The sequence below is a fragment of the Leptopilina heterotoma genome, unplaced genomic scaffold (assembly GCF_015476425.1).
Source record: "Leptopilina heterotoma isolate Lh14 unplaced genomic scaffold, ASM1547642v1 Lhet_228, whole genome shotgun sequence".
In the NCBI taxonomy this organism is placed as follows: domain Eukaryota; kingdom Metazoa; phylum Arthropoda; class Insecta; order Hymenoptera; family Figitidae; genus Leptopilina; species Leptopilina heterotoma.
Genome location: NW_025110946.1, coordinates 256089 through 544446, shown reverse-complemented (window position 1 = coordinate 544446; position 288358 = coordinate 256089). Strand labels below are relative to the sequence as shown.

The 288358-nt window shown below is 30.5% G+C and overlaps 6 protein-coding genes, 3 long non-coding RNA genes and 1 other non-coding gene across 21 annotated transcripts in view; 6 read left to right on the top strand and 4 right to left on the bottom strand.

Annotated features, from left to right (window-relative positions):
• Positions 1–60853, top strand: part of LOC122502350 (neuropeptide Y receptor type 2-like) — a 94804-nt gene extending 33951 nt beyond the window's left edge. The window contains exons 1-7 of one of the 5 annotated variants that reach the window (XM_043612365.1): positions 8742–8891; positions 29293–29623; positions 30092–30319; positions 35193–35375; positions 35481–35678; positions 35817–36428; positions 60555–60853. In XM_043612365.1, coding sequence (XP_043468300.1) covers positions 29519–29623; positions 30092–30319; positions 35193–35375; positions 35481–35678; positions 35817–36410 — 1308 coding nt within the window. In that variant the 5' untranslated portion in view covers positions 8742–8891; positions 29293–29518 and the 3' untranslated portion in view covers positions 36411–36428; positions 60555–60853. Of the gene's footprint in view, positions 1–8741; positions 8892–10180; positions 10291–29292; positions 29624–29773; positions 29885–30091; positions 30320–35192; positions 35376–35480; positions 35679–35816; positions 36429–51293; positions 51658–60554 lie in introns of those variants that run through there. The other 4 variants (XM_043612366.1, XM_043612363.1, XM_043612364.1 and 1 more) reach the window with 4 other exon arrangements.
• A 70-nt stretch (positions 60854–60923) lies between these two features.
• LOC122502349 lies at positions 60924–63143 on the bottom strand. 2 transcript variants are annotated; one of them, XM_043612362.1, is made up of 3 exons: positions 62873–63014; positions 62100–62712; positions 60924–61689 (listed from the first exon to the last, which is right to left on the bottom strand). In XM_043612362.1, exons 2-3 carry the CDS (start codon positions 62448–62450, stop codon positions 61066–61068), a joined length of 975 nt encoding a protein of 324 aa, XP_043468297.1. In that variant the 5' UTR covers positions 62451–62712; positions 62873–63014; the 3' UTR covers positions 60924–61065. The 2 variants fall into 2 exon arrangements, with proteins under 2 accessions (XP_043468297.1, XP_043468296.1); XM_043612361.1 differs by having other exon boundaries at positions 62100–63143.
• Positions 63144–73364: 10221 nt separating this feature from the next.
• On the top strand, positions 73365–107229 carry LOC122502356 (serine/threonine-protein kinase SMG1). 4 transcript variants are annotated; one of them, XM_043612374.1, is made up of 16 exons: positions 73365–73593; positions 74534–74836; positions 74906–75132; positions 75202–75454; positions 75527–75656; positions 75731–77060; positions 77142–77298; positions 77379–77901; positions 84035–84219; positions 84295–88011; positions 88081–88354; positions 93137–93399; positions 93476–93752; positions 93821–95690; positions 105231–106181; positions 106300–107229. In XM_043612374.1, exons 2-16 carry the CDS (start codon positions 74604–74606, stop codon positions 106482–106484), a joined length of 10575 nt encoding a protein of 3524 aa, XP_043468309.1. In that variant the 5' UTR covers positions 73365–73593; positions 74534–74603; the 3' UTR covers positions 106485–107229. The 4 variants fall into 4 exon arrangements, with proteins under 4 accessions (XP_043468309.1, XP_043468308.1, XP_043468311.1 ...); XM_043612373.1 differs by having other exon boundaries at positions 73365–73602; XM_043612376.1 differs by having other exon boundaries at positions 73367–73504.
• Positions 88374–90584, bottom strand: LOC122502359 (D(2) dopamine receptor). 3 transcript variants are annotated; one of them, XM_043612380.1, is made up of 5 exons: positions 90390–90584; positions 90189–90324; positions 89423–89982; positions 89199–89358; positions 88374–88829 (listed from the first exon to the last, which is right to left on the bottom strand). In XM_043612380.1, the coding sequence occupies exons 3-5, from the start codon at positions 89974–89976 to the stop codon at positions 88431–88433; spliced, it is 1113 nt and encodes a 370-aa protein (XP_043468315.1). In that variant the 5' UTR covers positions 89977–89982; positions 90189–90324; positions 90390–90584; the 3' UTR covers positions 88374–88430. The 3 variants fall into 3 exon arrangements, with proteins under 3 accessions (XP_043468315.1, XP_043468316.1, XP_043468317.1); XM_043612381.1 differs by having other exon boundaries at positions 90189–90252; positions 90390–90481; XM_043612382.1 differs by lacking the exons at positions 90189–90324; positions 90390–90584 and having other exon boundaries at positions 89423–90146.
• A 1146-nt stretch (positions 107230–108375) lies between the features above and the next one.
• On the bottom strand, positions 108376–115037 carry LOC122502357 (TATA element modulatory factor). 2 transcript variants are annotated; one of them, XM_043612378.1, is made up of 11 exons: positions 114813–115037; positions 113033–114510; positions 112860–112961; positions 112509–112787; positions 112078–112416; positions 111807–112019; positions 111568–111714; positions 111088–111480; positions 110125–110365; positions 109925–110048; positions 108376–109808 (listed from the first exon to the last, which is right to left on the bottom strand). In XM_043612378.1, the coding sequence occupies exons 2-11, from the start codon at positions 114496–114498 to the stop codon at positions 109522–109524; spliced, it is 3591 nt and encodes a 1196-aa protein (XP_043468313.1). In that variant the 5' UTR covers positions 114499–114510; positions 114813–115037; the 3' UTR covers positions 108376–109521. The 2 variants fall into 2 exon arrangements, with proteins under 2 accessions (XP_043468313.1, XP_043468312.1); XM_043612377.1 differs by having other exon boundaries at positions 114872–115030.
• Positions 115038–115236: 199 nt separating this feature from the next.
• Positions 115237–119743, top strand: LOC122502362. Its single transcript, XR_006301631.1, has 3 exons — positions 115237–115845; positions 116134–116305; positions 117259–119743. It is a non-coding gene; the product is annotated as an uncharacterized LOC122502362 (long non-coding RNA).
• Positions 115817–115908, top strand: Trnai-uau. The gene is given in 2 exon segments: positions 115817–115854; positions 115873–115908. It is a non-coding gene; the product is annotated as a tRNA-Ile (tRNA).
• A 148-nt stretch (positions 119744–119891) lies between the features above and the next one.
• Positions 119892–272048, bottom strand: LOC122502358. Its single transcript, XM_043612379.1, has 5 exons — positions 271683–272048; positions 160876–162432; positions 122116–122650; positions 121343–122033; positions 119892–120751 (listed from the first exon to the last, which is right to left on the bottom strand). The coding sequence occupies exons 1-5, from the start codon at positions 271683–271685 to the stop codon at positions 120652–120654; spliced, it is 2886 nt and encodes a 961-aa protein (XP_043468314.1). The 5' UTR covers positions 271686–272048; the 3' UTR covers positions 119892–120651.
• Positions 142503–144417, top strand: LOC122502363. Its single transcript, XR_006301633.1, has 2 exons — positions 142503–142737; positions 144034–144417. It is a non-coding gene; the product is annotated as an uncharacterized LOC122502363 (long non-coding RNA).
• Positions 249507–251537, top strand: LOC122502361. Its single transcript, XR_006301630.1, has 4 exons — positions 249507–249672; positions 250061–250613; positions 251179–251314; positions 251405–251537. It is a non-coding gene; the product is annotated as an uncharacterized LOC122502361 (long non-coding RNA).
• Positions 272049–288358: the final 16310 nt, after the last annotated feature.

The following is a 288358-nucleotide window of genomic DNA, read 5'->3' as shown; positions in this document are numbered from 1 at the left end:
AAGACTCGGTCAATCTTGATACAATATTCACTTTACCATGTGCACTGAACAATATTAAATATCAATATTTATAAATTATTTATTATTAAAATATTTTTTATGATAATTTTATAAGTTAAATTATATATATTATTTTTTTTCTTGTACAGTGTCAAATTATTATTTTCAAAGTTTGAGAGTTTCGTTTATCTGAAAAATTATTAGTGAAAAAAATGTTCATTAGGTAGTAATAAATATTTATGCTTAGTAGTTTTACACTAGGATTAACTGTTTAGTAAATATTATCAAAAAACTATTTTTTGTCAAACGCGCGCGACTAAACACAAATAACCTTGATACTCCAGCATTACCAACTCAACACATACGTTAAACTCTTGTGTTGGCAATGCTAAAGTCTCAAGGTCATTTGTGTTTAATCGCACGCGTTTGACAAAAAATAGTTTTTTGATAATACATATTTACTAAACAGTTAATCCTAGTGTAAAACAACTAGGCATAAATATTTATTACACCCTAATGAACATTTTTTTCACTAAAAATTTTTCAGACAAACGAAACTCTTGAACTTTGAAAACAATTATTTGACACTGTGCAAGAAAAAAATAATAATGTATAATTTAACTTTATTTATATAAATCTTATATAATGAATAATAATAATAATAATAATAATAATTATTATTATTATTATTAATAAATTAATAATTAATATAAATAATATACACTAAATAAATATTAATATTTATTTACCAATTGATATCTTAATAATAATAATTAATAATAATTTTTAAATAGTATACAAAATTATCATAAAAAATATTTTAATATTAATTAATTTATAAATATTTATATTTAATATTTTTAAGTGCACACGTCAATAAATAAACTGTCAAGATTGATTCAGGCTTGAATTAAGATCAGATGTTCGAGCTTCACTCACGAAGATTGACCGAGTCTTGAATCGAGCATGGAACGAACATTGGTGTCCAATGCTGAATCAACATTGAGTGACAGCGTGGTATAAAGACTGCTTCAACACTAGGTTACCCAGGCTGGGCGTTCAAGGCTCAATAAATCTTCAATCCATCGTCAGCATTGGTCTTTCGCGCCTGGGATCATTACCTTCAATATTACACGGAGAAAAAGGAATAGTTGACACAATCAGATAATGGATATCACAGCCATATTATATTGAAAAATACGGGATATCCATAGTTAAGGTTGCTGCATCCATATTCTATGGCTGGCTGTATATTGTTGGAGCAGCAAAAGATCTATGGTTGGGTGATCCATAGTAATGGAAATGGGAAACAAAAAAATTAGAATCACTCAATTAATTAAATTCTATGTCACTTGAGATATTTTATACACATTTTTGTTAATTAATACACACCACTTATTGAATAACCGCATATTTACGAAATAAATTATTAACCGATGGGGGAGACACGAACCCTAGACCTAACGCATACTAAACACTAACGCTATCCACTACACTATACACGCAACTACAATATTTGAGCATATAATATTCCTTATATACTCTACACATATTTCATGAAAATGAATTTACATAAACACAAATAGACAATAACGATAATAAATAATAAACAATTGTAACACTATTTATACACAATAAACTCACAACGCGATTATATAGACGTGACAGGAAACCGACGCGACGGACAAATTGAGACGTCCATTTTTAAATGGATGCCATGATAATGAATTGCGCGCAACATGTATCGAAATTTTGAACTAACTATGGATCTCCCAACCAAAGTTTATATGGATGAGGCAGCCATATGTGAAAATCCATAGCATGAATTGTAAGCCCAACCATGCCTATGGATGTCACATCCATATTTGATTCAACAATATAATATGGCTCCCTCATCCATTGAATATGGAATGTGCTTCCATTCTGAAAGTTGTCTCTTCCATTGAATTGGATAACACAACAATATTCTGCTCAACAATATTTTTATGGATATCTCTTCCAGACCTTTTCTTTCCGTGTATTATATTGAGAAACAATTATTCAATTATTATTGAGATATTATTAATTAATATTATTATTAATATTAATAATTTATTATTAATTCTCAATAATATTAATGTTAATTAATAATATATAATATTAATTAATAACGAATTTTTTTAATTATTTAATTTTTAAAAAAGTCTCAATAAATAATTACTTAATATATTGATTAGATTCATTTATTAATAATTATTTTCTAAAATAATGCAATTACTTGTAATAATTATTTAATTTATAATGTGACAATAAATGACGAGATCCGCAGTCGGATCCGCCCCAGTACCGAGCCAGTACAGACTCAACATATCCGTCATTCTTCCGACGCCGCAGAAGAATAAGATCCGCCGGCGGAAGAAATCAATGGGAACTGTAGTACTTAATGATTACTATTATGCCACAAAACGTTACCCGGTTTTAAAAAATATTTTTTGCAAAAAATAAGCATTCAAGTGCTAAATTCTCAGTTTCCTGGCATGTCCCAATGTGAAAATGAAAGTTAATAAATTATATAAATATTATTTTTAAGCGATTAAATACAAATTTACACTTTGATAATAATTTCAAATAGTTGTACTTTACAAAGATTAAAATAATTGTTACATTACTTGATATTTTATTTAAAAAATATTATCTTGAACTTTGTCCATCGAATTAATTCTCAGTTTCCTGCCATCATAAAAAACGTTAAAATTATTAAGAATTTTCAGTCCGATTAATTCACCATTTTTCACAGTGCTTAGTAAAGTTTAACTAAATATGATATTACTTGCATTTTACTTAACTTGCAGTTCAATTAACTAAAATTGTGTACTTTGTGACTGAAATGGCCATTTGGTCAGACAAATTCTCAGTTTCCTGGCACTTTCTGACAGAATACACATGTGCTTAAGATGTAAAATTTACAGTTTTTATTTTTTTGACTGCGGCCACTTTTAGGTAACTTTGATAATACTTTTAACTTCAATCTAACCTACTTTTTAAAACCTGAACGTAAAAAAAATATTGTGCCAAAATTTTCTTCATTTTCGTCCTTCGTTTGTAGAACTACCCATATACAAACCAAATAATAAATTCATCCTATAAATTAATAATTATTAAAATTATTATTAATAAATAAACTTTATTATAATATTGTACTTAAAGAAAAAAAAAATTATATGTATTTTCGTTTTTAAATATATTACCATAATTATTTTGTAAAGTGTTTTAAAAGAACACACTTTTTTAACTTAAATAACTGTTTTAAAAAAGTTAATTTTAAAAAATTAAATTTATTTACATGCTTTTAAAACGAGGAAAACTGTCGAGGCCCTGATCAGAGCCCTATTTCATATCTAGTGAACACCCCACTTAGGGTTTTGGCCAGAATTTCTGGTCAAACCCATAAGATAAAAAAATTCTTAAAATTATAATTACTCCGTATAATTATTCCGTTTAATTAATTTCTTCAATATTGTTTATAATTTTATTATGGGAACTAATTTAAAAAACTTAATTCATTTACACTTTATTCAAACGAGGAAAACTGTTGAGGCCCTGATCAGAGCCCTATTTAATATCTAGTTAGTGAACACCTCACTTGGGGTTTTGGCCAGAAATTCTGGTTAAACCCACAAAATAAAAAAATTCTTCAAAACGATAGTATAATTACTCCCTTTAATTGTATTCTTCAATTGTTCATTATTTTTTATTAAAAGTAATTTTAGAGATTTAATTTTTACCCTTTATTTAAACAAGGAAAACTGTCGAGGCCCTGATCAGTACCCTATCTAAAATCTAATGAACACCCTACCTGGGGTTCTGGCTAGGAATTCTAGTCAAACCCCTAAAATAAAAAAATTATTAAATAACTAAAATAATGATTTCCTTTCATTGTTAATAGCTTCTACAACAAAAAGGAATTCTAAAAACTTTATTAAAAATAGTAGATTGTGCAACGAGTGGAGAACAAGGGCGATTTCTCGCGAGCTCGAAGTTTGCTGCGCAAGCGTAGCGCGCGCAGCAATCGAGCGAGCAAAAATCGCTGTTCTCCACAAGTTGCACATACTATTTTGTCCAACAACTGCAAAAAATGTTTTTTATAAATAATAAATTTAAACTATTAATTTTTCAAAATTTTAAGTTGACTTTACTCGTTATTTATCGAAATCAAAATATTACAATGATGTTATAGCAATAACTGAGAGTGAAACAAAATCTAATTTTGAAAAAAATCTAAAAATAGAAAAAAAAATTTGAAAAAAAATTTTGGAAAAAAATTTTTCAAAAATGAATGTTTTGAAAGTGTCCCTAAAGATCCCCAGAGTGTCCTCAAAATTCTGTTCCTAAAATGTTCTAATTCTAATATAAAATAAAAAATCGATTAGTCAATTTCTCATTCCACCACCAGTGGGGAAATGACTTCATTTCTCCACTGGCCAAACCACCAGTGGGGAAATGTACTACATTCCTCCATTGGTGCCTAGCGTACAATAGTTCTATTTCCACGAAGGCGTTGGACAAAAAAAATTTTTAATAGGGAAAACTGTCGAGGCCCCGACCAGAACCCTGTTTTAAATAGGGCAAAGTGGGGCATTTTCTGCACGGGATGTGCCTAAAGTGCAACAAAATCAGAACGAGTGACTGCTAAATGCGTCTCATTATGCACGCACCGCGTGACTCGCATGTCCTGCGCCCGAAGTGTGACAAAGTGCGACGCATCATTGTTATCTGGGTAAGTTTTAACCCTCCGTCACACACATGAGAAAAAATTACGACTTTACACACGTTTAGAGGGAATCCCTCACCACATTGTAAAATAAGCAACATTACAACATAAGCAAAGGAATAATGTAACATTAACAAATAAGCAAAAAAATCATTAAACAATTCATTTTAATTATATTTATAATATAATTTTGTCATTAACCAACAGTGGAACAAAAAATGTTTTTAAACTTGATTTTTTTTATTTAACATAACCTCACTTTTTCGAGTTTCGACTTTTATTAGGAGTACTCGCATTACGCCTGGACCACCCGTCAATGGGTTTTCTCTCCAGAGAAGAGGGAAACTGTAGAAAACCTCTCTGAGTACAACCGGTTTATCGACAGTCGAGTTCTAATGGTGTGTACCGGACAATAATCGACGGTGCACATCATTATACCTCGACGTCAAACCTCCCGCTCAGATTGTCTCACGTGCCGGAAAAATACCAAGCCAAGTGGGCGCGAACCAAGGGTACTTACCCTTGGTCCTTAAACGACCACCAACGCCAGGCATCTATCCGACTGAGCCAATCTGTCGGTATTAAATATTAATTATGTTTAAACTAAATGTTTTTTTAGAAATGTGTTGAGGAGTAAATTGTCGAAAGGTATAGAAACTGATTTTATTTTGCAATGAGGAAAACAAAAGTTATTTAAAAAATACTGACACCGTAGAGGGAATCCCTCCCTAGGTGTGTGACGGAGGGTTAAGAAAGTTATGATTTTTTGAAGTAGTTGGTACGTATGTGAACCACTGGCCATTAAAGGGTTAAAGGAATTGCTCGAAAAATGTAATTATTCTTAAAATTTTAATTTTTAGTCCACGAAAAAATCAATTATTTGAAAAAATGTTCTTTTAAAATTCTTTGGAAGAATTCAATTTATTTACAAAAATATTAGAATTTTTCACAGGTATTCATATTATTTTCAAATATTTTAATAAAATTGTTTGAAAGAAATCAATTATTTTAAATACAATTTTAATTAAATTTATTTGAAATAATTCAGTTATTGTTTTAGATTTTAATAAAATTCTTCTTAAGAATTCAATTATGTCGATACATAAGAAAATTACTCCCGAAAATTCAATTATTTTGAGGCATTTTAATAAAATTGTTTGAAAAATTCAATTATTTTTAAAAAATAACAATATTTATCACAACCCAGCTTAAAATCCCCGTACAGGATCCTTTAAGGATCCTCTCGGGATCCTGTGCAAGATCCCAACCGGATCCCGTACCCGTCCTGTACTGGATCCCGACCGCCGTGATTTTGGGACAGGGTTCCTGTGCAGGTTCCGATGCAGGAACCTTTGCTATCAAAGGTTCCTGTAAAGGTTCCTGTACATGAACACTTGCAGGATCCTGTACAGGAAACTTTTTAATTTAAAAAATTTTTATATGTTAAGCAACATTTGACATACATACCCAGGCGCGAAAGACCAGTGCTGACGATGGGTTGAAACTTGACTGAGTCTTGAACGCCCAGCGTGGGTAACCCAGAGTTGAAGCAGTCTTTATATCATTGTCACTCAATATTGGTTCAGCATGGGACACCAATGTTCGTCCCATGCTCGATTTAACACTCGGTCAATCTTCGTGAGTGGAGCTTCAACATCCAGTCTTTATTCAAGCTTGAATCAATCTTGATAGTTTATTTATTACCGTGTGCACTTAACAATATTAGATATAAATATTTATAAATTATTTAATATTAAAATATTATTTCTGATAATTTTTAGTAATTTTTTATACTATTTAAAAATTATTATTCTTATTATTAATTATTATTAAATAATATAATAAGTATTATTATTATTGTTATTAAGATATCAATTGGTAAATAAATATTAATATTTATTTAGTGTATAATATTTATATTAATTACATAAGATTCATATCAATAAAGTTAAATTATTATATATTATTTTTTTTCTTGTCTTTTCTCGTCAAATTATTATTTCAAAGTTCAAGAGTTTCGTTTATCTGAAAAATTTTCAGTGAAAAAAATGCTCATTAGGTAGCAATAAATATTTATGCCTAGTAGTTTTACACTAGGTTTAACTGTTTACTGAATATTATCAAAAATATATTTTTCGTCAAACGCGCGCGACTAAACACAAATAACCTTGAGACGTTGCGATTGTCGTGCTCCCACCATCCCATCTACTCAATGCTTTCCCCTCATGACGTCACAGGCGGGGAGTGTATTGAGTAGATGGGATGGTGGGAGCACGACAATCGCAACGTCGCGCTGTAAAGTCTCAAGGTTATTTGTGTTTAGTCGCGCGCGTTTGACGAAAAATATATTTTTGATAATATTCAGTAAACAGTTAATCCTAGTGTAAAACTACTAGGCATAAATATTTACTACTACCTAATGAACATTTTTTTCACTGAAAATTTTACAGATAAACGAAACTCTTGAACTTTGAAAATAATAATTTGACACTGAGCGAGAAAAAAAATAATATATAATTTAACTTATAAAATTATCAGAAAAAATATTTTAATATTAAATAATTTATAAATATTTATATTTAATATTGTACAGTGCACACGGCAATAAAGGAACTGAATATTGTAACAAGATTGACCGAGTCTTGAATCGAGCATGGGACGAACATTGGTGTCCCATACTGAGTGACGGCACTGGCATTGATATAGTAGATTAGGCGAGAAGCCTTCCAGCCTTCTGTGGCCGAGCGGTTTAAATGCGTGCGTTGAGAACTTCCGGTATGCGTTAGGGGGGCGGGGTGCGTGAGTTTCGATCCCACATGCGAGCGAATATTTTTCATTCTTTGTTATAAGCGTTTATATAAAATAATAAAATTGTGTGTTGTGTCGTGAATAAAAAATGTGAACATGTTTATAAATAATGTTAAAAGTCTGTTAAAAATCAAGAAAAAATGTAACGATTAAGGTATTTCTCCGGCAAATCGATTTTCGATAGAATTTTTTGAAATTCTGGGAAAATGTACCTTTTTATATGCTTTATGTGTGATAAAAAACTCAATACTCCTTGCGATGCTAAAAATTGAGATATTTTGCTTCAAAGTTTCAACATTTAACATAGGAATCATATGCTGAACGTAGAAAAGTGACACATTTTTATTAATATCTAGAAAACTACTCGATAAATAATTCTCAAAAACTAGTATGTTGTAGGGATAAAGAATAGAAATAATATTAAACAAATTTCAGTGTAGGTAACGATGCTCATTTTTTAATTATTGTATTTTGAAAGTCGAAACTCAAGTGATTTTCCATTGAATTTACTGGTGCAAGGAAAGCATGCGGTCGCGACTTGGCAACACTGTTGCGTTTAAAGCACTTGCAAAAAGGCGCGAAACTAACATTCGTTTCAATTACTTTTTCAGATTCAATTTAAAAAAACTTTTCTTTTTTCAAACATATTTATATATTTATTTATTTTATTGAAACTTTTTTAGTTATAAAATTTTGTTACTGTTTTTATTATTGCTCTTTTGAATTTCTTGTTGTAATAACAAAATTAATAAGTGATAATAATAATAATATTAATTACGATAATTTGATAATAATTATAAATTATTACTACAAATTGAAATAATTTATATTATAATTATTAATAATAATAATAATAATAATAATAATAATAATAATAATAATAATAATATGGAAAATAATATTTTATTATCAAATCTTTAAACGCGTTATTTTCTGATATCTCGTTATAGGATTTATCAGGATAATTAGGGGGAAGCGTTCTGATAAAGAATATTCTCGAAATTTGCAGGTAATTTTTGAAAAATATATTGAAAAAGAAAGTTAAAAAGTTTTAATTTTGGCGAAAGTGAGAGACAATATGAACCACCGGATCGTAGAAGGGCATATAGCCAATGTTATTCAAATGGGCTATATGCCCTTCTACGATCCGGCGGTTCATATGACGGTGAGCACACAGACAAGTGGATCTATGTGTCAGTGGTCAAGGAGGTGGCGTCAATTCTCGGAAGTGGTCGCGACTTGATCTAACGAAATTTAATTCTCAATCTCAAATTACTCCACTGACATAATTTCCTCGCAAAATTATTGCAAAAACGGAGAGAGACGCGTCTCAGTGAGTGAAATTCCTCTATCATCCCTCCAAATATGAACCCGAAATATTTGATTCTCTCAAAAAGGTTTGTTCTCGCTATAACTACACCGCTACACTCGAGTGTAGCAAGAGTGTGAAACGGAGCATGCGCACTTAAACAAAGTACAACATCTAGCGAGAACGCAAAAGTGTAGAGAAAGTGCACGAAAAAATGAAAAAAAAGATTAATATTGTAAACTGCATACAATTTGTAATTCAAAATAAACCACCTTATAAACAATTGCTATTGTGAAGCAATTGTTTAAATAATTATTTCTCTCATTTATTAAAGCCATAATTTATTTACTATTAGTGATTTTAAAAGTAAAATTTCTCAGTTTTATGAATTATGATATGGTAAAATTTTTTTTTTAAATAATAGGATTTATTCCTATTATTCCCTGTAAACATTATAATGGGCAATTCATGAAAATTTGAGACATTAATTAAATTTTACAAGAATTTCGAAGGTTAAATGTATGTACCGAGCGGAATTTATTTTTTCAAATTTTTACACAGTTTAAACTCTGACATCTTTGTAAAATTTAATTAATTTCTTAATTTCAACCGAATTGCTCATTATAATGTTTACAGAGAATAAAACTAGAATTTTTAAGCTATATTTTCATATAAGTTTCAAGAAAAACGGAAGCGACATGTTTTGAAATATTCTGAAGGTTATCTTTCAAACTTATAATTTTTTTCATAAATTTTATTATTTTAAAAAAAAATATGTTTACCATCATAAAATTGAGAAATTATTTTTTAAATTCACTGTAAATAAAGTTTGGTTTTAATAAATGGGAGAATAATTATTTAAAAATTGCTTTACAATGGAAATTGTTTTTTAGGTGGTACTTTATATAAATATTAACAAAATAAGGATTGCTTACTAATAATTTCATAAATTAAAAGTCACTAAGAAATATATTATAACTTTATGTTCATAAAATAATTAATGCATTTTAAATAAAATGTCCATTTACCGCCATTTTAATAAGAACACTCAATTACACTCGCTCGCAATCGGGTGTAATAAAATAGGGAAAAGTGCAGAGGCTTCTAGGGAGTTAGGTGTACACTATTGCGTCACTTCTGGTAACGAGAACGCCGTAGTGTACACTTTTGTACAAAGTGTAGAAAGTGTAGCTAGCGAGAACAAACCTAAAAATGAGAAGTCAATACCAAACCGTTCATAACCCCTTTTTTAATGTTTAAACATTTTTTTCAATTATTATTTATAAAAATTTCCGAGAGCAGCGCGTGCGCGGGTCAATAATTATATTTTTCTATATTTTCCAAAAAATCCCGACTGAAAATATTTTTTTCTTTTTAAATGAGATGTCGATCAGGATACGTCTAGCCATTTTCCACAGTCGAGGTGAATTTTTCATTTTTTCCTGCTACTTTTACTGAAACAAATCTATTATTTTTTTGGGTTTTTATTTACATTTTAATTTTAATAAAATTCATGAAATTAAACAAGTAAAAATGAAGGTTATGTTCTCCGTGAGAAGAACAGGCCTCGTGACAGCTGTGCCACACTGTTGCCGTATCATGAAAACTTGCGCACAATTACGAAATTTGCACTTCTGCGCTTGACTGAGGGGAAAGGAAAGAGAAAAGTGTTTTCAACCTTTCCTTTTGAGGGAGAGGTAATTCTATTATATACAGAACATTGGTCGTAATTGAGCTCCACTGGAGCCGGAGAAATACCTTAACAGAAAAATTGTCTTTTTTTACTAAAATTATGTTTTTAAAATTACTATTCAAATGATATTTATTGTTAGTAATATATTCTTATTTATATGAAAATAATATAATTATTACAAATAATAACTTATTGTCATTAAATGTATATATACACACATACATGAATTAAAATAATAACAATAATATTTATTATTATTATTAATAATTCATATATTCACATTATATTGAATAAACGTGAGAAACGAGTAAATTTGGGAACAGTGGAAGCATTCTTGTTTCTGTCCTGCATTAGGCGTCCGCAGCATTGATTGAGCATTGATGTCCAATGCTGAATCAAGGCTCGCGCTGCAGTCTGGAATCGGTGTTACATTAAAGCTTCGATCATTCCTGCTCTCGCTGATTCACTCATGCTCAATCAATGTTGACCAATGCTCGGCCAATCTTTATAAAGCCTGAACTCGGCGTCAATTCGCGCCTGGGTAGACTTCATATTTCAATATGTTAGGCTCGTATAACAATGTTGGACAGAAAAATGTATTGCGCATTCGAGAAACTCATAGAAAACTACTGCGCAGGAGTTAAAAATATAAATAAATTAATTGAGGAAACTGTGTAGGATCCTTTACGGACTCCTTACAAGATCCTTTATACTTTAAGGCCTAAGCACAACTACTTTGCGAATGTCGTTCGCGAACGCAATGCATGGGTTAGAAAAGAACAGAGATATATTTGTGTCCTTTTCTAACGCATGCTTTACATTCGCGAACGACGTTCGCGAAGCAGTTGTGCATTGGCCTTAAGTGCCTGCAGTTTTCAAAACTGCAAAGGAACCTTTGCAAAGTTTCCTGTACCAGGATCCTGCAAGTGTTCCTGCACAGGAACCTTTGATAGCAAAGGTTCCTGCATCGGAACATGCACCAGTGGCGGATCCAGGGGGGGTCATGACCCCCCCCCCCTGGGGCGAAAAATTTACATACAAAAAAAAAGGTCAGATAATTATGGTCGTTGCTCGCCGAATCTATAAATGACCCCCCCCCTGGAGTAAATTCTGGATCCGCCACTGACATGCACAGGAACCCTGTCCCAAAATCACGTACGGGATCCGGTCGGGATTCTGTACAGGACGGGTACCGTAAACCGGGGCTATAAGGAACACCGGGGCTATAAGGAACAAAACTCCGTGTTCGGGTGGAGTTGAAGTTATCGGGGCTGTGTATGAATAAATTGTGTTACTTGATTTTGAAAAATTGTTGCTGGGGTAACTGTCAATACTATTGAATGCAATAATTGCGACTATTAATAATTTTGTGAACAGTAGTAGCTTGTAAGTGAGTAATTGTGTTTTAGTGAAATTTCAAACTTCCCAGTAAACGAAAACTAATTGAAATGAATTAAAAAGAATTCACAAAGAGCTTTCGTGAATCCCGCTTTGTGACAAATACGAATTGGAGCCATGATGCAATTTTCCTGAATTCGTGAAACTGTATTGAACTTCCGAACCTTCTATCCGTACCAATTCACTGGACAAGTTTTGAGCCTTTAATTTTTTTCAATTCGTTAGCACGAATTCAATGCATTCCTTGGCCATTTCTTTCGAATGCGAATTCGTTTGGACAAATTGGTACATATTGAATTAAATTCAATTGAATATACAAAGAGCTTGAGTAAATCCCGCTTTGTGACAAATACGAATTGGAGCCTACCAAAAATGTTAATTCGTTTCAATTCATTTGAATTAGTTTTTTTTTTACTGGGTTGGGAAACATTTGATTGCCGAGGTAAGTTGTTCCTATTTTAACTTCTCAAAGTAATTTTTTTTTATTAAAGCGATTTATTATGGAAAGTTTTATTGAGTTCACTAAGTAATATAAATACGTTTATTTTGTATTTACAGTAAGATTTACGAGAAAAAACCAAAATTCACAAACGGCGGGTATATAAGGAACACAATTATTTCTTCCGAATTGTTAAAGTGTGTTGTCAAAACGTAAGCTTTTCGTAATTTTGTTTGTTTTTTATCACCTAATTTGGTTTTTAGTGTTCAAAGATGGTTCGAAATTGTAAAAGAGTGTTGATACCGACAGGTCACAAAAAACGACCAGTTATCATCATCGACCTCAACTGATGATACCAGCAACGTTTAGTTTTGTTTTTACATTTGTTTTATATTCTGTGTTTACTTTCGATCAATAAAAAATAATTTCTTTAACTTTAAATACGTTTGTAACGTTTAAATACGCCTTGTTCCTTATGGCCCCATTTTGTAATTTCGAAAAAATGCGTCTTTTTCGTATTTTTTGCTTAAAATTCCAGCTTTGATCAAAACAATTCTTTAACCCTTCAAAGTGCTCGCCAAGATCAAGAAAAGAGAAAAAAAATTAAGGCAATATTTCAATAAAAAAAAAAGTTGCAAGACTTTAAAGCTGAAATCTGTTCCTTATAGCCCCAGATTACGGTACGGGGATTTTAAGCTGGAAACCCAGTAAACGAAAACTAATTGAAATGAATTAAAAAGAATTCACAAAGAGCTTTCGTGAATCCCGCTTTGTGACAAATACGAATTGGAGCCATGATGCAATTTTCCTGAATTCGTGAAACTGTATTGAACTTCCGAACCTTCTATCCGTACCAATTCACTGGACAAGTTTTGAGCCTTTAATTTTTTTCAATTCGTTAGCACGAATTCAATGCATTCCTTGGCCATTTCTTTCGAATGCGAATTCGTTTGGACAAATTGGTACATATTGAATTAAATTCAATTGAATATACAAAGAGCTTGAGTGAATCCCGCTTTGTGACAAATACGAATTGGAGCCTACCAAAAATGTTAATTCGTTTCAATTCATTTGAATTAGTTTTTTTTTACTGGGAAGAACTCACTTTTTTAAAAGTAATAAATTTCTTCTTCGAAATTCAATTATTTCAAAAAAATTTAATTTAATAAAATGCCACACAGACATCCAATTATTGTCAAAAATTTGTTAATAGAATTCTTTGTAAAATTTAATTATCTTTAAAAACTTTTCGCAATTCAATGATTTTCAATATCTACTATTTTCATAAAATTTCTAAACAGAATTCGATTATTTAAAAAATGGTTTGTAGAAATTTTCGTAAAAATTCAATTCTTTTCATGAATAATACAAATTTCTCTAGAATTAAATTATTTAAATTAGAATTTGCATAAAATTATTCGAAATAAATGAATAATTTAAAAATTTTTATGAAATTCTTCGTAAGAATTAAATTATTTCTTATAAATATTTTAAACTCTTTCATGAACAATGAAATTCGTCGCAGGAATTCAATTTATTATCAGGATAAGAAAAAAGTAAATATTTTTGATGAAAATTAGGAAAAAGTCAGGAAAATAAAAAATACCTACTTTTACTCGTGAACAAAAAATAAAAAATTTTTTTCAGAATATAACGTTGAAAGCACAAAAGCCATTATAAATATTTTTTTATGAAATGGTTTCAGTTTTTCTAAGATTCTCAAATTGAGACCAGTTTCGCATCAAACTGTTGCATCGCATCAATTTTGATACGTTTTTTGAATTATGATTGTCAAGATTAAAATATTTTATATTCCAAAAATTATTATTTTTACTGTTTTATTTCAAGAATTTTCGATAAAAATTCATGAGAAGTGTGTTTGAAAGGGGCGTTTTAGAATGTTTTTTCACGCTTTATAAATCACTCTGTCGAATTTACAAGCATTAAATGTCACGATGTTCGCTTTAAAGAGTCAAATTTAAGTCTAGTTTCGAGCGTCATGATGTATAAACCAATGGGATAATCAGAAATTGTGATTCACAAAAATTTCATTCTGGAAAATTCAATAGAATTTTTATTTTTAAAATTTTTCGTTTATATATATAATTCAATTCTATTAACAAATTATAGAAGATTTATTCTTATTAATATTTATTTTTGTTTCTTAGCTTTTTTAGAAAAATACATTATAATAATCGTAAGTTTCCTTTCCGTTAGCAAATTATCTGCATTCATTTGTTTGTTTTAAATATTAATTTTTGTGGGTTATTTTCATTTTTTTATGTCAAAAAGAAAATAAAAAAAACTCGTTTTATTCACTTCGCAAAATTGACAAAATTTCCATTCCATATTTTTTATTTTCCTGATTTTTTCCTAATTTTCATAAAAAATATATTTACTTTTTTCTTATCCTGCTAATAAATTGAATTTCTGCTACGAAATTTTATTATTCATGAAAGAATTCAAAATAATTTAATTCTTGCGAAGAATTTTATAAAATTTTTTAAATAATTCCTTTCTTTCTAATAATTTTATGCAAATTCTAATTTAAATAATTGATTTATGAAAATTTTTATTATTCATGAAAAGAATTAAATTTTTACAAAACATTTTTTAAATAATTGAATTCTGTTTGGAAATTTTATGAAAATAGTATATGTGACCTGGAATGTTAAAGGGGACCTTAGGTAAAAAAAATCTATTTTCAGTTTTTTAGTAATTCTTATAGAAAACGATCTGCTCTTTTCAACGCAATAAAGCCCACACCTCTACCTTTATTAGTTTTTTTACAATTGCGCTTCAAAGATGGACGCAATTGGCTAAAAAAACGTAGAAAAACATCAGCACAAAAGAAATGTATAAAAAGTGATCAGATTTGCTTGAAACTTGTTACTTATTCGAGGGTTTTTGGGGTCGCTGATTACGAATCTGACATCAGATTTTCAAAACTCAAAATGGCCGATCCAATATGGCGGATAAAAATTTTAAAATTATTTGAATTTGCCTGAAATTCATTTCTTAGGGGTTTTTGGGGTCGCTGATTCAAAATGGTTTTATAACGAAGCGAACAGTAGAAAAACTAACCTTATTATATCATAATAAAAAAAGAATAACGACAGTGATCGCCAATTTTTCGTCAAATTGATTGCAGGAATTAACAAAAGAATAACGATAGTGATAGTCAATTTTTCGTCAAATTGACGATCACTGGAATTAATTTTAACAAATTTTTTATTTTTAAATTTTTATTTGAAGGGGTTTTGTTAATTCTTTTGACAATTTAATATTGATAAAAATTGAAAATTATTAAAAATTTCAGTAAAAAGTTACAAATAAATCCGATCAATTTTTAAATTTTGTCCTACCTATTATATCCGCCATTTTGAATTTTAAAAATCTGATGTCAGATTCGTAATCAGCAACCCCAAAAACCCCCACGTAATGAATTTCAGGCAAATTTAGATAATTTTTAAATTTTTGTTGGCATTGTAGTAGTAAAATAATCATTTTCTTTGGTTAACAATATTATATAATGATTATTTTTTTTTATTAAATACCTTTGTAGGACCCCAAACATCGGCACCTTCACGTGTAAATAATAAATCGGCGTGCCTTACGCTTACACTCGATGCTAGACGCTTACAGATAAATAATTTTAGATTTTTTTATATATAATATTATTTTAAATTAAATGGAATAATATGTACAAAGAAAATTTTTTGTTAAATATAAAAAATAAGAATAATAATTTGTTGTTAAAAAAAATTTTTTCTTATTAGTATAAAAAATATTTTATTTACAAAAAATGCAAATTCATTTTTGGATTCAGTGTTGAAAAGTAGATCAAATTAAAAAAAGAAAGATTAAAATCGGTCAATAATTAACGAAGTTATGACCATTTTTGCAAATTTGAACGGCTGAATTCTGTTTTGTGGCGGGCGAGAATCACGCGCCACCGGTTCCCCCACTCCGCCGTCCAAAGGTAGAAAAAACTATGCATATACTTTCACTTGATATAAATGCAAAATAAAAGGACAAATCCGTATGATCAATTTTTTTTCATAAAATACAAGTATTTAACTATAAATGGTGCGAATTTCAATTAAAAATAATAATAATTAACTAGTCAGGAATTTGTTAAAAAGAAAAAACTAACTCCCCCCCCCCCTTGAAGTAAGATTGGATTTTTTTTTGGAAAGGTTTTGTGAAAACAAGTGAAATTAAATGCCCTTTACACTAAATCGATAAAGTGAAAATTGGCCGAGTTATTCCATTTGTTTATGTCAAAAAAACATACTTTTTTTTAACGTCTATTATTATGCACTTAGATTAAAAAAATCAATTTCCCATTTAAATGGAATGAAAGTTTGACTCCTTAACTGTACTCTCCAAGAAAAAAAAACGAAATTCGCCTGGCCAAAAATTTGGAAATTCCGTTGAAAAATGACATGTTTTTAGTTAACAAATGGAATTATGCATAAACTAATTATCCGATCGAGTTGAATTTTTTTGTGTTTTATTCAGCTTCGCAAGGAGAATATTTCTGGTAAGTTAGAAACAAATTCGATAATTATTAACAAAGTTATTAAACAATTAAAAAAGTGCTATTTTTAATGGTTTAAATTCATTTGCAAATAAACTAATTAACATTTTTTAACGTATGACCAATCATTTAAAAGCTATTTTCAAGCTCTACAACTTCCAATAACAACTTTTTTCTCTAAAATGTAACCGGAAGCAACGGGAATCAAAAAACCACGTTTTTCAAACTTTGACAATTATTTATAACCTTTTTCGCAACTGAGAATCGAGAGCAAACTATTGGGCTCTTATATGGGGCCCGCAAACTACAAGAAACCATTTAGACTTTGCTGCTAGCATTTATGTGTACTTTTTCGACCCAACGACTGGCCTAATTTTGGACGTAAGGTCCCTTTTAACATTCCAGGTCACATATATTGAAAATCATTGAATTGCGAAAAGTTTTTAAAGATAGTTAAATTTTACAAAGAATTCTATTAAAAAATTTGTCAATAATTGAATATCTGTGGGAAATTTTATTAAATTTTTTTGAAAATAATTAAATTCCTAAAAAACAGTTTATTATTTATGAAAATAATAGAAATATTGCAAACGATTTCTTAGAATTTTTTAAAATAATGGAATTTCTAAGAAGAAATTTATTATTTTTAAAAATAATTGAATTATTGTAATGAATATTGTTATTTATGAAAATAATTGAATTTTGAAAAAAAATTTATTAAAATACCTCAAAATAATTAAATTTTCGGGGGTAATTTTTTTATTTATCTTTAATAATCTTTAATAATTTTTCTTTCGAAAAATTATTCGTGTAAATAATTGAGTTCTTAGAAAAATGTTATTAAAATTTAAAAAATTGAATTATTTCAAAAAAATTTAATTAAAATCGTATTTAAAACAATTAATTTCTTTCAAACAATTTTATTAAATTTTTTAAAATAATTATTCAATTCTTCCATAGAATTTAAAAAAAACATTTTTTTAAATAATTTATTTTTTCGAGGAATTGAAATTAAGTTTTTAAGAATAATTAAAATTTTTGAGCAATTCCTGTAAAATTGTATTAAAAATAATTGAAATCCTGCTATGAATTTTATTACTTATGAAAATAATTGAATTGAATGGTTTTTAATTTGAATAGAATTTTATTATTATTCTCAAAAATAATTGAATTACAGAGAAGAATTCTATTATTTTTGAAAATAATTGTATTATTGCAGAAAAGTTTATTAAAATATTTAAAAAGAATTGAATTTCTGTAAAATTTTTTATTATTTTTGAAAGTAAGTGAATTCTTTATTAGAATTGTATAAACATTGTTTTAAATAATTATTTTTTTCGAAATATAATAAATATTATGAAAATTTTATTATTTTAAATAATTGAATTCTTGTGTAAAAACTTTATTTGTGAAAATAACTGAATTTTTCGATTATTAATTTAAAATAGTAATAAAAATAATTGAAATTCTTTGATGAGTTTTATTATTTATGAAAATAATTAAATTCTTGCTTAGAATTTAATCAAACATTTTTTTTAAAAATTGACTTTTCATAAAAAATTTTATTATTAGTGACAGTAATTAAATTATTGTGAAAAATAAATTGCATAAAATTTTGTTAAATAATTGATTTTTACGAAATTTTTTTGAAAATTAGCGAATTTAAATAAGTAAAAATTTTCTAAAAAAAAATATTATTTATATTCTTTGTTCAGAAAGTTGAAGATTATTTTTAATTTAGGTATTAAATATCAATTTTTGCGAAATTCAATTTACCTCGTACAAGAAGTTTTCAATTTTGAAAATCTGATGTAAAATTTGAAATTAGTATCAAAATATGTTAAATTTTTTTTATGTACTTTAAAGTTTAAAAATATAATATAATTTGAAAATTTAATTCTAATTATTAGTTTTTTAGTTATGTGTCATAATAAGTATTTCTTTAAAAATTACATAAATTAAAATGACTTGAAATTGTTTACAATAAACATTGCAAAACAACATTCCCGCGCGCTTGCGCGCGGATAATTTGGCTAGTACACTGCAAAAAGAAATATCTTATTTAAGATGTTTTGGTAGTCATTTCTAAGATGTTTTTGTAGTCACTTTTAAGTTATTTAAAATATCTTAATTTAAGATGTTTAAAGTATCTTCGTACACATTTTCATCATATTTTTTGTGAAAAAAGTTTTGAGGTTAACTATGGGCTTATATGTAAGACATTTTATGCATCTTAGTTTTTAGTAACTTAAATTTTTTTCGCATCTTACAATTCACAAGTATCTTATCGCTAAACATCTTATTGAGACAGAAACATCTTAATTTAAGATACTTTAAAAAACTTACAGAAGTATCTTACTTTTTTAAGATAGAAGAAATATCTAAGACGTATAAAACATCTTAAAAATCAGTAAGATACTTTAGAAAACATCTTATTTTAAGATGTAAGATACCATTTTTCCATCTTACATCTTATTTTAAGATATCAAATAAGACACTTATTTTTGCAGTGTACATTATAATAATCGTAAGTTTCCCTTTCCGTTAGCAAATTATCTGCATTCATTCGTTTGTTTTGAAAATTAATTTTTGTGGGTTATTGTCATTTTTTTTATGTCAAAAAAACCAAAAAAAAACTCTTCATTCACTTCACAAAATTGACTAAAATTCCATTCCATATTTTTTATTTTCCTGACTTTTTCCTAATTTTCATAAAAAATAGGGTAAGTGTGGGTATTCCTGCGAGTGACACAATTATTGCGATTTTTAAAAAATTATTATTTTCATTTTGAAATACACGCCTAATTTTTTCAAAATAATTACAAAAATTATTTTGAATCTTACTTGATAGAATAGCTCATAAAAATGTACATTCCGACAATTATTTATTTATTTATTTAAATTTGAAATATATTATGACAGAATTCTGTGAAATTATCAAATATGGCAGTCATGAATACATATTAAAAACCATTGATATTTCCAATATTCACTATAGTATACACGTTTCAGTGTTACTAATCAAAGAAGTACACTTTATTATTTGAAAAATATATTAATTTACCCATATATTATTGATTTTCAATTAATAATACTTAAAACTATATTAGTAGCAGAATTTTTACTGCATGTTAGTATTATTGCGATTTTTAAATACGTTTACTGCGCAACGCATACTAAACATAACCTCTTTTTTGACAACCAGCGCGCTATGCGACACCTGATTTTCTGCAATAATGCTCGCACAATAATTGGTGTTTCCTTGATAAATGTCACACAATATTAATCGCGAGTCAACAATAATACATGTGTTGACAATTAGTTTTTAATTTACTTTTTTAAATACAAATAAGTAACGAAATTTGATTGAGTTTAATGATTTGGAAAATATAATAATTGAACTTTAATTTGTAATTGAAAAAACTGCATTTTATTTTTTCGTAAACTTAGACGAGCTTCGCAAAGTTAACCTACACTAAAAATTCGCAGAAATACCCACACTTACCCTATTTACTTTTTTCTTATCCTGATAATAAATTGAATTCCTGCAACGAATTTTATTGTTCATGAAAGAGTTTAAAATATTTATAAAAAATAATTTAATTCTTACGAAGAATTTTATAAAAATTTTTAAATTATTCATTTATTTCGAATAATTTTATTCAATTTTTGAAAATAATTATTCAATCCTTCCTAAAAGTATTTAAAAAAACATTTTTTTAAATATAATTGGTTTTTTCGAGGAATTAAAATTAAGTTTTTAAGAATAATTACATTTTTTGAGCAATTCCAGTAAAATTGTATTAAAAATAATTGAAGTCCTGCTATGAATTTTATTATTTATGAAAATAATTGAATAGTTGCTAGGAATTTTATTATAATTTTAAAAAATACTTGAATTACAAAGAAGAATTTTATTATTTTTGAAAATATAATAATATAATGAATTATTGCGGAAAAGTTTATTAAAATGTTTAAAAAGAATTGAATTTCTGTGAAAAATTGTATTATTTTTTAAAGTAATTGAATTCTTCATAAGAATTTTATGAACATTGTTTTAAATAATTAATTTTTTCGAAATATAATAAATATTATGAAAATTTTATTTTAAATAATTGAATCCTTGTGGAAAACTTTATTTGTGAAAATAACTGAATTTTTCGATTATTAATTTAAAATAGTAATAAAAATAATTGAAATTCTTCAATGAGTTTTATTATTTATGAAAATAATTAAATTCATGCTTAGAATTTAATCAAAATTTTTTTTAGAAAATTGAATTTTCATAAAAAAATGTATTATTAGTGAAAGTAATTAAATTATTGTGAAAAATAAATTGCATAAAATTTTGTTAAATAATTGATTTTTTAAAAATTTTTTTGAAAATTATCTAGTTAAAAGTAGTGCGGAAATTCTCTAAAAAAAATATTATTTATATTGTTTGTTCAGAAAGTTGAATATGTAATAATTTTTTTACCTTCTCTATTCTTCAGAACAATTAAAATTTTCGTAATGAAGATTATTTTTAATTTAGGTATCAAATAACAATTTTTGCGAAATTCAATTTTCCTCGTACAAGAAAGTTTTGAAAGTTTTTTTATTTTTAATTTTGAAAATCTGATGTCTTTGAAACTAGTATGAAAATTTGTTAAATTTTTTTATATAGGTACTTAAAAGTTTAAAAATATAATATAATTTGAAAATTTAATTCTAATTAGTTTTTCAGTTATGTGTCATAATAAGTATTTCTTTAAAAATTACTTAAATTAAAATGACTTGAAATTGTTTGCAATAAACAGCGCAATACAACATTCCCGCATGCGGATAATTTGGCTAGTTGTTAAATAATTTGTTATTATGCTGCGAGAAAATGTTTATAATAATTTTCTGTGGATAAGTTTATCAATAAACTGTTAAATAATTTGTTGAGCTTGCGTGGATCGATTCTTGAGTTATATTTATCAAAATCAGTATATTTTTAATCCACGTGGAAACTGGGTTTCAATGAATCTTTTTATATGTGTAAATCGATTTCATTTTCTTATACTTTTAAATATTTTTCTTACTTTCTCTCATTTTATTATTTATGAATTTTTTTCGTTTTTATAAGATGGGCAAACTAAGTAAAAGAAGTTTTCAATTTTTAAAAGATTTTATTTCAATGCAAACAGGAAATGTTGGGTGAAAAAATTTTTTTCCAAAGTCTGTAAAAATTTATCTCAAGTTGGGAATAATTTTCTTGGAGAGATTTACCGTTCTTGTTGGAAACTTTTGCAACAACGACTTACATTTTCATCGTCACAATGAAAAGGAACGATTCTCTTTTCTAAGGAACTTTAAGAGGAATGGCATTGTTTGAGTAGTGCACATCTTTTTCTCTCTCATCAAATTCACGAAATCTGCCCGAGAATTTTGCTCTTTTAAAACGTTCCTTTTCTTTTTGATTTCCTAATGTGAAATACACTATATAGAAATATTCAAAGTCGGAGTCCCGAGAGTAATGAATAGAAATGTCTATATATAAACAACTTGGAATCGTTGAACCCATTGGATTAAACTGAATCCGTACATGCAAAATGATTTGTGGTTATTTTCGGTTCGATCGATTAGAAACGACAGTTTTTTTAATATTTAAAAATAAATTCAAGCGCTAGATGAAAAATCTTTATTTAAGATTTAATTAGATTTCGCGACCACGTTAATCAGTTAATTCGGTTTTATTGAATGTTGCACTGGTGAGAGGATATGTAATAAAAATAGAAATGCTGAAATTTTAATTGCCTCACTACCTCTCACTGAGATGAATATCTGGATTTACTGTTACAATTTATATGTATATTTTATTTTTTCTGTAGAATTTTATTGAGATTCAATTGAACAAATGATGAGTGCCTATTTTTCTTTTTTGATGATCGTTTTATTAAAATTCTCATTTACTATTATTTTCATTAGTTTCTTAAGTAATCTTCATTTAATGTTGAAGCTATTGTACACAAGTGTTAAAGTCTAGACGACTCGTTTCCTCTGCCGCTGAATAAATTGGTCTCCTGACTTTTCTCTCTTTTCTCTATTCTAAGGTCTCTCGCGACGCTATATGAAATAATTATGATGATGCATATTTTTAAAATTATACCACAGAAACAAGGAAATAGAGTCAAGTTTGTAATAAGATGTCACACATTTGCATGTGCAATTTATTTAATTAATTTTTTTTATGTTTATTATTATTATTATTATTATTTTTAATTATTAATTTTTTTCCGTAACAATATGTAATTTATTTTTACTTTTCAGTTTTAGTATAATATTTTTCATAATTTTTGTTCTACTGTCACTTTTTTTATGGCACAGTGCAGGCTTCACAGTCTGCCTCCTATTTCCCTAAAAGTCCCCTTTTTTAATTTTGGCCCCTAAACGTACCCTATTTTCAAAATTTCCCCTATTCTTTTCGTCGCAGGAAATTAATTATTTTTAATAATTTTTAAGTAATTCTGCAAAAGAATTCAATTATCTTGATAACCAACAAAATTCTCCCCATAAAATCAATTATTTTAAGGATTTTTAATGAAATTCTTTTCCAAAATTCAATTATTTTGATAAATATCAAAATTCTTCTCAAGAATTCAATTATTGTCAAAAATTTTAATTAAATTCTTGGCAAAATTTCAATTATTTAAACAAAATTTAATAAAATACTTTGCACTTTGCACGAATTCAATTATTTTCAAAAATTTAAATAAAATTCTTTGCAAAATTTCAATTATTTTCAAAAGTTTTTCGCAATTCAATGTTTCAGATTTAATTTTAGAAAAATCAACAAGTGTTGATACAATTCTACAAAAAGATTCAATTATTTTCATAAATAATAAAATTTTATTTACGAATTCAATTATTTTCATCGCAGAATTTCAAATATTTTTAATACAATTTTAAATAAATTCCTTGAAATATGCAATAATTATTAAAAATTTTATTAAAACTTAAGGAAAGAATTCAATTTTAAGAAACATTCAATATTATTCAATAAAACAATAAAATTCGTGTCTAGCGAACCGGGAAATCGGGAAAACTCGGGAATTTTCTATTCATAGGGTATTTTTTGAATTATGTACACTACCGTCGGGAATTATCGGTACGGCTGCACGCGCACGGCCCAAAAACATACCAATCATTAAATCAGGATTTTTTTGTAAATGCAAATGTCAAAAAATTAACAAATATACCATTCGAAACATTATTAAATTCTACGACTAATGATATATAACTGAAAATTTTAATAATTTATACAAAGACTGCAGCAATCAACAAATTTGACAAAAAAATTTAAAAAATAAAATTTTTTTGGAAATTTTTTCAACCCCTGCACATTTTTTAAAAATTGTAGAAAACATTTGAAATTTATGTAGGTGTGATCATTAAAATCTCATCTTTAATTTAAGACCAAAAGAGTTCAAAAGTCTTAATCGGTTAGCGAGATATCATTATAAACGGCAGAGCATTTTCAGCCAAAAACCGTTCAAAATCGACTAATTCACTGCATTTGTCAAAAAACATGCTCGGACGTTTATAATGATATCTCACGAACCCAATAAGATTTTTAAACTCTTTTGGTCTTAAATTAAAGATGAGACTTGAATGATCACACCTATATAAGTTTCAAATTTTTTCTACAATTTTTAAAAAATGTGCAAAGGTTGAAAAAATTTCCAAAAAAATTTTATTTAAAAAATTTTTTTTTTCAAATTTGTCGATTGCTGCAGTCTTTGTATAAATTATTAAAATTTTCAGTTATGTATTATTAATCGTAGAATTTAATTATCTTTGGAATGGTATATTTTTTAATTTTCTGACATTTGTATTTACAAAAAAATCCTGATTTAAAGATTGGTAGGTTTTTGGGCCGTGCGCGTACAGCCGTACTGATAATTCCCGACGGTAGTGTATATAAAAAATTTAAATTTTTTTCGAAGCGTAATTTAATAACACGGTCACAGCTCAAATCAACAAGGGTAAATTGATAGTATGAAGCAGCTTATAAACAATTGACATTGTAAGGCAATTTTTAAATAATTATTTCTTATATTTATTGAAGCCAAACTTTACTTACTATTAGTGATTTTAAAACAAAAATTTCTCAACTTTATAATGGTAAAAAAATTTTTTTTTAAATAATATAATTTATGAAAAAAATTAAGTTTGAAAGATAACCTTTTTGAATATCTCAAAAAACGTCGCATCCGATTTTCTTGAAACTTATGTCATAATGAAGCTTAAATATTCTAGTTTAATTCCTTGTAAACATTATAATGAGCATTTCATGGTTTGAGAAATTAATTAAATTTTACAATAATTTCGAAGGTTATAATGTATGTACCGAGCACCGAACAATATTTAATTACGTAAATAATGTTATTAATAAACATTTTAATACGTTTTTAAATTCTTTGTGATTATCCGGGAAAATTATATTCAAAAACCCGGGAAAAAACCGGGAATTTTAAATTGCCGAATCGCTAGACACCCTGTAAACAACAAAATCGCATAAATTCTGCCCATAAAATCAATTATTCTAAGAAATTTTAATAAAATTCTTAAAATTCATCACAAGAATTCAATTCTTTTGAAAAGTAATAAAATACTTTGCAGAAATTAAATTATTTTCAAATTTTTTTGAAAATTCTCGTCAAGAATTAAATTATCTTTATAAATAAATACGGAAATTCTTCTCAAGAATTATTGTCAAAAATTTATTAAAAATTCTCCTCAAGAAGTCAATTATTTTCAAAAATTTTAATTAAATTCTTCTCATGAATTCAATTGTTTTCAAAAATTGTTATAAAATTCTTTAATATTATAATAAATTTCATTAAAATTTTAATTAAATTCCTTAAAAGAAATTAAATATTTTCAAAAGCTGTTAATACAATTCTTCGTAAAAATTAAATTTTAAGAAACATTCAATATTATTTATTTTTGTATTTAAATAATTGATTTCTCGTAGAATTAAATTATTGTTTTTCGTACTTTTAACTAACAATTCTGTAGAATTAAATTTAAATAATAATAATTGATGTTATTATGATTTATAGTAGATTTTTAGTTAAAAATTCTAGAAAATGTTAATTAAATTGAAATGATAAAAATAATTTTGAAGAAATTACACACGGAGAAAAAAATGCTGTTGAATCAATGACATATGGGTTTGATTCATTGAATAGTGTCATAACGGGCTGCCTAACGTATATGCTGTTGTTTTGAAAGCACCGATTCTAATGATTCGATAGTATCACTTTCTTTGAAACAAAAGCATATTTCTCAAATTGACAGCATACTATGTTAATTCGAAGGTGAATCCTTTTGAATCAATAAACAAAATTTTTTAATTTAACAGTATATGCTTTTGAGTCAATGACTATAACTTTTAAATTTAAAAGCATCATTTTTATGATTCAAAAATTTGTACTCTTAATTTTTTTAGTTGTTGCTATCGATTGAATAACACCATACTGTTAATTCAATTCTTTTATGTGGTTAAATATATACCAACGATAAATTGAAAAAAGGGAATTTTTGTTCACATGTTTTTTATATACTATAATTAATTCTCACACCTTTAACACAACACTTTTTATACACATCTTTTTTTCAATTTTTCACACTAACATATACATCTTTATTATTATTTTCATTTTTCCCAACGGCTAAACACACACACACACACATACACATTCAAACACACTTATATTTTTTAGTCAGAAAAATACGGCTATTCCCAAGCGGTCACCCATCCATTTAGTAACCGCGACCAACGACGCTTAACTTCCGTGATAGACGAGAACCGCCGCGCTGCAATGTAATACATCCGCTTCTCAACGTTGGGCACTTACTTTGTGGTTAAATACCGTGCTCGAGATTTTTCGCGTATATAAGGGAATTTATATAGGGAATTTATATTTAACTAGTCATTAATTAATTAAAAGAATTTAAATAATACTTTTTTATATTGGAATCTCAAAAACGACAGGTTTAATAAACATATAAATATATGTGGGTAAGTATTTCAATAAATTTAGTACCTGTCAATGTCTCAAAACATAGTGTTCTTATTTTTATAGCATATGCTATAGGCAGTCCGCAATAGCACCACTCATTGAAACGAAAGCATATGCTTTCGTTTTCAGAGCGCCCTTCTTTGGAGCAAACAATTTTTCATTTGATTTAAATTTACATGCATTTTCTTCAAATTTATCTATTAGATGCTTCAAATGAATAATGTCAAAGAAGCAATAAATTATTCTGTTGCTATATATAGATGAACTATAGAAACAATTTGCACAATATAATTAATTCTACAGTACCGTACTTTTAATTTAAACAGTTTCATTTTTTCATTTTAAGCAATATACTTTTCGATTAATAAATGTGTCATTGAATCAATGACGGGGAATTCAATAGCATGGAGATATTTGATTCAACAGCACTTTTTTTTCAGTGCAGTAACAATATTCTTATAATAATAAAATAATGATTTTGTCAGTCGGTCATCTTTAATTATTATAAAACATAAAGATATCAATCACTCCGAGTCTTCGACTCGGAATATTTATTCTAAATAATAAAACTATTGATGTTTTCGAATAATTTTACTTTTGAAGAAATTTGTAAATAAATTTAATAAAACATTTTGTTGAGTATCTAATAATTTCTAGAGTGAATCAGAATATTCTTTAGGGTCAGGGAAAAAGTGAAAGTTGTGTTTGGAAATCAGGGAAAAATAGAGTTAAATTTTTGTGGCAACCCTGTACCTACACTGAAAAAATGTTGAGTACCGTGCAATCCCAATCGTCGGAAAGTGGAGGAACTATAGTTTGGATGTGCTGCGTTCTCAATTCGGGAAATCTACGTTCCCATGTCGGTGGCGCTGAACACCTAAAATTTGAGACCCAAACCTTGAGACTGCAATAGCCACATCTTGGGCGCTCAGCACGCCCGAGTTGGAAATGCAGCTCCTCCAAACTAAAGTCGTATCGCATTCGTAAATTTTCGGTCTACTTCGAACGGCTCGTCACCCAAACTTTTTTTCCGTGTATAAATAAATTATATTTTTATCTTTATTTAACCAATTTTCATGGTCCCCTAAAAGTCCCCTATTTTCCCTAAAATACTTTTTAGGATCACTGTGAAGCCTGGGCACAGTATTTTTCAGAAAGTTTTCAAAGTGAAGTTTGGAAATTTTTTTTTTTATTTTTAACATAAAATTAAAATAGGTATAATTGCACCCAGAGTTTGAATTTCAGTAAAGTTTCGTAAAACAATAATTGCCTTTTTTAAAAGAATAAATTTGTTTATAAATCATAAATAATGAGGAAGCAAATTGTTTAATTTCTTGGAGCATATAAATTTGAGATAAAATAGACTTTGTTTAACGTATGTGCATCAAAGTTGAAAGGGGGTTGAGTCAGTAGGCTCTAACTGATTAAACGTCAAGGGAAACTGTGCGCTGTTGAGAAAAGTTGAGGTTGAGTTGCTGGATTTTCAATCCAGAGAAACTTGCTGTCTAAATGACGAACGGAAGTCTAAGTTCGGAAAGACAACTTTCAAGAGGATACTATCGATGCCAAATCTCCTTTAACTTTTTTCAAACTAAAACAGAAGAAAAGTTGTCGTGAAATTTTCGCCGCATCTTACTATTTTATCGGGTATCATTCAATTTTTATTGAATTTAAACTCTCTTTCTTTCTCTCTCAATATTCATTTCAATTTTCATTAAAAAATTATTCAATTGACACTTGAAAAACTTGATGGTATATTCGAAAATGAATTTTTGTTCTTTAGTATTTTGACTCTACTTCTGAAATATTTGTTTTTTCCAATTTTCAGTCTTACAAAATTTTGAATAATTTAATAAAATAAATTGACTACTCGATTGAAGAATGCTTGCAGAGATCTAAGAGGAGTAACAATGAAAACATTCAATAAATACTTGTTCATTAGAACGTGCCAATTGCCTGACTGAACTAATTGGCACTTGAATTACGATCGATGTCTCATTGTTCAGGAAAAGTCCTGTATTGTTTGACGAATTTAGGCTGCGGTCAGGACAAATTGATCTAGCGTCTGTAGTGTGATTTTGTCAGGGACACTAAGTTTTTTCCTCAATTGACTTTTCTCTTCTTACTAAGTAAACACTTGACCCTCCTATGATTTCTCGTTTCTTTCATCAAGATTCTTTTTTTTCCAAATTGTTTTCCAATTTTCTTCTTCTTATTATAAAATATATAAACATTCCTACATATATTTTTAACGATAAATATTTTTCTTGAAAGAAAACAAATAAATTGTATTGTTTCAGATTCCGGATTGGATCACTCTCTAAGATATAGATTTTTTCTTTTCTGAAAAGCTCCCAGGACACATGGGCAGGATCAACGATGAATATTTACCGAGAAACTTGAGAAGACGATTTACAAGTCGCTCGTGCAATGATGGATTTTTATACGTCACCTAGGTAGAAGATATAAAAAAAGATAAGAAAGAAAATAGAAAGTAAGAAATAAGGATATTGGCCAAACTCCAAGATGAATACTTCATATCTTTTGGGAGAAGATGAAGATTGGGGACAACGATATTATTTTACCTACTATAGTGAATTTGGTGATAGGAAAGGTACCAGTGGTGTGGAGGTGAGAAATTGAAGGGCTACATAAAATAAGGGGACGAACGCGAGGCTTGGAAGGGATACTACCAGTCGGGTAGCAGTGACAAGCCTTGAGCCGCTCGGCTCGCTGCTACCTGACTGATATTATCCCTTTCAACCACGCGTTCGTCCCCTTATTTTCTGTAGCCCTTCAATTTACTTTTTTCTATCACTATTTCTTCTCAATTTCAAAATCGAGAATCAAAGTAAATCTTAATCGGTTTAATCGATATTAAGCGAATGATAGGTGAGGTGGAAAAATAGTATGATAATATTTTTAGAAAGAGTTTTAAAAATAGTTTTAAGAGTTAAGGTCCATTCAAAGGGATGTTGTTTTGTTATGAGGACCTCTTTTCATTCCCTTGGTATTAAACTTTACTCATGAAACAAGATTGCACATCTAGGCTTGTTTTATTCATCCTTTGGCACTAAAGTAATTGGTTTTCGGTTTTAGATTTTGGTCCTCGCTGTTACGTTCGTGATTGCAGTAGCCACTAATTTGGGAATGGCTACATGCGTCCTGAGGTACAAGGAAATGAGAACACCAACGAACTTATGCTTGGTGAATCTTGCAGCTGCGGATCTACTCTTTGCTTTGGGCGTTCCTGCGGTCGCATACACGAGATTAACGCAGTCCTGGAAATTAGGCGATGCAGTCTGTAGATTAATTCCCTATTCTCAAGTATGTACATTTATCCATCAAATTTTTCTAATTTATCATTTTACTTTAATTTCAATAGAAATTGTTTTTTAATAATAATAAAAATTCACATTTTTTATCTTATTTATTTATTTTACAAGTTCAACGGGTGATTACATAAACAAAAATAGAAAAAAAATAATAGTGTAAGAAAATATATATATAAAAAATACATCAAGTTGTCAAGCAGAATCATGACAAATTCAACTGTCTTTTAAGAGCAGAGGGAGAAGAGCCAAAAAAATAATCTACATTTCAGGGCTCGAACTAAGTAGGTCCGTAAATTTGCTTCAAGTCCGTAAAAGTCCGTTTTTTTAAAATGATCCGTAAAATCCGTAATTTGAAAGAAAAAGGACAAAAAGTTCGTAAATTGTACGATATAATTTGGAGAATTTTAGAGAAATTTATTACAAATGATTGTAGAAATTTAATTATTTTTAAAAGTAATAAAATTATAGACCGACAGATTAGCTCAGTCGGATAAATGCCTCGCTCGGCGGACGCTTAGGACCAAGGGTACTTGGTTCGCGCCCATTAGCCTGGGATTTTTCCGGCACGTGAGATAATCTGAGCGGGAGATTTGAACGTCGAGGACTTGGTTGTGTAATATTCGAGACTTCGAATTTATACATCCAAGACTCGGCGTCGATAAATCGGCTGTACTCAGTTAAGGTTTTCCGTAGTTTCCCTTGACTATGGCTAGAGAGGGCCATGTGAATACGAGTACTTCTAATAAAAGCCGGCTACGGACCGCAAATAGGGGGTATTTGGGAATCTGGGGAAAATTGGAGAATATAGCAAGGGGTTGTCATATATGTAAAAACCCAAATAGGGTATACATGAAGAACAATAAAAAAAAAAAAAAAAAAGTAATAAAATTATTAGCAGAAATTCAATTATTTTCACAACTTTAAATAAAATTCTTGAACAAAATTTCAATTATTTTCCCAAATTTTCCTCAATTCAATGATTTTTAATAATTGCTATTTTAATCAAATTTTCTAAAAGAATTCAATTATTTAAAAAAATTTTTAATAATATTTAAAGCAAATATTTACCTAATTATTTCCATAAAATAATAAAAATTTCACAGGTATTCAATTATTTACAAATGTTTTATAGATTTCTTCTAAATAATTCAATTATTCTCATAAATAATAAAATTTTTACAGGGATTCAATTATTTTCGTAAAAAAAATTCTTTTTTGGAATTCAATTACATATTTTTATAAATAATAAAACTCAATGCTGAATTTTAATACAATTTTAATGGAATTCCTCAAAAAAATTTGTTGATAAAATTCTTTATGAAAATTCAATTATTCAATAAATTAGTTTTTTATTTAAATAATTGAATTAAAAATAAATTTCAATTCAAATTTTAGATAAAAATTGAATATTAAAAGCATCATAGTGTGAATTTTTAGAAATAATTGAATTTTGAAAAAGTTTCACATTAAAATCTTTGAAAATTTTAATTTCTCATACTTTTATCTAACAATTCTGTAGAAGAATAAATATTTTTGAAAAAGTTTGTTTCAATTTTAATTAAAATTATTTTTTTGACATTTTTTTTTCTAATACATATATTGAATTTTGAAGAATTTCCGAATAATTGAAAGTAAAATATTAAAAACTGAATTTGAAAAATTTTCAAACAACTTTTTCAAAAATTGTTAAAAATAATGGATTTATAGAAGAATTTTTGTTAAAAACACTAAAAAAAGAAATTTTATTTTGGAGAAATTACAAATTATTGCAGAAATTCAATTATATTTTTGTATTTAAATAAATTAATTCTAGTAGAATTTTCTAATAAAAATTGATTTAAAAATAAATTAATTAAAATTTTAGATAATAATTAAATATTAAAAGCAATATATAGTGAATTTTTAGAAATAATTGGTTATTGAAATTAATTTTTTTGAAAAAGTTTAATTAAATTTTCTTCTGTATTATTTTAAGTTTTTATTTTCTAATATAAATATATTTAATTGGAGAATTTACGAATAATTGAATATTGTAAAGAAATGAATTTGAAAATTGTCATAGAACTTTTTGGAAAATTAATAAAAATAATTAATTTAGAAGAATTTTAGTTACAAATTCTTGGAAATAATAATTGAATTGAAATGATGAAAATAATTTTGAAGGAGTTACAGTAATAATATTCTTATAGTAGGTATAAAATAATGATTTTATCACTGGGTCATCTTTAATTATTATAAAACATGAAGATATCGATTACTCCGATATCTTCATGTTTTATAGTTATAAAAAATTTAATTTATAGTTTTAAGTAAAATGTTCTCTTATTTGACTCGGGCTGGTTATATTTTTGTTTTTATAACAATTAAAGATGACCGAGTGATGAAATCATCATTATTTATTTCTTTTCTTAATTTGTAAATTTTATCATGAATACCTATTAATTTTTATTTTTGTTGTAGTTATAATGGTTATTAATATTTCCAAGATTTCAGATCATTAAATGATTGTTGCCTCAATTTTTCTGTTGGAAAAGTTCTCGATTTCCAGTGAAGAGTTTATGTCAAATGAAAAGCGAGAAGAGGGTGATTTAAATTCTAAATGACTGGCCTCAGTCAATGCAATATGCCTCTGATTAGTTTCACAATTAAGGATTGAATTGAACAGAGCGACAAAGTTTAATTGCGTTCCTACTTGAATTTTATTGTTATCGTGTGACGTAGAAGATATGGATAATTTGGATACTAAAGAAATTCTATTACCTCAAGAATAAAAATTAAATTATTATAATTATTATACATAAAATATTAATAATAATAATAATTTAAAAAAACTTTTTTCATTCTTAATTTCAGTGATGAAGAAAATAAGACATTGTGTTTAATTTGTTTTATTCAATTGAATAAATTAATATTTTATTATACTTTTCAAATAGTAAATTTTCCAAGAGGATTCTTTTGACTTGCACTTGTGTGATACAACATTTGCATCTGAGTTTCTCCACCAAACACTATTTTACCCAGCTTTCAAGTATCTCACGCTTCTTATAGCAAACAGACTATTCTGACAAAATTGAAACATACACGTTTATTTTAGAATTCTTTCCAATTCAATATTATGTAACATTTTTTTTTTATCCAAAAATATATAATAAATTTATATTTTAGAAGAAATGAATTTTTTCTATTTTCTAGTTCACAGATCCTAATTTTTTTAAAATATTAGTTATTTCATGAGCGTGTAACAAAAGGAAATTGAATTTTTCTCTCTTGTCCACTTTTTCAAAAAATTAATCAACTTTTCGATAATTAGTTGTAACGATTAATTTTGATTAAGTAAAATGAATTATATGTTTGATTATAAATAAGAAAATAATAAATTTATATGAAATTAAAATATGAGAATATAATGATAACGGTTTATAAAAATATAAATAACACGAGCCAATTATGATCTTGGAGATTTAATGTCTTTAAAAATCAGATAATATTTATACAATTTTGTCTATATAAAATAAATTTCAATTCGCGTGTCGCGCAACACACATACTGTTCATACACATACAATTCAAGAAAAAATGAATATATAAATTATATCAAATAAAGTTCGTGTTGGTGATTGATTATAAAGATCGAATCACAATTCATAAAATAAATTGTTTAAGACATAAAAAATAGACAAAAAGAGACAACAAATAGAAAACAATAAAAAACAAATCAATAACTTATCCAGTCGGTGGATCGTGAAGAGTAGAAATTTGGATTACAGCGTGGCTCCAAGTTAAGTCCCACGTGGTGTAGGCACTATCGGATTGCTCTCGTCAAATGTAGTTATTTCGGCAAAAACGATTAATGTTTGCAAAGGTTCCTTTCGTCAGGGCCCAATAATCAGGAACACCTCGAAATTGATTCCCACAGGAGAACTCCGACTCCCGACTCTATAGACCACGCCGTCCTCAATTCCCTCAAGGCCACAATTTTAGCGCCACACTTTTAATTTAATTAATAAAAATTTACAAATTATAAACTTTGAAACAAAGAAGCGAAGGGAAAACAAAATTTTGAATCTACTTTAAAAATAAAAAACTAAAAATATTAAACAATTTAAATTCAAACAAAAAATACCTTTGTGCTGTCGGCGACTCGCAAAATGTGGCTCTAATTATTAATCCACCGGACCATGGAAAGTGAGGACGACGCGATCGCGGAAATTAGTTTTATTACCCCCGTAACGCGATACCCCACCATTAGGGAAATTCTCCCTACTGTCCAGCAGTGCCCACACCTCGCCGACCCTTTAGGCTCTCTTTTCAAGAAATGTGCGTGAAACTCATTGAAAAGAAACCCAGAAACACAAGACTTATTCTCATAAATTCGATTATATTATCGCGCAAAATTCAAATACCCGTTTATCCCTTCATAGTATTTAATTTTCTATATTCTTTTTATGATTAAACTTTGTCGCTGTGTTCAATTCAGTTCTTGTGAATAGGGATAATGATGTTCGAGGAGAAACCCAAACGCGAATCTTATTGACTTAAGACCACCTACTCATTTAACTTGAAATTGGTAAGCGACGTCGTGAGAAATACAAGTTTCTTTCGAACAAAAGTGGAATAAAATAACAAAAAATGAGAGTTCCATCGATTTATCGAGTACGTTTTGATATTAACATTTCTTTGGAAGAAAAATTGATAGAAGGAATTACTTTCTTTTTTGAAATGAAATGAAATGAAATTCTCTCTGAATATTTTAGTAAAATTATTTGTTTAGAATATGAAAGTATTATATTGAAAATTTTAGAATTTGTCTGGAAGGAGTATTTCTGATAAAAGAGAAAAATGATTGAAAATTTGTTTTGATTACAGTTTGTTTGTGGTTTCGTTTTGCTGTGGACCTTGACATTAATATCAATGGATAGACACAGGTGTTTGGCTGTTGCACCTTATCGAAGCGCCCTGACTGTTCCTCGTGTGCTAGCAGCCGGTCTCACTACGTGGATAATAGCGGCTCTCGTTTTTCTACCTGCAGTCTTTTGGTTTAAATCAAAGGCATGTATTTCATTTCTAAATTTTATTAAGTCTTTTTGGTAAATATTCATTTCTTCATTCTTCAGGAATAATTTATTAATTATTTGTAAAAATGGACTTTTTTAGATTGTGAAAGGAGGTATAACGATATGTACTCTTGTTTTTCCAAGAAGCGAAATAATAAATGTCTCTTTGTGCTTCACAATTCCGATTATTATAATTGCCTGTTTGTTGCCAATGGGACTTTTGGTTTATCACTATCAGAGAATTTTTCAAAGTATCCTGGACACCAGAAATAGATGGGCTGTCCCATGTGTTGCACAGGTAAAAAAGCTTCCCACGCATTCATTTTACACAATTAATAGGTAGTCGTAAACAACTTGATTAATTTTTAAATGAGAACATGAAAAGAATATTCAATTTAAGCGAAAATGTGTAAAATTAAGTAAGAATTAAAAACAGGAGGGAACCGGAAGGCGTGACTCGGAGCTTTCAGTGGTTGGGACACTGGTGCCATGGGCAGGAAGGAAACTATCCTCCTCTTCAGTGACAGGACGTCAGGGTCGTGCCGGAAGTCTGTCGCAACATGAGGAAATTCGTCTACACAAACATTTACGCGTTGTGCGAATTTTGCTGCTAAATGTTGTTGCTGTTCTTGTTATGTGGTTACCAATAACAACTGTCATGTTTCTAATTTACCTCGATGGCAGTCGACCAACAGAGGATACAAATTTCTTTTTGAGATCTCATCATTTCATTTGGACCTTAGTGATTGCTCAATTTAATACTGTCGTGAATCCTTTACTTTACGGTGTGTTTTCTGAAAATATTCGTGCATGCTTCGTCAAGTTCCTTCAACGTAACGATACAGCGAATGGAAGTGGTGGTGGTGGTGGTAACAGTAACACGAGAAAAGGCGTCAAATCATTAGAGGTCTTACAAGATCGATTAGGTGGCGGGCCTAGAACTCCTAGAAGTTCATCGAGACCACCTAAAAAAAGTTCAAGTTGCAGTATTGGCAGTATCATTGAAGTTCCGAGTTCGGAGAAAATGTGAAACAGGAAGAAAATTTAGGTCTATTAACAAATTTTTATTTTTTAATATTCTCAGGCATCACTGTACCTTTTTTCCTCAAAAAGGGGACAAAACGGGAACAAAAATTTATTTCTTTATACAACTTGCATAACTTGCATATGGGGCATTCCAGGCCAAATCGGAAATTATTTTGCTTTTGCATCTCAAATTTTTTTTAAACATTTTTTTTCTTTTAGTTCTCTTTGAAATGAGTTACCTTGATTTTTTCAAATTTTTTCATTAAGCGGTTCAGGAGATACAGATTCTTGAAAAATGACGTTTTTTACGTAAATTTTTGTTTTAAATGCTTATAACTCGGTCAAAAATTGATCAAATTGGACGTTTTTATAATGAAAAGTTTTGTTTTCACGCGTAGTTTTCAATAAAAGTATTTTAAATAATTTACGATAAGATTTTAAAATTTTTTAAATAAAATTTCATTTTTAACAATGTATGTATCAAACAATTTGTTTTAATAATTTTTTGTAAGAAACTAGCACTAAATTAACAATTTTTAAGCCTTGTCCGATCGTAGGCAAACGATGGGATCTATTTATTTAAAAATTTTTAATTTTTATATACGCAGTGGTGGCCAAATGACCAACTTGCCATTTGACAAAATCACACAAATTTTTCACAGCAAATGTGTTTTCAGACTGAGTCTCTCCAAACTTAACCTTCATTCTGTGTAAGATTGTGGTTTGGTCAAATGACAAGTTAGGCCTACCGTTTTCACTGTGTATATAAAAATTAAAAATTTTTAAATACACTGGAATCTAGATCGGTGAGACTAATCGGGGATGGCTTCTCACCGATCTAGCGGATTAGTTGAGACTGAGAAGCAACACAAACAGGGCCGTACGAAGTATTTTTTGTTTGCACCTTTCTTTTAAAAAATAATCCATGTTAGAAAATTAATATAAATAACAAAATATTATAAAATATTATACAAAAATAAAATGTATTTATATTAAAAAGAAAAAAAAGTAAATAATGATGAAGTTATCAAATGAAATAAATAGCATCGGGCACTGAGAACCTTTTTCTTCTACAATTAGGCACGACATTGATCGACATTTGAAAGTCCCCGCTAGCCCTCCACCTTTCCTCGCCTACAAACTATGTAAACAGAGTCTCAACGATCCCGAGCTCACCCGTCTAGATTCCAGTGTAAATAGATCCCATCGTTTGCCCACGATCGGACAAGGCTTAAAAATTGTTAATTTAGTGCTAGTTTCTTACAAAAAATTTTTAAAAAAATTGATCGATACATACATTGTTAAAAATAAAATTTTATTTTAAAAATTTTAAAATCTTATCGTAAATTATTTAAAATACTTTTATTGAAAACTACGCGTGAAAACAAAACTTTTCATTATAAAAACGTCCAATTTGATCAATTTTTGACCGAGTTATAAGCATTTAAAACAAAAATTTACGTAAAAAACGTCATTTTTCAAGAATCTGTATCACCTGAACCGCTTCATGAAAAAATTTGAAAAAAATCAAGGTAGCTCATTTCAAAGAGTACTAAAAGAAAAAAAATTTGAGATGCAAAAGCAAAAAAATTTCCGATTTGGCCTGGAATGCCCCATATATAATTCAAATTTTTTATCATATAGCTTCCATAACATTTTTTAAAAATTATCCGATTTTAATCAGAGTTGTCACAAAAATTTTAATTTCTTTTTCCCTGACTTTTCTCTGATTTCAAGACAAAATTTCGACTTTTTCTCTAAAGAATATTCTGCGATTCACTCTAAAAATGATTAGCTACTCAAATAAATGTTCTATTACATTTATTTACTAATTTCTTTAAAACTGTTAAATTATTCGAAAACAGCGATAACTTATTTTTTTTAAAAATATTTAATCATTATTATTTTTCCATAGGAATTAAGATTTTTAAAACATTCAAATTCAAATCTTTTTTAAATTCAACAATTTATGAGAATATTATTAAAACATGAAGAAAGTGATCACTTTGTTCATGTTTTATAATAATTAAAGATGACCGAGTGATAAGATCATTATCCAATTTTTAGTTCTACTCATTTTTACTTTTAAGGGAGAGTAGGCTACATTGAACCAGGTTTTTTATAAAGTCCAAGAACTAATTAAATTTTACAAATTTTGATCAGGTTTTTATATCAAAATAAAACTGAAGTACTTCTTTAGTTAATACACACGTTACAAACAAAAATATTATGATTGAATAATTTAATTTAATTTTTTTCTAACCAGTTACACTTTTTTTATTTTGACGGAAGCGTGTCTACATTGAACCACCTCTAATAAAACACTACAATTTACTTCGAAAATAATATTTCCACTTACGCATAGTAAGAAATCATATTTTCTACTCAAAAAAATAGAAAATTGTTGTAAAATAGTTATTATTTGTTAATACAGGAGATTAATATATTTCGATGTCAGGTTATTAGGTAGCAAAAGTGACAGTTTAAGTTTGTCACGTTGACAATTGTGATGAAAGCATGTCTTCCAGTATTTTTCTTACTAGTTAGTAGAGCAGACAACTCTACCACTCTTAAAATTGAAAATTCTTTGCTTCTTCGGGTGGTTCAATGATGCCGCACTCACTGTATACACATGCCATTCACAACAAAAATTGTTTATAATAAATTTATGTAAGATTTAAAATTCTTTATCACATCGGAATATTGAAGTTCACACCCTAAGCAAAATAAATCACAAGTTTACTAATTTTTAAAACTTCCTATAGGTTCAGAATTTCTCAAACGGATCACCTAAAACTAAAAAATTTTCTTTTTGAACCAAAATAGTTTTTTTTACTCTTAATATGGTTAGGAAGAAACCCTGCAAATACTAAGCCAAAAAAAAATTTTTTGTAAAAGTTATTAACAATTAGATTTTTTAGTACTGCTAAATTATCAAATTTTTTTCTCGAGTTCTAGTTGACGGATTTTAAAATTAAAATATGGGTTTTTTTCGTCTTGAATTGCACTATTTGAATATATTTTTTGTTTTTAAATTGTTTTATTTTTTATAATTTTTTATATAATTTGTTTATAAAATGTTAATAAACAAATATGTTCTTCACGTCCTAACAAAAAAATTAAAATTGTATTCTATTCCTTAAATGTCTCCGAGTGTAAAACCGTTTCGAAAAAAAATCATAAAAAAATGAGCCTCAATTAGAAAAAAAGTTATTAATTAAAAACTGCAGCCGTGTAGGGCTTTATATAATTATGACGTTAAACTCGCCCCGCGCGCATTGGCATTTTTTCAAAATTGTCTGTAACCTACAAATTTTATCGGATTTTCATGGGCTTGGTCTTAAATTAAAGGGGATAAAATTTCTAAGAGATCCCACTAAACCAATTTTTGAATTTTGAATTGTTTATATTTTTTTGTTACTTAAAGTTAACAATTTACAATATTTTTAGAAAAAATCATGTTTACTTTTTTATTTTTTCATTGCAGATGATTGGAATCAATTTTAATTAGTCCAGCATGACCACCAGACAAATAATAATGTATAATACAATTTATTTAAATTGTTGCAAACAATGTTAATTAACAAATAGATAACTTTGGTTCTTTTTTATAAACAAAATTTGTTTTCAGATATATTTATATTTATTTAAGTAATCTATGTCTATTTTGATAAAAAATTATTTTAAATTTAATAATTACTATTGTTATTAACAATCATAAGGACAATAATCTACACTGGAATCTAGACGGGTGAGCTCGGGATCGTTGAGACTCTGTTTACATAGTTTGTAGGCGAGGAAAGGTGGAGGGCTAGCGGGGACTTTCAAATGTCGATCAATGTCGTGCCTAATTGTAGAAGAAAAAGGTTCTCAGTGCCCGATGCTATTTATTTCATTTGATAACTTCATCATTATTTACTTTTTTTTCTTTTTAATATAAATACATTTTATTTTTGTATAATATTTTATAATATTTTGTTATTTATATTAATTTTCTAACATGGATTATTTTTTAAAAGAAAGGTGCAAACAAAAAATACTTCGTACGGCCCTGTTTGTGTTGCTTCTCAGTCTCAACTAATCCGCTAGATCGGTGAGAAGCCATCCCCGATTAGTCTCACCGATCTAGATTCCAGTGTAGTTATCAATAATCAAGTAGAGCTTTACATGACTTTAAACTTGTTAAAATACGAAAAATAATTTTTCTTTTTGCAGAAATAAGCCATTTATTTGTTTAAAAAGTGAATAATTTGTTTACAACAAATGTAATTGTTTATGCTAAGAAATTTTTAAAGTTTTTGAAAGAATGTATATATTATATAGACATTTTTTGTATAAAAAATGCCTAAAATGTTTACAAATGTCAAAGAAACTAGATTATTGTTCATATAATTGTTAATAACAATAGTAATAATTAAATTCAAAATAAATTTTTACCAAAATCGACATAGGGGTCGTCCATATACCACGTGGACACTTTTTAGACACTTTTTGACCCCCCCTCCCCCCCCTCGTGGACAATCGTGGATTTTTGACGAACCCCTCCCTCCCCCCCCTGATTGTCCACGTGGACAATCGGGTTTTTTATTTTAAAATAGTGAATAATAAAAAGATATTTAATAAGAAATACAATTAAAAAATTCTTTAAATTTTTTTATAACAAACTTCTTTAAAATTCAATAAAGATTAAATTATCTTAAAATATTATTAAATAGGTAAATACCATTTTTAGTATTATAGAGAGGACTTTGGCAGCAATATATCTTCAATTATTATATTAGTAGAAATACTCAATCTCTTCTGTAACAAATCTAAAAATTTTCTAAAATCCAATAGCTTTGAGCCTTCACATAAACAATAATAGAAATTATTTTTTTTAGAATTTGTAAGAGTTTGTAGAGGTTGCTTTGTATTCCTAATTGTCAAATTTGCATATATTCATATTTGTGCATTTACGATAATGATTTTGTAATATAAATTAAAAAAGAATTTGGCGTTTTTTTGACAGTTAAATAAATTTCGGATTACAAATATTGTCTGATCACAATCTAATAATAATCTAATAATAAAGTTGAATATAAAGAAAAAAAAGATATAAAATTAAACTTTTGTGTCCACGTGGACATTTGTATTGACCCCCCCTCCCCCCTCGTGGAAAATCGTGGATTTTTGGCGAACCCCCCCCCCCTCCCCCCTAAACTGTCCACGTGGTATATGGACGACCCCATAGATTACTCAAATAAATATAAATATGTCTGAAAAAAATTTTGTTTATAAAAAAGAACCAAAGTTATTTATTTGTTAATTAACATTGTTTGCAACAATTTAAATAAATTGTATTATACATTATTATTTGTCTGGTGGTCATGCTGGACTGATTAAAATTGATTCCAATTATCTGCAATGAAAACATAAAAAAGTAAACATGATTTTTTCTAAAAATATTGTAAATTGTTAACTTTGAGTAACAAAAAAAATATAAACAATTTAAAATTCAAAAATTGGTTTAGTGGGATCTCTTAGAAATTTTATCCCCTTTAATTTAAGACCAAGCCCATGAAAATCCGATAAAATTTGTAGGTTACAGACAATTTTGAAAAAAATGCCAATGCGCGCGGGGCGAGTTTAACGTCATAATTATATAAAGCCCTACACGGCTGCAGTTTTTAATTAATAACTTTTTTTCTAATTGAGGCTCATTTTTTTATGATTTTTTTTCGAAACGGTTTTACACTCGGAGACATTTAAGGAATAGAATACAATTTTAATTTATTTGTTAGGACGTGAAGAACATATTTGTTTATTAACATTTTATAAACAAATTATATAAACAAGTTGTTCATTTCATGACCATTTAGCTTCCTCAACATATAAAATATAAATTCGTGACGTAAAATTTTATAAATTTTGATAAAAAATATACTTTGTATACATCAATCGATTCGTTTTCTTGTCAGGAATGTAATTTTGAGAATAATTAATTAAAATATTAACAGATAAAAAAATTATTTACAAAAATACAAAAAAAAAATTTTTTTGAATTTTAAAAAAATTGTATAAAATTTTTTTTTAGATATTTTTGAAAATCCTTGTGTCAGATTTTAGGTATTAATGACTGCAATAAACCTGCAAAATTTCAAGACAATCCATCAAAATTTGTTTGAGATAATTTGTACACAATTTTTGTGACATACACACACACACACATACATCTGGACATTTGCTCAGAATTGAATATACATATGTTATAGATGAAAATGAGTCCATATAACCTTCTTTTGAAAAATTGAAAATCGTCACGAATGCAAAGCTTCCTTATGAGGAAGCAAAATCATTGAATTCAGGAGAATTTTGTGTCAATAATTGAAATTTTGCCAAGAACTTTATTAACAAGTTGTTCATTTCATGATCATTAAGCTTCCTCAATATAATATATACCAATCGTTTAATTTTTTATTTTAGAATAATTATTTTAAAGTGTTAAGATAAAATTTCAAAAAATACAAAATTTCAATTTTTTGTGAAAAATTAAAATATTTATTAATTCTATAAATTTGAATAAAATATATACTTTATATAGAAGGAGTTTACATCGTAAGCCTTAAATATAAGCCTCCGCGACCTAAACGGATATGCCTCCATGAGGATATACTTGCGTCTGCGCAAAGTGTTTGCCTACAGCTGTGTTGTGAAAGAGTTTGCCTTGACCACGTGTTCGCGCAGGCGCAAATATATGCTCCTGGAGGTATATCCGTTTATGCGCGCGGAGGCTTATATTTAAGGCTTACGGTGTAAACTCCTTCTTACATGAATCAATTCTTTTTTATGTCAGGAATCCAATTTTGCCAAGAATTAATAAAAATTTTAATATAGAAAAAAGTTATTTCAAAAAATCCAAAAATTAATTTTTTCAAAAATTAAAAAATTGTTGAAAAAATTTTTTTTTTTAGATATTTTCGAAAATCCTTCTGTCTGATTTTTGGTATTCGTGACCGTAATACACCTACAAAATTTTATCAAAATCCGTCAAGACATGTAAGAGAAAATTTGTCCACAAGAATCGGTGACATACACACACACACACACACACACATACATACACACACACATACATACACACATACATCCGGACATTTGTTCCTCTCGACGAATTATATATACTACACTTGAAAATTTGTAAAAATAATTGATTCTAAAAAATTCGGAAATCGACATCACTATAAGGCTTCCTTTATGAGGAAGCAAAAATTATAAAAAATAAAAAAATTTAAAAACAAAAAATATATTCAAATAGTGCAATTCAAGACGAAAAAAACCCATATTTTAATTTTAAAATCCGTCAACTAGAACTCGAAAAAAAAATTTGTTAATTTAGCAGTACTAAAAAATTAAATTGTTACGTGTCGGAAATATTTGGACATAGTCTGTTTCGGTTATACTAACCGAAATATATATTGAATAAGAAAAAATTTCACTCAGTCATTTCTCAGAAAATTAAAGTGGTTCACTGTTAACGCTGGTTCAATGTAGCCTACTCTCCTCTATATTAAAAACCGAAAAAACGAAATTTAGGTTTTGAAATAAAGGGTTTTAAATTTTTATAATATGGATTTCGGTTTACGGTTTTCTGTTTCAGATAATTTTCCTTTCGGTTTTTTAAAAATTTCTGTTTTTTCGGTTAACGGTTTCGGTTTCGGTAGCCATTCCTGTTTTCATCGTTTCAATTCAATTATTATTTTCTAGAATTTTTAACTAAAATTCTTCTTTAAATCAATTATTTACAATAATTTTTTAAAAAATTCTGAGAATTTTCAAATGTATTTGTTTACAATTCAATTTTACGGAATTTCATCGATTATTCGGAAATTCTTCAATTAAATATATATTTAAAAATAAGAACTTCGAATAATTTCAATTAAACATTATGAAAAAATTTAATTCTACAGAATTGTTTGTTAAAAATATGAAAAATTCAGATTTTCAAAGATTTCAATTTGAAACGTTTTCAAAATTCAATTACATATTTCTAAAAATTCACGCTATAATGCTTTTAATATTCAATTATTATGTAAAATTTAAACTGAAATTAACATTTAAATCAATTTCTATTAGAAAATTCTACTAGAATTCAATTATTTAAATACAAAAATAACAATCTATTGAATAATTGCATGTTTCTTAATATTGAATTCTCATAAAAAGTTTTATCAACAAACTTTTAAATAATTTCATTTTTTGAGGTACAGTCGGGCCGCAGAACTGTACGGTACCCCAGAAATAACCCCTCCACTTGATTTCAAACTGTACGCTGACGAACTCATCCCCACTATTTAATTTTCAGGACTGTACACTTATATATTTAAGGAGCAAGTTTTCAAAAGTTGATAAATATATTTTTTTTTAAATCGAGATAAACATAAATTTAATAATTTAAATATCTCACAAATCGTCATGTCCCTGCTAAATTAAAAAAAAAAAATTATTAACAGCGAATTTTCAATTTAAAAACTTTTTGACATAACCAAATTGACTTTTAATTTTTATGTTTGTTATTAGAACAAATTACCAAAACCTTAAAGTTACTTTATTATGTGAAAGTTTTATTAAAAACAGAACGTATTAAATATAAAAACTTTGTTACAAATATTAAATATTACAAATTTTTTAGTTTGAAATTAACTGAGTGGTTATGTCAGGAAAGTCATTTATTTCGATTTCTCGAAATAATAAGAAAATAGGAATTTATCAAATTTTGAAAATTTGCTCCTCATTTATCGTCTGGGACTATAATATACATAATTTTAGATTTAAAATTAATTGAAATCATAAAAATATATACTATTCTTAAAATTATAAATGTTAGAAAAATTAACAATTTTTAACCAAAACGTATTGCCTCATAAAATTAAAAGAAGTCCACTGATTTATCCAAATTATGAAAAAGAAAATAATTTGATTAAATCAGTAAAATTTTTAATTTTAAGGAAGAATTTGATAAACAATCGGAACAAAAGTTAGTCCAATGTCATAATTTAGTATTTTAAAAAAAAGTCAAATTAAATTTTCAATTCCTTTTGGTAAAAGCGTAAGGAATTTAATTTTCTAAATTTTGAAAATTTTAAATATATATTTGAATAAAAATGATAATTTTGTCGTCAATAATGAATGATTTAAGTAACATAACCTAAAATTTAACAAATGTTTATTCTTATTGACAGAAAATTGTAATTTTTATTCAAATGAAACTTTTAATCGTTTTAAATATACAAAATTAAATTCTTCGTCTTTCCAACAAGACGAATTTAAAATTTAATTAGTTTTTTTAAATTACGAAATTATGACATTGGAATAACTTTTTATTTGACTGTCCCTCAGATTCTTCCTTAAAAGGCAACATTTTCAAATATACGGCACTGAATTTAGTAGCGCCACCGTACACTGTGGAGCACTTAAAAACTAAAGCCAGCGTACAGTTTGGCGACAGCGTACAGTTTGAAAGCGTTCAGTTCGGAGGCCCGACTGTATTTGATTGAGATTGTACCAAAAATAATTGAAACTCTGTGAGGAGTTTGATTATTATTTATGAAAATAATGGAATCATTGACAAGAAATTTATAAAAAATTTGTAAATAATAGAATTTCTGTGAAATTTTTATTATTTATGAAAATAATTAAACTTTTGCGTAAAATTTTAATATCATTTTTCCTTATAATTGAATTCTTTTGGAAAATTTTATTATTTTTGAAAATAATTGAATTTTTGCAATTAAATTAAATTTCTCCAAAATTCAAATTTATTTATATTTATATTTATTTATATTTATATAAAAAAATATAATTTATAATATATATATACAAGTTGTTCATTTCATGATCATTAAGCTTCCTCAATATAATATATACCAATCGTTTAATTTTTTATTTTAGAATAATTATTTTAAAGTGTTAAGATAAAATTTCAAAAAATACAAAATTTCAATTTTTTGTGAAAAATTAAAATATTTATTAATTCTATAAATTTGAATAAAATATATACTTTATATACATGAATTAATTCGTTTTTATGTCAGGAATGCAATTTTGCCAAGAATTAATAAAAATTTTAATATAGAAAAAAGTTATTTCAAAAAATCCAAAAATTAATTTTTTCAAAAATTAAAAAATTGTTGAAAAAAATTTTTTTTTTAGATATTTTCGAAAATCCTTCTGTCTGATTTTTGGTATTCGTGACCGTAATACACCTACAAAATTTTATCAAAATCCGTCAAGACGTGTAAGAGAAAATTTGTCCACAAGAATCGGTGACATACACACACACACATACATCCGGACATTTGTTCCTCTCGACGAATTATATATACTACACTTGAAAATTTGTAAAAATAATTGGTTCTAAAAAATTCGGAAATCGACATCACTATAAGGCTTCCTTTATGAGGAAGCAATAATATATATATATTATTGCTTCCTCATAAAGGAAGCCTTATAGTGATGTCGATTTCCGAAAAAAATTTCGGAAATCGACATCACTATAAGGCTTCCTTTATGAGGAAGCAATAATATATATATATTATTGCTTCCTCATAAAGGAAGCCTTATAGTGATGTCGATTTCCGAATTTTTTAGAACCAATTATTTTTACAAATTTTCAAGTGTAGTATATATAATTCGTCGAGAGGAACAAATGTCCGGATGTATGTGTGTATGTATGTGTGTGTGTGTGTGTGTGTGTGTGTGTGTGTGTGTGTGTCACCGATTCTTGTGGACAAATTTTCTCTTACACGTCTTGACGGATTTTGATAAAATTTTGTAGGTGTATTACGGTCACGAATACCAAAAATCAGACAAAAGGATTTTCAAAAATATCTAAAAAAAAAATTTTTTTCAACAATTTTTTAATTTTTGAAAAAATAATTTTTGGATTTTTTGAAGTAACTTCTTTCTATATTAAAATTTTTATTAATTCTTGTCAAAATTGCATTCCGACATAAAAACGAATCGATTCATGTATATAAAGTATATATTTTATCAAAATTTATAGAATTAATAAATATTTTAAATTTTCACAAAAAATTGAAATTTTGTATTTTTTGACATTTTATCTTAACACTTTAAAATAATTATTCTAAAATAAAAAATTAAACAATTGGTATATATTATATTGAGGAAGCTTAATGATCATGAAATGAACAACTTGTTATAATAATATATTATTATATATATATATGGGCAATTCCACGTGAGATTTCAGTCGACCTCTTAAAATCGGCCAAACATATTTTTTTTCTATTCTGTATTGAAAAAAAAACAGATACGTATTTTTTTATTATTTTTTTGGAGGCCAAATTTTTGAGTTATGAATTTTCAAAATTTTCGCTTTTTAAATGTATAGGTATATTTTTAATGTCAGATAACTCAAAAAATATTGCTTCTTTTCATTTTTTGACAAGAAAAAAAAAGTTTTGTTTTTCTCTCTACTTTTGAATAATCATAACAAAAAAAAATTTTTTTCATTTTTTATTAAAAAAATAAAAAAATTTTATAAACAAATTAATTTTTTTTAACTTTGGGTATGATAAATTTTTAATTTTCTTTTTTTAAAACATACCTGGAAATGATAAGAAGGTTTTTCAAAAACTTTCAGAGTGGGCCTGACAAGTTTGATGGGTCCAAAAAAATAATTAAGCTGTCCGTGCAGGTCGCACGCACGTGGCACAATGGGATTTTTTTACAATTTATTATTAAAAATTGTCTAGAGCCAACAAATTCAATAATAATCAAAATCCGATAAAATTTGTAGGCTCTAGACAATTTTTAATAATAAATTGTAAAAAAAATCCCATTGTGCCACGTGCGTGCGACCTGCACGGACAGCTTAATTATTTTTTTGGACCCATCAAACTTGTCAGGCCCACTCTGAAACTTTTTGAAAAACCTTCTTATCATTTCCAGGTATGTTTTAAAAAAAGAAAATTAAAAATTTATCATACCCAAAGTTAAAAAAAATTAATTTGTTTATAAATTTTTTTTATTTTTTTAATAAAAAATGAAAAAAAATTTTTTTTGTTATGATTATTCAAAAGTAGAGAGAAAAACAAAACTTTTTTTCTCTTGTCAAAAAATGAAAAGAAGCAATATTTTTTGAGTTATCTGACATTAAAAATATAACTACATTTAAAAAGCGAAAATTTTGAAAATTCATAACTCAAAAATTTGGCCTCCAAAAAAATAATAAAAAAATACGTATCTGTTTTTTTTCAATACAGAATAGAAAAAAAATAGGTTTGGCCGATTTTAAGAGGTCGACTGAAATCTCACGTGGAATTGCCCATCCCAGTAAACGAAAACTAATTGAAATGAATTAAAAAGAATTCACAAAGAGCTTTCGTGAATCCCGCTTTGTGACAAATACGAATTGGAGCCATGATGCAATTTTCCTGAATTCGTGAAACTGTATTGAACTTCCGAACCTTCTATCCGTACCAATTCACTGGACAAGTTTTGAGCCTTTAATTTTTTTCAATTCGTTAGCACGAATTCAATGCATTCCTTGGCCATTTCTTTCGAATGCGAATTCGTTTGGACAAATTGGTACATATTGAATTAAATTCAATTGAATATACAAAGAGCTTGAGTGAATCCCGCTTTGTGACAAATACGAATTGGAGCCTACCAAAAATGTTAATTCGTTTCAATTCATTTGAATTAGTTTTTTTTTACTGGGATATATTATATTTATAATTATATAATTTATATATATATATATATTAAAAACCGCTGCCAAATTGTACATTTTTATAATTTTGGTGTTCATTTCATGAACACTTTGCTTCCTCATACACGGAGAAAAAAATGCTGTTGAATCAATGACATATGGGTTTGATTCATTGAATAGTGTCATAACGGGCTGCCTAACGTATATGCTGTTGTTTTGAAAGCACCGATTCTAATGATTCGATAGTATCACTTTCTTTGAAACAAAAGCATATTTCTCAAATTGACAGCATACTATGTTAATTCGAAGGTGAATCCTTTTGAATCAATAAACAACATTTTTTAATTTAACAGTATATGCTTTTGAGTCAATGACTATAACTTTTAAATTTAAAAGCATCATTTTTATGATTCAAAAATTTGTACTCTTAATTTTTTTAGTTGTTGCTATCGATTGAATAACACCATACCATAATTCAATTCTTTTATGTGGTTAAATATATACCAACGATAAATTGAAAAAAGGGAATTTTTGTTCACATGTTTTTTATATACTATAATTAATTCTCACACCTTTAACACAACACTTTTTATACACATCTTTTTTTCAATTTTTCACACTAACATATACATCTTTATTATTATTTTCATTTTTTCCAACGGCTAAACACACACACACATACACATTCAAACACACTTATCTTTTTTAGTCAGAAAAATACGGCTATTCCCAAGCGGTCACCCATCCATTTAGTAACCGCGACCAACGACGCTTAACTTCCGTGATAGACGAGAACCGCCGCGCTGCAATGTAATACATCCGCTTCTCAACGTTGGGCACTTACTTTGTGGTTAAATACCGTGCTCGAGATTTTTCGCGTATATAAGGGAATTTATATAGGGAATTTATATTTAACTAGTCATTAATTAATTAAAAGAATTTAAATAATACTTTTTTATATTGGAATCTCAAAAACGACAGGTTTAATAAACATATAAATATATGTGGGTAAGTATTTCAATAAATTTAGTACCTGTCAATGTCTCAAAACATAGTGTTCTTAATTTTATAGCATATGCTATAGGCAGTCCGCAATAGCACCACTCATTGAAACGAAAGCATATGCTTTCGTTTTCAGAGCGCGCTTCTTTAGAGCAAACAATTTTTCATTTGATTTAAATTTACACGCATTTTCTTCAAATTTACCTATTAGATGCTTCAAATGAATAATGTCAAAGAAGCAATAAATTATTCTGTTGCTATATATAGATGAACTATAGAAACAATTTGCACAATATCATTAATTCTACAGTACCGTACTTTTAATTTAAACAGTTTCATTTTTTCATTTTAAGCAATATACTTTTCGATTAATAAATGTGTCATTGAATCAATGACGGGGAATTCAATAGCATGGAGATATTTGATTCAACAGCACTTTTTTTTCAGTGTAGAAATAATAATTAAAATATAAGAATTACTTTTTATAAAAGGGTTAAAAATCATTAAATCTTGGTCCAAAAAATGTGTTTTTATATATTCTATAAGATGGTAATAATAGTTGAATAATTACACATAAGTTAATAAACAACCCACATAGCACAATAAGGTAGTTCAAGTTGGGTGGGGGAAATCCAATATGGCTGACATCAGCTGATTTACCGGAGGACAAACAATGCATTGAATTCAATGGGACAAATCAGTTTTTTAACCATAACTTTTTAAATATTCATTTTTGAACCATAGTGTAATGGAAAATTATTCTTTATTTATCGAAATCTATTTTTTAAAACAATAAAACCAAAAAATTAAATTTTATTGTTTTAAAAAATAGATTTCGATAAATAAAGAATAATTTTCCATTACACTATGGTTCAAAAATGAATATTTAAAAAGTTATGGTTAAAAAACTGATTTGTCCCATTGAATTCAATGCATTGTTTGTCCTCCGGTAAATCAGCTGATGTCAGCCATATTGGATTTCCCCCACCCAACTTGAACTACCTAATAGTATGAGGTAAGGTTATGTTGAATACTAATCGTAAGGCTCATAAGGTTACACGATATTGCTGTGGTAGACCTTTTTTTTTTTCTTTTTTTAAATGACTTTAGGCTTAGCCAACTGTCAGAACACACACTCTTATATACCAACTTGTTTTTGCGTTTCTACAGAACGACTTTGAGGTTAGGAGTACTCGCATTTGCCTGGACCACCCGTCTAATGGGTTTTCTCGCCAGTGTAGAGGGAAACTGTAGAAAACCCAGGAAGGAATAGAGTAAGGAGACCGAACTCTGTGTAGAAAGCGCTTTAAAAATCTCAGAGAAATATGCACGAAAAGTGCCAGCCGTATTCTCGAAAGCATTCGACAATTCTCGCAAGCGTAAAATGTCGAATGGTTAATGTCGCATGCGACTCTGAAAGTCTATTCTCAATGACCGTTCGAGATAGGTTTTAATATTAGCATTTGTAAATTGAGAATTTTCTACAAAAATGTTAAGAAACTGGAATATGTAATATTTTTTTTTTAAAGAAAAGAATCAGTTTGTGAACAATATTGTCATTGAAAAATTAAAATTCTGCATAATAAAGGGATATATCTCTTTATATTATGCATAATTTTAATTAATAAATATAAATATTTCCTATTTTTGCAAAAAGAAAATTTATTTGTTAATCAAAATTTTTTGTAATTTTATAATTTTAAATTTTATTTTATTTTAAATCTTAAAAAAGAGCATACTTTCAATTTGTGAAACGATATTTTGTAAAGAAAAAAACAAAAGCATACACAAAAACTAACTTTAAAGTGTGAACAGACAGAAAAAATGAAACGAAGATTAAAAAATTAAAAAAATTTATATTGTTTACATGATTCATTCACAAAAATAACACAAACATGTGCAATTTATCCATTATAAATTTTGCATATTATAAATTATTTACATAAACTTTTATTTCACAAGTTTACTTTTAATTCTTAAACATTACATTTAGGTTATTTTGTATAGTTTTTCTACTTTAGCATGCGGTTCATGCACACTAATACTACTTTATATTATATACGTTTATTACAAGGATGACACACAACCTTATTTTTTACTATCATTTCGTATACGACTTTGCATCTCGAATGGCCACTACCCACTCGAGATGAACCATTCGGAAATTATCGCATACGACATGAAATCTCGCATGCGACAAGCGTTCGAGAATAGCTTTTTCCATCTCGAATGGAGACGCATGCATATCCCCTAATCGCCAAGTCGTCGAATGATCAAATAGTCGAATGCCAAGTAATCGAATGGACAAAACGTCGAATGCTAAAAACATCGAATGGACAAAACGACGAATGCTAAAAACATCGAATGGACAAAACGTCGAATGCTAAAAACATCGAATTGTCAATATACGTCGAATGTTCAAAACGTCGAATTATCAATTCGTCGAATGTTAAAAACATCGAATAGTCAATACGACGAATTCTCAATTCGTCGAATGTTCAAAACGTCGAATGTTTAAAACGTCGAATGATAAAAATGTCGAATGCTAAAAACATCGAATCGTCATTTAGTCGAATGCTAAAAACATCGAATCTTCATTTAATCGAATGCTAAAAACATCGAATTCTCAATTCGTCAAGTGTTCAAAACGTCGAATGCTAAAAACGTCGAATGTTCAAAACGTCGAATGCTCAAAAAGTCGAATTGTCATTTAGTCGAATGGTAAAACCATCGAATAGTCCATTCGTCGAATGCTCAAATAGTCAAAACGCCATCTGTTCGAATTATCAGGCTGAGTCCAGAATAGCTAAAAATCGTCTCGACTTTCAAGACGATTCGATGCGCGTACATACATTTTTGCTTACTGCGCATCGAAATCGAGACGATTTATTTGATTGTGGACTCAACCTCAAGTAGTAGAATGGTAAAGTTGTCGAATGTTCAAAACATCGAATCGTCATTTAGTCGAATGCTAAAAACATCGAATCTTCATTTAATCGAATGCTAAAAACATCGAATTCTCAATTCGTCGAATGTTCAAAACGTCGAATGATAAAAACGTCGAATGCTAAAAACATCGAATCGTCAACATGTCGAATGTTCAAAACGTCGAATTATCAATTTGTCGAATGCTCAAAACATCGAATTGTTAATTCATTGAATGCTTAAATCATCGAATTTTCCATTCGTCGAATGATAAAAACGTCGAATGCTCAGAACATCGAACTGTTAATTCGTCGAATGCTCAAATCGTCGAATGATAAAAACGTCGAATGCTAAAAACATCGAATCGTCAAAAGTTCGAAAAACTTTGTATTGTATATGTATGTATCTCACTAAGACCGGCTAAATGTAAACATTAGATCTTACATCTCACTCGCACAATTTTTACGAGAAACAGAGACACAACACAGCTTATGCGCATGATCAACTTAATTGGAGGTCGACTAGAACGCAGTGAGCCAGGCCGTATTCTCGAATCGATGACCCTAGATGTCGCATGCGACAGACCATTCGAGATGGAAAAAGCTATTCTCGAACGCTTGTCGCATGCGAGATTTCATGTCGTATGCGATAATTTCCGAATGGTTCATCTCGAGTGGGTAGTGGCCATTCGAGATGCAAAGTCGTATACGAAATGATAGTAAAAAATAAGGTTGTGTGTCATCCTTGTAATAAACGTATATAATATAAAGTAGTATTAGTGTGCATGAACCGCATGCTAAAGTAGAAAAACTATACAAAATAACCTAAATGTAATGTTTAAGAATTAAAAGTAAACTTGTGAAATAAAAGTTTATGTAAATAATTTATAATATGCAAAATTTATAATGGATAAATTGCACATGTTTGTGTTATTTTTGTGAATGAATCATGTAAACAATATAAATTTTTTTAATTTTTTAATCTTCGTTTCATTTTTTCTGTCTGTTCACACTTTAAAGTTAGTTTTTGTGTATGCTTTTGTTTTTTTCTTTACAAAATATTGTTTCACAAATTGAAAGTATGCTCTTTTTTAAGATTTAAAATAAAATAAAATTTAAAATTATAAAATTACAAAAAATTTTGATTAACAAATAAATTTTCTTTTTGCAAAAATAGGAAATATATATTTAATTAAAATTATGCATAATATAAAGGGATATATCCCTTTATTATGCAGAATTTTAATTTTTCAATGACAATATTGTTCACAAACTGATTCTTTTCTTTAAAAAAAAATATTACATATTCCAGTTTCTTAACATTTTTGTAGAAAATTCTCAATTTACAAATGCTAATATTAAAACTTTAATATAAAAAAAATGTTGTTACATTTATTTACGAATTTCTTTAATTATAAAATTATTCGTAATAATATCAGTAACTTCTATTTAAATAAATGTTTGATTGTTATTATTTTTCCATTATTTTTTTACATTTAAAAATAATTTAATTTTTGTAATCATTTTGTAACGTACGTCTACAAAATTCAATGTATTTAGTGTTTTTAACTAAAATTCTTCTATAAATTCATTATTTTTAATAATTAATTAAATATATATTGCCAAATATAACTAATTTCAAAAGAATTTGAATTATCAAAATTTTAAATTAAATTCATTCAAAATTAAAATTTTATAAAATTTCAAACTGAAACCGCTTAAAGTTAATTTGTTTATAAAAATTGTAAACACAAAATTGAATTGATTTTGAAATATTTAAATGAACGGATAACTATTTGTATTTTTTTCATATGTCAAGTTCTCTTCCTCCTCAATTATGATTGGCAGATAAGTATTTGGAAACGACGGCAACAATGTATGAATGTCGCACACGGAAATTTTCGAACAACCTATCTCGAACGGTCATTGAGAATAGACTTTCAGAGTCGCATGCGACATTAACCATTCGACATTTTACGCATGCGAGAATTGTCGAATGCTTTCGAGAATACGGCTGGCACTTTTCGTGCATATTTCTCTGAGATTTTTAAAGCGCTTTCTACACAGAGTTCGGTCTCCTTACTCTTCCTTCCTGGTACCGGACAAACGGTGCACATCATTATACTTCGACGTCAAACCTCCCGCTCAGATTAAGGCCAACGCAGAATAGACCTGTAACCGGAACCGCAATCGTAACCGTAAGCGTAAGAATGAGTTAGAGAAGGATAAACAATATACCTATCCTTCTTTAACTCATTCTTACACTGTAAAAAAATCTGCTGTAAATTTACTATGTCCGACGTTGGAAAGTTTGGTCACTATGTCCGACGTGGTATTTTTACACGCCCACTGTAATCTACATAACCTGCAAATATTTTTTGAAATAATATTTTCAGTCGTAACTTTTTGTATTTATGAAATATAGCCCAAAACTTTTTGTTATATTATTATTTACTTATAAATTAGCATATACTTTCTATAAATGTACATTATATACACTTTTTTAGAGTTATTTATAAAAACTTGAAAATTTTTTGAAAATCTTAAAGGAATAAGAAAATTACATTCGCCATGTAATTGTACAGATCGTGCGACGTAATATTACGTCAAAGTGTAGAAATACACGCAATGTAAAAATACCACGTCGGACATAGTGATCAAATTTTCCTACGTCGGACGTAGTAAATTTACACAAAACTATTAAATTACATAGTCGTATAATGTAAAATTATTAAAAATAGTAAAACTACTTTTGGAACGAAATATATTTACTACGTGCAACCTATAATTTTGATGTGTGAAATTACAAGTTTCGTGTTATTTTACACCAGATTTTTTTACAGTGTACGCTTACGATTGCGGTTCCGGTTACAGATCTATTCTGCGTTGGCCTTTATCTCACGTGCCGGAAAAATCCCAGGCTAATGGGCGCGAACCAAGTACCCTTGGTCTGCCCACCGAGCCAGGCATTCATCCGACCGAGCTAATCTGTCGGTCTGTGGTAGACCTGAGGTGAACTAAAAACTTCCGCCATGGAGGTAAGGTTACATGTAGAGTGTGGTAAGTATATGTATATGATAAGGCTATGGTAACCTTACACGTTAAGGTTGAGGTAACCTTACACGTTAAGGTTGAGGTAACGTTACATGTTAAGGTTGAGGTAAGGTAATTAATAAGTTGTAAGGTTAAGGTAAGGTTGTGATAAGTTTACCAGTTATGGAAAATATTGACAAAATAATTAATAATATAATAAATAAATATTAAATTAGAAAGTTAAGTTTGTTGCTCTTCTCTATTTTGGAAACCTGACATGAAGCAGAAAATTTTGAAAACAAATTTGGGGGAACTGGGATTCGAACCCGGGATCGACGCGCATAAACCAATCATTCTAACTAACTGAGCTAAGTACAGAACTGTCAGAAGGAAAATCAATTTTGCCTTTAAGGTGAACCAAGAATATGATTAACTCCTTAAAGGCAAAATTAATTTTCTTGCTACCAGTTCTCCACTTAGCTCAGTTAGTTAGGATGTTAGGTTTATGCGCGTCGATCCCGGGTTCGAATCCCAGTCTACCCAAATTTGTTTTCAAAATTTTCTGCTTCATGTCAGGTTTCCAAAATAGAGAAGAGCAACAAACTTAACTTTTTAATTTAATATTTATTTATTATTTATATTATTAATTATTTTGTCAATATTTTCCATAACTGGTAAACTTATCACAACCTTACCTTAACCTTACAACTTATTAATTACCTTACCTCAACCTTGACATATAACCTTACCTCAACCTTAACATGTAACGTTACCTCAACCTTAACGTGTAACGTTACCTCAACCTTAACGTGTAAGGTTACATCAACCTTAACGTGTAAGGTTATCTAAACCTTAACGTGTAAGGTTACCATAGCCTTATCATATATAGTTACCACACCCTAACATGTAACCTTACCTCAAGAAGACTAGAGACAGGAGGTAAAACTTCGGTAGTGGGGGTATGGCAATGCTGAGTCGCTCAGCTGATGTATGGTCAGGCGTTTACTTTCAAAAAAAGTTTTCGCCGCAATAGACCACACGGACTTCTGCGCAGCTACACACGTAAACACAGGAAAATATATTCTATACAAATACAATATGAAATATAAGTGTTTATATTTTCAAACATCTTAAAGTTATTAAAAAAACGTTTTAAAAACAAAAAAATGTGTAAACTGTAGCATAAAGTGTATTAAAAGTTAACAAAAAGTAATAGTCATAGTGTTGTGTAGGTTTATCTTGCTTCTTGTTACAACTTTTCACACAGCACGTTTTCGGAATTTTTAACTATTTGAATAACACTTAATTTAATAATCACTCACATTAATTCTATATATCCGTTATGTCACACATTGTCAATTGTGCCTCGATTGCACTGATTGCACTTTAGAGTTAACCTCAAATTAAAATCATATCATACACATATGTAAAACATATGGTATACAAGAATTTGACTTGATGTGTGAGTGATGGGCAGAAGCACCGCGCCGGCGACTTTTCGAAACGAAAAACGCCTGGTTAATGAAAGGCTTTTGACTCATCTCCACTACCGAAGTTTCACCTCCTGTCTCTAGCCTTCTTGCCTTACCTCCATGGCGGAAGTTTTTAAGCTGAGTCTCCAATAGGTGCCAATGTAGGTGCCAGTGCCAATCCCCAATACATTTTAAACATAGAGATATTATAAATAGAGTGGGGAAGGTATAGGCGGTAGCGTGTGGGGGAAGTGTCCTGCCATATACAGAATGAGTTGGAGGGAGAAAGAAGATTTAACACCAGTATCTGTCCTTCAATGAGCTCCAGCGCAAGAGAGACACCTACTGGTGCTAAATCTTCTTTCTCTTTCTATCAAGCGGACGCATACATGCAAACCATCCCCACTCTATTTATATTATCTCTATGATTTTAAATGGGTTTGGCACTGGCACTGGCACTTGCACATGCATATTGGCACCTATTGGAGACTCAGCTTTAGTTCACCTTAGGCCTATTAAGTTGAGTCTCCAATGTGAGAGAAGGTGCGCATCGATGTTCATAGCTATAGATATACCACATCATACTTTAGTATACCTATAGCTATGAACATCGATGCGCACCTTGTCTTATTAGAGACTCAACTTCACAGCAATATCGTGTAATGAGCCTTTACGATTAGTATTCAACATAACGTTACCTGATACTATTGTGCTATGTGGGAAGAATGTTGAAAAAATGATATTTTCCACAATTTTTGATTTTTCAAATACCAATAATTTCATAATTTCTGCCCGAATCAGGTTTAAAAATAGGTCAATCGAATCATTTTTTAATGCTCTTCAAGTTGGTAATAACTTTTTGAAGTTACTTTTACATCATTTAAAAAAATTTTTATAAAAGTCTTATTTTCCAAAATTTTTGATTTTTAAAAGTTTAATATCTCCGGTTAATATGGACGAAAAATGTTCAATTAGGGCTCAAAAGATGCGTGTGAAAAAACTCTACAAAACTAAAGAAAAACATTTATAAGTGTCCTAACATTTTTTTAAGTTATGTCCAAATACGTTTTTTTACAAAATGAAAAATGCAAAAAAAAAATAGTTGAACTTCATGAATCGGGCTGAAAATACTCTCATTTTATGTCCCCCGGGGAGACCTACAATTTAAAAAAAAATTGAGGCCTTTAGGTCTTTCTCGTTCTGAGATATTGAGGCAAATGTAATGTTAGTACACACACACACACACACATCGGGACAAATTTTTAAAATCCGTTTTTTTGAACTTCGGAGATCAAAATACGTCGAAATCTTTTTTTATTTATTTAGAACATTTATACGGGGAGTTCCTGTGCATATATAAAGTACTAAAGTATTAGGCATAATAAAAAAAAATTTATAAATATGTCAAAAAATGACAATCCAAAATTTTGCTAATACAAAGCTTCCTTTATGAGGAAGCAAAATTTAACAAATTTCAGAATAATTTAAATTTTGAAAATTTTTTCAAAAATTTAAGTTCTTTAGAATTTCTAATGAAATTTTATAAAATTTTAAATTAGAATCTTTTGAAGTTAATCTATTTATGAAAATTGTAAACGCAACACTTTTAAAATTCAATTCATTTTGAAATTTATAAATAAAATTATCCTTTAAATAATTTCTAAGTAATAATTTTATGATAGTTAGAATTAGAAATAGAATTAGAATTAAATTAATTAAAATTAGAATTAGAATTAAGTTATTTAAAAAGAAATTATTGTCAGAAATAGAAAAAATTGAAGGTTTTATATATTAGAATTTTTGTTTTTGTAGAGAAAACTATTAATAATAATATTTTAATTATTTAAATAATAATTAATTATTTTTCTAGAAGTCTGCATTCTGTTGAATGAACCACCTTATAATTTATAAAATTCTTTACGATATCTATAATATTTAAATCATTAACATAAAAAAACAAATTTATATTACGTTGTGGTGTTAATAAGGTGGATATCACGTCAAAAGTCCACCCAAAAAAAAAATGTCCAATTATTCTCAAATTTTTTTTATGATATGCCCTATAGGTTAGTAATTTGTCGGATAAATATTTTTGAATTTTATAAAAAATTGTCCGAGGGGGAGGGGGTAGAAAAAAATATGAAAAAAATTTTAGAACTTTTTTTAGAAAATATATATAATAATGATGCTATCACTCGGTCAAATCCTGACTCGGAGTGATCGATTTTCTTCATCATCTTAATATTTTTTAGTTTATATTTTATTAGAAAAAGATGAAAAAGGGGACAAATCAGCCAAAAGGGGAAAAAGGTGATAAAATTGAAATAAGGGGACAAAAGGGGAAAAGGGGACCAACTGTGATGCCTGTATTCTGTAAATATGGCGTAATTAATTTATTCAATTTTTCAAAAAATGAATATTTTGCTTCCTCGTGGAATCTTCTGGAAGAAAAAATATCAATTTTCAAGAAAAAAATTTGAAACTTACAAAAATTGTTTATTTAGTCATTTTGCATATGATCAAAGTTTTCTTCATATTAAAAGGTTAAACTTTTTCAAAACTGATTCGATTTAAGTCAGTGATGGCTTATTTTCTTCACAAAAATTATTCTCTATAACTTGACCGCTCAGATTTATAAACAAATACACCGTTTTTAAAATATGCTTATTTGTTTAAAAAAAGTGATTTAATATTAAAAAAATTTTTTAAACAAATAAACATATTTTCAAAACGGTGTATTTGTTTATAAATTTGAAAGGTCAAGTTATAGAGAACCATTTTCTGAGGAAAATAAGCCATCATAGACTTAAATCGAATCAGTTTTGAAAAAGTTTAACCTTTTAATATGAAGAAAACTTTGATCATATGCAAAATGATTAAATATAAACAATTTTTGCAAGTTGCAAATTTTTTTCTTGAAATTTGATATTTTACTTCCAGAAGATACGAATAACAATAATATTAAAAAATTCTTTAATGTCAATTCAATATTTTTTCTGAAGGTCTGCATACCAGTACACAACCTCCTTAAAACTGAAAAATTCTAAAAAGATACCCAAAGAATGTAATAATGAATGGAATAATAATGTAATCTGCAGTTTTTAGAAATTTTTTAAAATTAAATTTATACATAATATAATTTTTAAATTGACTTTAGAATTTTATGGAAACTTTTTTAGAATTGTAAATATTGTCCAAGTACTTAAAACTTTTAGACCAAAATAATAATAATGATAATAATAATAATAATAATAATAATAATAATAATAATAATAATAATAATAATAATAACAGAATTTATCAGAATAAGAAATGAAATGGATTGTAAATTTTTTGTAAATAAAAAATGGTTTTTTCTAAATAAAATAATATAAAGAAAATAATTTTATTTTTATTTTCTATAAACTTAGGACAAAACAATAAATTATAAGTGCAAAAATACATTTCATATTAAACTAGACTTAAATTAATTTTAGTATATAAAATAAACTTCAATACATAAATGGGAAATTTTCAGTGAGTATTTTGCATCTCGGCACGTATATTATTCTTCATTTCTGACAATAGTTCCATTGTAAATTTTCCCTCGTTTATGAGATTTTCAAGTGCTCTTATTTTGAGCTTGATAAAATTTTCCTTCTGCGGTGATAAATTTCCTTGATCGGTTCTATCGGGATCTTTGATAAAATCTTTGATTAAGCAAACAGCTTCTTCCTTTGGATTATAAGTAATTAATTCAACATTAACATCAACTGTTTTTAATACACTTGTTAAGGGTAAATTAATTTGTGTCTCCGAACTGATGACATTCTTGATGCAAAATGTTGTTCGATCACCGCAATTGGCGGCTAAAACAACTTGCGAATTTACAGGCAAAACATCACGGAATCTAGCTTCTAAATATGTTTTATTTGATAATTTTTTAATATTCATCATTGGACAATACTTTTCATGCTTTTCATATGCAAACATGTTGATTCTTTTTAAAATATCCTTTTTCTCTTGTAACATGTCATTCAAATGTTGAAGTTCTTTTGCCTTCTCACAAATTTTATCAACAATTATTTCTGTACCCTGCATCATATCGAGTTTCATATCAACAAAATCGTTATCCTGTTCCGAAATACTTTCGAAAGCCTGTAATAAAAATATTTTTATGTTTAGAATTAATTAATATAACTTGAAATAAAATTGTCTATGTACTTAACGGTGTTTGATGGTTTCTGAAATTTCTAGATTGTAGATCGCAACGGTCGCAACCTACAAAAACGACACTGCCTGGTTTAAATGACGTAAAATTAGTAAACAATCTGCACACGAACCATCGACACGAATACGGAATATGATTCGCATTACATTGCTATGGTATTTCCCATTTTGCGACCGCGTGTCCAATTGTCGATGGTCCGTGAGCAGAGAAAAACGAAACCAAAACCAATCCGTATTTGTTGGGTGGTTTCATTATCTAGAAATTTAAAAGACCATCGAACACCGTTAATTTGTTAATTATTATTGTAACTTGTTAAAAAAAAGTGAAAATATATTACCTTTCTCAAACGAATCCTGCACAATTCATTAAATGAAGTTAAACCTAAGGCAAAATTTGATTTACAATAAAATTTCAAAGCGACGTAAACTCGATCATCTTCATGAATAGTTTGAACAGATTTAAAGCTCAATTTCTTTCTACACTGGTACGTTTTTGACTTGGTGGAATAGATAAATAAAATATGATCTGAATCATCCTCGAATTTTGCACTGAATGCTATTATTCTGCTGCTATCATAATTAAGGTAAATTTTATCATATTTTAATTCCTCTTCCTCGAAATAAATAAAAATCACAGCCGTTGAAACTGTTAAAAGTGCAATGCCAGAGGTGAAACCATTTTTTTCCATTGGAACTATACCAGTAATGGTATAATCACAGTTGTAGATTAATATTATAACGTTTTTCGTCAGTTTATAAAGAAATTTGTTGTAGGCAATAAGACAAATGTCACCTTCCTCATTGTCTTCTAAAAATGCAGTTCTAAAGGACACATCGGTTTCATTAGTTTTTAATTTAACACTCGAGAATTCATTTGATGTAATGCTGTCAGTTGGCACTTGAAATAATTTTGTAACAGTTTTGATTTGCTTATCTTCTAGATGCACACATCTATCGGAGAAAGAAAACACATTTGAAAATTCACATCCTAATCCAATACCGCTTCGACTTAAATTTGCAAATTGTAATTTTTCCGTTAATTTATAAATCCCACAAGGTTTACAAATCATGAAAACACGATCATCAAAATTTTGAATATCTTTTATCTCACCAGGTACTGTTATGACACTTAAAGGTAACGTGCTATCAGGCTCATTATCTTCATTGTAGGCAAATACAATCAATTCATTTCCTTTCCAAACAAAACATTTTTTTTCTCCATAAAAAGTGGAAATAAAAAAATTACTCCCTTTAAAGCCAGGCTTATTAGTTTTAATATACATTTTCTTTTATTGTTTGTTTATCAAGTTTATCGCGACCAGACCTTTTCATTTGTTTTTGTTATTAAGGCGGTTGTACAGGTTGTACACCTCATCGAACCAGGTCAGGTTAGAAAATTGTTTGCATGGCGGGATAATTTAAAATATAAGTAATGATTAGTGAAATATATGTAATAGTAGAATATAAATGAATAAAATTAATTTTTTCAGTAAAACTTATGTGAAATACACTTTTGATTAATTATTGTAATAAGAAAGTGAAAATGTTATAAAATAAAATTACAATTGTGTTTAAGTCGATGTTTGCAGAAAAGGTAATGTAGTATGTGTATAGTGAACACCTTTTCTGCAAACATACAGTAGAATCTCCCATAAAGGCCTTTCTCCAATAGGATCCAAAAACTCTGCGTTTGTCTGCGAATGACTGCGTTGCGTTGATTTTAGCATGTGTTGCTATAATGGTACGGTCACAGCTCGGCTGCCTGCCTGCCTGCCTGCAGGTCGTCATGGCAATACATAAGAGTAAGAGAGTCAGACAATTTAAATTATTCGAGACGCCTTATTTTGGCCTAAATTCTAAAAGTTAGAAAAACCATTTGTTAGAATTTCAAAAGTTAGAATGTTTATTTGTTAGAATTTCCAAAAGTTAGAATGTTTATTTGTTAGAATTTCCAAAAGTTAGAATGTTTATTTGTTAGAATTACCAAAAGTTAGAATGTTTATTTGTTAGAATTATTAAAAGTTAGAATGTTTATTTGTTAGAATTTCTAAAAGTTAGAATATTTATTTGTTAGAATTTCCAAAAGTTAGAATGTTTATTTGTTAGAATTATTAAAAGTTAGAATGTTTATTTGTTAGAATTACCAAAAGTTAGAATGTTTATTTGTTAGAATTATTAAAAGTTAGAATGTTTATTTGTTAGAATTTCTAAAAGTTAGAATGTTTATTTGTTAGAATAGCCAAAAGTTAGAATATTTATTTGTTAGAATTTCTAAAAGTTCGAATGTTTATTTGTTAGAATTACCAAAAGTTAGAATGTTTATTTGTTAGAATTATTAAAAGTTAGAATGTTTATTTGTTAGAATTTCTAAAAGTTAGAATATTTATTTGTTAGAATTATTAAAAGTTAGAATGTTTATTTGTTAGATTGTCCAAAAGTTAGAATGTTTATTTGTTCGAATAGCCAGAAGTTAGAATGTTTATTTGTTAGAATTTCCAAAAGTTAGAATGTTTATTTGTTAGAATAGCCAAAAGTTAGAATATTTATTTGTTAGAATTTCTAAAAGTTCGAATGTTTATTTGTTAGAATTACCAAAAGTTAGAATGTTTATTTGTTAGAATTATTAAAAGTTAGAATGTTTATTTGTTAGAATTTCTTAAAGTTAGAATATTTATTTGTTAGAATTTCCAAAAGTTAGAATGTTTATTTGTTAGAATTATTAAAAGTTAGAATGTTTATTTGTTAGATTGTCCAAAAGTTAGAACGTTTATTTGTTAGATTCCCCAAGTGTTAGAATGTTCATTTGTTAGAATTTTTTTTGAGCAGCGAGTTTCCTTTCTATGTTACTGTTAGGCCTTAACTTCATTTACCATTTGTCCCAACAGTGTACAAGATTCTTCGTACACATGTTAGATGGAGCCAGAAGTAGTATTTACTGTATTTAAAGAAACATATGCTGTAGCAATTTTTTGATCTTGACAGTATATACACAATTTACAAAATATTAGTTTTTAATGAAAAATTCTAATACTATATGAAAAATATAATATTTTCCAGATAATAATTGAATGCTATTATTTAACTTTATATTTTTTGCCTCGTAAAATTTTATGTTTGTGTATAATAAAACTATATTAAAATGCTTTTAATATTATATATGTGACATCATAATGTCAATTTGACACAATTTTTTTGTCAAATATTTTCAGAGTTTTCTAGCGACTAAAAATGGTTAATTTAAACAGAACGAGTGATTTTTGAGCGAACTTTGGGTAAACTTTTTTTTTCTTTAGACAATATTAAATCGCAACAAAAATATCTTCGATGAAAAAAGTTACGCAATTCAAGTTTATATTTGTCCGAATTATAACTTTTACTTGTTAACCAATTAATGCGGGGTTGCCACAAGTCAGGGTAAGACAGGGAAAAGTCAAGAATTTTTAATAAAAGTACTGGAAAAAATTAAATTTTTAGAATTTATTAAAAAATTCGGAATTTTTGGGTCTTTTTTGTTTGCCTCATAAACTATGAAGTTGACAAGAATTCTAATACAAACCCTTCAATTTTTTCTATTTCTAACAATAATTTCTTTTTATGTAACTTCATTCTTGAAGAACTATCAATTATTATTCATTAAATAATTTATAAGTAATAAGTTTACTTAAAAATATCAAAATTAATTAGATTTCAAAAGAGTTGCGTTCACAACTTTATAAATAGATAAACTTCAAAGGTTTCAATTTGAAATTTTAGAAAATATCAATTATTCAATTATTTTCAAAAATTTTCCTCATTTCCATTATTTTTAATATTTACTATTTTAATAAAATTTTCCAAAAGAATTCCATTACTTGAACAAAATTTTAATAAAAATTTAACAGGAACTCAAATACTTACCAAATTTTTATAAATTTCTTCGTATATCAATTCAATTATTTTTATTTTTTTAATGAAGTTTCTCCAAAGAATTCAAATATATTCAGAGAATTGAAAAAATAGTTCTGAGAAATTCATTTATTTCGAAAAATTTAAATAAAATTATTTTAAAAGTTCTATTATTTTGAAAAATTTTGACAAAATTTTTTACAAGATTTAGTTAATTTAAAGTTCTCCTATATACAATTCAATTATCTTAAATATACAATTCTTCTTCAGAATTTAATTATTAATAAAAAAGTTGAATAAACTTCTTCTCTTGAAATCAATTATTTTCATAACTAATAAAATTTTTCTTGAGAATTCAATTATTTAAAAAAAAATTTGATAAAATGCTTTTATAAATTTGAAAAATGAAAATAAAATTGGTCATAGAATACAATTATTTTCGTAAAATACAACATTCTTCCTAGGAATACAAATAAATTTTTATTTACATTGTTCAAAGGTAATTAAAATTTAAAAATTATTATAAAATAATTCCAATAATTAGTCAAATAATTAATTTTCTGAAACTAATTGAATTACTCAAAAGAATTTTTGTATAATTTAAAAAAAACTAATTAAATTTTTGATGAATTTGAATTAAAAATTTTGAACATGATTGTTTTCCCCAAAATGTTGAAAAATAATTCTAAAATATTATTATTTTTGTATGTATTTGAATTTTTGGAAATATGTTATTGAAAACACTGAAAATATTGAAAAAAAGTATCAATTTTCTTAATTTCCCTGACAAAAAATTTTTGTCATGAAATTTTCTAGATTTTACTGACAAAAAATTTGTTTCCCTGACATCTCCCTGACTCTACTGACGTTTATCCGACCGGAAATAATTTGTAGATTTAATGATAGTTTTTCGATTTGAAAACAAATACAAGGTGATGAAGCAATTCTGACTTCATATTCGTTTTCAGCGGGTAAAAATACTACAAGACATGTAGATCTGATTTAATAAACAGGCCACTTTTATTTTTTTGTGTACCTTTGTTAATGATTTTCAATATTATTAATGCTTCTTTCTTATTTGGATATTATTCGATAATACTCGACTTGTTGTCGCAATATCTTTTTTAAGAAAGGATTAAAAGAAAATTAAGAAAGTTTAAACAATTTTACAAAAGTAGACAAAATTTTATTCAAATCATTATCTATTATTAATAATGAAACAATATAAAAGGATTATAATTATAATTTTAATGAAAAACTTTTTGCACCGTTGTGTAAGGAGTTTTACAAAACGGGCACTTTTTTGTTGGAGTATTTTTATAAATATTCCAGCATCTTTCGCAAATTTTAAAATGTCCGCATGGCATAAATAAATGAGTGGAATATAACGTCCAACAAATGCAACTTTTTAAAATAAATTGTGTCTGTTAATAATTGTAATCAAATATTTAATTTTTTAAGTTTATTAAAATTACATTGAAATTAGAGCTGTGCAAAATTCGAACCAAACAGAGTTTTATTCGGTTTTGGACGCCGAAATGTCGAATGTCGAATATTCGATATCCGAACTGGGCTAGTTCGAATGGCGAATTTTCGACATTAGAACTAAGCTAACTCGAATGTCGAATATTCGACCTAGGCGAAAAAATTCGAACAGTTCGGTTCGAATTATTTTGCACAGCTATAATTGAAATTAATTAAATTTCTGAGGAGAATTTTATTATTTATAAAAAAATAATTTAATTCTTGCGATAAATTTGACTTCTTATAAAAATAATTGAATTGTATCGAATAATTTAATTATTAATTAAATATTAAATTTTTTCAGAAATCAAAGTTTCAAAATGCCATGCGGACATTTTAAAATTTGCGAAAGATGCTGGAATATTTATAAAAATACTCCAACAAAAAAGTGCCCGTTTTGTAAAACTCCTTACACAACGGTGCAAAAAGTTTTTCATTAAAATTATAATTATAATCCTTTTATATTGTTTCATTATTAATAATAGATAATGATTTGAATAAAATTTTGTCTACTTTTGTAAAATTGTTTAAACTTTCTTAATTTTCTTTTAATCCTTTCTTAAAAAAGATATTGCGACAACAAGTCGAGTATTATCGAATAATATCCAAATAAGAAAGAAGCATTAATAATATTGAAAATCATTAACAAAGGTACACAAAAAAATAAAAGTGGCCTGTTTATTAAATCAGATCTACATGTCTTGTAGTATTTTTACCCGCTGAAAACGAATATGAAGTCAGAATTGCTTCATCACCTTGTATTTGTTTTCAAATCGAAAAAACTATCATTAAATCTACAAATTATTTCCGGTCGGATAAACGTCAGTAGAGTCAGGGAGATGTCAGGGAAACAAATTTTTTGTCAGTAAAATCTAGAAAATTTCATGACAAAAATTTTTTGTCAGGGAAATTAAGAAAATTGATACTTTTTTTCAATATTTTCAGTGTTTTCAATAACATATTTCCAAAAATTCAAATACATACAAAAATAATAATATTTTAGAATTATTTTTCAACATTTTGGGGAAAACAATCATGTTCAAAATTTTTAATTCAAATTCATCAAAAATTTAATTAGTTTTTTTTAAATTATACAAAAATTCTTTTGAGTAATTCAATTAGTTTCAGAAAATTAATTATTTGACTAATTATTGGAATTATTTTATAATAATTTTTAAATTTTAATTACCTTTGAACAATGTAAATAAAAATTTATTTGTATTCCTAGGAAGAATGTTGTATTTTACGAAAATAATTGTATTCTATGACCAATTTTATTTTCATTTTTCAAATTTATAAAAGCATTTTATCAAATTTTTTTTTAAATAATTGAATTCTCAAGAAAAATTTTATTAGTTATGAAAATAATTGATTTCAAGAGAAGAAGTTTATTCAACTTTTTTATTAATAATTAAATTCTGAAGAAGAATTGTATATTTAAGATAATTGAATTGTATATAGGAGAACTTTAAATTAACTAAATCTTGTAAAAAATTTTGTCAAAATTTTTCAAAATAATAGAACTTTTAAAATAATTTTATTTAAATTTTTCGAAATAAATGAATTTCTCAGAACTATTTTTTCAATTCTCTGAATATATTTGAATTCTTTGGAGAAACTTCATTAAAAAAATAAAAATAATTGAATTGATATACGAAGAAATTTATAAAAATTTGGTAAGTATTTGAGTTCCTGTTAAATTTTTATTAAAATTTTGTTCAAGTAATGGAATTCTTTTGGAAAATTTTATTAAAATAGTAAATATTAAAAATAATGGAAATGAGGAAAATTTTTGAAAATAATTGAATAATTGATATTTTCTAAAATTTCAAATTGAAACCTTTGAAGTTTATCTATTTATAAAGTTGTGAACGCAACTCTTTTGAAATCTAATTAATTTTGATATTTTTAAGTAAACTTATTACTTATAAATTATTTAATGAATAATAATTGATAGTTCTTCAAGAATGAAGTTACATAAAAAGAAATTATTGTTAGAAATAGAAAAAATTGAAGGGTTTGTATTAGAATTCTTGTCAACTTCATAGTTTATGAGGCAAACAAAAAAGACCCAAAAATTCCGAATTTTTTAATAAATTCTAAAAATTTAATTTTTTCCAGTACTTTTATTAAAAATTCTTGACTTTTCCCTGTCTTACCCTGACTTGTGGCAACCCCGCATTAATTGGTTAACAAGTAAAAGTTATAATTCGGACAAATATAAACTTGAATTGCGTAACTTTTTCCATCGAAGATATTTTTGTTGCGATTTAATATTGTCTAAAGAAAAAAAAAGTTTACCCAAAGTTCGCTCAAAAATCACTCGTTCTGTTTAAATTAACCATTTTTAGTCGCTAGAAAACTCTGAAAATATTTGACAAAAAAATTGTGTCAAATTGACATTATGATGTCACATATATAATATTAAAAGCATTTTAATATAGTTTTATTATACACAAACATAAAATTTTACGAGGCAAAAAATATAAAGTTAAATAATAGCATTCAATTATTATCTGGAAAATATTATATTTTTCATATAGTATTAGAATTTTTCATTAAAAACTAATATTTTGTAAATTGTGTATATACTGTCAAGATCAAGAAATTGCTACAGCATATGTTTCTTTAAATACAGTAAATACTACTTCTGGCTCCATCTAACATGTGTACGAAGAATCTTGTACACTGTTGGGACAAATGGTAAATGAAGTTAAGGCCTAACAGTAACATAGAAAGGAAACTCGCTGCTCAAAAAAAATTCTAACAAATGAACATTCTAACACTTGGGGAATCTAACAAATAAACGTTCTAACTTTTGGACAATCTAACAAATAAACATTCTAACTTTTAATAATTCTAACAAATAAACATTCTAACTTTTGGAAATTCTAACAAATAAATATTCTAACTTTAAGAAATTCTAACAAATAAACATTCTAACTTTTAATAATTCTAACAAATAAACATTCTAACTTTTGGTAATTCTAACAAATAAACATTCGAACTTTTAGAAATTCTAACAAATAAATATTCTAACTTTTGGCTATTCTAACAAATAAACATTCTAACTTTTGGAAATTCTAACAAATAAACATTCTAACTTCTGGCTATTCGAACAAATAAACATTCTAACTTTTGGAAAATCTAACAAATAAACATTCTAACTTTTAATAATTCTAACAAATAAATATTCTAACTTTTAGAAATTCTAACAAATAAACATTCTAACTTTTAATAATTCTAACAAATAAACATTCTAACTTTTGGTAATTCTAACAAATAAACATTCGAACTTTTAGAAATTCTAACAAATAAATATTCTAACTTTTGGCTATTCTAACAAATAAACATTCTAACTTTTAGAAATTCTAACAAATAAACATTCTAACTTTTAATAATTCTAACAAATAAACATTCTAACTTTTGGTAATTCTAACAAATAAACATTCTAACTTTTAATAATTCTAACAAATAAACATTCTAACTTTTGGAAATTCTAACAAATAAATATTCTAACTTTTAGAAATTCTAACAAATAAACATTCTAACTTTTAATAATTCTAACAAATAAACATTCTAACTTTTGGTAATTCTAACAAATAAACATTCTAACTTTTGGAAATTCTAACAAATAAACATTCTAACTTTTGGAAATTCTAACAAATAAACATTCTAACTTTTGAAATTCTAACAAATGGTTTTTCTAACTTTTAGAATTTAGGCCAAAATAAGGCGTCTCAATTATTCGTCTCCTCTCTCTTAGTCTCGTGGCGGCTGCCTGCGCAGGCAGGCAGGCAGCCGAGGTGTGACCGTGCCATTAGGCTATTCAAGTTGGGTGGGGGAAAATTCAAGATGGATGCTAACTGGTGCACAACGTGCACAAACATTAAAGTTAATATAAATATTAATATTAAAGTGTATGGGATAGAGTCTAATTTTTTAAATATCTCGCTTAAACGAAATTTTTAACCATAAGTTTATTAGGATTTTATATTTCATTTTTAAAGAACTATTTTTTGCAATAATAAATATCGATTTTATTTTTTTATTGATTTTATTATTGCAAAAAATAGTTCTTTAAAAATGAAACATAAAATCCTAATAAACTTATGGTTAAAAATTTCGTTTAAGCGAGATATTTAAAAAATTAGACTCTGCCCAGGGCCGCCAAAGTGTAATGTAATAGCGAATTCGGTTATCTGCACCGGAGCTTGACTCTCGGAGTGCTCCAGAGCAGGAGTAGCATGTTCGGTTTGACAAATGTGCTCTAGTGCAGACCGTTTGGAGTATTCGCTTTAGCAGCACTGCTCCGGCGCAGATCGTTTCGAGTATTCGTTTTGGCAGCACTGCTCCGGCGCAGATCGTTATTTGCCCAAGGGGCACACGATAACTAATAGCGAATTCGGTTATCTGCTCCGAGAGCGATCTTGCTCGGTGTAGGAGTATAGTTTACTCTGCTCTCAAAAAGCTGTGCTCTACTCTGAGGCAATCTATGACGTCATGAACACTGGCAAAGTTCGACTGTTTTTGGAGCAGGAGCACAACATGAACTGCTATGGTGTAAAGGCGCTAGCACAGATCCTACTGCCTGCCTGCAGGTTGACATGGTAACACATAGGAGTAAGAGAGTAAGAAAATTCAAATTAAATGTTTTTTCTCTCTCACTCTTATGGCGCCTGCCTGCGCAGGCAGGCAGGCAGTGAGGTGAGAGTGTACCTTAAAGGCGCTCGCACAGCTCTACTGCCAGCATAAGGCTGGAGTCCCATGACAGCGTTTTGCGTTGCGTTTTGTAACTAGGCCATGAGTGTGAGAAAGATACAGATATAGGTTTTCTCTATTTGCACTCATTGCCTAGTTACAAAACGCAACGCAAAACGGTGCCATGGGACTTGACCCTGAGAGTAAGAGAGAAAAAACATGAAATTTGAATTTTCTGACTTACTTACTCTCATGTGTTACCATGACAACTATGCATGCATTGGCATGCATGCAGAGCTGTGAGAGCGTCTTAAAGCATACACTGCTCGTTTGGCGCGAAGTTTAAATTTAATTAAACTTATATAATATAATGTAATATAATATTATATTTATTATATTATATATATTATTATACATTATATTATGCAATATATTTTCTTCTTAAATGTAAAATTATTTTACTTAAAATTAAATATTTTATGATGTATACATAAATAATACTTTTAAAAGCAAAAAATTTGATATTTTTATTAGAATTTTAAAATCTTATTCGATCAATGTTTTGATATAGCAGAATTGTTAATCACAAAATTATCGAATAATATTTCTGATATAAATTTTGTATACACTATTTGACATTTTGAACTACTAACAACAACAATAATAAAATAAGTGAAAAGGTTATTTCTTTGAGACCAAATAATTACATTATAATGACAGTGAGGTGAGGCCGCAGTCTCATGGCAGCGTTTTGCGTTGCGTTGTAATGAGAGAGAATGCAGCAAACGTATATTTGCGTCTTTTTCTCTCCCATTACGACGCAACGCAAAACGCTGTCATGGGACTCCACCCTGAGGCCGCAGTCCCGTGGCAGCGTTTTGCGTTGCGTTGTAAGGCCGCAGTCCCATGGCAGCGTTTTGCGTTGCGTTGTAATAAGAGAGAATGCAGCAAACGTATATTTGCGTCTTTTTCTCTCCCATTACGACGCAACGCAAAACGCTGCCTTTAAGACCTTTCTCCAATAGGTTCCCAAAACTCTGTGTCTGCGTCGGTTGCTATAGCAACACATGCTAAAATCAACGCAACGCAGTCATTCGCAGACAAACGCAGAGTTTTTGGATCCTATTGGAGAAAGGCCTTTAAAGACCAATCACTCAGGATATTATTCATGGTCAGGGCTAAGGGAGCATTTACACCTTCGGTAAAAATTTTCAGAACGGAAAATTTTTCATTGGAGTAAGAGAGGCAGACTGTGTATCTGACTCTCTTACTCCAATGCAAATTTTCCTTTCTGGACAATTTTTACAGAAGGTGTAAACGCTCCATAATCAGAAAACGAACTGAAGAGAAATTTGTCCAAAACGATAATTACAAATACAGGGTGTCCTATTATCAAATAAAATAATTTTGTTTGAAAATTATTTAAAACAATTGTTGTTGTAGCGAAGAAGATTTAAAAATAATCTTAAATTCTACTGACTGTATTGTTTTAAACAATTTTTTCGATAAATTCATATTTTATTCCAAGTTATATACTTCTGATTGATAAATTAGAGTGCGACTGTGGGACACCCAGTATCTGTATATGTATAATGTATATAGTTTGTTTGAGCGGTTTGAGCTAAGCAGTCAAGTTAGTAAAGTTGACGAAAATTTGAGAAATATTGTTATTTAAACATCCTCATAAGTGTTAAATATTCATGTTTCAAGTCGATTTCCTTGGTAATTGAAGTATGTTTCATGTATAAAGTTATATTATTTATAATTCGTACATATTGAAAAATTGTAGTTGTATATGGGAAAAAGATTTTGATTTTTTTGAGGTTAGGAAACCATGATGATCTTGATCTTTTTTTTAAAGAGACTCTTTGTGAACGTGGTGCCCTCTTGTAAATTATAACTCTTGAAGAAGATGTTTATGATTTGCGGTCATTCAGTATTTTCGAGATAAAGAAAACCCTAGTGTGAGTGAAATTAGGCCCTATTTTTCTTGCCAAAGATCAGCATTGTCCGGATCGTCTATTTTTTTCCGTGTACTTGTACATGCGTTCTCTATTCCTTGTGTGCATTAATTTCATTTTTTTTCATTAATTTCAACTTGTGCTGAAATTTTCTTAAGTTCACAAAATTTTTCTAAAATTCAATCATTTTGAATGTACATACATCAAAGGGCAAAGTTTACAAATAAGGAAAAATCATAAAGTGAGAGTGTCAAGTTATCAGTGAAATTTTGACTTCGTCCATTCAAGCGCGTTTTTAGAATAAACCTTGGAAAATATTTTCTAATTAATTATTCATTATTGCCGGGATTACGAAATATTTTTTTTTCTCAAATAGCGTGAAATATTTTCAATAGTTGTTTTGATTGATTTCAGTTAAAAAAATTCGCTTGTAAATCATATTTTAACAGTTATGTATTTCTAAATAGTAAAATATAAAATTTTAATTTTTGTCATTTGTCAGAAAGATTAAATTGGCTTATTTGTATTGTTTAAGAAAGATAAACAGTTTTACAGCTATAGATTGTTTTGAGTAAAGCAATAAAGCATGCAGGTTATAATTTAATCTGAGATGACCTTGCTCAGTCATGCATATAAATACAATAAATAGTGAGAAAATTAATGTAATTTGTTAACTGCGTATTCTTTATGTTATTGAATAGTTTCGTCACTGGAGAATTGGAGGTCCACATTGAAAGTGCGGGTCATGCCGACCACTGGTAGAGTAATGTAATGAATAGCTGTGGGAACTCAAATATTGGCACTAAGCTACGAGGATCAAAGATCTCGGAAAACCAACAAGATTCTGTTGAAAGCAAGCAAGAAGAAAAGTTGGAGAAAGACGACGATATTTTAACTGGACATAGTTTAAACGATTATAATATACCAAGAGCAACGCTCGTAATTTGCCAACGCAACTCAAACAATTCATCCAGTGATCACACTTTCTCGAGGTTTAAACCGAGGTAAATTTGTCGTCTGCTCGTCTACCATTTTTTCTAGTGTACATTTGTATTCATTTAGAACTGCTTTAGAACTGGAGGTGGAGCACGAAATGAATTTCGAATGGCTCGTGGAGGAGGAAGCGGTGAACGTGGCAGAGGCGGCACGAGAGGACGAGCTTTTAAGAAAACACCAGTCGGTGATAGAGACTCAAATGCAGAGTCTAGCTATCACCCCCCATCTAGATCCAAGTTTCAAGAATCGTTGAAAAATCACGAAAATTCACAAACCAAGTACTACGATGATAAACGAATAAATGGTGAGTGAGTCAAATTATTCTTTTCTTTTAAGTAAATTGAAAAACAATTTCTACCTTCTTTTACTATAGAGGACTCCAGAATATCAAAGTTGTTGAGACGCTTGTGTCGCGAGGACGATGTTGATCACTTTTTAGGACTTTGTAAACAATTGCAAGAGGGTATATTGGCTCCAGAAAATCAGAGATACATTCGGAGGAATTTGGATCTTATTTGTGAGACTTTACTCGATTCTTTGCATTCAGGACCGGGAATTAAAGCAAAACATGAAATTGTCAAGTGTTTGGGACGCGTTGGTTACGTTGTAGATCAAGATTTCAAGAGGTATTTGTTTGTACAATTTTTTAAGAAAATTAAATTCCGAACTTTGAAAAATAAAATTAAGGTATGATTAAGGTACATGGAATGGATGTTCAACAAGTATTCACAGGAACGAAAAGATGAGGTGAAATGTCTATTAATAAAGTCTTTTGGCGAAACATTAAAATTAGACGCCGAGGCACCAAAATTAAAAGAATTTTCAGTGGTAATTATTAGTTTTCCATTTTTTTTAACAAGTTAAAGAATCAAGATAAAAAATCAAGATATTCTTCTTTCCAGTCGATAATGTTTCATCTACAATCACTACTTGAAAATGTAGAAAGACCGGATTTACTGACAACGACTGTTGACGCAATGCTACTTATAATAGACCTTTATCCGGAAACATTTACTGGTCATTTCCGTGATACAGTTGACATTCTCGTCGGCTGGCATATTGACTTAACGCAGCAGAAGCCAATTGTTGCCTATGCGAGCCGTAGTTTACAAAAAATGCGCAATTTTTGGTTGGCCGATTTACAATTCACTTTAACATTACTGGGTCAATTTTTAGAAGATATGGAAAGTTATGACGAGGAATTATCATTACCGGGTTCTGGCCGCAGTTCACCTGACGATGAAAGTGTTCCCTGCATGAAAGAATGCATTCTCAAAATTACTTCACTTATTTCCGTTTTTAATACCGTGACTAAAAGTATTTTAGATCATTTAAATCCAAATCTCAATCCCGCTGTTCAATGGTCCTTTTTAAATGATTGTCTCTCGAAAATGTTACGAATTGTCGTGAAAGCTATTCAAGTCGATACAAATAATATTCTTCTATCGAATGATTTAGAAATTTCAGAGGATAATACCGAAACTTTGATTAAATGTATGAGAAGTATGAATCTTTCTCAAAAGAATATTGCAACAGTGTTGAATAATTTGAATAAAGATGAAATGAATGAAGAAAATCTTGTTCAACTCATCAAATCAAATTTTAAAACAAATGACAACAAGTCTGCTTCTGATAATTGTATAATACCAAAAGAAAACGAAGAATCTTTATTGAGTATATTGAAAACTTTGGATTTAGCATCGAGAAAAAATGTTGATCTAGAAGAAAAAGAGGAATTAATTGTCGTTGCGAATGAATGTGCCTTTTTACTTTTGGGACATCTTCAGAGTCGTGTCACAAAAAATGATGATTTACTGTATAAATTCATTGATCTTCAATTGCAAAAAGTTGATATATTTTGGGATGATACAATTGTTTCAACATTGACGACAATTTCAAAAGTTATTAAAGAAGTATCGGCAAATCTTCCACTTGAATTGGTTCATAAATTATTGGGACAAAATTCCATTTTATTAAAATTACGATTCAGTGATACGGTTTCAATCCAAAATGCAAGTCTTGGTGTCTATCAGAGTCTTTTGAGTTTGAAAAATATTCCACTACTTCAAGAAGCGTATCGCTATGTACTTGCTGATTTAGAAATTGCCTATAAATTGATTGTAACGGATGTGGAAAATTTGGTTATTGACAATCCATTGTCTAATGTTTCCTATAAGAAGAAAGACGCCGAGTTGGTAGTCATTTTTTTACTACGAGCTTTATCTGATATTGGTAAGAATATCATTTCATTTCATTTTTTTTCTAATAGAAAGTATAGAAAATTTATTGATAAAAAATATGTGTAATTTACAGCGAATGCAAGTAATTCGATAATTGGAATGTGGGCTTTGAAACCAAGTATTTTAGAATTGTTGGCCGTCAAATTGAAACCTTACGATCCGGTTTTATCCACAGAAAGTCCACTTTTACAATACAGTATTTTGTATCTACTTTACGCTCATTGTTCGAGGTAAATAAACGTTTTTCTTTACTTTTTCTTTACTTTTTCTGCTTTTAATTGTTTCAATTAATGAACAAATTAACTTTTAGGTACAATCATTTTGTGCCCAGTTCAAGTCTCATAACGGGGACAAATTCTTGTCGTCCAATGGATATTTTTCCACTGGACGTGCCAACAACATCGCCAAACAGTGGACATTTGTCGATAATATTAAATCTTTTGGCAAAAACATTTAAACAACAGAATTGTAATCAAACGATTGTTCTTTTGATCGAATGGACGCAAGAAGTTTGCTATCAAGCAGAAAATTATCTCGCTATACTGAATAAAACGGAAGAATTCCAAAATATTATTTCCAGTCTTCTTAAGTGTGCAGCGACAACAAATCATGATATTTCATCAGCAATGTGCAATATTTTTGAAATGTTATTCAACGCAAAGGGTATTTTCTGGCCGGAATCTATTTACGTGGAAATAGTTGATTTAATCGTATTACATTCGACATCTCTGGATAAAATTGTACGTGAAAAATATGGACGTTTATTAATGAATGTCCCACTGAACATTGTTATTCCAAAATTGAACAAGGAAACTCTTCTCCCGGAAACGAAGGTATGCAATTGATAATGTAGTTAATCAGGGGTGGCCACGCAACCTGGAAATGTCAGGGAATTTTATAAACCTTGAAAAAACCTGGAAAAGCCAGGGAATTTTTATCGCAATCCTGGAAAATTATTGTTTTCTAAAGTTATTGTGCTTTTTCTTAAATATTTCAAAATTAATTCAATTTTAAAAAAGTTGCGTTTACAATTTTCATAAATAGATAAACTTCAAAAGGTTTTAATTTGAAATTTTGTAAATTTTCAATTTTGAATAAATTAATTAATTAAATAATAAAAATTTCACAGGAATTCTATTATTTACAAATTCTTTATAAATTTCTTCGCAATAATTCAATTATTATATTTTCATAAATTATCAATATATTTTTAATTCAATTTCTTGAAAGAATTAAATTATTTTCAAAAATTTTAATGAAATTCTTTTTAACAATTCAATTTTTTATCAAATTATAGGGGAGAGGGCCCTAAGGTGGTCACCCATCTTTTGAACGACTGTAGATTTCAAATGGAATTATATATAAAAATCAATAATACGGCGTTTGAAACTTTATCTTATTACCTAACTTCCTATCATAAAGTTTTTTCATTTCATTAATAAAAAAAAAGTTATGGCACTTTTTAAAAAAAGTTGAAAATTCGACTTTTAAAAAAGTGGCCCCAAGGTGGTCACCATACAAAAATTCACTAAAAAAGTTTTTAAAAAATGTAAAAAACGTATTATTAAGTTGTTTATTTAATATTAATTGTTTTTCAGGATCACAGAAACATATTACATATTTTTTTTTGCACTTTGTCCTTTCGTCAAAAATGATACTTTTTGTGTATGTATTAGACAGATAAAATTTTGAAAATAATTCTATTTCATTATTATTCATCATAAAATTTAAAAATTGATAAAATTCATATTCACAGTGATAAATGTTGATAAATATAGCGTATAAACACATTTTCATAAAAAATCAAAAGTGTCCACCTTAGGGCCAAGACACAATTTTTTAAACGTTAATAAAAAAATTTTTTAAAGCACAATATTAATTATATTCATTTGGAATATTATTGTACGATATATAAAGATAATAATTATAACGATTTTTACTAATTTAAAATGGTTAATTTCGATGATTTTAACACCCTGAGAAAAAAATTTCTCGATCATTTAAAAACAGAAATTTTACGACGTTCAACGTTACAAAGAGACTTATACGACTATTTACCTCAAAACTTTACTAAAATCTTTGTCTTCTCAAATAATAACAATAACAAAAAACATTTGAAGATACTAACTAATATACAAAAATTTTCTTAGGGTGACCACCTTGGGGCCCTCTCCCCTATATTTTAACCCTTTAATGGCCAAGTTTTTTGCCGTTATTATAAATGTATAATGTTTAGTAAATTCGTTTATTCTATTATTCAATATGAGAAAATTTTTTTTAAACATTTTCCACCCCTTAAAACCACCCCTAACGTATATTACTACCCAAAAAAATTGATAATTAATCTAAGTGATGAATTAAATATTTGTTAGCTCCTGTCTGCTTTATAATTATTTATAAATATTCTCTGGTTGTTCAAAAATGAAAAATAATCACAAATAACCACTTAAACACCACCCTCAAAGTCAAATAGCCACCCCTTGACGATAATAGTTTTTGTGGATATTTAAAAAACTATAGATTCTAAATGCATCTAAATTTTAAAAAAACGTTTCTAAGTAACACAAATGTGGATAATAATGTTAAACACCCCCCTTGGAACCCACCCCTATTTCATAATTATTCTTACATACTGTCAATAGTTTTGAACAATTAAAAAAATTATTTTCATTGATTCTATACGTTTCGAATATACGAAAAAATAGTTTTATGATGACTATGTAATGATAGTTAATGTAAACTACCCTTCAAAAAACAAGCCCAAGGTCAAATAACCACCCCTTGTTTATAAAAGTTTTTGTGAATGATAAAAAAATCTATAGCTTCTAAATGCTTCTAAATTATAAAAAAAATGTTTCTAAGTGACACAGATATGGATAATATTAATAAGCACCCTCCTAGAAACCACCCCAATTGCATAACAAGATTCAGGCGAATATAATAAATTTTTAAATTTATCGTCCGCCATGTTTGATCTGCCATTTCGAATTTTTTAAAACTGACATCGGATTTGTAATCAGCGACCCCGAAAACCCCCGAGTAACAATTTTTAGACGAATCTGATGAATTTTCAATTTATCGTCCGCCATATTGGATCCGCCATTTTGAATTTTTGAAAACTATCATCGGATTCGTAAACAGCGACCCTGAACACCCCCGAGTAACAAATTTTAGGCGAATTTGGTAGATTTTTAAATTGTTTCGTTTTTTTGGGGTAGTTTTCATTAATTTTTTTTACCCTGAGGTAAAATTTTGTTATTAATTTTTTTTACAAAGTTTACAATATTTTAAAACATATATGTTGCTTTGATAGCCGAAAAAAAAATTTTTTCTTGAAATTTTACCTTTTTTTTCATTTTTGGCATTTTTTGCGTTTTTTGAAGGGGTGTATTTCATAAAGGGTAGTTATTTGGAAAATGGCATTTATATGTATTTGTTACTCTCGCTCACCCCTTCAAAATGAGACCTCAGCGGAATTGATCCTTTAAGTTTTAAGAAAGTTATGATTTTTTGAAGTGTATGTGTACACTGGTCATCAAAGGGTTAATAAAATTCTTCGTAGAAATTTAATTAATTTAAATAATTTATTAAAATTCAATTATTTTCAATAAAGTTTCACAAAAGTGTAAAAAACGTTCAGGGATGTATCAACCATTTTAAATCATATGATCTTTAAATATGAAATAGAAGTTATGATAATTTATTAATAACTTTATTTAAAAATATGTATTAGAAATCATTGAATTCTTGCAAAGAATTTTGTCAAAAAATTTGAGAATAATTGAATTCCTTCGCAGAATTTTATTATTTATGAAAATAATCGAATTCTCCCGAAAAATTTAATTAAAATTTATAAAAATCTTAATTAAATTCTTTTGAAGAATATCTTTAAACTGTTTTAAAATAATGGAGTTTCTTTAATAGTTATAATTGAAAATTTTGAAAGTAATTGAATTATACAAAGAATTTTTTCAACTTTTTAAAATAATCGTGTCTGTTAATAGGTAATTTTAAATATTTGATTTTTAAAGTTTATTAAAATTGTATTGAAAATAATTGAATTCCTCAGGAGAATTTTATTATTTATAAAAAATAATTTAATTTTTGCGATGAATTTTAAATATAATTATTTTTTTTAAAATTACTTTGATTTGTTATTCTATTTATTTTATTATTTTTTATGTTTATTTTTTATAATATATAAAATATATCACAAAATAAACAAAAATTATAAATCAAATATAAATTAAATAATTTAATTAAGAAAACATCCATATAAAAATTACAATTCGAAACTTTTCGGCCCTGAATTTCATGGCACTCACACAGTCACAACTCTCACTGATATAATCCCTTCTATACTTCTACCTGGCGAGTTTCCGCCGTATAGAAGTCCGCCGTAGCGAGGTTTGCCTGTATTTAAAAATTTGTTGATAAAATTCTTTAAATGAGAGTTCAATTTTAAAAAACATTCAATTCTTCAATAAATTATTTATTTTTGTATTTAAATAATTGAGGTCTCGTGGAATTTTCTAATAAAAATTGATTTAAATATGAATTTGAGTTAACATTTTAGATAATAATTAAATGTTAAACTCTCTAAATTTGAATTAGTAAAAATGTTTTCTAATTCGAATTAGTGACTGACTTTTTGCTTTTGAATTAGCAGATTTTACTAATAAATAGTCGTTTCTACTAATTTAATAGTAAAATTTACTAATTCAAAAGCAAAAGGTCAGTCACTAATTCCAATTAGTAAAAATTTTTATTTAATATTCAAATTTAGAGAGCAAGTATTTTAGCGTGAATTTTTAAAAATAGGTAATTTAATTTTGCAAAGGTTTTAAATTATAATCTTTGAATGTTTGAAATTTCATACTTTCAACTAAAAATTGTGTAGATTTAATTTTTTTGAAAAACTTTAATTGAATTTTGTTTAAGTTATTTCATACTTTTATTGTCTAATATATATATTTGATTGAAGAATTTCCGAATACTCGATAAAATTTCGTAAAATTGAATTGTAAACAAAAGGATTTGAAAATTTTCAAAGTAAATTTTCAAAAATTATTAAAAATAATTAATTTAAAGAAGAATTTTAGTTAAAAATTCTGGAAAAACAATAATTTAATTTAAGTGATGAAAGTAATTTCGAATAAGTTACAGTAACAATATTCTTATAATATAAAATAACTAGCTGTCGTACCCGTCTTCGACGGGTTTTAGTTTCTACTAATATATTTGAAGAGGTGTCTACCAATCGGGAATTTTATTTGACTGGGAAAAACTAATAATTAGTTACATTAACTATTTCATTAGGAAAATATTACTGTTTGAATCAGTAAATGACTTTTCATATCAAATACTATTTTTAACTAATTCAGATTTATGGAACAGTATTTGTTAATTTGTAGTACTTTATGCGTTTGTATAGTATTTCAATTAATGTATTAAAAATTAATCCTAATTTTCAAACAGCTTTTGGAGTTATGTAGAGTCTAATTCGAAGTAATTGTATCGCAAGTAGACCCTACCTTACGACTGCTAAAGTCTAAAATAAGACCTATATTGTAGGCTGAATTTAGGGCTTAAATTTTGACAAATAAAAATGTTACATCAATAAAAATTAAAGCAAAAATCAATTTTTTAAAAACGAATTAATATAATAAAACTTTTTTTAATTAGATAAGAAAATTCATGATTTTTCCTGGTCGAATTAAATTTCCGTCTATTTCTCGGTTTATCTTCGCGGTTGATAGACACTGTTAAATGTATTAGTAGAAACTATAACATGTTATCGACTCCCACATGGGAATCTACATGGGATCCACTGTCATAAAGGAAACCATATAACCATATAACCTATATTTCTTTAAGAAAAAATCTCATGTAAAATCTATTTTTATTTTTCAAGTAGGTATAATTTTTCCATATCCCTATTGAAAATTTCCACATGGAATTTTACATTTTACCCATTTTTGCTTAATGCCCGGATAGAATTTTGGAAAAAAACAACAAACCCCAAACATTTCTAAAATTCAAGAAGGAAAATTTTAATTCAAAATAGGAATTTGTTATTTATTTTTAAAGGCATTTTTAAAACATTTCTAGAATTCAAAAATAAGAAAATTTTGATTCATAAATCCCAATTTGCCCCAGTGCCCGCTGAAGTCAAATTCCAGTTTTATTGATGCTCTTACTGTACCCTTTATATTGAACATATACATATATTTTATTTTCTACGTTAAATGAAATATGAAAATACGTGCTATAAAATTTTCAAACTTAAAACCTTAAAATATCAATACAGAAATTGTTTGCAAACTCACGTTCATTGATTTTAGAAAATTTGTAATAGACATCAAATTCATGACTCTAAACTTGTTAATAAAATAAATGTAATGAATGTAATTTAAAATTTAAAAACATCAACCGATATCAATAGCAATTTCATAAAAAATTAAACAATATTCAAAAAAAAAAATTAATTAAAAATTTTGTCGAAAATCAAAAATATGATTTTGGCTAAAAAATTGAAAAAAGCTGTAACTTTCGTTCAGCTTAATATTTTTCAATCGGATATGGCTATAAATTTAAGTTAGACTAAGACCAAAGAGACTGTAAAGTTTCGTTCTAATCTGTCAAGTAGTCTTTGTGTTTATCCTGGACAAAATAGACTCGGAGTGGTCTATTTCTTCATAAGTTGTTTAATTTCAAAAAGGTTTGAATTAAAAATTTTTGAAAATCTTAATTCTTATGGAAAAATTATAATGACTAAATATTTATTTAAAAAAGGTAAATATAACAATGCGGAATACTGTATTATATGTATGAAAGTTGCATGTATTTGTAAAAATTTAGTTTTAAGAACCTGGAAAAGTGGGGAAATTCAAAATGAGCAAAAGCGTGGCAACCCTGTTAATTACACTTTTGAATGAATGAATTAAAAGAAAATTCTCATTTCAGAGATCCAGACAGATTAAGAATTATTCCATAGAGTCGTTGACACTAGCCCAAAGGATACACATGCGTAGTAACAATGGTGAGATGCAGGCTCAATATTTCAAGACTTACATGGCATTCTTGCTCCAGGAATATTATTTCGATGCATCAAGTTTGACTGAAATTTTTACATTGTGCTGGCCAACTGTGTAAGTTGAAAAATTTTAAGCAAATTCAAAGACATTATTATTGAAATTGAAATCGAAATCAATTTCTTTTTTCAGATCTGAGAATGAGACTGTTGCGAAAATTTTTGAGATAGCATTAGCGAATTGTTCGTTTTTGTTCTTTTGGGGTGGTTTTGAAGCCGCCCAGCACTGTATTGTCAATAAATTGCGTACACCTCTCGGCAAACCGCAGGAAACTTTTACAACTATTGAATGCGCTCTGAAGACATTAGCCAGAGAAATATCCTACAATACAGAAGTGAAAAAGCGCAATAAACAAGAATCACTCAATAAACAACACACTCTCGAGCACACGCGTGTACGATTGCTTGTTGAATTTCTGGAACATCTCGAGAGAGCGATTCACAATGCAGCCGATGGTTGTGCGATGGCGTTGTTACCACTTTCGAAACCAGTTCGTACATTTTTCCACACAAATCGACAAACTTGTCGCGAATGGTTGAATCGAATTCGTCTCGCACTTTGTGTCGTTTCACTTCACTCGGGTTTAGCGACAAATGCACTGCGCAATGGTCAGCGACTACTGGATGATTTGAGCAGGACCGACAATACACAGGGAGCAGAATTTGAGAGAGCCGCTCTGTGCATTGCTCAAGCAATGGTGAAGCTCGGCGAGGCGGAAGCACTTCAAGGATTGTACGTTTACACCAAGGAGAGGGACAGAAAGTTCCCGTGGTTGAAGCCGGCTATTGAGGAGGCTTCCGGGCGCCATGAGATCGCTGCCGAGAATTACAAACTGTTACTCGAAGAGCAAAAAGAGGGAAATAAAGTGGACACTGACGGGCAGTTTGTGGCTTTTTGTTCGCAACAGTTGGTCAATTGTTATCGCTCAGTCAGCGATTGGACTCAGCTTGAGAGCTGGAAGCAACGAGAGGCGAATCAGGACAATGGAAAGCAAATAATGGAGAATATCGTTTCACAGCAGGCAAAGTGTTTCAAAAAATTCCAAGACGGCGAGACAATTGTTCTCGAAGAACTCACAAATTGGTCACTACTGGATGAGGAAGCGAAGACAAATTGGAGTTGCGTTAAAACAATGACCGAGTGCTCCAATACGTTAACAAATATCGCTCTCCGCATCAGCGTCGATGACAAGCGTGACACATTTGTGCAGGATATTGAGAAATGCCAAAGTTTCGCCGCCAAAACAATGGAAGAAGGTCTTCGTAACGTGCCCTCGGAGTATCTCACCGATTCCATTCTAATGCAGTATTCGTCATCGGGTCTAATTAATCACTTATCGGGGGAGAAGTCAGACATTTTCCAACTCTCGCAAGCTGATAAAATCAATCATCTCAATACTTGCACGCTGACCCAAATTCTCTGGTGGTCGGACTACTTCGCCAGGATTAACAATCCCGAGTCTATGGAGGAAGTCGCTAGTTTACGTTTACACGTAATTCGAAGTGCCCGCAAGGAAGGAAACTATAATCTCGCCAAGCGTGAGATTGTTCGCTATTTCAGAAACGAGGACAATTTATTTCCCAACAAAGATATGGAAAAGTGTCTCTTCGCCGATATTGTGACGAATGCCCTGACAAATCCAGTTCATGTTAAGTGGACCAAGAATAACATGCGCGCTTTTCGTGAAATGTCAAAATTGTTATACTGTATGGAGAGTACCGAAGATGCGCTGAAAATTTGCAGCGTCACCGCCCTTGGAATATCGCAAGCAATCGTCAATGGCGAACAGTCGACGGAACTGCGTGAGACTGGAACAAAGTTGTTAATGACACTCGGTAAATGGATCCAACAGGACACGAAAGTGAGTGAAAATTCACAACTAGAGGAGCTGCTGAGTTTCGAATCAGTGCACAACGACGGATTAATGGATAAATTGTTCGGAAAGACCACAGAATTAATACCCGCTTCGGATATGATAATTGGCAAACTAATGCAACTTGGCTTGAATCAGTGTCCTGATTTACCGCTCGCTTGGTGTAATTTTGCAGCCTGGTGCTACAAGTGGGGCAAAAAGATGGTGGACAATTCGAATTCGGGTCAGTTGACGGAGACCGATAAAATGAGTATTAGATCTCTATTGCCGGTGGAAATATGCGAAAACGATCTCACGGCAGTTTTCTCAATACTGAGTCAAAACAAAGCAATTCCCGAAGATGAGGGCGACATTGACATGAATGTGATAAATACTTCGGAGATGATTGAAAATCAACTGAGAAATGTGCCTGCATTGTGTCACGCAAACAGTGAACATCTTTCAATGTTGGTGGAAATATGGCGACAGGCGCAAAATCGTATTTACTCTTACTATGAACTGTCGGCAAATGCTTACTTCAAATTTTTACAATTGGCAAAGAAAGACACGAACGATTGTGCAACAATAACGGCAACATTGCGCTTATTGCGATTGATTGTAAAGCACGCTTTGGAATTACAAAATGTACTCGAGTCGGGCTTGTCGACAACTCCGACTGCACCGTGGAAGGAAATAATACCGCAACTCTTCTCAAGATTGAGTCACCCGGAGGCTTATGTTCGTACCCGCGTTTCCGAATTGCTGTGTCGCGTCGTTGAAAACTCACCTCATTTAATAACGTTTCCGGCTGTCGTTGGCGCCGTTTCGAGTCAGAAGAGAAATTTCTATGACGATTCCGAGAATGAGCAGTACTCCGAGGAGGAGAACGATGACGTGAATCAAACATTCATGGACAATTGCTTCCTACAACTTGCCGATTGTCTTTCGAATAGAATACAAGACTCAGTGGTACAAGTGAAAATACTCGTGAGAGAATTACGAAGAATTACATTGCTGTGGGACGAATTGTGGCTGGCGACACTATTTCAACACCATTCGGAAACTTCCAAAAGATTCGAACAATTGGAATTGGAAGTGCAACGTGTACAGGACAATATTTGGCTCGCGCCTGACGATAAGGAGAAATTAATAGCTGAGAAGCATAGAATTATTCTACGACCAATTATTTTTATTTTAGAAAACCTCTTGTCAATGACGTCAGTGACGGCAGAAACACCACACGAAAAAATGTTTCAAGAGAAATTTGTCCCGAGCATTGAGAAAGTTATCCATAAAATGAAGAATCCAAAAAATCCCTCAAAGCCACAAATGGTTGCATTGCCTCTGAAGCAACTTGAGAGCAAATTGGCGCAAAGGGTGCACAAGAGAGGCGCTCATTCTCTATTAATGACGGACATTAGTCCAACGCTTGCTAATTTGAAAGATACATGCATTGCCATGCCTGGCGTTAACATGGTTAATAATAAAATAGTGACAATTCGATCTGTTGACAATAATGTGCAAATTTTACCAACTAAAACAAAACCAAAGAAACTTGTCTTTCACGGATCCGATGGCCATGTTTACACTTATTTATTCAAAGGACTTGAGGATCTTCACCTTGATGAGAGAATTATGCAATTTCTCAGTATATGTAATACTATGATGTCGAAAAACAGTGATACGAAAAAAGTCTACAGAGCGAGACATTATTCTGTCATCCCCTTGGGTCCACGTTCCGGTTTAATTCAATGGGTCGACGGTGTCACTCCCCTCTTCGCTCTATATAAACGATGGCAGCAAAGAGAGAGTTCGATGATTAATAAAGGCAGTAGCTGCACAATTTTACGACCGTCGGATTTGTTTTACAGTAAATTAACGCCACTGCTAAAGGAACGGGGCATCACGTTGGACAATCGAAAGGAATGGCCACTTCAGGTACTTAAACAGGTTTTATCTGAACTGATGTCAGAGACACCGAAAGACCTGCTTGCAAAGTAAGTAATCATTTTCACATTGCTTTAATTTAATTTAACAACATTTCTACTGAAATTCTCAATTTATAGGGAAATCTGGTGCAACAGCATTAATGCAGGAAGCTGGTGGCAGGCGACAAAAAATTATTCCTATTCTGTCGCTGTGATGTCTATTATCGGCTACATTATTGGACTTGGTGACCGACATTTGGACAATGTCCTCGTGGATTTAAATACCGGCGAAGTTGTGCATATCGATTACAATGTGTGCTTCGAAAAAGGAAAAACTTTGAGAGTTCCTGAAAAAGTACCCTTCCGAATGACTCCAAACATCAAAACTGCTCTGGGCGTCACAGGAGTTGAGGTAAAATATTTATTAATAATTATTAAACGATTTCTCCAATTTTATTTGCAAATAATGAATAAATAATACTGATGAATCAAAGTACAGTCATTTCTAAAGATCGATTAGATTTAAAGGTACAATTATCGTAAATTGTTTGTAAATTTGTGTCTTGCGTTGATTTACTGATATCGTCATTATTAATTCTTTGCCCGGATAATTCACTTTGCTTTCTTAAATAATGCTTTAAACTGGAATTAAAGTCATCGTGATTTGGCGATTGAAAGTGCAATAACCGTTGGAATGCTTTTCGAAAATTTGAATTTTTCCATGCATAAATCATTGGATTCATTCCACTGTTGGCCATTACAAGAGAAAATGTAATTTTGTATATTATTGGTGTTGATTTTTTGTAGAAATCAAAAGCACGTGTGCAAGCAACTATCAAATATGGTAGCCAGCATAGTGAAAAACATCCAACTATTAAAAACACCACCTGAAATTTAACAAACAAGAAATATATTATATTATTATTATTATTATTATCTCTGGAGAAAATAGAATTAAATAAAACTTTTTCAGTTAAAAATTGAAAAAAAAAATTGTCAAATTACTGAAATATTGAATTAAAAAAAAATAAATAATAATAATAAAATAATAATAATTTGTTTATTGTTCGACTAGTCGAACAGCTATCCAATATGGGTTAATATATGTAATATTTTTTTATTTTATTATTTATATGTTAATTACAGCAGTTTTTGAAATCATGGAGCAACCAGTTCTAGATTAATTTCACTGGCATAACCAGTGATTTAATATAAAAATAATAATTATTAATTAAAATTAGTAAATTAAAATTTACCTGAATATTTTTTCGATCCCTAGAATTTGATTTGTCAACTCCATTTGATTTTAATCTCTGCATGTGAACATTCGTTTCTTTCCAAATTTTTAGATATAATATTAATACACTGATCCAAACAATGAAAAATATTGGTGTCAATATTGCAACCACGTAATATCTATATGAAATTTAATTGAATTAAATAAATGTTTCGTTTCCTAGAAGAGAAGAAATTTGTTTACCTTGGTAGAACAATTCCTAATTCACAGACAGAGGTTGAATCGAAATTATGCCAATAGACTGGTATCGTTGATATTGCTATTGATATAATCCAGCCAATTGCAATAATTTGAAAAATCACTTTTAACGTTATAAATGTCGAATAATTAAATGGATAAATAATTGCAATGTAACGATCAATAGCGATTGCACTGACATTAAAAACACTCGCGCAACATGCTAAACTTATCAAGACAAATCTCAATATGCATGTTGCTTCAGTTTTGTTTAGAGACTCACTGAAATAAAATCCTAAGTGGTATGGTAACGTTAGACCAACTAAAAGATCAGAAATGGCGAGATTCATTATCAAATAATTTGATATAACGTGACGTAAACGACGACTCATTTTAACAGCGAGTATTGTCAAGACATTGCCAAAGACGATGAGAAGAAATAGTAATATGTCGATAATTGACCAATAAATTGCACTGCCTGGTAAAACGAGAATTTGCAAATTCTTAGTATCATTTGGTGTCGTTGTTGGCAAATTCCTTAGTATATTATCCATGTCCATTTCTTACTGAAATATTTTTTCTTATTTTAATCTTTACATAATGGAGAAACGTATTTAATTTTCTTTTTTACATTTTTGCATTTTTGCATTTTTGCATTTTTAATGAAAACTATTCTTGTCTGATGAAGATTTTGAACTGAAGAGTATTCAATGTATAGTTAATGTATTTAAATGACTAATAGAACTGGTTTTTGAATCATTAATTCACTCACCGACAAAGTTTCTTTTATGATGTCACATTAAATATACCCGAAAATATTTCCATGTTTCTTGCCACTAGTTCCACAAATAAATGGATTCAATTTCAGCATTATTTTATTTAAGGCTAACATTAAAAACTAAATTCTTCTATAAATTAAAATTGAAAATATTAACAAGACATTAATTAAATAATTTTATAAAATTAAACTTACGATCGTGAAATAACAGAGATCTAGCGATAAATCTGACGATATTTCTTGGGAAACTGGTAAAATTATCAATAATAATAGTTTCTACGTTCGTTATCATTTACTCGATTAATCGAGCATCTGCTTATCTACACATAAACCATTAATCGAATTTATTTTATCTTTTTACTAATTAGAAAACATTCATTTTTAAATAAATAGTAATTATTAAATTATGAGAATGGAAATAGTTTTTAATAACGCTTTTGCTATTATTTGACACAAGTTATGCTCATGGTATAATGTTTATTCCAGAATAGATTAGTGTGCTATCGTTGATTAAGTTTTTTCTTTTATTATTTTTCATTTCTTTTTTTTTATTATATTAACAAGTACCCATCTTTTCATGAACGTAGAACACGCAAAGTTCATTGATTTTCTCCAATGTGTGAATTCCCGGATCGTGTGAAATTTTTCTATAGAGTACATAAACACATATTTTGTAATTATTGTAATTTTATAACAAACTTATTTAATTATAATTTTAAAAACTAATTAAATAATGATAATTTAATCAAAAAAAAGGTAATAATTAAAAATTGTAATAAAAATTATTGTTACACCAATTTTTATTTTCTTACAAATAACATTTTTTGTGAATTTAAAAATTTTGAAATCTAACAAAGCTTAAATGATTTTTTTTACCAATTATTTATTTATTTATACATTTTAAAATTAATTGAATTTTAAAATAGTTTCGTTTACAATCTTCATAAATAGATGAACTTTAAAGGTTTCAATTTGAAATTTTTAAAAATATCAATTTTTAATGAATTTAAAAAGAAATTTTAAGAACAACGTGATTACAGAAATTCAATTATTTTCAAAAGTGATGAACTTCTTCGCATAAATTCAATTATGTTTAAATTTTTTTTTAAACTTTCGGCAAAATTTCAATTATCTTTATAAATAATAAAATTCTTCTCCAAAATTCAATTATTTTCAAAAAATTTAATAAAATTCTTGGCAAAATTTCAAAAATTTTCCTCATTTCAATTATTTTTAATATCTACTATTTTAATAAAATTTTACAAAAGAATTTTATTATTTAAACAAAATTTTAATAAAAATTTCACAGAAATTTAAATACATGGGTACCAATTTTTTATATATTTCTTCGCACCAATTCAATAATTTTTCATTTTTTAATCAAGTTCCTCCAAAGAATTCAAATATATTCAGAGAATTGAAAAAAATAATTAGGAGAAATTCAATTATTTCGAAAAATTTTGATAAAATGCTTTATAAATTTGAGAAATTATAATAAAATTGGTCGTAGAATAAAATTATTTTCGTAAAATATAACATCTCTCCTAGGAATACAATTATTGTCAAGAATGTTTGTAAGAATCTTCGAAAGAATTCAATTATTTTCGTAAAAAGTAAAATTCTTCAAATCAATTCAATTACCTATTTAATAAATTTTAATAAAATTCTTCCCAAGAATTCAATTATAAAAAAATGGATTTATTTATTTATTTCAAAAATAAACATTTTCACAGGAATTTAATTATTTTTACAAATAAAAAATCCTTCGCAGTAATTCAAATCTTTAAAAACATTTTTAATAAAATTCGTTGCAAGAATTCAATTATTTTCACAAATAACAAAACTTATCGCAGAATTTCAATTATTTTTTATACAATTTTAAATATAGGGGAGACTGGGGCGAAAGGTTAAACTGTCAAAACAGTTAGAGCAAATAGTTAGAGCATTGAAATCACCCTAAATAAATGTCCGGAGTTATGTGACATTCTGTTCATTTTTGTGGTGTCCATATTTAAAGTTTGTTTTCACCCTACTTTTGAAAATTTTTTCGTAAAAGAAAATATCAACTTTTAAGTACCTATATTTTTTGAATTTATTCTCATCGCGATTTTTTTAGGTCCTTGTTTGAGTCCCCTGACGAGATACCTGAAGGTATTTGCTAAATATCTTTAGTCAGATTTTTTATATTTGTTGTTAAAGCCAAAAATGCGCCCTGGAGCGAAATGTTAAATGTATTTTTACATGTTGTTAAACATTTTTTTTACATTTTTCGTTTTTTTGGGTTTATTTGTTTAAAAATGATTTATTTGACATCAGGCTTTTGTTAAATAAACAGATCTTTTATTAACTAAATTACTTGTTTACGTATACTTTAACTTATCTACTACTTAACACCTATCAGAAAATAGTTTTAGTAGGCTAGAAATAGAATTTAACATTTTGCTCCAGCCATTTAACTTTTCGCCCCAGCATGGGGCGAAAAGTTAAAAAAAACAAAATTTTCAAAAAAGGACAAAACATTTATTTTATTCTAAAATATCAGAAACTTTTTTATTGAAAGTTGTAGAGGACAAGTTGCCCTACAATGTAGATATATAAATATTTGCATCTAAGCGATTATATTGTCTAAAAAAATCATTTATGCAAAATCTAACTTTTCGCCCTAGTCTCCCCTAATGACAGAAAATTGCATTTATTCTTAAAATTTTTTTTTAAATTCACCGATAAAATTGAATTATTTTTTAAAATTTTGATAAAATTCTTCATAGAAATTCAATTTTAAAAAATATTCAATTATTGAATAAATTAATTAATTTTGTATGTAAATTATTGAATTATCGAAAAATTTTCTAATAAAAATTTATTTAAAAAAATTGAAAATTGATGGTATTAAATGCCTTTTTTTTTGTAAATAATAATTTGGAAAACATTTATTTTCACAGGGTATTTTTAGATTGGCATGTGAACACACATTGAGAGTGATGCGTCGAGGCCGTGAAACTCTTTTGACTTTATTGGAGGCTTTTGTTTACGACCCGCTGGTGGATTGGAGGGCAGGAGCTGATAATAGTATCGCTACTTATGGCGCTTGTCAGGCAAGAGCAAGATGCACTGGCGTTGGAAGAAAACAACTCGAAGTTGAACTTACCCGAGCAATGTTTGCCGTCAGGACCACTGAGATGCGCTCCGAATGGCTCGCAAATCGGTTGGAATTTTACAATACAATTTACTATTACTTTTTTCGTTTATTTTGTAGAAATAATGATTTTTTTTCAAAATAGAGAGGAATTGGTTCAAGTTTTTCCGCTTCTGTGTCATCATATGAACAATTGGATGGAAGCAACGGAAGCGACCCAACAATGTCAGGGTTTATTACAGGATCGGCATCAACAGTTAGCGCTCGTTAAGGAAGCTCAAGCAATGGGAAGAAATCATGCTCTTTACTCAGTTATCAAACGTTACAACACTTACAAACGGACAAAAGATGCCCTTGAAAAAGCTAAAACCGGATTGAAAGATAAAATAGACGAGTGTCAAAAGCAGATCAACATGCACAATGTAATTTAATGAAAATTATTTCAATCTTATAATCCGAAACTTTAGCAATAATTTTCTCCTTCTTTCAGATTGCTTTGACAGCAGTGCGTGGTTCCCAATTGGGTCAATGGTTGACAGAAGTCGGAAATCCTGCCAATCAAGAAGATCATCTGGTTTTCGACTTGGTGAAGGAATTTCTCCAAAATGCCGGGCAAAGTCAAATGATTGTTCAGTGTGAACAGTCGGAAAATGAACTGACACAATTAGCAATGCAGCAATTAATAATGATTCGCAATTGTCTCGACCTTTTGAGTCAATATTCGGCAATTTGTAATCTTTATCCAATTTCGATGATGGCTCAACATCGCTCAGTGGTTTATCATAATTGGGCGAATAAATTGTTAATCACCGGCACTGTCGAAACGTGTCAAGAAGTAATTGGGCAATTAGAGGGGAATTTCGACCCAACCAGTGGCACCCAAGTTGAACAGATTATTACATTTTCATACCAAATGCAAGCGTTTCTGAATAATTCGAATGAGAGATTCAAGAAAGCCTGTCAGCGGATGGTGACTGAGGGTTTGCCGGAGGCTTCAGGATCGATCGACAAGGCATACACGGAGTCGAGGTCACAAATTGGGATATTCTTGAGAAGGGAAAAGGGAGCGGAAAAATCATTGGAGTGCGTGATAATAACTGCTTTATGTGCTTTGAATAAGAGATATCTAATGATGGAAGGAGCGGCAAAGTGCGCGAGTGACTGCCTAGTGGATTTGACATCGAGAGATGGCGATTGGTTCCTCGACGAAATGAGACTAATGTCATCGTTGATTGCCGAACTTGTGACATTAATTCCCGACAGTCATAAAACGAACAATGATGTTAAAATTCCGCTTGTACTCAAGTGTCTCAAGAATGCTGATTTTATTTACAAAGGTCTGCAAGAGCTCAACTATAATTTCCACACTATTATTTTGCCCGAAGCAATGAAGACAATAATAATTGAAGAGCCGACAGTTATGCGGATGGTCAACGAACTCGACGAGATTATTGTGTCGGTAGGAGTTCCCTTAGGTGAAATACTCGCACAACTTGAAATGCATTTAAGATTTACTGTCATGGAAATGGAAAGTCCTCACTCGATTGTTCAAAATCTCGTCGCACAGATGAGACTCCGTTTTGAGAATCTGCTCTCAAGACCTGCTGACGCACAGGAACTGCATCAAGACGAAACTTTAACGCCCGGACAAATGCTACTTATGGGTTTTAACGGCCTGTTCGAGAAGTTGCAGATGGAAGGTAATACACTGGTAACGGCGTTGAGTACACTCGACATACCGCCAAGTTGGAAGAAAATCGACCAAATTCGGGAAGCTAAAGAAATGGCGGCGCCTATTTTCAATGAAATGGCACGTGCTGTTTTGGACGACATATTTCTCATCAAACGCCTGCACACGATTCAAGAGTTTTTCATCATGTGTCGGGATACTGCTGCGGCATTCAAGGGAGGTTTGGCGAACGTGCACGACGATGACAGACTCAACAAACCGGTGCGAGTCTTCACTGCCGACTATGTTTCGCGGCAATTGCTCGGCATGACTTCGCAAACCTTAGCGATAGCATTGTGCTTCCTTCTGCAGAGAATGGGCTTGAGTGTCACCAGCGAAATTGAACAACGAGATGTAGGAGCTGAGAGTAAAGTTTCGTTGGAAGAACTCTGCAGAAAATTGCTTGATTTGTGTTTGAAGAAAAATTTATTCTCTTCATCGGTTCTAACGCAAGCAAGTGCTTTGAGTAATACACTTGAGAGCGCATGGCGTAGAAAACAGAGTTCGAAATTCGCCCAACAAAGTGTCGAAATAACTAGAGCAAGTGTTCAGAGACTTCAACTCCAATTGACAGCTCATCATTGGCTACATGAGGATAGTCTCTTACTGCGATCCAATCTCAATCCTTTAAGTAAGTTTTCTTCTTCTTCTTCTTCTTCTTCTTCTTTTATCTAAATTCAGGGTTTCTACAAATCATGGAATTGTCATGGGATTTCATTTTGATTCATGGAATCATGGAAATCTCATGGAATTTCTAATCGGATCATGGAATTTTTTTAGTTTTTGTTGTAAACCAGGGTGACTGACATTCGCGCTCCTTTATTAATCAGGGTGGTCACAAGTTTCAATTTATTAATTTCCCTGACAATTTACTGACATTAAAATTACTTTCCCTAACAAAATTTTTTTCACAATAGGAAAATATTAATGTTTACGGAAAATGAGTAAAATTTATGAATTTTAATAATTTCTAAAAATTATAATTGAGCTCCCGCGGGCAATAACTTGATCTGCGCTCTGACAAAAACGCTAGTACCAGTCGGGGAGCAGTGTGCGCCTCTGCGTCCGAGCGCAGATCAAGTTATTGACCGCGGGAGCTCAATTATAACCCTTCCTGCATTTAATTATTCTCTACAATTTTCAACTAAACTTCTTAGCTCTGAATCAATTAATTTATATCATTTTCCCAAAGTTCTTCTAGAATTCAATTATTTAAATACATCTTAATTTTTTATAATAATTGTGACTCTCCATAGTTTTTTCTTAAGTTATTAAGGTATAATGTTTTCAAAAAATTATAATAAAGAAATTCTTACAATTAATTTTTTAAAAATATTTTTAGATAATTTTTTAACGATAATAATTTTTCAATTTTGAAAAATTTCCAAACAATAAAAATTTGGTAAAATCTTTTAAAAATAATTGAATTTTTGAAAAGTATAAATAAAAATGATCAAATTTATGAAGAATTTTAATTATAAACAGGACCATGATTTCTCGAAAATTTTAATAAGTCCAAAAATTAAATTCTAATAATTACCTAGTTTTAAAAAATTAAAAAATTTTCATTAATGTAATTTTTCGAAAATAATTGTATTTCTTAAAATAATTTTTATATACAATTTAAAAAAACTAATGAATTTTTTGATAAATTTTAATTTAAAATTTCGAACATCATTGTTTTATCCCAAATGTTAAAAATAATTCTAAAATATTATTATTTTTGGAAATATGTAATTGAGAATATTAAAAATAGTGAATTTAAAAAAATTAGAGGCTTACTTTCATTTTTAAATTTACCTTTAAAGATTTTTCATTGAAATTTTTGATAATTCAATTCTTTTCAAAATTTTACAAAATTTTAACCATTCAAAACCATTTTTTGAAAGATTTGTTTATAGTTATTTTTTGCATTATACAGGGCTCGAACTAAGTTCGTAAATCCCGTAAAGATCCGTAAATTTGCTCCAAGTCCGTAAAAGTCCGTTTTTTTGAAAAAAGGTCCGTAAAGTCCGTAATTTGATTGAAAAAGAACGAAAAGTTCGTAAATTGTACGCTACAATTTGGAGAATTTCAGTGAAATTACAAATTATTGCAGAAATTCAATTATATTCAAAAATTTTTTAAATTCTCGTCAAAATTTCAATTATTATCTTTATAAATAATAAAATTCTTCTCCGAAATTCAATTAGGTATTTTCAAAAATAATTAAATTTTTAGAAAATTTAATTATTCTCGTAAGAAATAAAACTCTTTTTAGGAATTCAATTATTTTTATAAATAATAAAACTCATTGCAGAATTTCTATATTATTCTTAAAAAATGTTGTTAAAATTCGTCCAAAGAATTCAATTATTTAAAAATTTATTGATAAAATTCTTTATGATAATACAATTTTAAGTAACATTCATTGAATATTATTCAATTAATTATTTAATTTTGTATTTAAATAATTGTGGAATTAATTTTTTTTGAATAGGGGAGAGTGGGGCAAACCGGCCATAGTAACGGTTTTTTTACTCTTGTGACTAAACGAATCAACCGATTTCATTTTTCGATGGCTTGTTTGAAAGATCATTTAATTGCGCAACTTTTTTCCAGAGACACCTATACTTTATCTTTTAGATTAGATTAGATTTTATTGATTGATTTATATAAGATGATACAGTAGCAGTCATGATACAAAGAGAAAAGAAAAATAATACAATCAACATTTCTTTAGAACTCGATGGTTCATACAGAAAGAAAAGTAAAGAGAGTCTCACTTGATGTACATAGTTAACATTACACGCAGCGCTAGGTGTTTCGTAGATATTGACGAAGTTTTAACATTTCTTCCACCATTCTGAGAAATTTTAATATTATTTTTGTATCATTACTGGAGACAATTTCCAGCCAATAATTCAAATGTGCTTCATTTTCTGGGCCTTCAAAATATTTCTTTCTAATGTGATTGTACATAGGGCAAATTGATATTATGTGTAGAAAATGATCGTTTTCGATTTTACAATCTATGCACAAATTTTCGTCGCTAGGCAGTGTGAATTTCTCTTTCGTGTAGTATATAAAAGGGACATATCTATTTGACATTCTGACCTGTGCAAAAAGCTCACATTTCTCAAAAAAAGGTTTTATTTGCAAATACCAGTTATACTCGGGATTTAGGTTTTTTTTAGTAGATAGAGTTTGAAGTTTACCAAAACATACTATAGGATAACGCGTGGACTCCATAGAAAACATTTTAATAAGCCATGATATGATTAAGCAAAAAATTTTATAAGAGGTATGCAAACGGCCGGTTTCTAATCTGATAGCATAATTAGGAGTGTTATTTGGAAGATGTAGTAATTTCTTAAAAAAAGAAAGCTGTACTCTCTCAACGAGTTCCATGTAGCGGACGCCCCAGACTTGTATACTATACAATACGGTACTTAGACATAGACTTTCAAACAATCTCTCATACGTCGCCCAGGCGTTTGCTTTCGAATTATAAACAATTTTTAAGGTAGCACCTATTGCTGTATTCCCCGAACTTACCGCCCTTTTTGCCGCACATGAAAAAGAACCAGAGTTGCTTATAGGAATTCCCAAATATATAAAATTATCCACAACTTCAATTTTTTCTGATCCAAACAAGAAATTCTTAAAGCTCACTTTTTTAGTTTTATTTTTTTGAAAGATTAAAATTTTTGTCTTGTTTACATTGACTACCAGCTCTTTTTCTTTACAATACAATCTAAGGGCTTTGAGTTTCCTACTCAGTTCTGTCGGAGTATCGGCAAAAAGGACAATATCGTCAGCATATTCAAGCGATATTATATCACAATCCTTGTTTATCGTAAAGCTTCTGCAACCATGATCTAAGAGATAATCTCCAAAGTCATTCATAAAAAGAGAAAAAAGCAACGAACTTAAGACCTCTCCCTGGAGAACGCCTCGAGTGACCCTAATTGGTGGAGTTGATTCTCCATTATTTTTAACAAATACTGTTGCAGACTCATATAAGTGTTTTATGATATTTATAATTTTCGAGCTAACCCCTAGTTTAAATAACCTTGACCAAAGCTTTCCATGATTGACAGAATCAAATGCCCCCTTAAAGTCAATAAATGCAGCATAAATCGTTTTGTATCCTTGCGAGAAGCTGATCTGTACAAGTGAATTTAAAACAAATAAATTGTCAGTGCAGCTTCTTTTCTTGCGAAATCCTGATTGTGATTCCGGTAGAAGTTGCATTTCAGTTGTCCAGTCTGTTAGTCTGTCATATAGTATCTGTGTAAATATCTTGGCGATGCAATTGACTAGAGTTACAGGTCTGTAATTTGTAGGATCACTTCTATCTCCCTTTTTGTAAATCATAGTCATACACAATTGACTCCACGAGTTCGGCACACGCTCAGATGTAATTATTTTGTTAAATAGACATTTAAGATACTGAAGACAATTCTCAGGGAGCCTCTTGTAAAAACCATAGCCTATACAATCAGTTCCAGAAGCTTTACCTTCCTTACACCTACGCAAACTCTTTACAATTTCGTCATTGGTAATCTCAGAATCCAGAAGTACATTCAGCGTTGTTGGTCCATAACAAGGAGCATTAGAATAGTTCACCTCATACATATGTTCAAGAAAAAAAAATTGAATACGAAGAACACACAAACAATTCAAACTATTCCGCCACAAATAACCCATTGCCAGCAAAGAAGAACTCAACCACAACAAAATAAACACCTCCCTGGAAATAATTTTTTACGTTCAGAGAAACAAATGCACCATAGTGAATCCTCTCCAAAAATTATTTTTTGGAATGTCCACGGCATAAGTAATCGCAATTATATGGAATACGGTTTTCAAGAGGAAGACATCATCTGCTTATGCGAGACATGGATTACGTCTAAAGTGTCAACACTCTATACATCTGTCGGTGAGAATGAATCTATATACATCCCGGCCGTCAAATGCCCGGCACAGGGCCGTCCCAAAGGGGGACTTTTAATTTGCTTTAATAAAAAATTTTACAAACTTGACGTACTGAAAACTGATGACAATTTTATTTTTGTTAAAGTAACGTCTTTAAATTTTGTATTTATACTTTGTTTGATTTATTTTTCTCCTTGTAAAACTTTGGATAATAACTTGAATACTTTTAGTGAATCTTTATTTTATATAACTTTAAACTACCCAAAATTGCCATTAATTCTGGGCGGGGATTTTAACTGTCGTGTAGCGGATCTAAATCAGCTGGATTCTGCACTTTTTCTTGAAACTGCGTTCACTCCGAACCGCTCTTCCATGGACATGTTCCTCAATGCTAGGGGTAAATTGATTGTAGATTTTATGGAAAAGAACTGTCTTGTTTTGTTAAATGGCCGATCACTAAGTGATTCCCCTGCTTGTATAACATGTGAAGGTCCTTTTGGTTCTAGTATTGTTGATCATGTGTGGTGCTCTCATGACGCATTACCTTTTACCACTGATTTTTCTGTTTTGACAAATTTTACAATGTCTGACCATTTCCCTGTTGCTGTACATTTGCTACCATTTTCTTTTCCACATCATAAAATTTCGAAGAAGAGTAATCAAAATATTAAAATATTGTTCGATGCTTCAAAGTCATCTACTTTTTCTCAAATGATATCTGAAAACATTAATTTAATTCCATATAGTGAGAATATAGATTTTCTAAATAATAATTTGATAACTTGCATCATGGAAGTGGCCGAGAGATTGGGAATGAGAATTGTAGCAAATAATGGAAATAACAATAAAAAGAAGGAGAGCAGACCATGGTTTGATCAGGATTGCGCGATAGCCAGAAGAACTGTAAACCAAATACTTTATCTTTTATTGTTTAGTTGCTGTGTTAACTTTAAAAAAATTTGCAAACGGGCCGGTTTGCCCCACCCCCTGGGGTAAACTGGACCGTTTGGTTTTTTATTTATAATATTGCATGTACATAATCTACAATAATAAACAAGTTGTAAATCCAGATGTTCATTACATGAACATTTTGCTTCCTCTTTACGATCAGCAAAAAAAATTTGCTTCCTCGTGGAGGAAGCATTAACGATAAATATATTTCATTTTTAAATCATTTTTAATACAATTTAACATTTATAAAATAAAGTGCATTCGTCTTAATAGAAAGAATAAAATTTTCTTATACAGTAATATGAATCTAAATAAACAAAAAAAATTTTTAGTAAAAAAGTGAATTTTTCAAATTTGATTGTAATTAATTCTATAATTTTCAATAGAATATATACTTTATATACATCAATCGATTCGTCTTGATGCAAAGAATAAGATTTTTGATTTATTCTCCATAAATAATAACATTTTATTGTACAGCAACATGATTTTTAAGAAAAAATGAATTTTTATTAAAAGTGCAAATTTTTTGTTTATGATTGGCTTTAATTCTATAAATTTAAATACAATATATACTTTATATATACCAATCGATCTGTCTTGGTGCAAAGAATAAGATTTTATTATATATTAACTTCAATAACCAACTTAAAAAAAATTTTTTAGAAAAAAGTCAAAAAAAAAATTTTGTCTGAGAATTTTTTAAAGTCTATCAATCCACTTCGAGATATTTTTATGATAAATATGCCTGTCAAATTTTAGCCAAATTCGTTAAAACCTCTTCGAGTTATCGTGTTCACAAAAATCGGGATCCACACACACACACACACATCCATACATACATCCGGACAATTGTTCAGGGTCTTATATAACATAGTCCTATATAGAAGAAAATTTGTTAAAAGGATTTTTAAAAATTTTGTAAATTAAACGACTACAAAGCTTCCTCACGAGGAAGCAAAAACATAAAGAATCATGTAAACAAAGGTTGTAGTAATGAAAATAATAATACGAGATTGAATTTTAATTAAATAAATATTTTTTTTAATAAAAAAAAATAAATATGTTTGTCATTATCAGAGAAACAATATTAAAGGGTCCAATTCTTATTGGAAGACAATTATTTTTCATTGTAAGTTAATATTTTAATGAAAGAAACATTTTATTTAAACATAATTTTTATGAAACTTTAATTCAATGGAAATATCCTATGGCCGGTTTGCCCCAGAGGCCCATTTTGAGAATAAATGTTTGTCAAAAAAAAACGCTTTGCAAATTCATCAAAGTTTTTGGTGGTAAATATTCCTGAGGTGTGTACCTTCAAAACCTAAGACCTAATATTTGGAAACATTACACGATTTCCTCAGAATTTCCTTAAGAAAAAATTCGTAAAAGTGTAGAAAAAAACTAAAAAAAAAACTTTTGCTCCCAGCGTTGCACAAACAAAAGTAAAAATTGTCAAATTGAAAAAATAAGGTATACTACACATGGTTGTTTCAAATTTCTAAATAGCACTTTTGACAATTTCGCCATTTTGGAGATATTGACCCCTGACCGGTTTACCCACCGGGCCGGTTTGCATCACTCTCCCCTAAGTTTAATTGAGGATTTTTTTAAAAATTATTTAAAGTTTTAAAATTTTAATTATACCTAATTATTAACAGACACGATTATTTTGAAAAGTTGAAGTACATTGTTTAATTATAATTAATTCTTCGAAAGAATTCAATTATTTTCAATATTTTACTAAAATTCTTTGAATCAATTAAATTATTTTTAAAAACTGTAATAAAATTCTGGGATGAATTTAATAATTGTTTAAAAATAAAATAAAAATTTAAGTACTTTGAAAATTTCCAATTAAAATTATTAAAGAAACTCCATTATTTTTAAAAAAATTCAATTATTTTCGTCAGTAATAAAATTCTTCGCAGGGAATTGAATTATTTTTAAAAAATTTAATAAAATTCTTTGCCATAATTCAATTATTTTCAATGCATTTTAAATAAATAATTTTATCATTGGTCCATAATTATTATAAAACATGAAGAAATCGATTTTATGAAAAATTTTCTCTTATTTGTCACATACAGTCATGTAAAGTTGGCACTACTTTTTTGAAAAATCAAAAATTTTACAAGAGTTCTGGTCACTACCAATAGTTCTAGAGTTCTCTAACGATTATTTAAATAGTTCTGATGATTAACAATAAAAAAAGCGACAATGAAAAATCATAGTGCTAACTTTGCATAGCACTATTATTTTTGCAAAAAAGAGTTCTGACCTAATATTCTGAAAGAGAATAAAGAGTTCTCTACCAAAAAAAACAAGAGTTCTGCAAAATTTCAAAAGTTATTAACAAATTAAAAAAAGTTATGAAAATAATATTTTGAGAGTTCCGAATAGAGTTCTGGCATCGTCATAAAGAGTTCTATAAGTATTTCTAATGAAATTTTGTTTTAAATCCAAAATCAAAAAAAGTTACGAAACTTTCAAATTTTCATAATTTTGAAAAATTTTGAAATTCAGAGTTCTAAGAGTTCTGAAAAGAGTTCTGGCATCGTCATAAAGAGTTCTATAAGTATTTCCAATGACATTTTGCTCTAAATCCAAAATGAAAAAAGTTACGGGACTTTGAAATTTTGAAATTCAGAGTTCTGAGAGTTCTGAAAATAATTCTGGCATCGTTATAAAGAGTTCTATAAGTATTTCTAATGTCATTTGCTTTAACTTCTAAATCCAAAAAGTTGTAAGACTTTAATTTTCAAGATGTTAAAATTCAGTGTTCTAAAAGTTCTGATTACGGTTTTGGCATCGGCATAAAGAATTCTTCAAATACATAATGCTAATGAAGTTTTGATGGATACTTAAATGCCAAAAAGTACAGTATTTATAAATTTTTGTAAATTTCGAATATTGTTATTTTATTGTATTAATTAAAAAAATTGTTATATAAAATCCAATTTTTCAGAACTCTGAATTTTTAATTTCTAAAATTTTTGAAAATTTTACAATCCTGTAACTTTCGGATTTTGGGTTCAGTATAAAGTGTCATTAGAAATACTAATAAAACTCTTTATGGCGATGCCACAACTCTATTTGGAACTCTCAAAATATTATTTTCATAACTTTTTTTAATTTGTTAATAACTTTTGAAATTTTGCAGAACTCTTGTTTTTTTTGGTAGAGAACTCTTTATTCTCTTTCAGAATATTAGGTCAGAACTCTTTTTTGCAAAAATAATAGTGCTATGCAAAGTTAGCACTATGTAAAATTTTTGATTTTTTAAAAAAGTAGTGCCAACTTTTGCATGACTGTCTCAAACTGGTTATATTACTTCCTCATAGAGGAAGTATTGTAATACCAAAATTTTTCGAGTTCGATTTTTTGACTTATATCTTTATGTTATTTGACCTCAGAAGTTCAAAAATGACATTTTTGAAAAATGTCGTTCCGTATGTGTGTGTGTGTGTGTAAACATCACATTTTCATAAATATCTCAAAATCATGAAGAGCTTTTGGGTTGAATTTTTTTTAAATTATAGATCTCACCTGCAGACATAAAATGAGAGTACTTTAAGATAGATTAATAAAGTTTAACTAAATTTTTTTTGGATTTTTAATTTTGCAAAAAAACGTTTTATGCCCATAACTTTTAACCACCTATAAATGTTTTTCCATAATTTTATAGAGTTTCTTTAGACGCATCTTTTGAGCCCTAATTGAACATTTTCTCAACGTTTTTGTTTGAAAATTTTTGTTTAACTATTAAAATATTATAACTATCTTGTAGGGTATTTAAAAATACATTGATTGACCCAAGATTCAACCACTTTTACCATATTTATAAAAAGTTATTTATATATTTCAATTATTATTATCTCTATGAGGAAGCAAAGTGTTCATGAAATGAGCACCAAAATTATAAAAAAAATATACAACTTGGCAGCGGTTTTTTTGTCAGTAATATTGGTCCGTAAAGTCCGTATTTTTAAATACTTTCACTGGCTCGAGCCCTGCATTATAAAAATCAAAATAAGTTGCCCTTTTTACTAAAAATTGTGGTATTTTGTTGCAATGTTTGGAAGGAAAGTCGAAAAAGTCTCAATTTTCTTAATTTCCCTGACAAAGAAAATTTTTTCATAACATTTAGGCTGACTTAACTGAGAAAAATTTTGTTTTAATGAGTCATGGAAATTTGATCATTTATCACCTGGAAATCATGGAAAAATCATGGAATTTGTAAAAACTCTGTTAAATTAAATCAGACTAATTTGACTAATTTGATTAATTTCCACAGATCGACCAACTTTTATGCTCGAGTTGCGAAAATCCGCAACAGCTCTCACGGCTCTACAATCACGAGTATGCGAGGCAAGGGAGCAACAACAAAATCTCGTGGCGAGTGCAATTCAACGTTTAAAATGGGCCGCTGGAGCGAATCCGGCCTTAACTGAAGTAATGTCCGCATTTGATAACGCCGTGTTGACATCATGTGAAAAACTCACGCGACAGCATAATTTAGCAGCAATGATTGTAAACACCTGCAACTCCATATTGCATTACGAGGCATTGAGAACAAGAACATCGGAGAGTGTATCAAGTGATGGGAATTTCATGAAACTGGTAAGACATTGGGAGGAAAGTTGTAAGTTGACGATCAACTTAACAATAACAGTGACAATGATTGAAGAGAGTCTTGTTGAATTATTACAATTGGAAAACACTGTCGATGCAAATTGGTTAAGGCAAGCAGAGAAATTAATTTCGGATGCGATTGTTGATACGCAAAAAGAATTGCAAGAGAAACAAGATGCACTTGTCAATATACATGAGTGCTTAAGAGAGCAAGTGGCTAATTTACAAACTGTTCTCGCTGAACATCATCGACTAATGAGCGAGGTTCGTGTTTTATTACGAACAATGGCGAAGCAGGAGAATATTGTTGGATTGCAGGAATTTTTAACAACCTATCGTTCATTCACCGAGAGTATTTCCTCAGTTGTCAAAGAATTGGAATCGGAAAATCTTGACTCATTGCGTGCGGTTGCTGTGAAAGGTGAATTGGATAATTTAGCACTGAAAATGCCAGCCTTGTACGAGGAACTGCTTGAATTTGCGAACGAGCAGAGGACGATGCTTAAAGCAGTTGATCGGGAGTCCAGGAAAGTAAAACTCATCAGACAGGATAGTGTGTGTCTCAGTCCCAGGAAGGGAATTCCATTGGTCAGAGATCCAACCACGGGAAAAGGTTTATTATTATTATTATTATTATTATTATTATTATTATTATTATTATTATTATTAAATTATTAATTAATATAACCTTTTTTTATTGATTTTATTTAATGTTTTCTTAAAATTTACAGCTGTGCAAGAGAGGAATGCGTATGCCTTGAACGTTTGGCGTCGCGTGAGAATGAAGTTGGAAGGACGTGACCCGAATTCATCGAGAAAGTATACAACACCTGAACAGGTTGAGTACGTGATCCGCGAGGCTCAAAGCTCAGAGAACCTGGCCCTTCTGTACGAAGGTTGGACTCCATGGGTCTGAGAGAGAATGGAAAACGGCGTTCATCGCGCTGTTGGGCTCAACTCTTATTCCACATGGTACTCAATCTTGTGCCAATAACTGCTCTTCGTTGAAAGGCAAAACAACTGTACGATCAGGGTGATGAACAAAAACAAAAGCCTATTAACACCTGGGAAGAAGAGCTTCTATAAAATACGGGTTCAAAATAAAACAAAGCAAAAAAAAAAAAGAAAAAAATGAAACCAAGGTTTATTCCCGTGCTCCTAAGATGGAACATCTCACGAGCTAAATTATAAACCGCTCCGAGGTAACAATTCTAATGATTATATCTCAAAAAAACGGTTGAAGCGTGCGCTGAGAGCTTGGGTAGTTCCAAGAATCATGTTTTTGATCTAAGGAACAGTAAGTAGTTGACATCGCCAAAATATATCGCAACAAAACAAAAATTATGCATTTCCATATACAATATTAAATTGTTTAATAATAATGAAATTTTCAATTCAATCTTTATTGACATTTTAAAAATCTTAAATTTTTAAGAAATAGACGTTTGTTTAAATTAGAAATATTTCTAATGAGAGGAAACTAATTGTAATGTTCATTGTTTTCATTGTTTTCACAAGCAGTACAATATTACGGAATATTAGCGATAATGCGATGGGAATGGCGATGATTATTCGACGAAACTGGTTTCGTAAACACAGCATATTTCTGCTAGTTGTATCGATACATCTGGGTGGATACTATTTTTTTTATTATTAATTTTCTTTTTAAATTCATGATGAACGTAAACTTGCTGATTTGTTTGGAATAGAAATTTTTTTTTCTTTACTTTTCTAATTTGGCTGAAATATTTTTTAAGAATAAAATTTCTAAATGATAATTTTTCTTCTTAGTTAAAAAAATCGGCGATGAAAATTATCTTTAAAAAAATAACTAAAAAAACACATTTGTTCAATAAAAAAAATTCATAAAAAATAATTTTTTAATAATTTTAAATCAAATCCTTTTTTATTTTAAATAAATAATAAAATTCTTTTAATCACCTACAAATCAGCAAAAAATCAGCTTTATCAAAAAAATATTATAATAATTTCTTGTAAAACTGCTTATTTAATTTACAAAGCAGTTAAAATGTTATTAAATAATTTTAGAAATTAGTCATGAAGTAAATTTATCAAATTTTTATTTTTGAGTGTACTCTAATTAATGTTATTAAATATATTTTTTCCTGGCGTTTCTAAATTCGCTCAATCGGTTCTTCTTTTCGATTACTTTAACATTACTAAAATAACTATAGGTTTAGACAGGCTGTTCAGAAGTTTTTTCAGTCCTATAATCAAAGAGTGGAAATTTTAACTTGAACAGCTCGATACAGTCTACAATAGATGTAGTAATCTATTTAAATATATTTTTTATTCAGAGAAATATTGTTTGCCTAAAAAGAGAAAACTTGTTGAAATAATAAAAAACAAAATTTTTTTGATTTTTGTCCATATACAGAAAAGTAAAAATGACAAAATTCATTTAACATGATTAAAATAGTGGAAAATTCATTTTTTAATTAATATATCTATACAAATAAGGGGTTGGAAAAATTAACTAATATTATTAAATAAAAAAATAATAAATTAATTTCCTATTCAGCAACAATTCGATAACGTAAAAAGTTGGTAAATATTTTTATTGTTATTAATCGCAAATTTTATTTTGTTAATTAAAAAATTCCACTGATAACATGTTTTTTTATTAACAAAAATTTTATAACCCAAAAAAGCAATAGATTTCCATTGGAAAATATTATAATTTTATATCATTCGCAAGTTAAATATTTACAAAATTTAATAATAACTGTACTTCGATAAAACTTATTATTTCAATGGAGGCAACAATTTAAAAAAAATTATATTGATTGATTCGAAATAAATTTATTAACCATATTTCCAAAGTTTTTTTTCCATTTATAGTACAATCATTATCACAAGATATTCCCTTACATCGTTATAAAGTTTATAAACCATTTTTTCTTTATTAATAAAATTCATTCTTTTAGTTTCTCTCAAGTATTTTTTTCCACTTTTTCGTTATTTTTTTACAGTCTTGAAATAAACAACAATTTTCTTAAAATTACAATAATTATTAACTACATCGTTTGACGAATTAGGAACCAATAATTTTTAAGTAAATATACTTGTAAAAATTTAAAATTTAAATATTATTTCTTTCTAATTTACATGAAAATTAAAAAATTTAATATATACAATAACTTTGATTAATATTCTATACAAAACATTTTATTATATAATTCATGGACCTTTTCTTCTAAAATAAAATTTTAAAAGCAAAGACGAAAAATAATTGTAAAAATTCAAGTTAGAAATTAACAATAAATTCCAAATATTTAAAAGACTTACTTCTATTTTGGAATATGAGTTTGTAGATAATTTTCTTTTAAATATAATTACAGCTAGTTTAAATATTCATCTTCTCAATAAAAATTTATGTTACTGTAATTTTTACTTAGAATATTGATAAAGAGTAACTGCACTTATAAAAGCATATCTACAAATTTGAATATATGCAAACAGTATAAATTTTTACATACATTTTTTAACTACATATTAATACTTTTTTTTTAAATATTACACGCACCCAAGAAGATATATGCTGAATATTTACTATTTACAAAATTATCTAGTTTTCTTTAAGAGACTGACGGATTTTGAGATTTCCGGAACGTAATAAATTTAAAGAACTTGTCTATTTTTTAAAATAAATTTGAGATTTTTAAAGAAAACTTGATTGTTAAATATTAATTGAAAGCATTATTACCTATTAATTAAAAACGTTAAATTAATATTAAAAATGTTATTATGTTTAATTTAATCAGATATATTATTTATGAATTATAATTGAAAACAATTACAATGAATTAAACGTCTCAGAAATCTTGAAATGAAAAATATAATTTGAAAAAATTGTTTTGATTTTTAGTCACTTCTAATAATTGATATAAGGAGAATTTCAGTCAAGAGATAAAATTGTTACCTTTCTTATTTTAGATATCTCTTTTGAGAAGTTGATCAATTTGTGTTTTGTACATTTCTTTGACGTCTTCTAAATCCAATCGAAGTTCTTCATTTTCCTCCATTTTTTCACCGAACATTTGTAAAAGAGCGTCATATTTGGTTTGTACATCATTTAAATTTTCATTTAATGCCTCAACTTGAATGAATTTTGAATTTAATTCCTCTACTTTTAATGATAATGAAGACAACTCTATATTTAATGTATCTCTCTCTGCATTTCTTCGCGATAGTTCCCACTGCAATTGTTGTATCTCACCTGTGAAAGAAAAAAGAAGAATAATTTACTGTTTGCATTTTTAAGCGATTAAAGATAATTTTAATTGAATATATTAGGTCTGCCTAATACATATCTTATCTTAAACATGTACAAACCATCTCGTTGCTTCAATTGCGATTGCAAATTTTCAAAAACTGACGTACTGCTCGAGCCTGCTCGAAGACTTTCGTAAACATTTGGAAATCTCCCTGAACTACTGTCAAACATTGGATCATTAAACTGAAAAAAGGAAAAGAAAATTGTTTACCAAGTAAATTGAAAATAAATTAAACATATATAAATTAAAATAACTTACCACTGGCCAAATACTATTGACACTGCTCATTGAATCCCTTTCAATACTCAACGTTGGACTCAGTCTATATTCCTCTTCGACACTTTGTTGTTGCTCAATAATTGTGTGACTTTTTCTTTTCTCCGCATCAGTTGCTGCTTTTTCCATTGACAATTTATTTTCCAATGAATTAATTTCTCGCTTTAATTCTTTCACTTGATTCAAATGTGTCTGCTCCATCATTCTTATTGTTTCTTGATGTCTAAAAAGTGGAAATATTTCAATTGAATAATAAATTTGGTAAATATTTCAAAATAATAATCACAATACGTAGTAATAATTCTTTTCAAATTTTAAACCTTATAGATAGTACAGTACAAAAGTAGCCCAGAGAAAATGTCACTACGACATTAATCGCAAATTATTTTGCGTTGAATATGAACATTCTATCAACAAAACAATTTTGGGGTACTTCAGTTCTAGGGTTAAAGCGGAAAGTATTAAATTTGCGGTTTTTAAGTTAACTAATTTTTGAATATTTACTTAAAATGTTTTCAATTTTATAACTTTTAGTATTAGTAAGAGAAGCCCCTTCTCAGAAAGCGAAAAGTTGACAATGAAAGTAGGTTTTACGTCCTGCAATTTTATTTTTAAAATTTTTCTTTGTTTTCTGTTATTGTTTTTAAGTAGAAACAATTAAAATAAAAAATAATAAACTTTCTTTTCTATTTTTCTTCTAATCCTACACTTTTTTGTAAACCAACTAAACATAGCCTTGGAATGCGGAATTCCCAAAATTCCCTGATTATTCTAAATAATAATAAAATAATAAAAGCATCAAGTTTAGTTAGCGTTCACTCCGAGTCAGGTTGAATAAGAAAAGAATACATTTAACCTGATTCAGAGTGATCGCTAACTTGATGTTTTCATTATTAATGACGATCAAGTGATAACATCTTTATCTATATTTATAAATGTACATACTTAATATTTTCTTCAACGATATTTTCATTTTTTGTCTTCAATTCATTCGTTAAGTCTTGAAATTTCAAGCGATCTTGTTCCTTGGAATGTAATTTTGTTTCTAGAGAAGAAACCCGTGATTTCAATGTTAAATTATCTTCTTTTAATGATTGATCAGTTTCAGTCAAATTCTCCAATTTAGTCTGTAATTCAATTATTTTTTCCGACATAATTTTCTCCTGTTTCATGAAAGTATTCGTTTTTTGTAAAAGATTCGCCTGTAATTGTTCCAATTGCCTTAATAATGGTTTGGTAGCTGAAGAAACTGATTCCGAAATCTCTTCACTTCTAGTTTCTGACATCTCCAAACGCCTTAATAATTCCAAGTTTTCTTGCTTTAAATTTTCCTCCTTTCTAAACAAAAATTCAATTAAGTCTTTAGAATATTGGACTAATAACAATAAATATATTAGATTCTTAAAAATTATTTTAGAAATTTACTTAATGTACACTTCTTCCGTTTGGCGCAGTTTTACTCTTAAATCTTCAACTTGGGCTGAGAGTTGGCAAGAATCACCAGCAGTGTCCATGGCCTGTTTTAATTCATCTTCTGAAGATGTTAGTTTTTGCTTTGTATCCAAAAGCTCCCTGGGACAAAAAAGAAATTCATTATACTTTAAATTCGGAGTGAGAAAGTTAATCGTTAATCATAATATCGTTAAAGTATTGAAAAAACTCACGTTTTCGCAGCATCGAGACTTTTTTTATAAACATCCATTTTATTCAATGAGTGATCTAATTTTTCCTGCAAACTCAAAACCTCCTTTTCCTGTTTTTTGTTTTTCGCTGTTAATGAATGTACAGCTTCAATTTGGCTTCTTTCGACTTCCTCTTTCGCGTGAAGCGACCGCTTCAGTCTGTCTAATTCCAAACCCTGTTCTTCGAGTTGTTCCCTAAAATTTGTTCAATTTTAGCAAATGACATAAATTATTTTCTGATAAACTTACTTACTTTTGATTCTTTAAAGTTGACTCGTTCTCCTTTTCTTTAGCACGTAATTTTTTAATAATATTGCTGTGCTGCAATTGTTGTTTACTGAGTTTTTCTCCCTCTTCACGTAATTCCTTGATGACTTCATCTTTCTCGGCGTTGATCGTCGACATTTCCATAGACGACAATCGAGTTGCTGTCTCTTGTTTCAATTGCTCCAGATGTTTTCTAAGTAAATCACGATCTCGAATTGCCTGTTGAAATTTTCTCTCTAATGCCGAAAGTCGCTGTGTATATTCGTCCGTTAATTGCGATAAATCTTGATTTTGTTCCACGTGTTTTTCAACGTTGTCTAATTGTCTAATGAATGATAAATCAAAGTCAAATATTTGGTAATCTGTTTATTATTATTATTAGTAAAGAAGTTTATTAAAATGTTAAAAAATACAAACTTTTTGAGACTATTATTTTGATCGTGTAATTCCATATTCATTCTACTGACGTCAATAAGTTTTGATTCACGAGCTTCTAGAATTTCTGTCATTTCCTGAATGCGTTTTAATAATTTTTCTATTTCTAAATTTGTTTCATCAGAACAAATGCTTATTTCACTGAGTTCCCGCGAATGGCCCCTTGTTTTTAAAGCCTTCGTTAATAAATCACTACTCTTGTTCAGATGCAGTTTAGCTGGACTTTGTCGTGATTGAGTGGAACTCGAATCGCCATTTGGACTATATGAACAAGAAAAAGTCGAAAAAGGTGAAAATCAAATTATTAAGTAACTTTTTTGCTTCTTAAACTACCTGGATATTATTTCAATGTCGCTGGAAGTTGTAGTTTCCAACTCATCACCGGATGTGTGTCCGCTAGTTTGGTCCGAGCCGATTTTCACCAAGTCTGAACGACTGAAATTGCAATAGCTTTTATTAATTTTATTAGTTTTCTTTGAGTGAATTTTATATAAAGTATTTATTACCTTTCAGAAGAAATTGGCGAATTTTCCCTGGGTACATCGACACAATGTCTTTCAGTGTCACTAGTGTCACTCTTTTCGTACATCGCGTCGGCCAACATGGATTTAACATACGAACTGGATGTCAATGGCGCTTCGGCAACTTTTGTCTCCGCATTTCCGATTAATGTGGCATTATCCTCCGAGCTGCTCTCAATTAAAGTACCTTCGCAACTTGAATCAGTCAACATCAGATATTGATCCGGCACTTCGGCACTTTCTGTTTTTGAACCCTGAATTGTTTCCTCATAAACTTCTGGTTCTGACGGTTCGATCGTTGAACTTTTCACCGACTCGAGATATTCTTGTTTTCTTATTGGTTGAGTGGTTATCGGCTCCAGCGGTAGATGTAAATTATGTTTCTCCTTTAATGAATCCAAACTAATGTTGAGAATGGTCATGACTGTTGTTTCAGAGGCGGAGGTATAGGAATCTTCGGCGAGACTCACTTCGTCGGACTCGTCGACGTCGGGAGCAGGTTGAACCTTTTGCACTGAAGAATCGATTTTACATTGAAAAATTGATGTTTTCGCTTCCTCCATTGGTGATTCGTAGGGTGAAATGTCTGAACCATCTTGTAAACTGTCAATTGCACTAGATGACGACTTGAATTGTCTCTGTTCTGCTGGTGACAAAAATGGACTACTGTCGCCTAAAACTTCTACTGAGCTCGGAGACGTTACTAAACTGTCGGGTAAAATTTCAACCGATTCAGAAGTCACCCTTGGGTCTGGCAATGACAGACTTAAAGATTGACTCACAGAATTTAATTCAGATTCAGGAGTTGTCGTGCAATCCGTATTCGGCTGTGACCCAAGAATTTCAACACTGTCAGAACTCTTCTTATCACTTTCGCAGGAAATAATTGATATTCTCTTTAAAGCGTGATTCACATCGGATTTCTTAATATCGGTATTTTTCTTCTCACCGTCAGAATTGGGATCACTTGGGGAAGGTGAAGGTTTCTCAAGATCCTTCTTATTGTTTGTTGCTTGAATTTCTTCATTTGCGGATGTTGGATTTAATTTTGTTGGTAACCGTGATTCGCTAAAAGACTCTTCAGCTAGACTATTAGAGACTGAAGTTGATGATGTTAGACAATCAAATGATTCTTGAAGAGATTTCGACTGTTTTATTGGCTTTGTTAAAGCTAGATTATCAATTCTCGAATTTTCAAAGAATGATCCAGTGAAGCTTCCCCACATACTGCTCTGCTGCTTTTGTTGCTCCGAACTTTGTTCAGTTTGCTCAGTTTGCTCCTCACTTTTCAATCCCCAGGTCTCAAAAAAGTCTGTCATTTCAGGCGGAGGAGTTTGTGACGCTTTTTGCTCCTCATCTTTAATGTCCAGGGCTTTGTCTATTGTTTTTTGAGCTTCTTTAAGTGCAGACTTTGCCAGGTTGGCGAAACCCGAGGCATCGAACCAACTCATTATGCCTCATATCTGAAAATAATTAAAACCATTTTCACTTTCTTATTTATTGAATTTTCTTTAAAGCAGTTAAAATATATAGACGTGCAATTTGTATTTTAATGCTCTTACATGTGATTAAAATAACTTAAAAAAAGGAATTATTTGAAATTTGTAAAAGCAGAAAGTGAGGTTATGTTGCAATATTTTGAATGCTATTATTAACCCATTAAATAGCTAAGCTATTGTATAGAAGGAAGCAAAATAGAAAATAATCGACAGATAAATAGAAAAATTGTAATGTGCCTCTAAAACACGTTGGAAGTAAATCTTACTTGGAAAATTTGACACTTTTCACTGTTATGAGTTCTGATATGTAAGGGTGGGGTTATACCTTTTTTAGCAAATTATGTTGTTTAAAAGTAATTTACAACTCTCTGCTATACATTTTAGCATATAAACCTAGTTGTTCTGCACTTAAACTGAAAAATATCAACTATATTTTTGAAGAAAATGCTTGTTTATATTCGTAACAATAGCAGCCGACAAAAAGTCGACTCGACTCGACTCGTTCTCGTTTATCAGCCGTGATCAGTCGACATGTTGACGTTGCACGGTTACGACGTGTTTTCCGTTTGTGCGTCTTTCAAAAAAGGAAAAAAGTGGGAAATACATTAAACTATTTAAATGATTGCACTTCCTGCCTCGACAATAATATAAAAGATAACTAATTATTGCAACAAAAAAGTGTGTGAAACATTATTTATCCTTCAAAATTGTTTAAGAGACATTTCTCGCCACAAACCGGCGTCATTGCGTTAAATCAAAATAAACGCACATAAAATAAAGTTCTCCAAATTATCAACATTAATTTGTAATTAATTAGTTCTATTAATATTATTTATGTTTATATTGAAAAATAAACATAATCAAATAGTTTTTTCTGAATTTAAGGAAATTAGGGTTATCTTTGACGTTTGTCTTGCTGTCAACAATCATAATGAAATATCATTATGATTTGGTATATGAAATATGTATGGAATTTTCATTTAAGAAAAGGAATTTGAATTTTGCTGAATACTGTTGCTTATGATACTTATAAATTAATTGAATATTGAATTATGAAGCAGTGTTACAGGGGAAAATGTGACATTTTGGAAAGTTGAAGTGTACTGAAAATGACTGAAAATTTAGGAAAAGTGGGATCATTTATTAAATGTAGTACCATTATATGATTAAATTGGTTTGACTTTTGTTTATTAAGTGATTGTTAACTATTTTGTTATATATATATAGGCGTACAAGTTTAAGTTCACTATTAATGGCCTTATTCACATCTGCTCCAGTGGCGCAATTGGTTAGCGCACGGTACTTATAAGACAGTTTACGTGAGCAATGCCGGGGTTGTGAGTTCGAGCCTCACCTGGAGCATTTTTTTTATACCTCACTTTGTTAATTTATATATCATTTTTTTATTTTTTATTAATCGACTTTTTCCACTTTTTTCTTTGCTTTAAAATTGTTTCTACTGTTTTCTCAAAAAACAAAAACATTGGGAGTCCCCCTAGAAAAATCATTTTTTCGTTTTTTTTATATAAAGTAAATATTGTTTTTTAATGTATTAAATTTGTTTTTATCAATTTATTTATGTTTCAGGGCGAGTCGATTGAATTCTAGTATTGTAGAACGGCTTGAGAGTTAGTGAAATACCCTCTAATTTGGCACTTCACTTCTGAATAATGATAAAATTAAGCCATTGAATTTTCAAGAAATTACGCTAGAAGCTTTAAAAAATACGAAACTCAAATTAATTCTTTAACCCGGGAAGGTACAATATTCAAATGTTATATATTCATATTTTTAGAAAATTATATTTATGTAATACACTATGTATAGTCAGTACAGTGGTGCAAAATTATTAAAAACAACTATTTATGTACTTACATGAAAATAACTCTTTTTGTAAAGTTTAAAAGCGAACTGCATTTCATAATCACTTTCCAATTAATCGATTAGTATTGCAAGTTAATACCCTATATAACACTAAGTATTCGTCTTTCATTTATTTTATAAAAACTAGTAATAATCTACTTAAACTTATTTAACTTGCAATTTACATTTTTAAAAGTTTACTGCTAACTTACTGCTCAACTTACTCTCAAAATGAGAAACAAATGCAAAATTTATAAATTTGATTCGAAATTTGTTTGTAATTTAATTTACTAAATTATTATTTAGTCCAATAAATAGATAAAATGAAATGAATCATTTATTAAAATTGTCGAAATTATTTCTAATATGCTAAAATTAATGAATTCTAAAATCAAAAAAACTCATTATAATATTGCATCTAATCGCATCGTCAAGTTATTAAAATTCAATAGAGTTGACTATTTCAATCTATGTGATTATTTTTTCTTTATTTTAACATTAAGTTTTATTCGATCTACTTTAGTTTAATGCAAAAGGGTTGCGAAGCTCTCTCGTTATCCACAAATGAACATCTGGGTCAATAAGTGCTGTTGTAGGAGATGAAAGATTTTTTGTGGGACGAGTTTGCTGTCGCTACAACGCAGAAACAGATTCATGTTAATTTCTTTGTTCTATTTTTATAATAATAATATTTTAATAAATTGTAGATTAAACTCATCAGATAATGTTTCTGACATTTCACATTTCTGTGATTGATTATAACTTCATCGGGAGGTTCAACAATGAATTCATTCTTATTATTTAATCATTTTGAATTTAATTTCTTAATTTAATAAAAATTTTTTTCAGATTAGTTGCTTCGAATAGAAATATGTAAAGTGTCAAAAAGGACAATGAAACACGTGCATTTTCTACAAGAGGTGTTAATTTTATTTGGTTTGGGTGTATACATAAGGAATACAATGTCACAGTAAATCTTATGAATAACAATTTGTATTTTATTAAGGATGATCGGAGGTAAGGTTTTAATTTAATATTCGTGCAACGCTAAATGAAAATAAAATGCTTTCAGTGCAAAATGACTATCATTTAACAAAAATTATGACAATGAAGCGTTTGATTTGATCTTTTCTTTTTGTTCTTGCTACAAGTATTGATACAAATGATTCATGAATTCGAAGAAGGTTATTATTTTTAATTTCTTTTTCTGTCAAAAATGAGACTTTTCTCTTCATTCCCATCTTATATATTTTTATTTTTATATTTATTTCAAAAGAAATAACACATTTTATTTCTTTCTGTTTTTAATTGTTTTTAATTCAATAATGTCTTAAACATTCTTATAAGGAAATAATTTCCTATTTTCTAGAATAAAAATCATAATTTATTGTAATTGATTCAACATATGTTGCAATTAACTTTCAACATTGCACTTTAATTTTTTACCTTTATACAATTATAAAAGAATTATGATTTTCAAATTTATTAAAATAAGTTAATTTACTTTTCATTTATACAAGTTCTCAAACTCAAAATACTATACCTAACAAATAGTCATTTATTTTGAACTTTAAAAAGTAATTCAATTTCTCTTATTTAAAAATTTAATCAATGGCTTAACTCGAAATAAATGATTTATGCATATAGTTTAGTAATTTTTAATAACAAGTAATATAAATGAAATATAAACATTGGTTATATGCTTAAGAGAAGATATTGAGATAATTTCGTAATATTTCTAAAATTTAATAAGAAAGTTTTCTTGGTGATTTGAGCACCAGCTCATTCTTTTTTTATTTTATTTATGAATTATCTATGTGTTATTTTTTTAAATATTTTCCAACTCTGACTTTAAACAGTGAATATTCTAATCTTACATATCTCATCACAACAAGTTTTTTTTGGAGTTTGATTTTATGAGTACGGCACTCACGTACAATGTGTAATTCTTACAAAATAAAAATTATCTTCGTCACTTTCACACCTTTTCTTTTCTTTTTTTTTTTTGCAAATTTTCTTTGTAATTATAACACGTTTATTTCTCTTATAATAACTTTTATACCTCTCCGTTAATATTTGCACCATGAACTAGTTTAATGATGTGCAAGTATAAATTTTATTTATTCGCTAAAAGGATTATTCCTTTTTGTTATTAAAAGAAACAAATGGAGAGTTACACATTGAAACTATATTTGATGAAATTAAATAGGAATCTTATTACAGCTATCACTTAAAACAAGTGTTTTGTAAATTCTAAATTTCTGATTGTTGAAAAACTTAATCGAAAAATCTATTTGCTTTTTTAAAAATAAATATGAGATTCCCTTGAAAGTTGAGAGTGATTTAACAATGTACGAAAAGTTTCCTTTGAAAAATTGAAGACTTTATAAAAACGGCAGTAATTGGCACACTCGTGTAACAATATACATATTGTGTGTTAATATGTGGTGTTAGTATGTAAGGCAATAAACCTTTGGGTTTTATTTCTCTTCTTTTATCTGTTTAATATGTATAAGTGTAAAAAAAGGATTTATGTTTCAGAATGTGCAAATAGGTATTTGTTAATGAAGAAATATTCTGTGTGCATCACCGTCGAAAAGGAAGACGAAAATGATAGAAATAATGTCTTCTATATGTAAGGAAAGAATAAAATTCCTCTCTTATATTTGAATAAGAAGAAAAATATTTACTTCTTTTTTTAATTGCCATATTTTCATGGAATAATCTGACTTTTTTTTTATTATTTTGAGCTTCTCGTAAGAGGGGGGAAATTCAAAGAGAAGAGGAGAATCGGACAACTTTGGAATTAATTTTTCATTTGTGTCACAGCCAAGACTGGTGTCGCAAAAAATCTGTTTTTTTTTGTGGTATTTCTATATCAAAATAGACATATCACTCGCGATTTTCGGAGTCTTCTCTTTAAGTTTCAAAGGGACTATATTTTTTTTCACGGCCTGGAGATTTAAATACAATTGAAAAAATAGCCTTAAACAATTGTTAAATACTATACAATCTGACAAACTCGTCAATTTCAATTCTCCGTTTTCTTTTTTAATACATACAATAACAACTCTCGATTTTCTTGAATGTTTTCCTATTTTTGTTTATTGAATTCTTTACTTTCGTTACTATATAGTGAGAATATTCATTGAATCGAGATAAGGTCAGATAATCTTTGCGCGATATAATATTCTATATTTTCTGTCTTTGCTTATACTTTCCAACGCTACAGCACCTACGATCATGTTTTTTAATTAAGTTAAATTAAATAATTTCTATTTGCAGAAAATAGGTGAATATTTGGAAATATAATTTTTTTGTAATGAGGAAATCGTTTCGACTCAATGTTTCCTCAAAATTCAAGAACTTTTTGAAATTAAGATTAGTTAGAATATATTTGTGACGCACTCCCAAGAAAAGTACATAAGAAGCATTTATTGAATATTTTATTTTACTTTTACTCCAAAAATTATAAACATCTATAGAGTTGTGCAAAAAGCTCGATCGAGTATTTCAAGCTTTTCGTTTTTCTAGCAGAGCTGAGCAGAATCAATCCGAACTTGAACCAAATTCCATCCGACACGTGCAGTATTAAACCTAAAATAATTTTGAGCACTTGAATTTTTCGAGCACTCAAATGTTTTTGAGTAACTAAAACTCGAGCCCGGCTCGAGCTCGACCATGCTATTCGAGCTTTTTGCACATCTTTAATAACCTACAATTTTTTGCTTTTTATACACCTTTCTTGAGAGCGCATCGGATTTTTAGTTTTTAAAAATCGTATTTTAAGCCAATTTTCATGAATTTATTCATCTTTTGAATAACTTTTACATTTTTTTCAGAAAATCCTATTTTGTTAATATGGAGAGAGAAAGTTCTTGAATGGAAAGGACTGACCTTTTGAAGAGTTCCTTTAAAATCTTGGCTAAAAATGTCTTCTACTTGCAAAGGATAAATTATTTGTCGATAAAGAAAACTTTTTCTGACGACCCTGTTATTCTTTTTGTGTTAAAGATGCAATTAGAATTTTTTTTGCAAGCACTCATGGTTGATTTATCTACACTGAAGAGAGAATTTGTTTGGTGAGAGTCCAATGCACTAGAAAAAGATTACTATCATCTTGATCCTGTCATCTGAAAATGGTTTTGAGAAATTCAGTGGACGGTGAAGCACAGAATAGTTTCGCTAGACGGTTGTCTCCCGGTCGACGTGAATATATTCCACGTAACCGGGATGTTGCTGTCAGGATGCTCCACCCAATAAAGTTTCTTCCGTCGGCGCTCTTCTAGGCTTGCACTTTTTCGTCCCTTTATAATGAAGTCTTTTTGCGCGTGTCTTTGATCTGAAATTAGAAAACGAAATAAATATTAAAAAGAAGAAGAAGAAGAATTTTTTGAAAATATAAATTTCTATATCCTGATGGAAATTGTGATTCTTGCTGGAATATCAGCATCTCGACGCGATACGTTCTAGTTGTGATAAAACACTTGGCCTCGAGATATCTTGCTAAGGTTCTGGATTAAGGTCACTGACGCCCTCAGGCTTTAAACGCTAAAGCACCATACCAATTTTTCTGTTCATTGTTTCACTGGCAGAAAAGCCTGTGTTTTTATATCGATTCTGCAATAACTCTAAGAATTCTAGTTTTTCAATCTTTATTAAACTAATGTAAAATATATATTTTAGTACTTGTACAGAAAAACAACTAGTGTTTTTTGTGTAGAGAAAGAAAATTTATTATAAATGCTTTTAAGCATCGGATAATACCTCGAATATAAGCTGTCGTTGAATCTAGCTTTCAAAGTATTATATAAAACCCTCCCCGAGTTCTTAAGAGCAACACAAGTTGTTCTCGAGAAACTCATGTTCCTAATTTCTAAATGCCACGAGAGAAGGATGATTTTTTAAATAAATAATTTGATTTTCCAGTTACCTGCTTATCAGGATAGCAAGTAGGCACGCAAAGGCAGAGGCAATTCCAGCGACTCCAGCGACCACCATCCACATCGCTGAAGGTAAAAGTCCCAACAATCTAGCACCACTCCCACAGTTGGCTTCATCGTGACCCGAGGGACAATGCACCCTCCCATCACACCACAAACTCGCTGCAATGCAAGCCCCGAGTTCAGGGCACTTGTGAATGCAGTCGCCAAAGAGACTCGTGTCGTTTTCGACGCCACGTTCAGGAAGACGCAGTTGTCGCCTGAGTGCCGATCGGCTTTTGGAGATCTCGAGCCACGAAGCTGCAGCTTGTCCCGATTCGCGAGCTATGAATTCGACGAGTAGAGCCGGCGGCCTCGGAGGTCCGGGCCACTTTCCCTCGGCGCGACCCAACCATTCCTCGGAGAAGACTTGCACGGTGAAGTCCTTCGCTCCTGGCTCAGCGGGGCAGACGACTTTGAGGAGCTTCGGTGGCCAGCCCGAGTAGAGCAGTATTCGATTGGTCGTGGGACACTTGAAACTGTCGCTCGATTCGAGGACTGACGGCGGCTCCAGGGGCAGCAGCCAGCCCCACGTTAGAACGAACAGGGACCTGTTGTCGCGCGCCTCCACCAACCAGGGAAGACCCTCGCAGTAAATGTCTGGCCGTGAGAGCGGAGGGGAGACGAACCTCAATTCACCACCTGAAACAATCGTGTCACTAATAAAGTCATTCCATTCTTTCCATTTCGTCATTTTCTAATTTTTGGCAAAAATTCAAAATACCTTCTCCACGAACCCTTTGCTTCCTGGGACACTCAGGCGCTCGGATGAGTTCAAAACTGGCGTAGAAGAAGAGCGATTGGAAATCTTCATACGGCGCTTGCTGGTCAACGAAGAAGGTTATTTCCAAAGCCCGTCCCGCTGAAATATGGACGAGGGGAAGGTTCGAGGTGTTGTCACAAAGACAAGCTCGAGGAAGTTTGACGTCTCGCCAAGGCGCCTCGTAGAGAGTGAACCGCGTCTCCCGACTGCCTGCGTCTTGGACACATCTTGGACGTCCGGAGTGTGGGTCGGGTTCACTCGTGCAGGACGTCGTCTCGCCTAGACTCACATTATGAATCGTCAGCCGCACCCGCTCCCCTGGACCGGCCTCGATTCTGTAGCGGCAGTCGAGTTTCGTGGACCCTCCGCGGCCGAACAGCCGCACGTCGTGTGGTGACGCCACGTCCCCGCTCTGCACTTTGCGCCATATCCTGCTGCACGGCCCGTCGCCCCAAGGCTCGCCTCCTTGCAGTGTCGAGATGAATTCGTACCGGGCCTGGAATAGGAGCGCTACTTCGTCGAGTTCGATGTGGCAAAAAACTAAGCAGGGTAAATGACAAAATTCACGATTACAACGAAACAAAATCGTAAATTAACCATCTCGAGAAAATGATAAAGCTGCTCTGTTCATCACGCGACTGAAATTTTATGATAAATTTTTACACGCGACACGTTTCAAATCTCAGTCGGAAAAATCATCTAAACCTCGTTGCTTCATTTTCTTTAAATCTGCAATTAGATTATATAATACTCTTGCTTGGAATGAACTTGAACTATCGGCGACCAAAAAGGATTACGCGTGACTTTCGTTGGCCCCGCGATCAGCGAGTTTCCGCCTCATTTTATTCAAAAATTCACCAACAACACAAATTTCAATGGATTTCTATGATTATTATTTTAAAATTCTCAGAAAGGATTGAACTCAAACATGTCACTGCAGAATCGTGTCAATTTCTTAAAATAACCTTAAAAAATGTCAAAAACTAAGAGAATTACAGAAACATGATTGTATAAATTTGTTGCTTATTGCAAATACTCAAAAGCCAAACACTACAAATTTTTTTAAATCCTTAAGTATAAAATTAGTACCAGATATTAAAAAATAAAAATGGCGCATAAATTTTCCGAATATTGCTAAATACTAACGAAACTTATTATATGAAAATTTTTGAGATAACTGGTTACGAAAATATAGGGTTTAAATTAAAGATTCCAGATAGCGCGTAACCTTGCAGCAATCTTGCGGGTAATTTTGCTGCAAGGTTAAAATGGCCCACCTTGCAACCATATGTTTCTATAATTCTCTTAGTTACACGGAGAACAATTTTCTGTTAATGATTACAATAGTCGAACAGTACTGTTCGGATATGTGTTCACTTTTTGTAATGCCTAAAGTAGCTTCGTTTTAACTATTCTGTAAGTCGAATGTACTTATTAAAAATTTATTTGAAATTAATACGATCTAAATATAAGTGATCACAAAGTCTATGTGACTGATTACAATAGTCTACATTAAAAGGAAATCTTGGATTCTATTCACATTAGCAGCAGTCTAAGGGAATCAGTGCTACAGACAGTCGTAGTCATTACAAGAGGACTATATATTGTAAAATAAGGTGATGACCGGCTATTATTTTACTATAGTCCTTTGTAAATACTAATATTGATACATTTCTGATTACAAATGACTGTAGTAAAGTAAAAAAGAAAATTTTCAACTAAAATAAAACTTTTTTTAATTAGTGACTTTTAATCATATGCTAGTCAGTGAACAGTGAGCGCCTCTGGGCCACTCATGCTGATTCCACACTTACCCAGTCGCTCCGTTTTTCCGTGGCGCTTCGCGTGAGACAGAAAAAGATAGAGATAGTCTCTGTCTTTTTCTATCTCACGTAAAGCACCACGGAAAAGCGGAGCGCTGGGTAAGTGTGGAATCAGCATAAAGGTGTCGCCCAGGAAGGAAGAGTAAGGAGACCGAACTCTGCTTCTACAAATGTCTGAGAAATATGCACGAAAAGTGCCAGACTCACTGTGTTCTAGTTGATCACCAATTAAGTCGATCATGCGCACTGAACTAAAGTTCAGTGTTGACATAGATGAAAAGTGTGGTTATGTCAAGGTAAATATTATATAGTTTAAAAAGTGTTAATTTTAAAAGCAAATTTATTTATTTGCAATTGTGATATTATTTAGATTTTCAAAATAATAAAATTTAATAATATATTTATGAAAAGGGAAAAATTTTGCGAAAATGGTTAAGAAGAATTGTGTTTATAACTAGAGTATATTTACATACCGTAGAAGAATAGAAGAGACTAATGTTTTTAGACTCTTTTTCTTTCTTTACATCCTGGCAGACAACACGACATTTTTTAAATAAAATAAATAAATAATTATTAAAACGAAATGTATAGTATAATTATGTATGTATCTCACTAAGACCGGCTAAATGTAAACATTAGATCTTACATCTCACTCGCACAATTTTTACGAGAAACAGAGACACAACACAGCTTATGCGCATGATCAACTTAATTGGAGGTCGATTAGAACGCAGTGAGCCTGGCACTTTTCGTGCATATTTCTCTGAGATTTTTAAAGCGCTTTCTACACAGAGTTCGGTCTCCTTACTCTTCCTTCCTGGTGTCGCCATCCGGGCGCGCGGAGGTGCAACCGGGGATCCAAGATGGGTCTCTGGTTGAACCACCGCGCACCCGTAATGAGACACGGTGGAGGAGAGAGCGAAATTTAAAAAAGAGAATAAATGAAAGATAATTAAATAAGTAATAATAGTAATTAAATTAATTTAGATTTTTATTTTCGCGCGTTTTAAGAATCTAAAAATGTGAGAAACAACCCTGGGAGTGGGATTGGTAAGAAATTGAACGCAACTAAAAGGAGGGGGACATTTTAAAGCTCTCGAAAGAGATTTTATAAGGTCCACCCGAAGAGCATTGAATCTGGGACAGGCCCACAATATATGGTCTAGATCTTCTTCTATATTAGGACAATGTGGGCAATCGCCCGACTGGATGTAATTCTTTCTAGCAAGACTCGCGTTCAGGTTGTAGTGATTAGCTCTCGCGCGGCATATTGAAACGATCCATAGTCTGCGAGCTGTAAAGTTCGCAAACCATGGTTTTTTACGCGGTTTGTAATAAAGTTGGGTATAATGAATACCCTTGTTTTTACCTACATCTTTAAAGAAAGAGTTACAACTGTCGAATAATTGTTTTTTGGCGAGGCAAAAGAAGTCAGAAAAAGGGAGAGTTATGCTAACTAAATCTGGGTTGGCAGTTGCGTCTTTGGCCGCAACGTCCGCTTTTTCATTACCTTCAATACCTGAATGACCTGGAACCCAAACATGAGTTGTTGGACGATTCAGGTTGTTGAGAATTCTTAATCTATTTCTAATTGCAAAGATTATGTAAGATTTTATTTTGTATGTATTTTTTGAAGCTAAATTGTTAAGGACACTAAGAGAGTAAAAAAAATAACTGTAATAGAGAGATGAGAACTAATTATAATATAATCTAGGCAAAATAAAATTGCAAATGCTTCTAATGAAAAAATTGACGAGTGATCTGAAATTTTAAATTTGGAAATTAAATTTAGAGAAGGGCAGACAAAGGCGCAACCTGACAAATGGTCCATATCAGATTTGGAGCCATCAGTGAAGAAAAGGGTGTGATTGGGGAAATTAAAGTTAATTAAGTCCTTAAATACGATAGATGGATTACATGAATTTTGTAATGAGTGACCCCAGTTAAGGACAATCCCAGTAAACGAAAACTAATTGAAATGAATTAAAAAGAATTCACAAAGAGCTTTCGTGAATCCCGCTTTGTGACAAATACGAATTGGAGCCATGATGCAATTTTCCTGAATTCGTGAAACTGTATTGAACTTCCGAACCTTCTATCCGTACCAATTCACTGGACAAATTTTAAGCCTTTAATTTTTTTCAATTCGTTAGCACGAATTCAATGCATTCCTTGGCCATTTCTTTCGAATGCGAATTCGTTTGGACAAATTGGTACATATTGAATTAAATTCAATTGAATATACAAAGAGCTTGAGTGAATCCCGCTTTGTGACAAATACGAATTGGAGCCTACCAAAAATGTTAATTCATTTCAATTCATTTGAATTAGTTTTTTTTTACTGGGATCTGGGGAGTGAATGAGTGGTCCTCAAAGAGGAACTCAAAGTAAGGGTCAAGGTCCTTACTTCTAATTAGTTGGCTGTAAATTTTTGATTTCTCGTATGCGATTAAAAGGGGGTACCAATAACGCGAGAAAGCTCTGGAAGTTTATTACTTAATGGATGAGTTGAATTTGAGAAGACTCTGTACAGATATTTTTTAGCAAGGAAGTTAAATCTTGATCTTAAAGGGGGTTCACAACATTCAGCTAACATTACATTAATAGGAGTGCTCTGTCTATAGCCTACGGCTAGTCTCAGAGCTTGATTACGTACTTTTTCTAAACGGGAGAAATTTTTATGAGATTTAAAATTTGAAGCTTGTGAACCATAATCGATAGGACTTCTAAGTAATGAATCATAAATACGGAGGAGCAGATGTGGGTCCGCTCCCCACCAAGTGCCTCTAAGAACTTTTAATACATTTAGAATCTTTCTTCCTTTGTCACATAGATAGTTAAAATGAGTATCGGAGGAACCTGATTCATGAAAATATACACCAAGATATTCAACTGTGGGAGATGGTTTAATAACTATTTCGTTTAAGGTTAAAAAAAGATTAGGGTCTTCTGAATTAATCTTTTTGTTACTAAAGATGATATATTTAGTTTTAGATGGGCAAACTTCCAGGCCCTTATCGGCCAAAAATTCGGAAATTATGTTAAGCAATTTTGAAGAGAAGTAACAATTTGATTGAGGTCAGGGGAGCGACAAGTGACGGATAAGTCATCCGCGAATTCGTACAGTTCACAGTCTGCAGGAATAATGGTGTTGAGGTTTCTGGTGTAAATTAATTGGACTAAGTACACCGAAAAAAATCTCGATGGTATTATTAACTATGACTCTATAGTTAATCTTAATCTAGTAAAAGTAATAAGGATTCCTAATCATTATGGTTAGTATCGCTAGGTTGATTCAACAAATTCAAGCCTGGCAAAAACAACCCTGCAAATCCTAGTCAAATTGACTAGGATTTTAGTAATTTTGCCTATTTCCATAATGCGCACGCGTCTGTTTCTGTTCTGACAGTGTTTACCTCTATATCTGTCGCGTCATTTATCGTGATTTCGTAAAACGATTTTTTATCATTACTCGCGTCTATTTTTTGTACATAAAATGGAGTTCTTACATACATCAAAATTGCTGGTTTCTCGGAACCTCTGGAAATATAGATAGTCCATGTTTTAGAAAGTAAACTATTTAATTATATTAGTCAATTCTTTCAGACTTTTTTGGTTAGGTTTCAATATAAATCGTCGAAATTTTTACGCACGTGGTGACAACATTTTTACTATTTTAATCGCGCAGTGTGTTTGAAAATTTACCTTTGCAATAATTTGTGTATTTAAATTTATTTTCATTTGAATGTCATAAATAATTAAAAATAAATAGTTTTTGACAAGTGTATAAAATTGTGTACTCGAAATGTATAAAACATCATCTGATTAAATATTGTATTTTGACTCGAAAATCTAGTGTCTATTAAAAAATTAAAATACCAAGTCGTGTTTAGTGTAGTGGTTATCGTTCCGGGTTTCAAAGTGCGTATTCGTTAGGTTCAAATGTTCGCGTCCCCCCTGCGTCAAATATTTATTTCATAAGTTTAAATTAATTCCAAGGAATATAAATACAAAGTCAAATATAAATATGTTTAAATACAATAATTAATTTTTTTCTTTTTTCTTTTAATTAGTTTTTCTCTTTTATTTGATAATAAGAATTTTATTAGGAATTTCAAATAATTATGATACACAGTGTAAATCTAATATTATTCTCCTAGTCAATTTGACTATTTTTTCCTGATTACATCGACTAATTTTCCTGGTCACTTTAACTATGCTTGAATCTTATTACTTTGACCAGGATTCTATAGTTGGCTCCTCTCGTAACTAGGAAACTTAGTCAATTCCTGGTATACGGGTCCTAGGCATTTTTTTCGGTGTATGCTACCTTGTGTGAGGCCAACCGTGCTGGTTCTCTGGCCTATAACTTCGCCGTTGATCTTGACAAACATATTCTTGCATTTAATTGAATTATATATAAAACGAGCTATTGACTCAGGAATACCAATTTCTTTAAGATCTTTCATTAAAATGTTTGGAACTACACTAGGAAAAGCCCCCTTTATGTCTAGAAAAAGTGCACCCGTGAATTCGCGTTGTGCTAAGCCCGTCCAAATCTCAGTGGAGATCAGAGAAAGATTATCCGTGCAGGATTTACCTTTTCTGAAACCAAATTGACTTGGACTGAGGATCTTATTACGTTCGATAAGCCAGATAAGTCTGTTGTATATTAATTTTTCAGAAATTTTGAAAAGGCAGGATGCTAGGGAAATTGGATAAAATTTACCTGGTGAGGATTTTGGAAGGAAGAAAATAAGGTAATTATTCCAAGAAGAAGGGAAAACGCCATTTGAGATTATTCTGTTGATAATTGATAAAAGAGTTGATAGAGCTATGTCTGGAAAATGTTGGATAATATTATAATCTATTTTATCAAGGCCCGGGGATGATTTAGTTTTACATGATTGGATAGCTTTTGACAATTCGAAAATAGTAAAAGGAGCTTCTAAAAATGAATTTTTGTCAAAATCAACGGGAAAGTCGTCATGGAAGACAGTAGGTGGATAAAGTTCGTCAATAAGTGAGTGTAGTTTATCCACAGTTTCCTTGTCTGCCGAGCATGAAGAAGAGGAGGGTTGTGTGTATCGATTTTTAAAAGATTTAATGACAGACCAAACCTTTGTTAAAGGTGTGTGTCTGTCTAAGGAATCGCAAAATTTTTTAAAAGATTGGCGTCTGGCTTCGCTAAGGGTACGCTTAGCTACAGCTTCAGCCTTTTTAGTTTTTATAAGTAAGAAAATTAGGGTAGTTTGAGCATTTTTTATAATTTTTTAAAGCTAATTTTCTATTTTTTATTGCTTCGTCGCAATTGTTGTCCCACCAAGGCGCAGGAACAAACGCTTTTTTAGAAGAGGGGGAATTTTGTCTTGTGTTAGGTGAAGTTACGCGTTGGGGGCAAATTGTATTAATTGTCGTGTCTACAAGGTGATCAAGAGGCGGTTTGAATGGGTCTGGTTGTTTCTCGCATTTACGTTTTTTGTCCGAATCGAGGGACGATGTTGAGTTCGTTCGCGATCGAACATTTTTTAACGATTGTTGTTGATAATACAATAAATTCCTTGCAGCTCTCTGCTCCTCCGTCTCATCGGAAAAATCCATTCGGAAGTCTGAATCTTCGCTCTAGAGGCCATGTCTCTGCGATACGCGCGCTCAGCCACGAGCACGAAGTAGTATAAGGAGCTTCCACTCAATGGGTAGTTTGAAATATTTTGATGACGATTTTTCTTTTCTGTTCGGCTCGTGGTTAGTTAGCGAAACTAGCGCTCTTGCGGGGAAACACCTACAACTCAGGTGAGAGATCCGCCATTACAAATGGCGGATATGTGAATTAATAAATTCAAAAAAGACCGCGTTGATCTGCGCATGCGTCTTTCCGTTTAGCAGACGAAAAAGAGAAAAATTCTTGAGTTGCACATTTTCATGTGAGATGGATTCTTGTCGCTAACTAACCATGACGTCAAACAGAAAAGAAAAATCGGAAACACTATTTACGGAGAGTGGAAGCTCCTTATACTACTTCGTGGCCACGAGGCTGGCTAACCTAAAAGGAAACGAACTACTACTAAAAGGGTTAGTACACTATGAAATAGGTACAATAAGACACGATGTGTCTTTAAAAGGGATCCCGGTTTTAATCGCGTACAATAATGAGCACCACTGAATTAAATAAAGCCCGTAAATCTATATATATATTTCGTAAGCAAAATAACGCGTCCGCTCGGTAACGCATTCCTTACGGAACTCTCCAGTTTTTAGGAATGCGAAACTCTGTGGCGCGCCTGCGCCCGCGTTTGTTCAGTTTCTTTGTTTTTGATATACACGGAAGTTTGGGTGTAGTTCGTAGTGTGCGTCGTGCCGTATTAATTGTTTCAATTAATAAAAATTTTAATTTTAAATATAATAGTGAGTGCAGTTTTGTGATAAAGTTCTAGTGTTACAAATGAATTTAGAAGAATATCTAAGTGAAATGTTTGATCTCATTTTGAGGTTAGGAGTGTGTTTATTTTGTTTTTAGCCGGTTATGTAATACCTAATTGTTATTATATTTTATTGGAATATTCAATTTAGGCAACTAAATGTAAAGTCTAAAATGAAAGTATACATATTGTAAAAAATTTGACGTGTTTGCACATTACGGAAAAATGACTTGACGATTAAGGTGAGACTTAGTAGTCTTTCAGGTATTAGTCTGGTTTAAAATTTATCCATATTGGAATAAAAAATGTTAAGCTGAACAATAGTTACAATTTATTTTCAAATAATCAAGAATGCAAATTTTTTTTTATTTTTTGCATTAAAAAAAATGTTTTTGTCTCAAATAACTAATTACTTATTTTGTTTATTATCAAATATCAAATGCTGAAATGCTCCTGTATCTTCATTCTTGGTTCCAGTGCTCATTAAGAAAAACACTGAAAAATGAATTAAATTTCAACTTTTAGTTGAAAAAGAGTGTATTTACAAAATATTATGTATAAAAAAATATAATTTATATAAAATATTTACACTACCGTCCACGAGTATCAGGACGATTACACGCAACTCTATAAAAAAACATGCCATCACTTTTTCAATCATATCTCGGAAATTAAAGGAGATACAAAAAAAACTTAAATACGGTTAGAAAGCTGATTAAATTCTGCGTAAAATAAGCCGTCTTTGAAGTCATTTCGTTAATTATTTTTTAAGTTAATTTTTTTTTTAAGTGAGAAAGAAATAAAAAAAATTATCAAATTTTCTCACTTTTGTCTCTTGATTTCAACTTTTTCAAAAATCTAGAAAAATTTAAATAACATTTTTCTAAAAACACAGAAATCTTCGTTAGAATTTCAGCTTTAAAATAAGCCTTCGGAAATTAAAAAAGGTTAATCCGTCTTCGATATATCATTAAAAATGTGAAGCCGTGTTTCGACCGATTGGTGCATTGAAATTTAAGGAGGAATGGTATACCTAATCGGGACAAAAGTTTGTGACACTTAGGGGAATTTGTAATTTTGTTATTTAAGCTACATATAGCAGTTTTTCTTATTGAAATCATAAAAGTAGACATCAATGAATATTAAAAAGTATATATTAAATAAGGAAAAGATAATAATAAATTAATGAAATTAATTTTTTTTATAAAAGCAGAAAATAATTTTTGTTACTGTCTGTACGAATTTAAAACCTAAGAAAATAAAAGTTACTGAAATTTTCTAAAAATTATTTTCGGATTTATCGAGTATTCCATTGCAAACTTTGAAAAAATGCTATTATTACGTATATATGTGTCTTATTATGCTGTAATATTAATGTTATTAATTATAAACATTGTCAAATAACAATTTGTAATGAGCGTATAATCGTGACAACATCGCAATGCAAGTAGTTTGTTTTCTGATCGTTGGTAACAGTGTCAAGTGTTGTGGTTTGTTATGATTTGCATTTGTGTAGTTAAAAATAATGAAAATTTGTCATTTTTGGTACCTTTGGCGCCATCTCTTGGTTCTATGTACCACTAAACAGCTGTCACATGTGAGACTTTATATACAGTGTTGCCACGTTTTCTCTGTTTGTCTGTCATAAAATTAGTTTTCTTCCAGAAACTAATTAATTACTTTTAAACTAATTAGTGAATAAAAAAGAACCTTCGTGATTAATAAAGCTTAAATCTTGACCTTCAAGATACAATTTTTACAAAAAATTCTGAATGTTTTAAGTATTAAATTTTTAATGATAAACATGCAAATTCGTCTTTTCCCCATAAGAGGTAATGTTAAATTAAATAATTTTTAACTTGTAAACTATTTAGTGAAAAATTCTGAAATTTGTTGGGTAACTTTATTATATAAAAGCAAATCATTTCCCAAAATATCAAAAGATTCTGAATGTTTTGAATTTCTATACCATTCCTCCTTAACTGTGACGACTCGATTCTGGCTTCGCGCGGCTGCAAATGAGAGAGAAAGCAGGGACGAATTCATGCGGGGGAACGATGAACTTTTGAGTTTCTTTATATTACTCGTGAAACATCATTATTTATTATTCTCCAGTATAAATTCGTCCCTGTTCTCTCTCATTCGCTGCCGCGCGAAACCAGAATCGAGTCGTCACAGTTGAATTTCAATGCATTAATCGGTCGAAACACGGCCTCACATTATTAATGATAAATCGAAGACGGATTAATCTTTTTTAATTTTCAAAGGCTTATTTTAAAGCTGAAATTCTAACGAAGATTTCTGTGTTTTTAGAAAAATTTTATCTAAATTTTTTTAGATTTTTGAAAAAGTTGAATTCAACAGATAAAAATGAGAAAATTTGATAATTTTTTTTATTTCTTTCTCACTCTACAACTTAAAAAATAATTAACGAAATGACTTCAAAGACGGCTTATTTTACGCAGAATTTAATCAGCTTTCTAACCGTATTTAAGTTTTTTTGTATCTCCTTTAATTTCCGAGATATGATTGAAAAAGTGATGGCATGTTTTTTATAGAGTTGCGTGTAATCGTCCTGATACTCGTGGACGTTAGTGTATAATTTCTTATATTTTGTTTAAAAAAACTATTAAATGCAACGTAAACCATAAAAGATTTTAGTATACATATATCTATCATATTTTATATATATATTAATCGTAACTATATTTTCAGAATAAAACTTTGCCATTTAAAAAAAATTCTCGTCGAGAATTCTCGTCTCTCGTGACACCTCTCTCGTCTTGTATCGTTTTAGCGTTAATTAAAAAAATACTGTCTCGTCTCGCCTCTCGCCATTATCGCGGCAACACTAATTTAATCTGTAGATATTTAAATATAATCTCTTTCTTTAAACGTTTTAAAACAAATCATTTTAGTAAAAATGGCAAAGGACTTGTATTGAATTTTTAAAGAGATTCGACGTTTAAATATCTAAAGAATAATAAAAATCCCAGTGAGAAGTTTTATATAATTCAAAGTATTCTAATATTTTCAGTTGTTTCATTTTTAGATTTTATATTTAGTTTCAAATTGAATATTCCAATAAAAGTGTAAATATTTTGACAAATAAAAATAATAATGTAGGTCATCACTAGAAGATCTGCTCACATTATATTGAGTATGGGACTCGGCACTAGACTAGTCTTGGACTCCGCCCAAAAGCGCCTATCAATGTGTTCAGTCTGCTTTGTTGCGCGTATACGTATGCATAAGAACGAAAACATGTTAAGCCTACTGACGTGCTTTAAACCTTTTACCATTCATTTCCCTGTTTTTTATCCTTGAGCCGCAAAGGTAGTCAAGTTTGGGAATCAAATCTAAATTACTACTGCTGAACTATAAAATTTTCAATCGAATTTTTCTGCGTGCTGAAAAAAGAGTTCTCTACTGACCGGAGCGCTGCGGCGCGCGACACAGTGGTACAAATCGCAAATCTAGCTGGACAAAAGTCAACATTTATGCTTTATTTGCAACCGTCTATTGTCGTTCATCTTTAATTTTAATTTTGAACACCTAGATAACAGATATGGCTTAAAGGTAAATATAGTTTTGTCGAATCTACTCACTCAAATGTTCTGCTACTTTTGGTACCCATGGATAGTTTTGATCGTTGATTACGAATCTGAAGTCAGTTTTTAAAAATGCAATATGGCGGATCCAATATGAAGGATAACTTTTTCTAAAAATCGATCCATTTTGACTGGGACTCATTAATTAGTGGTATTTAGGGTCTCTGATTACGAACCTCAAGTCCGGTTTTAAACATTCAAAATACCGAATTTCATAAAAATAAAACATTTTTTGAAAAAATTGTCCGCCGTATTGGATACGCCATTTTGAATTTCTGAAAACCAACATCAGTCGCTGATTACAATCATCGACTTCATAAACCCCTAGATACGAATTGGCATGAAGATTCATTCAAAAAATTTTGAGCTACGACCTTGTCCGGCTACATTTACGATTCGTACCACTGTGCGTGACCCTGTTTCGCGCTGCGGTCAAACATTCTAGGCCCACTTTTTCATTTATATGTCCTTATAGAGAAAAACCTCAGCTTTCTTTTAAAGAAACAAAAAATCGTATATCCTTCCCCCCAAGAAAAAATCTATCAAAACTAAACCTTGACAAATTTTGTTGTTTAATTGTTTAAGAGTAAAAAATTATCAAAATAAGCATCCCTGGTTAAAAAACCGGACAGATTTCGAACTAATCCGAAATTTGTCCGAAACAATGCGGTATATGGTCAGGTTTTTGTCACCCGAAATTAATCCGGAAAAATCCGAACTCTATACGGTTTGTGAACAACTAGTGAAACCGGAGTTGGTCCGATGGATGAAGTCAGAAATTAATCAGTTAATTTTAACTAGTGAATCCGGAAGTAGTCCGAAACAGTCAAAAATTAGTCCGGACAATTTAGTGAATGTTAATAAAAAAATAATTATACAAGTTACACATATTAATTATTATTACTTGTATGGTACATTCAACATATTTTTCGATTTACCTATCGCAATTTTATTTACATTAACTTAAAATTTCTAACGCGAGTTGCGACTAGCCTTTCGAGTTGAACAGACGTGTTTACGTACCGCTCTGTAATTTTGTTTGTTTTTCGGTTTAAATTGCCTAATTTTCCTCACTTAGTAGGGGAGGATGGGGCAAGGATAGTTAGGTAAGACCTTTTCGGATCTAGCGGCCAAACTTGATTATGTATCTGCAAATGAAAAGTATTTTTGGAAAGCCTGGTTATTTGGCTATAATTTTGCTGTACATTATTTTACTGTAGACTCAAATCCCTACGAGATATGAATGAAAAAGTAAACAAAAATTTTTAACTATCCTTGCCCCAGTACCGGGGCAAGGATAGTTAAAAGAATTCGAATGCCAAAAATGTTATAGAAAATCAGTAAATTTTTGTTTTTTTTTATTTTACTGGTTTTAGACTATTCAATATTGATATCCCAAGTATTAAAAATATGTATGGAACATTTTCTGAATTGCAATTATTATATTAAAATTCATCTGAACTAGAATCAGAAGTTTAAACAATTTTTTTCAGACGACCACCAATTTCTTGGTCATAAGCTTCGTTTTCCGTATATAATTACGCACCATTATGTATATCAACCTAAAAAGAACAATTAAACACTTTTTTAAAATTTTCAATGGTATTAACACGCTTTTACCGTGCCGTATTATCTCTAACTATCCTTGCCCCATGAGTCCATATTTCAGTTTTTTCTAAATTTTAAGGAACGACGTGAATTAATTTGAAAATAAATACGATATTCGTGTTCAGCAGGAAATTCCACTCCGGAAAACATTTTACGTAAAAAATATTCTGAAATTCTAATGTAGAAAACAATATGATAAACATTACGTTGACATTTTAGCAAAACAGACTTTTTTCAAAAATAATCTCCCAACTTCGCAAATGGCGACAGATTGACTTGCAATTTTTACAATCATCTTTTGGTGTTAAAACGCGAATATACTATGAATTACGCGATTTTTGAGCAAGCCGTCTAAGCAAAACAGCAACTAACTATCCTTGCCCCTTAACTATCCTTGCCCCATCCTCCCCTACTACTACACTTTAGAATTTAAAAAAATTTTATTTTTTTTTCTTGTATTTTTTAACTTCTTATGACTTCAGAAAACACCTCCTAAAGTATTCATAACCAATTGTAAAAAATAAAAGTAAATTTTTCAAAAATTATTCAATAAATATAAAGAGCCATTGACAAATTAAGTAAAGGGGTTGGTGGGGTCCAGCTTTTTTGTTACGACCAGTAGAAACATTACTATGCTAATGTATGTAAGTGTCTGACATAAAAAAAGTGGAGGGGTTTCAATTTGCAAAAGAATTTTAGGTAATTTATGGATGGCCTCTAACGATACATATAAGTTTAAACGCGTTTTTCTCAAAATAACGTTTTCTCAAATTGCGGACACTTTATCTCTGAATCTACTAAACCGATTTTAATAAATAATAAGTCGTTTTGTTTGTTAGCATGTCCTGTGTGTGAATTCACCAGAAAATAGTCAAAAAATTAAAAAGAAACATTTTTGCAGACTAGAAAAATACTGAAAAACGTGTATTTTTAAACAAATTATTGAAACATCTGCTATTTTTTATTTTAGTCGATTTTTTATTATTGGTGGTGGATTTCTATGCAAGACACCTTCCTTTTTGAAAAGCAGTTTGGCTTTTTGGTTCCAATTTGTCAATCTTGAGATAAACTGTCCGCAATTGGACAATTAACTTTTTGGAGTTTCGATCTGGAAGCTGTCTGCAGATTATGATATTAAATAAAAATTAAAAACAAACCATTATTTTTATTCTCCAAATATGTACTAATACAGGCAAAAAAGTTTTTTTTTCATATTTATAATAAAAGACATAAGAAAAACATTTTTTAAATTTGGTCTTTTAAGAGCCTTCTAAAGTGTAGTAGTACCTTAAAATTTACTTTTCTTTTTGATTTTTGGTGCACAAAAATCAAAATGACTTCCAACGATGACCTTAAAAATATATTAATGGGCATTCAAAGTGATACAAAAGTTCTCAACAATAAACTGGATAAAGTGCAATGTGAATTGCAGGTTTTAACAAAAGAAAACGCTTATCTTGAGAAATTTGTTAACTTGAATAGTGAAAAAGTGAGTGAAATGGAATTGAAAAATAAACTACTCCAAAATAAATTAAATAACTATGAAATGAAATTGGAGGTTTTCTTAAATAAAGATAAAATTAATAACATTATTTTATTTAAAGTACAAGACTCTCCAACCGAAAATGGAAATTTGACGGGAACTGATAAACAAATATTCGACAAGGCCGATGTTATTTGTGATATTGAAAATAGTGTCCGTTAAGAGAATAGGAAACACTGAAGGTTCAAGGTCAATTCTTATTACTTTCAACAATAAAGATATCAAAGCAGATATATTTCGTAAGGTAAAGAATTTTGGTAACATGAACATCGGAGTTTTAAATGATTTCTCTAAAACATATCGAGAAAAAAGGAGAGAACAATACAGCCTACTACTTGATTGTAAACTTCTGCTTGAGGACCAGGGAAAAAATGTGCAGATCAGAGGACATCATATTATCATGGACGATAAAACATATGACCTAGATATGATTCTAAAATATCTTCATGTTTCCCAGCGTAAAGATAATCTTTATGATAACGGGTCTTCAGATGAAGAGGTGGAGGATTCTACAGATTCAGTCATCTCCACAGGTGGCAGGAAGAGAAGTAGACCACACGGCTCCAAAAATGTTGGAGGAAAAAGAATAAAAAGCTTAAAATCTGATGTCAACAATGGTACACTTAATAAATTTCTCAATCTTAATTCAAATAAAGATAAAAAATGAATGAGAAACCATAACTAGGCATAACTCAGACAAAGATTATATTCTAGAACGTAAGGGGCCTAATATTGTTGATGTGCTTCCAGAAGTAAACAATATTGATATAGTGTGTGTCAATAAAACTTGGGCTACGTATGATCCATCACTTTTCATTTCAAGCCATTTCCCCAATTGTGATATTATCTACAGCAAGGCGACGAGGATAGCAACAAGAGGAAAAGCGAGTGGTGTACTTATGGTATACAAAAAAAATATTCAAGCGAAGATCTGTTTATAAATGAGGAATGTATTTTCGTTAAATTTGTAAGTAGAAAATTTTAATTTATAATTGGTTTTATATACTCCTCCCACATCTAATTTTGACTCCTTTTTGTCTACATTGAGTTTTCAAATTGATCGGATATCTTCGAGATTTTCCGATTTGCCAATAAACTTGGGTGGGGATTTTAACTCGAGAACGGGGAACCTCAATCAGCTGTCCAATGAGATAGTTTTAAATAATTGGTATATTTCTTAAGAGAGGTGTAGTTTAGACTCGAAAAGTTACAAAAGGAGGGAGGAATTATTGTTTTTATTGGAGAACAATGGTTTTATTTTAGTTAATGGTAGATCTAGAAGTGACTGTCCTGCAAATTATACTTTTTTTAATAAAAACGGAAAGTCAGTCATTGACACGTTTTGGACAAATCTAACAGGTGCGAAGTATGTCTGGGATTTTGAGTTGAAATGCATTGTAACTGCATGAGATCATTCTCCTATAATAACTAATTTTAATATTTTAATTCAATTTGAAAAACTCACTTCAGGTTTAAAATGGATTCCTAATAAAAAAATGAATATATTTCTATTATGCCAGCATGTAATTTAAATAGTAATGGTAATGTCACGGTTGATGAAATGGAAAATGATCTGATAGGGAAGATTGTACAAAATGCTAAAAGTATAGGAATGACTAAAACTGTGCATAATAAATGTGGAACCTCAAAAATTTGGTATGATCAAGCCTGTGTTGATCTGAACAATTTGTTAAAGGAGTCTTTATAAACTTGTAAATCAGATGGATTTAATGATATAAATTCTGTAATTTATTATAATGAGAAAAAAAAGAATATAACAATTTACTGTTAAGGAAAAAGGAAAATTACAATAATTCTTTATTGGATCGACTGATGGTTGTAAGGGACTCAGCTTCGTTTTGGAAAGTTATAAATTCATTTAGATGGCGTTCTTCCAATATTTACATAATAAATTTAAATACATGGCATGATTATTTTAACTCGGTTTTTGCTCCAATATCTGGTGATGCCCCCTTTATCTGAGATAAAATCCTTGGGAACAAGATAGATAACCCTTTTTTGGATGAACGTATAACTAGAGATGAGGTTGAATTGAGCCTTCAAAAATGTAAGGATAATAAGGCCCCCGGCTCTGATAACGTCACTTACGAGTTTTTCAAAAATCTTTCTAAGAATGGTCTAGATTGTTTAACCCTTTTATATAATAAAATTTGGGATTCAGGGAAAGTTCCAGATTCTTGGGCTAATATTCTCTTAAGAATGTTATATAAAAAGGGAGACGTAAAATATCCCTCTAATTATCGTCCTATCGCTTTAGTGAAAACCATAACTAAAGTTTTTACTCAGGTTTTAACAAAAAGATTGAATGAGTGGGTTGAAAACAACAATCTGTTACCAGAACACCAGCAGGTTTTAGGAAAATCCGAAGCTGCGCGGATCATATATTGAAGAATTCTTGAGGGCTGAGGGTATCAGGGGAGTGTCAATAGATCATTTGACAGAAATAATACTTTTGGCATTTGCGGACGATATTGCGCTTCTGGCGGACTCAAAGTCAGCCATGAACGGGATATTGAAGGCACTTTACAAGTATTGTACATTGAACCAATTGGATATTAACGTAGATAAAACCAAAATAATAATTTTTAGAAAGTGTGGCCACTGTCATGATAAAAATATTGGGCCTTTTTTATATGGTGAAAAAGAAAAAATCGAAATAGTATCTAATTATACGTATCTGGGTGTCCCCTTTTCTAATTCTGCAGTTCTCTTAAATGCCACGAACGCTATAATATATAAAGCAAACCTTGCACAATTTAAGACAATTTCCTTAATTAAAAAAATGAAGCTTAGTTCCTGGTCGACAGTTAATAGATTGTTTGAGAGTTTAGCTGTGAGTGTTTTGATGCACGGAAAAAAAGAAATTAGCTGCAGCAGTAAACAGATGTTTGCTGTGAAATCTCTGAAAATTAGCTACCACAGCTGAGAAGTTTGCAGTGGCAGCGAACATGTTAGCTGTGACAGCAAACATTAGTAAAAATTTATGCGAGTTTGCTGTCATAGCGAACTTGTTTGATCTCACAGCGAACTTTTTCGCTGTCCCTATTTCAACGAACAAGGTTTGCTGTGGCAGCAAAATGTTCGCACAGCAAACCCTTTCTATGCGTGTGTATAATGTGTACATTTGGGGTGTAAGGTTCGGAAACGAAATTGAGAAATTTCAAATTCAATTTTATACTCCAATTTTTATCGAAAAGATACTTGCCATGGACAATGATCGTTATCCTCAAAAATGTTTTATAAAGTTAAAAAGATTGTCGGAAAATAACACTGCCCTACTAAAAATAAAATCAGGAATCGTCATAAATGGTCAGAATTTCTGAACATTCCTGAACAGTCTCACCACTTCTGACGTTTTCGAACGTTTCTCACCATTCCTAACCAAATACTTTCCAAGCTCCTCCCACTTTACTCCCACCATTTTCGAAGCTGTGACCATTTCTGAAATTCCTGACCATTTCTGAAATTCTTGACTATTTCTGAAATGTGTGAACACATAACCTATAAAAATTTTGGTACATCTTTCTAATTTTGGTAAAGTCTCATGAAAATTTATATATACATATAAAATCTTTCAAATTTATTTTAAACATTTCAGAATACATTATTCTATTATAAAAATTGTTCTTTTAACTTAACAAAAGTTCTCATTTTTCAAATTGGTATAATTATTGAATTAATTATACAGCAAAAGTAGGTAAATAAATCAAAACATTCGGACCATTCTTTTAACATTATTTAATATATTTATTTAATGTATATTTATAATATATTAATTTAATATATGTATATTTACTTGTAATTATTTAATATAGTTAATTAATAATAAATTTTGTTTCATAATATTAGTAATTTACTATACCAGTCAGTACTTATTATGAGAAGTATTTGCATTATAATTAACAGTTTATTCTGATTTATTGATAATATTGGTAATTGAATTTTATTATTTTACAGTTGCTCTTTATATAGACAGTTGAATCGAGAAATATGTAAGTCGGTTAGGTAGTCGCAGTCGTTAGGGCAGTTAGTTTAGGCACCAGGTTAGGTTATGCGTCGGGGTTCGATCCCCGTAGGTTCCAAATTTTAATTTAATTCCGGGAATTAGTTTCAAGTTGTTCCGTATGTAAACAAACTGATATTAATTAATAAAATATATTTTTTAAAATTAATTTGTTGAAACTTTTTGCATATTGTTTAAATAAATAAAACAGAAGTGGCTTAAAAATATGGTCAAAAATGAGATACAAATGGTCTCAAATAGTCACCAATTATGGGCGGGGTCAACAAAGAGGAGGGGATAGTAGCAAACTTGTAACCACTTTAAACTTCCTCCTGATCAGTTGTGATAGATTTCTGACGAGATCCATCCAGAATCGTAAGAAAACTGGATTAAAGTGGTCAGGCGGCCTGACCATTTGTCTGACCATTCCTGATTTTATTTTTAGTAGGGTGTAACACATAAGTTTAACTGGTGTGCCCAAATAGGTGGTTTTTTAAGTCAATCAATAGATTTTCAGAATGGGAAAATCTTAATCTGATTTCACTGCAGTTGAATAAGATGCTTTGGGTGTCTGAGTATGGAAATTTTTTATACGAGGAAGATATGTCTCGACTATGTAAATCTTGATCACTGCAACTTCTCCCATACCTTTCTGTAAGCAAGGATATGCAACAGTATTTTAAATTTTGTATACCAATAAAATATTTTAGTATAATTGCTCAAATGAGGCTCGTGAACAATTTTCAAACAAAAATAAGATTAAATGACAATAGGTATCATTGGAGGTGTGAGGGATTTTGCGGTGGTTGTGGTCTCCTCGTGAATGTTGAATTTGGTTACCATGTTTTGGTTGAGTGTGGATTTCATAATCAGGAAAGAAAGAAATTTATTTGTAGTGCGGAAGATGATGTCTCTAAAATCAATCTCCATTTTTGAAATTTTTAACAATCCACAAGTTGACTCCATTAAAAAATTGTATCAGTTTGTTGAGTATATCCTTGCTAAGAAAGAAAGTTTTGTATAGTGTCTATTTTGTAAATATTGAGTTTCCTAATGTATGTAAATTCTGTTATTTTTAATTTTGGTAAATTCTGAAATTTCTATTTTTTTCTATGTACCTATATATATATATACCACGCTCGCATAAGGTTTCAAATTCATAATAGAATTTATCAAGTGCCACGAAAAGAAATGATAAAAATCTAACGCATGAGTGTTAATTATAATATTAAAAAAGATAACTAATAATACTAGTTTAAAATCAAATTGACTGCAAAAGTAAATATTTTATTTTCCATAAGTAAATACCCTGAATAAAAAGTCGGACCGATTTCGGACTAATCCAGAATTTGTGCGCAACAGTACTGTTTATTGTGGAGTTTTTCACCCTGAATTAAGTTTAAAATCAATACCGTTTTTTTATAACTATTGAATCCGTTATTAGTCCGGTTTAGTCCGAAGTTAGTCAGATCATATGCAACTAGTAAATAATGGTACGTAAATCTATTTATTGCGGAGAGCCACAAGTAGCAGATGTTGATCGTTCCTTTCACACGTAAGTAAACTGATTAAAAGTAGGTTATGTTTTTGTGTATATCAAATTTTTGTTTCATTGAAGTTGAGTCTCCAATGTGAGAGAAGGTGCGCATCGATGTTCATAGCTATAGATATACCACAGCATACTTTAGTATACCTATAGCTATGAACATCGATGCGCACCTTGTCTTATTGGAGACTCAACTTGATAGGTATATTCTGTGGAAGAAAGGCATAACAGCATAACTGCATTTGTCATGATTTCGAGATAAATTAATTTTAATGTTCTCTCACTTCTGTGAATTCAGAAAATCAACAGATTTGTTCGGTCTTTTGCATTTAGTATTATTATTTAATATATTTTCAAAATTCTTTTATAACATTTAATAAAACACACGATTTAATATAAATTTTGATAATTTTTCATCGGAATCATGAGTTTTATTGCACTTATGCGGTTATGCAAGTTCAAATTGTATATGAGTCCAACTTCAGACACTTTTAATGTCACAATTTATTTTGGTTTGATTTGTCATAATACAAAGATTATTCACACAAAGACAAATTAAACTATTAATTCGTTAGAAAAAATTGTAAGAGTTTATTTAGTTATAAAATTTATTTTTTATAAAATGTTTTTAATTTATTAAAACGAGAAAAAAAATTTACTTTACTGTTCAACTTGAAGAATTTTTCAATTCATTTTTTGATATTCTTTCCAAAATTTAAAAAAATACCCTTAAAAATAAGTACATAATTAAATGCACAATTTATCCAATAAAAAATTTGTTCCAGTTTTATTAAAATAAATATATTTAATTTAAAGTACGAAAAATGTATTTTACTAAAAACATTTTATTACAAAATTCTTATTGTTTTTATTCATAAAGGTTATTTTCATTCTTAATTATGTCAATTGTTTTTTAAACTGAATGCAGTTATGTTATTATGCTGGTCTCCTTTTGTCAAAAACGCAATTATGCGATTATGTTTTCCATTATTTTCTACATTAATAACCATTTTAATGATTTTTCAGCTATTGAACTTTGAAGAGCAATATTAAATATATACAAATCTGATGTTATCTCAAATTTGATAAAAATGTCAGTTATGCTGTTATGCCTTTCTTCCACAGTATTTATCTGTTTCATTATAATTTAAACAATTTTATTTAATTTATATACAATTAAAAAAAAAAAAAAAATTTAAAAAATTTAAAAATTAATTAAAGTTTTCCATGGAATGATAAGAAACTGCTGGAAAAATTGACATATTTTTGCAGGGGAAATTAACTTACAATGTTTTTATTTTACAGTTACAACAGCATTTATAGGAAGAGAAAATTGCATCCACTGATACTGCTGTAGCAGAAAGTCATATACATAATTATATGCAAAGAAGAATAATATTTTTGCACAATCAGCCATGATACTTACAACAACCGATGGATAAAGAAATATACAATTGTCTACGGCCTTCACTAATTTTGTGTTTTAAATGCATATTTTTAATTTCAAAAATTTACTGATGTCCAATATAAAAATTTATTTATAATGGACTTTTCTAAACTAGTATTTTTAAAAATATGGTATAAATTTGTTCAGGAAATTTTTAATTGTAAATATAAAAAAATACCATTCATTTCTAGTAATGAAATTTGACAAGATTTTAATACAAATAAATTTGAATTAATTAACAATTTACACAGGAAAAAAAAGTCTTGACTCCGTTTACACCTTAAATTTAGCCCATGTATTTCACATAAGTCTGTCCTTGTTTAACGGGGCTGACTCCGTTTACATCTTAAATTCAGCCTCAAAAATAGGCTGAAAGTAAAACTTTTTTTTAGTGTGTAATTAACAATTCTTTTGAATTTATTTTTATTTGTAAATAACACAAATTTTAATAATAAATTAATCGTATTATTAGTTAAATAATTAAGGACATATCTTTTTATTTCCAATAATTTTATGTGCTGTTTCGATAAATTGTTTCTAAATAATTATTTTTATACCCATCCATGATTAAAAATAATAATTTTGTTTACTTTCAGAAATTATTATTAAAATAATAATTCTTTTACTCTTGGGTAGTGATTTCACTTGAAAATTATTTTTCTTAAGTATTAAGATTAAACAATCATATTTTTATACTTTTGAATTTACCCGCTACAAAATGAAAAATTGCCACCAATGGTGGCCAACTTTCGACTTGGACACAAGATTGAAACGGCCAAAGCATTGGTGTCCTCTATCCAGTAGTAATACATATCAGTGCAAACCAAACGAGTTACATACATGCGTAACAAACCCGGGTAACATACATGAAGTATGTTACGTACCCATCCCTGGTGACACCTAATTTTTTGTTCCATTACATTTTTGGAGAATCGAAAGTAGTGACAGTATAGTGTTTTTTGTGACCCCGGTTCATTAACAAGATAAAAAAAGTTTTGTATATCATGTGAAAAAACATTAAAAAAAGATTTAAGAAACATGGAATCGTTAAGGTACACGGAAAAAATTAGTTCAGTACATTTTACGAAACTAATTTCGCACTAACGGATATTTAAGATTCCTTGACGAAGTTTTCTATAAACTCAGAAACTTTCACTACACTGAAAAAAATTCTTAGTAGATTTGACTACTTTTTAACTACTTTCCTTAGTTCAATAAGTCCCCAAAGATAATTTTGAACTTACATTAATTATCAGATATTTAGTTGAATGAAGTGATAATACAGTTGCATTAACTACTTTTCTTAGTTAAATAGGAACCAATGACAGTTTTGCAGTAGAATTAACTGCTGATATGTAGTTAAAGTTACTAAAATAACTCAGTAATAAAGTAACTACTGAAAATGGTAAAATAAAATTATTTATAATTTATTATAAATATTATCGAGTTGTATTTTTTTATATTTCCCCCTACCCACTTTTGTTTACCTATACCTTATTTATTTAATGTCTATATACCTAACGGAGAAAAATCTCTAAGCGTCGGGAGTTGAACGCTCGACCCTAACATTCGTAAACCGATAACCCAACCACCTAACCACGCTCGCCCGCTTCGATGAGTTGCTTAATACTTAAAGGCATTCCAGACACAGTTCAACTGATAACTGTAGTTAATTTTACTACTTAAAGTAGTTGCATTTACAACTTCTCACAGTTGATAATCTTCTATAAAAATCTATAACATAAATTACATGGAAAATAATTCAACTCCTAGAAGAAGTAAAAACTACTACAAAATTAGTCTATCGAACTACTTTAAGTAGTAGAATCTACTACTTTCTGTAGTCATTTCTATAACATACCTGCAGTTACAAAGTTAACTGTAAAATTACATTAATTTAATTAATAATTTTTAACTACATAAAACAGTTAAAATAAGTATTAAAAGTAGCCAGACTAACTAAAAAAGTAGTTCGTTTTATTACTTTTTACTCTACTAAGGGGATGTAGTTGAAAATGTCTCATGTATTTTTTTCAGTGTACGAACTTACTGCAATATGTTTAAAAATCATATGCAAGCATTACAAGTAAAAAAAATAGGCACATTGGTTTTTAGAGGCCAAAAGTTTCTCTGCCTGATCTTTTTTAAATAATTAATAGACCGTAAAACTTAACAAAGTAAATTTTTTTAATATCAATTCTATGAGGATTAAGCTTTAAAAAACTGCCTTGGGTCCACATTTAGTGTAGGGGAGCGTGGGGTAATGGGAGCTTTTAAATTTTACGCACTTAAAAGCCTTCAAATTCGCTGCAATGTCTAGAAAATCTTCTACAATCTTTGTTTTTATCATTCCAAAACAAACGATTACATTCTTGACAAATTTTTAGTAAAGACAAGGGAAAATGTATTTTTTGTGTTTTCGTTGTAAAATGCCAAATATTTTTAAACATCACCATAAGTAGTTAAAATCGTATTATTTAGTTCTGTTTTTTCATTATATTATAGGTAAATATGTGTAGATATGTATACTTGTATAAAAATCGAAATAATAATAAAATTTGTTTATGTTTTTATTTTTTTATTCAAATTTTATCCTGTAAAAATTCTGTGGGGTAATGGGAGAATTAGTGTCAGACCAAAGAATTTTCGTTACTATGTTGCGTCTTTCGTTATTTCTTTGAAAATTGTAAAAGATATCACCTTATGAAAAAACTTTTAATTAAAAAATAATTTTTGGTGGGAAAAATGAAAAATTTAATATTTTTCAAAAATTTTTTATTCAATTATAATTTAGGAAAAAATGTATTCTAAGTCTAAAGTTTTGGCTTCATTGTAAGTATTAACACTTTTTTCTATTAGAAAACAAAAAATATTCCTAAAATATAGAAATTTTTTAAATTTTTAAGTGAAAGCTCCCATTACCCCACAAATTGGGTGATCGCAAAAAATGTATTTTTTTTTTGAAAAATTTTTTTTTCCAATTTACTTTCTCTTTTTAAGTTTCTAATTAAACACAATTAAAGATAAATAACGAAATGAGTAAGAAATAACGAAAACAATGTATCATTATAAAGATAAGTTGGTTTTTTAAATAATTTTCCTTAAGGGGTTCCAATTCCCCCACGCTCCCCTATACTTTTTTAATAAAGTGTTTTATTGTAAGAAATGTACCTGTTGTGCAGTTGTTACAAGTGATAATGAGAACTAGAGGTGTGCAAAAAGCTCGAAGCTCGATCGGGTATTTTCGAGCTTTTCATTTTTCGAGCCGAGCCGAGCTTTATAAAAAGCTCGAATAATTTCGGGTACTCGAATTTTTCGGGTACTCGAAATTTTCGAGTACTCGATTTGATTCGAGTCCTTGAGAAAATCAAAATTTTCTACATTCATTTTTAATTAAATTTTTGTTAAAAAAAATAATCTTTTTTTATTTAAAAGCTCGAATTAAATCGAGTACTCGAAAATTTCGGGTACCCGATACATCGAGCCCGGCTCGGGCTCGGCTCGGCTATTCGAGCTTTTTGCACACCTCTAATGAGAACGGATATTTTTTCCAAAATCCAGCAGATTCGTTTGAAATGTAAAATATTTGTCAAAAATGTAATCACACTCATTTTTTATGAAAATTCTCATGGGTTTTCTAAATTCGTCTTCAACAATAATGAAAAAAAACTTTTTTAAGTTTCTTTCATTTCGAAACAATAATATGAATGCTGCCATCTCTATGGAACTGTCACGTACTATTACGTTGAGCCAAAAATTATAAATAATTAATAAAAATGGTTATAAAAAATTATTTGTCTTCAATTTAGAAATTTTATAGATGATTTTTGGTATTGTAACAACCGACATTCACTTTGTGCAGTTGTTACAATTTACACGCTGTTACTCAAATGATTCTAGTTAATTAAATAATAGATATAGAGCTAAATCAATTATGGCCTTTTAAAACTAGATAATATACCTTTGATTTAATCGTTTGACCAAACAAATTGGAGTTAAACTTTAATCACAGTAACTGTTTTTATCAAAATTGTAACAACTGCACCTAGTCTCCCCTATCTAATTAATTTTAGTCCAGGCATTAGAACAAAACTTCATTCAATGAGACTTGAATGAAGAAATTCAAAAAGTATTTAAAACTTCCATTTTTCCTTTTACAAAATATCACAATACGCTGGAACCAATCTCAACCCTTAACATTCTCCCTTTCAAAGATTCCTGTTGCAACTTGTTCGGGGTACCTCACTGAATATTTTCTGACAAGAAAAATCAAAATCCGTCGGGCGCTTTTTTTAATTTCAATTTTTGTGTTTTAGCGCCAAATTTAAAAAAAACTGGTTTTAATGATCATTTTAAAAAAAATTCAACTTCAACTGGTCAAATTTTGTTCCAGAAATCGTACAAAACCATAATTCTGGTAGAAAATTTTCCGTATAATCGGAATCTGACGTTGGCTTTCGAAATTAAAGCAGCGGTATCCCAGAAAATCCGGAAAACTGTAAATATTATAAAAAAAAATCTCACCGTCGTTTTTTTCAAATTGTCTGTCAAATTTTATAAAAATAAGTGCAATTTCAAAATTTATCAAAATTTACCAATAAGTAACAGTTACGTTTTCAAATTTGCAAAACAAAATATTATAAAATGAACATCTTTTTGTCAGTAATTAAAATTTTGAATTCAAAAGTTAAGAAAATCTAGGGTCTGTTTACAACGTTTCTACCGAGGTTTCTACTGATTTTAAATTTTCTGATTAAAATTTTCTTTCAGCTATTAAATGAGAGAAAAGAAAATTATGCAGAGCAACTCCTAACATCTGTGTGTTACTACAACAGTAATCACATGTAATCGTTTAATCTTGATATTTTTAAATGATGATATTATTAAAACTATAATTTAAATAGAGTAGCATTGACAGAAGTGGGCCACCCGCCGTTTTTGGTTTTACAAGTGACATATCTGTCAACCGAAAATTTTTTCTTTTGTTATCAACAGAAGGTCAACTTTCAGTTGGTTATTAAAGAGTGCGACGTACAATTGTGTTCTCCAGCAATTAGTGCCTCTCCTCCAATTAATCTTGTGGACAGAAGTGGGCCACTGCATTAAAGTTCCGTTTTGACATTTAGTGATTTTGTATAAACTAATGAAGTGGTTCTATGAATTATTTTGAATTTTTAGCAATCACGTCACCAAGAAAGGCTAAACCAACTGGCTATGAACTCATTGACTACGACAAATTACTTTATGCTATGAGTCAAATAAAAATTAATAAAATTTCTGAACGCCCTTCTTGTGCTTAATTTTACAATACTATTTATTGAAAAAATTAATCATTTAACATAAACAATCATAGTGCTGATCCTTTTTCTTATTTTAGATGGAAAACTTAGGAGGCCTACTTCTGTCTACAAAATCATGATATCGCAAATTTCTCTTTTTTTGCATAACGATGTTAAACAATATGTTAAAATTAAGAATTTTAAAATGTGAGTTTGCCTAAAGTTAGGTATTCACTATTTATATATTTAATAACTGAAAGAAAATTTAAATCAGAAAATTGAAAATCAGTAGGAACGTTGTAAACAGACTCTAGATTTTCTCAACTTTTAAATTCCGATTATACGGAAAATTTTCTACCAGAATTATGGTTTTGTATAATTTCTTGAACAAAATTTGACTAGTTGAAGTTGAATTTTTCTTTAAATGATCATAAAAACCAGTCTTTTTTTTAAATTTGGCGCTAAAAACACAAAAATTGAAATTAAAAAAAAGCGCCCGACGGATTTTGATTTTTCTTGTCAGAAAATATTCAGTGAGGTTCCCCGAATTAGTTGCAACAGGAATCTTTGAAAGGGAGAATGTTAAAGGTTGAGATTGGTTCCAGGGTACCGTGATATATTCATATAGAAGAATTTAATTATCTTTAACTTTGGGTCAGTTTCAAAAACACGCACTGTTGCATACATTACAGGTTGTCTACTTAACACATATTTAAATGATGTCTATTTAAATTTGCACATATATATGCGCAAATGTTCACAAATCGGTACACGTGCACAAATTGGGACATTTACCTTATATTACATTTTGAAAGTAATTGAATATTATATCTTTACAGTGAATGTGTGTGTGTAATAAATGAATACATATATGTATGTATATATTGAAATTATAATATAATATTATATAAAATTGAAAAAAAATTATTTTCATAAAAGGTTAAAGCGATACAATCTATAATAGGTCACTGAGAAAAAATTATACTTAATTCAAATAGAAAAATAATTTTAAGTGATTTTGTTTAATTGAAATTAGCTTGTAAGCTTAATCCCAATATATAGGGGAGACTGAGGTAAAGCCGCTCACTTTTTTTCAGATCGGTAAGAATCTAGGAAATTATTCTCTAAATCCAAGTTAATTTATATCATTTGAAAGCTTATGATTTCTACTAAAAAAATAAAAAAAAGTTTTTGATTTATCTTTTTTAGTTTTACTTAGAGAAACTTTTTAATTCACATATACCAAATTTCGAAATCAGAATTTTCCAGGGTAAACCCGCTCACTTTATCTTTTCAAGACGGAACAGTTTTATTTTTTAAATATTAAAATTCGTCTTATTGCCGTCTAAGGGGTCGTTCATAAACTACGTCACACTCTTAGGGGTGGGGGGGGGGGGGGTGTCAAGCTGTGTGTGACGAAGTGTGAAAATTTTTTTTTTGTACACAGGAAAAAAAAAGTCTGACTCCGTTTACACCTTAAATTCAGCCCATGTATTTCACATAAGTCTGTCCTTGTTTAATGGGGCTGACTCCGTTTACACCGTAAATTCAGCCTCGAAAACGGGCTAAAAGTAAAACTTTTTTTTTAGTGTGTATGTAGTTTTTATTTACTCTCCCTGCGCACAGCAGGGTTCAAGGATCCTTTTACAAAATAAAATTACAAAATCTTACAATTATTTACATATATCCTTAACCTAATTACAATTTTTCAACCAACACGCAACTTAACCTATTCTCATCACACTCATCCACTCAAAATTCGCCAGTGCCAGGGCTTCCGTTTCCAGTTCCCTTTGTCCATACTGACTGATTCCCCATTAACGCCCCACCCCTTTAAATCCTTAACCTCCATCTTCATTCCTATCCTTCTTCATTTCTCCCCATTCACCCGATCATCTATTCCAACCTCAAGCACTCGTCCATTACATTCTCTCACGCACCATTTTACCCCATCCACCCACACACATTCCCTACCCATTCTTACTTCTCTTCCATTCCTTCTTTCGATCCATGCCTTCTCTCCCAATAACCATCCTACTCTCCTTTCCCTCCACGTTCTATCCTCATCTATTCTCTCTACACATCATTTCAACCTTCCTTTCATCCTCATAACCTCCTCTTTCTCCTCCTCATTTCCCACACGGACATTTTATCAGAAAATGGTAAAAATGTTTCGTGCAATCTAAAAACGCGTGGTTTGAGTTTTCACTTCGCTGTCTATCGTGAATCCTCGAACACAGAGTTTCGTTAAATTCTATACGGGGTGTACCAAAAGTCGCGTTATAAATAGATATGTTGAAGTTTGTCTCGTCGCGTCGGTATTAACTTGTCTGCTGTATATAGAGATAATATGGAAGGAAAAAGAGAACTGCTTTACCTGCCGGTAACATTTGGATAATTGTTTTCTTTTACGTATTTCACGTTTCATTGTTCCAAATTCGTAACATTTTTTATGTGATTTTGTATTTTTATTTTATTTATTATTAATTATTATTATTATTATTATTATTATTATTATTTATTTATTATTTTATTTATTATTTATTATTTTATTTATTTTTTTTTTTATTTTTATTTTTATTTTTTTTTTTTTTTTTTTTTATTTTTATTTTTTTTTTTTTTTTTTTTTTTTTTTTTTTTTTTTTTTTATTTTTATTTTTTTTTTTATTTTGTATTTTTTTTTTGGCGCAACGTTGGTTGCCAAGCGCTGTGTCGATAACGTCAGGATATGCATGCGCGCCAGAAAACAGTTCCGACAAGCGCCGCCAGAGTGCATGCTAGTGATTTTTTCTCGCTTGTGACCTGTTTCACTGGCTCTATATAAGTACCTGCTCCTCTCTCGCAAAGACATTCACAGTTATCCCTCCACTGTAAGATATAAAGTGAGGGAATTTATCAGTCTTTCATCTTTGTTTTACCAGAGGTGACAAATTAAATTAATATGTTCTATTAATTTAAAAAAATATATATTTTTAAAAAATAAATTTTTGAAAAATATATTTTTTAAAAATAAATTTTAATTAATAATTAAAAAAAAACAATTTTTAAAACCTTGGTTTTTTGTTGGCTGCCAATAAAAAATCAAGCTTTTAAAAATCGATTTTGTTTTCTTGGCAATTCCTTGGCAACTAATATTGGCCCGATGCTTGGCTACCGATCATTGGCAGTAGCGTGATCATCCCAAGTTTAAACCATTGGTGGTCCAATGATGGTTGCCAATTGTTTTGCCAAGAAAAAACCATTGGGCACCAAGCATGGCCCATTATTGAACCAATCGTTAACATTGGCAACTTCCCGTTGGGCGGCAGTCCGCAGCGCTCCGGTCAGAAGAAAACTATTTTTCAGTGTTTAAACATTCTAGGCCCACTTTTTTATCTATCCCAGTAAAAAAAAAAGTATTCAGAAAAGAGAAAAAGTATTGGTGGAGACGTTCGGTGAATGCGTTTTCGCGACAAAACCGTATTGGTGGGTTATGGTGAATACATTTTGCTTACCGTGAATACTTTTTTTTAAACTCTCGATTTAAAGATTCCTAAGCAAAGTTGAGAATATTTATAAAGAGCGTAAGTGACCTGAAGTATAAAAATGACGATTGCGAGAAGGAAATAAGAAATTTTGAGAAAAAACGAAAAATTAAATGTGACAAACCTACAACGTATGATGATGAAAAGGAACATTGACGATACCGACAGAAACTTGAGAAATCCAAGTAAATGTATGTGAAACATTAAGTTCCGCCGGTAACGTCAAAGTTCCTTTTAATCATCATACGTTGTAGGCACAGAAAAGCATATGGTACTTGATCAACATTTGACAATCTGTTTGTCACATTTAATTTTTCGTTTTTTCTCAAAATTTCTTATTTCCTTCTCGCAATAGTCATTTTTATACTTCAGGTCACTTACGCTCTTAATAAATATTCTCAACTTTGCTTAGGAATCTTTAAATCGAAAGTTTAAAAAAAAAGTATTCACGGTAAGCAAAATGTATTCACCGTAACCCACCAATACGGTTTTGTCGCGAAAACGCATTCACCGAACGTCTCCACCAATACTTTTTCTCTATTCTGAATACTTTTTTTTTTACTGGGATATGTCCTTATAGAGAAAAACCTCAGCTTTGGTTTAAAAAAAATCGTATCCTTCCCCCCAAAAGTCAAATTTATTTCTAATTTTGATTTTTTAGGTTAAACAAATTTTATTTTTAAAAGGCTTACTGCCAGTTGAAAAAGCATGAAAAAATCTATAGAAACTGAACCTTGACAAATTTTTTTGTTTAAATGTTTAAGAGTAAAAAATTATCAAAATAAGTATTGACCGTAAAACGCCTTGATCACTTGACATATGGAATCGCTCATTTATTGAGTTGAATTGAGAGAGTGAATTTAGTCGTTAGGCGAATTGCGAATATTTTAATTTTATTATTTCTTGTTTTAAGGGAAGGTTACCGTTCTCAATGGTGAAAAAGGCATGGAGTTGGGGAATTTTGTTTTTATATACAGAAATATTTTTCGAATTGAGATATTTTTTATTTAAATAGTACATAATTATATAAACTTTTTAAATATTTATCCTACTGAAAATCCCTATGTAGGATCCTACATAAGATCTTACATAGAATACTAACTATAAATTTATAAAAAATCCTAGAATGATTGTAAGAATCTACGTAGAAATCCATAAAAAAGCACATATGGATTTGGCACAGGATTTTTTATGAGAATTGATATAGGAATGCGCATTCGTGTTACTGGATAAAAATCTACGTTACCCAGGAGGAAAAGTCGGACGAATGTCGGATTATACAACCGCCTGGGATCCGCGCCCGTACGGACCGCCAGCACCGATGGTCTGTACCGATTCGGATCCTAAAATGCAACCGGCGCGGAACAGATTAGGCTCCGACTTTTGGATCCGCCTTTCTACTTTCGTCAGTACTGGCGCGGTACTGGATTTGTTCCGCCTGCAGATTTCATTCTTCTACGCGCGTCGGAAGAATGACGGATGTTAGGTCTGTACTGGCTCGGTGCTGGGGCGGATCCGACTGCGGATCTCGTCATTTATTGTTATAGTTTACATTATCAGTATAATCATAAATTTATTTTATTATTATAATTAATTATTACAATAACTAATTGCATTTATTATAATATTATTATTAGTTAACCAATAAATAAATTAATAGTATTCATGCAAAGGAAGAATATAAGAAACTTAATTTTTTCATTATATATATATAAAAATCCAACTTTATTAATAATTAAAAAAATGTGTTGTGCATTAAAATTTTATTCAATTTAATACTATTACTTATATGTTATAAATTGTTTTGCAGTGAAGTTATGTTCATATTATTCGATATATTATGTAATAAAATATTAAAAAACATAATAATAAAAATATAACATTTTTTTTTAAACGAAATATTGAAATATTCATAAATACACATTCAGTAAAGTATTGAAAATATACCGGTATTACAACAGTTCGTATTTCCAAATTGCCTATTGCCGCGTAGTAATTTTACAATTTTTATTTCAGCTAGGGGACCGTCCATAAACCACGTAGCCCCATTTTTGGGGAATTTTGACCCCCCCTCCCCCCATGTAGTACGCTATTACATGTATTAGCGCCATTTTTTCCTCTTGTCGTAGTCAATTGCTTGACCCCCCCCCCTCCCCCTCAAGAGGCTACGTGGTTTATGGATGGCCCCTAGTGAGACTTGAAAGCATTTAAGGTTTGAGAGTTCCATGCGAGCGTAGCATAGTGGTTAGCGTGCGAGATTTCGGTGCGTAAATATTCGGTTAGGCGTAGGTTCGTACCCCCAAGCGTTACGATTTTTCAAATGTGTATGTAATAAAAAATTGCGTTTAAGTGTATAAAGAAATAAAAAAATGTGTAAAGTGAACTGTCAATGAATTGTCATCCGTATTTATCTTTTACAATTACCCAGTGAGAAATTTCTCACCGGTCCAATATCGGTCCAATATTGGGAGCCAAGAGACCGATCATCGGTCCAATAAAGGCTCCCAATATTGGACCAATATGGGCTGATGCTTGGGATGTAACGGCATCGCCAATCATCGGTTGTCAATATTGGTCCAATATTGGCCGAATATTGGCAACCAAGAGAAAAAAATTTTTTTAAATAAATTTTTTTTAATTAAATAATAATAATAAAAAATTATTGTTTATAATTTTTGTTTAATATATTTATTTGTTTAATTATTTATTTTTAATAATTCATGTAAATAATAAATAATTTATTATTTATAAATTATAATTATTTAAAAATGCAGCAGCTATTAGAAAATAGCATTCTGCAAAAAAATTCTATCATTGAAAAATCAATGATAGGCGAGAGAAATCCGCGTCTTTAAATAGATTCGCAGATGATAGACAAGAGATATCCGCGTCATTAAACGGATTCGCAGATATACTCTGGTCTCGCGACGAATCTCTCGATACTTATATACACTGGAGTCGCCGTGTCAGTTGCGAGAACGGTTACAGCGTCCCTCTTGCGGCAGAGATAAGAATTGTTACGTAAACTGCTAAATCGCTTTACCGACCGCCTTATTATACCCGCAGTTTACGTGACAATTCTTATCTCCGCCGAAAGAGGGACGCTGTAACCGTTCTCGCAACTGACACGGCGACTCCAGTGTATATAAGTATCGAGAGATTCGTCGCGAGACCAGAGTATATCTGCGAATCCGTTTAATGACGCGGATATCTCTTGTCTATCATCTGCGAATCTATTTAAAGACGCGGATTTCTCTCGCCTATCATTGATTTTTCAATGATAGAATTTTTTTGCAGAATGGTATTTTCTAATAGCTGCTGCATTTTTAAATAATTATAATTTATAAATAATAAATTATTTATTATTTACATGAATTATTAAAAATAAATAATTAAACAAATAAATATATTAAACAAAAATTATAAACATTAATTTTTTATTATTATTATTTAATTAAAAAAAATTTATTTAAAAAATTTTTTTTCTCTTGGTTGCCAATATTCGGCCAATATTGGACCAATATTGACAACCGATGATTGGCGATGCCGTTACATCCCAAGCATCAGCCCATATTGGTCCAATATTGGGAGTCAATCGGCGCCCAGCACGGCAACCAATATTGGACCGATATTGGACCGATTAAAGTCTATTGGCAATTTCTCACTGGGTAATTATTATTTTTTATTGATATTTGTTGAAATTATCATTTTGATCCGAGCCGGTTGTCAGGTCTACGATTCTATATAGACAAATTTTTAATAATTATTAAGTAAGATTTTAACTAAGAATTTTTGTAAGATTTTATATTGGTAAGTATGGTGGAAATTGACAAAGGAAATTGACATAGGAAATTGACACCAAAATTATGTCAGAAAAGATGTAGGTAATCATATTGGAATTAACGTAGATTTTTATCCAGTAACACGAATGCGCGTTCCTATATCAATTCTCATAAAAAATCCTGTCCCAAATCCATATATATTATGTGCTTTTTTATGGATTTCTACGTAGATTCTTATAATAATTCTAGGATTTTTTATAAATTTATAGTTAGTATTCTATGTAAGATCTTATGTAGGATCCTACATAGTGATTTTCAGTAGGGTAAAAAAAAAATTAAAAGTGGCTGCTGTAGCTTAAGTTATAGATGACCATGCGCGCCGTGCGTTCCACAGCCTCACCAGGTTATCCAAATAAAAAATTATTGATATATTATTAAACTAGGATAAATTTAGGGGGCCTTATTGTTTTGCTTTTTTTGAAAAACGTTTTTTTTAGCAAAATGGCGGCTATTTAAAGAAAAAACTCATTTTTTACCTTGTTATTTTTTACTTTATCGGTCAAAAAAAGTATTAAAAAATTTTTTTTTAAAAAAAGCAAAACGATAAGGCCCTCTAAATTTATCCTAGTTTAATAATATATCAATAATTTTTAATTCGGATAACCTGGCGAGGCTGTGGAACGTACGGCGCCGCATGTAGTTAAGCAATTTTTTTTACCTATTTTATTGTAGAATATGTTGTTACTTTATATTTAATTTATTTCTGTAAATCAATTTCTGACGTCAGGTTAAATTTTAATTAATAATTGACAGAAATATAATGTTTATTTTGAAATGTAAATTGTTTGTGTGTTTATTTATATCGTGTATTTTAGTGTTTTCCGATTTATTTAGAAATTTTATGTATTTATTCGAAATGTTTTGTCTTATAATTTTATTGTTTTTTGTTAATTTTGATTGTCGCGGTTTTTATTCCTTCTTAAAATAAGAAAATCGTTACAAAGTCAATTTTTTTTAACCATTTGTAGATTTATTTATGCAGTATGCTTAATCCTCCGTTCTACACCTGGGTCCAGCCAGACCCGAGTTGAAATTGAAACCCTACTTAGCCTCTGAAAATGTAGGGCTTATTTAGGTTTAGCAGTCGTAAAGTAGGGTCTGATTTCAAAAGAATTTGTTGAAATTAGACCCTCCTTTGACTCCTAAAACAGGTGTAAAAATTTCCAATCTTCCATTATTTGGAGAAGTAAAGGAGGGTCTAATTCGAAAAAACCTATACCTTACTTTTAAACTTCGTAGACCCTACTTTCATACTCCTAGACCCTACAACTAGACGAAGAAAAATTTGAAGATTTGCTCAGATTAAATTGAAGCACTTGGGATGAGTAAAAGTGGAATTTTATAGCGTAAGGTATGGTAGTACTAGTTTTTTACTAATTGCTACACGGAAAAAAATTTCCTGTGAAAATTACAAGATTTCCTGTGCCATCTATGAACGGCGGTTGTAGTATCCACAAACGGCTGAGTTTGGGAAATACACAAACCAAAATCAGTCTTGTCACAAACTTCAGTTTATGATTCAACAGTTTAAACAGTCACGCAGCAGACGACAAGCAGACGTTCACTTGAATTTTCTTGCGCATGCGTGGATTTCTTGGTGTTATTACAGATTGGTTTGTGGTACACCCAAACCAGCTTGTTGGAAACACAAAACTCGACTTCATAAAGCACAACTTAACCTATTTGTATATTTTACAAAAAAGTTTGTGTTTTCTATAAGAAATTTTTTTCCGTGTAGTAGAAAATTACTAATTCAAGTAGTAGAACGTATTTTTTACTATTTGAAATTAGTAAATTTTCTACTAATAATTAGTAAAACACTACTAAAAATTAGTAAAAACAGTTACTAATTCAATTGGTAAATGATTCGGCACAATTTCATTAATAGAAAATTACTAATTCAGATTTAGAGAGTAGGTTTTTTCGAATTAGACACTCCTTTACTTCTCCAAATGGAAGATTGAGAAATTTCAGCCTGTTTTGGGAGTCAAAGGAGGGTCTAATTTTAACAAGTTGTATTGAAATCAGACCCTACTTTATGACTGCTAAACCTAAATAAGTCCTACATTTTCAGAGGCTAAGTAGGGTTTAAATTTCGATTCGGGGACTTTATACGTATAGCTAACTGTCATGTATCTTATTTATAATCAAGAGACATTTAATTTAGATAAAGTTATTTATTTAATAAATGAACAAGTGGAAGTTTACATGGTAGCGTCTATCTTCAGAATATGTTCATCTGATATAGACATGTGCATCTGATATAGACATCGGAATAGGTGTCGGACGGAGGGTTAAATGCAAATAAATTTAACTTTAATGAGAAAAGATAAATTGCGAAAATAACCGGGAATTTCGTTGAACAGATATTTGATCAAGACATTTAAAATGAAAAGATCGATTATTTTCACGTTTTAATAGCACAGCCGTTTATTATCTGTTAAAATATAATCGAACTGCAAGCAAGAATATTATATATCAATTACTAACCTTTTAAAGCAACCACCGAGCAACTTTAAATTAGATGTTTTTCCCTATAAGCCCGAGTAAATTAAAAATTTGCTAAACATGTAAAGAAAGGAAGGCGAAAATATATTCTCAAAACAAATAGCATCACAAAATGTAATTAGATTTCTCTATTTCTCTTTTTTATAATTATTTTGAAAATTGCTCCAACCATTCATTTATTTTTGTCATTTTGCTTTAAAAACGATAATGTACGTCTTATCGCTTCTCTAGGGTAGAGTGGGGTGAAAAAGCCATGGTGTAAAAAAGCCATTTGAGTTTTATTTGAAAACTATTAAGCCGATTTATCAGCTGTTTAGAATATAAATACTATTAGGTAATACGCAACTTTTGAATCTAGTTTGAATGTTGTACCTAGATTAATATTGTTTTTATTGTAATTTTAATTTTTTGTTGCTTTTTTGAAAACATTTTGGTGAACTTTTCAAACATATTACAATCTGATTAAGTGAACGAATAATAAAAGTAAATGTTTGTACATAAGGAAAAAAGTATACTGAAATCGCATACAATGTTAATTTTTGGAAATTGAACTGAATTAAAAATTTATTTTTGCTTTTTTAATCACTGGTCTTGGGTGTAAAAAAGCCAGGGCAAAAAATCCATTGAATATTTTGTGAAATTCACTTGTTTTCTATTTAAACTAACCTTCTAATTTTACAAAATTTCTCGTGTTTATTTAATAAAATTAATTAAACACGACGAAAAAGTAGTTCAAAGTGCATTAAAAAAATAAGCAATGAATAAACGGTTGCAACGAAATATGTTATCTGTGGTGAAACTTAAAGAGAACTTCTAAAAAAGGTACAAAAAATTGTCAGTGCAAATCGAAAACAGGTAAACTTAATATAATTTTCAATTTTGCTTGATAAAAACTCTTTCATAATTATTAAAATATTTTTCAAATAAGACTATTTGTCTTATAAATAAAGGAAAACTATAAAAATACCTAAATTGATAACATGTTTTGCTAAAATCGTAAGGTGGCTTTTTCACCCCACCAGGTGGCGCAAAAAAGCCACTTACAGTGCTTTCGTAAAACTTTTATAACTTAGTCCTTTCATGAGATAAAAAATATTTCCGTCAAGAATTTTCAAGCTTAATAACTAAACTTTCAATAACAATTGGAAATAGGAGAAAAAATTTTAAATACAGATTTTACAGCATCAAAAGTAAAAATGTGGCTTTTTTACCCCACTCTACCCTATTTCCTTCACATCTCATCAGTTTTATCGATTCTGAATTTATTCTCTTTCTTCATTTTTATTGCATTTTTGAACGCAATCTCATTAATGAATAGGGAGAAATATGAATGATAGTTCTATCACTTGATGAATAAAAATGCTTTTTATGATTGACCCAATAAATCCGTGTGCTCAATGTCATTGCATTGAAATTTGATTTGAACATAATTTCCACTTAATTTTATTGAAAATGTTGAAAACTACGTACATTTTGTGAGAGAATAATTAATTTATTGATGAGAGAATAAAAAACACTGTTACTAGTGAGTTTGATTTGACACTTACTTGAAAGTTAACAGTGTGAAGAGTGGTCCCAGGGGTCGTCTCCATCCGCAGAAGGAGGCTGGGTGCAATGGTGAGGTAGCTCTCTTCCTCAGTGCATGGCCTGGTGGTTCTAGTGGCATTTCTCAGAGCCGCGTGAGCACAAATTCTAGGAACATCATCGCACAGAACAGCCATTGGTATGCCCGTAGACGGTGCGCCATCCCAAAACGTCATTTTAATTGTACACGGCGGTTCGATCTGAATACTCGAATTGTTCTCCGCACTGCCAGTGAGATCTCTTTGAGAATAGGAGGCAAAGTAGATCCACACACGATCGCCAAGAGCGCCTTTTATATTCCATGTGCAACTAGTCGTAGGAGGCAGTGCGTGAAGAGGAGCTCTCAATATTCCACTTCTTTTTGACGTTCCATTAACAAAAAAATGACAACCCTGAGCGCCTTGTGCGAAATCCATTCCATCCGAATCAACGTAAATCACTTGCACCTCCATTTCAAGACGAAGACTCGACGCACCCAGTGGAATTGCCTCTGGCGAACTGCGGAATTCCACCAGCATGGTCGATCCTCTGGCTGTGACTTTCGGCAGTGGACCCCCGCAATATATCAGCAGAATCGGATCGTCCACGTGCGAGCCGTCACGAAAGATGAGGCGATCCCTATCTGAGGGGCAGTCCTGCCACACACTTAGAGTCGAATTGCTCGTCGCCAGTCCCGCGAGACTTGTCGAACTCGCCTTAATTGATATCATTGCGTGTTTACATGTTGGGACAAACTTTTGCCTTAACGTTATCAAACAACTGGTATTTCTGGGATATTCACCGGGATAGTTTGGACTCTGAACGCGACATTTCTTCTGGTGGCATTCGTAAAAGTCCCTTGAGCAATAAGTACCTGGAACGGGTGAGCCACGTTCAATAGGAAATTCAGGCTTTCCCAGGCGAGCCACGGCCTCCTCACGCGACACAAAACGATAACGCAGGCGAAATTCGAATGGAACAATTGACGGCGCGTGAAAGAGACGTATCGAAGCGGTGACAGTGCTCGCCTCACTGTAGTAAGTCGCTCTTCCGTCGCCTGGGCCACACCAAGAACTGTCGGTGAGTGCTTTTCCGAGTTCCAAGAGTTGCATGTATCCTTCTGGACAGCTGGTCGAAAGAGAACTCGCGTCAGGATCGAGACGTCCTATGCTGAAGGCGTCCCACAAGAGTTGAACGAATTCCCCGAGGCCTTGGCCTCCTGCAGTGAATGTTAAGTGACAGAGAAAGGGAAGCCGCCCCTCAGTGGGACGTGTGAGCTCGAGCTTGTAAGTTCTGCCGACGCGGCCGTGGTAAGTACGGTTGCATGGCGTGCAAAGTGCCGGTTCGTCACTTCCATCGCCGCAATCGTTTATTCCATTGCAGTAGGCATCGCCCGGTACGCAATGTCCGTCGCGACAGGTTAATTCCGCCAGGCCGCAGGCACCTGCACCTGAGGCTCTTGATCCGTCTACGAGAGCTATCAGAACGGTAAGGAGGATCACTCGAAACCGTCCTTCACCACCCCCGGCATCAGCTCTCTCCTGAAATTCAATTTCAGTCCTTTTTATTTATTTTTCCTTATCTTTTTTCAATCAATATCAATTCTACAACTTTTAAATAAGAGCAAAGGTACTTGCACAGCTCGCTACTGCCTGCGCAGACAGCTGAGATGCAACGAGAGTAAGGGAGAAAGAAAATTCAAATTACAGTCGAATCTCCCATAAGTTAATTTTGGTGGGGGGTTGACATAAGAGAAATTTGCCGTGTAAAGAGAAATTAGTGCTCAATGACCTATTGCGCATGGCGGTCAATTTCAAAATAAGGTAGTTCAAGTTGCGTGGGGGAAATCCAATATGGCTGCCATCAGCTGATTTACCGGAGGACAAACAATGCATTGAATTCAATAGGACAAATCAGTTTTTTAACCATAACTTTTTAAATATTCATTTTTGAACCATAGTGTAATGGAAAATTATTCTTTATTTATCGAAATCTATTTTTTAAAACAATAAAACCAAAAAATTAAATTTTATTGTTTTAAAAAATAGATTTCGATAAATAAAGAATAATTTTCCATTACACTATGGTTCAAAAATGAATATTTAAAAAGTTATGGTTAAAAAACTGATTTGTCCCATTGAATTCAATGCATTGTTTGTCCTCCGGTAAATCAGCTGATGGCAGCCATATTGGATTTCCCCCACCCAACTTGAACTACCTTATATATAATGTTTCAAGTCTTTTGAGGTTATGATGTGTCAGCCATCTTAATAGGCCTAAGAACAACTACTTCGCGAATGTCGTTCGCGAACGCAATGCGTAAGGGAAGTGTTCCGGTTGTGGGCACCCCTTTGTTTTTGCCTCATAACATTTGTCCATGTGCATATTATTCAAATATATGTGTACGAATTTAAAACTAGAGGTCTAAGGAATTAAATTGATTCCTTTAAATAAAAAAGTTTTATTAGAAATTTAGTAAAATGGAAATTTTTTGACAAAAAAATTTTTGTACCCGGTTGTGGGCACCCTTGAAAAATCCGCTAAAAATGGAAAAATATTAAAGGAAACCAACACAAATAAAGAAGAAATGAAAGTTTCTTTATTTTAAGAGACTTTGCCGGGATAAAGAACAAAAATGATGACACGTTTTCACACTATGCTGATCGCTAACAAAAGCATAATGCTTGCATGTGAAGTAGCTAGTACGCAAACCATAACGCACTTCTAATGCACTGAACGACTATATTCATCGCATTTAATGGAGTTTGCAGCTGTCACTTTCCTTGGCAGAAAGTTTAGATAGATGATACAGTAGTCCTCATCATTGTCAGATGGTAGAGCTTCCTTAACATAAAGGTGCCCACAACCGGGAATGAGAGTCATTTTTTAAAAAGACCAACACGTTTTGTGATGCAGGATTTTGGTTAAAGACGAAGGTAAATCACAAAATATAATGACAACACTGCAAAAAAAAATTAAACCCTTTTTTCTGAACGAATCTACACCCATATGTTACTCTTCGAAAACAATACAAATTAGTATATTACGATACTAGGCCAGAAAGTTGGATTTCCTGGCCGGCGTGATATATAAGGCCGAGGCGAAGCCGAGGCTTTATATATCACGCCCGCTAGGGTATCCAAATTTCTGGCCGTGTGTCGTATACAATTTTTCTGTATCCCCAGCCGAAAGTACGTTAAATAATTATTGTTTGAATAATAAAATAGCTCAATAAGTTGCCCGCCCGACTTTTGCAAAGTCGAGGCGAAGCCGAGACTTAGCTGGTCGGGGCGGGCATGAAAAAAAAATTATAAGTAAAAAATAATTGGAAGTAAAATTTAAAAAATAGTAAACAAGAAATTTTCTTTTACAAATAAATATTTAATACTTAAAAAATAATAAAAGAAAATAAGAAATTTCATGCATTATTTTGATGACTGTCAGTTGTTTTCAAAACGTGAGCTCTGTAAGTAACGTATTTGTGTGGTTGCTATGCTAACATGTACGTGTGTTGAATTTCTTGTAACCAATCAGAGCGCTCGTTGGGTCTGTCGAGCCGGCCACAAAAGTCGCTATTCCCGGCGCCAAATCAGACCGGGAAGACAGTACTTTCGGCAAAGGGATACAGAAAATATTTATTTGTAAAAGAAAATTTCTTGTTTACTATTTTTTAAATTTTACTTCTAATTATTTTTTACTTATAATTTTTTTTCATGCCCGCCCCGACCAGCTAAGTCTCGGCTTCGCCTCGACTTTGCAAAAGTCGGGCGGGCAACTTATTGAGCTATTTTATTATTCAAACAATAATTATTTAACGTACTTTCGGCTGGGGATACAGAAAAATTGTATACGACACACGGCCAGAAATTTGGATAACCTAGCGAGCGTGATATATAAAGCCTCGGCTTCGCCTCGGCCTTATATATCACGCCGGCCAGGAAATCCAACTTTCTGGCCTAGTATCGTAATATACTATTTTATTTATTTAATGCAAATTTTTCTTATTATGCTCACAGCTATTACACAAATGCATATATTTGTTTCGTTATCAATACGAAAAGTCCGTATTGTTAACGAACACGACTTGCAATACACTCGATTCTCGTTATAACGACGATCTCGGGACTTCAAAATCTCGATATTACGACTGAAGGAGAGGATCCTACTTCACGTTCTATTCAAACGCATGAATTTATCCGTGATTAACAGTACAAAACGTCAAATACGTGCAAAATTTTTCGTGAAGTATGTTTATTTATATTAAAAGTTTCTGAATTATGGAATCAGTTTAAAGTAAGTATTTTTAATAATAATCGGATCACTAGATTCTTTAGGTTAAATAAAGTTAAGGGTTGATTAACTTTGTCGTTTTTTTGAGTTAACCAAAATTTTTGGTTAAATTAAATTCTTAAATTCGTTCGTGTTTTTTTTGTCGTTGTATCGAGAGTTTTAATGTTCGTTGTAACGAGAGAATGTTGTAACGAGATTCGTTATAACAAGAATCGAGTGTACTTAGATCACTAAAGTCTGCTTGCCGTCGAAGTTTACGTGGAGGTGCCCACAACCGGCGCACTTCCCCTACTTTATTTACCATTATTGACATTTGCGAAATTTCAAAATGGCGGATTCAATATGGCCGAAAAAATATAAATTTTTGTCAATCTTTGCGAAACTTACTATTAAGGGGTTATTTGGGTCGCTGATTACGAATCTGAAGTCAGTTTTGCAAAGTACAAAATGGCGGATCCAATATGGCGGATCTATTTTTCAAAAATCGTACTTTTTTGCTTGAAAGTTGTTACTCAGGGGTTTTTGAGGTCGCTGATTACGAATATGAAATCAATTTTTTCAAAATTCAAAATGGCGGATCCAATATGGCAGATCCATTTTTCAAAAATCGTACTTTTTTGCTTGAAATTATTTACGCTCTGTTTTTATTTATTGCACTTGATATTTAGTTATTCTTATTAGTACTTCAGAAACAAGTTTACAGCAAAAAAGTACGATTTCTGAAAAATGGATCTGCCATATTGGATCCGCCATTTTGTATTTTGCAAAACTGACTTCAGATTCGTAATCAGCGACCCTTTATAACCCTTTAATAAGAAGTTTCGCAAAGATTGACAAAAATTTATATTTTTTCAGCCATATTGAATCCGCCATTTTGAAATTTCGCAAATATCAATAAGGGAAAATAAAGTACGAATAAAGAGGTATGTTTTGTGCTAAAAATAAACTATTTTTACTATAAAATTAATATTATTTTAGCAAAAAGTAGAATTTTTTTAAGCTCTTCGACTGCTTTAACGCGACGTACAAGTCCACCATCTTGAATTATTAAAAAAGACCACCATGCAAATGAAAGTAGAGGTTTCAAGCTTTAATTTAAGCCCTATTTTGATTCTTTTTCGTTGAAATTAAAAATGGACAGATAGGGGGTAAAATTTGACAAAGAATGCCCCTATTATAAAAATGTTAAGTACAAAAATTTGTATTTACATCATTGAAATTACTACTGCGATAAGTTTACTAGAAAATAAAGTTATTTAAATTTCGAAAAAGATAGTTTTACTTTATGTTATGTTACAAATAGAATAAGTAAAAGTTTATAGTCAGACAAGCCTGAGTATTTACTACCCTGCTCAGTTGCACGTCCCTAACTATTCCTTAAGAATGACCATGAAAGCAAGAGTTCTATGCAACCTAATCACATTTTTAAAAATCGTCCGCCATATTTGATCTGCCATTTTTAATTTCTTAATTCTGATTCCAGATTCGTAATCAGCAACCTCAGAAACCCCCGAGTAACAAATTTTATGCAAATCCAAGCACTTTTTGAAAAACTTGTCCGCGATATTGGATCCGCCATTTTGCATTTTTGAAATCTGATTTCAGATTCGTAATTAGCGACCCTATAAAAACCTCGGAGCAACAAGTTTCATCAAAATTCATACGCTGGGTTTCTCGGGGGCACAAAAGAGTTATTTTAGCAGTCTTTGAGATCCCCCCCCCCCACATAGCACAATAGTATGAGGTAAGGTTATGTTGAATACTAATCGTAAGGCTCATAAGGTTACACGATATTTCTGTGGTAGACCTAAGGTGAACTAAAAACTTCCGCCATGGAGGTAAGGTTACATGTTAGGGTGTGGTAAGTATATATGATAAGGCTATGGAAACCTTACACGTTAAGGTTGAGATAACCTTACGTGTGTGTGTACTAACATTACATTTGCCTCAATATCTCAGAACAAGAAAGAGCTAAAGGCCTCAATTTTTTTTAAATTGTAGGTCTCCCCGGGGGACATAAAATGAGAGTATTTTCAGCCCGATTCATGAAGTTTAACTATTTTTTTTTGCATTTTTCATTTTGTAAAAAAACGTTTTTTGGACGTAACTTAAAAAAATGTTAGGACACTTATAAATGTTTTTCTTTAGTTTTGTAGAGTTTTTTCAGATGCATCTTTTGAGCCCCAATTGAACATTTTTTGTCCATATTAACCAAAGATATTAAACTTTTAAAAATCTAAAATTTTGAAAAATAAGTCTTTTATAAAAATTTTTTTAAATTATGTAAAAGTAACTTAAAAAAATTATTACCAACTTGAAGAGCATTAAAAAACGCTTAGATTGACCTATTTTTGAACCTGATTCAGGCAGAAATTATGAATTTATTGGTATTTGAAAAATCAAGAATTGTGGAAAATATCATTTTTTCAACATTCTTGTTTATTAACTTATGTGTAATTATTAAACTATTATTACCATCTTATAGAATATATAAAAACACATTTTTTGGACCAAGATTTAATGATTTTTAACCCTTTTATAAAAAGTAATTCTTATATTTCAATTATTATTATTTTTATGAGGAAGCAAAGTGTTCATGAAATGAACACCAAAATTATAAAAATGTACAACTTGGCAGCGGTTTTTAGATATAATTTAATTTTTAAAAATACTATATATTTGTCATTTGTAATATCTTTATTAATTACAATTTAATAAATTGTACCTCTATAAGTACTAATTAGCAATTTATATTTTTATTCTTTGTAAAAAATTATGTTAATAATATATCAAAATTTAAAAAAAAATTTCATATTTTTATTTTTAATTTTACATATTTTATATTATGTGCATAATTATAAACAAAAATCTCATTATTTATGTCTTTTGGTTTAATTTTTGTTATTGCAAAATAATAGTTTTACAATTTTTAACAAATTATAACCCACATAGCTAAAGTGACCATACGTCCCGGATTCTGCGGGACTGTCCCGGATATTTCCCCTTCGTCCGCATTTGACATAAAATGTCCTGCATATCCCGGAAAATAGTTGAGAATATCCTGCATCTACAGGTTAGCACAGTAGCGTATATAAGTGTGAGAGAGATAGACTTCGTGATATTTTAAGAAAAATTCAATTGTCAGAAACATATTTGATTCAATGTTACAAAATAAGCATAATATAAATATGTAAATGTCATAAGACGCGCCTTTGTTTTAATTCTGCTCCAATTGACTCCTACAAATTCCCTGATTCTTTTTTCTTGTGACAAATGACCTTTTTTTTTACTAAATCATATAAATAAGCGGGCGTCCCGCATTGACACTATTTCCATATATGGTCACTTTACACATAGCACAATAGTATGAGGTAAGGTTATGTTGAGTACTAATCGTAAGGCTCACACTGAAAAAAAAAGTATTGAACCAAGAAAATTTTTCTTGGTTGAAGCAAATCGTGGGATTGAATACGGCCAAGACTATTAAAGTATTGATTCAAGAAAACGATTTTCTTGACATAGGATATTTGGGAGAAGAACATATATTCTTGATCCAAGAAAATATGGAATTTGACCAAGAAGTTAGTCTTCTTATACGAAGTATGAAATGTATTAAATGAATAAAATATTTTCTTGTTCTAAGAATATATATAGTTAATTGAATTATTTTATTTGATTCATTCAATTTTTTGTAACGTTCGTTCAAGTAATTCAAGATTTAAATGAAGAAAACATTTATTTTGTGAGAAGAACAGATATTCTTGATCCAAGAAAATATGGAATTCGACCAAGAAGTTAATCGACTTGTACGAAATATAAAATGTATTAAATGAATAAAATATTTTCTTGTTCTAAGAATATATATAGATAATTGAATTATTTTATTTGATTCATTCAATTTTTTGTAACATTCGTTCAAGTAATTCAAGATTTAAATGAAGAAAACATTTATTTTGTGAGAAAACGCAGATATTCTTGATCCAAGAAAATATGGAATTCGATCAAGAAGTTAAGTAGCATGTAAGAAATGCAGAATATATTAATTCAAAATCATTTATGTATCAAATCAAGAAAGTATGTTCTCTGTCCAAGAAAATATTTTCTTGATTTGAGAAAATTTATAGATTTCAATGAAAAAAATACTTTCTCAATACAAGTAAATTATTTACTTAAATTACCCCCATCCCATCTTTTCTAATACTTAGGTCAAACATTTTTATTATTTAATTAATTAACATTTATATTTTTTATTTAAATAATTAAATAATTGTTATTTTACATATATATTTACATTTAATTATTACTTAACACAAATACAACAAATATACCTTGAAAGAAAATTTTCCACGGTGGGAGGAATTGAACTCGAGGTGCACGCACCAGAAGCCGTCACGCTACCACTATGCCATCCTAGCCTCAATGGACAGTTTTCAAAAACTGATATTTAAGTTGCATATACATTTGAAGAAAAATATTTTCTTGGATCAAGAATACCGGCATTGTGTTAAGTAAAAAAAAGTTTCAAAGCAAATAAATAAAATGACTCGATTCAAGAAACATGAATTCTCCAGACAATACTTTATTATTTCGCTTAAGAACATGATATTCTAGATTCAATACTTTTAGGTACTTCGGAAAAGTAAAATATTTGGTTGAAATAATTACATATTGAGTTCTGCCAAATACTAAATTGTTAATTCAAGAATTCTGTTCAATGCTAATATTTACTTGACACAAGAAAATGAATTTCTTTCTTCAAATAAATATGGGATTAATTGAATGTAATTTTTAATCAACTTGAAACAAATATTTACTTATATTAACCTTCGTATTTTCTTGAATCAGGATTATATGAGCGTTGAATTAAGTAAAAACTTTTTTAAAGGAAACAAAAGAATGATTTAATTCAAGATCTTACACTTAATTGAATTGAATAAATAAAATATTTCATTCCAGAAAATATAATATTCTCGCAAGAAATTAATGATTTTGAAACATGAGAATATAGAAATGCTTCAAGTAAAAGAAATGCTTATATTAATTAATATTTCTTTGAAACAAAATAATTTTTAATTGAGTTGAAACAATTATTAACTTGTATTAATCTTCCCATTTTCTTGGCTCAAGACTATGGGTGTTGGATGAAATAAATAGTTGCTTTAAAGGAAATAAAAAAATTATTTGACTCAAGATACCAAATGACTCAAGGTAAATTACTTGACGTGAGAACATGATATTCTTGATTCAATACTTTTTCGAGACTTGGCGCATGTAAAACAGTTCGTTTGAAACAGTAAGATATTTACTTATGTCAAACCCATATTTTCTTATTTCAATAACTTTGATCAATGCTCAAAATTACTTGACACAAGAAAATAAATTTCTTCCAATAAGAAAATATGGGTTTGTTTCAAATAAATCAGGTCAAGAAAATGCATTTACTTGATTCAATGAACTTTTTTCTCAGTGCATAAGGTTACACGATATTGCTGTGGTAGACCTAACGTGAACTAAAAACTTCCGCCATGGAGGTAAGGTTATATGTTAGGGTGTGGTAAGTATATATGATAAGGCTATGGTAACCTTACACGTTAAGGTTGAGGTAACCTTACACGTTAAGGTTGAGGTAACGTTACACGTTAAGGTTGAGGTAACGTTACACGTTAAGGTTGAGTTAAGGTTATATGTCAAGGTTGAGGTAAGGTAATTATTAAGTTGTAAGGTTGAGGTAAGGTTAAGGTAAGGTTGTGATAAGTTTACCAGTTATAGAAAATATTGATAAAATAATTAATAATATAATAAATAAATATTAAATTAGAAAGTTAAGTTTGTTGCTCTTCTCTATTTTGGAAACCTGATATGAAGCAGAAAATTTTGAAAACAAATTAGGGGGGACTGGATTTCGAACCCGAGATCGACGCGCATAAACCAATCATTCTAACTAACTGAGCTAAGTACAGAACTGTCAGAAGGAAAATCAATTTTGCCTTTAAGGTGAACCAAGAATATGATTAACTCCTTAAAGGCAAAATTAATTTTCTTGCTACCAGTTCTCCACTTAGCTCAGTTAGTTAGGATGTTAGGTTTATGCGCGTCGATCCCGGGTTCGAATCCCAGTCCCCCTTTGTTTTCAAAATTTTCTGCTTCATGTCAGGTTTCCAAAATAGAGAAGAGCATCAAACTTAACTTTCTAATTTAATATTTATTTATTATATTGTTAATTATTTTGTCAATATTTTCCATAACTGGTAAACTTATCACAACCTTACCTTAACCTTACAACTTATTAATTACCTTACCTCAACCTTGACATATAACCTTAACTCAACCTTAACGTGTAACGTTACCTCAACCTTAACGTGTAACGTTACCTCAACCTTAACGTGTAAGGTTACCTCAACCTTAACGTGTAAGGTTACATCAACCTTAACGTGTAAGGTTTTCTCAACCTTATAACGTGTAAGGTTACCATAGCCTTATCATATATACTTACCACACCCTAACATATAACCTTACCTCCATGGCGGAAGTTTTTAGTTCACGTTAGGTCTACCACAGCAATGTCGTGTAACCTTATGAGCCTTACGATTAGTACTCAACATAACCTTACCTCATACTATTGTGCTATGTGGGAAGTTACTGCCCTGTTTTATTATACTGTTATGCCTTTACGTAGGCAACCCGCTTTACTCCACCTTTCTGTTGTGCGGACATTTTTTCCCTTTGCCAAGTCACCTGCAGCTGTAAATTCTTGTGGCGGAAATAAGAATGTGGCTCGTAGAAACATCATATCGAGACAAAATAAATTCTCATTTAATAATTCTTCATTTAATTTCGCTTCCAAGTAAAGGCCCACTTTTTTGATTAAGTGCTTCGTTTTTTTATAAAAAATTCTCAAAGTGAAAATATACAGGAAAGTGTAAGAAAGTGGGTTGGCAACACTGGACAGTTCTCGACCTCCAACACCGTTAACCTTGACATATAACCTTACCTCAACCTTAACGTGTAACGTTACCTCAACCTTAACGTGTAACGTTACCTTAACCTTAACGTGTAAAGTTATCTCAACCTTAACGTGTAAGGTTACCATAGCCTTATCATATATACTTACCACACTCTAACATGTAACCTTACCTCCATGGCGGAAGTTTTTAGTTCACCTCAGGTCTACCACAGCAATATCGTGTAACCTTATGAGCCTTACGATTAGTACTCAACATAACCTTACCTCATACTATTGTGCTATGTGGGCCTTTGTATGTGAGGTACCCATAAAAATGGTCCGATCGGGCTCATATTTCAACTTCATCTGACCGGTGTTACCAAAAGTATCTATATCAAATTTGGTACAGAAATCTCAATTTTTCACATGAAAAAATCTCGACTCCTTTTCAATGTTACATACAATAATCGCACAAACGCAATATCTCCTGGCTAGGCATACCAGGAAGGAAGAGTAAGGAGACCGAACTCTGCTTCTACAACTGTCTGAGAAATATGCACGAAAAGTGCCAGACTCACTGTGTTCTAGTTGATCACCAATTAAGTCGATCATGCGCATTGAACTAAAGTTCAGTGTTGACATAGATACAAAGTGTGGTTATGTCAAGGTAAATATTACATAGTTTAAACAGTGTTAATTTTAAAAGCAAATTTATTTATTTGCAATTGTGATATTATTTAGATTTTCAAAATAATTTAATAATATATTTATGAAAAGGGAAAAATTTTGCGAAAATGGTTAAGAAGAATTGTGTTTATAACTAGAGTCTATTTACATACCGTAGAAGGATAGAAGAGACTAATGTTTTTAGACTCTTTTTCTTTCTTTACATCCTGGCACACAACACGACAATTTTTAAATAAAATAAATAAATAATTATTAAAACGAAATGTATTGTATATGTATGTATCTCACTAAGACCGGCTAAATGTAAACATTAGAACTTACATCTCACTCGCACAATTTTTACGAGAAACAGAGACACAACACAGCTTATGCGCATGATCAACTTAATTGGAAGTCGACTAGAACGCAGTGAGCCTGGCACTTTTCGTGCATATTTCTCTGAGATTTTTAAAGCGCTTTCTACACAGAGTTCGGTCTCCTTACTCTTCCTTCCTGGGCATACCGAGGAAGGTATATAAACAAAACTCTGCTGCTCAAAGTAAAAACCTAGTAAGTCGCATTTGCCATAAGGTTCAAAGTCGCTTTCCGTTTAAGCGGCTTTCGCCTTAACGGCAAATTTTGAGCACCTGGATCGTAGAAGGGCACGTAAATTTTTCTCGGCCGAAATCGAAATCCCCTGAACACTCAAAATTCAACTTCTGAATTTAGACATTTTAAATACACATCCTTATAGGAAATTTCATTGCGCATCTTTTTTTCTTATGAATTTTTTTGTATCTATTACCGTTTTTGAAATATTTGAGAAAAATTAATTTTTTGAAAACTGCAAATTTAATGACATTTTTCACTTCAACTCGCGATAATTCAGATGATTTTAAATATATTTCAATGTACCAAAATAGAAAATACGTCTAAAGATATTCTACGAATGATAAAAAAGGAAAAAAATTATTTTCTTTATAAACAAAGTTGTTATTAATTTTTTTCTTTATTAATGTAAAAAACATAAAATACAATCTTCTCGGCTCTCGTTTAACGGGCGAATTTTAAGTAACAAAGAACTTTCAGTGAGAAAGTTGTTCATTATGGACAAAAGAAGTTTTCTGGAAAATCACAGGGTTAATAATTAATTAGTGTTGAAATGGTGAATGTTTAAAGTTGTTACCGTCCGAACGTGTGGCACGCGCGATGGCCATAACCTATGAAACGTCACTCCCAAGCCTCCCAAGCACCTGTGGCGAGTGACGCGTGCTACACATTCAGACGGTATCAACTTTAAACATTCACCATTTCAACACTAATAAATTATTAGCCCTGTGATTTTCCAGAAAACTTCTTTGGTCCATAATGAACAACTTTCTCACTGAAAGTTCTTTGTTACTTAAAATTCGCCCGTTAAACGAGAGCCGAGAAGATTGTATTTTATGTTTTTTACATTAATAAAGAAAAAAATTAATAACAACTTTGTTTATAAAGAAAATAATTTTTTTCCTTTTTTAACATTCGTAGAATATCTTTAGACGTATTTTCTATTTTGGTACATTGAAATATATTTAAAATCATCTGAATTATCGCGAGTTGAAGTGAAAAATGTCATTAAATTTGCAGTTTTCAAAAAATTAATTTTTCTCAAATATTTCAAAAACGGTAATAGATACAAAAAAATTCATAAGAAAAAAAGATGCGCAATGAAATTTCCTATAAGGATGTGTATTTAAAATGTCTAAATTCAGAAGTTGAATTTTGAGTGTTCAGGGGATTTCGATTTCGGCCGAGAAAAATTTACGTGCCCTTCTACGATCCAGGTGCTCAAATGCGACTTAGTTTTTACTTTGACTTGGTTTTTACTTTGAGCAGTAGTACTGCCAATTCTTGTCGGACTAGTGATAAATACCTTTTTTTGTAGGACATTGTTTTTGCGTACGACCGACATAATCTACCACGTAATTTGTAGGACAATGTGACTTTTAAATTATATAACTAAATATAATGGAATGAACATTTAAAAAATCAGCTGGTTATAGTAATCATTCTTAATGACCTCGTTATCAATGCATGTTGGAAGGGGGGGACTCTTTTATCAAACTATAACATTTGTAGGACAACAATTTTTTTTAATAATTCTCCTAATTTGTCTAAGATTTAATAAAAAAGCTGACAGTTAGTAATAAATTTTTGAGACTCGTCAAATCGACATATTTTATCCCTCCTACCCCTGTTAGCTACCACAATGGAGATTTTTTGTAAGGAAAAAAGTTGGGCGTCTCATTAAAATGAAGCTACTCATCACAAAAAATTAGCTTGTTAGTAATCAATGGGATAAATGTACACGGGATCCTGGACTAGTAGCTTATAAGTCCGAAAATATTGAGTTTAGCAAAAAGTTGTCAAAGAATGAAAGTTTTAGTTTTCTTTCGACTTTTAAGAAATGTAAACAAAAAAATTTTTTTTAATTTTTTTTAATTTTGGGCCGGATTTTTTTTTAATTTTTTTAAAATTTATTTATACCTTATACCCGTGTAGAAAAATTGTTGGGTTCTAGTGTGGTGCCAGAAAGACAGTCTATTCTCTAACTGGGCGCTGAAAAGACTGTCTGACCATGGGCTAATCAGACCAGTGACGATCGAACCACGCGTTGGTCCAGACTGGACGAGCTAATCAGGGCTAATGAGCAGTGCTAATATTTAAAATTTTAGGTTCGATTTCAATATTTCAGTTTTTTAATTTTAAATAATTTACCCAAATTTACTCGGTTCTCACGTTTATTCAATGTAATGTTACGTCCGTAACTTCTTATTAATATTTCTATTTTTACTATATATTATTACTTATGTATTTATTTTCTATATATTGTATTTCATCTATATTTTATTAATGCATGTATCTTATATTTAAATATTGTATTTTATCATTATATTATATTCAGTATTTGTAATTCTTAGGTTTTAAGTTTGCATTATATTCAGTATATTTTCTAACAATATTGTAATTACATTATGTATTTCTTAAAAACGAATCCAGGAAAGAATAATATTTCAAGGTAATGTCAAAGGAATAACGATTAGGGAGAATCATATTAGTTACGCATGACTGCAGAGGATTCAAAACAAACATCGTGACCTCTAAAGAAGGAAATTTCCTATCGGCGTTGCGGAAGATTGAAACAAACGTTGTGACCTCTAAAGAAGGGAATTTCCTATCGGCGATGCGGAGGATTCAATCAAACGTTGCGACTTAAAAAGTGGAATCTAAGATTAAGCATTTCCACTCGTATCGACTCGCTATGTATTAGGATAATGAGGAAATTTTTATATAAAAAGGGGTAGCAGTTCTGTTTGACCAGAGAGTAATTGTTTAGAAATCAACCTTATAACATCGTTCAGTACAAGAGAGTAATTTTTGGGAATCAACCAGTTTACATCGTTCAGTCAACGTTAGCACATCACATAATTTACAAGTGAATTCAAAGCACATCTTTGAGAGTGAACAGTATATCTCCAAGTATTCTTTTCAAAGTGGATTGTTCGAAAGTGAACAATATATCCCCAAGTGTTAAATTTGAAGTGAACTGTAAATCAACCTTTTGCAAACCAAATCAACCACCAATTTGCAAAATATAAATTTTAAACAATTTCCAAATTTATTAAATTGGAAATAATCTCAACCATCAACGAACATCTAATATTCAAACAACACATTCCAAATTTCGAAACATCGAAATTTGCTCAAGAGGCGACAACCGTCTGGAAGAAAGCAGATATTTTCGGAATACAATACACTATCTCATCAGTGTAAACAAGAGGACCAATACCCTGCCATAAAGGACAACCGTGTGAGGCTCCTTTACGTCTAGCCCTCAACACACTTCAAGATTGGATTACCAGATTATCATCACCAGTTCATATACCACCACTAATCGTTATTCCTACAGTAAGATTTATTATTTCAATTATACTCATTGTATTATTGTCAATACTTTTCTTTCTTGTTGGTTTTTAAATAAATTATTCTCTCAATACATTTAGTAGGCTCATTGACTTATCCTCATCCCAAATTAGATTCATTCCTGAAACTAATTTAAAACGAGGAACGATAGGTATATTTAAAAAGGTTTCTCGTTATTTTTGACGTAACAGTAATGTGAAAATATGAATTATTAATAATAAATAAATATTATTGTTATTCATATATATGTGTGTATATGTATTTAATGACAATAACTTATTATTATAATAATTATATTATTTTCAAATAAATAATATACTGCACTAGCAGTAAATATTATTTAAAAGAGTAATATTGAAAGATAATTTTAATAAAAAAAATAATTTGCGTTAATTGATACATTTTTTAAATTCATTCTTTAACAGGCCTTTAACATTACACAGGTCAACAAAAAAAGACTTACTTTTTTTTATGAGATAGCGGAATGGTTTCCTATGTATTTTTGGACGCTAAACACGATCCCGACTTCCAAAATTGCCCATCACGTCAGGATTTTGAGAAAAGTGGGGGTAAAGACCCCAAAAACGCTTTTTTGAGGATTTTCAACATTTCTTTTCTCTTTAACCTGACGTGCTAGAGACTTCCACAAGGTCTTAAATTAAAGCTTGTAATGTGCACTACAAGACCAATATCCATAAAATAAAAAAAAATTAAAATTTTTTTCAAAAAATGGGGTTGAAGACACCAAAAATTTGTGTTTTTGGATTGCTTTAATAGACTTCTTGCAATCGCTTGGATTCGCTTGAAAATGGGTACTTGGGGTTTTTGGGGTCGCTGATTACGAATCCAATATTTGTTTGCAAAAATTTAAAACGGCGAAACCAAGATGGCAGATGTAAGAATTAAGAATTGCTTGGATTCGCTTGAAAATTGTTATTTCAGGGTTTTTGGGGTCGCTGATTACGAATCCGACATTTTTAATTTTTGCAAACTAATATCGGATTCGTAATCAGTGACCCCAAAAACCCCAAGTAACCATTTTCATGCGAATCCAAGCAATTGCAAAAAGTCTATTAAAGCAATCCAAAAACACAAATTTTTGGTGTCTTCAATCCCATTTTTTAAAAAAAAATTTTTATTTTTTTTTATTTTATGGATATTGGTCTTTTAGTGCACATTATAAGCTTTAATTTAAGACCTTGTGGAAGTCTCTAGCACGTCAGGTTAAAGAGAAAATAAATGTTGAAATTCCTCAAAAAAGCGTTTTTGGGGTCTTTACCCCCACTTTTCTCAAAATCCTGACGTGATGGGCAATTTTGGAAGTCGGGATCGTGTTCAGCGTCCAAAAATACATAGGAAACCATTCCGCTATCTCATAAAAAAAAGTAAGTCTTTTTTTGTTGACCTGTGTTATTTACATGTTTACAATTTTAATTTATAACACTTATACAGATTAAATATAGTAGTTTTATTATTTTATATAACACTTACAATGAAAAATATCCGCTCGCATGTGGGATCGAACTCACGCCTCCCACCCTTGACGACCCGACTCGAAGCATTTAAACCGCACGGCCACTGAAGTGTGGGTGTGAACTCTCCTAATTTACTATATCAATGCCAGTGTCTTATATTCTGTTGCTTATAAGGACGAAGTGAAAACTATGACTAAAATTATTACACATAATAATCCCGAATTATTTTAATTATTATATATGAATATTTAAATAAATAATTCTTACTACAATTATAATCATTAACCAATTTTTAAATGAATTACTTTCAGTTTTATCAAAAAATTTTTAAATAATTGAATTCTTATGGCGAATTTCAATAGAATTCTTAAGTATAATTATACACTTTTCGAAGAATTCGATTAAAATTGTATTAAAAATAATTAAGAAATTCTGAGATTAACTAAGAAATTTTGAATAATAAAAAAATTTTGAGAATTTTATTATTTATAAAAATAATTGAATTATTGAGAAGAAACTTATAAAAAATTTGTAAATCCTTATTGAATTTTTGTAAAAGGTTTTTTATTTATGAAAGTAATTAAATTTTTGCTTACATTTTATTTTGCCAAGAATCTTGTTAAAAATTTGTACTTTAAAAGTTTTGAATTCTAGTGATGCCAATGAAGTCCCATATAGCATACAGTTAGACAGTCTAAATTAGACCGTCCAGAAAAATCCCATGTAGCATACAGTTAGAAAGTCTAAATTAGACCGTCCAGAAAAATCCCATATAGCACACAGTTAGACCGTCCAGATGCGTCTAGTTGGGGCAATCTCTGGACTCCAGACTGCCCCGAAATTTTTCTACACGGGATAATATAGAGAAGATTTTCCAAAAAGTCCCGAAATGGGCCTGATGTGTTACACTAGGAAAAAGTTGGTGTGATTTTTGTTGCGTGTTAAATTAACCAATGTTAAACGACATAGAATGTGGCGCCACTTATGACGGTTAAATTTGTTGCGTGTTATTTTAACACTGCGATGCTTGCAAGTGATTTTTGAAAATGTTTTAAAACTCATTTAACACATCAAGCCCATTTCGCGACTTTTTGGAAAATCTTCTCTATATTATAAGGTATATAAATAAATTTTAAAAAATAAAGAAAAAATCAAAGTTAAAAAAAATTAATTTGTTTATAAAAGAAAATTTTTTTTAATAAAAAATTTTAAAAAATTTTGTTTGTTTACATTTCTTAAAAGTCGAAAGAAAACTAAAACTTTCATTCACTGAAAAAAATAATAATGAGAATGTGCTTTTTACTAAGGGAACGCATGAATAATCTCTATAGAAATCATTAGTTAGAGGTTTTAAATGATTGAATTTCATTTATTAGAATTTTCTTTTAGCGGGATTTCATTTTTTCGAATTTTTGTTTAATCGATTTTAAATTAACCCGAATATTTACATACATTAACAGAATTATAAATACTCGAATTTTTATTTATGAGAATTACACAGTGCAACAGCATTTTTATTTCTGGGATCGCATAGGGTGATTCTTATAGGTTTTTTGATGCCGAACACGAATCCGTAATCAGAATTGGTCCATCACCCTAGATTTTTGAGAAATTAGACCTTGAAAATTGAAAAAAGGCCGTTTTTGGGGTACTTTTTGGTTTTTTATCAGGGTATAAAAATTTTTTCCTAGGGTTTTCATTATATGCGTACGAAAGCCCATATCCTCCTTAACAATTTCTAATTTGGACCTTTTAAAAATATCTGTTTTTCGATGAGTTATCTTTGTTTGATGTTCGCGTCGCATCGTAAAATTAGCAAAAATGCCGTTTTTGAGGTATTTTTTTGTTTTTTATCAGGGTACAAAAATTTTTTCTAGTGTTTGCATGATATTCATATGAAAGCTATTCTTCTCAACAATCTCCAATTTTTACATTTTAAAAATATCTATTTTTCAATGAGCTATCCTTGTTTGAAGTTCGCATCGTAACGTCAAATGGGATAACAGTGAGAAAAATATTAACATTACTATTATTAATATTAACCCATTAAATCTCAAGCAGAAACCAATGATTCATTAAAGAAACTATTACATTCTTAGGAAAATCAAAAATAAATGAACCATTGTTTTTTTGTTTATCATTTCAAATTCTTTAACAATAATTTAACAAAAACAAAGATAACTCTTCGAGAAAAAAAAATATTTTTAAAATGTTCAAATTGGAGATTGTTGAGGATGATGTGAGCTTTCGTACTCATATCATGAAAACCCTAGAAAAAATTTTTGTACCCTGATAAAAATCCAAAAAGTATCCCAAAAACGTCCATTTTTCAATTTTCAAGGTCAAATTTCTCGAAAACCTAGGCCCAGGTGCGAATTTAGGTTGGCCGCCAGAGTTTGAAGGTTGGCCCAAGGTTGGCCTAACTTTGGCAAGCAAAGTTTTGGTTGCCAGAGTTTGCCTAACTTTGGCAAGTACTTGTGCCCACAGTTGGCCCGACTTTGCTAGCCAACCATTAAATGCAGAGTTTAACCAACCGTCGGGCCAACTTTGGCGACAAAGGTTGGCACAACTTATCCAAACGTAGTTTAAAAGACTTTCAGTTTCGGTTGGCCGAACTCTGGGCCACGGTTGGCCCGACGGTTGGCAAAACTATGTGAAACGCAGTTTAATTGACTTAAACTTTCTTGGTTGGCCGAACTCTGGGCCACGGTTGGCCCAACGGTTGGCAAAACTCTGTGAAACGCAGTTTAATTGACTTAAACTTTTTTGGTTGGCCGAACTCTGGGCCACGGTTGGCCCAACGGTTGGCAAAACTCTGTGAAACGCAGTTTAATTGACTTGATTTTTCTTGATTGGCCGAACTCTGGGCAACGGTTGGCCCAACGGTTGGCAAAACTCTAGAAACGCAGTTTAAATGACTTAAACTTTCTTGGTTGGCCGAACTCTGGGCCACGGTTGGCCCAACGGTTGGCAAAACTTTGTCAAATGCGGTTTAAATGACTTAAACTTTCTTGGTTGGCCGAACTCTGGGCCACGGTTGGCCCGACTGTTGCAGCTTAAATATACATTTTGCGTTATCCACTCCCATGTGAGCGTAGCGTAGTGGTCAGTGTATAAGTCTTTGGTGCGTTAGGTTAGGGGTTCGATCCCAGCGAGCGATAGATATTTTCGAAAATGTATGTATGAGATTGTGTTTAATAATAATAGGTAAAGGTTATATCTGATGTTCCCGCTAATAATAACACGTTAATTGTTTAAATAATGTAGTTTTTAATAATTTTTTACCTTTGGCTGTTGAAGTTGGCCAAACTTTGAAAATTGTGGTTGGCCCAACTTACGCATCTAAAGTTGTGCCAACTTTGGCGTCAGTCTTTGGACCAACCATTGAAATGTATAGTTGGCACAACATATGCATTGTAAGTTGGGCCAACTTCCTTATGAGTTGTCGGGCCAACCATCGTCGCCATTAGACGGTCGCCGTTATCATCTGTATGGTTGGCCCAACCTCTGGCACGAGAAGTTGGACCGACTTTGTAAAAGTTGGCCCAACTATGGGCCGACCAAAAAATCGCACCTGGGTAATTTATTCCTGTGGGAAAATAATAATGATTAAAATTTATTTAGAAAAGAAGTATCTAATCATGTTTTCAAATAATTTTAGAATTAAAGAAATTCATAAATAAATGTAATAGAACATTTTTTTGAGTATCTAATTATTTTTAGAGTGAATTAGAATATTCTTTAGGGTCAGAGAAGAAGTCAAAATTTTGTCAAGTAATTCAGTTTTTCATATTAAAAAAAAGAAAATATTTTGCAGGATTTACATTTGTTAATTATCTAAAATGTTTGTTACAAAATGCTAATTTTTTAGAATCAAAGGAAATAATGAATAATCATTATAATAGAGTCAAAACGCGTCAACCGTAAATACAGTTTTTTACAGTTTTGGAAAAGTTAAAACATTTATGAAAATCTGTAGTTCACAGCAAACCAAAAAAACACTTTTAACTCATGGTTGCCACACAACCTGGAAAACCTGGAAATAGCATGGAAATTGAAAAAGGATATGGAAAACCTGGAATTAGCATGAAATTTGAACGAATTTCTGGAATTTTTTTGGGTTAATGAAAGATATTAAGAAAAATTCCATTCAACATGTTTTTTTTCTTTAAAAATGTTAACATGCAATTTACCTTTTCCATGTTTTCTCTTTAAATTAATTTATTTTTTTTTAATTATTGACTGAAATTGTGAAAAATGTTGTTAAGATTGTTCTAAAAAAAGGATTTTATATCTTTATTAGTATTACGATTATCAAAATTTTTTGATTACTAGTTGCTTTTTGTTCAAGATTTTGAACAAAGTTTAAAGATAAAAATTATTTAATTTAGACATGACTTCAATGTTCTAATTATGGCTGATTCTTCTGAAAGTGACATTTTTGATATCTCGATTAATTTTATAGAATCTACTTTCTAATAGTATTATTAACCATTTTTCACAGAAAAAAGATAGTATAAATTTTGTTGCGGGGAATTTTAACCAATGCTAATTCACATAGACAGTGGCGCCCTCACTTAGGGGAAAATTTGTTGCAGGGAATTTTTACCCCAAAATCAGGTTAAAATTTATACTTTTTCTTTCTTGTGTTATAGTTAAAATTTATAATTTATAAGAGAACTAAATTTTTATGGTTTTTTTCAAACTCTTAAAAATTTTTTAAAAATAGTGTTAAAAAATACAATGTTTTTCTATCATTATGTGCATTTTAAAAATTTTTGTACCTCCGTTTTATATGTGATAAAAATGTTTAAATTTCGTCTTCAGTTTAAGTTAAAATTACTTCACGATGATTAATGATGTTTTTATACATTAAAAATATTATTAAAAAATGTGAATGCACATTAAAATAAAGTTAATGGTCTGATGTTTAATTTTTCTATATAATATTTATAAAAAAATTCTTACTTTTGAGTATGAAATAAAGTAGTTTCAATAGAAAAAACCATATAATTTAAAAAAAAATAAATTGAAAAATCGAATATCAAAAGTATCACTTTCAGAAAAATAAACATAAAAATGCCTGTGATTTTAACTGTTTAAGAGAACATTAATTTATAACTATATAATAATGAATATTGTTAACACTGTTTTGTAAAATACTTGTTTTTTCATCACAAATAATTCCTAAATTTGAACCTGGAATTTTTAATATTTTTAACCTGGAAAACCTGGAAAAAGTCTGGAATTTTGAAATCTAGATTTTGTGGCAACCATGTAACTGTTTTTCGAAATTTTAAATATTTATACCTTTCTTTATACTAAAAAATTTTTGCATTATTTAAGAAAAAAATTAATAACTCATTACTGTTTTGCTAGAAATTAATGGCAATTTTTTGGTAGTCATTGAATATCCACTCTTTTAAATAAACTTAATTGCGAAAAAAAATTTTGAAAAATTTTTAATTTTTAATAACAATTTTATAAACAATTAGTGTTTTTTATGCTTTCTAGAGCAAGGGTTTTAATGAAATTTATATGTAAGATACATTGAACCTACATCTTTATATTCCTGAAAAAAAAATTTGTATTTCCAATTACAACCGGAGATTTTGAATTTTTAGTTGCGCCGTGCGGCATCCATCGCTGTGATAAATGCCGCAGTAAACGAGCAGACGGCGCACGGCGCAACAAAAAATTCAAAATCTCCGGTTGTAATTGGAAATACAAATTTTTTTTTCGGGAATATAAAGATGTAGGTTTAATGTATCTTACATATAAATTTCATTAAAATCCTTGCTCTAGAAAGCATAAAAAACACTAATTGTTTATAAAATTGTTATTAAAAATTAAAAATTTTTCAAAATTTTTTTTTGCAATTAATTTTATTTAAAAGAGTGGATATTCAATGACTACCAAAAAATTACCATTAATTTCTAGCAAAACAGTAATGAGATATTAATTTTTTTCTTAAATAATTCAAAAATTTTTTATTATAAAAAAAGGTATAAATATTTAAAATTTCGAAAAAACATGTTATAAATTGTTTTGCAGTGAAGTTATGTTCATATTATTCGATATATTATGTAATAAAATATTAAAAAACATAATAATAAAAATATAACATTTTTTTTAAACGAAATATTGAAATATTCATAAATACACATTCAGTAAAGTATTGAAAATATACCGGTATTACAAAAGTTCGTATTTCCAAATTGCCTATTGCCGCGTAGTAATTTTACAATTTTTATTTCAGCTAGTGAGACTTGAAAGCATTTAAGGTTTGAGAGTTCCATGCGAGCGTAGCATAGTGGTTAGCGTGCGAGATTTCGGTGCGTAAATATTCGGTTAGGCGTAGGTTCGTACCCCCAAGCGTTAGGATTTTTCAAATGTGTATGTAATAAAAAATTGCGTTTAAGTGTATAAAGAAATAAAAAAATGTGTAAAGTGAACTGTCAATGAATTGTCATCCGTATTTATCTTTTGCAATTAATTATTATTTTTTATTGATATTTGTTGAAATTATCATTTTGATCCGAGCCGGTTGTCAGGCGGTAGAATGCCAGCATTGCCAGCGCACATCTGGCTAGGAAATGAAAGATCCGCAGTCGGTACAGTGCCGGGTCCCAGCCGGTTGAATTATACACGGAACGGCTCTTCGCGGCCGGTTACCGGGCGGTAGAATGCCAGTTCCGAGACGGATGGCCAGCCAGCTCCTGGCCAAGTCATCTTTTGGTAGAATACCAGTTCTCGGGCGGTAGGCAGGCGGTTCCCAGCCAGTACCACTACTCCGGCGTCGGTACAGGCGAGGATCCGCGCCGGTTGGAAATTTCCCACTGGGTAGGACTTTTCTATACACCCAGAGAAATGGTATATTTGTCTAAGAACCAACTAGACTTTTTATTTGTTTGAAATAAATTTTATTTGGTTTGAATTAGTATATTGTGCAACAAGTACAGAAAGAAGCTGTTTTCCGACGAGTGCAAAGTTTGCTGTCCCGAGCGAAGCGAGGGCAGCAATTTGCACGAAGTTGGAAAATCTTCTTTCGTACGTGTTGCACACAGTACTTTGTGCAACACCTTTTGGTTTTGATAAAAAAAGCTGTTTGGAAACGCTAGTTGACGCCAACATACGTACTGTTTAGCAGGGTTTGGAACGTGTTACCGCACGTAATATACGTGGTTTTTTACGCGTATATTACTGTAAAGAACAGGTATTCTACAAATAGAAAACAAATACCTATGTATATCACCAAAAAAACCCAAAAGTTTAAGAACTTTGCCGCACTAGTGCAGCAAAGTAAGCACTTTGCCGCACTAGTGCAGCAAAGTAAGCTCTTTGCCGCACTAGTGCAGCAAAGTACTGTTTTGTGCCTACTTTACAGGCATGCAAAGTATTACTTTTCTTACAGGTGTTGCACAAAAAATTTTATTTATCTCAAATATATGTTTTATTTGTGTCGAATAAAATTTTTATTTAAAAGAAATAAAAAGTCTAGTTGGTTCTGAGACAAATATACGTTTATTTAACTCAAATAAAATATATTTGGTTTAAATAATATTTTTCTCTGGGTGTATTTTCTAATAAAAAGTATATGATACAGCATTGTATTTTATGTCCTATCCAAAAGTCAAGCACTTTCAAGGAAGGATTCACGTACTTTTTTTTCCGTGTAGAAATAAGAAAACAATGTATTCTGGAAATATAGTATTTATATTTATTTAGAATGTAGTAATTAATAATTAAACAAAACTGAAACAAGAACGTTAAAAATTAACAATTTTTACAAACGAAATGGGAACAAAAACAAATGTGTCATAATTTTTTTAAGGGAAAATCGAAAAAAAATTGCGCATTTTTATAGACAAAATAAAAGAAGTTGAAAATGTTGCATTTTTATAGTCAACATAAAAGGAAAGTCGAAAATGTCGAGCGGAAAATACTTTACCGCCCGCTGACGTCACACAAGCGGGCGGTAAAGTATTTTCCGCCCGCTTCCCGAATGTGCTACTTTGCACCCGCTCTAAGTGCCCGAAATGATATATACTTTCCGTGCAGGTAGGACAAAAAATAATTTAAATAAGTCCACTAGTCAAGTGATTTAAACTCAGTAATCTATTTAGATTATGTTTCCTTTCGTCTATGACAGCTCCAACCTCAACAATGAGAAGCGCATATTATACATTTATTATGAAATAAAAATTAAAATATAAGAATTTTGAATTAGTATAAAGTTATTATGAAATAAATTAATGTTATTTTAAGAATTTTTTAATCATTTAAAATAAGTTTGTCTTTCATGTCTGTCCAATTCGAGTTTTTCGAGTTTGATTCTTCGACTTTCTCAAATAATTGTTTTTTTTAAAGAAAAAAGTGTGAAAATTTTTTTTGCCATTGGAAATATTTTTCCCATAATACAAGATGAAAGTTTTCTTGAAAATATTAATAAAGACTTTACCTTTCTTTATACAAAGTCTTCTTTCGCTTGAGTTTGCGTTAGAGGTTCAAGTTTCCTTGAGGCGTAAAGTAAGAATTATGCTCATTATAAAGAGAAGACGATCCTTTATTATAATTTTACAATATTAATAATCGAGTTTTTTTAAAATACATTACAAAGAGGGAAAAATATTTTTGTGATTAAGGTATTACTACACTTTAGAAGGCTCTTAAAAGCCCAAATTAAAAAAAAATTTTTTTTTGGTCTTTTATTATAAATATTTAAAAAACTTTTTTGCCTATATTAGTACATATTTGGAGAATAAAAATAATGGTTTGTTTTTAATTTTTATTTAATATCATAATCTGCAGACAGCATTCAGATCGAAACTCCAAAAAGTTAGTTGTCCAATTGCGGACAGTTTATCTCAAGATTGACAAATAGGAAACCAAAAATCCAAATTGCTTTTTAAAAAGGAAGGTGTCTTGCATAGAAATCCACCACCATTAATGAAAAATGGACTAAAATAAAAAAAAGCAGATGTTTCAATAATTTTTGTCAAAATACACTATGTTTTTCAGTATTTTTCTAGTCTGCAAAAATGTTTTTTAAAATTTTTTTGACCATTTTCTGGTGAATTCTCACACAGGACATGCTAACAAACAAAACGAGTTATTATTTATTAAAATCGGTTCAGTAGATTCAGAGATAAACTGTCCGCAATTTGAGAAAACGTTATTTTGAGAAAAACGCGTTTAAACCTTTTTTGTATCGTTAGAGGCCATCCATAAATTACCATAAATTACTACCGTAGTCAATTCAAACGAATAGAAATTGTTTATTCTTCGCTTCGAATTTTAGAAACGCATTAAGAGGAATAGAACTTTTGACAAACAATTTGAAAAAGCCTAATCTTTCTAATTATTTGTAGGAGCTCCTCTAGTTATTGTCTTAAAATAAAACGCAGTGACAGCTATTTTTCGCGTCGTGTGAATTTCATTGTGATTTCAGTGCTCAATATTATTAAAATGAAATATTAAAACTGAAAATATGGTTAAAAACGCACAGTGCTTACGATAAAATAAAAAATTCTCTTATTGAAATAAATGAAAGAAATTTTCAAATGTTCAATGTTTAACGTCAAGTTTTCAAAACCTAATCTTTTTTCAAGTGAAATATTGAGTGATAGTAAAGCAATTCAGTAGAATAGAAATTTCTACTGATTTGTTGTACTCTCTCACTCTTTTGAATGCGCGTTTCATATTTTGGTGAAGTCAATTAAGAATAGTAGATTTTGCTACTTTTCCTTGCTCCACCGAGGAATTGGATTATTTTGGAAATTCGCCCATTCAAAAGAAATGAACTTCTGAATTCTTTTCAATTCCTCGCTTCTTACCGGGATGCGTTACAGCATTTTCCAAATTTGTTAAATTTTACCTGCGAATCAGTAATTAGTCGTGCCAGTGATATTTTAATACTGACTTAGTACTGTCTGCCGGTAAAAAATCAGTACTGGACAGCGTTACCAGCCAGGGATTTCCCAGTACTGATTTAGTACTGGAGTCAGTACTGCTATACTGGCAGTCAGTACTGGGTCAGTACTATGCCAGTACAGTCGGGTCCCCATACTGTTACATTTCCAGAAATTTCCCACTCCTCCTGACTCAGCTCTGTTATGTGCTCAAAGTATGCCTACTGCGCACCTTTCAGGAACGTAAATATATACACCTCAAGTTTGGCCTAGAAATATATGCCCCCTTTTCTTTGGGCTTAAGAATACGGCCCTGAAAATTGGTGACGTAACATGACGTCACCTAACACTTCTGAATTTGGAGGTTATGCAAAAACATAACACTACTGAGGACATAACAGTTTGGAATCTAACAGTATGGGGACCTGACTGTATTACATTTCTACTTGGGTTGAGACATTGATAGGTACTAAATTGATTGAAATAATTACCCACATATATTTATATGTTTATTAAACCTGACGCTTTTGAGATTTCAATATAAAAAAGTATTATTTAAATTCTTTTAATTAATTAATTACTAATTAACTATAATAATCTTCGTATTCCGGATTTCCAGATCTCTGTCCACACATGAAGTTAGACTTATGTGGATTCTTTTGTTTTATTTCTAGGTTTGACATTTTGCACAATATATTTTTGAGGTTATTGAAAATCAAAATTTATCGCAAGAATTCAAATATTTTGAAAAGTAATAAAATACTTTGCAGAAATTTTATTATTTACAAATTTTTTAAAAAATTTTCTACAATTAAATTATCTTTATAAATAGATAACAAAATTCTTCTAAAGTATTCAATTATTCTCAAAAATTTTAATAAAATTATTTAAAAATTATTGAACAATTTATTTATTTTTGTAATTAAATAATTTAATTCTCGTAAAATCTTTTAATAAAAATTTATTAAAAAATAAATTTCGTTTAAAATTTTAGATAATAATAATTTAATATTAAAAGCATTATAGCATAAATTTATAGAAATAATTGAATTTTGAAAATGTTAGCAAATTGAAATCTTTGAAAATTGAAATGTTTCGTACTTTTAACTAATAATTAATTTAAAGAAGAACTTTAGTTAAACATTCTTGAAAATAATTCTAGAAAATAATAATGGAATTTAAATGATAAAAATAATTTTAAAAAAATTAGAGTAACAATATTCTTATATAAAATAATAATTTTATCCCTAGGTTATCTATAATTCTTTAAAAAAATAATAAATTGTTCACTCCGAGTCAAAGACTTCTTTGTTACATCCTGTATATTTTTCACTTTTATTTTTCAAATAACTTAAAATGGGCCCTATAAGAGTTACACTAAACAGACTAGACAAACATTTCAAAATTATCTTTTTTCTAAGAAAATTCGTTCACACAACATTTTTATCGCTCACAGATTGTACCGTGAAAAAGGCAGTTAATTTCATCCTTCTTAACAGTTAACCATGAAGGAGCCCAGATAACAATCGTGCGTCGCATTTAAACGCATGTTTCTTGCACTAACTGCGACTTACCAGATGAGTCGGTTCATATACGCATCTTACTATCGTCTGTGACGCTGGTAATAATGCGAGTGTTGTGAACTGCATTTCGTAAGCGCCTGTGATACAAAATGATAAGCATGTTCCGTTCACAAGTGCGACTCGCTAGAAGAGTCAATCCATACGCATTTTACCATCCACAGTGCGAATGCTGTGAATGCGTGTGCAGTGAACTGCACTTAATACGCACGCAATTAATGATGCACAACCACCCGTATCGGCAATCACACATTTTATAATGGCGACAGCATTGTTTGTGGTGTGTTATCAAAATAAGTTTTTATTGTGATTTCATTTTTTATTGTTTTTTATTGCGATATTATTGTGAGGAATTATTGTGGATTTAATTTTTAGTACTGCAGCAAAATAAGAAAGTTAAATTTAATTTGTTTAAAGTACATATATATTTTTGTTGTATTAGATATAACCTCAAAAAAAGAATTTGGAAGTTTTTAACAATTTCAATTCCAAAATTGTACTGAAATATTAAATTAAAATCGTTTTTATAAATAACATTTTAATTTAAAAAAAATTACTAATGTCAATAATCTTTTCTTTTTATTTAATTCAAATAAGGCTGAAGTATAAATATAATTTATTCGCATTATACCGTCACGCATGTGCCCATCACAATATGCGACAGTTATGGATCGCATATGATGACGCATCTGAGTGGTCCAGTGAACGCGCATAGTGCGGATAAATCGGCACGCGTGCAGATGATATTAGTAGCACACAACGCGCATTTTGTTATCTGGGAGTATAAGGAGAAGTATGTATATGTTTCCCTATTGACTGTACTTGACTGCGTAAAATCGCCATGCACGAAAATTGGCATAGCGGAAATTTGTTCACTGATATTAGCGCCCCTACAGGAGAAAATATATACCCTCCATGCTGTCCATGATAAAAGTTTTGTTTACGTAGTTTTTTGGTTATGTACCAAGTTGATAATAACAATAAAATAATAGTTATATGAATTGTTTTATAAAAAAATTGCATGTCTAGTTATAAAGCAAATAAAAATGCTTCTGAAAAAAGTGTTTTTTCAAAGCACCGAGAATGATAAGTTTATTTAATATACTATTTTGTAAGGGTAAAAGTTTTTATACTTTTACCAACAGACATTTATGAATTTAATGCAAAGAATTTTTGGTTGTTTATTTGAAGTCCTTTCTATTTATATAACGTATAAAACAATTTAATTCTGTTCATCTATTTTACAATACAACACTCAGAGGATCCTCTAACCTTAAATATCAATCAGCTGTCAAAGATAAAAATATACTTAAAATGTAAAATTGCACTTATTTCTCCCGTTTGGCGGCGCTGTTATCAGTGAACATGAGGCTATTACTTTTCGCGTGCCTGTCGATTTTACTGCAGAGAAGTACAGTCAATATCAGGAAATTTTCCCATTGGAGATATGTCTCCTTATACTCCTTCATGCAGTTAACTTTAACCTTCTAGAAAAAATACATTTTCCGAACAAAAGTCAAAGTGTTTCCAAATGTTAAAGGAAACCATAAATTGTAATATAACCTATGACCAGATGTCTAAAGAACGACCTTTTTAAGGGTACGGTCGAGAGTGCACACATATACACATTCTAAAATGTGTTCAAACAATAGCAACGTTAATTTTCATTTGCAAATTAATAATACATAAAACAATAAATAAAAAATGATAAAAAATTAATATTTTGATATTATTAATAATGCGTATAAATAAATATTTATTGTTTATAAAATAATTAATAACAAATAAATATCCACAAAGAATAATTATAAACAATAAACCAATAATAATTCACAAATTATTAATAACAATTTATAAAAAATAAATGATCATAAAATCGAAATAAATAATTAAATAATGCGACAATTACGTTAAAAATTACGATAAAATTAAAATTCAAAAACCTACATACATTTAAAAATTATAAACAATTAAACTACGCTATAACAAATATTGTAAAATTATTATTAATTAGTTTATAACAATATTTTGTAAAATCTCAAAAACGTGAAATAATATCCCTACTACACTCACAAAAATTATCTATTCAACATAAAACTAATTTCCTTTTAAATCATGTCCTTTAATCGTTAGCAGAAATAGTTTTATTGTAAGACGAATTTTTTAAATATAAAAAGGTTAGAAGTTTATTGGAAAAAAGAAAAACGTTTTAATATTAACGGATTTCTTTTGATTTTCAAAAGAAATCCTTTTATGTCTAAAGGATAGTTTCATACGTGATTTGACGTTTGTAAACAAATCAAAATATTAAAATAAAAAATGTTATTTACTTTTTATATAATGCAAAGGTAATGTGCACAAATAAATTTAATGACTAATAATAATAATAATAATAAAAATTAAATTATTATTTTAATAAAATAAACAAAATACAAAATTTAAATTAAATACTGTCAATTTTGGATAATTATAATAATTACACGGAAAAAAAAAGTTCACGAATCTCTCGTGAACTAGTATATCACTTTTGGATGGGACACAAAATTTCGAAATTTTCATTCACTTTTGATTAGAAATGGCGAACGTCAACGAAAAACTGAAACAAAGTTAATGAATTTTTGATGAACTGTTAATAAAGAGTAGTTCGTCAAAAGTAGAGGTACAAGTTCACGAAAAAATCGTGAACTCGCGAGTGTCAGTAGTATGCGCAGTTCGTAATGCGCATCAAATATGGCTGATCAAGCATTCATCATTCAGTCGGTGTCATCGGTGTTTACATTCGGGAAAATTCTTTGATGAAAGTTATTATTTAGAATCAGTGTTTTTTATTACTTAGTGAATATTTTTGTTTGCTAATTTCCTTTGTGAAACAAATAATTCATAAAATGAATTAAAAGTTACGATAAGGGACTTTTTCTACTTTGCACGGTCCTGAGTTTTACAGCAGACATAGCTAATCGTTTCGTTTGTCGAAGGACAGTGTATCTAGATTTAGCCGTGGCGGTTAGTTGTTAGAAATATTATGTTATAGGGTATAGGTACTAGGTTCGAATCCCGTGAAGCGAATTACGAATTTTAATGGCGATAAAATTGTGTATTCTGTGTAGTTGGGTGCGTAATAGGCGTCAAGTTATCAAATAAAGTGAAATACTATAAAAAAGTAGTGTCTGGAAATTATTTTTTCTTGTTTTTAGCATTTTTTAAAAGTTCACGAATTTTTCGTTAACTTTGACGAAAAGTTCGGAAACCGTACTATGTTTCTAGTGAAGGAGTTGATGAAATTTTGACGAACTGTGTTTGTTGATTTTCAAGAATTTTGTGTCCCATCCAAAAGTGATATACTAGTTCACGAGAGATTCGTGAACTTTTTTTTTCCGTGTGTTTAGGGGACTGAGACTTATACTCTCCGCGAGACAAGTCGTGCGCGAGAGAGGTATTGCTCGCCACCTATCACGGAGTTAGAGAATTATAAGAGAAACTGCTATTACTTTTCCAATTCCCTGATAGATGGCGAGAAATACCTCTCTCGCGCATGACTTGTCTCGCGGAGATTATAAGTATCAGTCCCCTAAACAGGTGCTTCACAATAGTATCTTAGATCATAATATCAATAATTAATGTCTGCCACGACGTTTACAATTTTTTACTATTATCCACTGATCACGGATAATAGTACACAACTACAATTCTGTGGATTGGAGAAATTAATGACATTTTTATTATAACGTTGTTGCCATTATATTATTTTAAATAAATATTAAATATATTAAAATTAAATAAGAACTAAATATTGAATAATTTGCTGAATATTATATAATTAAATATTTGGGAATTTTTAAGAAACTTGCAGTGTTGGCTTGTCCTAAGCTTGCTGTGCAATCTTGCAGCAAGTAGGACATTTAAGTACTTGCAGCAAACTTGCAGTAAGCTTACGTGTAAGATTGCAAATCTTGTGGTGTAAGTTTGCTGCAAGCTTGCTGCAAACTTACAGGTTACTTGGGTATATGGAAATTATGATAAAAGAAATTTAGTTCTTATTTTTATATATTTTATTTGCTTGTCAATTTATTATTTGCTGGTTTATCCTATTATTATTTTATTTGAAATTTAATTTAATTTTAAATATTTCATAAATTTGAGTCCCAAATAAAAAAAATTATTATTACAATTAAATAAATAATTTAATGAATCACAGATAATAAGAATAAATAAAACTGCTGATAAAATGATTTTTTTAATAGTAAACAAAAATCATTTAATAATTAAAGGATATAATTTAAAGGAATTTCCTTTTAATAGAAAAGGAATTCCTCTTAGACAAATATTAAAAGGAAAATCCGCTTATAGTAAAAAGATTCCTTTTTATTTAAATAGACTGTTTTATGAGTGTATTTTAGAAAGACACTGACCTAGGGTGCGTCCCTTTAAGACACAACCTACATAAGTGGGATGGGTCTCGAAGACCCAATCCCGAAACGACAAAATCAAATCTTTTAACTTTTTACCAATCTGATAATTATAGTCAGCCTCTTTTTCCATCTCCCTAAAAATATTTTCCAAAAATCTAAAAACTCCCTAAAATCCTAGTGGGGAAAAACCTTTAAAAAAACAGCATCCCCAAGAGGATGGCATGTCAAGCAGTATCCTCACAAGACAGCCAGAGATAAGTCAGTAAAAATCATTCACTCTCAGTATTCATGTCACTCTCAGTATTCAGTTCAACTTTAAACATTCATACAGTGTTCAGTCTCAAATTTTCAAAATACTAAAATTCGATCTTAAACTTCCAAGTTCAAGCCTATTTAAAAAGTTATAAGTATTTTAATACAAGTGCCAATTTTACTATCAAATTCAAATAATTTCACAAATATATCAAAATCATAAATCGATATATCGATACATTTAAATCGATTAATCGATTATTAATAATCGATATTACAAAAAATTCCAAATTATTTCACGTTTTTGAAGACAACGATTTTATTCACAAATTATAAATAAAAAGTGAGTACAAATTCAAAATATTCTTATTAAATTCATCTTTCTTTCTGAACTTTCTTAAATCTTGTCCCAATTCCTAAACCCTGGTTCTATGACTGAGAACAATAAAATTTTAATATCTTTTTTTTTACTATTATTGACTCCTAAAATTGTTACCTGTGTTATCGAACCCTGTCATCTTACTTTTCTGTGTTAGATGATTTGGTTTCTTTCCTTATAAATTAAAATCCAAAAATCCTAAAATTTCACTTCAAAACAAAATAAAACTCGAAAGTGTCCCGAACTATTAAGCGAGAGCTTAGGTTCAAATTACTAACATAATTCTATTTATTACATATTCTTTCATTTAATAAATTGAATTTAAAATAATTATGTTTAGTCCATAGGACGTAACATTCATATTTAAAATAATATTCTTATAAGTTTTTAAATTTAAAATTTTTTTTAAAAATCTTAATTCCTACAGAAAAATAATAATAAGTAAATATTTCTTTAAAAATGAAGTTATTTGTATTTTTGAATAATTTTTCAATTAGGAAAATTCGTGAATAACAGTAATAGAAATTTTTTTTGTGTGTACCTACACTCAAATCTCGCTATAACGACCATCTCTATAACGAGCGCTCTCTATAACGAGGACTCTGTCTCTCGGTATAGCGGTAGTGATGCACGTCGGACAAGACGATCGAGAAATTACAATTACGAGAAAAATGATCGTCTTTTTATTTAATAATATCGTTCAGATCGTTATAAATTTGACAATCTCGACGAATTGTCGATCAAAGTTTTTTTAATAAATTGAAATTAGTACTAAAAAAATATTGTTTTTCAATATCTATTGGCTAATTTTCAAAATGAAATCAATTCATACAATAAATATTTACAGTATAACTTTAAATTTAAATAAATATTTTATATATTATTAAAAATTATTAGTAATTAATTATATTTTAACACAATCAGATTTAAATAGATTTTGATAATAAAATTTTTTATAACTTTTTATTATATTATTTATAATATAATTTTTTATAATTTTTTGTACTCAAATTTTTCAAAATATCTACAGTTAACTTAATTTTTATTTACAAAAAATAATTATATTTTGTATATATATTGTACATATATTAATATTGATACGTTTTCTTATTTGAAGGGTGACATGACAAAAAGGGTTAAGGGAAAATTTTTCAAAATTGATATTTTTTATAAAAAAAATCAGGTAAATTTATTTACACAGTTCTGTAAAAAGATTTTCTTGTCAATTGCTTTTAAACTCGTTTATATTAAAAATAAGAATCAAAAATATTATTGTGAATATAAGTTAATATGGTTTAAAATATTGCTTTCTTTTTGATATCATTAAATATATTAAATTTCGCTGAAAAATTTTATGTCTATTTAGAAAGTTTTATTCTTTATCTAATTTTGAACAATTTAAATATTGTTCTTCTGTTAATTTTTAAATATTTCTGTTTGTAGTTTGCATTTAAAAATGTTGGTACCTACTGTTTACTTTCAAAAGTAAACATTTAATTAACAATTTCTTCAGAAAACAAACATTTTTTTTAAAACAAACTTTTTTGCAATCAATTTTTTAATTCAATATTCAAAAACAAACTTCTTAGTTTTTCTTTAAATTATAAATTTATTTAACAATTAATTTTATAAAAAATATGCGCATTTGACGTAACCCCAAAATGGCCCACTTTTACTTATTTTTCTCACTAATATGTAGATTTATCTTCAAAAATTGTATTTCCACCGGTAAAGCGCACTAATATTTTGAAGCAGTTTTATTAGACTTCTTCTTAAATGAGCAGGGAAATTTTTAAATGTATTTTCTTTTCCTGTAAAATCATGAAATTATAATTTTCCACCTTTTGTCATGCCACCCTTCATTTGTAATATAATTTAATGTCATCAAGAATCAATTTTTGTCGAACGAAACGAGCCGAACAAAAACAAAGAAAAATCAAAAATATCGTTTCCTTGAAGTTCGTTTCAACCGAGAAGATTCGAACGATTTCGAGCATTTATCGGTTCGACGTGCATCACTAGTATAGCGAGAAAAATTTCCTCTCGATTACCCCCACTATGTATAAAAAAATGCACATTCTGTTGATTTAAATTTGGTTAAAATAAATTTTATTTATATCATAATGAGCATAAAAAGTCACTTCTTTTTTTAAATTATGTCAAGGAGTCGAACATCTTCAAAATTTTAGCTTATATAAATTTTCTGTATGTTGAAATTCAAATTAAACTAGGTTACGTTTGTAATTTTGACATTACGTAAATTGTAAACACAAAAAAAAATGAATGAAGAATCTTAAAAGTGGGGATATTTCATTTCTCCTCTTGCGCTCGTAATAGAGGGAGACTTGACTCCCGAACTTCTCGTTATAGCGAGATTCGAGTGTATATCTAATAATTTTTAGAGTGAATCAGAATATTCTTTATGATCAGGAAAAAAGTCAAAATTCTTTCTAGAAATCAGAGACAAACAAAATTAAATATTTGTGGCAACCCAGTTTTAGCAAGTATTGAAAAATTCAAAATTATTTAAAAATGAAAAATCTTTTATTTTTATTCTCAAAAATTTTGAAATTTTATTAAGTAGAAATTTGTTTATACAATGCAAATAAAATAATATACCTCTTAAGGTAGTATTCTGGTCTGTTTTTTCGAGTAGGATAAAAAAGAAAGTGTAACACTTTGAGTATTTAGTTTTGTTGCAAATTGTTTATTAATGTTTAAAGAATACAGAAAAAAATTAGGAAAAAAAATTAAAAATTTTTTAAAGTTATAAACTGGTGAAGTGGGGACTGAAAAAAAGAAAGTGCGAACTGGTTGACACTGTGGAGACTTTTGTAATGCTCTAAAACAAAAAATCAAAAGAAATTCTTGATTATTACAGACTTTGCTATGATCATCGGTACATTGGAAAAGAGAAAACCAGAATTTTTTTTAGTTATAAACTTCAACAGTTTATAACTTTTAAAATTTTGTATTTTTTTTCTGTATTCTTTAAATATTAATAAACAATTTGGAAAAAAATTAATTTATTAAAAATATTAAACTTTCTTTTTTATCGTAATTTTCCCAAAATTTATCATAAAAAATTATTACTAGGCATCAGGCTAAAATTAAAACATTTACTTTCTGAATTCTGATTCATGTTCTTTAATGGGTTAAACACTAGAGCTGTGCAAAATAATTCGAACCGAACTGTTAGAATTTTTTCGCCTAGTTCGAATGTCGAAAATTCGACATTCGAGTTAGCTTAGTTCGAATGTCGAATATTCGACATTCGAGTTACTACAAAATTCGAACCGAACCGAGTTGTGTTCGGTTTTAGTACGCTAAAATGTCGAATTCTAAAATTCGACATTTCAGTCGCCCAGTTCGAATGTCGAATATTCGACATTCGACATTTCGGCGCCCCAAAACCGAACAAAACTCGGTTCGGTTCGAATTTTGCACAGCTCTATATTAAACACATATCATAAGTTTTTCATTGTGAAATAAGAAATATGATATGATGCGCGCAAAGTTTGCTAGTTAAATATAAATTCCCTGAAATATAAATTCCTTTATATACTTATATGAGAAAAATTTCGAGCACGGTATTTAACTACAAAGTAAGTGCTCAATATTGAGAAGCGAATGTATTACAGTGCAGCGCGGCGGTTCTTGTCTATCACGGAAGTTAAGCGACGTTGGTCGCGGTTACTTCATGGATGGGTGACCGCTTGGGAATAGCCGTATTTTTCTGACTAAAAAAGATAAGCGTGTATGTGTGTGTTTAGCCGTTAAAAAAATGAAAAAAATAATAAAGATGTTTTTTTGTAGTGTGTAAAATTGAAAAAATGTGTATAAGAAGTGTTGTGTTAAAGGTGTGAGAATTAATTATAGTATATAAAAAATATGTGAACAAAAATTCCCTTTTCTCAATTTATCCTTGATATATCTTTAACCACATAAAAAAATTGAATTAACAGTATGGTGTTATTCAATAGATGGCAACAACTAAAAAAATTAAAAGTACAAATTTTTTAATCATAAAAATGATGCTTTTAACCCGTTGCCTGTTTGGCCATAACTGTTTCCGACCTACCCGTGGGTCGTGCTCACTATCACTCAAAATAAATATAATTTGTATATAAATTGATAGATATTTTTCTTTATATCAATATTATAAGACATTATAAGGGTCATTAATGATATTTTAGAAAATAATTGAATAATTAGTTATAATTAAAAAATATTATACTATTTGAAAAAGTATCAGATTCCGCTGGGCATTTTGGGACAATCATGTTGTATTTTCCTCAAACAGTTAAGGGGTTATATTTAAAAACTATATTCATTGACTCAAAAGCATATACTGATAAATTAAGAAATTTTGTTCATTGATTCACACAGAAAAAAATGCGAATGGTAAAAACAACCACATTTGTGTAGTTAGAAAAAAAGTAGTTAAAACTACCATATTCAGCAGCATTTTAACTACACTTCCTCAGTTAGTGGAACCAAAATGAAGTAGTTGGTTTTATGTAGTTAAAATAACTACTTTACGTAGTTGAAATAACTAACAGATGCTTGTAAATGGCTCAACTATAGTGTAGTAGTAAAAACTATTGTTAAAAATAGTTAATTTTACTATTGTGGTAGCAAAAATAACTATTTTGTATTAGTTGCAAACAAAATGAGACTTACTGTTTTTATACAGTAAATACAACCTCTGAAAGTTGTTACTTTTATGATTTATGTAGTTAAAACAACAATTTCTTACTAGTTGCAGAGAAAGAAAGAAATTTACTGTTTTCATATAGTAAAATCAATTGTTGAAAATAGTTATTTTTACTATTTATGCAGTTGAAAAGATCATTTTTTTCTACAGAGAAAAAACGTGAGTGGTAAAAACATCCACATATGTGCAGTTAAAAAAATATAGTTAAAACTACCATATTTAGCAGCATTTCAACTAAACTTCCATAGTTAGTGGAACTAAAATTGAATAGTAGGTTTTATGTAGTTAAAATTACTACTACACGTTATGATTGTAAATAACTCAACAATAGTGCAGTAGTTAAAAGTACTGTTAAAAATAGTTATTTTCGGAATTTCTGCAGTAGAAATATCCATTTCTTGCTATTTGCAAAATAAATTAAAATTTACTGTTCCAAAGAGTAAAAACAACCGCTGGAATTTGTTATTTTTGTGTTTAATGTAGTTAAAAGAACCAATTCTTACTAGCTTTTAATAATTTATCTCTATGGTGGTAAGAAACATTTATTTTTATAATTACAAAAGTCATAAAAGTAACAATTTTTATGTTATTTTTACTATATGAAAATAGTAAGTTTAATTTTTTTATAACTAGTAAAAAGTGGATAATTTTACTACAGAAATTCTGAAAATAACTATTTTCAACAGTACTTTTAACTACTGCACTATCGTTGAGTCATTTAAAATCATATGCTGGCTACATTTCAACTAAGTCCTTGAGCTTAAAAAATTAGTTACTGCAACTAAACGGAGTAGTTATTATGACTGAATCTAAGAAGAATGTCCTCAAGTACAATGCCAGTCATCGTAGCGTGCGAGCGTGGTTAGGTGGTTAGGTTATCGGTTTGCGAATGTTAGGGTCGTGCGTTCAATCCCCGGCGTTTGGGGATTTTTCTCTGTTAGGTGTATAAGAATTAAATATATAAATTATATATGAACAAAAATAGGTAAGAGAAAATATACAAAAATGGACCTCAATAATAATAAAAAACAAATAAATAAATAAATAAATAAATGAAGCAGTTAGTATGACTAACAACAAATAGTTAAGATAACTGTTTTAGTAGTTAAATTTACTGTAAAAATGGTATTTATTACTACATTTTACAGTTAGACTAACTATTCTGTCATAGTTCATTTTACTAAATAATGTTACGGGCGCCTATAGGAACTACAGGAAATAGTAAAAAAGTAGTCAAATTTACCATATTTTTTTTTGTGTGCAAAAGGAATACCTTCAAATTAACATAATGTGCTGTCAATTTAAGAAATATGCTTTTGTTTCAATGAAAGTGATACTATCGAATTTTGAATCGGTGCTTTCAAAACAACAGCATATACGTTAGGCAGCCCGTTATGACACTATTCAATGAATGAAACCCATATGTCCAAGTTAACAATCTATTCTAATGGAAATTACCCTAGAATAAGTGCTGAAAAAGATCCCACACTTGTTAAATTAAATGCATTATCCTAAAAAGTTTTGTAAGCACTTTAATTTCGATAAATATTCATATTTTTTTTCCAGGAGCTCCGCGGCAAGAAGTATAAGTAATGTAAATTTCAGTCTAAAACCAAATAAAATTTTTTTTCTGAATCTACATGAGAATAGCTACAAAAATACGTAGCGGATTTTAAAAATATTAATTTTTGTGTAATTGACAAGCATTTGAAAAAAAACTCATTTCTCGACTTAAAAAAACGACACTTAATTGTTTATAACAATTGTTTAAATTAATTTACCAAAAAACCGCTACGTATTTCTGTTCGAAATTTAATTTTAAATATGTAATAAAAATCCGATTGAAAATATTGAAAATTATTTTAGTTATGATGCTTGCAGATTTCACAAACTGTATTTTGAGCTTATCTCAAAATTATGAGCAAATCTGTCAATTTTGACTTCGAATTTGGATTCAGCGTAAAAAAATACATGGGAATAATATACTTTTGCAGTGTCACAGAAGAAATTTTTTATTTCCGTCATTTTAATTCGGGTTTTTGAGTCGTTTTTTGTGTTTAGCTCAAAATTTTGAGCACATCTGTCAATTCTGACTTCGAATCCGGATTTAGCGGGAAAAAATACATTTATATAAGCTAAAATTTTGAAGATATTCGACTCATGGATATAATTTAAAAAAAGAAGTGACTTTTTATGCTCATTGTGATATAAATAAAATTGATTTTAACCAAATTTAAATCAACAGAATGTGCATTTGTTTATAAATAGTGGGGGTAATAGGAAGGAAATTTTTCTCGCTATACCGAGAGACAGAGCCCTCGTTATAGAGAGCGCTCGTTACCCTACTGAAAAAGAACGACTGTAAATACGAGCGTAAATATGACTGTGAATTCGACTCTAAATACGGGCCTTAGAAAGGTAGTGTAAATGAAACAGCAAATACAGCCGTATTTATGCCCGTATTTACGGTCATATATGAATACCATTTTTAAAAAATATATATATATTATGAAACATCATTAATTATTATTAATTTAATATATTAAATATAATATTGCAACTAAAATAAATAATATTTAAGGTAAGTATTGAAATACGATTTATTCTTATAATAAATGCATAACAAACAAATATATAAATGTCACTTTATTTTAATCACAAACACACATATACACATGGTACAATTATTTATTAAAAATTGTAATTTTTATTATTTTCATTATAAGAGAAAAAATACTTGTACGCACAATAAAAACACTTGTACATTTTTCAACAGCTAAATAAAAACCACAAATGACGCGAATCACATGTAAGTAAGCACTGTTGTAAAAAAGGTTGGGTCTATAGGGATGGGTAGTTGCACGTAACTTTAAATATTAATAATAAATGTAATAATAATAATAATAATACTAACAGAAATAATAATAGTATATTTATGAATTAAATGTAATTAAAAAGTTTAATCACTATTTTAAAAACAAACAAATTTAGTATTAATATTTCAAGTTATGTGCAACTACCCATCCCAATAGACCCAACCTTTTTACAACAGTGCTTACTTACATGTGATTCGCGTCATTTGTGGTTTTTATTTAGCTGTTGAAAAATGTACAAGTGTTTTTATTGTACCCCTACTAAAAATAAAATCAGGAATGGTCAGACAAATGGTCAGGCCGCCTGACCACTTTAATCCAGTCTTCTTACGATTCTGGATGGATCTCGTCAGAAATCTATCACAACTGATCAGGAGGAAGTTTAAAGTGGTCACAAGTTTGCTACTATCCCCTCCTCTTTGTTGACCCCGCCCATAATTGGTGACTATTTGAGACCATTTGTATCTCATTTTTGACCATATTTTTAAGCCACTTCTGTTTTATTTATTTAAACAATATGCAAAAAGTTGCAACAAATTAATTTTAAAAAATATATTTTATTAATTAATATCAGTTTGTTTACATACGGAACAACTTGAAACTAATTCCCGGAATTAAATTAAAATTTGGACCCTACAGGGATCGAACCCCGACGCATGACCTAATCTAGTGCCTAAACTAACTGCCCTAACGACTGCGACTACCGAACCGACTTACATATTTCTGGATTCAACTGTCTATATAAAGAGCAACTGTAAAATAGTAAAATTCAATTACCAATATTATCAATAAATCAGAATAAACTGTTAAATAATTTTTATTAATTAATTATATTTCAATTTAGTCATAATAGGTTATGTGAATTAATAAAAATCATTATAGTAAGAAATAAATCTATTAATGATTAATAATAATTTAAATATAACTGTATTTCAATTATAATGCAAATACTTTTCATAATAAGTACTGACTGGTATAGTAAATTACTAATATTATAAAACAAAATTTATTATTAATTAACTATATTAAATAATTACAAGTAAATATACATATATTAAATTAATATATTATAAATATACATTAAATAAATATATTAAATAATGTTAAAAGAATGGTCCGAATGTTTTGATTTATTTACCTACTTTTGCTGTATAATTAATTCAATAATTATACCAATTCAAAAAATGAGAACTTTTGTTAAGTTAAAAGAACAATTTTTATAATAGAATAAAGTATTCTGAAATGTATAAAATAAATTTGAAAGATTTTATATGTATATATATAAATTTTCATGAGACTTTACCAAAATTAGAAAGATGTACCAAAATTTTTATAGGTTATGTGTTCACACATTTCAGAAATAGTCAAGAATTTCAGAAATGGTCAGGAATTTCAGAAATGGTCACAGCTTCGAAAATGGTGGGAGTAAAGTGGGAGGAGCTTGGAAAGTATTTGGTTAGGATTGGTGAGAAACGTTCGAAAACGTCAGAAGTGGTGAGACTGTTCAGGAATGTTCAGAAATTCTGACCATTCATGACGATTCCTGATTTTATTTTTAGTAGGGACGTACAAGTATTTTTTCTCTTATAATAAAAATAATAAAAATTACAATTTGTATTAAATAATTGTACCATGTGTATATGTGTGTTTGTGATTAAAATGAAGTGACATTTATATATTTGTTTGTTATGCATTTATTATAAGAATAAATCGTATTTCAATACTTACCCTAAATAATATTTATTTTAGTTGCAATATTATATTTAATATATTAAATTAATAATAATTAATGATGTTTCATTATATATATATATATACCCCCACAGCACCGAAACTTTTCTCAAAAATTTATTAAATATTTACTTGCAATGTTCGGAATATGTAATTGCAATGTTTATTAAAAGTTGTGTAAAATACAATTTTCACTAAACATTTCAGTTAAATTTGCCGAATATTACAAGTAAATATTCAATAAATTTTTAGGAAAGTTTCGGTGCTGTGGGGGTATATATATATATATATATTTTAAAAAAATGGAATTCACATATGACCGTAAATACGACCCTAAATACGGGCATAAAAACGGCTGTATTTGCTGTTTCAATTACACTACCCTTCTAAGGCCCGTATTTAGGGTCGTATTCACAGTCATATTTACGCTCGTATTTACAGTCGTTCTTTTTCAGTAGGGTATAGAGAAGGTCGTTATAGCGAGATTTGAGTGTATTATAAATTTATATTTTATGTAACACTGTTGAGAATTATACACTAAACACTTAGAACTAAGACGGAAAAATATCGCACGCACGGGGGATCGAACCCTATACCTGGAGGACGCAAGCCGAATACACTAAACGCACAGCCACGCAAGCTTGGAAGTCATTTTACTTAAACTTTCATTTGAATTATGGGAAGGATATATACAGTGCTATAATAATGAATTCACTGTATATATATATATATATATATACATTACATATATATATATATATATATATATATACATTACATATATATATATATATATATATATATATATATATATATATATATATATATATATATATATATATATATATATACATTACATATATACAGTTAGTTCAACGTGTAGCATTTTAATTAACTTTATCCGGAAGGGGTCACGAAACAATTGAGCATTCTAAAATTACAGCATTGTACTTACTCTAGCGTATAATTCTAGAAAAGCGTTCGTACATCATTGTCTCCCTATTCTGACTTGAATTAATTTTTCGCCAGAGTTTTAGTAAAGTATCGCAAGAGCGAGCGAGAGATCGACAATGGAGATATACATTTGAAAGCAATGTCAGACAATATTTTCGAGAAGATCATCTTCATGGTTCTCTTGCATATAATCTGTCATGAAATATATTACTGATGACGAAAATTTAATTTTTACTAAAAATGTAATTATATGAGTATATGTTATAGATTAATATCTTTCTAAATGGCTTCTGTAGATCATGATCTGATAAACATTCTTTCAAGTTCAGGAATCTTTTCATATATAAAATATAACTCTTAAAATCTTTTCTTTTTTGTCAAGTTTGACAAAATAGGTATATATATAATTAGTTCACTTTACAATAAATAAATATATCCTTTACATTCCTTGACTCTCGATATCTCTTCTGACTTTCATCCCTCCCACACACTCGATATTCTTCTTAGCACAAAAATCACAAAATGTTAGAAACAAATAACCACATTAAACTTTAACAAATGCACTAAGAGGACAACACTATATGTTACGCGTCATATGTCAAGCCAACATCTTTTTTGTTCTCGTTTACTAACGAAAATGGTGAAGCCAACTATTCTTGTGGATGCATTTACTGTTTCACATTTACTAATTCTAAATAGTTAAATATTAAAACTCACTGGTAAAATTGCTGACCGTCGGTACTGACTTTCGGAACCCGATCAGTACTGGGAGTATACTGACTTCAAAACCGAATCAGTAATACGTCGGAGTTAAAAAAGTATTAAAATCAGTATTGGCAGAAAACTGGCACATCACCAAATCAGTACTGCGAAGGAGTTAAAAAACAAACAAAATTTGTTATAATGGCATTAAACTGGCCACTATTAATAACAACATCGTTTGATTTATTAACTATTAAAATATTTTCCAAGATTTTTAAAAACATTATTCATGAACAGTAACATCAAACACTTAATTAATATATTATAAATTATTAATTAATATGTATATCATAATAATAATAAATTATTATTTATTAATTATTTTTACTATTATCTATTATTAATAATAAATTTTTTTTTATTTTTTAAAAATGTATACAACTGTCACAGGACAATCTGTGGCGTGGTACCAATCGTCAAACAGCAGACCAACTGACACTTGCGGTTTACCGAACAAGACTACTGAAAATGTTTATTCCAATATTCAAATAAACGTGTCAGTACCACACACAATTCCAACAGCAATCCTAGACAATAGAAACTTTCAATTTCAAGGTTTAAGTTGGAGTAGAAATGAGGGACGAGATAACCCTTTAAATCCAGTAGATAGTAATTTCAGATACGCGCATGGACAATCAGATTTTAGAGACCAACAAGGAGCTTGGGCTTACCAACCGACAGTAGACCGGTATCCCCAACAACCGTTTGGACACCCGTCAGTTGAGTCCAATCGGCTATTACCACAGAGTCAAAATTACCCTGTAATTAGTACATTTCCACACGCGAATCCAACAGTACCTACTGTGACAAGACAAACGGGATTTATCCCAGACCCAACTCGACATTGGGAACCAGCCCCTAGATTTTCCCAAACGTCAAACCCTCAATTCAAACCACCGAGAAATGTCGCAAGAATCGTTCGGAGTTGGAACATTAGTTTCGACGGATAGAAAAACGCTAGTGTAGCCAATTTCTTATGGCGAGATGAGGAAGGTAGGGCCGCGTCTTTTCTATCAGACGAAGAATTACTCGTAGCAGTACCATTTTTTTTGACAGACATAGCAGCCCACTGGTATCGTCAAAATCGACAATATTTATTTTCTTGGCAAAATTGTAAACGCCAATTTAGAAACTCTTTCGGTGACGCTAGGTTCCAAGATAGGCTCGAAGAACAGATTATTTCGCGAAGACAAGGTCCTGGTGAACCCGCACCGGAAAAATCGCTAATTCCGGAATACGCGTTTAAAGGAGCGGAGAAAAGTATTATCGACTTGAACAAAGTTGCGTTAGTAGGTAGTAAAATAGAATCCCTATCGAACAATCAAAATAACGCGGGAAAACTAAATGTCGGAAGTTCCAAATGGAACAAGAAAAGAACACTTCGCCACAGAAAAATTCGGACAATAAAAATGATACAGCCCCACCTACGTCGAGCTCACAAACCGATACGAAAAACAGTTCTAAACCGAATGAAATCGTTTGTTGGAATTGTAAGAAAACGGGACATTTTCAAAACGGTTGCGCTCAACAAAAAAGGAACGACTATTGTAGGCGTTGTATTAAAGAGGGAGTAACTACAAAAACGTGTGAAGGTTGTCCGGGAAACTTGAAGAAGGAGGAGAAGTAAAGGTCAACTCCTCCTCCTTAGAAAAAGAACAGACCTCAACAACAGTAATAGAAAAAACCGCGGAACAGTCCGAACCCGCACTAATAGAAAACTGGAAATCCGTGGGGACCGTTAACAAGAAGTCGAAAAACCGAAAGGCCACCAGTAAATTCAAGGCCAACCAAACTGTCTTGCTAAACGATCGCGTTGAGGCAATAAATGGTGCATGTCCTTGGGAGAAAAACCTGTCGATTATGTCACTTTTGAAATCGGACATCGAACCAAAGGTAGTTTCAGAACAAAAACAGTTGCAATTAGAAATTAGGGAATCGCCAGCGGAAGACAAAGGTTTTAGTTTAAGGGTATTCACGAATATACGGATAGGTAATACCCATAACGTGCAAGCCTTGATAGATAATGGTACATCGCGCACAGTATTGGGAGATATCGGGTATCCCGCATGATGAAGGTGCTGATCGTCCCAGGAATGGGTGAACAGGTATTCCTGGGAGTGGACTATATTCACACCTTCGGCGTGGTACTCGATGGTAGTCAAAGAAAGTGGTACATGGCCGACTACCCAGATACGGTACACCATTATACAGAAGAGGGTATAGAAGCAATTAAAGTCACAGAAGAAAACACCCCACCGGTAGTAGATCAAGCAAGCGGGTTAAAAGTAATCTCTGCCGAAGAGAGAAACGACTTAGAACAATTTATTTCTTCTATCTTAGATAAATATACTAGATGCGGCGAGGGTCTGTGGTGGGGACTACCGATATATATAGCATACTGAATTTTCAGTGTATGTTAGTGCTGCCCTCTTCAACTTTTCGCCGTTTCCAATGTTACCGCTTGGAAATCGCATTTTTTGAGTCCTGAAAGGCTAGAATTTCATTTCTCGCCAATATCACTATTTTTCATTTAAAAAAAAAAATGTTTTTGTGATAACAATAAAAACTAATAAAACAATTTTTTTAAATAAAATTTTTAAAAATAGAAAAGCCTAATTATTATTTTTAATTAACTTTCTTAATTAAAATAAAATATTTTGATTAGTAATTAAAATTAATTTCTTTTATAAAAAAAAGTTATTAATTATTTTTTTTAAGTGAAACAAAATTTTTTAATTATTAATTAAAATTTTTTTTAATTAAAATAAAATATTTTTATTAAAAAAATTTTTTAATGATGAATTTTAATTTAAAAATTGTGTTTAGTAGAATAGGAAAGGCTAGAAATACATAAAGTTTGAAAATTGAGAAATATTTTGTATCAAACGATAATAAAATTTCTATAATGCAAAAATGATTTAATTTTTAAACAAATATTTTCCGTCTTTTTAAAAATTATTCATTATATTGGACCAGAGGATATTTAATTTACACTGAAAAAAAATTTATTTTATTCAAATAAGCGATTTTATGACTATTATCAATTAAATATTTACATGTATCAAATAATATTTATTTGAATTAATAACTTCAGTATCTGAAGCAAATACCATTTAATTGACTCTCATAAATATTATTATTTAACTCAATTAAATATATTTAATTGATAATAGTCAATTAATCGGTTAATTGAATCAAATAAATTTTTTTCAGTGTAATAATTAAATTAATTATCTGAAATTTTTTAATTATAAATAATAATAATAATAATCCCGTTATTTTTTATTGTAAAATAATTATTTTGAAGCGTTAAGATAAAGTTTGAAAAAATTCAACATTTGAATTTTTTGTTTAAAATACAAATGTCGATTAATTTTATAGATATTGATAAAATATATACTTTATATACATAAATCGATTCGTTTTCGTGACAGGAATATAATTTTTACAAGAATTAATTAAAGTTTCAATAAAGAAAAAAGTTATTTCAAAAAATACAAAAATCAATTTTTTTCAAAAATTAAAAAATTGCTAAAAAAATTTTTTTTTAGATATTTTTGAAAATTCTTCTGTCTGATTTTTGGTATTCGTGACCGTAATACATTTGCAAAATTTTAGCGAAATCCGTCAAAACAAGTAAAAGAAAATTTGTCATGCGTCCGGACTTTTGTTCCTCGAGAAAACATTTGTTTGGAAAAATAGCCCCCAAAAAGTGTTTTCACTCCTAAATAATTAGAAATATCTAGTTCCGATTTGTCAGGATAATTAGGGGAATTCTTTCTGATAAAGAATATTATCGGAATTTGCAAGTTATTTTTGAAATAAATATTGAAAAACGAAATTACAAAAGTTGGATTTTTGGCATTTTTGGCGAAAGTGAGAGACAATACGGCGGCGAGCACACAGACAAGTGGATCTATGTGTCAGTGGTCAAGGAGGTGGCGCCAATTCTCGGAAGTGGTCACGACTTGATCTAAGGAAATGTATTATAACCTCAAATTACTCCACTTTTAATCGTTAACAAAATAATTTACTCGCAAAATTATTGCAAAAACGGAGAGCATTGCGCCTAGGAGAGTAAAATTCCTCTATCACCCCTCTAAATATGAACCCGAAATATTTTATCCTCTCAAAATGAGACCGTGATACCAAACCGTTGAAAACTGTTTCTCATCTATTATTTACCAAAAAATTAATAGGTATTATAGGGTATCGCCGAAAGTACTGAAAACGATGCACGACGACGCGTTAAGAATGTTAGCCGAAGGAATTATAGAACCGTCTAAAAGTGGTTGGTCGAGTCCGGTAGTTATGGTCTGAAAAGCGAACGGAACTTACCGATTATGTATAGATTTCCGGAAGCTTAATAAAATAGCCAAAACCGACGTGTATCCGTTACCGAAAATGGACATGATACTGGAAAAGCCCGGAAAGCCAAGTACATTACTACCTTAGATTTGAAATGGGGTTATCATCAGATCCCCCTTTCGGAAAAAAGTAAAGAATATACTGCTTTTACAGTTCCAGGTCTTGGACTTTTTCAGTTCACCCGTATGCCATTTGGGTTGTCAGGTGCCCCAGCGACCTTTCAGAGAATTATCGATTCTCTGATCGGACCAGAAATGGAACCATACGTATACGCGTATCTGGATGACATAGTAATAGTGACAGAGACTCTAGAAAAGCATAAAGAATGGCTCAAAGTAGTTATAGATCGTTTACAAGCGGCAGGTCTTACGATTAATCCTGAGAAAAATAAGTTTGGAGTCACATCCACGAGGTATTTAGGATTCATTGTAAAACCACGAGGGTTTACAAGTAGACCCAGAAAAAGTAGAACCCATCCGCACGTATCCAGAACGAAAAACGGTTAAACAACTGAGACGATTTTTAGGAATGGCGTCATGGTATAGGCATTTCATTCCCCAATTAGCCACCTTAGCAGAGCCCTTAAATAAACTGTTGAGGACAAATGTTTACTGGGAATGGAATGAGAGCCAACAAAGCGCGTTCGACAGAATTAAGGAACAACTAGCGACAGCTCCAACTCTGACATACTCCGACTTTACGGTACCGTTTGAACTACACACCGACGCGAGCGATTTCGGTATTGGTGTGGTTCTTACCCAAGTACAAGAAGGGAAAAATCGAGCAATAGCTTACGCGAGCAGAACGTTAACAGCAGCCGAACTGAAATACTCGGTCACCGAAAAAGAATGCCTCGCGGTAATTTGGGCAGTAAGGAAGTGCCGCCATTACCTCGAAGGGTTTTATTTCACGGTCATTACCGATCACAGTTCACTACGCTGGCTTCACACCTTGCATAATCCGACTGAACGGTTGGCTCGGTGGACGTTAGATCTCCTAGAATACGATTTCGACGTAGTGTATCGGAAAGGTTCAGAACACTTGGTTCCTGATGCACTATCAAGAATGTATGAATAGGAGATGGCGCTACCGATAGCCGCTATAGAACCGGTGGAAGATGCATGGTATTGCCAACGTGTGAAGGAAGTGAATGAAACTCCGAATAAATTCCACGGATGCAAGGTAACCGACGTTAAACTTTATCGTTATCGCCCAAACCCGTTAATTGATTCGGTAATTGACGACCTCGACGCGTAGAAATTAGTAATTCCTAACGAACAGAGAAAAGAAGTGTTTAACGAGACACATTGCGAACCCCAAGCAGGTCACCTCTTTTTTTTTATTGGTTATATGGCCTCTTGCAAAGCAGGTAGCCAAACCCAGGTTAAAATCCCCGTACAGGATCCTTAAAGGATCCTCTCGGGATCTTGTGCAGGTCCTGTGCAGGATCCCGACCGGATCCCGTACCCGTCCTGTACAGGATCCCGACCGGATCCCGTGCAGGAACTTGGGACAAGGTTCCTGTGCAGGTTCCGATGCAGGAACCTTAGCTATCAAAGGTTCCTGTAAAAGTTCCTGTACAGGAACACTTGCAGGATCATGTACAGGAAACTTTGTAAAGGTTCCTGCACAGAAACCTTTACAGTTTTGTAAACTGCAGGTACTTAAGTATAAAGGATCCTGTAAGGAACCCGTAAAGGATCCTACACAGATTCCTCAATTAATTTATTTATATTTTTAACTCCTGCGCAGTAGTTTCTATAAGTTTCTTGAATGCGCAATACATTTTTCTGTCCAACATTGTTATACGAGCCTAACATATTGAAACATGAAGTCTATGTATGTCAAATGTTGCTTAACATATAAAAATTAAAAAAAATTAAAAAGTTTCCTGTACATGATCCTGCAAGTGTTCCTGTACAGGAACTTTTACAGGAACCTTTGATAGCTAAGGTTCCTGCATCGGAACCTGCACAGGAACCCTGTTCCAATTTCCTGCACGGGATCCGGTCGGGATCCTGAACAGAACGGGTACAAGATCCGGTCGGGAACCTGCACAGGACCTGCAAAGGATCCCGAGAGGATCCTTTAAGGATCCTGTACGGGGATTTTAACCTGGGATTTTAACACTATCACCTCGAGATAGAAAAAACGTACAGACGAGTATCTGTACAGTATTACTGGCCAGGTATGTACCGCGATATCAAAGAATAGCTACCCATTTTGAACATGCGACACTTGTCAGAAAATCAAACCCGATCAAAGACAAAGCGAGAGGCTCGTCGGAAAACTAAGCCTACCGAATACCGGATTAAGCAATAACACTAGTCAGAGAGTCAGCATCAGGCCAATGGTACAGGAAAGGAGTTTTAACGACATGTATTTGCCAGACGGTTGGCTACCCGCAGGCTTTATAAGAGACACCGAAATGTCTCCCCAAGTAAACCTGCCACCGATAATCGGATTAGACGTTTCGGGAGGAGCAATTCCTAGACAACTCACAAATTGGGTAGGCCACGAGGAACCCACAGGCTTTATAAGACAAAACGAGAGACCCTCTCGTGAAAATCATGCATCAAGGGTCATTCTAGAAGCCTCTGGAGGATCAATACGGCGCTAACCGATACTCAGGGAAAATCATCCTACCTAATCAAGACCACGAACAGACACAGAAGAAATTCAGGAACAACGCGGAGATCCAGCAACAGAAGGAGAAACCTTGCATCGCTGGGCAGGCGAGTCTTGGAAAGAATTTCGGTTGCGTTCCGGGTTTTACCGGACACCCAAATTTATCCGACAACAAGCGCGAAACCACCCAAGAGGAGAAACTGCAGCTGAGCGTGGCAGAAGAGAAGCCAAGCAGGACAAGGATAAAGCCGAAAAGCAAGTCATAATCGATGCAGACAAGCGGAAGTGGAGGTGGCGTACGAAGCTCGACAGATATACCTCACGAAATATCGACAAGAAAGAGAACAGCGAGAGAGAGAGAGAAGAGAAAGCCAATCTCTGGGCAGAAGCTCTTTCCGTAATTCAGGACATCATGGGTGACTTATGGAAGGCAACTTGTGATCGGAGCATTTTAGCAGACTTTTAGGCTCAATCACATCCCAGAAATGGCGGAGACAGCGGCCGTTTTCGGCATGGAAAGAAAAGCCAATCCGTGAGGATCGCGATCCGGATCACTTTTCGTGTGCTGCTAAGACCATGCCGAAAACGGCCAGCGAAACGCCGAATGTGGTGTGGTAAATGCGGCATTCAAGGACATCAGGAGAGCGACTGTCCCAATCTCGTTTAAAAGAAGGAAGATATGTTCCACTTATAAGCAATTAGCGACAATACTAGTCCTCAAGAGAGATAATTCACTTTAGTTTTGTTAATTTGTTATTGCTCATTTTTGTTGTTAATCTGTTTTAATTATTATTTATAGTGCGAATAATTCATTTAGTTTTTCTTTCCTCCTTCTTCAGAGTTATATTTTTTTTTATTATTATTAAGTCAGGTTGTTTAATAGGTCTACATTTTCTCAATTAAGGGCCCAACCTAAGCAATTATAATGTGATATAAACTAAAAATAAAAGGTGTTATTTTTCAATTTAAATAGTAAAAGATTATTCTTTTTGTGGTTGTTGATATTATTAACCTATCGACTCACCTCAGTCATCGGGAAACCTGCCAAATATCTGCACAAAAGAAGAATTCGAGGACAACGGTTTAAAGAGGAATAAAAGGTAGGTAGAAAGGACACTGTGTGTATTAAAGGAATAGATTTGATAAGGTATTAATTTTTAAAGCATCAAATACCTGGTCAGATCGACAAAGAATTAAGGGTTATCAAGGGTTTCTGAATCACGCCCTATTATTTCAATATAAACGTAACTTCGTGTAAATAAAATATTGAGCTCAGTAAAGAGCTAGTCCGGGAAAGTTCTTTGTTTCGCTTCAGCATCGTGACCCGGGTAGTTTACCTACCTGGCGCCGGGGAAGTTCCCTAAAACGGGTCATCGATGGTACATTATAAGTTCGAAGTGTGGAATTTATAATTCGGCAAATGAAATCCGTAAATTGCCATTTTTGTAACGATTCGCGGGTAAGATCCGTGGCATTCCAGGAGAAATTTACTACTTTTCGGAGCACCCTCACCGATTTCTTTCAAACTTGGTAGTATTACATTTGTTGGTCTAAAGTTTCAGAAAATTAATTTTTGATTTTTTTTGAGCCGGAATTCAAAATTAAATGACTTATGAACCAAAAAATTCCTTGTTTTTCACACTTATATATTCCGAAGAAAAAAAGTTGTTTGAGTTTTTCAATCACTTATAATTTAAACAATGATTCGCTTGTTTACAATTATTTTGCAACTAAATGATCGTCTGTTCTCTCCTGCGCGCGACTACTGCTGCGTCACGTCCGTCTGTCGCAGAATATATTTTTGACAAGCGTGGAAAAATTGAGGTTATGTTTAATCAAAACAACGCATTTCAATCTTTTTAAAGTTTTTAGCAGTCATGAAAAAAAAGTTAAATCAGGATATTGATATCCTGATATCCTAAAACTTTAAAAAGATTGAAATGCGTTGTTTTGATTAAACATAACCTCAATTTTTCCACGCTTGTCAAAAATATATTCTGCGACAGACGGACGTGACGCAGCAGTAGTCGCGCGCAGGAGAGAACAGATGATCATTTAGTTGCAAAATAATTGTAAACAAGCGAATCATTGTTTAAATTATAAGTGATTGAAAAACTCAAACAACTTTTTTTCTTCGGAATATAAAAGTGTGAAAAACAAGGAATTTTTTAGTTCATAAGTCATTTAATTTTGAATTCCGGCTCAAAAGTTAATTTTATTTATTTAAATAACTTTTTTAATTAACAAAATAAGAAAAAATGTTAATAACATTTTTGAAGCGTCTCGTCTTTATGAATTTTTAGCAAAAAATAAAACTCAATTATCTTGTACCGTTTAAAAGATATGGGCATTTAAACAATTTTGAGCAATTGTTGTAACTTTTAAATAAACAATTGATTTTACTTAAAAATTGATTTTCTGAAACTTTAGACCAACAAATGTAATACTACCAAGATTGAAAGAAATCGGTGAGGGTGCTCCGAAATGTAGTAAATTTCTCCTGGAATGACACATCCGCAAGTGAACGTTAACATCGTTACAAAATATATACATTTTTTTATTGTTATTTTAATAAATAATTAAATTATAAATAATTAAATAATTTAAAAATAATAAATAAATAATAATTAATAAATAATTAAATTAACAATTTTTACCATATTTTTATGCTATACCTATTAATTAATACATAATGTCTTGTTAAAATGTATATCTTTCTTAAAAAAGACATGGAGTGGAAAGGTCGAATGTATCGAAAAGTATCGAAGTAAAGAATGGGCAATGAGAATGTAAAATCTTAATAGAAGGGTGTTTTTAAAATGGTTTGTACATGTGAAGGTGGCGCTGCAGTCGTATGTTATTTAAAAAGAGCGCGAATATGTATATAAATTTTATTTTTGTTAAGAGAAAGTACTCATAATAAATCTTATTTTGCATTGTCGAAAAAAACGTCAACATTTCAAATATAAATAAGCAAATTATTAACTGAAAAAATTTGAATATTATTATTAATGAAATAATGGACTTGGACAATGGACATATAAAAACTAGCACCGTAGACGGCCGCTTGCGGCCGTCGGAGGAGCTAGTAAATATATAAAACATATATTTATAATAATTTTTCTTTAAATAAATGTAATATTTATATATATATATATATATATATATATATATATATCTACCTATATTACAAAAAGATATCGCCGCCGCCGCCGCCGCTGTTTCAAGATTCTGTAAGGGCGCCCTATCCCAAAGGGACCGTCTAAACTTATGTCAAAATTGACCAATTTTTTTACCTATAGGTCAAAAAGAGGATAACGGCCTCACATTACGTCAAAATCTATGTCTAATTTGACCTATTTTTTGACCTGTAGGTCAAAAAGAGGATAAATAACGGCCTCACATTACGTTAATATAGGTCAATTTTGAGGGCAGATTTGACCTAGGCGTCAAAATTTGACAAAGAATTCAATTTTGAGGGCAGTTTTGACCTAGACGTCAAAATTTGACAAACAATTTCCGCTACCCTCAAAATTTAGGTGAATTTTAAGGGCAGTTTTGACCTACGCATCAAAAATTGACAAAGAATTCCCGCTACCCTCAAAATTTAGGTCAATTTTGAGGGCAGTTTTGAGCTAGACGTGAAAGTTTGACAAACAATTTCCGCTACCCTCAAAATTTAGGTCAATTTTGAGGGCAGTTTTGACCTACACATCAAAATTTGACAAAGAATTCCCGCTACCCTCAAAATTTAGGTCAAGTTTGAGGGCAGCTTTGACATAGACGTCAAAATTTGTCAAACAATTTCTGCGCGCAGACTTAATGATGAGGTGAAGTTTGGCATCTGACCTAACAATGTAAGGTAATTTTAAAATTGTGTTTGCTCTTACACCTATAATTTTGACCTTATTTTGACGTTTTATTTTTACTCCCTCATTTAGTTACGTCATAATCTATGTGTAATTTGACTTTTATTTAACTACAACTTAAAAAGGGACAATAAAGGACAATAAACGTATCTATGATACGTCAAAATCTATTTAAAATTTAACGTCTTTTTAACCTATAGGTTAAAATGGGTCAAAATATATGTCAAAGTTTAATCTAATTTTGGACATATAGATAAAAAAGGTCCATAACGATTGTTACATTACGTCAAAATCTATGTGTATTTTGTCATGTATTGTATGCAATTTATTAAGATGCATTGATATTAAGAAAAAATTACTTTAAATTTATAAAAATTAAAATAAATATAAAAATAGAGATAGGGGGTTGGCGCGCGAAGCGCGCAGGGGGGCGAAGCCCCCCTAGTATATATATATATATATATATATATATATATATATCCCTATATTACAAGAATATATCGCTGTCGCCGCTGTTTCAAGATTCCATCCCCCCTCCTCAAAGGTCAAAGGTCAAAGGGCAAACATAACCTCAAAACCCCCTTCCCACTCAAGGTCAAAGGGCAAACATAACCTCAAAACCCCGTTCCCACTCATAGGTCAAAGGGCAAACATAACCTCAAAACCCCCTTCCCACTCAAGGTCAAAGGGCAAACATAACCTCAAAACCCCCTTCCTACTCAAGGTCAAAGGGCAAACATAACCTCAAAACCCCCTTCCCACTCAAGGTCAAAGGGCAAACATAACCTCAAAACCCCCTTCCTACTCAAGGTCAAAGGGCAAACATAACCTCAAAACCCCCTTCCCACTCAAGGTCAAAGGGCAAACATAACATCAAAACCCCGTTCCCACTCACAGGTCAAACATAACCTCAAAACCCCGTTCCCACTCACAGGTCAAACATAACCTCAAAACCCCCTTCCCACTCACAGGTCAAACATAACCTCAAAACTCCCTCCTTACTCATAGGTCACATGGCAAATATGACCACAAACCCCCCTCCCCACTCATAGGTAATATGACAAATGTAACCTCGAAACCCCCTCAAAACATTACCTTAAACCCTCATTTATATTATTACATTACACCCCTTCTTCCCACTCACAGGTCACAGGACAATCATAACCTCAAAATCTCCCCTCTCCTCTATTCTCACTCACATGTCACACGTCAAATATAACCTCAAAATTGCCCCTCCCTCTTTATCCCCAAGGACAGGTCACAGGGCAAGTATAACCTCAAAGGCCTCTTGCAAGTGAAAGCTATAGTATATTCAAAACAACCTTTTTTACTTTTATATTAATTATTAATAAATTATAATTATTATAATTAACAATAATAATAAGATTCATAATTTCAACATAGAATTTTATGTTATTTATGTTATTTATTTATGAATTTTATGTTTTTATTTTTTTTTTAAACCAATAATTATAATTTTTAAATATTATAAAATACTATTGACGTAAATTATTAAAGAAAGAAGAAGAAAAAACAAGGGGGTTGGCGCGCCAAGCGCGCAGGGGGGCGGAGCCCCCCTAGTATATATATATATATATATATTCATTTTCAAACATTTTTCAGTCTCTCTTTTATATTATTATTTTGTCATATAGACATACATATTGAAATTTTAGAATACGCTACAGCGAAACTTGATTATAGTTTGTTTTCAAAAACTGTTATAAATATAAAAAAAATCATGAGAAGAAAGAAGATGCGCAAGGAAACTTCCTATAAGATAGTAAAAAACTTTATTAAAAAAAATTATTTTTCGAGGTGTCAAGGGCCAACGAATACCGCTGTAGAAATTTTATGTGTTGTTTTAAGATCCAGCCTCTCAATTGAAGAAAATTTTATTTATTGAAAATGTTAGAAAAATTTATTAAACATTTTATTTTCTCTCAAAAATTCTTTTTACATCAGATTTTATCATCAATTTTTAAAATGTTTTAAACTTGCTTGGAAACAATTAACTTCGCCTGACAATGAGAGATTCTGAGGTTTAGGTGGTTCGTAGACAATATGATAACATACATAATTATATAGGTCGTTTAGGCTAGAAACGCAGGACGGAAAGGCGTTGCAATTTGAAGAGTCCTATGTGGAAAGCGCGGTTTTCCGAGAGATAGCTAGCTTGGGCAGTGTTATAAAATTAGAGTTTACCTCTTGGCGATTCGTGTAATTAGAGGAGAGCTTTGTCAGAATAAATTATTTATCTGGAAACTATGTTTTACTTATATTTCATCGATATTGTTATGAAAACACATTACAATAAATTTATGTACTAAACTATTGTAATTTGGTTGCAGGTTTCAGTAAAAGGCAGTTTTAAGTCGGATATGGAATGTTTCAACTGAAGTAGTTACGATCGGACATTTCAAATTTCTTCAACTTTGATGTCAGTATTTCAGTCAGTGGTAAAATCCATTTATACAGTTAAGGGGACTTTCCGGTGCAGAATCGGTAAAAAACACACTTTTTGAAACTCTTATTGTAAAACATATGTATTATAGTAATTGCAAAAATTCCTTTTGGATATTGTCATATTGTACAAGAAGAGAATTGAAATTTTTTTTTGAGCATTTTAGTAAATTTTTTCAACTGTAGGTGGCGTCTTCCAAAAAGTGCCTTTTATTCGGGGAGTCGCAGTTTTCGGACAATCAGTATTTTATAATTCTAATTGAGGACGTGGATCGGATAACTGCCTGTAGCGCATGGCCGAAAGGGACTATACCAGTCAGACAACAGTGAGCCTCTCACTGATGTCTGACTGGTATAGTCCCTTTCGGCCATGCGCTTCAGGCCACAGTGGGGCAAAATGACAAAATTTGGTTCAAATTGACTTCTAGACCACAATTTTGAACCAAATTTAAAATTTTTTTTTTCTCTAACGCAGAACTAAATTCTGAAGAGATCTGTGAGAGTCGATTTTTTAATTTTTGTTTTATAAATTTTTAATGTTTATGCAAAGTGTAAAAAAAAATAATTTTTTACATTTTTCGATTTCCTTTGCTCAAAAAAATTCTTGCATACTTAAAATTGTATACATTTAATGTCTGGCGGTGTGTAAGTAGTAAAAAAAAAGTTTTTGCCTTTAAAAATTGTTATAAACAATTACACTTTATAGGAAGTTATGTTTAAAAATAAATTTTTAATTAACGAAATTTGATTTAGATTATTGTAATTAAACTTTCTTTTTGTTAATCTGATATTTTGAAATAATTTTTCCTAATTGTTTAAACAATTTTTATAAACAATTACACTGTAAGGACATTTTTGGGCAGAAATAAATCGAATTTTTTACGAATAATGTTTCATCTAAGCCGACCAGATAGTTTCTTTGTAAAAAAGTCATTTTTCAAATAATGTTATCATTGTTATAAACAAATTATATGAACAATAACATTTTTCGAGAAGTTATGTAGAAAAAAATTTTTTTTTAATGAAAGTTTCTTTGGATTATTGCAATTAAACTTTATTTAGTTAAACTGATTAATTCCAAAATATAGATTTTTCCCTAATGTCCGGAAAATGTGTGAAAATCTATGAAAAATCAGGAAAAGTCAAAATAATAAAAATATATGATTGATGTTGTTTCTGAACTGACAGAAGTAATTCAAATTCACTTCTAAATTATTTTTTGGTCTAGGAATAACTGTTGTATGTTTCTTTATTGACGAGAAAGTCGGAAAATCCATGGAAAATTCGTAAAAATTGCATTTGTTGGCCCTAAAAAGGGCTGATTGGTATTTTTTCTGTTTTTATTCTTCGGTTTCAAAATCAGGTGATTTTGAAAAGCAATTAAACTTTATTTTCGTTAAACTGATTAATTCCAAAAAAAAGATTTTTCCCTAATGTCCGGAAAATGTGTGAAAATCTATGAAAAATCAGGAAAAGTCAAAATAATAAAAATATATGATTGATGTTGTTTCTGAACTGACAGAAGTAATTTAAATTCACTTCTAAATTATTTTTTTGTCTAGGAATAACTGTTGTATGTTTCTTTATTGGCGAGAAAGTCGGAAAATCCATGGAAAATTCGTAAAAATTGCATTTGGTGGCCCTGAAAAGGGCCGATTGGTATTTTTTTTGTGTTTATTCTTCGCTTTTAAAATCAGGTGATCAATTCTCATTAAAATGAAATTAATAAATAGTTACAATTAGAGTAGAATCAAGATATAAAGATCTTGCTTTAAGAACAAATTTTAAACGCAGAAAAAGAATGGTATCAATATGAAACCAACGAAATAATTTAATCCGAAATTAATAGTTCCAGAGCTGCCAAGTCAAGTGTGCTGACATTATGTTTCCAGTGTTTTCTGAAATGAAACAAATAGGGATCTGATGAAAGCAACAGTTTATTAATTAAATCGGTATTCGTAACCATCCGATTACATTTTCGTGTGTTAAATTCACGAAACCGCTTAAAATCTTTATTTCTCGCTTCCTGTGCTTCTTCTGATAGCAAACCTATTGGAATGAGAAACGTCTCTATAATTTGTTTGCCATGTTTAAGAACCTTGTGAACTGTTGCTGACATTGGATACCATTTGTAGAGATCAACGTAGATTTTTGCAGTTTGAGATGCAAATTCATCAAATTTAAGTGGGTCAACTTTTTGTCCACAAGAAATCACTTGTAAAATTATGCTGTAACGGCTTATAAGGTTAACATCAACACCTGTAATATCAGATGTTAATTGCGGATCGCTAAAAAATTTGCGTGCTGTATTGCCGTCATCTGAATTTCCTGCTCCAGGTTTAGGAACGTCTATAATTAGACCCATTTCCTTACGGAATCTTTCTTGCACTATCAATTTTGTTGCTTTTGCCATCTCTTTATCTTGTTCGGATTTGATTTGCCATTTACAAAAATCTTTTCGATAACCAATGTTCAGTATATTTCTCATAAAGCTAAGTTTAGCATGCAGAGTTGACATTCCATACTCACAGTTTTCTTCAATGACTGCCCTTTGCTCAATCTTGTTTAAGCAATTCATTTCCGAAGGATTTGCTTTACAAAGGTAACAAGTTGCTGCGCTTGGCGTTTCGGTGAGATTCTGAGCTACTTTTGCATCTATCATAGTTAAGAGCATTTTGTGACTTACTTGGCATCTGAATTTTCCAAATGATACATCAGTTGGCTTAAGATGACTTATCTCTTTTTTTAATTGTTCCACAACAGATCGTGTTAGAACAGGAGTTTCTTTTGCATACTGGAATGCTAATGGGATGCACAATTTTGTAGATCCAGGTTGTGGATTTTTCCAGATTTCTATTGAGTTTGATTTCAGCTGAATAGGCACCATGGAAGCCATGAAAATGCTTTGATCCGATAACATATCTGCTGAAAGTTGTTGTTTATAGGCACTTTGACCTGATGCTCCATCACAACCATATTTCAAAAGAAGTGTCATGGATTGAAGATTTTGTTTTGAAATCATTGTTTGAATCTCTGGAATTAGTAACAAACGATTTACTGTATGGTCAAGGAGTGCCTGTAATTCGATTTTGACACTTTTCTCTGTAATTGTTAATGCTTCGGGAGGAGGATAGCATCTTTTCTTAGCTTCTGACAAATTTTTGTACGGTATATATATGTCAGCATTTTTTTGTTTAGCTTGTGAGCGAATAATTTCGTACTGATATTTAGAAAGTTTTGCATCTTCAATCAGTGCAAGAACCTCATCTTCAGTATATCGAATAACATTATCTGGATCCTTTTGTTCTTCTGCTTCATTTAAAAGTTCTCTTATTTCAGCAACTAATTTTTTTTGGCCCGTAGCTTTTAAGTTATAAATAAATGCCTCCTGAATTTCTATTTGAGAATAATGGTCACAAATATCTTGCACCTTTCTTCTTTTTGTCGATTTCGAACTGCTTTCAAAGTCTTTCTTATTTTTTCCAGAAATTTTGTTTGGCGTACTTAAATTGACTTCAAAATCAGCAGGGCTCGAACCAATGAAAGTATTTAAAAATACGGACTTTACGGACCAAAAATGAAAAATTACGGACCAATTACTGACAAAAATATATAAGAGTACATTTTACTTAAAACTATAAACTAGATTTTTTCATAACTAAAAAACATAAAGATCGATATCTTATCGATATAAGCGATCCATTACTTCATGTTTTATAATAATTAAAGATAGAGTGATAAAATCATTATCAATTTAATTACCATTTTCAAGAATTTTTAATTAAAATTCTTCTAAAAATCGATTATTTTTAATAATTTTCGAAAAAGTTCTTTGACAATTTTCAAGTCCATTTGTTTACAATATTCAATTTTACGAAATTTCAATTATTTGTAAATTCTTCAATTAAATATGTATTAGAAAATAAAAACTTCAAATAATATAAAAAAATCAGCAATTAAACTTACTCAAAAAAAAAAATAATTCTACTGAATTGTTAGTTAAAAATATGAAAAATTCAAATTTTCAAAGATTTGAATCTGAAACCTTTTCAAAATTTAATTATTTCTAAAACTTTACGCTCTAATACTTTTAATATTCAATTATAATCTAAAATTTTAACTGAAATCTATTTATAAATCAATTTTTATGAGAAAATTCTACGAGAATTTCATTATTTAAATACAAAGAAAACAATCTATTGAAAATTTATTGAATAATTACATATGTTTCTTAAAATTGAATTCTTTTAAAGAATAATTGTATCAATCAATTTTCAAATAATTTGAATTCTTTTGCACAATTTTATTAAAATAGTAGATATTAAAAATAATTAAATTGGGAAAAATTTTTGAAAATAATTGAAATTTTTCCAAGAATTTTATTAAAATTTTTGAAAATAATTGATATTTCGGAGAAGAATTTAATTAGAGTAGAACGGGGTGAAATAGCCACATTTTTACATTTTAATTTATAAAATCTGAATTAAAAATTTTTTTCTCAAATTTCCAAATGGGATTGAAAGTTTAGTTATTAAGCTTGAATATTCTTGACGGAAATATTTTTTATCCCATGAAAGGACTTAGTTATAAGAGTTTTACGAAACCTCTGCAAATGGCTTTTTTGTACCACCAGGTGGGGGGAGAAAGCCACCTTGCGATTTTATCAAAATATGTTATTAATTTTTGTAATTTTATAGTTTTCCTTTATTTACATGACAAATAATCTTATTTTTAAAATATTTTAATAAATTTTAAAGAGCTTTCATCAAGGAAAATTGAATATTATGTTAAGTTTACTTGTTTTCGATTTACACTGCCAAGTTTTTATACCTTTTTTTAAAGTCTTCCTTAAATTTTACCACAGATGCCATATTTTGTTGCAACCGTTTTTTCGTTGTTTATTTTTTAACGCACTTTATACTATTTTTTCGTCGTGTTTAATTAATTTTATTAAGTAAACACGCGAAATTTTGGTAAAATTAGAAGGTTAATTTAAGTAGAAAACAAATGAATTTCACATAATATTCAATGGATTTTTGTCCCTGGCTTTTTCACCCCCAAGACCAGTTTTTCTAAGAGCTAAAATAAATTTTAAATTCAGTTCAATTTCCAAAAATTAACATTGAATACGTTTTGAGTATAGTTTTCTCCTTATGTACAAACATTTACTTTTATTACCCGTTCACTTAAACAGGTTGTAATATGTTCGAAAAGTTCATCGAAATATTATACGCAGAGCAACTCAAAAATTAAAATTACAATAAAAATTATATTAATATAGGTACAACATCCAAACTAGTATCAAAAGTTGCGTATTAACTGATAGTATTTGTATTCTAAATAGCTGATAAATCGGTTTAATAGTTTTCAAATAAAAGTCAAATGGCTTTTTTGCACCATGGCTATTTCACCCCGTTCTACTCTATCTCTAAAGATAATTGAAATTTTGACGAGAATTTTTAAAAATTTTTGAACATAATTGAATTTTTGCGAAGAACTTTATTACTTTTGAAAATAATTGAATTCCTTCAATCATTTGTAATTTCTCTAAAATTATCCAAATTATATCGTATAATTTACGTACTTTACGGACCTTTTTAAAAAAAACTGACTTTTACGGACTTCAAGCAAAGTTACGGACTTTTACGGGATTTACGGACCTAGTTCGAGCCCTGAAATCAGTCAAGAGCCATTCAGCATGCTTGATTTGCAAAATATCATTTCGATAAAATGAAGATTTCCAATTTTTTTAAAAGTAGGAATAAAGTAACGCAATAGCTTGAGTTTCAAAATGTCAGTTTTTTCTCTTTCAATCTGATTTTGATTTTGCAAGGATAGTATAATACAATCAACTAAATCATTGTCTGTTAAATTTGCATTTGCGACGGAAATACCACACAATTCTTTTAAGGGCACCTTAAATGTACCCATTTTTAATACTTTAATAATAAAATATTAAAGTACCAAATCCTTAAATTTAGAAACAAAAGAAAACTTAAATCTAAGTGTAAACGAAACGAAGAAACCTAACCCTACATTTAAATATATAAAAAATTTAATTTAAGCACAGAAACAAAACGATAGAAACTTAAATCTAAGATAAAAAAAATTGAACAAAAATATTAATTCTTTTACACAGTAAAAAATAAATACTCACCTGGAAATCTGAAAATCATAAACCGTGTTCACTGCTCGAGGAACTGGATAAAATGAAGAAACGTTCAACTATTCCTAACCATTACGAAGACCGCGCATGCGTAAAATGTTTCAAGTCATTTGTTTCAGACGTTCATTTGTTTTATTACTTTAACAAACATTACTTAAATAGTAAAAAATCTCTGGGCGGCTTAGATGAAACATTATTCGTAAAACATTCACTTTATTTGTGCCCAAAAATGTTATTACATTGGGGAGGAAAAGGGCAGATGGACCTATCGTCTGATTCCAACACTCACCACCTGGATAAACCGAAAGCATGGAGAAGTCTCCTATTATCTGACTCAGGCGCTCACAGGTCACGGGTGTTTTAACTCGTACCTGTGCCGCTTTAAATTACGCGAGGACGAGGTGTGTGCATATTGCCAGTTCCCTGAGGACAACGCGGAGCACACCCTCTTCTCATGCAAGAAATGGGACTTGGAGAGGCAGGCCATGTTCGAAGGTGTAAACAGTCAAGTTACACCGGAGAACATGGTATCGCTGATGACCCAGTCAGAGGAGAATTGGCGGCAAGTCGAGAACTTCATAATCTCGGTTATGTCGAGGAAGGATCTCGACGGCCGCCAAAAAGCGTAATTTAAACAGCTTTTAATTTGTTTGTTTGTTTTTTTTATTAATTTATTTTGTGATTTACTTGTCCTTCTACATTTTTTAATTGTTTGTGTTTTTTTTTATTCATCTTTGTACAGTTTTATGTTTTCAATTTTTTATACGCGTTTTTTTTTCTTTTTTTATATATCCGTTTATAATTTTATCTTCTGACTTTTTACACTTAATTACACATTTGTTGTTTTTAATTGTTGTTGTGCTGTTGATTCCGCTTTATATTGAAGTGGTTTTGAATTTTTAACTATTAACGCAGGATAACCGCAGAGAAAAGCAGAAAGTCGCATTAGCGACAGAGTTGGAGCGCCACCCTCGAAGGCTAAAGTCTTACGACAGTTCCGAGGGAGGGTAAAGGGCTCCAGAAGAAGGGTTACGGGTTTTTTTAATAATAATAATAATAATAATAATAATCCCCGCCGATGGTTGTCCACTACCGAACATCATCGATGTCTTTGACGTACTGGGAGAAGCGGATCCACTGCCAAATATCATTGATTTCTTTGATGTGCTGTGAGAAGTGGATCCACTGCCAAACATCATTGATTTCTTTGATGGGCTGGGAGAAGTGGGTCCGCTGCCAGACATGATTGATTTCTTTGATGAGTTGGGAGAAGTGGGTTCGCTGCCAGACACGACTGGCATCTTGGATATGTTCGGTAGACCTTGCCGTGGTGGCGGGGCTTTTCACTAAAGGACAACCAACAGGGTGGTTTCCTGATTTTAAAACCAAAAAAAATGAATGAAATGGATAAAGAATCACATAAATTACTCCAAGTGGGTACCTCGAAAGAGGGTAATCCCACCACCGATTCTGATCGGGTGCAAGCCTCGATAGTCGGTGCAGATGGCTCCAAGGATTTTGGAGGGAGCCAAATAGATAGCCAGGTGACATGCTACGAATCAAATGTCGCAAATCAGTTCCTGGCTAATCCGGGAATTTTTAAAAGCTTGCGCCAAGGATTCAAGCGACAAAAAAACGTCGGTCGTGACATCCAGGATGGCGTGACGGTTTTGGAAAATGCGTTCGATATAATCTGTAAGAATTTACGTTTTATCCCCGAGCCTTTCAAAGACCAAGAGCCGCAATTTCCAACTGTGGAAACTCCACGGCAGACGAAGAGTGTTATTGCAACCCGGGATAGCGCGGCTGCAGGCGCAACTAAGACGAAAAAGGTTAATAAGCGCCCTAGGAAAGGAGTAAGCCCGGATGTGAGTCCACAACGAGCGACTCAAAGTGAAAAGAGGATTAAGCGAAAGGATGCTCCACAGCTTAATCCTGAGTCGCTAGTTGAAGCAAAAGGGGCGTCCTCAAGTAGTCCTAGTAAGACGTATGCCGATACCGTCTTGAAAGACGGAGCGGACATTGAGGATGACTTTAAGGTTGTTGGAGAAAGAAAGAAACGGGCTCCAGGAAGAAAGACCCAAGGCGAGAAAAAAGAGCTCACGAAGCTCCCTTCGAAACTCAGGTCCACGGAAGCTGTGAAGATCACGACAAGAGACCCAAAGTTTTACGAGGGTATCTTGCCGCTGATAAAAGAAAAGGTTAAACCTGAAGATACAGGCACCGTGGTACAGAAAATCAGGAGAACTTTTAAACAGGAAGTTCTCCTGATAGTGAAAAAGGGTGGAGAGACCTTAAAATTTGCGAAAAGTCTGTCCTTGGCCCTGCATGGCAAGGCCGAGGTCATACCTCTTGTAAATAAGAGGTCTCTAGAAATCAGAGACCTGGATGAAGCCACTACAGAGAGTGAGGTGACTTCAGCATTGGAAGAAAAGCTGGGCAAGTCCGACCTGCCTATAGAGTGCAAATTACTGCCGCGCTACAAAGGAACTAAGGTTGCTCTAATCCGCTTGGCAGAAGCAGAAAGTGACATTCTGCTTAAACTTGGCCGAATCAAAATCGGCTGGATAAATGCTCAAATTCGCGAGCATGTTGAAGTAGCTAGGTGCCAAAAGTGCTTAGCCTACGGACACTCTACCCGAACCTGCAAAGGCCCCGACAGAAGTAAAAACTGTCGGAGATGCGGCGGAGAGGGACACCTCGCGAAGAGCTGTAAAGTTAAGCCGAAGTGCCTTACGTGCTTGGACCTGGGGAAGCCAGAGACGGATCACGATTCCGGAAAGAGAGCCTGCCCGGTTTACAGAGAAGAACTGCAAAAGATTAAAAGGGCAAATCCTTAAAATTTTTGCAGGTCAACCTGCATACAAGTAAGGATGCACAGTTGCTCCTAATGCAAACAGCAAGGGAAAATGAGGTCGATATCCTGTTCTGCAGTAAGCAGTATCAAGGAAGCGACCTCGCCCCTTGGTATCAGGATAAGGCGAAGAGAGCCGCCATAAAGCTGTGCAACCCAGAATTGCGGGTTGACAAGTTTCTGGAGACGAGCAGTGGGTTCGTGTGGATAGAGGTGGCTAATATACGTATGTATAGCTGCTACTTATCACCCAACGACCCACTGACAAACTTCGAAGCCAATATCGAAGACCTAGAAGCGAGCCTCACAGAATCCAGGCTGGATGTCATCATCACTGGTGATTTTAACGCAAAGTCGCCAGAGTAGGGTGAGACGAGACTCGACAAGAGAAGAATTCGTATTGGAGAAATGATCTCCAGAAACGACTTATTGGCAGTAAACCGAGGCAATACATGGACTTTTAGACGAGGTGCGATCGGATCAATTATAGATCTAACAATCGCATCGTCTAAACTATTTAGCCGCATAACCGACTGGCGGGTCTCTGAGGAATATACCGCAAGTGACCACCAGTATATTGAGTTCTCAGTCTCGATGGGAGACACACGAGGAGGAAAAAGACAAGATGCTCCTAGTCGCAAAACCTCCTCGTGGAATATGAAGAGACTCGACAAGGAAAAGTTCGGCCGGTCCCTAAGAGAAGCCCTTTTAATTGAGGACTTGGGCTGGGTGAAGAGGCCGAGCAGTCTGAATGGGGAGGTGCGAGCGGTGAGGAACATGATAGTCACCGCTTGCAATGCGTCAATGCCACGCAAAGGCGCCACTCCCGTAAGAAAATCCTTGCACTGGTGGTCAGAGGAGCTAGCCTCCTTGAGAAAGGAATGCCTCAAAGCAAGAAGGACATATACCCGATCTAAGGGAGATCCCTTGCTGAAAGAGGCTTTCAAGGAGGCGAAAAAGAACCTCAAGAAAGAGATCCGGAAGTCGCGACGCCATAGCTGGAAGGACCTAATCGAGGAAGTCGATAAGGACCCATGGGGTCTGGCTTTTAAAATCGTAACTAAGAAATTAGTGACGAGGCAAAAGACCCCCGGCCTGGACAATCCCGATTGGGTCAGAAAGATAATAAGTTCTTTGTTTCCTCCTGCGGAGCCATACCCTAGAAGGGACTGGAGTTTTTGCAAAGTCGAAAAGGAAGAACTCTTCACACTTAGTGAACTGCAAAAAGCAGGCAAAAGATTGAAAACAGGCAAGGCGCCTGGAATCGATGGGATAAGTAACGAGATCCTAAAGTTGGTAATCGACACTTCACCCCAGATTCTGCTTCGATGCTTCAATCTTTGCCTTGAGAGAGGAGAGTTCTTCCGCGACTGGAAGCGACAGAGGTTAGTCCTCCTATGGAAAGGTGAAAAACCTCTAGATAAGGTTTCATCGTACAGGCCTATATGCCTGCTAGATACGATGGGTAAACTTCTAGAGGATATGGTTCTGCAGAGAATGCAATGCCACTTGACCGAAGAGAATCGTCTATCCGATCACCAATTTGGTTTCCGTAAAGGCAAGTCCACGGTTGATGCCATCCAGGCAGTTGTGGACATAGCCAAAGCAGGAAATAACAAATTGGGACCTGGGAAAAAGAAGAGCTTCTGCGCGTTGGTAGCAATTGACATACGCAACGCGTTTAATTCCGCAAGATGGAAAGATCTCATCGAGTCGATGGAAAAGAAAAACATGCCGCCCTACTTGTTGCGGATAATGGATAATTATCTTAGCGACAGGTGGGTTATATATGAGGGAGACACCTGCACTCTCAGGGAAGAGATGCAGCGTAGGGCACCTCAAGGCTCGAGGGTTGGTCCATTTGTATGGAATGTATCTTACGATGATTTTCTGCGAATGGATCTGCCCGAAGGTGCGGTGATCATCGGCTTTGCGGACGACGCGTTGTTCGTGTGCACTGCCGAAAGTGAGGAGGCTCTTGGGACATTGGTGAACGAATGTCTGCGACTAGCTAAAAGCTGGCTGGATACCAGAGGTCTTGAAATGGCCCTGGAAAAGACCGAGGCACTGATGGTCACAGACAGACGTGGTTATGAGCTCCCACGAATCGTGATAGACGGATTCGAGGTCAAGTGGAGTAAGCAAATTAAATATCTTGGTGTGGAGTTAGATGGAAGGTTAAACTTCCACCACCACATGGCTACGGCGTCAAATAAGGCGATCGAGTGTGGGGCTAATCTTTCACGGCTAATGCCAAATGTTGGCGGACCCCGTGAACAAAAAAGAAGACTGTTGGCGAGTGTCGCACACGCTAAAATGCTCTATGCAGCACCAGCGTGGGCCCCATCACTGAGGAGTAAAAGATGTGTGACCATCTGTGAAAAGATACTGTCTGCGCAGAGATCGATAACAACGCGTATCATCTCTGCATATAAGACGGTATCTACGAGTGCTGTGCAGGTCCTTGCAAGTGTTCCGCCAGCAGATCTTTTGGCGAGGGAAAGGGAAGAAATGTTTCTCTTTTCTAAAGAAAGCAGTTCCTTAAATGAGGAATTAAGACTAAGCAAGGGCCTGATCCGCAAAGAAGCGAGGCACAGGCTCATAGAAAGATGGCAAGAAAGATGGGATGGTGAGGAAAAAGGTCGATGGACTTATCGCCTTATCCCGGCACTCGCCACCTGGATAAATAGGAAACACGGTCAGGTTTCCTATTATATGACTCAGGCGCTCACAGGTCACGGGTGTTTTAACTCGTACCTGTGTCGCTTTAAATTACGCGAGGACGAGGTGTGTGCATATTGCCAGTTCCCTGAGGACAACGCGGAGCACACCCTCTTCTCATGCAAGAAATGGGACTTGGAGAGGCGGGCCATGTTCGAAGGTGTAAACAGTCAAGTTACACCGGAGAACATGGTATCGCTGATGACCCAGTCAGAGGAGAATTGGCGGCAAGTCGAGAACTTCATAATCTCGGTTATGTCGAGGAAGGATCTCGACGGCCGCCAAAAAGCGTAATTTAAACAGCTTTTAATTTGTTTGTTTGTTTTTTTTATTAATTTATTTTGTGATTTACTTGTCCTTCTACATTTTTTAATTTGTTTTATGTTTTTAATATTATATACGCGTTTTTTTTCTTTTTTTTATATATCCGTTTGCAATTTTATCTTTTGACTGTTTACACTTAATTAAACATTTGTTTTTTTTTATTACTGTTGTGCTGTTAATTCCGCTTTTATATTGAAATAGTTTTAAATTTTTAACTATGGACGCAGGAAAACCGCAAGAGAGAAGAAGAAGGTCGCATTAGCGACAGAGTTGGAGCGCCACCCTCGATGGCCAAAGTCATACGACAGTTTCGAGGGAGGGTAAAGGGCTCCAGAAGAAGGGTTACGGGTTTTAGTGGGTCGGGCTGGTAGTAGGTCGCCAGTTTATTAAATTTACTATAATATATATATTTATTTTTCTTTTTTTTATATTTCCTTTTGTTTTATCATACCAACCCCACATAACCTTGGAGTGCGGAATCCAAGGTATCTGTAGGCAGATTTCCCAAAGGTCCCTAAGCAAAAAAAAAAATAATAATAATAATAATAATAATAATAATAATAATAATAATAGGACATTTGGAAATACGAGGAGTAAAATTGTACCAGTTTTGATGTCAAATATTTCATATACTTTCTCTAATAAAAGTGAATTGTAATACAAAATTTTCTATTTATATATATTATGTGATAATTATGGATAATATTAAACTGAATTTTCATAATGCAAATGGCAAACAACTGAATTCAATTAAATAAGGATAGATTTTCCGATTTTCAGGTATGAAATCTCTAATTTAGCGCAAAATATAATTTTACAATTAAAATTGATATTGAAAATATCACAGAATGTTATATTAAATAAAATATGGAAATCAAGCAATATATTGTGTCAACATTTAATTATTCAATTTTTGAAAAGTCAGATATTATTTCTCAAATAAAAAGAAATGTGTTTGTCGTTCTATTTTTGGATTTATGAAATATTTAGTTTATCTCGACTTTTAACGATTTTGTGGCACAAAAGTATATCAATAAATAGTGGTTTTTATTCATTTTTTTTCTATTAGCTTATATAGACTAAGGTTTAAAATATCCCAGATAACAAAATGTCCGCTAATAGGGTGCGTATTTGCCGGACCTCGGGCCGATTAATCGGACCGAAATGCCGGCACATAAGCAGCTGAATGTGCGCGCCATAGCTAGCGATATTGCCAGCCCGTCAGTCTGGCACAGTCGTGCCAGAAATGGTCCGGCACGAACGTGCCTGCTATTTGTAAACCGATAAAATTATATTTTTATTAATTTTAATTATTATTTTATTATTTATAAGGAATTAACTATATTAATCTCTGTGATTTTTCATTCGTTCTGTTCGCAGTGTGAAGTTAGTTGTTGTTTCCTAACATTTTTCATAATTTTCTTTTTCAATATTTTTAATTTTCATTAAAATTAATATATTGAAAATCATTGAATTCTTGCAAAAAATTTGAGAATAATTGAATTCCTTCATAAAATCTCTTTAATTTATTGAATATAATCGATTTTCTTAATAATTTTCATAAATAATTTTACTATTAAACTTTTATTAAAAATTAAATTCTTTTATAAAATTTTATTAGAATTTTTCTATTAATTAAATTTTTTTGAAGTATTTCTATATATTCTTTTATAAAAAAATGTAATTTTTCTAAAATAATTTGAAATGAAAATTTTCAAATAATTGAATTAAACAAAAAATTCTTTTCAGCTTTTTAAAATTGTCAATGAATTTTATTAAAAATTTTAAAAAGTTGAATTGTTTCAAAGGATTTATTGAAATTTTAAAAACAAATTCTATTTTTTCGAAAAATATTATAACAGTTTTTAAAAAACTTGAATTCTTTTAAGAAATTCCATTAAAAAGTATTGCAAACTTTTGCAAACAATTTTATTATTTATAAAAATAATTGAAAATTATTAAAATTTGAGAAAAAAATTTGATTATTTCGAAAAATTTAATTAAAACGCAATATAATTAATTTTTCTTTTTCAATATTTTTAATTTTAAAATTAATGTATTGAAAATCATTGAATTCTTGCAAAAAATTTTAGAATAATTAAATTCCTTAAAAGAATTTTATTATTTATGAAAATAATTAAATTCTCGCTAAGAATAATTAAAAAATATTTCAAAACCCTAATTAAATTTTTTTTAAGAATTATTTTCAATTTTTTTTAAATAATTCAATTCCTGTGAAAACATTTACTAATTTTTATAAATAATTCAATTCCTGAGAAGAATTTTACAGATTTTAGAAAAATAATTGAATTTCTGTGAAGAATTTTTATGATTTAAGCAAATATTTGAATTCCTACGAATAATTTTACTAATTTTAGAAAATAATTGAAGTCTTTCGAAAAATTGGAATAATTTTTTATTTTTGAAATTAATTGAATTTCTGTGAAGATTTTACTAATTTTTTTTATTCAAGAATTCAATTACATTTTCACAAATATAATACATTTCCTGGAAAGAATGCAATTATTTTCAACAATTAATAAAACTCCTCACAAAAATGCAATTATTTTCTAAAATAATAAAATTCTTCACAGGAGTTCAATTATTTTCAAATATTAATAAAATTCTTTAAAGAAATAATTATTGATTTGTGTTTCTTCTTAATAATACAATATTGTCCATAAATAATAGATTTCTTCAGAGTTATTCAATTATTTTCAAAATTCAATTTGAAAATAAAATTTCTTCAGAACAATTTTATTATTTACAAAAATAATTTAATTTAGCAATTAATTTAACTGCAACACTTAAAAATAATGGAATTGCTTCCAAGGACTTATTAAAATTTTAGAAAATAATTTAATTCTATCGAAAATTTTTTTAAAAATTAAAAAAAATGAATTCTTTCGTGAAATTTTATTATTTCTAAAAATAAGTGAATTTAATTTTTGAAATATTTTATTTATAAAAATAATTTAATTAATACAAAGAATATTGTTCTTTATGAAAATAATTGAATTTTTGCGGAAAGAACTTTATTGAAAATTTAGGAATTAATAAACAAGAATAATTAATTAGTAGATTAGTTAAAAATTTAATTTTTTGAAAGTTTGAATCTGAAACTTTTCAAAAATTCATATTTGAAAATAAAATGTTTTGTAATTTGCAAAATAATAATAAATTCAACAAAATATTTCGCGCGTACCATTTACTAGAACATATATTAATTATAAGGATTCAATTTTTATAAAAAAATATTTTTATTATTCGTAATAATACAAAATTATTATTATTATTATTTTAATAATCTATAATAATTTTTTATATTATATAATTTTATATATTATATATAAATATAAATTTTTAAGAAGAATGACATTCATTTTTTTAATTAATATATTATACCAGAGCAGATAATATAATAATTCAACATTAATTCAAAAGGAACAATGTAACTATTAATTCTGTTAATAATTATTTTAAGTTATAATATTTAAAATATATTAAATGTAATTACTAAATAACAAAAAAAAATAATTAATAAATAGCAAATTATAGAGTGTTGAAAACATTCCGGCATATTGCAGGCACACTTGGTCTTGAAAATAATGAACGGCAAGAACGGTGCGTAATAGCCGGCACGCGGTCCGCCGCCCATCGTGCCTGTGACGTGCCAGGCACGTTTGCTATCTGGGATGTAAAAGACCATTTTTAAATTTTGGGAAAAATTAAATTAAAAATTATTTGTGTTTTAATTAAATGCGGGTATTAAAACAAACTTCAAAATTCACTCTCGTTATCATTGTGATTAATTTAATTAACAAATGTGGAACTATGAATGAGAGAATAAATTGGCAACATATATTTTAAAATATAACTATACAACAATAACAAGGTGAACCAAAAAAGTTTTTTTTCTTCCGAAACTCTTTAGTTTGTCAAATTTTTTTACAAAAGGGAAATTTAGTTGAAAAATGGATAAGGGGTCGTCCATATACCACGTGGACACTTTTTGACCCCCCCCCCTGATTGTCCACGTAGACAATCGGGTTTTTTATTTTAAAATAGTGAATAATAAAAAGATATTTAATAAGAAATACAATTTAAAAATTGTTTAAATTTTTTTATAACAAACTTCTTTAAAATTCAATAAAGATTAAAATATCTTAAAATATTATTAAATAGGTAAATACCATTTTTAGTATTATAGAGAGGACTTTGGCAGAAATATATCTTTTAATTATTATATTAGTAGAAATACTTAATCTCTTCGGTAACAAATCTTAAATTTTTTAAAATCCAATAGCTTTAAGCCTTCACATAAACAATAATAGAAATTATTTTTTTAGAATTTGTAAGAGTTTGTAGAGGTTGCTTTGTATTCCTAATTGTCAAATTTGCATATATTCATATTTGTGCATTTACGATAATGATTTTGTAACATAAATTAAAAAAGAATTTGGCGTTTTTTTGACAGTTAAATAAATTTCGGATTACAAATATTGTCTGATCACAATCTAATAATAAAGTTGAATAAAAAGAAAAAAAGATATAAAATTAAACTTTTGTGTCCACGTGGACATTTGTATTGACCCCCCCCCCTCCTCCCTAAACTGTCCACGTGGTATATGGACGACCCCTAATGGATTCTGTCAGAAGCAGCTTTACAATTCTACTTTACTTTATTCGGTATCCATAAAGAGAATAATAATTTCGAAGCAATAAAAATAGCTTCGTTAAAATAAATCAAACTATTCAAGGGTTATTGAGAATATTTTCTTCAAAAGTTGTTGACAACTATTAAGAAAGTTTTAGTTAAAAATGTGAATTGAAAAAAAATTAAAACTCATTTTCACAGAAACCGCATAAATTATTATAAAAAAAATTTAGAACAAAATTGAGAGTTCGATTCAAAAAACACGACCGACGTTCGGACAGCGAATAAAAAAACTGTTTGTTTATAATACTAGCGCAGTCGACGGCCGCAAGCGGCCGTCTCCTTTGCCGTTCTCTGCCATTTCTCAATTCAGTTCCCTGCCTAATTTTTAATTAATTACAATTTTTATTTTTTCTTTGTGAATTTGATATACAATTAAACTTACACAAGCATATAAGCGTAAGGCATATGAAACTGGCGAACGCTAAGCATTAAATAGGGAATTATCTTTAACTGTTCTACGCCATTTCTAAATTTAGTTTGCTACCTAATTTTGAATTAATTCTAATAACTTTAATTTCATTACATTTAAATATAAGATTTAAACTCCTGCCCTATTATAATTATATTCTTTGTTACTATTATTAATAATTATTTATTATTTTCAATAATATTGATTTCAATTTATTTATTCTAATTTCTTTTTTAATAAACATAAATTGATAAATATATACCATTTGTCTAGTTTTAATTATCTGATGCTGAATTAGAATGTATGTTCATTGTTATTAATAATATTAAAAAAAGTTTTTTGTTTATGTAATTTTCTTAATTACTTTTAATTAAAAAATGAATAAAAATAAATATTTATTTTTTATCAATTTCAAAAAAGGCTATCAACATTTTAAAAGTTAGCGCCAACAATTGGTCAACCGCAGCTCCATCTGCAACATGCACTTTGCGAGACGCATGCATATCCCCTAATCGCCAAGTCGTCGAATGATCAAATAGTCGAATGCCAAGTAATCGAATGGACAAAACGTCGAATGCTAAAAACATCGAATCGGCATTTAGTCGAATGCTTAAAACATCGAATTGTCAATACGTCGAATGTTTAAAACGTCGAATTATCAATTCGTCGAATGTTAAAAATATCGAATCGTCAATATGACGAATGTTCAAAACGTCGAATTATCAATTCGTCGAATGTTAAAAACATCGAATTGTCAATACGTCGAATGTTCAAAACGTCGAATGATAAAAACGTCGAATGCTAAAAACATCGAATCGTCATGTAGTCGAATGCTAGAAATATCGAATCTTCAGTTAATCGAATGCTAAAAACATCGAATTCTCAATTCGTCGAATGTTCAAAACGTCGAATGCATGAAGGAGTATAAGGAGACATATCTCCAATGGGAAAATTTCCTGATATTGACTGTACTTCTCTGCAGTAAAATCGACAGGCACGCGAAAAGTAATAGCCTCATGTTCACTGATAACAGCGCCGCCAAACGGGAGAAATAAGTGCAATTTTACATTTTAAGTATATTTTTATCTTTGACAGCTGATTGATATTTAAGGTTAGAGGATCCTCTGAGTGTTGTATTGTAAAATAGATGAACAGAATTAAATTGTTTTATACGTTATATAAATAGAAAGGACTTCAAATAAACAACCAAAAATTCTTTGCATTAAATTCATAAATGTCTGTTGGTAAAAGTATAAAAACTTTTACCCTTACAAAATAGTATATTAAATAAACTTATCATTCTCGGTGCTTTGAAAAAACACTTTTTTCAGAAGCATTTTTATTTGCTTTATAACTAGACATGCAATTTTTTTATAAAACAATTCATATAACTATTATTTTATTGTTATTATCAACTTGGTACATAACCAAAAAACTACGTAAACAAAACTTTTATCATGGACAGCATGGAGGGTATATATTTTCTCCTGTAGGGGCGCTAATATCAGTGAACAAATTTCCGCTATGCCAATTTTCGTGCATGGCGATTTTACGCAGTCAAGTACAGTCAATAGGGAAACATATACATACTTCTCCTTATACTCCTTCATGGTCGAATGTTTAAAACGTCGAATGTTAAAAACGTCGAATGTTCAAAACGTCGAATGCTCAAAACGTCGAATCGTCATTTAGTCGAATGGTAAAACCATCGAATAGTCCATTCGTCGAATGCTTAAATAGTCGAAACGCCATCTGTTCGAATTATCAAGTAGTAGAATGGTAAAGTTGTCGAATGTTCAAAACGTCGAATCGTCATCTGTTCGAATTGCCAAGTAGTAGAATGGTAAAGTAGTCGAATGGACAAAAAGTCGAAACGCCATCTGTTCGAATTATCAAGTAGTAGAATGGTAAAGTTGTCGAATGTTCAAAACATCGAATCGTCATTTAGTCGAATGCTAAAAACATCGAATCTTCATTTAATCGAATGCTAAAAACATCGAATTCTCAACTCGTCGAATGTTCAAAACGTCGAATGATAAAAACGTCGAATGCTAAAAACATCGAATCGTCAACATGTCGAATGTTCAAAACGTCGAATTATCAATTTGTCGAATGATCAAAACATCGAATCGTTAATTCATCGAATGCTTAAATCATCGAATTTTCCATTCGTCGAATGTTCAAAACGTCGAATGATCAAAACGTCGAATGCTAAAAACATCGAATTCTCAAATCGTCGAATGCTCAAATAGTCGAAACGCCATCTGTTCGAAATGTCAAGTAGTAGAATGGTAAAGTAGTCGAATGGTAAAGTAGTCGAAACGCCATCTGTTCGAATTGCCAAGTAGTAGAATGGTAAAGTAGTCGAATGTTCAAAACGTCGAATGATAATAACGTCGAATGCTCAGAACATCGAACTGTTAATTCGTCGAATGCTCAAAACGTCGAATGATAAAAACGTCGAATGCTAAAAACATCGAATCGTCAAAAGTTCGAAAAAGTTCTTTGTTTTAAGTTAATGTCTACTGAAGACAAAGAACATTTTCGAACTTTTGACGATTCGATGTTTTTAGCATTAGACGTTTTTATCATTCGACGTTTTGAGCATTCGACGAATTAACAGTTCGATGTTCTGAGCATTCGACGTTATTATCATTCGACGTTTTGAACATTCGACTACTTTACCATTCTACTACTTGGCAATTCGAACAGATGGCGTTTCGACTACTTTACCATTCGACTACTTTACCATTCTACTACTTGACATTTCGAACAGATGGCGTTTCGACTATTTGAGCATTCGACGATTTGAGAATTCGATGTTTTTAGCATTCGACGTTTTGAACATTCGACGAATGGAAAATTCGATGATTTAAGCATTCGATGAATTAACAATTCGATGTTTTGATCATTCGACAAATTGATAATTCGACGTTTTGAACATTCGACATGTTGACGATTCTATGTTTTTAGCATTCGACGTTTTTATCATTCGACGTTTTGAACATTCGACGAGTTGAGAATTCGATGTTTTTAGCATTCGATTAAATGAAGATTCGATGTTTTTAGCATTCGACTAAATGACGATTCGATGTTTTGAACATTCGACAACTTTACCATTCTACTACTTGATAATTCGAACAGATGGCGTTTCGACTTTTTGTCCATTCGACTACTTTACCATTCTACTACTTGGCAATTCGAACAGATGACGATTCGACGTTTTGAACATTCGACAACTTTACCATTCTACTACTTGATAATTCGAACAGATGGCGTTTCGACTATTTAAGCATTCGGCGAATGGACTATTCGATGGTTTTACCATTCGACTAAATGACGATTCGACGTTTTGAGCATTCGACGTTTTGAACATTCGACGTTTTTAACATTCGACGTTTTAAACATTCGACGTTTTGAACATTCGACGAATTGAGAATTCGATGTTTTTAGCATTCGATTAACTGAAGATTCGATATTTCTAGCATTCGACTACATGACGATTCGATGTTTTTAGCATTCGACGTTTTTATCATTCGACGTTTTGAACATTCGACGTATTGACAATTCGATGTTTTTAACATTCGACGAATTGATAATTCGACGTTTTGAACATTCGTCATATTGACGATTCGATATTTTTAACATTCGACGAATTGATAATTCGACGTTTTAAACATTCGACGTATTGACAATTCGATGTTTTAAGCATTCGACTAAATGTCGATTCGATGTTTTTAGCATTCGACGTTTTGTCCATTCGATTACTTGGCATTCGACTATTTGATCATTCGACGACTTGGCGATTAGGGGATATGCATGCGTCTCCACTTTGCTTATGAGTATGCCTTTCTCCAATGCTTTTTTCCTAATCGCGCTGCGAGTTCTCTTCGATATTTTCGATATTCGATCTTGCCCATGCCTTCCACTGATCTCTATATATCTGGATTGGAAATGCTGTGAGCTGCTTTTACCACGGCGGCCATCTTCCATTGTAGTAAAAGTACAAAATTATGGCGCGAAAGCCTTGTTTCATATTACAAAGTAAATTTCTTTTTTATTGTAAGTAGATGTATGAATAAACAACTCATGTGTAGAATATAAAATGTTAAAATTGATAATTATTATTATCATCATTATTATTTTTACTTAAAATACAAGGCTTTCGCACCATAATTTTGTAATTTTACTACAATGAAAGATGGCCGCCGTGGTAAAAGTTCTCCTCATAGCATTTCCAATCCAGAGGTATATAGAGATCAGTGATGCCTTCATGCTTTTTTTTGGTAGGATAAATTGCATATTAATTAATAATATTTTTGTAATAAATTCTATAAAATTATTATTGTAGAATATAAAATAATAAGTTTTCTATTACGAATTATAATTGTTTATTCTGGCAATTAGAGAATGAATATAGTATTATTAGAATGTAAACTGAATAGTATCAGCATTAAGGTACTACTACGCTTTAGAAGGCTCTTAAAAGACCAAATTTAAAACATTTTTTTCTTAGGTCTTTTATTATAAATATTTAAAAAAACTTTTTTGCCTATATTAGTACATATTTGGAGAATAAAAATAATGGTTTGTTTTTAATTTTTATTTAATATCATAATCTGCAGACAGCATTCAGATCGAAACTCCAAAAAGTTAGTTGTCCAATTGCGGACACCCACATAGCACAATAGTATGAGGTAAGGTTATGTTGAATACTAATCGTAAGGCTCATAAGGTTACACGATATTGCTGTGGTAGACCTAAGGTGAACTAAAAACTTCTGCCATGGAGGTAAGGTTACTTGTTAGGGTGTGGTAAGTATATATGATAAGGCTATTGTAACCTTACACGTTAAGGTTGAGATAACCTTATACGTTAAGGTTGATGTAACCTTACACGTTAAGGTTGAGGTAACCTTACACGTTAAGGTTGAGTTAAAGTTATATGCCAAGGTTGAGGTAAGGTAATTAATAAGTTGTAAGGTTAAGGTAAGGTTGTGATAAGTTTACCAGTTATGGAAAATATTGACAAAATAATTAATAATATAATAAATAAATATTAAATTAGAAAGTTAAGTTTGTTGCTCTTCTCTATTTTGGAAACCTGACATGAAGCAGAAAATTTTGAAAACAAATTTGGGGGGACTGGGATTCGAACCCGGGATCGACGCGCATAAACCAATCATTCTAACTAACTGAGCTAAGTGGAGAACTGGTAGCAAGAAAATTAATTTTGCCTTTAAGGAGTTAATCATATTCTTGCTTCACCTTAAAGGCAAAATTGATTTTCCTTCTGACAGTTCTGTACTTAGCTCAGTTAGTTAGAATGATTGGTTTATGCGCGTCGATCCCGGGTTCGAATCCCAGTCCCCCCAAATTTGTTTTCAAAATTTTCTGCTTCATGTCAGGTTTCCAAAATAGAGAAGAGCAACAAACTTAACTTTCTAATTTAATATTTATTTATTATATTATTAATTATTTTATCAATATTTTCCATAACTGGTAAACTTATCACAACCTTACCTTATCCTTACCTCAACCTTACAACTTAATAATTACCTTACCTCAACCTTGACATATAACCTTAACTCAACCTTAACGTGTAACGTTACCTCAACCTTAACGTGTAACGTTACCTCAACCTTAACGTGTAAGGTTACCTCAACCTTAACGTGTAAGGTTATCTCAACCTTAACGTGTAAGGTTACCATAGCCTTATCATATATACTTACCACACCCTAACATATAACCTTACCTCCATGGCGGAAGTTTTTAGTTCACGTTAGGTCTACCACAGCAATATCGTGTAACCTTATGAGCCTTACGATTAGTACTCAACATAACCTTACCTCATACTATTGTTCTATGTGGGCAGTTTATCTCAAGATTGACAAATCGGAAACAAAAAATCCAAATTGCTTTTTAAAAAGGAAGGTGTCTTGCATAGAAATCTACCACCAATAATGAAAAATCGACTAAAATAAAAAATAGCAGATGTTTCAATAATTTGTTTAAAAATACACTATGTTTTTCAGTATTTTTCTAGTCTGCAAAAATGTTATTTTTAAATTTTTTGACCATTTTCTGGTAAATTGTCACACAGAACATGACATGCTAACAAACAAAACGAGTTATCATTTATTAAAATCGGTTCAGTAGATTCAGAGATAAACTGTCCGCAATTTGAGAAAACGTTATTTTGAGAAAAACGCGTTTAAACCTTTTTTGTATCGTTAGAGGTCATCCATAAATTACCTAAAATTCTTTTGCAAATTGAAACCCCACCATTTTTTTTATTTCAGACACTGTTACATACATTAGCACCAATGTTTCTAGTGGTCGTAACAAAAAGCTGGACCCCACCATCCCCTTACTTAATTTGTCAATGACTTTTTACATTAATTGAATATTTTTTGAAAAATTTACTTTTACTTTATACAATTGGTTATAAATACTTTAGGAGGTGTTTTCTGAAGTCATAAAGAGTATAAAAATACAATAAAAAAAATAAAATTTTTTTTAATTCTAAAGTGTAGTAGTACCTTAATGTAATTAAAATTCTATAATATCTGGTATATTATGAACAATATTATATATATAATTTTGTAAATAATAGTTAATTAGTACATGAGATGTAATTTCATGGTTTAATGATTGCGAAGCCTTTAATTTAGCAATAGAGACGCAGGTACAATATTTGCGTATACCATTTGACTGCATTATACATAATGTATCATGATGCACTATGTACAAAGCATTGAATATGTCAGGCTTGTAAATATTCACGAGCCTTTGACAAATCCACACTGAATCGTTACTTATTCTTATTAAATAGTGTTTTTTACTATCAAAGGTCGTCGGATTTAGGATTTACTTTCTACATTCCCCCTTAGGTCTTCAGTTTTATAACCTTTTCACTTAGTAGTTTTGAAATTTCTATGAGATAGGATAAAATTCACTTTCCAAAGGCTTCTAAAGCACAGCCACTTAATGCGCTAATGTATCAACCATTAGACGAAATTTACAAAAAAGGCTTCAAAAAAGAGGACAAAAATAAAACATTCAATTTTATTATATTATGTACTGTAAACATAATAATATTTATGATCAGCATTGATAAATACTAATTATAATTATTGTTTTAATAAAAGTAGAGTACTTTTTAGCAGTTTTACTTTTAGAATAGTTTAACAAATCTAAAGATTAAGGCGCTCGCACAGCTCTACTGCCTGCATGAGAGTAAGAGAGAAAAAACATTAAATTTAAATTTTCTGACTGATTTACTCTCATGTGTTACCATGACATTAACTATGCATGCCTTGGCATGCATACAGAGCTATTTGTCATGTATAATGTCATATTCAAGAAATTTTCATTTATCGAAATTTTATTTCTCATAATTTTTATTTACTCGAATTTTCACATGATATAAGTATTAAGTATATTCATATTTCAGAAATTTTAATTTATAAAAATTTTATTTGTCATAATTTTCATTTATTCGAATATAACCATTTAACATAAAATTTATTTGTCGGAAATTCCATCTGACATAATTTTCAAATTTCCGAACTACTTTTTAATCTATAATGCAAGTCACAGAAATTTCTTTTGTCCTACAATGGAATTTTCAAATATTTTTCTCATCTCTATTGTTATTTTAGGACGAAATGAAATCACTGTGATTATAGGTTGAGGATGAACGTGCACGACTTTCCCTGACAAAAATATAAACCTCAAAATGAGATGTTTCATATGGGATATATTCATACTTCAGAAAAAAACTTTTTTTTTGTTACTGTCACACACACTAGAAAAATTTTATATTCGTATATAAACTAATACTATGTTATAACTGCCGTACGTGTTGAAATCTGACAACTTCACAACCATCTCAATAGCACGAATGTTATTGTTTTATGATTAGTTGATTGTAGAATAAAAATATTCTTCATTAATGCAGAAAAATGTCAGTGCATGTAATTTATTGTTGAGAAGAAAATTTTTTTAAAAACCTTTTTCTATTTTACTTTCAATTTCATTACATTTATAACCATAAAATAATAAAAATATCATAGTTTCTATCTTTACAAGTTTCATATTGCAAGTAAAAGTGACGTTGCCGCTCTTCTTTCTTTGTTATTTAAAAAAGGTAACAGATCATATTTTTTTTACTATTTTCTAAAATTTTTTAATATATTTCCGGCAACATGGTATAATTTTTATTTGAAACGATTTGTGATATCCCCATGCACTTATTTTTTAAAAAACATGAATTTATTTGCATTTCTTTCAACATTTTTTTCAATTAAAAGGATAAATTTCACATTTTTCCATACTAGTAGAAATTTGTCATGGAGCCACTCAATTGTTCAAGTTACTGGACAGTTTTTGTCACGGACGCTGATTCTAGGCGGACTGGTAAATAACTATAAAGTTACTGACCAACGCTCTTCATCAAAGATTCAAGTTGAATTTGATATTGGCTAGACATAACTTCTGTCTAGTTTTTTTAATGTTACTTTAAAGTACTCCTAGAAATTATAGTTCTAAGTTTGTCGTGTCGATGACACTGCAATATGTCTAATAACTAGACAGCTCGACTGATTATTTGCTAGAGATAAATTTGTTCTTATTCTTTCCAATATTTTAAAACTTTTCATTTTAATTTGTTATTAATTAAAAATTTAATTAATTTATTATTATAAATTATTAATATTAATTAATAATATTAATTAATAAAATTAATTAATAATATTAATTGTTAGTAGTAAAATAAATGATCATGGGAAGGTGAAGAATTGAAAAATTCAATGTATCGTCAAAATTGCGACGTTTCGTTGGCTAAGGTTTGCCAATCTCATCAGGCTAAATTTATTTAAACAGAAAAACACTTCAATATTAATAAAGGTTTAAAACAACACTATACACTATACTGAAAATATGTTTAAAGAATATCCTACCAGATTCGTTAAAACATAAAAATCGCGTTCTAACTCGTCAATATAAAAAAGATTTCATTGAGAAAAAATATTTTTTTATAACAATTTCCACATATATCAAAATTAAAAATGAAAAATTTCTTCATGTGAAAGGAAGACATTTCAGCACACTAGTTCAGTGTCAACTGAAAAAAAATTAAAATTTGCTATTTCGAGAAAGTCAAAAGAAACAATATGAAGAAAAAGTCAATGAACTGAATGTAAACACAGTTTTATCATAGAGGGAGCAAGTTGTGTTCTTGTTGTGTCATTATAGACAAGAGTCTAAACGTCTGAGAAGAGGAAAAAAGGTTCTGTTTAGAGTGAAAATATCTTCCTTTCTATTAATAGTGGAATGATTTGTTTTATATGGATTATTTCAGATATTCGTCGTTTTATAAAATTTGGTTCATTGTCCAAAATTTTGGCATTTTCCCAATCGAAGTCATGATTACAATTAATTCGATGGCGGTAAACTACAGAGTTATCATTTACTTTTTTATGTTCACTAGCTCCTCCGACGGCCGCAAGCGGCCGTCTACGGTGCTAGTTTTTATATGTCCATTGTCCAAGTCCATTATTTCATTAATAATAATATTCAAATTTTTTCAGTTAATAATTTGCTTATTTATATTTGAAATGTTGACGTTTTTTTGACAATGCAAAATAAGATTTATTAGAAGTACTTTCTCTTAACAAAAATAAAATTTATATATTCGCGCTCTTTTTAAATAACATACGACTGCAGCGCCACCATCACATGTACAAACAATTTTAAAAACACCCTTCTATTAAGATTTTACATTCTCATTGCCCATTCTTTACTTCGATACTTTTCGATACATTCGACCTTTCCACTCCATGTCTTTTTTAAGAAAGGATTTATGCGAGTTAACAATGACCGTTTTGTTTCACCTATATATGTTGCAGGACAATCTTTACAGTCAAACTTGTATACAACATTTGTTCTGTCCCATTTTTTAGATGCATCTTTACCAAGTCTAAATATAGAATTGGAGTTTTTATTAATAAGTGGAATCGCAGTAAAATTAAACTCTTTGAGAATATTTGACAACTTAAAGAAACATTTTTCATTGAACGGTAAACAAACCTTCGGGATTTGACTGTAAATACTAATTTTATTTCGATTATTGTTATTATTATTATTAACCTGAGAAAATTTTATATGGTTTGTACGAATTTTTATATGTTTATAAATAAAATCCAAAGTATAGTTATTATTTTTTAAGATGGATCTTATCTTCTTTAAGTTATCAAAATGAAACTCTTTGTTGGACAATGAAATCGCTCTATCAACCAGATTGTATACAATATTCTTTTTTTGTTGGATCGGATGATCTGAAAAATAATTAATGAGTCTATCCGATGAAGTCGGCTATTGATACCAATTTGTGACAATTTTGTTGTTTTTTCTAGTAAGTTTTAAATCAAGAAGATTAATTGAGTTATCCTTTTCTTTCTCAATTGTAAATTGTAATTTTTAATTGTAGGCATTAAAAGTATTGATGACTAAGTTGACATGTTCTTTTCCCTGGCGGGTTGGGCTACCGTAAATCTACCCAAGTTATGGTAGATTTAAGGTAGGTTTTGGGTAGACTTAAAAAATTGCTATTATTCAATGAAATATTATAAAATAAATTATTGGGAATAATAAAGTAACATTTGTAGATTAAATTTTTAAATTATATTATGTAAATTAAACAATTATAAATAAATTATTGATATGTAAAAGTGACAAAGTAGTTTCCAGTGAATATAGTGGGTTTTAAATAGCATATTTAGTGAATAATGAAAAGAAAAAATTAGGAAAACTTATTTGATTTAACAAAAGTAATCATTAAAGCATTTATTTATTACATATTTAGGGCAAATTAATGTTTACTTATTGAATAATTAATGTTTAAAGTTGGAGATGTCAGTTCTACCGTGAGATGTATGCGTGTGTGTGTGAAGCAATGATACCCAGTAAAAAAAACTAATTCAAATGAATTGAAACGAATTAACATTTTTGGTAGGCTCCAATTCGTATTTGTCACAAAGCGGGATTCACTCAAGCTCTTTGTATATTCAATTGAATTTAATTCAATATGTACCAATTTGTCCAAACGAATTCGCATTCGAAAGAAATGGCCAAGGAATGCATTGAATTCGTGCTAACGAATTGAAAAAAATTAAAGGCTCAAAACTTGTCCAGTAAATTGGTACGGATAGAAGGTTCGGAAGTTCAATACAGTTTCACGAATTCAGGAAAATTGCATCATGGCTCCAATTCGTATTTGTCACAAAGCGGGATTCACGAAAGCTCTTTGTGAATTCTTTTTAATTCATTTCAATTAGTTTTCGTTTACTGGGTAATATACTACTTGATATATCGCTGCGCATTTCTCACGACAGATGGCGGGACTGACATTTTCCTGTAACGCGCAACTCAATTTATTGGCGCGAAACTTTGGAATATTTAAAAGTTCCTAAAGAAATTGGATTCGTTCACAATTAAGGGTATAGAAACCCAACCCATCGATGAGATCCTCTTCGAATAGAAATTCGGTGCCAACGTCGAATCGAATAATCTTTAAATTTTATACCGAAACTTCAAGAAAAATAGAGAAATCAAAAGCAAAAAGGCAAAAAGCAATTAAAAAGTCAAGTAATTTGGGTTTTACATAAGAAAACAATTTATTTTCTCTACTTCAAGCTGAATTAGCATATAATTACAACTTCGTACAACCGTTCGCGACAAGTCCCAAATTCCTTCTGAGTAAACTGGCCGCTCAAGCGGGCCCAGGTACTTCTACTTTCCTGCTCTAGGTATGCGCGCGCCATCCAGGTTGGAAATTTGCCTGGTTCGAGCCGACTCAATGTTTTTGGAATCGTTTGCAATATCATAAGTATAATTATTAATAGAGATATTGAAAAAGAAATTAAACTTAAACATTTTACAATAATTAAAAATAGGTCTCTATTAATTAAATTTATAAGGATATTAGCTTTCGTTTCTTTATCTCTATCTTTGTCCCTATCGCTATCTCTATCTCTCGTTGAATTAAAATGTAAAAGACCTTTTGTATTTCTTTTAAGAAATCTCACTATCAACACTCATACATCGTACTTACAACAATCGTTTAATTCAATTATCATTCTTAAAAATTCTAAAAGTTTATTATATTTAATTATGAAGTTGACTAATCTATACACTTATGTGAAAATAGTCGTCGTTGCAAAAATGTTTATGATTTATAAAGGATTACATTTGTCAAATTTGTTTTACTAATGTTGAGTTATATATATTGAAAAGCAATGATAAAATATTAGATTTAAATTAATTAAGGATGTTAATTCAAAAGTTCAATTTTAAAATTGATGTAGTACTCATCAAGTTTCAATTTAATAATCGCTTGGATAGGTTGCAATTCTCTTCTTTGACATTTATAGTTTTTACGTGACTCTTTTTAGCAAAAAAGGCTAAGTTCAATTTTATGAGACCCAGATGTTTAGGCTTTTGTTTGCAAAAAGGGGCGATACGAGATTGAGCATTGCTATGTTATTTTTAGTTTTATTACTTTTACTGCAGGGTTTGGGTTTTTACTCTATTTATTGCCTTCTAGTCTGATTTCAATTTCTATAAAGTCATAAAGGGATTTGCAACCCACCGATTTCATACCATTCCTTCTAACTAGCCTAAAATAACAAATTCGAGAGATGAGATAAAAATTGGTTTTCCCTATTTTCTCTGATTTTCGTTTTTGTAAGAAAAAACGAAGAGAGAAAAGACATATTGTAATCTATATATATATATATATATTTTTTCTAGTCAAATTGTCCAACGCGTAACTGTTTGCCAATCATATTATTTAATTAGTTTAATTTATTAATATCATATACATATTTTATTATTCGAAAGTTTACCGCGCTTTCATCTCCCTCGATAGTGCTGTTTTTAACGGCGAGCTCGCGAATCTTACGCGCTCGTTACACTTCTCCCCTTAATAAAAAGGCACATCTTCGGATGTGTCTTTTTCAAAATTAAATAATAGTAATGTTAATAATAATAATTAATTCTAGTTCAAGGCTTTATTCGCAAATGATTGTCTTATGTTTTTGAAAAAGAGAATGTGGCAACCATTTATTTAAGCGTCGTTGTGGGTGCTCCTTAAGCGAAAGGGCACAGTACTTCAAATCTATGTTGCATGTGTTTCGTGGTTGATTACGGTTGACAGCTGTTCGACAAAAATATACTGGAGAACACAATAACAAAGTAAAAATTTAGAGATTTTGTTATTATTTAAAACACGATAAGATGAGGTAATAGTGGATTGAGAAATCGGATTTTTATTTCTCTTGAAAAGAAAGGTATGTACATAAAATATATATATATATTTCCGTGTGCTGTAATTCCCTTTTTTTTGAACATGTTCATAACCTCACTTGCTTGTAAATTTTGTTTTGAACGTTCTAAATTTTGCTCTCTTTTATATACATATGCATGCATATATTTTTCTACAGCAAACTTTAGACGTATCTTAAAAATGCATGTTTAATTCTATTTACGTGAATGATTTTCGTTTGTTTTGGTGTAATTTGTACTTCGACATTAAGGTTATCTATTACGCGTGTGATTTTAAAGGGACCTGAATAATGATCATCGAATTTGTCATGCCTAATTTCTACAAGAACATAAACATATTGTCCTACTTCGAATACGCGTTCATTAATTTTTCTGTCGTAATACTTTTTACAGCGCACCTTTGCCGCTTCAAGGCGGGCTGTCGCAAGGGACTCTGTTTCAATTATTCTGTTCAGGAGTTCGTCTACTAATTGAATGTACGTTAAAGGGACCTTTTCATCGGCAAATTCAGATGGAAAACGAGCTTTCCTTCCGAACACGATTTCGTGGGGTGTTAAACCCGTGGATTCATGGACTTGGGTGTTAAAAGAAAATATTGCATATGGCAACCATCGGTCCCAATCGGAACGCTCGGCGTACGAACGTAAGTATTCTACTAACGTATGATGGCTTCTTTCCAGGGAACCGAGGGATTGCGGGTGATAAGCGGTCGAACGAATTTTGCGGATCTTGAATAATTTTGCGATATTGTCCATGATGTTGCTCATGAATTGAGAACCTTGGTCTGTATGGATTGTTTCCGGACAACCGAATATACAGATCAATCCTTCGACTAATGCTACAGCGAGGTGAGAGGAATCTATCTTCGAGAGTGGGACAGCGCCTGAGTATTTACTCAGGTTATCCTGCCAAGTCAACATATACGCGTTCCCGGATTCTGTTGTAGGTAAGGGCCCAACTATGTCAATTTGAACCTTTTCAAACGCTCTGATAGGTGTATCGGTTATTTTCATTGGCATCTTGGTTTTTACGCGTGTTAATTTTCTTTTCTGACATATTTCGCATGTTTTTACGTATTTTCTAACCTCGTCCCTCATATTTTTCCAATAAAATCGCTCTCTTATCCGCTCTAAAGTTTTAGTCTCGCCTTTATGGCCACCGGTAGTTGAATCGTGACATTCTTTAAGTATTTCGCTTCTTTTTTCAATTTCCGGAATTTCTATTTCCCCTGTACAAACCGTGATTTGATAGTTACCTTTACCGAAGTGAGCACGAAAAATTTGTTCGATCGTTGACCACGATAATTTGTCGAAACCATTTCCAGTACGAGATATACTGAAACTTGTTAATTTCGACAAATTAAGTGCCTCTTTCAATGTGTTAACGGCAATTTCAATATTTTTCGCGTAGACTGCAGAATCGAATTTTTCTTTGATGTATAAGTTAAATACTAATCGTCCGCCTTGATTGTTCGATGTTACATAACCTATAATTGCTTCTGGGTCTTTCAGACACGAGGAGGTGATGACGGAGTTCTCTATTAATTCTCGACCTAAAGGAGTGGTAAGAATGCCGTCGCATGAAACGAAATTTACAATGTTATCGTCACGCATCCATAACTTGTCTTTACTTAGTTGGAACAAAGGAGTAAGTACCGAATTTCCTTTCTCGCTATTATTGTGAAGTACGGTTCCCTTTTCTGTGATTTACTTTCGTTTAATTTGATTCTTTTTGCAGGTTGTCCATCATCATCTGAAATTTCGTTTTTGTCAGTGTCCCGCCCCTTTTTTAACATCGATAAACAGTTTCCCCACATCCCTATCAATTTTACCTTTTCGTTTTCATTTAAAATATCGTCGTCTGTCTCGTCATTGTATTCACATGGAGTTTCAGGGGAAATACGAGTTCTCTTGCAAACTCGTTCAACAGGTAGCCTTTCAACATTATCCCCGCGAGACCAAACAATTGATAGACCGGGTTCTTTATCACACTGTACTACGGATTCTCTCAAAGAATCCCCGCGTGACCAAACAATTGGTCCACCGGGTACTTCCTCTTTTTCCAAATCACACTGGAATTCATTTTCATCGACACCAGAGCCTCGTTCATTAGAGTGGGGCGAGTTTCGCGAATCAGTTTTGTCGCAGCTAGTGGTCGAAAATTCCTCTAGGCCTTTGAGTGAACCGACCACTGCTGTTATTAAACAAAACGATTCGCGCTCTTTTGAAACATATGCATCTGTTCCTTCTATCATCCCACAATCCTGAAGAGTCCCGTGACGATCAAAATTAGATTTTGCTACCTGTTTCCCCCTTTTCTCGCGAAGTACTGTATCGTTCGTCTCGTCAACTCGATTTTTGCCCTGGTGATTGGCAATATACGTGCTGATACATGCTTTTTCTATAGGAAACTCGCTATAAACAATCTGTCCATTTTCATCTATTGAGTCAAGTTTTGTGTCTAAATTACTCTTGTCACACTTATCGTCAGTCTTAGAAGTTACGGGATTGCGCGAGAGGGCATCTGCGTTCGAATTTACCCTACCCGGTTTGTATATTATCTTATAATCGCATTCGAGCAATTTTATTTTCCAGCGCGCTAGTCTCGAACTAACCGTGGGGTCTTTTAATTGATCAAGCCAAACTAAGGAGCGATGGTCGGTTACTAATGTGAATTTTTGGCCAAATATATATGGCCTGAAAATTTTTACCGCGAAAATTATGGCAAGAAGCTCTTTTTCCGTAGTGTTGTAGTTCAATTCGGCTTTGTTGAGTGTTCGAGAGGCATACGCGATAGGTAAATCCTTACCAACTTCTCCTTGACTAAGGATAGCACCAAGGGCATAGTCGGATGCGTCGGTAGTAATAACAAAAGGTTTAGAGAAGTCCGGATACTGTAAAATTGGTTGAGAGCAAAGAATTGATTTTAGGGTCTCAAAAGAACTATCCGTATTTTGAGTCCATTTAAAAGGCGCGTCTTTCTTTAAAAGCAATGTTAAGGGCTTCGCGATTTGGGCAAATTTCGGGATAAATCTCCTGTAGTAATTTGCTAGGCCTAAAAATTGTTTAATATTTTTGCGATTCTTTGGTTGTGGGAAATTTTTGACGGCGTCCAATTTTTTGGGATCGGGTTTCACTCCCTCTGCTGAAATAATGTGACCGAGATATCCGATTTCTTTGCACAAAAATCTACATTTATCCGGTTGTAGAGTGAGACGCGCAGTTTTTAAACGGCCTAGTAATTTTTCTAGTTTCTCGCTGTGCTCTTGGATAGATTTAGAATAAATAACAATGTCGTCCATGTAAACAAACATTTCTACGCCTTGGAGACCCGATAGAACCCGATCCATTAATCTTTGAAACGTTGCGGGGGCAGTTTTTAACCCAAAAGGCATACGATTAAATTCGTATAACCCGTATAGGGTGGAAAAGGCTGTTTTGTGTCTATCCGCCGGGTCAATTTCAATTTGGTGGAAACCGGACGCGAGATCGAGCACACTAAAATATTTAGCTCCTCCCAATTGATCGAGAATATCAGTTATATTTAGCAAGGGATAAGCGTCCCCGGTAGTTTTTTCATTAAGTCCGCGGTAGTCGATCACCATTCTCCACCTTTTATTGCCCTGTGAATCAGGCTTTTTGGGAACAACCCAGACTGGTGAATTATAAGAAGATTTTGAAGGGGAAATCGCGTCATAACCCTTTAAATTATTTGTTTCCGTTTCAATAACCTCTTTGTGGATCTGGGGATACCTATAATTTCCTTTGTTAACCGGAATATCATCGGAAGTGTTAATTTTATGCTGTAAGACGTTAGTACAACCGAGTTTATCCCCCTTTAAAAAAAATTGATAGGGAAATTTTACTATTGATTTTAAAAGGCTCTCTTTTTCTTCCTCGTTCAAATTATCTAAGTAAAGTTCATTTATTAGTTTTTTATATCGATCTACTGAATCTTTCTCTCCCTCACACCTAACCTTTTCATCTTGCTTATTGTTTATATCGGGTTTTGGAGTGAAACTAATATTTTCTATTTCTTCTAGACTAATTGGTAGAATTGAAAGTTCGACGTCCCTGGTGCCGGTATTAACACAATAAGTAAGGGCTTTCCCGTTCTCTACAGTTACCAAAGACTGTCCCAGAAAAACTTCAGGGCCAGCTGGTATCAAGGGCAAATATCCCTCTGATAAGTCGACGTTCGTCACCGGTAAGGAAACTACTTGTTTCGTCCTTGCTTTTAATATTAAGGTAGTTCTCTTAAGTGGGGTGGAGAAATTAAAAGTGCCTGATTGATGATAAACTTTGTTTGTTTGTAGGTTTATTACAGAGTTACCGAGAAACGGCATGCCAACCATTCCATGGCCGCTAATGGGAAAGTTGTTTGGAACTACCTGAAAAAAACAATTGACGCCATTTATTGGGATGCGAACCTCGCCAAGGGTTTGAACTCCTTCGGTTGTGATGCCAAATAAATCATACTTAACCCTTGAGTTAATCGCTGTTATTTTATCTACCAGTCTATGTTTAATCAAATTTAGTTCAGCTCCCGTATCGATAATGAAATTAGCGCTTCCGTTTTTTAGATTGTTACTTTTTAAATTAATGTGGGGTGTCGGTACTTTCCCGCTCGATTCGAAAGCTAATATTGTTCGTCGGATAGGCGCAGTGTTTTCCCGAAGCTCGCTTGTGCACCAGTCAAGTGAGCTTATTCCTCGTTTAAATCGTCCTTCTTTTGTTCCCGATTTTCGTAAACCTTTCTTAAGCGAAGAAAACATTTCTCCTGTAAATGACCATTCTTTTTACAGAAAGTGCAGGACAATTTATTTTTATTTGCATTTCCGTTATTCAATAAGGGACAATTGTGTACAATATGGTCAGGACTTTTGCAAATAAAGCACTCGCGTTTTTTTTGTGGTGCTTTATTGCAATCGCGAGCAACATGGCCAGGTTCGTTGCAGTTGAAACAAGCTTTATTGTCGTTAACTGTGCGTACACATCCTCGCGCTAGGTGACCCGATTCACCGCATCTATAACAATTGTTATTTGACGTTGCGGAGTTATCCCTGTTTCCCGAGTTCGGAGGTTGATTACGATTCCCTCCCCCTCTACCACGTTGACCGCCACGATGCCCATCGAGTTTTCTAATGCGACCGTTTTTATCGTAAGGGTGATGTCGATTTTGATTATTGCCGCTCATTTTATTTCTCCCTTCATCTGATTTTTCTTTAGCATCGCTTTTGCTTTCAGGTGCCCGTCTGTCTAACTTCTGCTCGTGTTCGACTTCCCATTCGGCTTGTTTCGCGAGATTCACGGCATCGTCCAAGGATCCAGGTCTTCCCACCCTTACTCGCCACACGAGGTCTCGCTTTAATCCCATAATGAAATTTTCGCGGGCCGTGGTGCGGGCCGACTGCACCATGTAGTGAGCGGCCTCGTTTGTATTTTGATCCTCTATTAATTCGACTAAACTTGCTAATATTCTTCTCACGCGAGACCCGTATGATACTACACTTTCCTCCTCAAGCTGAGCGACCGTAGCAAGAGCGGAATGTAGTTGACTGGAATTCCGATGTTCTGTAAAAGTGTTTTTTAAATGCAGTAATAATTCTTCTAAAGAATTAATGTCCCTGTCCTGGAGAGAATCGAACGCATTCCCGACAACTCGCGAGAGGACCATCAAAAATAAGTGGTTTCTATCTTTCGATGCCATTAAATTACGCGCGGAGATGCAACCCTTTATAAATTGGCCGACTGGCATCGATTGCCCATCAAAACTGTTCGGAAGAAATCCCAAGGCTTCTTTAAGAGAAATTGGATTCTCAGGATCCTTTAGAGGCAGCGTTAACAATCCCGACTTTGACGTACTTGCGCCTGAAATACTGCTACCGACATGCACCGGTGTATGACTAACACGCGGTAAAATAGGGGTTCGCTGCTGAATTACAAGATTATTCGCGTGATAATTTGAATTTTCACTGTATTCAAAATCGATATCTTCATTACTCTCGTCCACAGGTTCAAATTGGTTATCATTTTCGACATAATTTTCATTACTTCCTACAGTTCGAGAGCTAACTCTTCGAACTCTTCCCCGTTTGTTAATTGCGGTTTTATTCGCGACTCTACCCGTTGGTTTTCGTCCCCGTTTTGCTCTTTCTATTACAACATTCGCGTTTGAATTTTCACCCCTATTCGCGTTGGCGGAATTGCCGCCTCGACGGCCTTCTCCTCCTCTACGGACAGCACTACGAGTATTCATTTTAATGGATTTTTGCGGAGAAATAAACAATTATTTATTGCAAATAAATCTCAATAATTCAAAAAAGGGTAAATTATTATTTATTATTATTTCTTTTCTTTTTAAATTTATCTAAAAGATTGGCAAACAATTTAACAAAATTTATTTTTTTTTTTTGGACAATTGACTTACTACTTTGATGGTCTTGAAGACAGCTGATTATAAGATCGGCACTTTGACACTAAAATTATCCCCTTCAGGGAGAAAATAACTGTATTTAACAATTTATTTTCTTTTTCACAGCACTACACTCGCGAATCAGCTCTTCGGATATTATTCCCTTTTGCGCACACAAGTTGTTGACTGGATATCCAAGGTTGCCTGCAGTGGTCAGAGGGATAACTGGCGGATCTCAAAACCACTGTCTGCGATACTGGTGTATAAAAAAAAAACACCCTAGCCTCCAGGTCTAAAAACCGCCCAAAAACCTTGAGGAGTTATCGCGGCAATGCTCCTGTCGTACCTCGTCTTCTTCTTCTGCTACCACTCGATGTCGTCTTCTTCTTCGCCTGCTGCTGGAACTTATTTTTATTTTTTTTTTTGCCACTGCTCGAACTCGTTTTCTTCTTCGCCTACTGCTGGAACTTATATTTATTTATTTATTTTTTTTTTGCCACTGCTCGAACTCGTCTACTTCTTCGCCTGCTGCTGGAATTTATTATTATTTTCCGCCACTGCTCGAACTCGTCTTCTTCTCTTGCTCTCGCACACTTGGTAACCTTTCGTTCTAAGTTACTAAATTCACCTTTACTAAAAAGGCGGTTTGAGAAGCAAAATGTCTCTTTTCAACTTTTATTTCCCACTTGTCACTGAAGTTAACTTTTGAAATTTATTTAATTTAGACCGACCGACGTTTTCTCACGCACCAAAAGTTCACGATCACGGATTTCACTTATTTCAAAACCGGCGGGTTTGTGAGTATCCCACTTCTGACACCAAAATTTTCCTGTAACGCGCAACTCAATTTATTGGCGCGAAACTTTGGAATATTTAAAAGTTCCTAAAGAAATTGGATTCGTTCACAATTAAGGGTATAGAAACCCAACCCATCGATGAGATCCTCTTCGAATAGAAATTCGGTGCCAACGTCGAATCGAATAATCTTTAAATTTTATACCGAAACTTCAAGAAAAATAGAGAAATCAAAAGCAAAAAGGCAAAAAGCAATTAAAAAGTCAAGTAATTTGGGTTTTACATAAGAAAACAATTTATTTTCTCTACTTCAAGCTGAATTAGCATATAATTACAACTTCGTACAACCGTTCGCGACAAGTCCCAAATTCCTTCTGAGTAAACTGGCCGCTCAAGCGGGCCCAGGTACTTCTACTTTCCTGCTCTAGGTATGCGCGCGCCATCCAGGTTGGAAATTTGCCTGGTTCGAGCCGACTCAATGTTTTTGGAATCGTTTGCAATATCATAAGTATAATTATTAATAGAGATATTGAAAAAGAAATTAAACTTAAACATTTTACAATAATTAAAAATAGGTCTCTATTAATTAAATTTATAAGGATATTAGCTTTCGTTTCTTTATCTCTATCTTTGTCCCTATCGCTATCTCTATCTCTCGTTGAATTAAAATGTAAAAGACCTTTTGTATTTCTTTTAAGAAATCTCACTATCAACACTCATACATCGTACTTACAACAATCGTTTAATTCAATTATCATTCTTAAAAATTCTAAAAGTTTATTATATTTAATTATGAAGTTGACTAATCTATACACTTATGTGAAAATAGTCGTCGTTGCAAAAATGTTTATGATTTATAAAGGATTACATTTGTCAAATTTGTTTTACTAATGTTGAGTTATATATATTGAAAAGCAATGATAAAATATTAGATTTAAATTAATTAAGGATGTTAATTCAAAAGTTCAATTTTAAAATTGATGTAGTACTCATCAAGTTTCAATTTAATAATCGCTTGGATAGGTTGCAATTCTCTTCTTTGACATTTTATAGTTTTTACGTGACTCTTTTTAGCAAAAAAGGCTAAGTTCAATTTTATGAGACCCAGATGTTTAGGCTTTTGTTTGCAAAAAGGGGCGATACGAGATTGAGCATTGCTATGTTATTTTTAGTTTTATTACTTTTACTGCAGGGTTTGGGTTTTTACTCTATTTATTGCCTTCTAGTCTGATTTCAATTTCTATAAAGTCATAAAGGGATTTGCAACCCACCGATTTCATACCATTCCTTCTAACTAGCCTAAAATAACAAATTCGAGAGATGAGATAAAAATTGGTTTTCCCTATTTTCTCTGATTTTCGTTTTTGTAAGAAAAAACGAAGAGAGAAAAGACATATTGTAATCTATATATATATATATATATTTTTTCTAGTCAAATTGTCCAACGCGTAACTGTTTGCCAATCATATTATTTAATTAGTTTAATTTATTAATATCATATACATATTTTATTATTCGAAAGTTTACCGCGCTTTCATCTCCCTCGATAGTGCTGTTTTTAACGGCGAGCTCGCGAATCTTACGCGCTCGTTACACTCCTCTGTTTTATCCACATTCAAAACAAGAAATAGGAAAACCAACTTTCCAAGATGAATTTTATTTAAAGCAATTCTAAAAATTGCATATTGAAATTAACCTTTTTTTAATTTAATCGATTTCAATGACAATTATTAGTATATTTAATAAAATATAAAAAATAAAAAAGCAGAAAATAAATAATTATACTAAGAAAGATAAAATATGCAATTTTTTCCCATTTTTCTAAAATAAATAGAAAATTTACTTTTTAGACCAATTAAAATGAGATTCTAACTCCTCCTACTTTAAAAAAGCAATGTTTTATTCGTTGGTTCAACATTACAAAAAGGGAGTGAATATTCAATTTTTAAAAAGTTACATTTAGTCTTAACCCATTAAGAAAAAAAGATGTCTGGCCAATAAAAATAAACTCCTCCTATTTTCAAAATGCAATTTTTGATTAGTTAGTTGAGTGAAATTAATATTTGAAAAATAAAACATAAATAATACCAACCCCCCAAAAAAATGGATGATTTAGACCAATAAAAATAATAAACAAACTCCTCCCATTTTCAAAATCAATTTTTCTATTTATTTGTTTAGTTAAACAAAATGGAGAAAAAATTAATATTTAAAAAATAAATCATATAATTCCAACCCCCAAAAGGAAAAATGATTGATTTAGACCAATTAAAATAAAATTTAAACTCCTCCTCCTTAAAGAAACTTTTTTTTCTATTTGTTGGTTGAGTTAAACAAAATGGAGAAAAAAATAATATTTAAAAAATATAAAATTTAGTCCCAACCCCCAAAAGATAAAATGGATGTTTAAGACCCATTAAATTAAAATTTAAACTCCTCCCTCTTAATAAAAACTATTTTTTATTCGTGGGTTCAATTGAACAAAATGGAGAAAATATTAAACTTTAAAAAATATAAGTCTCAACCCCTCACGAAAAAAATGCTATTAGCCAATAAAAAAATCAAACTCCTCCTATATTCTTATTCATTGGTTCAGTTAAACAAAATGGAGAAAAATTTATTATTTAAGAAATAAAACATATAATTCCAACCCCCAAAAGGAAAAATGAATGTTCTAGACCAAGTAAAATAAAATTTAAACTCCTCCTTATTAATCAAAGCTTTTTTTCAATTGTTGGTTAAGCTAAACAAAATGGAGAAAAAATTAAATATTTTAATTTAAAACATACTATTCCAACCCCCCAAAAAAATAAATGTTCTAGACCAATTAAAATAGAATTTTAACTCCTCCTTCTTAAAGAAACCTTTTTCTCTATTTGTTGCGTCAATAAAACAAAATGGAGAAAACATTAAACTCTAAAAAATATAAAATTTAGTCCCAACCCCTCACGAAAAAAGAGACTGCTATTAGCCAATAAAAAAAATCAAACTCCTCCTACAGATATATTTATTTATTGGTTCAGTTAAACAAAATGGAGAAAAATTAATATTTAAAAAGTAAATCATTTAATTCCAACCCCCAAAAAGAAAAATGAATAATTTAGACCAATTAAAATAAAATTTAAACTCCTCCTTCTTAAAGAAACCTTTCTTTCAATTTATTGGTTGAGCTAAACAAAATGGAGAAAAAATTAATATTTAAGAAATAAAACATATAATTCCAACCCCCAAAAGAAAAAATGGATGTTTTAGATCAACTAAAATAAAATTTATACTCCTCCTTCTTAAAGAACAAGAGTTCTTCAATAGAACAGAAATATATGATTTATTTTTTAAATATTAATTTTTTCTCCATTTTGTTTAACTAAACTAACAAATAGAAAAATTGATTTTGAAAATGGGAGGAGTTTGTTTATTATTTTTATTGGTCTAAATCATCCATTTTTTTGGGGGTTGGTATTATTTATGTTTTATTTTTCAAATATTAATTTCACTCAACTAACTAATCAAAAATTGCATTTTGAAAATAGGAGGAGTTTATTTTTATTGGCCAGACATCTTTTTTTCTTAATGGGTTAAGACTAAATGTAACTTTTTAAAAATTGAATATTCGCTCCCTTTTTGTAATGTTGAACCAACGAATAAAACATTGCTTTTTTAAAGTAGGAGGAGTTAGAATCTCATTTTAATTGGTCTAAAAAGTAAATTTTCTATTTATTTTAGAAAAATGGGAAAAAATTGTATATTTTATCTTTCTTAGTATAATTATTTATTTTCTGCTTTTTTATTTTTAATATTTTATTAAATATACTAATAATTGTCATTGAAATTGATTAAATTAAAAAAAGGTTAATTTCAATATACAATTTTTAGAATTGCTTTAAATAAAATTCATCTTAGAAAGTTGGTTTTCCTATTTCTTGTTTTGATGTGGATAAAACAGAGGAGTTCGAATGTCAGTCCCGCCATCTGTCGTGAGAAATGCGCGGCGATATATCAAGTAGTATATTATCATTGCTTCACACACACACGCATACATCTCACGGTAGAACTGACATCTCCAACTTTAAACATTAATTATTCAATAAGTAAACATTAATTTGCCCTAAATATGTAATAAATAAATGCTTTAATGATTACTTTTGTTAAATTAAATAAGTTTTCCTAATTTTTTCTTTTCATTATTCACTAAATATGCTATTTAAAACCCACTATATTCACTGGAAACTACTTTGTCACTTTTACATATCAATAATTTATTTATAATTGTTTAATTTACATAATATAATTTAAAAATTTAATCTACAAATGTTACTTTATTATTCCCAATAATTTATTTTATAATATTTCATTGAATAATAGCAATTTTTTAAGTCTACCCAAAACCTACCTTAAATCTACCATAACTTGGGTAGATTTACGGTAGCCCAACCCGCCAGGGTTTTTACAGCTAATATTGTGTCATCAACATATCTAAAATAAAAAAGGGGAACACAATTGTGCTCCTCCTTTAATTTTGTTAAACAATCAATTTTCAGATCATCCATGACAATGACTGAAACGAAGGCTGAAATTAGTGAACCCATTGGTGTACCCAGTAAGAAACGAAAAATTGAAAAGGATTGAAATAATTCAAACTCTGTATGGTGTAGTAGAAATTATCCAATACTTTTGAATGCCATTTCTGTCCAATACTTTTCTATACCATGATAGGACCAAGTTTCGTCTAAAAATGAATGCTATTCAATTCTTTTTGTAATTTTTAACAAAGACAAAATTTTTTTCTGAATGCTTTCCAATCCCATCCGAAATTATTACAGCCTGTCATTATATCACTTTTCAATTTTTCATTGGAACCGCGTTTCTGCATGCATTCAAGCAATCTTCTGGATTTTTGTAATTTATAAGATACATACAGTGGCAGATTTTGTAAAAAGTGTTTGTGTTCAAAGAAAAACTTGCTGAAAAATTTATTGTTTACCAATTTAACGTCATTTAAACGAGTCAGGGCCGTTATTCTGTTAGACAATAAATCATAACCTAAAAATTTCAGAGACCTTTAAACACTTTTAACCCTCTTAACTGATAATTTAATAATTATTTCTTTTTAAAATAGCAAATAAATTCATGAGTGCAGTTATTTAAAAGTAATTGAACATTCTATATGTCAACAATATTAGTATTATATTATTATACTACTGTCGCGGAATTCAGAAGCATAGGGCAGAAATGGTATTCAAAAGGATAGAATTTTTTTAATGCTTCTTAATCTTTGCTTTCTTACTGGGTATTCAAGAGGATTGATATCGTTACTATTTATATTGCTCTCACTGGATAGAAAAGTATTGGACAGAAATGGCATTCAAAAGAATAGAATCTTTTTAATACTTTTCAATTTTTCGTTTCTTACTGGGTACCATAAATTTTCGATAGAATTTTTCACCAAGAGAAAAATAAGTGTTGTTAAATACAAATTTAGTACAGTCGATAATATCTGAAAAAGGAATCTTACATTTCTGTCTTATAGAATGAATACGTCGATCTCAACTCTGAATGACCAGTTCACAAGAAACTGGAAGGAAACTGGTGGAAGTTGCATCTCTTGGCCCTAATTTCTGTTTTACAGAAAGCATTGGCAAAAAAGATGTTGTAAATTCTATTAAAAACCTGGAGTCGTCTTTATCTATACTTGACATTAATGAAAACTCAAAGAATAATTTAAGGGGAAAATTTTCTGATGTCCTGTTAAGTAATTTAAATAATAAAAATCTTCCTAAAAACCAAGATAGGTCATTTGCTAAAAAATTACAAAGCACAAAAAGTTTTTTAAAGAGTAATCCTGATGTTTTTTTCACTCCAGCCGATAAAGGCAACGTGACTGTACTCATAAAAAAGTCTGAATACAATAAAAAATTTCGGATATGTTTTCTGACGTGTCAATATACGAACTTATAAAAAAGAATCCGCTTAAAAAACTAATCAAAGAAACATCAAGCATTTTAAAATATCTGAATGAAAATGAATTTCTCCACAAAAACTACCATCCCAATCAATTGACCCTGACTGACACTGTATTAGCGAAGGCATATGGACTTCCAAAAATACACAAAGAAAATGTTCCACTTCGTTCAATTATATCTCTAATAAACAGTCCAACACATTTTCTTTCAAAAATATTGTATAATTCATTAAAAAATTGTATTACTCTACCTCGTTCACATATTAATAATAGTTTAGAACTTAAAAATAAACTGAGCAATCTTGTTATGGACGATAACTATACTTTTATTTCTCTCGACGTAAGTTCTATGTTTACAAACGTTTCTTCTGAACTGGTCATTCAGAGTTTAGATCGACGTATTCATTCTATAAGACAGAAATGTAAGATTCCTTTCTCAGATATTATCGACTGTACTAAATTTGTATTTAACAACACTTATTTTTCTCTTGGTGAAAAATTCTATCGACAAATTTATGGTACACCAATGGGTTCACTAATTTCAGCCTTCGTTTCAGTCATTGTCATGGATGATCTGGAAACTAATTGTTTAACAAAATTGAAGGAGGAGCACAATTGAAGCGTTTTGTGCAGAAACCGCAAAAGTCCATTTTTTTCGAAAATCACTTTTTTATTGAAAATTTATCTTTAAATGAAGCTTTTCAATCTGGTAAAATATTCCATAAGTAACTAAACTCTAAACCCTTAAAAAAAATAATTAAAATATCATTTTGTGCAGAAACAGCACAAGTCCATGATAAGTTTTATATTTATTTGTGATATTCTTGACGTATTTTAATAATTTATATTAAACAGTTTATATTATAAATAAAAACACTCATGGGAAGCAAAAAGTGACAGTGGTGACTGAATTATTTTAAAATTAGAAAATATTGAAAATTGGTTAAATTTATTCTTAAAACAATTTTATTATTTATAAAATGTTACTAAAAGTTATCCAAATTTAATATTTTATATAAATGTTATAAAAAATTTCATAAAACTTTGATATTTCACTGGATTTAATAAATTTTCTGTGTTTTTCATTTCATTTTGTGCAGAAACAGCATAAGTCCAAATGTTAATTTATTTTTTAATTTTTTATATTAAGTAGATAATTAATTAATCAAATTGGATTTTTTAACTTATAAGTTAGTAGAATATAATGCAAAAAGCCGAATTAAAAAAATCTTAACATTTACGAGAAAAACAGTTCTTATTGATTCCTGAACAATTTCGAATTATGGACTTATGCTGTTTCTGCACAAAACTCTTCAATTGTGTTCCCCTTTTTTATTTTAGATATGTTGATGACACAATATTAGCTGTAAAAAAAAGAACATGTCAACTTAGTCATCAATACTTTTAATGCCTACAATTAAAAATTACAATTTACAATTGAGAAAGAAAAGGATAACTCAATTAATTTTCTTGATTTAAAACTTACTAGAAAAAACAACAAAATTGTCACAAATTGGTATCAATAGCCGACTTCATCGGATAGACTCATTAATTATTTTTCAGATCATCCGATCCAACAAAAAAAGAATATTGTATACAATCTGGTTGATAGAGCGATTTCATTGTCCAACAAAGAGTTTCATTTTGATAACTTAAAGAAGATAAGATCCATCTTAAAAAATAATAACTATACTTTGGATTTTATTGATAAACATATAAAAATTCGTACAAACCATATAAAATTTTCTCAGGTTAATAATAATAATAACAATAATCGAAATAAAATTAGTATTTACAGTCAAATCCCGAAGGTTTGTTTACCGTTCAATGAAAAATGTTTCTTTAAGTTGTCAAATATTCTCAAAGAGTTTAATTTTACTGCGATTCCACTTATTAATAAAAACTCCAATTCTATAATTAGACTTGGTAAAGATGCATCTAAAAAATGGGACAGAACAAATGTTGTATACTAGTTTGACTGTAAAGATTGTCCTGCAACATATATAGGTGAAACAAAACGGTCATTGTTAACTCGCATAAATGAACATAAAAAAGTAAATGATAACTCTGTAGTTTACCGCCATCGAATTAATTGTAATCATGACTTCGATTGGGAAAATGCCAAAATTTTGGACAATGAACCAAATTTTATAAAACGACGAATATCTGAAATAATCCATATAAAACAAATCATTCCACTATTAATAGAAAGGAAGATATTTTCACTCTAAACAGAACCTTTTTTCCTCTTCTCAGACGTTTAGACTCTTGTCTATAATGACACAACAAGAACACAACTTGCTCCCTCTATGATAAAACTGTGTTTACATTCAGTTCATTGACTTTTTCTTCATATTCTTTCTTTTGACTTTCTCGAAATAGCAAATTTTAATTTTTTTTCAGTTGACACTGAACTAGTGTGCTGAAATGTCTTCCTTTCACATGAAGAAATTTTTCATTTTTAATTTTGATATATGTGGAAATTGTTATAAAAAAATATTTTTTCTCAATGAAATCTTTTTTATATTGACGAGTTAGAACGCGATTTTTATGTTTTAACGAATCTGGTAGGATATTCTTTAAACATATTTTCAGTATAGTGTATAGTGTTGTTTTAAACCTTTATTAATATTGAAGTGTTTTTCTGTTTAAATAAATTTAGCCTGATTCTATTTGTACCATTTGTACATAAATTTAGAAAATTTAGATAAATAAGTAATAAATAAATAACTCAATCATAATTTGTATATGTATTCAAAATACATTTATTTATATAACAACATATGAGGCTCCGGATCTCAAAAGGGCACTTTTACTATTTAAAATCAATGCTGAAAGTGCCTTTTTAAGATCCGGAGCCTTATATAATCTTCATTCAAATTTGAATGTTGGTTCTTAACCTCTCTTCGGATGTATTAGAGAAGGTTTGTTTGCATCCTTGACAAAAAGCCACACTTTTCCTATTTTGTGATATAAATGGTAATTCATTCCAAAAGTTTTGACGCGGCCTTGCACCTCTAAACATTTTTTAAATGCAATTTGTTGGGACACAGAATAAAGAAATAGTCAACGGCAATCATGTAAACAATTCAGCCATTTTGAAAAAGTAAATTACGTATAAAACTGAGCACGTAAATTACGGACGTAATATACTGTAAAAAACTATGTAATTTACGTCAGGTAAATTACGTACGCAACCCTGCTCTCACCTCTACTGCCTGCCTGCCTGCCTGCGCAGGCAGGCGCAATGAGAGTGAGAGAGAAAAATCATTTAATTTGAATTTTCTGACTCTTTTACTCTTTTACTTATGTGTTACCATGACAACCTGCAGGCAGTAGGAGCTGTGCTAGCGCCTTTAGAATCAATGTTAAAAGTTTATAATTTAAAATTCGTATTATTCAACAAAATCCGTAGTAAACAGACTCTAAACTTTGCAAGAAATTTTTTTTTAAGTAAAACTTTTGATATATGTAAAAAAAAAGTGTGTTTTCTAATTTCCAAAAAACGTGCACGTACATCCTTAAAAAGTATTAGTTCGGGAATTTGAAAATAAATGGAATTTAGGACAAATAAATTTTATGTTAAATGGTTATTCGAATAAATGGAAATTATGACAAATAAAATTTCTATAAATTGAAATATCTGAAATATGACATTTCGAAGATTTAAAGGTTATGTTATACATGAGGATTTGGGTAAATGCGTTTTATGTCACTTAATAATTCGAGCAAATAAAAATTATGACAAATAAAATTTCGATAAATGAAAATTTCTTAAATATGAGAATATGACATTTCGAAGATTCAAAGGTTAGGGGCCGTCCATAAATTACGTAAAACGTTTAGGGGGAGGGGGGGGGGGGTTCGAGAAAATGTTATCAAATGTTACATCGAATCATTTCACGAATCGATTCTTGGGTATAATATAAAAAAACTCAATGTTATACTTTTGGTTGTTCAGTATGATTAATAAAATTATTCCTCTCAATGTTTTTTATATTTAAGGGGCACACCTAGTGTGAGTGACTGAAAAAAACGTCGATTTTTAGAAATTTTTTTCAGGGAAATTATTGCATCTAATTTTTTTTAAAGTTTTGTACATGTATATTTGTATAAATAGTGAACATTTTGTAATTTTTGCAAAGAAAAATATCTTTTTTTAAAGAGTTATTCGCTATATAAAAAAAAACCAGTTTCTCCACTGCTGCAGTTATTGCGGCCTTCTGAGTGACTGAAATCAAAAGAACCAAAAAGACTATTAAACTAGAAGATATTTGCCATACTATGAGGCTCCAGTTTTTTTTTGGATGAAAAATAAAATTTTGGGATGCCAAAAACTATCGGATTTTTTAGGCGAAATTTATAAGCTTTTTTCAAAACTCCGCCATTTTGTTGCAATTCAATATTTTTTTTCGTCCGAGAGTCATAGTATGGCAAATATCTTCTAGTTTAATAATCTTTTTGGTTTTTTTGATTTAGGTCACTGAGAAGGCCGCAATCACTGCAGCAGTGGGAGAACTTTTTTTCGGATACTCAGGAGATAGCGAATAACTTTTTTAAAAAAAGATATTTTTCTTTAAAAAAATTACAAAATGTTCACTATTTATACAAATATACATGTACAAAACTTTAAAAAAAATTAGATGCAATAATTTCCCTAAAAAAAATTCCTAAAAATCACCGTTTTTCTCAGTCACTCACACTAGGTGTGCCCCTTAACTTAATTTTGTACGATATAAATACTAAAAATAACAGAAATAAACAAATTTGTTTCGAAAAACGTTAGTAAAAAAATATTTTTAAAAATTACGTAACAATGATGGAGGGGGGGGGGTTAAACGATTTTGTTACAACCTTACAACCTGTTACATGGGGGTAGGGGGGGTTCAAAATTTTACTAAAAACGTGTTGCGTAATTTATGGACGGCCCCTTATGTCACATGAGAATTCGGGTAAATGTGTATTAATACCATTTAAATATATTCTTATGAATGAAAATTATGGCAAATATAATTTAGAAAAATGAAATTTATATAAGGGAGCGTTCACAAATGATGTCACGCAATTTTTCGAGCAAAATTGAATGTCGAATATTCGACATTCGAACTAAACTGACTCAATTGTCGGTTATTTCGACATTCGAACTAGGCGATTGAAATGTCGAATTTTAGAATTCGACATTTTAGCGCTCCAAAACCGAACAAAACTCGGATCGGTTCGAATTTCGTATAGTAATTCGAATATTACATTATAATATATATATAATTGGGCCAATTCGAATGTCGAATTTTCGACATTCGAACTATCCGAAAAAATTCGAACACTTCGGTTCGAATTATTTTGCACAGCACTAATAAAGAATAATTCGAATAATTAAAAATTATGTTCCATTGAACATAATTTCAAAATATGAAAATTATGTGAAATGACATTTCGATAATAAGAATTTCGATGTTTTGAAAATTATGAAATTGAATTTTGGGGAATAATCATGTGCCCCAAAGATTATATTTTATTACATATAAATCGTAAAAAGCTGACTTAGAACAGCGGTTATAAAATACAAGAGTAAATTCAATAATAAATAAAAAGTGTAAATTAAATTTTTTAAATATTTAAAATTGTTTTTCTACTACATAGAAAAAACTAGTTATTATTTTAAAATAATTTGTCATATCTAAAAATATAATTTTTCAATATTCAATTCGAAATTGAAATAAATATTCAAATATGAATTTGTAATTCAAAAATTTTTTCTTTACTTTCTTTTATTTTAACGTACGACTTTTTTATTTGCTTATAAATTTAAATTTGTCCATTTACTTTTCAGTTTATATGAAAATCGTCAAATTTATTATAATAAATATTTTTTTTTCAACTGGAATTTTTGTTTGCCAAATAACACATTGTATTTTCCGATATGTATATGCTTGCATAGCAGCCAAAAAATCCTCTATTCGAGGCGAATTTCAAATTGTATATTTTATTCTTATTGTTAGAAATTTTCTGAACGACACTAACATGGAAAAATGTTTTCCACTTTTTTCTTTTTTCCCTTATCTCTTGTAGAGAGAGAATTCTTTTTTCTTCTGGTTCTAATACTATACTTGATCACAGGAGTCAGAGAACTTAAAGAGCTTGAATGATTGACAACCTAATTTAAACTCGTAAATGGCAGGAAATTGCTTCACTTAGCTTTCACGACGTACACATGAACCACCTTTTATTTTGCATCAAAGAAACCCTCTCTCTTTCTCTCTTGCTCTTGACATTTAAAGTTTTTCTGAAAAAGCTTTGTAAAGTAGAATTACATTTTACAAAATCCTATAGAAAAGGAAGAATTTTTTTCTCCCCATTTATCTCACATATTAGCCAAATATTGTTTTAAAGTAAGATTTTGTTTGTTTCTTTTTTAGTAAAAAACAGTTTATTTTCTGTTGAGAAGTCCAATTACTTTTTCTCTAGTTAAGTGTATACGGTTGTTAATTTTTGCGCATGAATTCCTTTTTTCTGCAGTTGGACAAGAGCCAATAAAATTTTCTCTAAAATATTTTCCATTGTTTACTATGAAATTCTTTTTTCAGTTTTGAAATAAAGTATGTTTTCTAATGGCGCATTGCATTCTAGAACAGCATTCAAGGAAAAGGAAAATAAGTGCTCTTGAATTGTGATTCTGAAATCCCAATAAATACACCATTTGAGCCATTTGAGCTATAGCGCTATAGAGAAAAGTCTATTGACTGTTGGCTGCACCTGAAGCCAAGGTCTTTGAATTAAACTTCATTCTTAATAGAGACTCTCTTTCTCTATTAGCTATTTCACTAACTCAAACTTAAAAAAACTAGTTTAAAAGAAAAAAAATCATTTTAATTAGGCATTTGTCGATTAGTTTTCTCGATTTAAAGAACTTTGTGTTGCGAATTAAAAAAATCCACAATTTTTTAATGTTCAAACGCGTTCAAATGATAACTTGTAAATATTGCAATAAAAATTAAAAACTTAAAATTTATATTATTTAGAAACTTTATAATAAAGTTTTTCTACAGAAACGCAAAGTTATATATTGTAATAAAAATTAAAAATTTCGTTTCTTTGAACGTTCAGAATTACGAATAAAATGTCAAACAGTATTATAGCTTTGTAAAATTGCAAGGAAATTCTTGTTGTTAATAGTTGCAGTAAAATTGTTATTGTTTTAATTAATGGCTACAGTTGAATGGATTTTGAAACCAATTTTGAAATACTGTTATCATCATTGATGCTTAAAAAGTTCATTAGAATTTTATTGTCACACCAATATTTCAAATGGGTAGTTGCGCATTGAAAATAATAATAGAACTTTTTATTGATTCAAATAATAATCGATCAATATCAAAATATTCATTTGTATAAAATAATTATTTATTTCTAACAGTTAGTTAAATATATTTAGATTAAATAAAGTTTTCTTTAATTATCCACAGAAATAAAGTACACTTTTTTCAAAAAATTATTTTTTAAGTAAAATTGCAATTTTTAATAAATTGTATCTTTACATGTTTTCTTTTTTGTTATTTGCATACCACGATCTTTACATTTTAATTAAACTTTATGTAATTTTTTCAAATGAAGAGATAAACTTAAAGAAAACATTACTTATGAAGACCACAAACTTTGGCTCAAGTGGATTGTTTTTAGAATGAAGCATACAAGGAAAATATTAGTTTTATGTGCAGTTAAGTATAAAAGAATATAACGCTTAAATTTAAAGCAGGGGAGTTCACTCTCCTAATGCAATTCATTTTCATTTTATCTATCAACTTAATGATCGTAATTTAGAATTTAAAAATATTTGTTCTTTCATAGTTTACATGAAATAAACTTTTAATTTTTACATTAAAAACAATAATTGAAACATTCATATTTAATTCCAAGTGTGAATATAAAATTCACTAACTTTAATAAATAATTAATGAAAACGATTTTAATTGAACTTTCAACATAACTTTTCAAGTGAAATTAGCGAAGTGTCTTTTTTAATTAATTATTTTGTTACTGTTTTCACCGATTCTTAATTGGTTGATCTGATTTTAATGGTCCTTTTGTTTTTGCAGATTACTCTTGTTATAAAGCAGTCCGTCGAGAGGGAAAAAGTTAATTGAATGTAAAAGCGAATGAAATCATTTTTACGAAGAGAATAAATTCGACATTTCTAGTTATTCACTTTTGACGTGATTTTTTTTATATAAAAAGTTTGAAATTTCCAAATATAGTCGAACCTTTATTTACTTGCAATATTACAAATTGATTTCTATTACTGCATTGTACTAATTTTCTAAATACTGGAAATTAATTTGAAAGTGTCAACATATAAACTCGTAAATTTAATTTGATGGGAAAATCTTTTACAACTTGTCTTAGTTTTGGGCCTGTCCAGCGGCCCAATGATTACAAAGTTGAATTTATTACAGTAACGAAGATTGGTAATATTATGTAAAAGCAACATGAATATCCTACTTGAAGAATTTTCTCCCTTCTCTACCCTTTTGTTCCTATCGAAACACTCTTCTTTTTCAGCTTAAGAGTTGAGCAAAACTTGAATGTAAATTTCAGGAAAAGTACATCGTCAATGTGTTTAATTGAAAAACAAGTTGTCGCAGAAATCTTTTGTAAAACGCACGAGTACCAGGAAACAAAAGATGAGAGTGTGGAAAACTATTGAGAAGAGGCCAGCCAACCACACAGAGGAAACAGAGGCGCGAATGGCACTCAAAAGTGCCATTGTTTGGCCCTGAAAGCAACTTTCTCCCTGATATGAAAAAAGCAAAAAAAGCAAAAAAAGAAAGAAACGTGACGAAGAGAACTTACCATAATCGTCTGTCAGCGGGTCGCGCATATCAAAGTCCTCGCGAGGATCGCAATTTCGCTTGTCTAGCCTCCCGGGCACGAGTTGCACGTTGTGAAAATCGTAGCTCAGTAATCTTGGAAATAAAAACCACTACCACCACCACCCCACATTCACCGCCGCTGCCTTCGTCTCCAACCAGCATGCGGCTTTCAATGCTGCACAACAAGAATTCCGCAGCTTCTTACTTCCGGTTCAAAAAAAATCAGTGGCACACTGCTGTCAACAATGTTTGACATTTTTGTGTCGAGTGCAAACACCAGAGCTTGAAGCTGGTGTGCGCCTGACAGCCGACGCGCGAATGCACGCGTGCAAGGCGAATTGTGTGGTCTCTCTGCTCGCAAGTGGAGGTGAAAGCTCGGGGCTTGGCCGCTGGGCGTCCCGACGCCTCGATGCATCGATCGGCGTCTCTCTCTCACTCGCTCCAGTTTCACGTCGGGATGCGGAACGTCGCCCCTAGGTAGGCGCCTTGAAGGTGGAGTCCCGCAAAACCATTCACTCTTTCTTCGGGAGATTGCGGGAGATAAAAAAGATCGGGAGCGAAAAGACTCTTCAGACGTTGGAGGGAGGGAAATTCGCTGACAGACTCCAACAACTGCAAGCTACAAATTCGGCTAGATTCCTTGTATGGGTAAAACACGCTTAAACACGCAGACCCAAAGACAGAATTAGCCAGCCGACTCTGATCGATACGAGGCAATTTTTCATAGAGGAGGCGGAGAACTCGAAAATAAGGTCAAAAGAAAATTCCGAGGCCCATGACCGTCCAAAAGCAACTCCAAATTCTGGTGGAGCTGTATCCGCTTTTGCTAATTAAAGGGCGTTTGACCCCATCGCGTAATCTCACTCAATCCTGAAAGAATCAATAATCCTTAAAAAAAACTCCAAACTTTTTTTTCATTGCCTCTTTATGATGTGGAACTAAGTCACTGAAAAAGATGAGATACTTGTAACATAACTTAGTTACTATAGATATAGAAATTTTCGTTACTTTTTTGCTCAGAAGATGTAAATTAGAATATAATTTTGAAAATCAATTAATTAAAATTAGTAAACAATATTGCAGTTAAACAGTTTTAACTGTAACTTACCAATTTTTTATTTAATTTAAAATTAAATTGTAATTTTGCTATGCCAACTTTAAAAAGGAGAACCCAATCCCAGAATATTAGTCTCTTTTTAAATTCTTATGTTAAACATAAGAATACAAAAAATCAATAATTGCAGTTTTATGCTATGTTTAACATAAGAACATAAAAACAGCATAAATATAAAGCATAAGTGTGATTTGTCATTACTTATTGTCATAATAATAATAATTTAGCATAATATTATCACATCAGTCATGATGCTTACATACGTATGCTTTATTGCAATCGTTGTAACATTAATGTGGCGTAATTATTATAATTATGTAGCCTTATCATCATTTGACAAACTGATTTTTTATTATAAGAACAGTTTAACATAATTACTGTTTGTTTAAATATTTATTAGAGTTCACTATTAGTATACTTTGCTTTTGACATACTATTTATTTACCATTATTTGAATTTAACATACATAATAATAAACTAATATAACTGAGCTCCCGCGGGCAATAACTCGATCTGCGCTCGGACGCAAGCGCTAGTACCAGTTGGGGACTGGTATTAGAGAGTGCGTCCGAGCGCAGATCGAGTTATTGCCCGCGGGAGCTCAACTGTTTTGGATATAGTGTAAATATAGCAATAATTATTACCCACATAGCACGATATTTTACTGTGAGGATACTGTAGGTTTATTCATATGCTTTGTAAGCTTACATCGTAAGGTTACTATGTGAGCTTACAATGACCTTACCTTGTAAGCTTACAGTGACTCTACCATGTAAACTTACTTATTTGACCTAAATATTTTATTTTATCGCATCAAATAACTATTTATTTGAATCAAATACAAATTATTCAAATCAAATAAATGGAATATTTCAAACTAATAAACAATTATTTGAATCAATTATATAAATTATTCAACTCAAATAAATATTTACTAAACCTAAGTATTTCGTTTTATCGTATCAAATAAATAGTTATTTGTATCAAATACAAATTATTCAAATCAAATAAATATAATATTTCAAGCTAGTAAATAATTATTTGAATCAATTATAAAAATTATTTCATTCTATATTTAATACAAAAATTTTTTTTTTAAGTATTTAGTTTTTTTTTAATTTATTAATTTATTATTATATTATATTTATATATTATATTTATTAACTGATATTTTAACAGACTTTTAATATTATTTACAAACAAGTTCACACAGTTTTTATTCACAACACAACACACAATTTTATTATTTTATATAACGCTTAAAACGAAGAATGAAAAATATTCGCTCGCATGTGGGATCGAACTCACGTCCCCCCGCCCCTAACGCACCTATTTAAACCGCACGGCCACTGAGACTTGGTGAGAATTCGGGCTAATCTACTATATCAATGTCAGTGCCGTATATTCTGTATCCAAATAACACATTTATTTGTCGAAAATTTTTTTATTTGTATTAAATAAATGAAATATTTAAGTGAAATAAATAAATGAACAGTTTCAAGTAATTCATTATTTTCGTTTCAAATAATTATTTAATTGATTGAAATATTTTTTTATTTGTCTTGATAAAATAGTGTATTAGCTTTGAATAACGAATTATTCGGATTAAATAATTAAGTTTATTAGAATCAATAAAATAAATTTATTGTGTCAAATAATTTTTATTTGCATCAAATATACGAAGTATTTGAGTGAAATAAATAAAAGAATAGTTTCAACTAACTCATTATTTGTATTAAACAAATTCATTTATTTAATTCAATTTATTATTTAATTGAATCAAATACGATTTATTTGGTTCAAATAAGTGTGATTCAAATAATTCAAGTTATTTGAATCAAATACATATTTTTTTGATCCAACTAAAAAGTATTTGAATCAATTAAATATTTTTCAAATAATTTGAATTATTTGAATCAAATAAATTTTTTTTTCAGTGTATTCATCCTACGAGAAAAAGTCAAAGAGAAAAAAGATGCGCCATTCAATTTCCTATAAGCCCAGGCAGAAAAGTTGGAGGTGTGCCAGCACTAACGACCGGCATGGTACCGAACCGGTTGTAAAGTCGGACTTATGCCGGTACCGGCAAAAAGGTACCGGGCCGGATATGAAATAAATACCGGCCCAGTACCGGCCCGGTGGTAAATGTGGATTTGTACCGGTACTGGTAGTGTGTACCGGGCCGGTTGATTAAAAATATCTGGCCCAGCACCGGCCTGGTACTGTTATTTGGCTCCGTTTTATACCGCCGAAGGAGATTTGCCGGTTATAATATTTTTACCGTCCCAGCACCAGCGTAGCACCGGGCCGGTGCTGTCATTTCGAACTGTTTTATACCGCCGAAGGAGATTTGCGGGTAATAATATTTTTACCGGCCCGGTACTGTCATTTCGCTCTGTTTTATACTGCCGAAGGAGATTTGCCGGTGATAATATTTTTACCGTCTTAGCACCGGCCCGGTACTACCATTTGGTTTTGTTATTATACCGATGAAGGGGATTTGCCGGTGATATAATATTTGTACCGTCCCAGCGCCGGCCCGGTACTACCATTTGGTTTTGTTTTTATACGGACGAAGGAGATATTGAGCACCTGGATCGTAGAAGGGCAAGTAAATTTTTCTCGGCCGAAATCGAAATCCCCTGAACACTCAAAATTCAACTTCTGAATTTAGACATTTTAAATACACATCCTTATAGGAAATTTCATTGCGCATCTTTTTTTCTTATGAATTTTTTTGTATCTATTACCCATCCCGGTCGTCAATTTCTACCTGGGTGATTACGAATCTTGCATCAGATTTTGAAAATACAATGTGACGTTTCCAATATGGCAGACGCCATTTTGAGAAATTTATCAAATGTCGGTTTTCAAAATGGAGGATTCAATATGATAACCAGTAATTTTTAAAGTTAACTAGATTTGTCTGAATTTTGTTTATCAAAAGTTTTTGTGTTTCCTGTTCTGATTTTGATCTCAAATTTATAAAATTTTAACAAACGGTTTAAATATGGGGAAAGATATTTTGAAAATTGATTATATGTGTATGAAATTTGTTACTCGAAATAGTTTGTCATTTATTTTGAAGCAATTTTAAATTTTATGACATTTTTTGGAAAAATTATCCACCATTTTGGATCCGACAGTAGATATACAGGGAGAGTTCTAACCCACTAAAATTGAACTGCGCATGCGCATACCTGAGTTTTGGCGCGAAAATTTAAATTTTGAATCTAAGTATATACGCTATTTGGATATGTGTGAACATGATCATTTGGTATGAGATTTTTGATGCACTTTGATCAGCATGTGATAAGAGGTAAGTATTGTGATGCTAAGGCGGATATCACATCACAAGGGGGGGTAATATTCAGACCATGATTCTGAGGCGGATATGACATCATGGGTGAGGGTGCGATTCTGAGGCGGATATGATATCACGGGGAGGTCACGATTCTGATGCGGATATGACATCATGAGTGAGGGTGCGATTCTGAGGCGGATATGACATCACGGGGAGGATACGATTCTGAGGCGGATATGGTATCACGGGGGGGGGGGGGTCAGACCATGATTCTGAGGTGGATATGACATCACGGGGGGCACGATGCTGAGCCGGAAATGACGTCATACTTCCTAGAATTTTGACATGTGTAATTTGATATATTCTTATCTAAGGAATTTTTACCATCTACTTGTTGTTTATAATATCTTTGATTTATTGCTTCCGGTTTGTGATTTATCTAAAGAATTTTTCCCACGAGTAATTTGATACCTATTTATTTCCTGGAATTATAGTCTTTATTTAAGCTATTGTTTTACATGTAATTTGATATCTTTGATTTATTGCTTTCGGTCTGTTTTATTATACAGTTCATTTATTTTGTTTTGACTAAGTTTTATCTAAGGAATTTTTACAAACATTTTCGGTACTTTTCATAAGAATGCTTTTGATCTTACCGCAATTCCACGAAATCTATAATTAACTTCAAGGTCAAATAGGTCATATCTTGTGTATATAAAGAGGGCAATTTTTCTGAACGAAATCATTCCTGCAGTTTAAGTTGGCTGATGAACATATTATTAGCAAAGCATAGTGAAATTCAAGTGCGCTTAAACATCTTACTGTAAGAAATTGCTAACGTTAAAAGTTCAACTATAGTCTGATCGGAGTTAATCATTTTAGCAAAGAACTAATCGTTTCAATTCAAGTGATAAAAATGAATTTAGAAAAATTAAACAAAGCAGTTAAAGTTCTGGAAACTAATAAAAGCTCCAGTTATTGTAAAGATTTTGTGACAATTATGAACAATGCTCTTAAAACATTAGGTAAAAAAACTACAACGGAGGAATTAAATTTTTGGATAAATAATAGTGTAAAGAAAATTCGATTATTAAATAAATTGTTAAGAAATGGATCCGTGTCATGTGGAGAGAAAAGAAAGATTTTATCAACTATTGGACTACTGAAAGCGAATAGCAGAAAGTTTAAGAAACTAAGAAGAACAGGAACGGGCTTATTTAAAAAGGATGAAAGATGGATCAGGTGGGAAGAATTAGAGAATGCTTTTGAGAATCGAATTAGAACAGGTGTAATTATTAATTTAAAACATAAAAATATAGACAGTTTTCTTAGTGATGCAAAAAAAATGATTATTTCTCGATTAAAAAATGCATTTAAAAAGACGGGAAACATGAAAGTTAATGTTATTCTTGCGGCAAATTTTAGTGCTCTAGAAGAGGGTAGGGAAATTGAAGATATTAAATATTTCAATACTAAAAATTCAAAAATTTTAGAATCAACAAATTTTGACGAATGGTTTGATCATAAAATACGTGAAAAGCTTCTAGTTAAGATTGATGATTTTCAACAAAAAAAGTCAGGTTGGTCTTTAAATGAAATTATAAATTTAAGTGTTAATATAAATAAATATGTCCCTCTTGCGGCTGGGTACTCAACTTTTATAAGAATGCCAAAGTTTATAAAGAATAAAAGAGCTGTTGTAAATATAAAAAATGATGATGAATTTTGCTTTTTATGGTCTGTAATAGCTGCTCTTTTTCCTGCTGAAAAGCATTCAAGTAGAACAAATGCATATCCAGATTTTAATGAAGTATTAAAGTATAAGGGTATAAATTTCCCAATTTCTCTGAATGATGTTCCAAAATTTGAAAAATTAAACAATTTAAGTATTAATGTTTACGGAGTTCACAAAAGGAATACAAAGAATGAAATTATTCCAATTTATTTAAGTAAAAATAAATCAGATAAACCAACAATTCATTTGTTAATGATTAAAAATGATGAAATTCAGTTTAAAGAAAACAATGAATTTTACCACTTTGCTTGGATTAAAAATTGATCTCGTTTAGTAAAATCTCAAATAACAAAAGACCATAATCGAACCATACTTTGTGATAGATGTTTATGTCATTTTAAATATGAAAAATCATTTAATAATCATAAATTGGATTGTGATAAAATAAACCAGTGTCGAGTAATTTTACCTAAAGAAGAGGACAAAATTTTAAAATTTTAAAATTACAGAAATAAAGAAAATGTTCCCTTTGTCGTGTATGCTGACACTGAAAGTCTCTTAGAACCTATAGCAAGTACACACACCAACACATCAACATATCAGAAACATATTCCTACTAGCGTTGCATTTTATCTAAAGTGTAGTTTTGATGACTCTCTTTCAGAATTTAAATCATATCGAGGTCCAGATTGTATTCAGTGGTTTATCAGTCAATTGAAGGAGTTGGCAATTAGTGTGGATTCTTATTTTACAAATATTATTCCAATGGAAAATTTAACTTTTATACAACAAACTCAATTTAATTCAGCAACAATTTGTCATATTTGTGAAAAACCTTTTAAAAAAGATGACATTAAACACCGCGATCATTGTCATTTCACGGGAAAATATCGTAGTCCGGCACATCAGGGTTGCAATGTAAATTATAAAGATTCACATGTTGTTCCCATAATTTTTCACAACTTGTCAGGATATGATGCACATTTCATTATTAAAGCTTTAGCAACATCTTTTGAGGGTGAAATTAAACTGTTACCAATAAACAAGGAAAAGTACATTTCATTTTCAAAATATGTCAAAGGTACAAAAGTAGTATTAAGATTTCTTGATTCATTTAGATTTATGCCAAGCAGTTTAGACAAATTATCCTCCTATCTTGAAAATGATGAGAAAAAAATTACGAAAAAGTATTGTAAAAATGTCGACGAGTTTAATTTATTGACAAGAAAAGGAATATTTCCTTACGAATATATTAGTAGCTGGGAAAAATTAGAAGAAGGTCAACTGCCAGTAAAAGACTCTTTCTACTCTAAATTAAATGACGCTCATATTTCAGACGAAGACTATGAGCATGCATGTAACGTATGGAAAACGTTTAATTTAAAAACAATAGGAGAATACTCTGACTTGTACTTACAGACTGACGTTCTACTACTTGCCGACATTTTTGAAAATTTTAGAAAAACTTGTTTTACAACTTATAACTTGGACGCGTTACATTACTATACTGCCCCAGGACTGGCATTTGACGCTATGCTCAAGTACACAGACATAAAACTTGAATTGTTGACAGATGTGGAAATGTTGCTTTTTATTGAAAACCCACATAGCACAATAGTATGAGGTAAGGTTATGTTGAGTACTAATCGTAAGGCACATAAGGTTACACAATATTGCTGCGGTAGACCTGAGGTGAACTAAAAACTTCCGCCATGGAGGTAAGGTTACATGTTAGGGTGTGGTGAGTATATATGATAAGGCCATGGTAACCTTACACGTTAAGGTTAAGGTAACCTTACACGTTAAGGTTGATGTAACCTTACACGTTAAGGTTGAGGTAACGTTACATGTTAAGGTTGAGGTAAGGTTACATGTCAAGGTTGAGGTAAGGTAATTATTAAGTTGTAAGGTTGAGGTAAGGTTAAGGTAAGGTTGTGATAAATTTACCAGTTATGGAAAATATTGAAAAAATAATTAATAAATAAATATTCAATTAAAAAGTTAGTTTGTTGCTCCTCTCTATTTTGGAAACCTGACATGAAGCAGAAAATTTTGAAAACAAATTTGGGGGGACTGGGATTTGAACCCGGGATCGACGCGCATAAACCTATCATTCTAACTAACTGAGCTAAGTAGAGAACTGGTAGAAGGAAAATTAATATTGCCTTTAAGGAGTTAATCATCTTCTTGGTTCACCTTAAAGGCATCATTAATTTTCCTTCTGCCAGTTCTCTACTTAGCTCAGTTAGTTAGAATGATAGGTTTATGCGCGTCGATCCCGGGTTCGAATCCCATTCCCCCCAAATTTGTTTTCAAAATTTTCTGCTTCATGTCAGGTTTCCAAAATAGAGAAGAGCAACAAACTAACTTTTTAATTGAATATTTATTTATTAATTATTTTTTCAATATTTTCCATAACTGGTAAATTTATCACAACCTTACCTTAACCTTACCTCAACCTTACAACTTAATAATTACCTTACCTCAACCTTGACATGTAACCTTACCTCAACCTTAACATGTAACGTTACCTCAACCTTAACGTGTAAGGTTACCTTAACCTTAACGTGTAAGGTTACCATGGCCTTATCATATATACTCACCACACCCTAACATGTAACCTTACCTCCATGGCGGAAGTTTTTAGTTCACCTCAGGTCTACCGCAGCAATATTGTGTAACCTTATGTGCCTTACGATTAGTACTCAACATAACCTTACCTCATACTATGGTGCTATGTGGGAAAGGTATAAGAGGTGGAGTTTCACAATGCTCAAACAGATACGCGAAAGCTAATAATAGATTTATGGAAAAAGATTTTAATCCCCTAATACCAGAATCTTATATAATGTACTTCGATATAAATAATCAGTATGGTGCTTCTATGAGCGAGAGCTTGCCATATACAGATTTTGAATGGTTAGAAAATTATAGTAATGACTTTTTCTTGAATATTCCAGATGATTCTCCTGAAGGATATATTCTTGAAGTAGATTTAGATTATCCAACTCAACTTCATGATTCACATAAAGACTTGCCGTTATGCCCTGAACATTTCATACCTCCTCTCCCAAAATGTACAATTCCTAAATTAATTCCAAATTTATTACCAAAGAAGAACTATACAATTCACTATAGAAATTTAAAGTTATATTTATCTTTGGGAATGAAATTAACTAAAATACATAGAGTTTTAAAATTTAAGCAAAAGCAGTGGTTAAAACCCTACATTGATTTAAATACCGAGCTTAGAAAAAAATCGAGTAATGAATTTGAGAAGAATTTTTACAAGCTAATGAACAATTCCGTATTTGGCAAGACAATGGAAAATGTTAGAAAACACAAAGATGTTAGATTAGTAACAAAATGGGAGGGAAGGTATTGCGCGAAAAATTTAATTGCTCAACCAAACTTTCATAGTTGCACCATATTCGATAAAGATATGGTCATTATTGAGATGAATAAAACAAAGGTATACTTTAACAAACCAATTTACATAGGATTCACTATTTTAGACATATCAAAGATAATAACATATGACTTTCATTACAATTACATTAAAGAGACTTTCAGTGATTCTGCAAAATTACTCTACACAGATACTGACAGTCTTGTTTATCAAATCACAGTACCAAATTTTTATGATTATATTAAAAGAGATTTACATAAATTCGATACGTCCGATTATCCTGAAAACAACATTTATAATATACCACTTGCAAACAAAAAAATCCTGGGTCTTATGAAAGACGAAAATAACGGTAAAATTGTAGATGAATTTATAGGTTTAAGATCAAAACTATATGCATTCAAGTTATGGGGTGATGAGGAAGCTAAAAAGAAAGCAAAAGGGGTAAAATATTCAACTTTAAAAAGAATAGGATTCGATGATTTTAAGCATACTCTCAATGAAAATGAAAACCTGATCCGATCTCAGCACTTTATACGCAGCAAAAAACATGATGTATTTACTGTAAAACAAAATAAAATTGCTTTAAGTTGGCAGGATGATAAAAGAATTTTGATACCAGGGAAAAGTGACACAATACCTTGGGGTTACCAACACCAAGAGCCAATGGAAATAGATGAAATTGATGTATAAAATGTTAGTTTGTATTAGTTCTCTATTGTTTACTTTATACAATTTTTACAATAAATTATACTTAAAAAATATTGTAATTTATTATAATAAATAAATGTAATCAAAATAAATGTTGCTGTTTCTTATACCTGAAAATAATAGGGTTAGGTTAGGAATAATAATTACAGTCCAATTGATATTTTGTAATTTTATTGAGGAAAAAAATTGAATACACATTTTAAACTAAAAATACTCAAATATTACAGTTTTGCAGAACCAAGTTTTTAAGTTTATAACATTCTGAAGAGCACAAGTAAAAGTTTTCTTGTTGATTAAATGTTTTGAACAAGTTTTAATACATGTTTCAATGTTCAACTTTTTTAATGAAGGACAATTTAAATCATTCATGTCGATAATTTCAATACAATATTTCTCATCGATTAAGCTTTTTAACCATTTTTTCTTCCCTAAACCTTTAACATAAATTGTCTTTGCTTCTTTAAACACATTTTCTAAAATTTCTTTTAAATAAACGTACGGTACATCACCAGCATTCCAACGAATACCATGGAAATTATTTTCTAACCAACGATTGATACATTTATATTTATTTGTGACGCAATTCCATGGACAAGGAGGTTGGAAAACCATATTTATTGGTATTGAATCATTATTTACAGAAACTATAGCTAATTCTTTTAAAACAAATTCATTAATTGGCAATTTGAATCCTTGCACATCCATCAAGTACTGCATTTTTAAATCAACTAATCTCATTACGCGTAAAGAGTTAAATATATATAAGCTTAAAGTTAAACAATTTTTTTAACAATTCCACTGATTGGTTTATATTCAACGATGCGGTCATGTAAAACTAAGCAATAAGCTGAAGTATTGGCGGGAAAATTTTCTTTTGATTCAAATTCTAGGCGGATATCAACTGGTCCACTTTTTAAAGACTTATTTTGTTTTGAACAATCTACTACAACTAAAGGAGCATATTGTAAAAATTCTTTTTTTGATAAAATTGGTTGAGACTCTTTACTATAATAAGATGCTTGAAAATTTGTAAACATTTCATATAAAGTAGAGTACTGATTTCTACCAATATTGAGATTCATGTTACCATAAGGATAACATTGTGAATTTAAAAATAATTTTACATCAGATAAATCACAGTGATCGAAACAACTAGGTTCCTCTATCTAGGTTTCTCTAATTGACTTGAAGTTTTTACACTCCAAATATGCTTAGGAGTAATTGGTAATAAAGGATATTCATACAATTCCCAAGTTCTAAAACTTATTAAAATAGATGGATCTTTTTCAATATATTTTAATAATTTAAATTTTCGAGCATCTGATAATTTTATGTATGGTAATAACCATTCAATTTTTTCAATAACAATTTTAAACTCTTCTAAAGGTGCTACTTGCAACACTGCGTTAGCATCCGTTCTTGATCTGATTAAAATAAGCTCATGTTTAGCGTTAATAATAACTTTTTGGTAATCTTCAGCAAAACCAAAAATCATACTTAAAGGAATACAAACATCAAAATAACCTTGTGCATTTGTTAAGGTTGGTTCATTTGTAAATTCTAACCAGCCAACATTTTCAAGAAATTTATTTTGACTAGCATCCAGAGAAATATAATTTTTCATTAAACTTGTAAGACAAACATTTTTATTTTTATCAATTTCTACACCATTAAGTTCATACTTTGCTTCTTCAAATAAATGACATATGCCATTAGAAATTAAATTTGTACGCTCTAGAGCTGTTCCATCAGGTTTCACAAGTTTTCCAGTGATGTGAATCGAGCTTTTGCTTGGAAATAAGCAATGATCCTGATTCTGTACCGTGATGCGGATTTCGTCACTATTGTTGTATGTTGATGAGGTGTATGGTTGTTGCGCATGAACTTCATAATGAGCAATAGATTCATCAAAAATTACTGGTGAATCAATATTTAAAATTTCCCCTTCCATAGCAAATAATAATACGTTGAAATACAAAGGCACAAATACAAGTAAAAATAACCTTAAATCTCTTTTTTACTCTCTTCCTTTTTTTACAATCTTTAGACCGAGATTTTTCAGTAGTTGCAGGTTCTGAGGTGTTAATCTCTTCAAGATTCGCCGACGACTGATTTGCTTCTGGCATGGTGTCTTAATTTTATAACCAAAACCAATCCTTTTTCTATTATTAAAAACAATACCCATTACTTTAAGGATTTAATATGAAGCCTTATTGTTAAAGTTTCCCCTCGAAAATTAACTAAATTTCCGTCTTGGTCTACAATTCGCAACTGAATATAGTCTGTTGTCTTGACAGCGACTGGCAAGTAAATGACGTGATTTGGTACTTCCACTATTTTATATCCTGGTGGAACAATAGGAAAAAATTCATGAATTGTATGCACTTTTTCACCATTAATGTATGCTCCCGTTATTATATTACATTCTACTCTTAAGGAATTTATTTTAATGATTGATACTGGTTGATCAGACTCATGGTATTCTTGAGCTTTTAATTTGCGAGGAGAAAATCCTAACAAACTACCTATAGAATCATTGGGTTTAAAATTAATTTCTTCATCACAATAAACTGTACATTTCAATGTATTATTGTTTGGTTTGATTCTAAAATTAATTCCTTTATTTTTTAAAATTAAATGCAAAACTTGATCAATATCACTAACTTCATAACTTCCTGTGGGTATAATAATTTCTTCATTTCCTACGTAAAATTTATTTTTCCCAGCATCTATATTAGGAATAGAATTAAAAGTTAAAAATTCAACAAGACCAAGAGCATAATTTTTTAAATTAGACAACTCTATTGGTGGAAAAAATTGAGATTCTAAGATGGAAGAATTTCCAGACAATGTTAAAATAAGTGAATCGTCCATGATGAGGTCAAATTAATAACTGACATTTAAACCAAGAATATCATTTATTTATATGCAAAGTATACAAATCAGGAATATTCAATTGATTACATAAAAATTTAAGACATAAATGTCCGCATACATATGTATTATAGTTTTGATATCGTTTATGATTATATTTTATGCTACCAACACCAAAATATTTAACAAGATCCGCAGGTGGTCGAAGATTACCAAAGCTATCAAAATATATGATTTTATCTTTATTTTTTTATATGCACACCAATGTGTACCAGGACCATTTTTATCATCTAGATTAATAATTGCAAATTCATTTTCTTTAGGACCACGCATAGGTAGTTCATTTCGCATAAAAACTCCTCGAAAATATGGAATTTTTAAACTCTTTGCAAATTTTAGTAAATCTAAATCTGTTAGCGCGCGGTGAGGTAGCTTTACTTCAAGTTTTTTGACTTGCATCCTTGTCCTACTTTGTATGGTTTTAGATGAAGGCCTAGTCCTGCTTTATATGGTTTTAGAAAGAGACCTTTTCCTAAGGCAATAGATTCCATTGTTTGATTATGTCGCTTGCTTTCCTCTAGTTGACGTTTTGCAGAATTTGCATCATTTACAGCTTTTGCTATGCCAGCTGCTCCCCCTGCTAGAGCCCCTGTTGCACTTAAACCCGCAAACAAAGGAATAAGAAAAGGTAAAATTCCTCCCACTTTAGCAGGTATCGGTAAAACTCGAGGTTTATTAATTTTTCGCCTGCCACCAGCAATTTTAACTGCCAAACGTGCACCCTCAAGTGCTGATTTAATAGTAGACTGTGCATTTGTATCTAATTTCATAGATTTTTTCGCTGCGGTTACAATCTTTCTCAACGTTGATTTTTTATTTTCCCTCTTTTTCTTCATATTTTCTTTTGACTTGATTCCCATGCCCAATTTTGATTTGACCTTCATTGCATTTGTTATTGCGTAAGCTGCAGCTCTTTCACTATAATTTGCGTCAGGAGCAAACACACGATGCCAAGCTTTGTCAGCAAGTACTCTATCAGCTGCGTTTCTCGCTTCTACACTTTCCCTATTTTTTGAATAAGAAATATCGTGCTGTTTACAAGCAGCGTCGAGAGGGTTGATTCCTGGATCACCTCGTGCTAATCTTTTCGCCAATTTTGTTCCTGGACCACAGTATTGATAGCCAGGTATATGAAGTTCAAAAGGTAATTTATTGATAATTTTATTCAAAATACCTCTACCTCGTCTTACTCTTTTCGAAGTTTTCTTTAAACTAATTTGTTTTTTATTTACACCCATATTTATATTCTTTTCGGGAACAAAACTTTTTCAAGACTAAAGGGGAAATCTATATAACCAATGTATTTATAGTTTTTTGTCATTTGACTACAAACAGTCAACCTTTAATGATCTAACAAAAAAATTATGACAGTAATAGTAAATTATCACAGTAATAGTCAATTATCCCAATTGCCTCCGACAGTAGGAAACGTGGACCTTGCCCAAAGCATGAAAGAGTTGACGATCGACACCAAATCGCAAACCTCTCCTAAAAAACTAGACCTAGCAATCAGATGCTGTAAAGTAGCATGGACCTTATTTTTGGACTTGCATGCAAACGTTACAAGCGACTACAGTAAACTGACATTGAAACTATTAAAAACCTTGTATTTATAGTTTTAACCTCAGTTATCGTAAGAATGGAGTTCGAAGCACAATCGATTAAATTACCAGTTTACAATTTTGACACTCTTGTTCAAGATTGTAATAAAAAAACAGATAATCGTCATGGTAATTTATTGCCAAATAGTGTGCGAGCAATATTTTGTGGACCGTCAAATTGTGGAAAGACAAATGCTTTACTTGCTCTTCTAATACATCCCAATGGATTACGATTTGAAAATGTTTATGTGTACTCAAAATCGTTATATCAACCAAAATACAAATTTTTAGAAAACATTTTGCAACCAGTAGAGGGTGTTGGCTACTTTCCATTTAATGAACATGTGAATGTTGTAGAACCAAACAATGCGTTACCAAACTCAATTATTATATTTGATGACGTAGCATGTGAAAAACAAGATAATATTAAGGCCTTTTTTGCTATGGAAAGACACAAAGCTGTGGATTGCTTTTATTTATGTCAAACATACGTGACAATGTTAATTTACTAGTTTTATTCAAACAAGATGAAATGAATCTTAGACATATTTATGATGATCATGTAAATACTGATATGACATTTATGGAATTTAAAAAACTTTGCAACTCTTGTTGGAAAAATAATCATGATTTTATAGTGATTGATAAAGATCGTGATATTAATGAAGGTAGATATAGAAAATGTTTTGATTGTTTTATAAAATTAGAGAAATGATATTCTTTGTAAACAGTTTCATTAAAGACATTGGTCTATCAACATGTCTTCTACACACTTGAAACATTTGCGAAAGCAAAAAGATATTCTTGGTCAAATTGCAAAAGCCAGTGATGCTATTCGACGAAAGCATAGACTGATAAAATTGGGCAAGGAAGAAATTGAACAGACTTTAAATAATACCTTTAAACCTATAGTGACACCAATTCAGAAATTAGTTGACGACATTGAAATTGTCAAACAAATTCGACCAGTAAAAATTGAAAGAGAGGGAGACCTTCCTTTAGAGTTTGAAGAAGATCAAGAAGTTAAGAGAGAGAATGATTCATTTTTAAGAAATGACTTATCATTTGCGACAGCTGCTGATGATGACGATAACGGTGATGATTATGATGATGATGATGATTATGATGATGATGAAGATGATAATGGAGATGGAGATAAATCAGAGAAAGATGGTGCTATTTTATATCTTCAAATGTTGGATGAAAAGGGAAAAGATTTAGATCCTTCATATGGAGTTCGTAAATTATCTAAAGGGCAATTAATGATTAGTAATTCAGGAATAAATTTTGAACAAAATAATATTAGTGTAGGTAATAAAACATATCCTGCAACGAAAGGTTTACTTGAGCTTTTATTCAAAAAAGTTCCAGAAGAAGCTGTTTTAAGTGTAGTTGATCGGGAAAATTATAAAAATATTGTAATATCAACTAATGCTCATAAAAAATATTACAAAGCAGATGGCGCTGTTAGAGATAAAAAGAGTTTAAAATATCTAAACTATATAGCAGTACATTCTGGTGAAGGTTTAATTCCAGAATATATGACTCAACAAGAAGATGCAAAAATTGATTATGTTTATTGGGATGATCCTAATGAATTGGTTGATCGTTTAAGATTGCTCTTGGCATCTCAAGCAGCTGGAAATCCCAGTCATAATAATGAGATTATATCAATTATTGAAGAGTTGAGAGAAGCTGGAATTGTTTATTAATTAACAGTTGTAGAAATTTTTATCATTTTCATGATGAGTATCGACATATTCGGACGTCAGTTTAAAAGCACAGAAACTTCAAATCCAGGTCCACCAGGACTTGGTTTTAAGTTGACTGGTGAAGGAGATTTTAATA

What these genes read in the sequence shown, in the direction of transcription:
- LOC122502358 (XM_043612379.1), bottom strand. An exon ending in GCAAAGGGTTCGTGGAGAAG is followed by an intron (nt 122,034 to 122,115) that starts GTATTTTGAATT and finishes CGATTGTTTCAG; the next exon opens with GTGGTGAATTGAGGTTCGTC. An exon ending in CTTGCTATCCTGATAAGCAG is followed by an intron (nt 120,752 to 121,342) that starts GTAACTGGAAAA and finishes TTCTAATTTCAG; the next exon opens with ATCAAAGACACGCGCAAAAA.
- LOC122502357 (XM_043612378.1), bottom strand. Translation starts at nt 114,498, where the DNA reads ATGAGTTGGTTCGATGCCTCGGGTTTCGCCAACCTGGCAAAGTCTGCA. An exon ending in TCGCCAATTTCTTCTGAAAG is followed by an intron (nt 112,962 to 113,032) that starts GTAATAAATACT and finishes TTGCAATTTCAG; the next exon opens with TCGTTCAGACTTGGTGAAAA. An exon ending in AGTCTCGATGCTGCGAAAAC is followed by an intron (nt 111,715 to 111,806) that starts GTGAGTTTTTTC and finishes TTTTTGTCCCAG; the next exon opens with GGAGCTTTTGGATACAAAGC.
- LOC122502349 (XM_043612361.1), bottom strand. Translation starts at nt 63,044, where the DNA reads ATGTATATTAAAACTAATAAGCCTGGCTTTAAAGGGAGTAATTTTTTT. An exon ending in GCAGGATTCGTTTGAGAAAG is followed by an intron (nt 61,690 to 62,099) that starts GTAATATATTTT and finishes TTTTTATTACAG; the next exon opens with GCTTTCGAAAGTATTTCGGA.
- LOC122502359 (XM_043612380.1), bottom strand. Translation starts at nt 89,976, where the DNA reads ATGGACATGGATAATATACTAAGGAATTTGCCAACAACGACACCAAAT. An exon ending in TTAGGAATTGTTCTACCAAG is followed by an intron (nt 89,359 to 89,422) that starts GTAAACAAATTT and finishes AATTTCATATAG; the next exon opens with ATATTACGTGGTTGCAATAT. An exon ending in GGGATCGAAAAAATATTCAG is followed by an intron (nt 88,830 to 89,198) that starts GTAAATTTTAAT and finishes GTTAAATTTCAG; the next exon opens with GTGGTGTTTTTAATAGTTGG.
- LOC122502356 (XM_043612374.1), top strand. Translation starts at nt 74,604, where the DNA reads ATGAATAGCTGTGGGAACTCAAATATTGGCACTAAGCTACGAGGATCA. An exon ending in CCGAAAGACCTGCTTGCAAA is followed by an intron (nt 88,012 to 88,080) that starts GTAAGTAATCAT and finishes CTCAATTTATAG; the next exon opens with GGAAATCTGGTGCAACAGCA. An exon ending in AGATCCAACCACGGGAAAAG is followed by an intron (nt 106,182 to 106,299) that starts GTTTATTATTAT and finishes TAAAATTTACAG; the next exon opens with CTGTGCAAGAGAGGAATGCG.